The sequence below is a fragment of the Cupressus sempervirens genome, chromosome 3 (genome assembly GCF_028749045.1).
Source record: "Cupressus sempervirens isolate cs-2001-9-10 chromosome 3, ASM2874904v1, whole genome shotgun sequence".
NCBI lineage: Eukaryota > Viridiplantae > Streptophyta > Pinopsida > Cupressales > Cupressaceae > Cupressus > Cupressus sempervirens.
Window position 1 is genome coordinate 977,692,921 of NC_143120.1, and position 288,358 is coordinate 977,981,278.

The 288,358-nt window shown below is 36.0% G+C and overlaps 1 protein-coding gene across 3 annotated transcripts; it reads left to right on the top strand.

Annotated features, from left to right (window-relative positions):
- Nucleotides 1-24,905: 24,905 nt before the first annotated feature.
- LOC149570023 (putative sucrose-phosphatase 2) lies at nt 24,906-203,090 on the top strand. Of its 3 annotated transcripts, XM_089822683.1 has the most exons (8): nt 24,906-25,220; nt 25,299-25,592; nt 47,377-47,478; nt 74,790-74,984; nt 109,293-109,613; nt 194,133-194,322; nt 202,575-202,621; nt 202,790-203,090. In XM_089822683.1, the coding sequence occupies exons 1-8, from the start codon at nt 24,909-24,911 to the stop codon at nt 202,853-202,855; spliced, it is 1,527 nt and encodes a 508-aa protein (XP_089678809.1). In that variant the 5' UTR covers nt 24,906-24,908; the 3' UTR covers nt 202,856-203,090. The 3 variants fall into 3 exon arrangements, with proteins under 3 accessions (XP_089678809.1, XP_089678811.1, XP_089678810.1); XM_089822685.1 differs by lacking the exon at nt 109,293-109,613; XM_089822684.1 differs by lacking the exons at nt 202,575-202,621; nt 202,790-203,090 and having other exon boundaries at nt 194,096-194,232.
- The last annotated feature ends 85,268 nt before the right edge of the window (nt 203,091-288,358 follow it).

Genomic DNA, 288,358 nt, shown 5'->3' on the forward strand with positions numbered 1-288,358 from the left:
TCAGATTTATCTTTTCTTTCAGATTTGATCTAATCTTAGGTTTCTTTGCAGACATGTTAAATAGATAACCAAGACTAGTCTTATCATAAGTAGGTCTCTATATTGACATTGAATCATCAACCTTTTCTCTGCTAGAATAAAGATTCTCAATTTGTTGCTTGAACTGAGTTAATTCACCTTTCACAATATTATTGTATTTATTAAGTTCTTCATGATCTTCTTTCAATGTTTCAAACTCAGATGTCTTCTTCACCAAACTTGCTCTAAGATCTGTATTCTCAATCTTCAAATTAGTTTCAACTTTTCTAGGATCACTCCTCAAAGTTAACTTTAGATTCATAATCTTTAATTCATGCTTCAAGATCTTGTACTCTATCTTCAATTTTGAATTATCATCATCACTAGTTTTAAATTCAATAGATTCAGGCTTGGATTTAAGATGTTCAATCTTATCTTCAATTGTCCAATGTATACTTTGGAGCTTTCATATATATCCTTCAACTTATCTCTTTCTTTAGTAAGGAGATCAATTTATTCAAGTGGCTCTTCAAGGTTCTTCGTCAATTGTTCCATATACATAGGGATCTTACTCAAGTTGTTAAGCCTCTTCTGAGTAACTGCACTCTAACGCCAATTGTTAAAAATAGGAATTACTAAGAGGGGGGGTTGAATAAGTAATTTTAAAACTTTAGTCGACGATTGGATATTATTTTTTACTTTAAACCATACATAAAAACTAATAAAGTAATGTTGAAAAGTAATAGTAATCATGCATAAAGATAACTCATAACACCATATTTTGTTAACTAGGGAAACCCTGGCCAAGGGAAAACCCTAGTGGGGATGATACCCACTAGATAATATACTGATATATAAGTTCCTTGTTAGAGGATGGACCCTTTTAGGAGTCTATGAGAAAATTCAGTATAGAGAGTCCCTATTAGGAGACTTTGAATCACTGTTAGGAGATTCCAACCTTGTTAGGAGTTGTAGTACAATAGTGCAAGATGAGCCCACTACCAAAACATGCACTTCTAATTACAAGAAGAGCTCACTGCGCAAACAAGTAATCAAGCTTCTGGAATATAGGTACTGTAACTTCTTTCTTGTCTGATCTCTAATCTTCAACTTGATCTCGGATCAAAAAAATAGCTTTAAAAAACTTCACATATATCACTTTCACTGTAAGTTCACATTTCACAATACTTGCACAACTTACATCAAAATTCACTTCTCATCACAAGATGTCCTTTGTATAAATACCATGTCTTTACATAAATTTTTGTTGGGTCGGTTAAGACCACAATAAACTTTTCCAACTTAGAATAAACATCTAGAATGTTGGCCCTAATTGGACAAGTAATTATTTTGTAAACAAAATAATTCCTTTCCTTTAATTGTGTTGTCCTATTAAATTAAAACATGAATATCTCTTTTTCATATAATTTGTACTAACTTTTGAGGTTATACATGTAATTATCAACATGTATACTATCTCCATCTAACTTTGCTAGTCATAATACGACATCAGTAACAAGTTATAAACAAAAAAATACACTGTTGTATACCAAATTCATACTTAGACAATTTTTTGAGTACCAAAAGCTAAGTATCTTTATTTCTGAGGTTTCCTATAAGCATGTACATCATGTGTTGCCATAAATAACAACAATTGCATATCTTGATTAGCCAATTGTCAACAACTAAGGCCTTGTGATCATTACTATATTTTACCCCTTTATGGGTTTCCTTAACTTCTTCTTTTGTATTAAAGTTTGTCTCTTTTTCTTTGTAATAGCATAAAAAACCATTGCATTAGCAATGTCCCATTCTAGAAGTATAAAGACTCTTGAATCCTTTAGTAATTTCCTTCCCCCTTTAGGGGTTTTTTGATTGAAGCTTTGCATCAATTCAACTTTTATTTCTTCCTCTATTGCAGAGTCCTATTTATCAAGATGCTCCACCTTTACCTTTTTACACCTCGCCTCAAAATTGGATATATTGCTTCTCCATAAAAGTTGGATAAAAACCCTAGACTTCACAAAGTCATCATCATCCATAAATTTCTTAGCAACCTATTCTACAACATGATTTATCTCTTTCCCTTTGAAATCTTCAACAATGAGGGATAAGAGTGGTATTGGGGTTTCCTCGAGCATTCCTTCCTCTACCTCTGATATTGTTATTAGAACATCATCTTGACCCCCTATTTTCTTCAATTTCTTCCTCAAGGAGTCTTCTTTATCAAAATGAATTGGGGTTTGGGAAGGAGAGTACTCTTCTACCTTTGACGAAGATCCCTCTTCTATCTTCTGGCTTTTTTATGCTCATTCTATGGGTGGGCTTTCTAAATATTGCCTCTTATAGGATAGCACATGATGTGTCCCCACATTCCTAGAAATTACATATCTGGCCTTCCTCTAGAGGGTATGCTTTTTGTACTTCATATCCTTGTAGAGAAAAATCATTTCAGATTACATCTTCAGGAAAGTAAAATATATGTTCATAGGATTTGCTTCTAATTCTTTCTTTAAACATCTCAAAGAATCCTTTAGGATCAATAAAATGAGAATGGGATTGGGAAATTTGATATTTATCAAGAAACTTACCCAAATGTCTCCATCCTCCTTTGGTCAATAAAAAATTGTGGACCACTGTAAAATTTGGAAAGATTTCCCCCCTAGATCTTCCCACTAACACCCTCTCTTCTAGTCTTCCAATCTGTCACAAGAAATCAACAATTTCTACCTTCAAAGGCACCCAGTAGGGCAAGACATGAGGCTTCCCTTGGAAACCATACAATTTGAAAATAGTAGACACTGAATATGGGATGATGTCTCCCCAATTGTGAGTAACCTCCAAACCCTTAGCATGATCCTTAGCCCTAATCAGCTCCAATAAGGGTATAGAGATTCAACGGTTGTCTCCATTTAACAATATCCTCATCTTTGATGCAAAATACCAGCCAAATGAACAAAACTAGCATCTGTGACTTCCCAATTCATATCTACATTCCAGAGCTGAACTAGCAACTTCTCTCCATGTTTTTCTCTCTCTACTTTCATGTCTTTAGAAAAGATAGAAACACCCTTGTATAGGCATATATACATCAAAAAAGAATACTAGAAAAAGGGTTTGTTAACCTTATCCTTGCTTATGCCAATTAGCCCATTGTGTATTTCTTCAGCTAAATGAGATGCAAAATAAAAAATGGAGTTCATTCCATATTGTAGAGTTTGAACCGTCATAAAAATTAAAGACCCTGAGATGTGAGCCTGCTCATCCATATCAACAATCTTACAAAGGGAAATATAGAGGACCTATGCACAAGGGTTGAAATATTTCTTTAATAATGGCTCTAAGGTAGAAGGTGTTACAAGTGTTAGATGCCCTACCTATGGAAAATGTTCTTGTAGTAGTCCCCTCACAGGTATATTTTCTTAGCATCATACCTTGACTGCAAATCATTCAAACCAATCTCCTCATGTAGAGCATGGTTAGGGTTTAACATAAAAACCTCTTTGATCACCTCAATAGTTACCCTAAACATATTATCTCCAGCATGATTCTTCACGACCTAGAACATAGGGTCATACTTCTTTTCCAACATTGTCAACAAATCATCATCCATGAAGACACCTGGCACAACCAACTTTCTGATGACAAATTCCCAAACATTGTTCAATGGTGTATCATGGTTTCTTTGCAAACACCATTTCCTAAACAACTCCAAACTCCCCATTGATGTTTTCATGTCTCTCAACAAATTTCTTTTATCATAGAAAATCCCACCAATTTCTAGTCTAGGGTTCTTCAGGACCAAGTCTTTTCACTTTACAGTTTCATTTGTTGAAGTGGGTAGTTGCTCGAGGAAATCATCATGCACATTCTTGTGTTGATAGTCTATAGTCTATCTTTTTAGAAAAAGTCTCTTTGTGGGGGCATTTTTACTAATTCAACAAATTTTTGAAACATAAAACTTTTCTCAGTAATGTTAGGGTAATTTCTCACAAATCTTCTAATTACAATAAGAAAAATCATTCACAACCATTTGCAGTATGGAAGCTTGAAAAAATGTGGGTTATTTTCACTCTGCTTTGTTGGAATACTTTAGAATAAGTGAGAGGAGGCGGGGGGGGGGGGGGGAGGGTGAATAAGCTATCCAAGGTCCATATGTATAACTTAAAACTTTTCACATCTTAGTGAACCCATAAAACATTTATCTTCATGCATGCATCCATAATATTATGCAATCACCTAAATCTTGTAGGTTACTATTAAATCAACTTCTAGAAATGTAAACATGAAACATAACATATTCATCAACACACTTGACACAATGATTTACAAGGAAACCCAATTTGGGAAAAACCACCAGTAACATGCTACTCTTTTTCACTATTCTGAAGTGATGCCCTTTGAAAGGCCAGCCATGTTAATGGTTACAATACACATTATTAAATGTGACCCTGTTAAAGGATTTCAATCACCCTGTTAGGAGTGAGCCTTGTTACAGGACTTTAAACCATTCATTTGGAATGTCACCCAATTAAAAGATTTAGAAATGACGTTAGGTCAACCTTAATCCAAAGGATTTACTCTAGACTGATACAATTATTAGAAAGTTACAGTAAGGCTTGATCTGATAACAACTTAAAACTCCATTTGTAGATTATAGATTTCTATTTCAATCCTCCATTCTGCTTGGTCTTCACACATTTCATCTCTGATAGCTTGTTCACCCTTCAAGGATTCATATCCTTAAGCTTTCTTGCTTAACATGCCAATGTAGACTCTTCTCTTAGGTCACTTGATGAAGTAAAACTCTTGACTCCTTGTCTTCCTTAGGTTCTTACACATGACATCCTTCTCTTTTGACCAGCCATTCCTATAAATAAAAAATTAAGATCTTTTTTCGCTCATTCACCATTATCTAATTTGGGTTTAGGATAGATTAGGTAGGATACAATGAATCTATCCCATATTTCATGTCTCTTCAAGAAACTTCTCCTTGAATCCTCTTTTGAATTCACCTAAAAATGGTTTACCTTGAATTCTGTTCCACTAGCTCATCAATCTTATCTTCCACCTAGTTCACATAATCCAAAAAACAAATGTGTTGGCTCAGATCCATTGAATTCACGATCTTTCAAATAATGTAGCCACTCGACATTAACTTTCTTCTGATGCTCAACACATATTGTGTTACTCGACATGAACTAAATTTTACTGGTGCTCAACATCAACTAAACTTTACTCGGCATCCACTGTTTTGCTTGGCATACACTAGAATAAAATTTTACTCGGCTCCAACTAATTTTCTACTTGGCTTGCATTGACTTTACTCTACACCTACTATCCACTCGGTCAAGCTTCACAAACAAACTTTGTTTAACTTTTTCTTCTAAACTTTATTGGTGTAACTAGCCTTTGTAACCTTAAGTAGATTATCAATACATCATGTTATCACTATCTCAATTGATTCTTGTACTTCTTTAGATAATCATAACTCAACCTTTCCTCTAGGTGCTATTGTTACATCTTTTGATCAAATCATCTTCATCAATCAAATAAGTGATAGTACTTAAATCATATAAGAAATTTTCTTACCAACAATTAGCAAGTTTGACATCAGTGACAAAACAATGATTAAAATATTCTCAACAATCTCCCTCTTTAATAGTCTTCTTCAATCTATTCTCAACAATCTCCCTCTTTGGAATTGATGGCAAACCAAATTAATCAACTAAATTGACTAGGTTAAAATAGTAAGACCAACAAAATACCAAAAGATAATTTTTTGTATTGATGTCTCTCCCTCTATCGACAACTTCCATCTTCTAAATAGGTTACAGAACTCTTCCTTATAACTCCTCTGAATTACTTCTTGTATCTCCCTCTAATTAAGTAGATGTTAGATCTTCTCTGTCCTTGTTCTTCTAATTAATAACAATCTCCCTCTAAGATTAGTTTTAATTCATTCTTGTATTTCTCCCTCTTTCTTATATTTGCCTTGATCAGTAACTTTCTCCCTCTTTGCCAATAATGCTAAAGACTTGTCATCTTAACATGCAGATATGAACTTCTTCAATTTCTTCCTTTGTCACCTTGCTTGTGATTGATTTGAAGTTTCAGCTCTTTGACTTACTTTAGGTAGCTCCTAAAGTAGGATCTACTGCATCAATTTGCAATATATGAAAATCAGCTTCTTTGATCTAGGGCACTCCTTTTGTTACTTAAATAGCCTTTGATAGGTGTATCACCCTTAGTTTACCTCTTAGATACTCATGAGCATCCTTAAGTAATGCTTTTGTGAAGATATCAAGAATTTTCTCTTTTGTGTTAACATATCCCATCTTTACCTGCTTATCTTGAACTAATTCTCTTAAGTAATGATACTTGATTGCAATGTACTTAGTATTTGTGTGCATCACAGGATTCTTTAATATGTTTATAGAACTTCTATTATCATAATAAAGTGTCACTAGTTTTATGATCTCTTCCTTCATACCTTTAACTATTTGATCCATACAATGTTTGTACAATTTATAGTAGCAACAACATATCTAGCTTTAGCAGTAGATTGTAAGGTGCAGTTTTATTTCTTGCTAGTCTATGTAACCTACCTCTTGCCTAAGAAAGATGCTCCTCCACTAGTGCTCTTTCTGTCATCAATGTTTCCAGCCCAATCAACATCAATATAGGCTCTTAATTCAAATTTCTAATTGTTAATATAGTATAGACCAAACTCCTCTGTTCCTTTCAGATATCTCATTATTCTTTTTATAGCCATCAAATGATTCTCCCTGGGATTAATAGAGAATCTTGCAACTATCCCTACAAATAATGTAATGTCAGGTCTGTTATGTACTACATATTGTAATTTTCCAATCATAGACCTATATAATGTTTGATTCACCTCAGCTAAATCATCATTCTTTAACAACTTGTGTCCTATCACCATAGGTGAACTTACTGATTTAGAATCATCTAGTCCAGAAGTTTTCAATATTTCCTTGATATATTTTAACTGAGTGATGTATATACCATATTTCATCTGATATACTTGCAAACCCATAAAGAATTTGATCTCTCCAAACATAGACATTTCAAATTCTTGCTTCATTTCATTTGCAAAAGCCTTACATAAAACATCTTGTCCTCCAAATATGATATCATCAACAAAAAATTTAGATAATAAAATACCTTTACCTTTTTCTCTCTTCATGTACAGATTGTTGTTATCATTAGTCCTTTCAAATCCAATCTTCACAAGTTACTAATGAAGTCTCTCATACCATGCTCTTGGTGCTTGTTTCAAACCATATAGAGCTTTGCGTAATCTACGTACCATGCTCTTATTGTTAACATCAAAAAATCCTTTTGGTTGTTCCATGTAAACTTCTCCCTCTAATATGCCATTGAGAAATGTAGATTTAACATCCATTTGATAAACTTTGAAACATTTGTATGCAGAATAAGCAAGTAAAGTTCTTACTCCTTTAAGTTTAGCAATAGGGGCAAATGTCTCTATATAGTCAATTCCTTCTTCTTATGCATATCCTTTTAATCTTTCTTTGTTCCTTGTGACTTCACCATTTTCATCTAGCTTGTTTCTAAATACTCACTTGGTGCCAATCACATTTTTGTCTTCTAGTCTAGGAACTAGAGTTTGTGTTTTGTTTTTCTCAATTGGTTCAATCTCTTCTTCCATGGCTTTACTCTAGTCCACATCTTCTAAGGCATCTCTCACTGATTTGGGTTCCTTCATGCTTAGTAAACATGTATCACTTCTCAATCTATTTCTTGTCATTGGTCTAACATCTTTATCTCCAATAATTTGTGTAGCAGGATGATGTCTCTTGACATATTTGGACAATCTTGGTTCAACTCTAGCTTCTTCATTTTGTCTTTCAACTTCATAATCAATGTGTACATCTTTGTCATGTAGTTCAACATCTCTTTCATGTACACAAATCTTAGAATCAGAATGTGCTTCAACTTCATTCTATAACTCAACATCTGAATGTAGATCGATTCTTGAATGCAACTCGACATTCATAGTATGTGGCTTGATTTGCAACATCTTCTTTAGTAGGAATTCCTTCATAAGAGTATACAAATGATTTGTATTCTTCTAGTTCTTTCATAGGTTCAACCTCATGTACTTCTGTATATTCATCAAAATTTACATTTGCACTTTCCACAACTTTGTTAGTGTTAGTATTTAAACTCTTATAAGCTTTACTTCTTGTGGAATATCCTAGGAATATACCTTCTTCACTTTTTGCATCTATTTTACCATTCCTAAAGTCTTTAAGAATGTAACATTTTCTTCCAAATACCTTAAAGTATTTTACATGGGTGAGTATCCATACCATAGTTCAAAAGGTGTTGAATGAGTACCTTTCTTGACCTGCACATGGTTCAAAGTATAGACATCTATACTTATGACTTCTCTCCAGTATTTCAAAGCAACATTTTTCTCCATCATGAGTGTTCTAGCACAGTCCATTATAGACTTGTTCCTCCTTTTAGCTATTCCATTTTGTGGAGGTGTTCTAGGTGTAGATGTCTATCTTTTGATTCCTCTGTCATTACAGAACATCTCAAACTCATTTGATGTAAATTCTCCTCCTTTGTCAGATCTCAAACACTTCAAAATTTTACTTATTTCCTTCTCAACTCTTTCTAAGTACCACTTAACATTTAGAAAGCATCAGATTTCTATTTCAGAAACATAGTTGTCCACACAAGTTAGTATGAACACCAATTGGTCCACACAAATCAGTATGAACAATCTCTAGTATACTTTTAGAGGTATGATTTTTACTCTTAAAACTTGACTTTGTCATTTTTCCTAATTGACATTATTTTCACATTACATTATCAGGCTTCTTCAACTTAGGCAAACCTCTAACTTTTCTCATGTTGTTGATACTGACGAAGTTATCAAAATTGACATGACATAATATTTTGTGCCACAACCACACATCATCAAATTTTACAACTAGATAAGTAGCATCCTCTATATCAAGATAGAATAGATTACTCCTAGTTTGATCACCCTTTCCAATCAATTTTCCATTTGTGTCATATATCTTAGCAATCTTATTTTCAAACTCAACCTTACATCCCAAATTATTTAGTTGTGACACACTCAAGAGATTATAGTTAAGATCTTCAGCATAGTAAGCATTGTGACATAAAATCTTATTTGTGAGTTTGATAGAACCATTTCCTTTTATCAAACATGGTGCATCATTACCAAATCTTACACTATTTCCATCGTAACAATTCAGGGTAATGAACTTACTTTTGTCTCTAGTCATGTGATGTGAACATCCACTATCAATGATCCATTTGTCATTCTTGTTCACACAAGTCACAAGTGCAGTTGCCTCATCTTCATCAAATTCATCCTTCATTGCAACATAGACCACTTCATCATCATGTTCTTCAGATTCATCTCTTGTTTCCTCTTCAACAATGTAGCATGACTTTTTGCCTTTGTCTTTTAGTCCTTACTATCTTCATCTCTTCTATTCTTGTATTTGTCACCACCTTTTTAGTTCTTCTTCTCTGGACATCTAGCAACAATATGACCAACCTCATTGCAATTGAAACAAATGATAGGTAATTTACCTTTGAACTTGCCTTTACCTTTGTGGAATCTTCTTGCTAGTAGTGCTTCAAGTTGTTATACATCCTCCTCATGTGTATCACTATCACTAGACACATACTTTATCTTTATCTTATATCTCTTCTCATTAGGTTATTTCAACGACACCTTAGCTTTGAAAGCAAATTCAATATTTTCAGGTTTGTAATTATCAAACTTAGATAGCTCAAAAGTAGTGAGTCTACCTACCAGACCTTCAAGTGATAGATTATTCCCTGGTATAGATCTCAGTTCTTAAATTGTAGAAACTCTAATAGCATATATAGGCAATAGTCTCCTTAAAAATTTGCTTAATACAGTATCCTCATGTATTTTACCATTAGCTCCTCTTATTGCATTAACAACTTCTTTTATCCTTGCAACATATTGAGCAATATTTTCACCTTCTTCCATTCTCATATCATCAAACTTACCTCTGAGACTTTCAACTTTGGCTCTTAGAAAATTAGTGTCTCCTCCATAGATGGTGGTTAAGGCATCCCACATTTTCTTTGCACTATCAAAACCTTTGATATCATCAAATTCAACATAACTTAGGGGAAAGGAAATCTCAAGCATTGTCGGGCTATGTTCTTTCTTATTTTTCATATCCTCAGCAGTTGGGGCACCGACAGGATCAACATGCTCAGTGGTAATGGTAGATTGTGCATGATCTCCAAGTCCTCCAAGGTGTAGCTTCATCAAGCTTTTCCATGTAGGAAAGTTATCTCTATTAAGCTTGGGTACTTCTATTTTTGACATCTTGATCTTTGTGCTTCTAGTACCTTCAAACTAGTCCTCTTAGGAAAATGACTCTGATACCAATTGTTGGAATACTTTAGAATAACTAAGTGGTGGGGGTGAATCAATTATCCAAGGTCCAAAAGTATAACTTAAAACTTTTCATAGCTTAGTGAACCCATAAAACATTTATCTTCATGCATATATCCATAAGATTATGCAATCACTTAAATTTTGTAGATTACTATTAAATCAACTTGCAAAAATGTAAACATGAAACATAATAGATTCATCAATACACTTGACACAATGATTTATGGGAAAACCCAATTTGGGAAAAACCACCAATAACATACTACTCTTTTTTACTCTTCTGAAGTGATGCCCTGCGAAAGGCCAACCTTGTTAAAGGTTACAATACACACTATTAAATGTGACCCTATTAAAGGATTTCAATCACCATTGTAGGAGTGAACCTTGTTAAAGGACTTTAGACCATTCACTTGGAATGTCACCCAGTTAAAGGATTTACAAATGGCTGTTAGGTCAACCTTAACCCAAAGGATTTACCCTAGACTGATACAATTATTAGAGAGTAATAGTAAGGCTTGATCATATAACAACTTCCAACTACATTTTTAGATTACAAATCTCTGTTTTAGTCCTCCATTTTTCTTGGTCTTCACACATTTCATCTCCGATAGCTTGTTCACCCTCAAGCATTCATATCCTTAAGCCTGCTTGCTTAGCATGCCAATGTAGACTCTTCTCTTAGGTCACTTAATGAAGCAAAACCCTTGACTCCTTGTCTTCCTTAGGTTCTCACACATGACAACCTTTGCTTCTGACTAGCTAGTCCTAAAAATAGGAAATTAAGATCTTTTGCCACTCATTCACCATCATCCAATTCAAGGTTAGGACAAATTAGGTAGGATACAATGAATCTAGCCCATATTTCATATCTCTTTAAGAAAATTCTCCTTGAATCATCTTTTGAATTCACCTAAAAAGGGTTTACCTTGAATTTTGTGCCACCAACTCGTCAATACTATCTTCCACTTAGTTCACATAATCCAAGAAAACAAACTTGTTAGCTCAAATCCATCAAATTCACGATCTTTCAAATAATGCAGCCACTCGGCATTAACTTACTTTTTGATGCTCAACTTATACTATGTTACTCAACATGAACTAAAGTTTACTAGTGCTCAACATCAACTAAAATTTACTCTACATCCACTGTTTTGCTCAACATACACTAGAATAAACTTTTACTCACCTCCAACTGATTTTCTACTTGGCTTGCACTGACTTTGCTCAGCACCTACTATCCACTCGGTCAAGCTTGGCAGACAAACTTGGTTTAACTTGTTCTTCGAAACTTTCTTGGTGTAACTACCTTTTGTAACCTTAAGTAGATTATCAATACATCATGGTATCACTGTCTCAACTGATTCTTTTACTTCTTTACATAATCATAACTCAACCTTTCCTCTAGGTGCTATTGTTACATCTTTTGATCAAATCGTCTTCATCAATCAAATAAGTGATAGTACTTAAATCATATAAGCAATTGTCTTACCAACAATTAGCAGGTTTGACATCGGTGACAAAACAATGATTGAAACATTCTCAACAATCTCCTTCTTTTATTATTTTCAATCTTTCCTCAACATGCTTCAATTTTGTTTTGCATTGTATCAGATTGTGGAATGAATTACAGACTTTATGCAAAGTTCATTCACACAAGGTTTCCTTGAAACACCATTGATTCTCTAACAATTGAATTGTGGATGTAATGTGAAGAATTTGAAAACTGGTCATTGATCTAGGTGAAATTCGATGGCTATGATTCAAACTTGATATTGTGTCACTTTTATGTTTAGTGGGACACATGTCAACTTCTCGTATTGTCACTTTGGTTAAAAAGCCTACACTTTCATTTTGCAAGATCACGACAGCCCTTGATCAACCTTACATTAGACGATTAGGAAATAACCATGTTTTCTTAACATTCCTCTTAGAAAAAGGGCCCACTGAGACATGTGTCAGTTTGTCACATTCTCGCTTGGATTAATTATTTTGCATTTTTTTTGTGAGAATATGACCACCATAGATCTTTCGACACTAGATGGTTATGATTTCTACATGCAGGTGTGTTAAGAAGTTGGCCCATATGTACAAGTGGTGAGTCCTCACATTATCACTTTAGTTAAACTTTGAACACCTTTATTTTGTGAAAAAGCAAGAAGCATAGATCACCTTTTGATGTGATGATTGGGAAAAGATGCTAATGTTGTTGTATACATAATGCTAAGAACAAATCAGAACATGCCATGTGGTACCTTATGTTGACATCATCCCTTTTGAAACTTGCAAGATAGATTAGTCCCACCAATTCCACGTGTCATTCCCTTACATTCTCACTTTGGTTAAAAACCCTTCATGTTTATTTTACAAGAATATGACCGTCGTAGATCTTCATTTAATCTGCGACTAAGAAAATGCTCGTTCCTCAAGTTCAATATAGTGCGGGCCCACCAGGACACTTGTCACTTCCTCACATTCTAGCACTTTTTAAAAGGCTTGCACTTTCATTTCATGAAAATGCGAGGATCATCAATCTTAATTTTGATCAACAATGACAAATGTAGCATACTATTCCATTTTTTTGGGGACCCATAGGGACACATGGCAATTGCTTGCATTCTCGCTTTGGTGAAAAAGTTAAAACTTTTATTTTGTGAGGATGTAATAGTTGTTGATCTGCAAGTTGATCAATGATTAGGAGCTTACCAAGAGAGAAACTTAGCTTTGAATCAGGAACCAATTATGGGGTGATAGTTGGCATATAGTGATGAAGCACTTCAAGAAGTTTGAAACAGGCCCACACTATACATGCGTCAAGAGCTCACATTGTCACTTTGGTTAGACAACTAGCATCTTTGGTTTGTGAGAAAGCAAGAGATGTAGATATGATCTCTGATCAATGGTCACCAAGAATAACTCATGAATTAGGTTACAAGAAGCACATTTATATAGGATGCGATCTAACCAAAATTAAACCATGGATTGAGCAAAGATGCGACTTATAGAATTAACCCTATTCTATGCAAATTTTAAAATTAACAAGGATGGAACCCTATCAAAGAATTTTAAAGTAATGTTAGGGTATTTTAAGGTATTTCACACTTGTATTTAGGGTTTATTTCACATTTCTTTCCCCAAACAAATGATATGACTGTTGATTTTTTTTTTAAGTAAAATTATTTTGAATTAATGGGGCTAAAAAACAAGGGCTAATACATGTCACTACTCTGACTAATACAACAATGTCATCTCAAAATTGACTCTTTTTAGCTTCATCTACTCATAGTTTAGTGTCTTCCTCTTAACACCTTTAGGCATATCCTAAAGTGTGACCTTCTGCATCAATGTTTATGATATTCTAATTAAAACATTTAATGTAATACAACATCTCTACTTAATTTGCTTCAAGTAAGGGGATGACCCCTAACTTACCTCTTAGATACTCATAAGAATCCTTGGATAGTGCCTTTGTGAATTTTTTGGCTAGCTACTCCTTTGTGTTCACATACTCCAATCTCACTTCTTTGTCGTGTACTAGCTCTCTTAAGTAATGATACTTGATCTCAATATGCTTAGTCTTTGTGTGCATCACATGATTCTTTGATATGTTTATAGCACTTTCGTTATCACAATATATCACAACAAGTTAAATGCTCTCTTCCTTCACACATTTCAAAAATTGCTTGATCCATAAAATGTTTGAATAATTCATTGTTATGACAACATATTTAGCCTTTGTTGTAGATTGTGAAACACAGTTTTGCTTCTTGCTTGTCCAAGAAATCAATCTTCTTCCTAATAATAAATCTCCTCCACTTTTTCTCCCGACATATGTTTAAACCTTCAACTCAAATTTATCACTTCTCTTATACCATAGTCCATGGTCTTCTATTCCTTTCAGGTATCTCAATATCCTCTTTATTGCCATCATATGATTTTATCTAGGATGAGTAGAGAATCTAGCAAAAATACCAACAACTAATGCAATGTTAGGTCATCTATGTTCAACATATTGTAGTTTTCCAATCATTGACTTGTATAATGTTTGATTCACCTCAATAGAATCATCATTCTTTAACAATTTGTGTCTAGTCACTATAGGTGTTCCAACTGGTCTTGAGTCTTCCATTCCAAAAGTCTTCAAAATTTCTTTGATATACTTAGATTGAATGATGAAAATACCTTTGTTATTCTGATACACTTACGATCCAACAAAGAATTTAATCTCTCCAAACATTGACATTTTAAATTTCTTTTTTATTTGATCAACAAATTACTTGCTCAATGAATCCTTTCATCCAAATATGATGTCATCAATAAAAATCTTAGCTAGCAATATCTTGTTTTTGACTTCATTTTTTAGATACAGATTGCTATTGTCATTAGCTCTTGTAAAACCAATTTTCACCAAATAATTATGTAACCTTTCATACCATGCTTTAGGGGCTTTCTTCAAACCATATAAAGCTTTGTGTAACTTACACAACATATTCCTTTTTTTTGGATCAATAAAACCTTTAGGTTGTTCAATGTAGGCTTTTTTCTCTAGAATTCTATTCATAAATGCATATTTTACATCCATTTGGTACACTTTGAATCCTTTGTAAGCATAATATGCAAGAAAAGTTCTCACTCCTTCCAACCTTGCAATAGGGGCAAAAGTTTCACCACAATCAACTCCTTCTTGTGCATATCCCTTACAAACTAGTCTTTCTTTGTTCCTTATGACTTCACCTTTCTTATTCAACTTGTTTATGAAAACCCACTTAGTTCCAATCACATTCTTATGCTTTGGTCTGGGTACAAATGTCCATGTCTTGTTCTTCTCAATTTTCTCATTTTCTTCATTCATTGCCTTGATCCAATTTTCATTCTCCAGAGCATCTTTGACAAATTTAGGCTCAAACTCACATAATAAGCATGTATAATTCTTCAGTCTTCTTGTCACAACTCTTGAATTTTTATCACCAATGATTTGATCTAGTGCACGATGTCTTCTTGCATAATTTTCCAATATAGGTTCATGTGTTGATTCTTCTTCTTCTTGTTCACTAGATTTAGCATGTTCAACTTCTTCAGTTATCTCTAGTTGCAACTTGGCTTCTATTGTTTGATGGTTGGTAGTGTCTATTTGTAACTCAACTCCTAGAGCCTGATGCTCAACATAACTCTATTGTAGAACCTTGACAATGTCTACCTGCTAATGCTCAACAACCACCTTTTTTGGTTTAGGTAAGGTGCTAGGTTCACCTTCATAGATATAAGAAAACATTCTATAATCTTCAAGTTCTTTCTTGGATTCTTCTTTATTTTTCTCTGCAAATTCATCAACTCTAACATTCTCACTTTTCACAATTTTTTTAGTGTTAGAATTGAAACACTTATAAGCTTTTCTCTTAGCAAAATAACCTAGAAATATGTCTTCATCACTTTTTGCATCAAGTTTACCTTTTCTTGCATCCTTCAATTTGTAACACTTTCTTCCAAAAACTTTAAAATAACTCACATTTGGTGTATATCCTGTTGGAAATTTGTTTAGCACTCCCCTCAAGATTCGTGATAAGGGCTTAACTACCTCCTATGTACTATAAGTTGAGTGGTTGTATTGGGCATTTATAGATTGGTCTTTTGGTGCAATAACAACCCCACTCTAATAAGTGGTATCAGATTTGGGTCACAGGTTCAAATTGTTAAACTTTGGGTAACGTTGAGGAGGAGATTGTTGGAAATTTGTTTAGTGCTCCCCTTGGGATTCATGACAAAAGATTAATTGCCTCCTATGTACTATAAGTTGAGTGGTTGTATCAGGCATTGACAGATTAGTCTTTTGGCCCAACAACAATCCCACTCTAACATATCCATACCAAAGTTCAAAAGGTGTTTTGTTTGTTCCTTTCTTCACTTGAACTCAGTTCAGAGTGTAGACTTCAGTGCTTACAACCTCTCTCTACTACTTCTATGAAACATCGTTCTCCATCATTAGTGTTCTTGCACAATCCATAATTGGTCTATTTCATTTCTCAGCTATACCACTCTATAGTGGAATCCTTGGTGTACTCATTTGCCTCTTGAGTCCTTTGTCATTGAAAAATATGTTGAACTCATCTTAGATGAATTCACCACCTCTATCTAATCTCAAGCATTCCAGATTCTTTCCTATTTCTTTCTCAACTCTAGCCAAGTACCAATTAAACATTTGAAACACATCATATTTTTCTTTAAGAAACATCATAGTCATCATTCTAGAAAAGTCATCAATAAAAAAAAAGAAATATTTATCACCATAATAGCTTTGCACTCTAATAGGACCACATAAGTCAGTGTGAACCAACTTCAAAATATCATCAGAAGAATAAGTTTTTCTCTTAAAACTAGACTTTATCATTTTACCCATTTGACATTGTTTGCACATCATTTTATCAGGCTTGTCAATCATTGTAATCCTCTAATGCTTTTCATTTTACTAATTCTTACCGAGTTATCAAAGTTCGCATGACATAGCCTCTTATGACATAACCAAACATCTTCACATTGTGCAAATAGACAACTATCTTCAAATAGGTCTGGATAGAACAAGCTACCTCTTGTTTTCTCTCCATTTCCAACTTGTTCACCAATAACATCATAGATTTTGCCTCCTGTTATGGAAATCAACTCTATAGCTTGAACTTATCAACTATGCAACACTCAAAAAGTTATAGTTCAAACCATCAACCCAATATGCATTGTCACATTTGATCTTATCATTCAATTTAATTGATCCTTCTCCTTTCACATAACATCATGCATCATTACCAAACTTAACACTACTTTCATTATAATGATCTAGCTTCTCAAAATTACTTGTATCATGAGTCATATGATGCGAGCAACCACTATCAATTATCCATCTATCATTCTTACTGACATGTCAAATCAATGCAGTTTCTTCATCTTCATCAGAATCATCTTTCATTATAACACAAACAACTTCTTCGTCATGATCATTGAAATTACTTTCAGAACCATCATCTTTAGCAATATAGCAAGATTTATTACCTTTGTCCTTGTAGTCTCTTTTAAATGTGTTGCCTTTGCTATCTCTATCATCTCTTCTTCCTTTGTACTTGAAGTCTTTCCTTTCCTCTTTATCATCTCTATCAGTAACTTTTGAATGGATGTTGGTCACATGTATCATTGTTTATGTCACTTTTTGTAGGCTTGATGCAATACTTTATATGGTTATTGACATAGTGCAAGGCTAGAGAATCCCCAAAGGAGATGTCCTAGCCCCCAGCAAATAACCACACAACGGAAACACAACAACACAACAATAATAATGCAAGATTTGATACCAAATTATGACTCTTTATTCATAAAATAACTTATTACATGCAATATGCCTAGTTGTAAGGCCTTTTAGGTTACAACAAATACAACAGTAATTACAATAATAGTTCTGCAAGATCACTCAAGATCCAACTCAATCCTAGCTAGTTCAGATCCACAACTGGATGAGAACACCAAGAAGAATAAACACTTGTACCCTTAGGTCCACCAAGCTATTCTTTAGTTCTCAAGCCACAACTACCAGCTCTACTCACAAAATTGCAACTTTGCCACGATCCTACTATAAACCACCTCACATTTGGCGCTCTATCCATAGACTCAGGAAATCTCGCTCTTCAACTACTCTCCATACTCACTCCTCTAAAATGAATCAATCACTCCATGAATCAATGACTAAAAGACTCCACAAGGCCCCTACTTATACCCAACTAAGCCACAAGTCAACCTAGCAATTACAAATTGAATAAAACCCCTTGCATTAAATGCATATTAAGCCACAAGTCAACTCACAACAAACATTAAATGCAAAATGTTAACCCTCACATTAACCCGTAGTTAACATGCGATAACCACACAAAATACTTAGGACAAGTCCCAAGTTTACAATATAGATTTAAATGCACATAGGAGAGATAACCAAGACCACAAATAGGTCCACACAAACTCTGACATCAATCCACAACATGATCACATGCTACATGCATTAAATGCCCCAAGAACTCCAATTGGCACCAACAAACTGCCAAGTGACAAAAAACTCTTAAGCATCACCAAAATCCCAATATATGTCGAGCACAATAGACCATGCCAAGCTCCAAGACCATGCCAAGATCCTAGACCATGTTGAGCTCCAAGACCATGTTGAGCTCCATAGACCATGTCAAGCTCCCAAAGCATATCGAACATCAGTCCTTCTTCGATTGAGTACCAGTCCAAGCACCCTCCAAAGAAACTATTGAGCCTCCTCCCATGAACTCCAAAGTAGTCACCGAGAAAACCCAAGATGCTTCTGCATCAATTATTATGCTCCTAACACTGGAACTAGTTGATACTGTTATAATGATACTTGAGCCTATTGAATCTCTTTTTTGGTTGTAATACTCTGGATTTTTCTAAGTTATAATATAGAAAAAAATGCATTTAGGACATTTCACTTATTTATCCATTTTATTGGGTTCATTGCATTTAATTGCATTTACTTTATTCATTGTTAGTGCATCAATATCATTAAGTTCATTTTTCAATCCATTTAAGTAGGTGCATTTCATTAAGTTGCATTGTTAGGTTATTTAACATATTGCATTTGTTGAAGTTGATGAAAGATCAACCCCACATCTCCCAAGAATAAATTGAATGCAAACACCTATCACAGAAAGAAAGAAGCAAAAGCTATGGAGACTGGAATTCCCAGATCCACAGATGAGACATTCTTGATGAGAGAAAAAGAAATTGCTATTATCAAAAGTGAATCAATTATTACAAAGAGATCAATCCTTATAAAGGAGATCAAAACCCTCAAAGGTAAAACATAGGTTTCATGATAATAATTAATTATTATATGCCCAAAGTTTAGCTTGAGTAAACTAGAGATAATAAGTGACTTAACAATTAAATAATATGATTTAATTAATAAGTAAAAATTATTACTCTTAAAACATTAATGTCATCAATCTTTATTGCATACATGAATGCACTATTTAATTAATATGTAAGAAGTACATAGGATCTATGTAGACAAATTTAGAATCATATAAGTTCATTGAATTGCATCATATGTATCATATCAAAATATTACCTATATCATTAATCAATACATCATTAAACACATTGGAATAAATTCAAAAGAATCGTAGGATCACGTATACACATGTCATCATATATTATGTATTTTATAAATGTAAGTATGCATCCATAATACACACATATATAAATACATTCATGTAAGCATCTAAGTAAAGTAATTGCATTCATAACATTTTGCATCATAAAACACAAAAACAAGCATATAGTTAGGAGTCATACAGAACTACATATCATAAAAATATGGAGTCTAACATATAATGACATCAAAAAAGAAATATCAAATCAAAAGATGAGAGTTCATCATAAAATTGATGCCCAATCAATAAACACCAATAGAGTGTCTCATTAATAAATGTTGTGATCAATAACATTTACATCATGGTATGTAATCAATAACAATGTATGTAATCAATGATGGAATCAACTAGGGGCACTTGACTCACCACTTGCACCATTTATATCACCTATACCTCCTATACCTACAAAAAAACCAGGTTCTCTTAGAGGAGTCTAGATAGTGGTTGCTATATCTATCCCTACTTGTGACCCTATTTGTCCATGAGGTCTCGGTACAATTTCCACTGTAATAGTCTACAAAATGATAGAAAACTAATCCAACTAACTTTCAAGGGATGTCATTTTAGCCTCCGTTCAACTTAAGCTTCTTCAGTACCACTAGTATCAATGGAACTTGTGCAACCTGGTAAACCTATGGAGCTTGAGAAATTTGTATCTATGGAATATGAACTTGAGCTATATCTAAGGATCCTATATCTTTCTACCCTCTTTATATCATGTCATGCCCCAAACAAGAACTGCTAGTGCAACCCATCACCTGCACGCAAACACCCATCATTTGTATTACACCTTCAACTCCCACTTGCACCATCCCTACCAACTCCATCACCGCCAACACCCTAATCTCCAAGTGGACCAATAAAAAAACCACCTTGAACCTACACAACACCTTGACCTAATTGAACATCTCTTACAAGATCTCTCAACAACCTTCCACCTTGTCTTGTCAATAGCTACCCCACCTCTAACTTGTACTCTCCATCACTAATGTCTCCCTCTACCTCTACCACCCTTGTCCCATCTCCATTACCACCATCATCATGGTGTATAATAAAAAAATAAGATGTTTAATAAATAATGAAATCAATTAGGGGTACTTGACCCACCACTTGCACCATTGTATCACATGTACCTCCTATACCTATAAATTGTACTAAGTTCTTTTAGGGAGGCTCGATCATAATGACTATATTTATCCCAGCTTGTATACTTGTTTGTCTAGGAGGTCTTGATAAAATTGCCACCATAGTAGTCTACATCATGATAGAAAACTAATACAACTATCTTTCAATGGATTTCATTCTAGCCTCCAATGCATGTACATCCAAAGTAAGCTTCTTTGGTATTGTTGGTGTCATAGGAACTTGTGCAACCTAGGGAACCTATGGAGCCTAAGAAATTTGTACCTATTGAATATGAACTTGAGTTATAGCCTAAGGATCCCAAATCTATCTACCCTCTTTGTGTCACCTCCTGCTCTAAAAAAGAATGTCTACCAATACAACCATCACCTATACCCAAACACCCCTCATTTGTACATCCCCTCCACTCCCACTTACACCATTCTTGCTAACTCCATCACCGCCAACATCCTGACCTCTAAGTGAACCAATCAAAAAACCACTTTGACCCTCCACAAAACCAAGAATGACACCTCGACCTAATTAAACATCTCTTATATGAGGTCTCAATAACCTTCCACCTTATCTACCAACAACTACCCCACCTAACTTTTACTCTCCATCACCAACATCTCACTCTAGCTCTGCCACCCTGGGCCCCATATCCATCATCACCACCACTATCATTGTCATCGTCTTCATCATCATCAAAAGATAGCTCATCAATATTCAATATAATTGACGCTCTAATGAACCATTGTGTGAACTCAAAAATCATGTATGCATTTTCAACATCCTCTCACTCATTGTACTATAGCTGATGCATATGCATCTCTAGAAAAACATTTTTGGCTACTCTAAGCTCAATCTTCAGAGTCCATAAGGATTTCTCTATCTATACCTAGGTGTAATGTGTTAACCACTGACATGTCCTATCATTAACCATACTGCCTCAACACCATCATAAAGAATAATCTCTTAATAACCTAAGGTGCACTTCCAAGTTACCACTGGGGCACAAACACATTGACCACATCCCTCATCATTCTTCACCTGATCCTCATAGTATTGATATGACCTCCAACACACCTCACCCAAATCGTCAAGCATGCACAACCAATAATCTATCTTGCCCAACTTTGACTAGACAATGACACCCTCATAGACAAATATATGAAAAATTCAAAGCCCTCAGTCTAATTCTAATGGTTTGTGTGATGGAAAGATGTTCCCATGTTTGTATCTATTATAACAATACTACACCATCTAAAAAAGTCACACTTGTCGATACACCACGTAATGTAAATCATGGTCTAGTTGTGCTTGTACACATGATCCCTAAGAAAATTGTCAAGGTTGTGTAATCATATCCTCTGACATATGACCCAAACTAGTGAAAATTTTGTAATCTCCCATGTCTAGAAGAAAAAAACCACCAATCAATTAAACCTAAATAGAGGGAAGTGCATCATGTACCAACATCTGTCACCAAGGAATGTTGTCATCTTTGATAGTATCGTCACCAAAGAATTTTATGGAATTTGTGTCATCATAGACCTGGTCATAATGTATGAACTCTCCAACTATCAAAATTTGAAGTATACAATACATGTCCGTCAATGTGATTGTCATCTCTCCTAATGGAAAATGAAAAGTATTATGGTTTGAGTGTCTTCGCTCAACCATATATGACATCAAACCCATGTTTATCATAAACTAGAGAATATCTAAGAGGAATCCAAATCCACATGGAGCAATGACCTCTCGATCCTCAAAAGACAATTGATCTATCAACTCAAATGGCCATGGGTAAAGTTGTCTCACATAGATATATCACCCTTGAACCTATTCTTCAATCAAGACATCACACATCATTTGATATTATTTAAGTGGTTATCTAAAACTAATCTAAATTCTATCTTACCAGCTACTCTCTTATTGTAAACACATCATTTTTCCTAACTCTAGATCGTGAGAATGAATAATATCAACCTATTTGTCATATCGACTTATCCAATCGACAATAAAAACATCACTATTATGGTTACACTAACATCAACAACTTGATTGAAAATATCATCAAATGACCTCACTGAGTTTTTTTTAATTCACCAGATTTATAGCCATCCTATATTGCTATGATTAGAATAAAAATGTGCATGAAGATCAAAACAAATAACTAAATTGTATAAAAAGATATTAAAGTATCAACAACAGTCTAATGCACTATTTCACAATTTGTTACACACCATTTAATTGGCAAGTACCATTTGAACATGCATATGTGCTAAGTGAATTACGTTACACGCTAAAAGGAACCTATGTGCTAAAATCAACAATACTATGTGCTAAATGTTTTTTTTTGTCTTACCTAACAATAGACTAAGTGCCATAAAAAAGAAACTTAGGCTCTACGATTGTTGAGTGCTATAACATTTAAAACATGCACCATGAATTGTATAATACTCACTATAACCACTACGTGCACACATCTTTTTTCCTTTAGTTTAGAAGTAGTTTGTGTTGTTTATTTGTAGTTTTAAAGCTATTTTGACTTAGAAATATACCCAACAAATCTAGTTACAGGATTGTGTAATTGTAATTTAAATGTTAAACACTTCCAAATGATTGAATAAATCAACATTCATTAAAAAAAACCTCTTATTGTCTATTCATCCCATTTAACATATGTGCAAAAGTAAATAGTAGAAACACAATATACACAAGATCATCGATATCTTTATGTGGAAATCCCAATGTAGGTAAATCACGGTGAGAATTATTTCGGTATATGAGAAATTGATTACGATAGTCTTAGTCTCAAGGCCAAGGAAGCTCATTGCTCTCAATTTGGCTTATAGGCTAAGGTGCACAACCTTTGGATAATATACAAATGATGTACAGATTGAAGATCACTTCTTTAGGGCAAGATACTATATGATTTGATTAGAAGGAAATTATATGTTTGTTGAACTACAAAACAAAACACATAATCTAAAATGCTATTATAATTTACTACCATATACATCATAAATTGACTTCATCAGTGACCATATGAACTTGTGGATCTATAAACTTACACTGTACACCATAGACACTGACACATGCAACTTATATAATCCACAAAAAGATTTGATCCTACATATCCTTTACAACAATCAATTACATCAATCAAGTCAACCTATTAGATGAAACTAGTAGTATAAAACCTATTACCCCCAAAAACTATCTCCAATATCTTGCAAAAGGAAAACAAGATGTGTGAAGCATCACTCTATGCCGATACACCATTCAATTACTCCAAAATAATCATTTTTATCATCCCATACTACCATACACTCTCAAACTACTTAGGTCAGCTCTAAAATGTAGAATCAATAATAGAATAACATAAATCATCATATAAACCTCTATAGTGTTAGTGAAGCTCAACATAACATCTAAGAGCCACAACACATAAACTTCAAAGGTGGAGGAATATGAAGCATTTCAACAATAGGAACTCTATTATTGCAAAAACTAACAGTCAAAACTTTATCATTCATTAATTTATATGAAACAATATTACCAACTTTAACTTAAGAGAGCAAACTACCAAGCTACTATTGATCTATGGTGAGAAGAATTATTTGACAAAGGAATTTTTTTTTGCTAGTGTGAAACCCTCAAATGTAAAGAAATGAAATTATATTTAAGACTTGATAATTTCAAGAAAATAAGTAATTTTCAATCCTTGATAGTTCATATACTTAATATCAATAAATGATGAATCTTATCTTCTAGTAATTTACTTTAAACTAAAAGACAAGAGTCTACAACACAATGGTAGTTTGTGAGCCTCTCCTCTCATCCCCATCTTAAATTCAAATCTACTCAAACTTAACACTTAATAATAATTAATCTTAACAAATAATAAATAACCTAAACTTCCACACATCACCTATCAAATTTTTAGTTTTCAAACTAAAACTAAATTAACAAAATAAACACTCTTAAATTCTTAATGCTTAACACTTTCTAAAAGTTTAATAATTCACAATATTTTTAAAAACAAGAGCGAATCTTACTTTTGTCCAATGAGGAACATGTTCTCCACTTGTAAACTATTCAAAGGCATATCCAAAGAGGAAGGCACCTGCCACTCCATTTTATACTTCAAAAAAATGTGGCTCCTAAATGGCGGGGGCGTCTGCTTCCTGAGTAGAAGTTCAAGCATTCTCACATTTATCCCCTCAACTGAGTTTGTACAGAGACAAAAACGTGGGCAAAACCGCTCTTCGTTCAACTCAAGTAGTGCTAGTGGTTTAATTGAGCCCATTTCTATGAATATGGCAGAGAAGATGACAAACAAAGCTCAGCCAAAGCTTATGCTTGTTTCCGACTTGGATTTCACAATGGTACGTACAAACCCCAAAAATGCATGCTTGCGTCTGCGTGGGGAAGTTAAGTTATTAAGTGAATTTTATGGATTGCAGGTAGATCATGATGACCCTTCACACCAATCCCTGCTAAACTTTAATAGCTTGTGGGCAGCTGAGTACGCACATAATTCGGTATTGGTCTTTTCATCAGGCCGATCACCGCAGAGATATACTGAATTGAGGGGCCAAGTGCCATTGCTCACGCCTGCAATACATGTTTTATCGGTGGGTACAGAGATATTTTATGGACTTCAGCCTGATGCTACGTGGCTCAATCTGCTCGACCAAGGATGGAACAGAGAGATTGTTTTGGAGGAGGCCAAAATGTTCCCTCAACTTCAACTACAGGTATGCTCGGCATCTGCATTGACTTTCTTGTTTCCTTTTATCTCAGGCCCCATATACATGCCCTTCAGTATACTCAAATCCACGAAGTAAGCAAAGCATTAGTACGAACTGAAAATTTAATAAACAAAACCTATCTTTCAAAAAATGTTATAAAAAATGTTTTAACGAAATTTTTACCCTGCATATTCCAACGACAAACTGTTGGTAAGGATTCAAACCAGTTCCCTGCATTGCACCATGAACTTTTGGATGTTTTTTGCTGATGAAAAGAACCACCGAGATAACATGTTTACCCTTTTTTCTCTTCCATTAATTGATCATAAAATTTGATCAAATGTAAGTGGAATGACAGAGTAGGATTTCGGTTAAGGACCAAATTGTTGGCAATTGCCTCAATTAGCAATTAGACAAAAAGGCACACGTTTGTGTTGATTACCTTTTTCTCCGAGCGGCCAACGAGTCAATGGGATTTGATTTAATAATCAGTACTTGATTTAAAAAAAAAAGTCTTTGAAATTATCAATAATTAGAAGGGAGTTTATGGTAAATAGCTACTGTACAAGAAATAATTGTCATTGCTCGGTTCAGAAGCAGCAGGAACATTACCCAGCAAATGACACGGTCTAAGTGTACCAAATCACAGAACCCAAGTGTACACAACACGGTTGAAGGCATGAAATCCAACTAACAACCCCTTAAGTACATAAAACAGGGCCACAACCACGACAAGTGCGATTACAACTAATAGTGGCCCCTAGTTAAAAAGGTGACGAGGTGCCCATGATTCTAAAAAGCTTCTGCTACGCCCTTAATTCTAGAGTATGCATATGGTTATGAGTAATTGGCTTGTAGCTACCTTAACCCCTAATAAAGCCATATTATCATTATTAAGTTGCTATTTAGTTGGTTACGTTGGCCTTAGGCCTATTGAGTCATATTTGGATCAGGGATAGATAGGGTATATGTAAGAGGTAGTGAGTCTTATTTTATCATCATATTATGAACTTTTCTTGCTACGGATATTTGAAGGTTTGCCCCCTCGATGTGTCTTATGACTTTATGCTGTTATACATCATTCTTAACATTTTTCATATTATCTTCTTCATTTGTGCAAGTTATTTCATTGCAAGCGGTCTCAAAGCATGATCTTTGTACCATAAAGACGAGATATTTTTCTTCAAATTTGGAGGTAATTCTGGAAATATAATTTCAAGTTAGAAGGATTTGTTTTTCCTAGTTTTTTAAAGGACTTTCTAAGAACATATTGAAGCACCTCTAGTCCATTTTTTAGAGAAATCGAAGCATAATAGAGCTAGTTATTGCAGCATTAGGTTTTCTGCCCTAAATATTTGTAAAGAGATGTTTCACAGATCTGAGCAACTTTCTTCTTAATTTTTAACAAGGGGTTTTTGAGGAGGTCATTGAAGAGTCTACCATCCAAGTTTCAGAGACTTGGAGCAGAACTATATATTTAACTAAAAGCACCCCTTATTATGCATAAAAAGTAAAAAAATATAAAATTCATAAGTTTTTAAAAACTTAAAAAAATTATTAATTTTGAAAAAAAAAACTTGAAAAATCTTCAAAAGAAAAATAATTGAAAACTTGAAAGAGAGAAATTTACTCTCCTTTGATGCTTTAATCTTCTTTGTGTAGCTATTCTTAACATGTTGGTGCAGATCTAACTTTCTTGTAGTCCTCACCCTCGTAAGAAACATGAGCCTGTTGAAATTATAGCTGCAAGACTAATCTTCTTACCTGTTTTAATCTGCCATTAGCAATCTCAGAGTCATTTTCTTGATGCTTGTAGCAGTTCTGTGATGAGATACCGTTTAGCTAAGTTTAATATGCAGATTCATTTCTTTATGTGTTCAAGCCTTTCCTTTATTATTTTCTCTGTCTGCTTGAAGCATTTTGACTCGACACCTTCTTTGTATGACTTGACACTGTTATCATTCCTTGTTGTCTGTATTCCATCCTGGCATTCTATTTGGCTTCATACACAGACTATCTTCCATGCTGGCATGGTGGGGTCTGTCAGGCGTAATTTATTGAGCGGCTCATTATATGGTGAAGCTTCAACAAATTTCATTCATTCATGGTTCCTTAGTTCCTAGCATCGTGTGATCTCTTTGTGGTTGAGAATTTCATATTTTATTTATATTCACACTGACCTGGCAGCTGTGAGTGTTGCTTTGATGTTTTGACACCAAGGAAGACTTTCAAGGATGCCAGTTTTGTTTTCGAGAGCCGTTGATGACCATTTTGACATCGTGGCATTCTAAAGACTGTCGGCTTTGGTGATGCCATCTTGGTCGGTTCATTTCCTTATAAATGGTTTAACAAGTGGAACATTGACCACCAAGAGTGCCTGGAAAACAATTTTGAAATAAAAAAATGGGTGGCAGAAAAAATCAGATCTGCCATGTGGGCAAACCAGTTAGGTAGAAAAAAAGCCTATTATGTCAAAGAATTTAATCCAACAGGTGAACATGACGACAGAGTATTTAGGAGCTGAGATCAAAGGAAAGACAAAAAGCCTAATTGCTCAACTAAGATCTAGTTCACACCATTTGAGATGTGAAACTGGTAGATGGAAGGTCCCTAAGGAAGAGTGGGACGACAAAATTTGTAGATTTTGCAACGAGGGTGTGGTGGAAACGGAGTGGCACTATCTGAAGGATTGTACAACATACGAGGACATTTGCAACCAGCACAAAGAAACTTTAAAAGTGAACAACATAAAAGACCTTTTCAAAGGACCAAGACTCCTCAAGGGGGCCATTTTACTTATGCAGATTCACAACAAAAGAGACAGTCTGGAGAAATCACATCAGACTGACTAGGATTTTTATGTGGTTCCCTTACGCTTATGGCCTTGTGGACGTCATTAAAAATCTTTCATCCATTCATTATTTGACAGCTTTAATGCGTGTGTCACATCTTCAATTTGTCATTTCTTTTTATATGTTGTGGCCGCTATGTTACATAGTTAGTTGCATCATTTCACTGAGGTGAGCGATTTTTAGTAGTATCGTTTTGAGTTGAGTTTTCATATGATAAATATTATTCATGTATCAGGTGATCGTGTTTTGATTGATTTTGTATTGGGAAAGAACAATAGTTTCAGATATTGATGGTATGCTTGATGTGTGAGTAACATCTTTATGCGTACTTAGTTTATGCAGTGATGTTTATAGCTGAGTATCATGACCTCTTAAGGTGATACTCTGTTGAGTCTTATGGGCTTTGATCTCTGAGTGGTCATTGTTTTGTTGAAGACATTGAAAGGGGCAAAGATTCTCTTGCAATTGTTTTGATGAACTGAATAAAGGATCTATATTTCTGTGGGCTGAGTTGTTTCCCTCAGCGACAAGTGCTTTTCTGAGGATAAATAACCATGTCATTTGTTCATATGCTTTACTTTTTTAAGATATTGCATTTATATTATTTTGGTTCAAAAACATTAACAAAACCAACCCTCAAAACCTAGTAATGGCAGCTTGGATGAAAAAAATGAGTTTTTAATCTTTTGTGTTTGTCAAATGAGAAAAAAACTTGTTACAACCCACTTTTAGGGTGAGCAATGATAGTGGGAACTTTCTGTGTATAAAAAAATGTCTTTTTTACATTTTAAAGATTTTTTAAGCTGCATAGGCTGCATGCACATCAGTGTTCTCCTGTGTATGCCCTAGGTACCGCTTGGGTGTTGGAGTTGATGAAATCCAACTCCGAAGACGTCCAAGATCACCTGCATGCAATATCCTGTCAAAGGGAAGCCAAGGAGAGAAGAGCGTGGAGCAAGGGAAAAACCCTAAACGGACATGAGAGAGAAAAGGATATTGCAACACAAGAAAATATGTATTTACAATATGCTAGAAGTGATATTAGTTATAGATACAATGAGGGAGAGGCTTCTTATAAAGGCCTCATGGAAGCTTGTAGAACAAGCTAGAAGACTCTAAGAGATAAGTGTGACAACTAAGCATACATCCACATAAGGTGGAAAGTCCTCGAACAAGGTGAGAGGATAAGTATGACTTAGGAGAGAACAAACTCTCGTATTGTCAACAACTTATAACAAACTCCTAGACTACAACTAATAAATGAAATGCATTTACCTAAGTAAGCTTAAGTAAATAAAATAAATAATTAATAATTAATTATTTACTCTAACACCCCACCCTTAAGTGCAACTTAGGGAAATGCCTTAAGCTCACAACACTAAAAAATGCAGAAATGCAGAATGGGTCCCGGCAACGAGGCCATGTTAGGTACCCATGTACAAAGCAAAGAGATGCAACCTCTGAAAACGGGGAAAGAGAGAAAACCACGTGGGAAAAACCCTCCCCCAAAAAGAGGTAAGAAGCTAGTGAAGAACTGAAGAAGCCTCCAACTAGGGGAATGTCCCCTAAAACAAGAACAAGGAGTGATCATGAAGAGCATCACTGAAGCAAGAAGAGCCACAAATCTGCCATCAGAAAGAAAACTGCTGATCTGAAGAACCTCTATGGAAGAAGAATGCACGAACCGAGCGTGTCTATATGGTAGATGATCCATCTCACCGAAATGCATAGGTAGCCAGCCACTGCAATCGCCTTGTATATAGGATCAACCACTGAATACACAGTTCACACTATCGAACCATCGAACCACGGATGCATTAGAACAACAACATAACCCCCCCTTAATGTAGACGGGGTGAGATGACAGGCAACTAAGAAGGTGGGCCAAAAATCTCCTGCAGACGAACCAAGAATGACGAGAGAGGAAGAGGTACAAACACCTATAAAGACACGGTCAAAACGACGCTGCATGGGGCTAATGTCATGGAAGGGACACTCACTTGACAAAGGGAGAAGGCCTAAAACAGCAAACAACTATCCCCCCCATGGTGCTTTATAAAAATAGTGCATGTACAACTGACTCAAAAACAACGTTCATGAACTCGAAATGCAAAAGTGACACTTTATCTCAGTGCGTAAACAAAAGAGCTTACAAATGATGTCTACAATGATCAGAATAAAGAAAAAGCTAACAGAAAAAAAAGGACAGCCCAAAACAAAAGAAACCATGCTAGGAAAACGATCCTCGGACCTAAAACACCCAAGATATCCACCATATAGCAAAAATGTCAAAAACATGATAGAAAGAGCATGGGCCAGAATCTAAGGAAAAAGACCACATTTCTGAAAAGGTGATAGGACCAACTTTCCAAAAATATAACGTTTTCAAAAAACTGATATGGAACGCAAAAGATATGCAAGCCGGAGTCAAAAACACAACTTTGGACTTCAACTGAAAAAATAGGCAACAAAAATGCATCAAAATCTAAAAATACCTGCACCAATGTCTCCGTCTTGAAACTAGCTTTCTGGCGCTTCTTTCAGATCAGAAAAATACCTCCGTATGCTCAAGTTATGGTCAAAAAACCGAAGGTAGGTCAAAAAGGACCTAGGAGATGTGTAAGAGGTGATGCAGTGCTGACGTCATACTAACGTTAGCAATCTACGACATTAAATTTGACGGTCAGTCAGCTGTCGCCGCAAAAAAAGAAGCCACGTGGCATATGGTTGATGTGGTAGTGGAGGCGAGATCAGATGGTGGAACAGGCGGCGCCCGGGCTGCAGCAGGGGCTGGGTGCTGCTCGGGTGGCGCAGCCAGTCCCTGGCAGAGCGCGGGCTGAGTGCAGGCAGCTCCGTGGTGGCCGTTGGGCGGTACCGCGGCCCGAAAATGAATTTTTTTATTTTTTTAAACCCTGCGACCGTACGATCCATACGGAGAAGCCCTCCAACCACATTTTTTTTGCCTCTGGGAGCTCTATCTCCAAAATCAACAAATTTTATATAGATCCTAGCTGAAAATGGCCTTTTGGATCCAATGGCAGCGTCCGTTTGGGCCCAATGTGCTCTGAAAATTTGTTGTCCCCTTGATTTGAAGAAAAATGCACAAACAAACTAGGGTTTGTGTCTCCAAATCACGATTTCAAAAAACCTTCAACGAAGCAGCAGCAGGGAGGCTCTGATACCATGTTGGAGTTGATGAAATCCAATTCCGAAGACGCCCAAGATCACCTGCATGCAATATCCTGTCAAAGGGAAGCCAAGGAGAGAAGAGCGTGGAGCAAGGGAAAAACCTTAAACGGACATGAGAGAGAAAAGGATATTGCAACACAAGAAAATATGTATTTACAATATGCTAGAAGTGCTATTAGTTATAGATACAATGAGGGAGAGGCTGCTTATAAAGGCCTCATGGAAGCTTGTTGAACAAGCTAGAAGACGCTAAGAGATAAGTGTGACAACTAAGCATACGTCCACATAAGGTGGAAAGTTCTCGAACAAGGTGAGAGGATAAGTATGACTTAGGAGAGAAAAAACTCCCGTATTGTCAACAACTTATAACAAACTCCTAGACTACAACTAATAAATGAAATGCATTTACCTAAGTAAGCTTAAGTAAATAGAATAAATAATTAATAATTAATTATTTACTCTAACATTGGGTTCCTTGTAGGACCTTTAGTGAAGATCCGTAGGGAACTTGGGGTAGTACCTTTGGCATACCTAGAAGAAACCACCAACAAACTAGGACCTAGACTAGACCCTCATGAGTATAGGGGGTAAAATTAAAGTACCTTGTAACACAACTTTGAAAAGAAATACAAATAATTTTAGAGCTTATAGAAATATTAGAAAGTGACATTCTGAGTTTTGATTGCAACATCTGCATATGTCACTCCAAAAATACTATAGAACTAATTTAGATGTTGTGTACTCTCACTATGTAATTGGGAAGACTTTGTCTTAGTGCCATGTGGAAATCATTGAATTTAGCAAAAACTAGAGGATCAATGTTGGCTCCCCATAATAGAGGAAGTGGAAGCAGATCATTGTTTTATAAGCAGTGTTGTCATTCGCTATTTGAAGAGGCTTTTTATTTGATGTTGAAAGTGGCTTGATGAGTTTAGGATAAATCAGTGAAAAACTAATTTTGCTTGAAGACGCTTGATGGGGTGTAAGATAGGATTGAAAAGAATTGCTTTCTTTCATGATTTGTGTATACTTTATATGCTAGGATGAAATAGCTTCAATTAGTGGTGACAAGACTGGTTTTCTTTCCATAAGATTGGCTTCTTGTATCTTGCTCCTTATTGTGGGTGGCAAAAATGTTTAGCATTTTAATTTGTGTCTTTTAAAAAAACTCAAATAGGAATAGTATTTGAGGCAAAATCTCTTTTAATATTGTAAGGGGGAGTTCCTTGAGATCTCAGACCACCGTAGACTCATAAGCTATAGACAAAATATACAATTATAACCACAATATAATATTCCCTTTAGGGAGTTGTCGCTTAAATGAAATAACTAACTTCATATTTGTAGAAGACTAGAAATATTTTTTGCCTATATCTAGATATTAAAAATTAAATAAACTAAATCCAAGCACAAACAGGGCAACTTCTTATTGGCTACAATAGAGATCAATAATAACAAACAAACATAATTTCAAAATCAACAACATATGACTTCAAGAACTAAAGAGCTAGTTTACATGCAAATTTAGAATGTAGGTAGACACATTTCTCTAATATAGAGCCTGATGATATAACTACTTTCAATACAGCTCATGAAATCATAAAGATAGTAAAATTGACATGGATAGTACATGAACATTATTTTGGGAGCATAAGTATGATATCTAGAGTTTTTGTGCTTAAAGCACTTATTTTAAAGGTTGTAAGATGCTCAATTTATGGGACTTTAGAATAGTCATATGTTATCCCCCAAATCGATGTTTTAAACAAAAAATGCTTAAAACTTCTAAAAAGTAGGAAATAAAGAGTTTTAAAGAAGAATTGCTCATAAGCAAATAATAAACTAACATTTGATTAAAGGGACCTAAAAGTGGCCCCTCAACTCTGTCCAAAACTAGCAGCACTGGATGTAGCAACTGCTAGATATAACCATTGTGAAAAATAGCGATTGCTAGGTATTACCATTGCAAAAAAATAGAAACTTAAAGCATGAACATCCATTGTGATTTTGAAGCAACTCATTTGAAATCAGTGGTGAATGTTGAAACCATAACTTGGTGACCCGAATCTAATGTATTCTTAGGGTTTTGAAAAGATTGAAAATTGAAGATAAAAGCCAAACCCTTTTTTGATGATATGCTAAACCCTGCAACACTGATGGGAACTGCCAAGTAGAAGCTCCTATAAAAGTTTGCCATAAAGAAGGCTACAACACATGTTTCTTCTTCTTACAAATAGCTGAAACTTACCCTAAAAAACCAGGGTTTGAATTCCAAAATAAGTATGACACCTTTCAAGTGCCATAATGAAAGCAACTATGAACCCCAACAAAAATGGTATCTGTAATCCTTGGCAAAAATAAATGAAAGTATATTGACCATATCACTTTTGAGACTCTAATGGAACCATAAATTGATATGGACCTTGCGTCTTTGATTGCCTACACAATTGATGTCATAACTACTACTATAGGTGACTCAAACACTGTTGTTTACAACTTTAAAAGGCGGGGAAACTTTTATCTTCTTGTGTCAATTAAGTGTTGCTTCATTAGACACTAAACACTTATTTTTGGTGATTTTGTCACAGAAATTGATTTTCTACCTAGCAGGCCCTTTGAAATGTTTTGTCGATTGAAAAGTGTCTTTCTTTCTTAGGCACACTTTTGTCGCTAAATATGCTTGTTTCTGTTTAGGCTACTTATGGCACTTAAGTGATTGCTAGGTGGCCTTTTTAGTTGATCCTACATTCATGTTACTTAAACACATCTCAAATGCTTCTTTTTGTAACAACCGGTTTTCTCGGGGCCTAAATTAACATCAATCATACTCGAGGAATACAGTTACTTCTTCGTTTCATAGGAAGACAGTTATATCATTCATGTTCATGTGAATAAGATTTACGTTAAAAACAGTTATATAAAATTTTCTTAACTAGAAACTTGAAATACCATTAAATGAAATTACTTTAGAAATTGAAATCACATACCTTGGAAAACTGAGTTCGAATCAAACTAGGGTTGCTTCTGCAACCACCCGGGTTAGTCCACAAATACACTATAACAATTTCACAAGTCGACTATCATCTAAAAACCACTATCTCAAAATCATATGATGATTACAACTAAATACCACTATAATTTAAATCAGGGCATCACAAATCAGTGTACCAATTAGGGCATCAATTACCATCGGTTCATTTAGGGCTCCTGATACTGTCTTACCACTTAGGGCTTCTGCAACCACAGATTCATTTTAGGGCTTCTGCAACGACAGATTCAACTAGGGCTTCGATACCATGGATCCAATTAGGGCTTCCAATACCACTGTATCATTTAAGGTTCTAGCTGTCATACAATCAATTAGGGCTTCGGATTTCTTTTCCTTTCGATTACTTATCTGTGACAGTAACTCAAGATTAGAAATATATTTATATTTGATATTCATGTAAATGTAAACAAATCACAAATCTATCCAGGTGTAAAATTATGATAACAATGATTTTAACACAATTCAATCTTACCTCATAAATAAAATGATAGTACCTATTTCCAATAATCATAGGAATGCATAGCTTATCTCTGTCTGATGCATATCCAACATCACGAGAGAGGTGAACATTGTCAGGGGCTTAACCACCCAACCTCGGACCACAATATATCCCCACATGATCTCTAACGAGAAAGGCCCTCCCTACCTGGAATTGACAGGGAACATCTTACCATCCATTGGGCATCATGATATATAATACGCCATATGACTTGGCAGCAGGAGAACGTCATAACAGGCATATGCATGAGCTATTAATTAATTCATATTAAACAATAAATATTGAAATGTCTTAACTATTTCTGGTTCAAATTATTATGGATTCCTCTCCTTCACCTTGTCACCCATTTTCTTGGCTACACAGCCGGGTGGATCCCAGGTGTTAGGAATCCTTAGAACAACCAGGTTTGTCAATCAAACATGCATCCAACATTTCATTAACTGTGATTACATAATTATTTCTCTAAAGATCTCTAAATTGAAAGACTAATTAATTAACTCCACCCTATTGCCTGTGAGTTCCATGGTGTTCGGATTTACGATAACATTTTCATCTTTGTATGGTTTGAATAAAAGTATAACATTCTAAGTCAAATTTAATTGCTCTCAACTTACATTGCATTACTATCTCTTATATGCACGATTGATACACTCATATGAATAAAGTATCATCTATGATTTAAGATTAGCTTCCAAGAACTAGAAATCTATTACTGCCCATCATGGTTTAGTCTGTGATTAAATTAGTTCCAGTACGTTGGATTTGCTTTACATTTCTTCACCTTAACATGCATCATTGCTGATGAATTAGTGTTTTGATTTTCAAGATCTCCATTGCAAATATATAACTGGATGTACCTGATTCTGAGATGGTTAATTTTTACATTTGTCATGAATTATATCAAGCTACAGAATGAATCTATTTACTATCCCATGAATGAAAACACATATATCTTGTTATGGGTTCATTATCTCAATCTTAGTTTTTCAATTTATAATAGGTTATATTTGATTTACTAGAGTAGATAACATTCTTTAAAAGGGAAATAAATAATTACACATTCGAGCAATATGGGAAAACGCTTGAATTATCATATGTTAATGGTAATGATAATAAAGTAAGTAGACGACAGACTGGTACATAAGCTCCATAATTAAAGACTGGAATATTCATACTTCAAGTCGAAGGTATATGGAAAAATGATTTGCTGGTATAAAAATGCAGTATCTTATATTTTGTACGGCTTTCCTTTCTCATAATAGACTGTCGACCCAAAAGCAGACATGATAACAAGAAAAGTATAATTAAAAGAAAACGATTATAAGAAATGGGTAATGTTACTCGACTCTCTCTCAATCCAACCTGGGAAGAGTCTGCACTTGGTGTAAACTGTCAACCTTGGCTCAGTGGTTGAAATACAATCGATATAACTTTCCTAGCAGATTACGAGCAGGGCCAAACTTAACCTCTGCAATACGGCTAACATAGAATCATGGGTTGCCAAGAAAAGAAGGACAATGATGGATACAGATGCAGGATGCCAGAAACAAGATGAAGCTCAGCGATATGGAAGGTGTACTCCCAGTATTTCCCCCTAGAATTCGAGAGGCACACACCAATATACAAACCCAACCATGGCTCTAAAAAGTTGAAATTGAGACTTCTTGGTTACACACGTTATCAAGAAAACTATACGTTTTCCCAAACATTTAATTCAATGAAAGTCAATTAAAAACAAGAACACAAGTAGGAAGGTTACAATCGATTCAAATTTCCAAGCATTTAATCGATTAACAAGGAAAACATAAAAGAATGGAAAAGAGAAAAAGGAGTTGAAAAATAATGTTATAATAATTGTTAAATTATTATATGTACAAGCAACATCAAGTTATTAATTATTAAATTATAATAGCGCTAAATCATTTTTATATTTAAATGCACATAATTAAATTTTAATTAAAATAATATGATGAAAGGTAAATTAAAGTCTTTTGGGTTACTTTATATATTTTAACCCAATTATTCTAATTAAATTATTTATTTAAATAACTCATGTGATTCCATTGATGTACCCTGTTTTCAAATCGCTAGGTCCTCTACCAGTTTGCTCAATGATGATGATGCCCTGCATAATTTTTTTTTGACAATGCTTCCACCCCTTCGACTGCTTCTTGCAAAGAATTTCTCCGTAGTTAAATTATAAATTATTTTATCATAGATAATCATAACAGTTAACCCTTCATCTTAATTCTATGAATTTGTGATTAACAATCAACTAACATATCATCTTCACTTGAAAACATAACAACCAACCATCTTACCATTTCACCAAATTATATCAAATTAAACTGCCATCTGGCTTCATACGAACCTCAACGGCTATATTTCAAGCTAGGTCAGAAATTGGGATGTAACACTTCTTGACTACTTTCGATTTAAAACACTGATCATAACAGTTAGGTTCCTTTTTTTTGCTCTGTCTTGCCACTCAAATAGGCACCTTTGTTTGTAATTTCAAGAAATGGAGTGGTAAACAACAAAAAGTTCAATCATAACATGGCTCTATTTTTATATAGAAGGCAGCTTGGCCCTAATTCTATCACAAGGACTTCAAAGACATTTTCTTGAAGTTGTGTTGCAACAATGCTTGGACTTAAGCTTTCATACAAAAACAAATGGATTAGTGGGGAAGAAGTGAGGGCATATCATATATAATGAAAAGATAAAACTTGGTTTAGTTTAAAATACTTTAACATCTAGTTTAATATTTAAACTTACCTCCCTAGAAAATAAAATAATAAAGAATTTGTGAGATTAGAACCATGAAGACAGATTGACGTAAGGGAGACATCAGAACACAACTTGCACCCTTGAAAATTTAATGCAATCAGTTTAACAAGGAACTCCAAATCTAGACACAGGGGCTGGATAATTGCAGCCTTTGAACATAAACTTGGGAACCCGACACAGATAAATTAATTTTAATTTTAGATTAACCAAAAGAGCCTTATATCATGAAGTACCTAATTAGATTTGGAGGGGTTGATTAGATAAAACTAGGATTATCACAACATGAGAACTTAGAATTATCAATATCTAATCATTCAAGGAAGGACCTGATTAAGATCAAACTAGGGTTGAAGACAAAAAATAGACTTTTGATATCTTGTGCATAACAAAGTAGAACAAGCTGCATTTGATCATTGACAATAGAAGCCAAAAGAACATTGTCAAGATGTAGTCAAGTGCCTTAGTCTTTCCATTGAAGCACATCTGAAGCTATACTCTTTGAGATAGCTGTAACGAGTTAAGGATATTCATGTAAGATGTTAATATAATATTAAGTTTGTAGTTAAACCTATGTAGGACATAGTCCTTGTGATGTTGTATTTGCTAGAAGTTTGTGACATTGTACTTGCAAGGACCTATGTCTATAGAAAGGATGGTGTCTATTAGGCCAAACCAAAGGGGTGGACAATGCACATTAACAATTGCTACTTCAATCATTTGGTTTCTTTACCAAAGCCCAAGGTGGCCTTGATGTTTGCCAAATCATGCTGCAAAGTTATTTTGTACACACAAAACTGCGTGCTTCTCATGATCTTTCTGAAGGCACCTTGCAAAAAAGAAAGCACACATTGGTAGTGCACAAGGTCACATGAACACTATCACAATAGCAACAACTTGACAAGAAACTTTACCAGTATAGGTATTTCTTTGAGGAACAAAAAGATCGTCCTCCTCATTGTGTGATAGCGATTCAGTCTTGATTCCCCCTTCGTAATAGTCCTTTGTACTATAATTTTCAGTTGGGAGAATGATAAAATTTAACAATAAATCCAAGAGCTAATTGATCAAGGCAAGATCAGGCCCAACTCTTCTGCATGCAACAACCCTATAGTTCTTGCACAAAAGAAAGATGACACATGGCATCTTCACATTAACTATTGTGGACTTAATAAGATCACAATGAAGAACTAGCATCCCTTGTTGCTCATTGATTATTGACTTATTGTGCAGTGCACAGTTCCTCATCAAGATCAACATTTAATCAAGATATCATTAGGTTCAATTCCATCCTAAAGATGTTTGGAAGGCAACATTTAAAAAGCCAAGTGATTGTATAAATGGATGATGATGCCTTAAGGCTTGACTAGTATGCTAACAATATTCATGTACTTGATGAATGACACCTTGCAACCCTTCACCAACTTTTCCATCATTTCTAATGTAGGTTTCTTTTTGAGTTCTCACTTATTTCTTGGTTGCTCAATCAAATCATGTATGCCAAAGTAACATTATTATGGAGACTTATTCAACACCTTTGAGGAGCTCAAGCAACACATTTGGGTAGTGCTTCTTTTGGCAATGTTTGACATTGCACATCCTTTTCAGATTCAAAACAGTACATTGGACTATACATTCAACACAAAATTCACATAGCATGGGCACCTAGTTGCGTGTCACTTAAAAAATTTCAATGACACGATTCAGTGATACTCCTCTTATGAAAAGGAATTGTTTATCATTGTTGAAGCTGTCAAGTAGTGGTCTCATTACATTGTAGCTGAGGACACTCATTCATTTTGTTAATAACCCATTTCAATTTGTGCATCCACAAAGCCATTTGGAGAATGTACACCACATGAAGTGGATGAAATACTTGTGGTAGTTCCATCTAGTGATTGAGCACAAAAAGGAGAAAGAGAATACTGTGCAGTTTGTCTCAGCCAATTTTCTAGTTACAACATTATCATAGTGTTGGCCTTGCATGGCCACAATTTCTGACTAAGAAACTCTCTACTCAACATATCCAAACTTCACACAAATCTACACCATGCTTTTACAAGGTAAATAGGTTGGAAAATTCCATTTTTCTAACATTTTTTATCTTAAAATTGTGTATCTCTATTTTTTGGGTGGCACACCTCTCCAAAGAATCATATGGAGGCACACTATTGCAAAATAATTGGACACTTCAATATTACTGCAACACTGCAATACCACTTCTATTAGCCCCTTATTCATGCAAAAATTGAACACTAGTTTTGCATTCTCTATTGCACCATCAAGCTCACAAACATGAAGCTAGGTCTCCACACACCTTTGGCAGTACTGCAAAGGCCTTGGGAATATATTAGCATTGTAGATTTCTTATGAAAAAACAGTAGAATGATTCAATGTCTTTTTGCTGTGCTAGAGACAATGTGTAATGTTCCGTGGTCTCGTGTGCCTAATGGCCAGGTACTCGTTGGTCCCATGTGCCTGATGGCCAGGTGCCTGTTGGTGTCGTGTGCCTAATGGCCAGGTACCTGTTGGTTCCGTGTGCTTGATGGCTAGCTACCCATTGGTCTCGTGTGCCTGATAGGCAGTTACCTGATGGTTGTACAGTATAGCTGAATGGAGTGAACAACGATGTATAGATTGTTTGGGTGGGTCGTACAGTATCTTGGAATGGATTACAAACGATGGTGTTGATTGGCCGTACGGTATGGTGATGGTGCAATACGTACAGAGATGGCTGTACGTTATGGTAATGTTGTAGCATGGGTAGAGATGACAGAGTACATGTTGTGGTTGATTATGAGGTGAGTGATGTGGGGACAACGTCAGCTTATACTATAGATCAGCACAGTGTTGAGGTTCACTTTGTGGACAATCCTTTGTTCAAGATGGATGCAACATTGTCTTATGACAATTCGCTTTTTGAGGTTGATGTTGATCACTCGCTCGAGTGGAGCTGGGTACAGTTTATACCATTCGTAGAGACAACTCATTTTCCTATAGCAGCAGTTGGTGATGTTCCTATATTCATAAATTATGATAAGGATGTGGCTACATCCATTGCAGTTGTAGGTGCATATGATACGGTTGGGATGAGTGCATCTATAGAGAGTAGTGAGAACCCACATGTCGTATTGGGTTCTCTTGTGGTTACACCCACTGCAGATGTTGGTGATGAGCTAGATGACAAGGGTTACATTCAAAGCTATGACAGTCAACGTTTGACTGAGGTGGGAACCTTTAATTGAGATTGCACAAGGAGTAGTACTCATCACTACTTCTCTAATACACACAGAGGTTTTGGTGAGGCATCAATGTGGACTGGTTTTGAGGTTGTACCATCCTTTGTGGGATGAGTATTTGCCCTTTGCATTAGATGGGATCAATGATTGCAAGTTGGATCATTTGTAGAGTCAGCACATCCATGGGAGCTTTGTAGAAGATAGAGATGGTGCTAGTGATATTTGCCACTTTCTGATGTTTTGATCTCCATAGTACGAGCAAATGTACATTTAGTGTGCTTTGGGTCCCTAGTGTTGACATGGTTAGCATTGAAGTTTGGTTGGGGCTTGTTGAGTGGCTTCACCATTTTGGGCTTGGTGAAATTGAGTTTAGAGTTGAGCAGCAAATTTTGAAGGATATTCTTCTTGGCAGACTTTTGTTCAGTGTTTGGGATCCTTCTAGTGCATTAGGATTTCAGATAGGGCTCGTAGAGGAGTTTTGGGATGTGTACATGATGTTGAGTACATATGGTTTTACTTTTGACTTTCATGTGCATGATTTTTTCCAGGTGCACAATTTAGTTGCACGTGTCAGATAGTGTGTATGGTGACTCACTTTGCACAGTTTTTGGAAGCAAGCTTTGTCAGCTTACCGAGTTGCTTCCCTTTGAGATGTCCACTCCTATGATATCTACAGTCAAATTTGCTTCAGTTTGGCAGTGTTATATCCCAAATTTTGACCTAATTTTAAATTTATATATAGCCGTTAGATTGAATAGATTTTCTTTCATAATCATGTGAAGAAGGTAGTTAAATATGTCTGTTGTGTTCATTATGTTAACTGTTCAATGAAGATGGTCGTTATCCATTATTTGTCGTGTAATGTTTAGCAATTGCTTGATTTTGGAATTATGGCTAGTAATTAAATTTCTCTTATATATTAAATGTTATTATGAAATTATTATGGAACTTGTTAGTATCGTGGAAATATTGCACGGGTGATTGCAGGAGAAGATAAAAGGGGGAAGCATTGCTAAACAGGATCAACGGAATGGGATACTAGCTTAGTCTAATTATCAGGTTGACCGGTATGACCTTAAATTTCCTTGGTAAGGACCTAGCGACTTGAACATCAGGATACAATCGATGGACCCACATGAGCTGTAAAATAAACATTTAAAACATAAATAAATTTAATTAAAAATAATATGTGCCTCAAATGGTTTTTGATTGATTTTTTCCACCACATCATTATAATGTATACCTATGTACGTACACATAGATATAGGAATAAATTGACACCATAATATTATTTTTATAAATAATATGATGCCACCTCATAAGTATATCTACATGCAAGTAGATAGATATAAATTATAATTATCCTCGATTCAAAAACTTCAATCTTTTTCCATATTTATTCATTTCTTCTTGCTAAAATCGAAATGAACACTTGGCACATTTTATTGGCAATCAAGAGCCAAGTCTCTTCTTGGTAAGTTATGGCTTCTTGGAAGCCAAAGAGACTTTCGAATACCTTTTATTATGAAGCTAAGAGAGAGACGGAAGACATATATATATATCAGCCGACTTCCTTTCCATACCACCCGATTTCTTTTTATTGCACCCGACTTCCTTTCCATACCATTCGACTTCTTCTTTTTAGCATCTGTCTCCTTTCTATATTACAGAGGCCTCTGTAGATATCATACGATATCTCTGCATTTTACCATTGTTAAACATTGCAATTCTCTTCCATGTTTTTGTCTTTTTATTGAGATTTTTTTGAAAACATGATTATCAATCACATTGAGTTTGCGCCTGGAGATTTATCCCGTGGAAGAGCTGAATCATTAGCTTCTAGCAAGACTCCATTCTTTTTCTAGATTCTACTAGGTTATGTGGTTATCCATATTCCAAGCATTGTAATTTGTTTCATTATTAGTTGTTACTGCATTCTGATTTATATAGCAATAAGCTACAGTTTTATATTAAGTTGCAAATCATCTTGCTCAAGTATCATCGGTTAGACCCTCTCTAGGAAAGAGTTGTTTATGACAAATAAAAGCCAAGTATCCATAACATGATATCCTAATTTATTTATGCCACTGAAAGTTAGAATCAAATGATATTTTTCTGCAAGTCTTTTAAGAACACATTTTTCAAATCACAGATTGTGATGAGCTGGAAACATATAATATTCATGTATCAGTTGAGGATCAACGGACAGAGCCGATTGCTCTGAGATTCGAGCACCTAGGACTCACTGACTGTATAACTATGGAAAAGGTGAAGAGGTGAGATGGAATCTGCAATGACATGGAAATAAAAGTCAGACATGACACAACAAATCTAAATTAATTTCATTTAATAGCTCATGCTTGCTCATACTATTGTTCCCTTGTTGTCAAGTTGAGTGGTGGTGATCGGGTCATTGAACCCATTAGAAAACCTTGGCCAAGGTCATTTAAGGCATGTTTGCCATCTATGATCACTTGATGTCAGTAGAGCTAGTTATTCAGACATGTCTGTCCATAACTGTGCGGACATTCTAAACACCGAAATGCTCAGGTGGCTGGACTAAAAGTATCCCAAGCCTGATCCTGGGGTAGGGAGGGCCTTTCTATTCAATAGATTGTGTGGGGATAAATATAGTCCGAGGTTGGGAGGTTAAGCCTAAGTCAATGCTTCTCCTCTTATCGAAAGCCGAGGCTTGCACAACCAATTAAGGACTCACTAGATACCTCTGGTATGTTCTTTTTTCTTTTTCATGTTAAGCATTAATTTTACTTATATGTATGGAAAGATAGTAAATCGCTATTACAATTAATTTAGTTGTTACAGTTGATCATTGTTTCAGTTAATTATTATTATAGTTATTGTAGTGGATCATTGTTACAATTAATTTAGTTAATTGTTATTGTAGTTATTATAGTTGATCATTGTTACAGTTAATTCAGTTAATCGTTATTATAGTTATTACAGTTGATCATTGTTACAGTTATTTCAGTTAATCGTTATTATAGTTAATACAGTTGATCATTGTTACAGTTAATTCAGTTCAGCTTTGTTATTTCAGTTAATCGTTGGTAGTTAAAAGTAGTTAATGTCCCATGAAAAGGAATTCAGTATATTTGTTCAATAATTAGTTGAGGAAAACTCTATCTACATCGATTTTATTTTTGTTATGAAAATTCATTTGTTACAAGCAGGTTGAATTAGTTGTATTAGTGATGATATTACATGAGCTGGTTGGTGATCACAGGGACATTACTCAGTTTTAACTGTGGGATCCGGGTGGACTGATGTGTTATTTCTTTCTGAGATTGCTTGAGGACAAACAATTTTAGGGAGGGCAGATTGTAATGTCCCCATTTTGAGAAGGCATCAGATTTAATGGATTTAGCCTATTACTAGGTCCTTGTAGGCTAATATTGGTGATTAGAGGACCTTTTTGTGAGTTTGGGCTCCATTTTGAGGGACTTACTATTTATTGTAAGTCACGAGAGTTGGTTATTATTTATAGTAGTGCATAGTGGTGACGCCTTGGGTTAGACTATCTTAGTTTGTTTATAGAGCTTTGCCAATAAGAGAATAATGAAGGTTATTAATTAAGTTTGACTTAATTAAATAACTTTATAAGTTTATTGTTCTAATTGAATGGTGTGTTGAAGAGGGCTCTTTAGTTAAAAGTGTGCACAAGAAGACTCTAGCCATTGAAATTATAATGGAGTTATTATATTTAAAAGTTGAATATGCTTCCAAATGCAAAATTATAATATAAGTGAAAGGTGTGAGCATGAAGCCTTTTAAGTGAAAGGTGTGAAGGAGAAGCTTTTTGGATTGAAATATTATAAAAGCAAGGCTTTGAGATGAATTCATTGATTCTATTACCTCTTGTTATTTTAATTTTATGAATTTGGAGAAACTTGAAGGGGTTGAGCGTTTGGAAATCGGAGGAGTCTGATTCCTCCATTAATTTGCAGTTCGAGCTGGCAAGAGAGCCGGTGAATTTTGATTGAGTTATTATTTTATTTGTTATCAAATTGATGCTGTTGTATATCAATTTGATACTTCGTCTGGTCTGAAATTGGCATCCAAGAGAAGGGTTTTAATGAGAAACCCACTGTAGTAGCTGAAGATTATTGGAAGGTATTTTCTATATTGCTGGGTGCACCAATATTACTGATTCATATTTATTGTTATTGCCGCTGGAGGGCAGATTTGTGGGTTGCGATCATCACTTTCGGGCAGCATTGGAGATCACTACTGGAGTGATTTGTTTGGGGTTTAACATAGAGATTCATAGCACCGTCAATTCTGGACTAGCTGCATTTCATATCTAAGGTTGCTGTCTGCTGGTTTGGAAGTGGGATTTTATCTACCTCTGCTACAACATTCTCAATGAGAAATATAGGTTCTAAAAATTGTTGTTCACCTATAACCTATGATTTGAATCATTCCATATGTCATTGCAATTGAAATAATAAGCAAGCATCTGTTGTAAATCGAATTGCATATCATTGAGTAGTTTGAGTTTCATATTATTGTGTGAGCATTCCTTTATATTATTTGAAAATCTATAAAAAGCATGTACTCTCAAAAATAGAGCAAAATTATAAAACTTTAAAACAAAAAAAAAAGATTTCTTCAACATAGTTTCAACATGAGCTTGAAGGCTCATTATAGAATCATGGAGTCTCTCTCTCTGTATGTATATATATATATATATAAATTGTCTTATCTATTAAGATATGATGATTTTTCTAGATGACATCTTCATGAAGCAGTAGCTTGAAGGATTGATGGTGATAAGGACTGTTAATATTGTAATATATTTAGAGTATATTGGAGAACTAAAGTGATCAACTACTTTTAAAATATAACAACTAGTCATCTATTCATGAGCTCTAGAGTTAAGTCGACTAAGTCATAAGATAACAAGCAATCAATCTTGATATATTTCAAAGACTGCTAACAACAAATTATAATCCATATATCAATATTCCCACAAGGGCGAATAATTGTATTAAACCATAAAAGTTAACCAAGTTGATCAACAATCTTCCATAATTGCTGATCAAGAAGGACAAAACCTTGAAACCAACACCTCAGACCCACGAGCACAAAACTCCAACAGGGACACCGAGCCCAAGGGGCACAAGAGACACACATCTAATTTGGGTCTGGCACAAGGTCCATGAGCACTCCTAGCTCAATGAGGGTCTGACAGCTGGATTGACATTGACACCATTATCTTCATCTCCATCAGCAACTATTTGGCACAATGCACTTCTTGGCCAGCAATTCCTTTCAACTCCTCCAACCGTTATGCTGAACGACGACTCCTATCGACTCTCATCCCCAGTTTACTCCAGTTAACTCCGAGCGCTATTCTTGTGAGATTCGAACTGTGTAGTTATACTGAATGATGATTACTTCAGACTCCCGTGCGTAATATACACCATCTAGCTTGATTGAAATTCACGTGATTCAAATTTTGAACCTTCCTATCACAAGGGCTCGCAGCTACCGATGTGTTATGAGCTCATGCTCTCAATTGAATATGCACAGCAATCTTTTGCTAAAATGTTCTACATGTTCAACTGTGCTTAGGTTGAATGTGATTTCGTCTTCCACTGTATATTTACATATTCTGGCCATCATTAAGACAGAATTGTCCCTTGAATTATTTGGGATGTGAATTTACTGCTTTGTTTAAACCATAGATTGCTTTTCAAGTTAGAGATCACCTATCTCTTCAGTATACTAATAGTTGTTCATATACTTGTGACTTAATATGTGAAAGTAGGATGGTAATTATAGCCCCATCTTAATGTACATGCATAATTTCTTACTCATAATGCATATCATATATGTCATCATTTATTAGTTAGTTATAAAGCATTACAATTGTTCGTATGACTGGCCTTTTAAGCTTTTGTATGAAATCAATTACAACTTTTTATATAATATTGCATTTTTCTAATTTATTAAATGACTGTCCTTTCTAACTTACATATTTCAGTGGTTACTACTCTTCCTATAATTTTATGCAATTCTAATCTATATTCTCTTAATACTTATTTCTATTTAAATGAATGGCATTACATGAAACAAGGAAAATGGAAGCAATTTGACAACTTCTATAGAAAATAAAAATGTGTTCCAACTTGTGCTTCCAATATGTGTCTAGGAAGAATCAGAACAACGGCCACACAAAGTTAGCTTTTATTTGAACAAAGAGGAAGCACCAAAAGTTCAAGAACATCTATTGTCCAGATTGCAAAGAAGACAGGTTTGTATTTTTACTTCTCCATTGTCACTAACATCTTAAAGTTTTCTTTAACATAAAGAAGGAAGCTTTTCTTGAATTAAGCCCATTGATTTCTCTTGTTGGTTGCATGATATTTTTTGGTTTAACATGTTGCTTGATGTACATTTTAAATGCAGGTATGTGTGTGAAATGTTTGACATCTTGGTTGGCTTCTATTCCTTATACTTAAAAAAAAAAATAGTGACAATCACTTAAGTATAAACTAGGTAGGTTCTCCTGCTATCAGATGAAATGCTTAAAATTAAATATCACGTTACACTTTCATTTGTACTATTAATGCATTCATTACTCATAAACGTTTACTTATTGTTTATCTATTCATAGCTTAAGGGATATAAATTTGTGGGGATCCTGCTCAGTCGTACATAAAGTGTCAAGGAAAACTAAGATAAACCTTTTACACTCCAAAAACATACATAGAGGGAAAGGATCAATCAAGAGCATATGTGAATAAGTTTTCTCCTATAGGTTTCAATAGATTTGATAGGATATTGCTAGTAACAAACTGTTGGCTTTGTTTTGTCATTGATGTCAAACATAGTTGCAGAAATAGCAACAACATTTGCGCTAAGAAATCGTACAAGGTTTGCTAAAAGAACTCATACAAGGTTTGCACAAAGGAAGTCAACGCAATGATGTTTGCAGACATTGGTTTTGGAACAAGCACAAATCGTAATTCTAAACTAGACAATGACTCTTAAACTTCTATTGCAATGCCTCGCCAAGGAACCCTTGGAAACATAGGGTCAAATATGCACTTTGGTTTTTGAAACATAAAGATATAACATCATCCTCAAGTGCATTAATAACCAATAAGCATGAGCAAAGATGAACGACAATGATCCTCAAAGGATCATGCACAAGCAGAAACTAAAATCACAACCAAAGGTTCCATTACAATTCACAAGACAAGCATGGTCGATCTAAGTCACATTCAAGTCACCCTAGGAGTGTTTGGACTTCATCCATGAACTTCATGGGTCGAGATTGGACCATCGTCAACGGTTGCCAATCGAGGAGACAAGTTCATCCTCAATTCAATCCAATTACAAGCTTCATTTTAAGCCCAATATAAGAAAAGTGATTACAGTTATACCATACAGGATTGTAAAACTAACTGCGAATATTTGGGAAGGATCCAAGGGAAAAAGGGCATCCAAATACAAAATTACTTTTTGGACAGACTTTGGGGAAGTGCCACTATCTCGAATGCACTAAAAGGTATATGCTAAAACAGAGGACAAATGCACTACTTTGTATCTCATATGTGCTATACTGGCTTTCGTATGCGCTAATCTGCACCTTATATGTGCTATCCTATACCTCATATGCGTTGAAACAACAAAGAAGTGCGCTATTCTGTATTGCATATGCGCTATTTTGGGAGGCATATGTGCTACACTGCTCCGGATTACATAAACATAATTAAAACTACTCTAAAAGGGATTTTCTAAGCCTGATAACAAGGTAGTCTTGCCAACACCAATTTATGGCTGAAATTACAAGGTTTTCTCCACTTCAGTGAGTATTGGATAAACAAATCAAGGCAATAATTACTCAATAGCAACATCAATGACATAGTAGAAACTAGTTAAATAGTACAAACATCAAATGAATACATATCACTGAAAAGAGATAAATGGATAGAAAGGAGCATTCAATGCTCAAAATCTCTCTTTGGAAGTGTCCACCATCTGTACCCCAATGTCCACTAATGGAATAGTGCAATGCCACACTTCCGCTTGGAGAACCCTCAGGTCCACTCCACTATGATCATGGAGATAGTACCCAACCACAAACACAAGGTACACTCACACATGCAAGAATGGCTAACATACACCAATCAAATGCATAGCTTAGGGAATAGGTAAAAAGGTTCCGATGCAACTCATATACATAGATATAGTAAGGTGCAAGTACAAAGGGCTACTACTTGGACCTATTAAGGTTAAGGCTATAGTACATGGACTCAAGGTGGAGTGTCATAACTTGGATCATGATAGCTCAAGTAGAATCAAATCTTTAGGTCTACACCCCTCGTTATTTCATCAGCATAGCAGTAGAAGACTAGGGAGGGTCGTTACACTTGCTCTTTGGGAAGCCCCATAATGAAATCTATTGAGATGCTATCCCATTTTTTGTTAGGGATTGGTAACAGTTGAAGCAGTCCTAGAGGCAAGGTGTGCTCGGATTTATTTTTCGAGCAAGTGGATTATTCCTGCATGTACTACAGTATATCATTCTTAAGGTTATTCCAAGAGAAGCTTTCTTGGATTTGTTTGTAGGTCTTCAGGTATCCCAACTGTTCTGCCAAGGGTGAGTCGTGCATTTCTTTAGAATTCTTTCTTTCATCTTGATTCAACTCTTGTAGTAAATGATGTCATCATCCACCTTGCATTTGTCATCCTGCACTTGACCATCCATTAACTATCATGTGAACGTATTCTTGGAGTATTCAATCAACAAATGTGCCTTCCAATCAACTAAAATCTAAGATAGAGAACATATGTAAGGTCTTCTTGATAGGGCATCAACTACCACATTATTCTTGCCCTTCAGATGCTCAATACCAAAGTCAAATGCTTGAATTTTGCTCACCCACTTTTGTTGCTATTCATTCAAATCTTTTTGCTCTAAGTTATCCTAGGCTGTTGTGGTTTGTCAACACAACAAATTTTTCTCCAACAAGGTACTGCCGAAACTTTGTTAGTAGGTGCATGATGGCGAGCATCTCCTTGTTGTAAATGGAGTGCAACCGCTCCACTCTCGAGAGCTTCAAACTCTCGGACGCAATGGGGTGACAATCTCACATCAACACTACCTCAATCCCTTTGCCCAATGTGTCGCACTCCAAGATGAAGGGGTGAGTGAAGTCTAGTAGCACCAAAAGAGGACAAGAACTCATGACTTCCTTCACCTTGTCAAAGGTGTGTTGTGCCTGCTCATCCCAATAGAAAAATCTTTTCTGTGTTAATTCTATTAGTGATGCAGTTGTGAAATCCCTTCATAGACCTTTTGTAATAACTGCACACTCCAAAGAATCCACGAAGCTTTGAGAGAGTCTTGTGTGGCGACTAGTCTAGAATGGTTTGAATCTTTACATGATGTACTTGAACCCCTCAAGCATCGATAAAGTGTCTCAAGTACAAATCTCTGTCATTCCAAACTCACATTTGGACCTCTTGGCAAACAGTGATTGTGATTCCACGATTCCTTGTACTTCGCCTAAATGCCTTAGATGTTCCTCCCATGCCTTGATGTAGATGAGTATATCATCGAAGAACACCAATAGGAACTTGTGTAGTTTCTTGTTCAATGCGATTTATGCAAGACTAGAAGGTGGCTGAAGCATTGGTCAAAACGGCATGACCAAGAACTTGTAGTGCCTGTAATAGCAACAGAAAGCTACCCTCTCTACGTCTTTCTCCCTCATGCAGATCTAATACTAGCCAGAGTGGAGGTCTATTGAGAAATAGACCGTGCTATGTAATTCATCCAACAACTTGTTGAACCTGGGGATTAGGTACCTATTTTTGGTAGTCTTTTTTTTCCATGCACAGTAGTCCATGCACATTCAGAAAAACCCATCTTTCTTGTTTACCAACACTATTGTCAACGTGAAGGGGCTAGAGCTGGGCCCAATCCATCCTTTGTGAAGGAGTTCCTGAATTATCTTCACTATTTCATCCTTGAACTTCGTAGGATGGCGGTAGGGTGCGGTGATGAAAGGCTTGGTTCCTTCCTCCAACTCAATATTGTGCTCAAAGCCACGGTTCAGAGGTATGTTAGGTGGGATGTCAATGAAGACCTTGCTATGCTTATCTAACACTGCCTGAAGCTCCTCAACTTGGTTGTAATTCTGCTGCCCTTGTATAGACCTATTGAGACCAAGCAATGTATTGCCTAGACTACATCATTATGTCTAAAGATTGCCGCTGTTTGTTTTTCCGAGATTTGCTTCGGGCCGCCTTTCAACATTCCCCTCAACACTACCTTTTTGCCATCCATTTCAAAGTTCAAAGGATAACAACAACCTCTGGAAACTCTATGTGTACTCATTAAGTCTCCATCCATTGGATGCCCAATATGACCTCCATGTCGTCTAGGTCTACAACAAATAAGTCATCTGTCATTACATGGTTCCCTATGGTAATTCTCAGTTGTAGAACCAAATCGGTAGTTGACAAGAGATTTCTACTCGCCACCTTGACTTGGAACCCTTTGTGTGCCTTTGTATGCAAGCCCCTTCAGTTCATGAGTGATGAGTTGATGGATGTGGCCCCATCGTCAAGCATGACCATGACCCGCTGTCCTTGGAGTGTACCCCAGACTTAAAATATAGTGCACCTTGGACTACTGGCAAGTGCTGTGATTATGCCTCCTCACCGTACTGGCATGGTGATTCTCTCCGCACGGTTTATGCTTACTTCCTTGGAAGTTTGCTGATCATCTTCTCCATGTTCAATTTCCTTATGCTCCTCACTATTAGCTATCATCTCAATGTAATGAAATTTTTCTTTGCCTAAGCACAAAGTTTCCTCCTCTTGAGCTCTTGTTTGGTGGCCTCATCCAATGATGGCTTCTTTGGATGGGGCTTGTTGTCTTTCTCCTTCGGAGCGAGGGGTGGCTTGGGATGTGAGTAAAATCTGGAGGAATAAGAAGAGGATGCTGCCATGTCATGCACCTTTCTTATTGCTTCGGTGAACATGATGGGGTTGAATCCTTTCACCTAATCTTTTTGAGGTTCCATCAACCCATCTATGAACAACACAATCAATCGCCTCGTAAGCAATATGGATAATCTTTGAAATTGTGTAATATAATTGTTGACCGATCTGAATTGCTTCAGTGGCGCCAACTCCTTAAAATTAAGTTTCAGGTCTTTCCTGTCGAAGCGATCTATTTCAAAAGAATATCTAATACAAGTCTTATATGTACCAATGTATGCGAGGGAAACCATATATTTTATTGATTACCTAAAACAATAAGTACATCATTCATGTACCAATGTTCTTAAATAGAACACAGTTGGTAAGGAAGACTAATCAACACATCCCCTCACTACCTAACTACCGAACCCCAATACTAATTATCTTTAATTATATCAAAGTATTAAAGTATTATTACGCTCTACATTTACAAACCCCCCCCCCCCCCAAAAAAAAAAAAAAAAAAAAGAAAAAAGAAAAAAAGAACTCTTCCAGACGACTCCCAACAAAACCAAAAAGAAAGTATACTTCAAGAAGTAGGGTGGAAGGACGTCCCTAGACAGGACGCTCGATGGGGAATATGTTGTAACTCCTGTTCTACAGTCATGTGCTTAGCTCGAACTCCTTGAAGTAGACGCAATGCATCCATTCTATCCTTTTCTATGCCTGCCAATTTGGCTTCCAAGGTTGTTTTCTCAGCCTGCTGTTCCACCTCCTTTTGCCTTGTCAATTCCTTTTCTTCTTCTAGCCACCTTGTTAAGTCCTTTTCCTGTTGCAGTCCCAGGAAGGTGCCTCAAAATGCTTCCTCCATCCGGTTCAGTGACTGTATGAGTGGTGGCTGCTCAAGTGTTGTGGGAATAGTTTGTCCAGTTCACCAAATTACTGCTGCCTAATCATGCCCGACTCCACTCTACATTAGTAAATTCTAGTGCGTATAGCAATCTCTTTGCATAAATGCCACTAGTGACTTTACTGTTCTGATGATGGCTTCTAAATTCTGTCCTTGAGCCTATTTTATGATCGCTTTAGTAGCCTACACTATGTCTCGCAACTTTGAGGAAGTTTTCAGCTTTTTCCCCAAATGAAGGTACTGCCATTCCTGCTCCGATTGGTGCTAATGGCTCCTTGTGAGTTTCCACACTATCCTCTATCTCAATTTCCAAGGGAGTTGGTGAAGAGGGAGATATCATCTCAAATTTGCCCAACAAACTATCTACCTCTGCTAACATCCATGCATCCTCATCTTGTGCTACTGGCGTAATTGTACTTGTTTTCTCCGTGGACTTCTCACCTTGTACCACCTTCTTGCTAGTAGGTTGAACTAACAGGGCAATTGGTTGAGCCACCTCAATACCTTCTGGTGTCGCCAATCTAACACTATGTGAAGCTTTCCTGTGGCCCTGAAGATCTATCATCTTAGTGTTAGGCAACTCGCTTGGAGAGACGAGTTTCACTAGAATGGAAATGTGTTTCACACCCCATATAGGAAGTAGCTGTTCACCTCCTTGCATCCCCTCTTCTATGCCTGCCTGCTCAATATGGACTCCTTCTACAACCTCCATATTCCCTTCCGTACTAGCACCAAGAATCTCCGTACCAGGCATACAAACTTCTTCAAAACTGGCAACAGTGCGGCCTCCCTCCTCCGATGTGTGACCTCCTTCCACCGTACGACCTTCTTACTCCATAGACGGTCCCCTTCCTACAGGCTCTTCTCCATAGGATCCAACAATGTATGGTTATCTCCAGTTGGCCCCCGATGGACCTCTGCGAATTCTGAAACCGCCTGTGGTAATGGTCCTCCATCTGGCGTTAGGAATGTAACTTCACCAGGTGTGCCCTTGAGATGGCTTAGCCAAAATTCCTCTTTCTCTGATTCATCTAAAGATGATACTCTTGTAGTGGTTTCTTCTCCATCTGATCTCTCATCTTGTCCATCTGTTGTTTTTGCTTAAACAAACATGTTAGGTATTGCCATTTGCCTTAATTTCTTTTTTTGGGTTCTCCCCCTCCAGGTCCCATTTCAAAGATATTAGGATGGAACCAGTGTGCCATGGCTGGTTTATAGGGTTCCACTGTGCTAGCTAGAACGAATGTCCCCCTATGCTTTGGGGCTAATCGTGTTCGAACTGCTTCCAAGAATAATGCTATGGCATGATGGGCTATGTAGAAAGCTTTATGTTTTAATGGCAAAAATCCCCTCAACCTTTCTGATAGAGCTTGCGCCCAATTGTAAACCCTTCCCATATTCAGTCCATTGACTATGGGTAACATCTAGATACTAATATTAGGTGTGTGGCTCCCACCAGTCAGTTTGCTCTTTACCAGGTCTACAATGCACCTCCATTCATCATTCACTATGAATATTTTCTTTAGTCTCCGACTGTTATTCTTACCCAAAATGCTGTCCCATTCTTGTTTTGTAAGATCCTTCCTGCACATCAGTCCTAGCCATTTCTTCTTTTCCTCCGTTTTCATCTTGGTCAGCGTCTTTGTTACATCATGCCCCTTGATAGGAACCCCAAAAACTTTATTTATCTCTATTGGAGAATATGAGATAGTGAGGGTTTGCTAAAAATATTGAATAACATATTTATGCCCTTTCTTGTCATATTCAGCCACCATCGTTCTTAGCACAGGGTCAAATTCCTTTAAATCAAAGATAGGCATAAAAATTATTCTATCTACCTTTGCTTTTCTTAATGCTTCCTTGAGTACATGGGATCTCCTTGTGATATCCCTATCCTGATATAGGTTAAAAACAAATAATTTTAAGTAATTATAAAGAAAGATTTGAGAAATAAATAATAAATAAATAAAGAACATTTTTCGCTGAATAATTAAATATTATAATATATTATTATATTATAATATAATAATAAATATCAAATGTAAATTATTAAGAATACAAACATCTTATTCGAATAAGTAAAAATGTTATATAAACTAACTATAATCTAAAATTATACAACATAAGCCAAAAGTCACGACCATACATCCAATATAAAGGAGGGATGGAAAAGGAAAAGTGGAATAGATATGAGATCCAAAAGGAGAGATCAAAAAAGAAATTGAACTAAAGATAGCATTGAATATCACAAGTATATTTACACATCATCATCTGTAGCATGATACCGGCCAAGAAGGCAATATTTTACGCAGGCATATATTAGAAAGGTGATAGGGATACAAGCAAGAGTTGAATAACACGCAAATCTTTCCAGCATCACAATACAAGAGACATTGAACAGAGTTGAGACCAATGAGGACGTCCACCTCAGAAGGAAGAATAGAATGAATCGTAGCTATAAATTCTGAGACAAATGATGAAGTAAGACGGGGACATAATTTAGAAATTGATAATAGTGTCACCTAGGTTCCCATAGTCCAAGATTTCTTCACAAGAGGAGAGCTTTCAGATGGAAAGGATATGCCACACAAGCTAGAGAAATGGGAGGAATATAAGATGTGAAACACATCAATTTGCCAACATAGACAGAACTTCGAACCTAACAAATAAACATCTAAATGATAAGGAGGCATTCAGGATAAAGCACCGAAGATTAACATTGAGCAAAGACCAAACAATATACCAACGTGGACGACAAATGGAATGACAATTACAAAATGATGGACATGCGTTAATATATAGTCTCTCATTCTGTGAAGAATATGTGGGAACAGAAGAAGCGAAGTTAGAACCAATTAAACACAGATATATAATAAACAATCATCATAGGAAACGTGGTAGTATGGACTACGTTCCACACACAACAAAATAAATCAATAACCAAGGGAATGTAAGATAAAGTCATCGAAGGTTAAAAGAGTGACATTGAAGCATGTAAATATGCACACGACCAATCAGATTATACAACACAGTGAATCAAGAACAAGGATGTATTAGGATTCATCAGTAAGATGCTTTGCATAGTGGAATGACACTAAGTTCCATTGCTATATATAAAGCAGCGAACCAAACAATACATAGAACGGACAAGATATGGAAAGAATACCAGCGCAAAGGAGAACATGATTAAAATAGATATCAGATATTTTGAGAGGGAGACATTCCAAACATGTCATAGAAAAAATGTAAAAGCAAGGTACAACAAAAAGATCGAATACCAATACGTCAACTAGTCAAGGTAATGTTCAAAATTTGTAAGGACCTGGGCTAATTACATTTCTAGTAGAAAGAGTTTGAGTCAAACAAATCATAAGAGGAATGGAATAATGAAGGAAAATATCAAGGTAATAATTAGCTGCTAGAAGGAGATCAAAATATTTGACAGTAAGCCATTAATTGAACAAGTAGAAGATGATATACTAATTGAAAAAAATATCACAGGAAAATGAATAACCAAAGCGCAGAGAAATGTTAATAATTCATTGAATAATAAACAGCAGAGAGTAAGTGGAAGAGTATAACTGATGTAAGGAAGGAAAGAGACTAAATGACTAAGGGAATAAAATATACTTATGAGAGTATTTATCAATACCAGATCAGAGAGAATTAGAGGTATGTTTCTATATCAAAGAGGAATTCACAATTAGAATTACAATAAGAACTTCATAGTTCTTGTAGGGATGATGAAGATTTTGATAGAGGACATTCATTTTGAATGTCGAGCTTATCTAGAGGAAAGCTCAGAGACTAGAGGGCATTCTAAGTCAAATGTCAGATTTCCAATTTGGAATCAAAAGAGGGATCTTTACAGGATCTATTAGAGGCAATATATATTTTAGTGGTCAAACATATGCATATGTCAGAGATAAGAGACTTGGTAGAGGTGGGATCTTTACCAAGTAGTGTTACCAGAGATCCCAAAGAGGCCTAAGGGAGAAGCTCTTTCTATGACAATTACCTAATCGAGATATAGTCTCACCAGAGGATGAGGTGATTGGAGAAAGGATCTCTCCCGAAGGATTAGGAAGGGTAGCTTGGGTAGTGTTTAGATTAGTTTTTTTACTTAAGTCTAATGTTGTTAATATGTTTTACATACGATTTGCGATATTGTACTGAAAAATGGTTGCAGGTTATAGCTTTCGAACCTATTTAGAAAACAGGGACATTACGCTTCTCTGCATTCTTCCACCATGTCTGACACTCACTCCCTGTTACACTTTCAAATGTAAAGTTGGCAGTCGTAATGTTTTCTGCATTCTTCACCTTGTCCTTTGTAGCCATTTTTTTCACCTGCAAAGTCTTGTTCCATTGGGAATCAACAACTTTCCCCTTGCTTGGGTTTCCAATGTTTGTTTTCATCATTTTATGCAGGTGCACCAACCTCCAGGTGGCTTTAATTTTCTGCTTATTCCAATTGTTTCTTGTCTCCACGTGTCCCTCAATGTATTCCTCGTACCATTTTTCCTGCCCTTCTTCATGATACCCCTCTAAACTCCCCCTTGGTGTGGCATTCTTATCGGCATTCTTAGGTACTTCCGTTGGTTGTAAGGACTCGTACACTTGCCTTCCTCTAGGCCCAACTGTCTTTCCTAAACCTTTCTTTTCCCCAACACTTGGTGTACTGCTTCCTTGCATGCCGCTACGTACTCCTGTCACATATACTCATCCTCTGTTGTTGGTCTCCTCCTTGCTTAGTGTCTTTCAGATGCAACACTATAAAATACTTCGTATGCAGGTCTGTCCACCATGTATGCCAACTCTCTTGCTTCCAACTTGTGAAATCTTTGTACGCTAGCCTGTTGACCACGTACGCCGGCCTCCTTACCTTGTACACAAGCTTCCACCACTCTTCCTTGTATGCCAGCCTTCTTACCTCGTACGCAAGTTTCCACCAACCCTCTCTGAGTTTCACGTATGTGAACTCTCCGCATGCGAGCCTTCTTAGCCCACACTTTCCATCTTGCACTTCGTACGCAAGTTCTCACTAACTCCCCACTTTGCATGCTAGTTCTAACTCATACACCCTTTGTTCTTCGCCATACGCTGGTTGCTCCTTCCCCTCTCACTCTAATTCAAACTTCTTGACCTCTAGCCTTGGTTCAGATGATATTTTGCTTCTGCCTCTAACTTGATGTGTATAAGGGGCTGATTTTAGGGTTTATTATTTGCCCCTTTATAATTTCTTCTAATTCCTTTTTTGTTTCTTTTTCATGACCTCTTTTTATGTCTATTGAATAAATAGATAAATCACCCTTTCTTTCTGTATAAGCTTTCAATTTAAACCCATTGACTAGGTCCTTCAGAGGGTTGTTATCTAAGGTAGACAACTTTACACCTCCATTATCTTGTATGGTCCCAACCATCTTATTTTGAACTTACCTGGTTTAATTTTATTTTTGCCATTATACTTGAGTACCAACTCCCCCTATTTAAAATTCATTCTTTTCAAATGTTTATCATGCCAAAATTTTTCATCTCCCGTGTGCCACTTCAATAGTCCATTGAGCCATAGTCCCCCTTTCATCCAGTTTTATTAAGGCATTTAGCCGTTCTTTTAAACTCTCCATATCCCCTAGCCTATGTTCAACTGCTATTCTTAGATTGGGTATTGCATATTCCACTGGCATCACGACCTCCTTCCCATAAATTAAGTGAAAGGGCGTCTACCTAGTGGTGGCCTTGTGAGTAGTCCTGAAAGCCCATAAAACTACTAGGAGCCTTTCCTCCCAATCTCCTTTTTCCACTCCACAAGTCTTATACAAAATGGTAACCAAAACCTTATTTGTGGCCTTTGCTTGACCATTGGCTCTAGGATAGTACGGGCTGGAAAAAGAATGAAAAAAATTGTACTCACTTGTCATTGTTCGAATTGCCTGGTTAATAATGTGCACTCCTTTGTCACTTGTTAATTGAAGAGTTAGGCTGAACCGAGTCACTATCTATTCATAGAGTAATTTAGCTATACTTATCGTCATATTGTCTCAAATCACCCTTGCTTCCACCCATTTAGTAAGGTACTCTGTCGCCACCACCATGTGTCTACATATGTGAGTGTTGCTGGTTGGTAGAGGGCCCACAAAGTCTATACCCCAATGCTTAAATAGCTCCAGTGGCTAGGAAATAGTGGCTTGAAGTCTTTTTTGAGTGGTTTTTCTGCCCTCTGACAAGTATCACAACTGAGGATCCATTCTCTGGCATCTGTGTGCAGTGTAGGCCACCAAAGTCCTACTAAGAGTATCTTTTGGGCTGTAGCATCCGGTCCCATATGCCCTCCTGCCAAGCCTTCATGGGACTCCCTGAGAACCCTAGGGATCTCCTCTATCACACATCTCCTTTGCACCTCATCTGGCCCCATTTTATACAATAGCCCATTAACCAACTGGAATGTCTTGCTCTTCAATACAATCTTTCTCCTTTTAGCCACTGGCATGTCCCTCGGAAAGGTAGCAGTTTATAGATATTGGCCAATACTTTCGTACCATTTTAGGAGTACGACAATTTGAAACAAGTGGGCGTTGGGAAAGTCTTCGTTTACCCAATTTCCAATAGGTTCTCTTGACTTTATTCTAGACAATTGGTTTGCAATCACATGACTTTTCTTTGGTTAGACTATAATCTTAAAGGTAAATTCTTGAAGGAGGATTAGTCACATGCTGACTCTTCCTTGGATAATAAATTTTGAAACCAGATACATAAGAGCTTGATGGTCTACAGAAAATGTAAAAGGAGTGGTCAATAAGTAATGTCTAAACTTTTGAATTGCATAGACCATATCTAGAGCTTCTATCTCCATGGTATTGTAATTCCGTTCAGCTTTTCAAAGTAACTTGCTAGCAAAATACATTGGTTGGTCCAATCCCTCCTTTCCCATTTGTGCCAGAGTGGCGCCTATTGCATAGTTTGATGCATCCACATGGACATGAAATTCCTTGTTCTAGTCTGGATATATGAGGATTGGGGCTCCTACCAGTCTCCTCTTCAATTCTAGAAAAGCCTCCTCTTTGTCCTTTCCCTTGGCAATTTTTTCCCCTTTTCACGTTAATTTCTCCAAGGGTAGGGATACTTCTGCAAACCCCTTTATAAATCTGCTATAGTATCCCACATGCCCTAGAAATGACTTGACACCTATCACATTTGTGGGAGCCTCCATGTGAATAATGACTGATTTTGTCATATACTCCATCTTTCACTACGAAGGTGGTTTTTAGTTTATTCTCCTCCGCAATGCTGATTTGGTTGCATCCCAAAAACCCGTCCATGGAGTACAACTCCTGTCCAACCAATTCTTCCAAGATACTATCCTTAAAGGGGATAGGGAAGGGGTCTTTTAGTAGTTACTGCATTTAGGTACTTGAAGTCCACACAAATCTGGATTTGATTTCCATCTTTTTTCAAGGATATAACTATTGACGACACCCACTCGCTGGTTTGTACCATGAATATTATGCCCGTCTCGAGCATCTCTGTAATCTCCTCTTGAACCTTAGCCGCATAGTTCTTATTCATTCGTTAAGGTCTCCTTCGTATTGGTATTGCTCATGGAACCAAGGGTATCCTATGGATGCACAGTTCAGGGGGCACTCCTTTTAAGTCCTTGTACATCCAGGCAAACACATCTTTATACTCAAGAAATATTTTAAATGCAGATGCTTCAAAAATAGGATCCTAGTCATCTCTTATAAAGATTTCCTTAGGCTGGTCCTCTTGGCCTAAATTCAACTTCTCCAGCTTAGCCTCTTTGTACTCTATTTGTTTCTCCTTACGGAATTTGTTTTCTGGGGTATCATTTATTGAAGTTGCACCTTCTCTGCGCTCCTTGTAATACCTTGGATAACTGTCTTTAGATTCCATCTCTTGAATCTGCGACATACACTTTGGTTGAAATACTTCATAATCCCCCATTTGCCAGTGAAACATGCCGTTAAGGGAATTCGTTTCATCTTCTGAATATTCTCCCAGCCGTAGAATGCCTTCTTCATTTGGCTCAATTCCATTACCATCCTCTCCCATGGCTTCTGAATCGGAGGCAAGTTCTTGACTTATCGACTGACTCCTTAGGAGGCCAATTGTGTATTTCCTACTATCAACTTCAATGGAAAGGGTATTTTTCTTCTAGTTATAATTAGCCTTTGTTGAGATCAACCATTCTCTTCTCCAGGGCAATTACTACAAAATCGAGGAAGAACTGCCGAGTCCCAATCACTACTTGTTGTCCCATTAATGTTCCAATGGGCTTGATCCCATGTTGATCCGCTCTGACTAGCTGGAAGGTGGGTGGCCATAGGGTTGGTTTCCCAAGGGTTTTCCAAGTTTCTTCAGGGAGGACATTCACACCCAAGCCTCCATCTACAATAGTATTGGTCAATTTGCACCCCATGATCTCCATCTCCACCACCGTCAGAGTTCTTCCCATTCTTATGGTAAATACAGAGTTATTGTCTTTACCTGTTTTTTCTTCCCCCTTTAATGGTTCCTCCTTAGTACTATTTCCATGTGCTATTGCCACCCTTAATTGCGGTATGGTCTTTAGTAGATCCTCAATCTTTATTAGTACTGTGGTTTGGAGGACTTGTTTCATGATGCTAGTTTCCAGAATGGATTTGGTGGATGAGGTTTTAGTACTTACCTTCCCTTCCTTACCCATCATCTCTTGGATCTCCTTCCTGGCTTCGTCCAACTTTTCCATTTTCGTACTTACATCCAGATATATGAGTTTTCTGGCCTGCATCCAAGTGATAGCGAAGACTTCCTCTTCTTGTTCTGCCACCTCCAACATGTTCACGCTCTTCTGTTTGGGGCAATTAGCATCCTCATGATTTCCGAGCCCACACCATTTGCAAAGCATCCCCCCACCTTGTTCTCCATTCTAACAATCATGGGTAAAGTGTCCCCACTCTTTACATCTCCTACATTGTATCATGGGTTGTCCTTTGGAGTCGTATTGTATTCGGCTCCTTGGTGTGCTGTTATTGTTGCTACCCCGCCTATTGTTTCGGTACTCTCCAGGAGATGCTTCCGTGTTAGTGTTGCGTGGGGGAGTAGAGGGAGGTGTGGATGGTTTTCCTTGAGTAAAAAATACTTAGGCATTGCGTGCTTTTAAATTGTAGGGACAATCCTTGATGGAATGGCCGATTACTTGAGATATGTTGCAAAATGTCTTCTTGGGGCAAGTGTTCTTCGTGTGTCCCTCCTTTTCAGTCTGTACACCATAGTTCTTTTCGTTTCCTTTTCTCCTCCTTGCTTCTTGTTATTTCCTTCATCATTCTCATCATATCTTTTTGCAATGCTTGTATGGTTTTAGATCCACCCCTACTTTCTTCGGAACTCTCGCTTCCACTTCTGTGCCTCCTTCCTTTAGAAGTCTTGCTTTCATTCTCTATATCCAACGCACGCGTACATGCATCAACAAATGATGATGATGGGACAATTTTCATTTTCCTTCGTAGGGACGGGGTTAACCATTCAATAACCCACCTTTTCTTTAGCCCATCCGTGGGTTTTTTATCCAATTTTCCTATCAATTCCTTTAATCTCCTACTGTATGCTCTTATAGATTCATTTTTTTCTTATCTTGTGTTGTATATCTCCGTTATAATATCATCATCATTCTGTAAGAGCCAAAATTCCTCCTCAAAGGCAGTACGTAGGTCCCTCCATGTAGCCTTCTTCCTAGTCTCCAAGTTTGTGTACCAATCAATAGCCATTCCCCAGAGAGTAATAGGAAATGCCTCTAGCCATTCATTCGTGTTATTTTCTCCATGCCTACCATATAGTTATGCAAGTTTTACAATGCCTTGCAAGGTCTTCTGTCCTGTCTCCTGTGAACGTCGAGAGTTTTTTTTCTTTTTGTGGCCGTCCTTTTCCGTCTTGCCGAGATTTTGTTTCCTCCTACCAGGATTGTTTTCCCTCCTGTCGGGATTGTGTTCCCTCCTTACTAGGACTATGTTTCCTCCTACTGGGAGGGTTTCTTGGTTACTTGTTCCAGAGGCTTCTCCTTCTCCCTCGAGTTCCTCCTCTCTGTGACTAGAGCTTTGTTCCTGATTATAAGGGTGTTCCCTACGTGTCAGGGCTTTAGGATCCGTCCACCCTTCTTTCCATACCCAACCATCTGAGATTGCCAAATTGGCAATGCCTTTTATTTTATTTTCAATTAGATTCTCTTCTTGATTTGGCTCTTGGGATTGATTTACAAGTTCTCTTAAGTGGTGGTGTCTTTCTTCTTGTTCCTTATTCCGTAGGAGTCATTGTAAGGCAGTTTCCCTTTTAGCTTCTTCTCGTGCTCACCTTAGGTCTTTGTTTGGCAATGGGGGCAAAATTATTTTATTGTCTATTTGTCTTCTTTGAATTTTCTCTCTCCTGAAGTTCCCGTGTACTTCTTTTAGTGAATTGTTGGAGCACTTGTTGCCTCCTCCGCTCTCTTTGTGCTTCGACTATTTCTTCCTCCACGCGTACCAAATTTCTTGCTAGCAACTGAGGAATTTGTCCAAGAAGGTCATACATCGCCAGTGGCACCGAAAGTCCATCTCGTACTGTGCTTTTTGGATCCTCTCTCTCTCGGGCTTCCCTTTGCACGTACTGGTCGATGGAGACTTCCAGGCTACCAACAGATCTCGTGTTACTTGGTCCTCCCTTGTGATTTCTTCCTCTTCTCTGTCACTATTTGTTACTTGTACTTGTGGAAGGAATGGTCTACCCATTACTCCATCCTATCTAGTATATGACCTCTAGGATTGAACTTAGGCAATGATGCCAAAATGTAAAGTGGACATCAATAGAATAACATAACATACATTCAAGGATACAAGAATCAAAAGAACATCTAATCTAAGTCTCATACGTACCAATGTATGTGAGGGAAGCCATATATTTTTATTGATTACCAAACACAACAAGTACATCCTTCATGTTCCAATTTTTTTAAATAGAAGACGGTAAGGAAAACCAACCGACACATCCCCTTGCTACCTAACTACCCAACCCCAATACTAATTATCTTTAATTACATCAAAGTATTAAAGTATTATCATGCCCTACAAGGAGGTTATTTGATCGTGGCCAAGGCTAACCATTCAATGATGCCACCATTCATGAGCGACCCCTTCGAAGTGAAGCGCTACAAATTTGATTGCCTCATCCTCTAGTATTAGGTTAAGCTAGAAATATGTGTCTACATTTTGTACCCATGTGCATGTAGAGATTGATCCATATCCATTGAAGTATGACAAGTTTACCTTGCCCATCTTTTGTTTGAGGTCATCATTGTAGTTGCCACAATTGTTGCGACTTGAATATCTCATTCACAGATCAATATAATCCTTGAAGGATATGTCTCCTTCGAGATCCGCATTCTTCCAATCTTGCCTTAGTTGCTCTTTCATTTCTTGGAAAGTGGGCTCTTGCTCTCTATGCGATGCTTCGATTCTCAACAAAAATGTCGGTATCGATGGTCGAGCGCATGAATGCTGAGGGTTTTCTCTCCCTGTGATAGGATTATCGCTATGCCCATTTTGTTCTCTATTTGTCTTTGCTTTTGCCATCCTTTGCAATGTGATGCAGGGGCATCTTGCATTGGAAAATTATTGGAAAAAAAAAAAATTAAAAAAGAAAAAAAAGGCAAAAAAAAAAAAAAGTTGTCATTACATTAATCGAGGTGTGTAGGTGGCATCTTAGAAGCTTGTGGAAAGTTTCTTAAATCTTGCATTTAATATTTGTTGTGATCCATAAAGGAAATGTAATTTTCTAATTGGGCCACATGGTGGTGCTTAGTTGTAATTCTAGAAGGTTATGGAAGTTTTAGAAGGTTGTGGATATTGTGTAGGAGGAATTCTAGAAGGTTGTGGATAAGTCATGCATAGGGTGGTAAGTGCCTATTTAAGCAAGGCATATGAGCATTTCTAATCAAGCTCAAGGAGAAGCTCGAGAAGAAGGTGAAAACTTAAGGAGTAGCTTGAGAAGTAGAAGCTCAAGGGGAAGCTTGAGGAGTAGAAGCTCAAGGAGAAGCTTGAGAAGGAGAAACTTGAGTAGTAGAAGCTTAGAAAGCTTGGAAGTTGTGAGAGAGAAGGAGGAAGTGAAGAGTGAGTTTTCTTGAGTCTGTGGACAGAGCGTCGAATGTGAGGCAGTTTACAGCAGGATTGTGATGGAGTTGTGAGTGTGGACAGAGCGCCGAATGTGAGGCAGTTTACACTTGGATCTTGGATTAAGTTTGTGAGAAGAGCTAGTGACTGCGATTTAGAAACAGGGATGTTGCTTGGTGGCTTGCGAGCACAAGTTGAGATCTCAGAGGTTTCTACCAGAGTGTGGATCTGGACTAGCTTGGGTTTGGATTGGATCTTGAGAGATCTTGAAAAAATGTTATTGTAATTGCTATTGAATTTTCAGGTATAATAAAATTGTCTTCATATTGTTGCATTATTGGTTGTGAGTTGGTAAGGGTGGTGTGGCCCTTCGTCAGTGGTATCAGAGCGTATCTACATTACAATGTCTCCTCTATGAGCCGTTGTTGGCCTTCCCCTCCAACCATGGTGTCATTGAGTGGCGCTTGACTTCTGGTTAGCTCCCTTAGCAATGCAATGACTTCTGTTGTAGGATCCTAAGGTTCCCCCATTCTGTTAGTAGAATAGTATCTCGTTCTAGTGTACACCTGCATTCACTATTGAACAATCTGGGAGAATCAACACCTTTGATACTATTGTAATGTTTTGAACCCTGATAGCACACCAAATTTCCAAACTCCTTCCTAAGCTCCATGCCGTTCCTATAATTTACTACCCAAGCGGCGAAGTATGAAGGGAGGGTTGTGGATTGTACGATAAGAAGTTGTACAATGAGCCTGTTTTGCTATATGACAGAGACATCAAATTGCACGGTCTAGGGTGGGTCCTTCTTGTCGACCTTGTCTCCTACCTGTTAGGGCTGCCTTGTGTCCGTATAGTGATAGCAATGAGTAATCGTAGAAAAAATCCAATTCCTTACCGCACACCCACTAAATTACTTTGTATAGTCTGTACGATCATGTTGCAACTGTACGATATGCATACTTCTTCCTTTGAACACCTTTTGAACACTACGCATAGTATGATGGCCTTATGGATTGGACTGGGCAAAAGTGACAAAGACTTGTTTCTTGACTTTGAATGTTTTGATGATGTTGCCAATTGAATAATTGGGGATGTTATTATAGATGAATAACAAATACAAGCAAAAGGACACAATTGGAAAGAACATTCAAAGAGAATTTGTATTCGATAATGACCACTGTAGATTACAACAATCTCAGACTGAGAGTAGAATAGAATAGGGTGAGAAATTACTCCCACCAAAAATGCAGATGCCAAGTAGTTAGAACCTTTCACTCCTGAGCAAACTCGCATGCATGCAACAACTAACCCGACCTTATATTTGGCTTCAAGGAAACTTACCGAAGGATTACAAAATGTGCCAACATGACCAAAATGTTAGACAATAAAATAAAAAGGGCCCGAGAGATGATAATTATAATTTCGGGGCCATATACACAAAATTATTTAATAAGGTTGGAAACATTACAAAAAATCAGGCATGGCAAATCTAACTATGATACACATTGCATGTTTGAGAAGGTCAAAGACATTCTTTATTGATCCAGATCAGATTAGTGTGTTTTTATCTTAAAATTGTTGTCAAAGGAGCTGCAATTCAATCAGAGTCTTTGATGAATTTGTAATAGTGAGACTTGAAAGTCCCCGAAGACATTAAGGAGTTTGTGGTTTTGGCTTAATTTGTGTGTCCTCATTTTTCTTGGAATCTATCTTAAACACTTTTTATTATTACAATATGGTGGAGATATTCCACCTCAAATGGACAAAGAAAATTTGGAACATTTATGCATAATTGATTACCAAATAGGAGCTCTAGGATTTGCTCCAAATAAATTAGATGTTTTTTCCACGTCTTATTGGAAATGAGAATTAAAGAAACCTAGTGTGGATTTCTAAAGTAATTGCTCAAAAATGTGGTTTCTTATATTGCAAGATGTGAATTGTGCATTTGTGAGGCCAAATGGCTGTATAAAAATTCATAATGGCTTGCATGAGTTCAAAAAGCTTAGGGATATTGCTTTTCATAAGAAAATCTATAGGTAGCCAAATTGTATATCTAACTTGGAGAAGAAATGGATGCCATGCGATTCATCTACCAATTCATCAATTATAGAAACAGGGAGCTTATCTTTAATAATAATTTTGCTTAGATCTTGAAAATCCAGACAACTCCCATAACCCATCCTTCTATTGATTCATATGTTGTTTGTAATAACCCCAACAGGTTATAACTTCTTCAAACACCAAAAATCTTTATACTTCAGCTGTTTGACATTTCGTCAAACACTTTGCAAGCAAACTCTGATACCACTGGAATAACCCTGCTCAATTCCAACCTTAAAATGTTGATTGAAGGCTTGAAGAATTTTGTCGAACACTTTGCATACAAGGGGTCATATGACTGATATAACTTTTCAGATTGCTGCAATGACTCTTGTTTCGATTTGCATCAAAGAGAATGCTTACAAAAAAGACTCCAGATTGTCTAAACAATGACCTAACATGAATGTGCAACTAATTTTGACAATATTCAATACAAATATGTGACTTAACTACTTGCAATATGCAGCTACAGCAACTAGTAATTATGACAAATACTTTGGATGCAACCTAAGATGGCATTAATGCACTTACAACCAAGTGTCATTAATATAAACACTTAGTATGCAAAATTATAACATTATTTATGCCAAAAAAAGAACTTAGAGCCAATTGATATTTTGTCAAACAATTGGAATGCAAACTAATAAGCGGATCATCAACTCTAGGTTTGCAATACAGATAGTCTAAAAATTACAACGCTCTTTCAATTGCAAAATCCTAGCCTTCCTTTGATACCAATAATGCCAAATGAGAAGTGAAGAACCTGATTGTAGATGGCTGTAATAATTTTTTTCAATGCTGCCCCTTCTGCTTTGCTTTTGTCCGATCTGCTTTTTTTCAGATCTGCTTTTTTTATCGAACTGCTTTTTCGGATCCGTTTTTTTGAATTGCTTTTTCGGATTGCTTTTTTCGGAGCTGCTTTTTCGGACTTCTTTTTCGGCCCTGCTAAAAATGCCTCCTGAAACGCTGAAATGCTGAAAATGGCCTTAGGCCCAATGATGCGCTAGCTGAAGTGACTGAAGTATCACCTCCAAATGTGCAACCCTTCAGAAGATATTTCACTTCCTCAGTTATGCAAATCCAAGGGAGTTTTCGTTTCCAAAGATCAACTGACTATCTGAAACCACTTGGCTCCACAATAGACTATGTGATTGAATCACAATTTGATGTCAAGAGAGAAATAAACAATTGGATGATTAGAATGAAGCCCGAGGTGCCTATTTATTCTTTTTCTCCACTTTCTCCAGAAACTTCTAGAACATTATTTTATTTTATCTATTAAGTGACTTTATAAAAAAATATTTTATAATTCAAGTCACTTTATTAAATTAATTAAATATAAAGTTACCTTTTAATATTTATTTATTTGATAACTTTATAAATAATTAACTTAATACCACTTATTTATTTAATTAAAATAATTAATTAGTCATCCTTATAAAATATTCATTATTTTGGATAACCTAATTAATTAAATTAATTAAATCAAATTGCCTCCAAAATGGGGACATGACAGTCCGCCCTTCCTGAAATTGCTTGTCCCCAAGCAATGGTTGAACAATAAACCAATCAATCCGCCTGGATCCCAAATGTCGTCATGAACTATACTACTGTCAATTAACACAGGCTCCTGTAATATCCTCTGCAATATAACCAAGAGGAATCCATAATCAAACTGACAATTACAGCTCAACCAAACTCCAAAATCACAATTGCCACAGTCAGAAACCCACGAGACACAAACTCTTAGAAAATCAAAACCCAAGTAAAGTGGACAAATCAAACTGCCAACACAGTAAATACCATCAACGCATCCCACTGGCCTATACAGAATGTACAATCCAACTCTACAACAATGGTGAAGCTCCCGAATGAAACTGTACCAAGTATAGAGAATCCACACACTCTACAACTCCTGCAGTCAACACAACTCTGCAGATCACCGGCCACTGTCTCATAACCATAACTCCCATGCACTGCTGATGGTGAAAAGACATCACAAGGTAAACAGCAAGAAATGGAACCCAAACCAAATTTGCCTGCCATCAACTCCTCAACACAAGAATCAAATGCTAACTGATGTACATACCCTGTAGTATAATGTTGATAAAAAGAACCAACCTTAGTCAACAGCTCACCATGAACAAGTGATACAACCCATTATGACTGATCACCAGCTAAGTTAGGAGATGTCATAGCCAAAGGAGTAGAATCAATAACAACAACCACTGAAGCATCACTCCCAAACTCCTGCTCTAAGTTATGTATTATCAAGTTGTCAACCGCAAAACCTATCACCATGTCATGCCCATCACAACTCTCATCCCGAGGCGTCAAACCGTCCCATAACTGATGACAAGCACTAAGAACCAAAGTACATCTCTGTATCATCATCTCATCAACATGGTCATCAAAGGTAAATTGATGAGCATACCTCTCAGTGTAAAGCCGATAGAATACGCCAATCTCAGTCAGTGGCTTAGACTGCAATCCAGATGTAACTAACTGCAATCGATCACTAACCAAGTTGGAACTGACTACTACCTCCGAAGACATTGCCAAGGGAGTAGTATTACTAGCAGGAACCATGCCAACTGCTGGCTCACCAATATCACACATGATCTTTGATACAACATCTCTAGTCTCCGTGCCATCAGTACTAGAGGCCACCACCATGTCAGGCATACAACAATCTGCTGCAGCACCCAACTCAACTGAACCTGACTCTAGTGGGAACAAACCTAATATGCCAATGTTAGTATCAAGGACAGATGCATCCCCATCTCCATTGTCTTTGATAATCTCGACCATGGACATCCTCGGATCACCAGACACCACAGCTTGTGACTGTACAGAATCTGGTAAAGACTGCAGTTGCTGTAACTCCATGGTCACCTTAGCCAAATGAAACTGTGACTCCTCGAAAGCCAACTGTGTACTCTCAAGAATCTCAGAAGTCACCTCGAGCTGCTGAGTAAGCTCACTCACCTCATCTTCCTTGGCCAATAATGCATTGTATGCTGTACTCCCCCACTCCATAAGATACTCTCTGTCGGCTACCAACTGCATATAATTCTGTCTCAGAATTCGGATAGCCTCCCATAAAGAGTGGAACTCTGTCAAAGAAAGATAACTGCCTCCCTGCTCATCACTAGTAGGAGAACCCCATCCATAAACTTCCAACAACTGACGAGTAGCATCGAAATGCTGGCAAGTTGTAGCAATGTCTCGCTCACTAACTCTCAACTGACTAGACACATGATGGCGTTGGCTAGACTGTCTCCTACCAACCTCCTCTGACGCACTGTTTAAAGGAGTATCCTCAAAGTTACTGGTCTCTAGAGTATCACCATCCATATCCTGCGAATCAACTCCAAAGCTCATATCAACATACGGAGTATCAAAAACTGTAGCACCGCTATCCAACTCCTCTGTACCAAAAGAAACTACCAAGGAAACTAAGTCTTCAAAACTGCCCACTGCATCCTCCTGGATGTCATCAATGCCAATATGATCCTGGGACTCATCTGTACACACTGCCAAATATGAAAGATCATCAACACATTCCAGCAAGAATGGTCGACTGGATATATGAACAAAGCCCAACATCGGTGTATAAAAACTAATACCAACATCGGACAAGCTGCTGGCACAAGAAAAGACAACACTGTGCAATCTGCTAATCAAATCCATGATAGCACCCAAACAATCACTGCTACCAAAAAGTGTTAAAGATCTCTAGTCAACTGAATCCCAAACACCAATGAAACAATCTCGAGTCCATATCCGTAAACTAGAATCAGCTGGTAACTCAAGCAAACTCCTCAACTGAGTAATATGACCAATACCAACTAACTCCACATACCTGTTTGACATTGTCCCTGTATCTTGGATGTGAATGCAAGATGAACTCACAACATTATCAACGACCACATATGATTTACGTGCCGCAGAAAGCTGAGTATCAGGAGTGCAAGATGAAACTAAACTCAACTCCATGCCATGCTTATCCCCATGTCTCTCCCAATCCTGTAATGCCAATGGAGTATTCACCAAAGAAGCTCGAGTGTCCTCAAGCTCGTGAGAAAGCTTGTCAACTTCCTCCTCCTTTCTCCTCAAGGCATCTGAATAGTCTCCGTCAAGGCTAAGAAGATGGTCACGATCTGATAGAAGATGTAAATAACTCAACTTCATCGTTCCCATTCCTTCCCTACTCACCTGTAAGTCAACACAAGAAGATTTTGCCTGAACTCCCTTATGTCTACCCTGTAACTGAATCATCCAGATGTGATCCTCTATCATATCCCGCATCCTGTCATGATGATATAATGAAGTCACAATATTGTCTTCGCTCACCTTCAACTGGCTGGACAAATCATGTGAAGTACTACCAGCCTTAACCTCATGTGACGAAGCATCTAACTGTGCCTGGTACTCTCTCTCAACAAAGTCATGAATGCTCAATGTCTACTCATCTCTACCAGGTATCTCACCATCATGCACAACAACATCCTCATAATTATCATCTGAACCCATTACGCTGTAGTCATTGCCTATTGGAACCAAACCATCCTGAGTACCTGAGACATCACCCTTTGGCAACCTGTATACAACTGTCTCAACTTGAGTATCAAGTTGATAGTTACTATCCATCAGCGTAATATCCTTCACCACTTCTTCTTGTGGCTGAACTGAAACCTCTGCCTGGTTGCAAGCTTGTTTCTTGAACTCCTCATTAAGGTTCCTGGTAATATCCCTCATTGTATCAGTCGGTGCTTTGCGAGAAGATTTGCCAAATAGAAATCCAGTCAACTTATCCACCTTAGCTGGGTCGGATAGCATGTCATTCATTATACGGTGGTGCTTAACCAACAGTTCAGACATGTTATGGCTTATTTTCCTAAGTTCATCTCGAATGTCTGAATAACCATCCTTTCTACTATTCCGACTCTGGATACTGTGTCTATCAATTGTCCAAGATCGTGCCCTCTGAGACTCTGTACTATACCTGTCCATTCTGGATAAAGTAGAGTGCTGATCACTCATGTAATTCGGTTCTCACCCAACAGGATGACAAGAAAACGGCTCTGATACCACTGTAATAACCCCAATAGGTTATAACTTCTTCAAACACCAAAAATCTTTATACTTCAGTTGTTTGACATTTCGTCAAACTCTTTGCAAGCAAGCTCTGATAACACTGTAATAACCCTGCTCAATTCCGACTTTAAAATGTTGATTGAAGGCTCAAAGAATTTTGTCAAACACTTTGCATACAAGGGGTCATATGACTGATATAACTTTTCAGATTGCTGCAATGACTCTTGTTTCGATTTGCATCAAAGAGAATGCTTACAAAAAAGACTCCAGATTGTCTAAACAATGACCTAACATGAATGTGCAACTAATTTTGACAATATTCAATACAAATATTTGACTTAACTACTTGCAATATGCAGCTACAGCAACTAGTAATTATGACAAATACTTTGGATGCAACCTAAGATGGCATTAATGCACTTACAACCAAGTGTCATTAATATAAACACTTAGTATGCAAAATTATAACATTATTTATGCCAAAAAGAGAACTTATAGCCAATTGATATTTTTTCAAATAATTGGAATGCAAACTAATAAGCTGATCATCAACTCTAGGTTTGCAATACAGATAGTCTAAAAATTACAATGCTCTTTCAATTGCAAAATCCTAGCCTTCCTTTGATACCAATAATGCCAAATGAGAAGTGAAGAACCTGATTGTAGATGACTGTAATAATTTTCTTCAATGCTGCCCCTTCTACTTTGCTTTTGTCCGATCTGCTTTTTCCACTTTCTTCTTCCAGATTTTCTTTTTTCGTTTTGCTTTTTCAAACTGTTTTTTTTCAGATCCGCTTTTTTTTATCGAACTGCTTTTTCGGATCCGTTTTTTTGAACTGCTTTTTCGGATTGCTTTTTTTGGAGCTGCTTTTTCGGCCCTGCTAAAAATGCCTCCTGAAACGTTGAAATGCTGAAAATGGCCTTAGGCCCAATGATGCCCTAGCTGAAGTGATTGAAGTATCACCTCCAAATGTGCAACCCTTCAGAAGATATTTCACTTCCTCAGTTATGCAAATCCAAGGGAGTTTTCGTTCCCAAAAATCAACTGACTATCGGAAACCACTTGGCTCCACAGTAGACTATGTGACTGAATCACAATTTGATGTCAAGAGAGAAATAAACAACTGGATGATTAGAATGAAGCCCGGGGTGCCTATTTATTCTTTTTCTCCACTTTCTCCAGAAACTTCTAGAACATTATTTTATTTTATCTATTAAGTGACTTTATAAAAAAATATTTTATAATTCAAGTCACTTTATTAAATTAATTAAATATAAAGTTACTTTTTAATATTTATTTATTTGATAACTTTATAAATAATTAACTTAATACCACTTATTTATTTAATTAAAATAATTAATTAGTCATCCTCATAAAATATTCATTATTTTGGATAACCTAATTAATTAAATTAATTAAATCAAATTGCCTCCAAAATGGGGACATGACATTGTTTGCAATAGTTTAAACATGTGATGAGACCATTGACTAATTGGCATAGTAATGGGCGACTCAAGCATGGATCATCAGCTTGAACCATTGAGGGTGACTACATCTCAAATTCTTGAAACATAAATGTCTGTGAAGGATACACAATTTTGTTTTCACAATTAAGTTATAAAAAAAATGCACATTTATTAATACTGTTATCATTGCCAATTGGGATGTTGTCAACTGGTTGGTTTGGTTCTCATGATGGAGACCAAGGTTTAACATTCCTCAAGGACATCGTAGTGCCATAAGGTATGCTAAGCAGTAGCTCTCCTATAATTGCAGGTAGATTGCACCCTAATAGTGCTGAAGGATGTGGCTAGATAGTGCTGAAGTGTGTGGAAGTGGAGAAATGGAAAAATTGCAGCAGTGGTAGTACCATTGAAAATTTGCAGATGGAGAGTTAAATAGCAGTGAGTATGGGTGCAGGTCATCATGGGGTCTTCATGCTGATGTAATAGGCCTGATAATCTCAAAATTTTGTAAGGGTAGTGGGTCTTGATTCAACCAAAATATGTAATAAACTATTTTTTTTTTTCAAATTTGTACTCTAATATTTCTTGAAAAACTTAATTGTCTGCTGCAGAACCATAAAACCATTGCTTTTCATTTACAATCTCTAGGTCAGTATGTCTTTACAAAGGAGTATGCAATTGTGAATAAACACTGGCATTAGTAACATTCTAGCATGAGTAAGATTTCAGTTTCCGTATTCATTTGATCAAGGCTTTTGTAAAAGGTTTATAGACTACAAGTGTAATCAATTCCTGGAAGGTTATGCTAAAATATAATTCAACAGTAAGCAAGATTTATGTATATATAATGGTTTTTATTGAACATAAATGTTATTAGCTAATATTGTTTTGTTTGTGCATGATCAGCTTGATGTGAAACTGATTTATAGTGGAGGAATAGCCTTTGATGTGCTTCCAAAAATGGGTGGAAAAGGAGAAGCCCTTGCTTACTTGATGAGAAAAATGAAGAAAGAGGGATCACTAGCTAAAAATGTTCTTGTATGTGGAGACTCAGGCAATGATATAGAACTATTTACTGTTGAAGGAGTTCATGGAGTAATTGTATGTTTCTCTACTGATGTATAAATCCTACATTTCTTTTATTTAATCATACCATTTTTTAATATGATGTTGCAAAAAGCAGAAGGCAAAACTGAATTATAAATTCTACATTTTTTGTTATTTGATCACATTATTTCTAATATGATGTAGCAAAAAGAAAAAAAGAAAAACAGAAGGCCAACTGTTAAAGTCAAAACTGATATGAGCCTTTACTTAAATATGACAACATCTATGCTTTTTAAAAGGTAGGAAAGATGACTGAAAACCATAAATATATGTGATAAATTTTCAACCTTGGTGATGAAAGTAGGTGACACGTTCATGGTTGGAGTGTCTGATGAAAGGCTTTCTAATCATGCAGTGATGATAATAATGGACCTTTTCAGACTCAATTGCAAAGATGCACATAATTGAAATATTACTTCAAAACATAGTTACATTATAAGCTTTAGAGCTCCAATTGTATTCAACCATAGGGCTAGGAATTTCAATTTAGTTTTTTTGTAATGTCCCCATTTTAGCTAGCATCAGGGTTTGAGGGATTAGCCTATTATTGTGACCCTCATAGGTTAATCATTGTGGATAGAGGGTCTTCTGAGGTAGTGGCTTGGCTTGGGAGGGTCTTGTCTTCTCCACAATTCAACAAGTTACAGGTTGGTCTTCTTTTGACTTAGATTGAACTTTGTTTGGGCTTAGTTTTGTGTACCTACTATTTGTGGTAAATCATGTGTTGATTAAGATACACTTTTTTAATTTTTGGAAAGTGCATTTGGTCACATGGAGAAATAATAGGTGTGACTCATATTTTAGACTATATTCTTAAATGATGAGTATTTTGGGAGTTATCATGCTTTAAGTGGCCAAATTATTATTAAATCATTAAATGACTTATTATAATGTTATAATTTTAACTTTATAATTTCACTTAAGTTGAGGTTTGAGTCATCATTGCAAGGGGCCATTTATTTAATTAGTTATAAGCCAAGTCAAGTATTAAATACAAAGGGGCAAGGAATTGTTAGTCATTAAAAGAATCTATTGGAAGCATCTAATTAATGTTTTTGTCGGTGAAGCTTCTTGAGTGCAGTTTCGTTTGGGAAACAAGTGTTTTTTGGAGATTATAAATATCATAGTTACAGGGGTTTGCGAGTCTGAGCCAGAGTCACATTTTTGAGGCAAATAGCCTCTGGACTTGGACTCGGAAGAGTCTTGGCAGAGTCCACGTGGACTTGCCAAGTTTAGAGACTTGCCAAACTCGCCGAGTCCCAAGCTCAGGACTCTCGCCGGTAGTTGAAGCAAAAAAGAGAAAAAATAAATTAAAATAAAAGTTTAAGTTGTTTTTTATTGTTTTGTATAACATCCATTTGACCTAAAAAGATCATTCCACCCTTTGCTAATGCTTGTGATAGAGAGGAAGGAGTTAGATAAGAGTATTGGAGTTTTGAGAGAGAAATTAGCGAACCGGTTGGCTCTCCCATATCAATTGTTGATGGTTTGTGCAACTTTGTAGCTTTCACTTAAGCATTGAGTGGAGCTTAATGAAGCATTTGGAGAAGGCTTCTACAAACTTACTTGCATTTCATTGTTTGTGCAAATTTGAAGAGGTAAGCAACAAGTTGCATTTCTTTGTGTTGTTTTGTAAATTGTTTTACATTCATATTTTTTACTTTCCATTTTGTTTACATTTGTTTTAGTCTCTACTTTTACTATCTACTATTTAGATTTATTCTAATTTATCATGATGAAAAACTTGATAAGTAAGAACTAAGAAGGCCCCCAAAGTTAAAAATCTGATTTGATGCTAACTTTTTTCTATTTATAATATATTCATATTGCAGCAGCACCCACATTGACATCATGCCTCAGAGTGAGCCTTGTGGAAGTGGAACTAGGGCTACATGTAACCCTGATGTAGACCCAACTACAATAGCAAGGGATAGGACTTGGAAACATGCCGTCCTGGGCTACAAAAAGGGAGTTGTTACATGTTGGCATTGGGGTGTAATATATAACAGGGGAGGCATAAATAGATTGAAGTATCATCTAGCACATATACCTAGGCGTAATGCTAAAAAATGCAAAGAAGTACCCCAAGATGTTATGCGAGACATGCAAGCTTTTTTAGAGAAAAAAATGGAGACAAAAAAATTGAAAAAGAAGCAACAAGAAGAAATGACACAACTAGCTCAAGAGGGAACTTCTAGTTTTTGCTCTCCATTATCCCCTACTCCACTTGCTACTGCTACTGCTACTGCTTTTACGAGTGTGACCATTAGGCCTCACATTTGTAAGACAAGACCGACAGTTGATTCCATCTTTGTTCCACGCACGACTCCAGGTGGACAACCATCACTTGAGAGCATGGATTGGAATAAGGAGAAGCATGATAATGCAAAATTGGTACTTGGAGACTTCTTCATCTACAACAAAATTTCATTCAATGCAGCAAGATACTTATTTATTTAATTTATGTCTTCTCTTGTTTTCAAGTTTCAAGAGACAATAATATGCTTATTTTGTTTATTTTAATTTGTTTTCAATTTTAATAGTAATAATATAATATATAATTTGTTTAAATTTTATGTAATTTGTTTTAGGTCCCCTTATTGACAAATTGCAATAGATGTTGTTACTGTTTGTGGTCCAGGGTTCAAAGCCCCTAGCGCTGATGAGCTAGGAGGCCCTATTTTGACCCAAAGGGTGGCTGATGTAGAAGGTGCAATTAAGGAGTAGCATGAGGTGTGGAAGACGAAGGGTTGCACCATCATGACTGATGGTTGGACTAATAGGAGTAGAACACTCCTCAACTTTTTTGTCTCTTCATCAGGTAATAATAGACATTAAAAATTTAGAAGTAGAACTTATACTTTTAAAAATTTAGAATCTTGATTAAGTGATTAAGTTTATAATTATGAATTTATGATTGCTCTATGATCATTATACTAATTTGTTTCTTTTTCTTCAAGTACCACAGTTTTTTTGAAATCAATTGACGCCTTAGGAAAAACAAAGAATGTTGAATATCTTTGTGAGGTAATGGATGAAATAATAAAAGATGCGGGTGAGGAGAATGTGGTGTAGATAGTTACAGATAATGCAACAAATTATGTTGCTGCAGGAAAGCTTCTTATGGAGAGACACCCTCACTTATTTTGGATCCCTTGTGCTACTCATTGCATTGACTTCATGTTAGAGGATCTTAGTAAACTCCCTTGGATAAAAACAATTATAGAGCAAGGAAGGAGTGTATGCAAATTCATATATAATCATACATGGGTCCTCAACCTCATGAGGAAACACACATAACAAAAGGAGTTTTCTCGTCTAATGGTCACTAGATTTGCAACTGATTTTCTCACATTGCAATCTTTGCTTGAGTCAAAGAGAGGTTTGAGATGCATGTTTGTAAGTGAGGAGTGAATCGCATCATCATATGCAAAGGCCATTGCAGGGACTGATGCAATTGATCACATTTTTGATGAGGCTTTTTTTGGACACCGATCGCTGAGATTGTGAAGATAATTTTCTTTTTTGTCCTCATTTCAACTTTTTTGTTTATGAAATTATGTTATAAATTATTGTTCATTTTTTAAAGAAAAACTTAAAGCTGATTGTTTCTTTTTCAACTTTAATAATGAATGCAGTTCATAAAGCCACTTGTTGTCCTTCTACGAATTGTTGATGGAGAGAAGCCTTCAATGGGCTACATTTATTAGGGCATGGATAGGGTGAAGGAGGCCATTTGCTCTTTTTTTGCAGGGAATCGAGATAGGTATGAGCTTATATGTAAAAACCCTCAATAGGCTATATCCTTAACAAACATCAATTTGCTTTTGCTAATCAACAGTTTGATATTTTGTCAAACATTTGGCAGGCAAATTATTATCACTCAATAAATAATGCTTTAAATTCACAGCCAATTGCTCACAATTTTAATAGATTAAGTCTTTATCAATTTGGACAAATGAACACTACTAAACAATTAAGAAGTAATTCAATAATTGATGGCAATGTTACTAATATCCAATTTAAAAATTGACTTTTGGAAATTTACAAGAATGCAATAATGAACTTGGAAATTGAGTTTTAATAGATGAAATATGGATTGCAGCTCTCAAGAAATGATCCAATTTACTCGTAGGCTCAGCAATACATGCTCCTTGCTTATAATTGTAGGTGCTCTACAACCTGATTGCTGCCCTCCAATGATTAATTGCAGCCTTTCACAAAGTCTGAAATCGCTGCCAAATACAGGGATGACAGCCATAGTACATTCCTCTTTAACCACGCTAAACAGTAGACAATAATGGCGTTCCAAATCACAAATTCTCTGGCCACAATGAAATTCCCAAGTACAATACATAACAGTGGGGAAATATTATTATTTAATTAAGACAATTCTTACAATTAATTCACAATACCTTAGCTGTGAATTACTAGGCACTTCTTAATTTCAAACCCTTATACTTCAACAAGGACAAAGAAATCAACAAACTCAGAAACTCTTCACCGGCAACAAAAGAAAATAATCTATCAGATGCTTTACTCATCAAATGGGCTCATATTTATACTCTCCAAATGGCACAAAGTTTCCCAAATGGACTTCACTTAAAAAGCTTCTCACACACAACATTAAAATATAATAAAGTGCCATTATAAACTAATTTATTAATTGCTCTTAGCTCCAAAAATGACCTTTTTTACCATAACTTCAAATTCTGACATGTAAGGCCACTGTTTTTTGTTCCCATGATTTAAAACTTTTCGTCCCAGTTCCAACGAGCTATGATACTGAGGTGACCAACCAACAATAGTAATAAAAATAACAACCTCAGCATATTTAGAGGAACAATAATAATAATTCACCTGTCTTTCGAAAACAACTGATGAAGCATCAGAGTCGAAATCTGACAACACCAAAGTGATCTTGATGATGAAAGACGATGAATGAACCTGATGGAGTGACTTACTATAAATAGGCCCTTCCTCCAATATTCTTGGACTCCAAACTGGAAGCCCGAAATAAAAATTAAGAGCATCCTCCAACTCCTCTGACTCAACTGAGCTCATCAGAACCAACAGGTTGAATTATTATAAATAGTAAGTCCCTGAAATGGAGCCAAAACACACCATAGGCTGCTGGAAAGCCTATAACCACACAACTAAGACCCTCAAATCCTAATGTTAGCTCATGAGGGTCGCGATGGTGAGCTGACTTGGCTCACTGCAGGAACCTGCTAAAAATGGGGACATTACATTATATGGGATGACATTGATAGACGTCGGCACAATCTATTTCACAAGCCTATACATGCAACAACCTACATCTTTAATCCAACATACCAATTCAGCCCACATTTCAAGGCTGATAATGAGGTGTGGAGTGGCCTCTATGATATTGTAGAGAGAATGTCACTTGATTCAAGAGTTGGAACAATTGTAGTCTGTGAGATTGAGTTGTTTAAGAAAGCTCAAGGGGACTTATTTACATGAGAGTTGTGCAAGAAAAATATGACAGAATTGATGCCTGACAAAAATCTATGATTCTACATCCTAATTTCTAATTCTATTACCATTTTAATTTGATAAAGTCAAAGTTATTGAATTGATTTAATTTTTTGTTTTGTTTTAGATGCATGGTGGGAGATGTTTGGCACTAAGGTGCCAAATTTTCAGAGGATTGCAATTTGCATCTTGAGCCAACCATCTAGTGCATCAGGTTGCGAACGTAATTGGAGTCTATACGAATATATACACTTGAAGAAGTGCAATAGGTTGGTAGTGCAAAAATTGAACGATCTTGTCTTTGTTCACTACAACCTTTGCCTTCGCCATGGACAAATCCTGGGCACCGATACATCAACGATTGTATTAGAGACTGTTGATCCACATGCAGAATGGAACACAGAGATTGTTGATCCTGTCTTCACTGATGAAGACGTGGAGTGGGTTGATCAAGTGGATCGGGAGGTTGAGGCAGTAGCGATGGCAATCAAGGAGGCTAGAGTGTGAGGAGACAGAGTGCAAGACCTTGAGGCTAGGAGTGATGGATTTGAGTCTGATGATGAGGATTATGTGGGTGAGGGTGAGGATGAGGATGAGGACGCCTCTGAGGTTCAACTTCAGACAAAGGGAGAGAGGAAGGCTCTACAGTCTTCCATGACTTATCTTAGGCGTACTTGTAGGAGGATATATGCTACTATGAGCCTTAGTGTTCTACACTCTAGTTGTTATTTTGATATATGTTTTGAACTTTTGATACCATGGATTTCGTAACCCATGAATATTGTAGACATGTGACATTGCAGTGACACTATGTTTATTACTTTATATTGTGTTATTCAGTTCTTTTCCTTCAGAAACTCACTTTTATACTTATGTGATCTATGCAAAATTGTGTATGTGTATTAAGTAGCTTCTATTCATCTCAATTATTGTGTATTTTATGTTAATTGACTAAAATATGCATTAAAAAAATCTTAAAATTCTTAAAAATCTTTGAATTTCATGAGTTTTTCAATTTTCCGAGTCCTTGCCGAGTCCGAGTTCGAGCCCAATTTTGACTTTTTGAGTCAGAGACAACTCTAAGTCCCGTAACACTGATAAATATGGCTCATTGTGAAAGGAAAGACATTTGATTATTTTGTTTGTCGTCTTTATAATGTTTCTTGAGGTAGGTTCCTTTGCCCTTGCTGAAGTATAAGGGTTTGAAGCTGAGAGGTGTATTTAATCATTGTTGAGGTATAGTGATTTCATTATATTTTGGTTATTAGGTGAATTTCCTTTACTGTATTTTGTAAAATGCCCAGCTAACCTTGGACTGTGATGCTGAAGTGAACTTGTTTATTTCTTAACAATATAATATTTTTCTGATTTTCTAAGCAAATTTCAGATTTTTCAAATGAACAAATAACTTAAAGAAATAACAAATATATATTTGGGACATTATCACTTCATAGAAATTTCAGAACAACAAAGATTTAATTGGAAAACTTATGACAAGAACTTGGTATTTTAATGTGAGTGTTGTGATGTTGTTCAATTACACATCGGCACAAACTTCTTCAATATCTCTAGACATTGAAATGACCCAGCAACAATCATGTCCAAGATGACAACCACGGCCAAGATAAATTGGCAGTCAACCGTTCAAGTAGAATTGCATTTAACTTTAGGATGTATGGCCGGTTTCACTCCTACACTATTTGAAGGTGTCAGCAGTCACTTCCAATCCCAGGTCGTAGAATATGGTTGCTCACGCGAATGAAAGTAGGGTCCTCACATGAATGCCAGCAGATCGCAGGTCTCACACAATGTCACATGTCCTCCAAACAAAACACAGATTGCACAATTAGGCAGCAAGGTCGTATTCTATGTATTAACTTGCCATAAATACCCTCATTCCAATGTTGCCCAACTCCGATAAATTGGCATCCAAGCTGGTATAATTTCTTAGACTTCAGAACCCTCATGTTGCTTCAGAATATCAATGGTCTACCACCAAAATCCTTAATCAAATTCCACTTCAATTACTTCAAAGAATAGCAATTGATTAACCTTTAGGATGTCTGTCTCCTTAGCCACAGTGAATACAGTAGGAGAATTTGATAATTGTTTACCTCAACACAATTATCACTGAAAACTCAGAATTTCTTAAAACCCTCAAGTAGTCGATATGAGCAAATAAAATATAATCAAGATGGCTTTCTCGATATGAAGTCATATTTATAAGACCTTGTGCAACCTGGCTTCACCTTAACACTTCTCACTTAAACCTTGCTTTATAATATAAAGTCCAAATACTTTGTATTAAAAGCACCATAATTAATCATCAATGCATCAAATAATCATTAAGTCCCACTATAATTGCAATAAATATGACTTTATTGAATCAATTCGACCTATAACCAACATTCTTAGAACTGCCTTGACCAAAATAGAAACTGGCCAAAAGTGACTTACTAAAAATAGTAAGTCCAAAAATAGCAAATCGAGGACATTACAGTCCTCCCTCCCCAAGATTGCTTGTCCTCAAGCAGTCGCAATCCGGGATGCTGTAGAATATCCTCAGGCTTCCAAGTGGCATCCTCATCTGGAAGATCCTGCCACTTAACCAAAAATTCACGAATGGTCCTCCATTGCAATTGGCTTTCTTTAGCATCAAGAATCGCTTCCGAAATCAACTCCAATCTTCCTTCATCATCCAACGGAGGCAATATAGGAGAAGGTATCACATGATGACCCAAAGCCCCTTTGAGGCATGAAACATGAAACACATTATGAACTTACTATCATCAGGCAATTGCAACTCATACGCCACCTCACTATCCCACCGCACAATCCGAAAGGGGCCATAGTAACGCGGCTAAAGTTTCTCAGCTCCATTGTAATGTCCCCATCTTTTTAGCATCTCAGTGAAGTTCTTAGCCTTTACATTCTTCGAAGGCTAAGTGGAGAAATAATGAGAAATTGATTAAATTAATTTTTTAGTCATTAAATAAATTAAAATTAAAAGGTGACTTTGCACAACTAATTATTGTATTGGAAAGGGGGAAGCTTCTAGAGAGTGCATTTTCAATAAGTACAACTAATTATTGCCTTGGAAAGGGGGGAGCTTCTAGAGAGTGCAATTAAATAATATTTTATTTCCTTCTAGAAGGGTGAGGGAAAAGAATAAATAGAGTCGAAAGCTTCATCGCTAGGTATCTTATTATTGTAAATTGCATTTGATATGAACTTGGGAGAAGAAACTAAGGGTTTTTGATTTCAACTAGCCATTGGAGAGCGTCAATTCTTCAATGTTGCAACTATTTGAGGTGGTGAAATATCCACTGAATTTGGCATTCAGGAGAGCTTCATTCTGGAGTTCTATTAGTGCTTAAAGTTATGGAATAACCAGAGGGTTTGAAGAATATTGAAGGACTATCAAATGCAGACCTGAAGATTCATCTTTGGTAGCCATTAGTAATCGTTTTTTCCTTTGTTGCTACAATACGCGTGAACAGTGCCATGCTACAATACCCGTGCTACAGTATTTACGCTTGATTCCGATTGCAACTTTCATCTCCATCCATTAGGCATCAATATTATCAGGTTCCTCTTGCAACTATTTGTAGTTAGCATTGTAATCTTAGGCATATAAGTTTGCTATTGTAATTGATAACTCAGAATTAGATTTGGCATTGTTGTAGTCATTATTGTAAGCCCATTTGTCTTTGCAAATTCATAGCAACATTGTATATCGGAATGAATTCAATAAAGGAGATATATGTTGCATACCATTTGTTTGATGAAATGTCCATCTAATAGCATATATGATTAGCATAATAGTTGTACGCTAATTGTTTGTCAAAACGTCAGTTGGCTGTAGGTATGCATTCCATATCTAGTTTTCATGTATATGCATTGAAAATACTCAAAAAGTACTGCACTTGCATGTTAGTTCATTATAAGAGGTATTGCAATAACATTTGCGAATATTCTGAATTTCTTAGTATCATTCCAACTATATCAAATAATCTAAAACACAAAGAATCAGAATAGAGGAAGGTAACATACAAGTGTTTGACAATATTCCTTGAGCTAAAATCAGTTAGTTTGGGCAAGGGATATTACATTGGTATCAGAGCTTGCTTGCAAAGTGTTTGACAAAATGTCAAACAACTGAATTTGAGAAGGATTTGGTGTTTCACAAAGTTATAACCGGTTGGGGTTATTACACCCACTCCTTTTGATCAAAGACTACCGATACGGCTGCAACATCAAGTAGACCATGTCACCCACTTGGAAAGTCCGAACTGTTCTCTTCTGATCAGCATACTGTTTTTGCTGATTTTGTGTTCTCTGTATATTATCTCTCAAGGATCTCACTACATCCTGACTGTCCTGCAACAAATCTACTGCACTCAGTACTTTTCTATCACCACATAAACAAGTCTATAAAACTAGGTGGATCATACCTGTACTGAGCCCTAAAAGGTGACATATGAGTAGTCATGTGGTGAGTGGAATTGTAACAATATTCACAAAGTGAATCCACTTTACCCAAGCCTTCTGCTGAGAAGAGAGATATTTTTGCAAATATCTTTCTATCCACTTGTTCAGTATTTCCGTTTGTCCATCAGTCTATGGATGGTAGCTGGTGCTAGGATTCAACTCAATCCCACACAATCTAAAAATCTCCTGCCAAAAATGACTCATAAATTTGTTGTCACGGTCACTCACAATGGTTTTAGGTAAACCATGCAACCTGAAGATCTCTTTGAAAAATAATTCAGCCAAACTACATGGCTGAACAGGTAGTGGTAATAGGAAGTGAGCATACTTCGTGAGTCTATCTACCACCACATATATGCAATTCCGTCTTTGGGCTTTGGGCAAGCCCACAATGAAGTCCATGGAGATCCCTTCCCACTTCCCTTCAGGAATAGGAAGTGGCTGTAATAAATCAGCAGGATATGTGTGTTCATATTTGTTCTGCTGACAAACCGAACACTCACGGACATAGTGATGAACATCAGTCTTCAATCCCTTCCATGTAAATCTCTCTCGAACTAGTCTATAAGTCTTAAAAAAACCAGGGTGACCGGCCATAGGAGAATCGTGAAATGCCTGTAGGATAATCTTACTTACATCTGACTCTGGAACCAAATATATCCTCCCTTTGTAGATAATCAACTCTCCTAAAAGAGAATATCTATCATCCTAAATACTACCATCCACAATACCTGTTGCCCATTGATCCCTGGCATACTCAGCTATAATCAAATGTCTCCAATCCTCTAAAATATTAGATACTATACAAAGGTGAGGTCTCCTCGAAAGAGCATCTATGACTACATTTTGAGTCCCCTTGATATAGGAGATATCAAAATCGTAAGACTGTAGCTTGCTGACCCAATTCTGCTGTCTCTCATTCAAATCCCTTTGTCTTAGGAAATGTCTCAAGCTATTATGATCAGTCTTAATGCAAAACTTGCTGTCGACCAAATACTGCCTGAATTTAGCCAAAGCATGCATGATAGCTAACATCTCCTTATCATAAATACTAAAAGTTCTCTCAAGACTCCGTAATTTGCTGCTCTCAAAAACTATGTGATGTCGATCTTGGGACAAAACAACACCAATGCCCTCTCTAGAAGCATCACAATGCAAATCGAAAGGCCTAGAAAAATCAAGTAAAGCCAATATTGGACATGAAGTCATAATAGTCTTAAACTTCTCAAAACATTCTTGTGCCTAAGCCGACCACTGGAAAGCACCCTTATGGGTCACATCTGTAAGGGGAGCAACTTGTCATGAGAAATTGGCTACAAACCTACGATAAAAGGCACAAAGCCCAATAAACCCTCTCAACAGTGTCAGGGTCTTAGGTGTAGGCCACTTCACAATAGCACAGATCTTATCTGGGTCCATGCATACTCCATCAACACTAATAATATGCCCCAAGTAAAGCGACTCTGTCAGACCGAGAGCACACTTGGACTCCTTGGCATAGAAGGAAGCCCTATACAATATACCCAAGACTGTATCCAAATGAACAACATGATCATCCCAAGTTTGCTATAAATTAGAATGTCGTCAAAGAAGACCAACACAAACCGGTGGAGCTGACTCTGGAACACTCTGTTCATAGTAGACTGAAAAGTGACTGGAGCATTGGTAAGACCAAAAGGCATGACCAAAAACTCAAAATGCCCACAGTGACATCTGAATATTGTCTTCTCTATATCCTGCTCTCTGACTCGGATTTGATGATAGCCGGAGCTCAAATCAATCTTTGAAAAATACTTAGCCCCATGCAATTCATCAATGAGCTCATCAATCCGTGGAATCAGATACACGGTTTTAATGGTCCACATTCAGTAGTCAATGCACATCCGAAGGGTGCCATCCTTCTTCTTCACCAGAACAACTAAAGACGCAAATGGGGACTTACTTGGCCTAATATGCTTATGATCAAGTAGCTCCTGTATGGTCTTCTCAATCTCATCTTTGAGCCTCTTCGGATGGTGATAGGGAGTAATCATAATAGGCTTAGTGCCTTCCTCCAACTCAATGGTATGCTTAATCCCACGATCCGGCGGCCTACTAGGGGGTAAATTATTAAACACTTTAGAATGTTTAATTCTCAACTTCTGGATATTAGGATGATATTTTGTCTCCTCAATATCCTTTTGAATAGGCAGAATCCTGCACCCCATTGCCCAATCAATAACATCCTCATGTCGAACCAAATGCTGCATGTGCCTAAGGGAGATTTGCTTCAGCTCATCATTACAGATTGCTTTAAGAACTTGGGGTTGCTCTTCCTCAATAGATCTCATCTCCATCTTCTTCGTACTTACGTAAATATCCTTAAGTGTGTTTAACCAGGCCATACCAAGGACTATATTTGTTCCCCCCATGTCTACCACATAAAAATCAACAGAGAAAGTATATGTATTGAGTTTCATAGGAAGATCTGTAATCATCTTGTTACACTTTAAAGTGTAACCATCAGCTACTTGTACTTGTAGGCCCTCAAAATCCTTAGTCTACATACCTCTCCTGGTAACCAAATGTGCATCAATAAAATTATGAGTAGCTCCAGTATCAAACAAGGCAACAATACCCTGTCCAATAATGAGCCCACGCATCCTGAAAGCTCCCTCCTTCCTCATACTGGATAGTAAGCTACCTTGAGGTTGGAGTCATCCACCTCATCATCAACATCATCACTCCTATGTTGATCATGATCATAATCATAATCCCCAGACTGCTCTTAAAAATCAACACTACCGTCATCATCGTAGAACCACTCCATCACCCTATTTTACCCTCAGGCTTCATAGGACAGTCATGGTCAACATCATAAGGACCCCTGCAATAGAAACACAACTTCCTTCTCAGATCATTAATGGTTTCCCTATCTAAAGGTGCTGCATCAGGATGCTTACCCTCTGTCTTCTCCTCTCTCCAAGGTGGTGTCCTATCATAGTAGGACGTAGCAGGTTTCGAGACAAACTTGCCTCTATGTGCAGAAGCCTCTAAGTTATGAGCCTTTTTCATTGCCTCCTGCAATGAAGGGGGATCTAATGACTTAACCCACCCTTTGAGTGGCTCAGCAAGACCTTCAATGAAAAGCATAACCCTCCTCCACTCAGATATATCATACACCATCACTGACAACCTCTGAAACTCATTGATGAATGCCTCTAAACCAGATGTCTGTCGTAACTGAGCCAACTCCCTAAAATATACCTCAGGATCCTTCTTGTCAAAATGTTTTATCAGCCTGTCCACAAACTCTTGGTATGATATGATGATGATGATGGAGAGATACTAAACTATGATACCACTAATCATGTGCAACTCCATCAAGGTGTAGTACAACAAACCTGATGGCATCCTCTTCAGTCATAGGATGCAAAGCAAGGTAGGTGTCGAGCTTGTGCACCCAAGCTCTAGCAGTCACTCTACTGCTCCCATCAAAATGAGCCAATGTCATCTTACTAGCTGCTTGTTGGAGCTCAGTATACTTAGGCTGCTAGCTGTCAGTAGCAGGCCTCCCACTCATGAAATGAGTCAGTACATCATCAACAAATGGAGCAGCGTCAGAAGTAGTGGTAACTGCATCTAATTCAGGTCTCAAGAAGGTGAGTCTCTGTGGCCTGCCCTGAGCACCAATATAGCCTGTTATGTCCAACTTGTCATCCATCTTGACATGATCCTCGATCCTAAGCCTGTCATCAGCCTTGGGCCTTGTATCCACATGTGACCTATGGGAACCAACATAAACATCTCGATCTCTCTCTACCCCAATCTCGAGGCAAAGCTAACTGCTGCAAGGTATTAGACAACTGTTGGAGAACACCTGTCATCTACTATTGCCTGACTGCGATATTCCTAAATGCCTGCAAAACATCTCTATCAACTTGAGCATTTGTAGCTCGTTGCCCAATTCTACCAGAACCACTTGGACTACCCACCGAGCCAAACTGAATCTCTTGCTCTCCCTCTTTGGGAGGTACATTCTGATCCCATTTTGTGTAGTGCATGCTTGGCACAAACCTTTGATCACCATCCATATCTCGAGATGTAGAACAACAAGAATATTCCTTTGAAAATTATGAGTCCAATTCCTGCAGGTTGGCAGGAAACCGCTCTGATACCACTGTAAAATGCCCAGCTAACCTTGGATTGTGATTCTAAAGTGAACTTGTTCATTTCTTAACAATATAATATTTTTTTGATTTTCTAAGAAAATTTCAGATTGTTCAAATGAACAAATAACTTAAAGAATTAACAGATGTTTATTTGGGACATTATCACTTCATAGAAATTTCGGAACAACAAAGATTTAATTGGGAAACTTATGACAAGAACCTGGTATTTTAATGAGTGTTGTGATGTTGTTGTTCAATTACACATCAGCACAAATTTCTTCAGTATCTCCAGACATTGGAATGACCTAGCAACAATCACGTCCAAGATGACAGCCATAGCCAAGATAAATTGGCAGTCAACCGATCAAGGAGAATTGCGTTTAACTTCAAGATGTATGGCCGGTTTCACTCCTGCACTGTTTGAAGGTGTTAGTAGTCACTTCCAATCCCAGGTTGCAGACTATGGTTACTGACACGAATGAAAGTAGGGTCCTCACATGAATGCCAAGTAGACCACATGTCTCACACAATGTCACACGTCCTCCAAAAAAAATGCAGATTGCACAATTAGGCAGCAAAGTCATATTTTATGTATTAACCTGAGAGAAATACCCTCATTCCAATGTTGCCCAACTTTGATAAATTGGCATCCAAGCTGGTATAATTTCTCATACTTCATAACCCTCATGTTGCTTCAGAATGTCAATGGTCTGCCACCAAAATCCTCAAGCGAATTCCACTTTAATTACTTCAAACAATAGCAATTGAGTAACCTTCAGAATGTCTGTCTCCTTAGCCACAGTGAACACAATAGGAGAATATGATAATTGTTTACCTCAACACAATTATCATCGAAAACTCAAAATTTCTTAAAACCCTCAGGCAGTTGATATGAGCAAATAAAACATAATCAAGATGGCTTTCTCCTCGAAATGAAGTCGTATTTATAAGACCTTGTGCAACCTGGCTTCACCTTGACACTTCTCACTTAAACCTTGCTTTATAATATAAAGTCCAAATACTTTGTATTAAAAGCACCATAATTAATCACCAATGCATTAAATAATCAGTAAGTCCCACCATAATTGCAATAAATATGACTTCACTAAAACAATTCGACCATAGCCCAAAAGCAAAAAGAAAAATAACCAGCATTGTTAGAACCGCCTTGACCAAAATAGAAACTGGTCAAAAGTGACTTACTAAAAATAGTAAGTCCAAAAATAGCAAATCCCTATCAAAGACCCTCAAAACCGAATGTCAACTCACGGGGTTGCACTAATGAGCTGACAAAATCTAACCTCTAGGAACCTGCTAAAATGGGGACATTACATATTTGCCTGTGGCTTGGAGATATTGTTGTTACCACGGAATATTACTTTGTTGAAGAATTCAAAATCTGCATTTTTGAGAATTTTGGAGTGTCTTTTATTTCTGTGTTTATTGTGGCTTAGAAGACTGTAATTTGTTGGAGTAGCATTTATATTTCAGTTGTAATAGACCAGTTCGATCAATTGGAATTCATTGTTCCTGTCCCATGTGAATGTTTGCTAGCTTATAGATGCCAAACCTAGGCACATTCATTAGCAGCGTTTGACACCTGAGATTGTGGAAAGAGCACATTGGAGGTATCTGCAAGATGGACATCTAGATTCATTAGTTTCAGCTTTGAGAATGCTATACCAAACACTTGGATAACCTGCAAACTTGGGCGGCCTTATTCTGCTAGTCAATGTTTTAGAATTAAATGTTTGGGACTGCGTTTTAATATCAGAAGGTGTGGATTTTGTCCTTCAAGGCCCACGTTTGAGTTTTACAAACCTGCAACATCATTGGGAAAGCCTGCAATTTAATTCCTAGGCCTACGTTTTCATTATTTGGGTTTGTGATTGCCTGTAATGGCCTACGTCTGCAAGAAGTATTCTTTCAGGCATGTGTTATGGTTTTTGAAGGCATGTGGACACATGGTGGATTAGACTGTTTAATCTAGAGGCTGCGATCTGCTAGATAAGGAATTATTTTTCCCCAGTTCATCTTTGTGCTTCAAATCAGGTTCCATGATTCTATTTATTCTTGTGTTGAAGACTTGGATTAATAATAAAATTTGCAGTATAATTTCATTTCTGAATTGGTCTGGTAGTAATTGGTTTAATTTTCAGCACTATCATTTTCTGTACTATACATATTCAAAAAACCTAAACTAGAAGAAGCAATTAAAAATCCTAAACGAAAATCTGCATTACCACTATCGATTAGAGAGCTATATTAGACTTACCATAGTGATAGCAGAGTTTTTTGGCCAAGTGTTTGACAAAATGTCAAACAATTGAATAGTGAAGAGATTTGGTGTTGTTGAAGTGATTAACCGGCTGGGGATTGTTATAGTGGTTTCCTGCCAGCCTGCAGGAATTGGGCTCAGAATTATCTGATCAGTGATTTGTTCAGTTGTTGATAGCATTTGTTTGGTTTGGCATTCCGTAGTTATTGATGGTGATAAGAGATTCATTCCAAGTAGACATTATACCCGCAAATGGGCGTACTTCACCACGTAGGGATGAAGAACTTGTTATATAGTTTGGTATTCTGAAACAGTTGAATGTGTGTTAATGAATTGAATCAAAATCACAAACAAATGTCCCAACTGATTTCAAATCCGAGATTTGAGTAGAGTGTAATATCACTTTTTCAAAGAGTGAAATGTGATGATAAATTGGTGGCTATAGATGTGCGGGACATTTCTAATGAGACATCGCATGAGTTGGCCATAGTGGATGTGGAGTATGATGAGAATTCATGTCAGGTTGAGTCAGATGATACAATTGTTGACATGAGCCCCTAGGATTGTGTTTGATGGTGATGCAGTAATAGTGAAAGGTAGGAGCATGCGAGGATATTGTCATATCAGCAAGCACTTCTGTATCGGTTGAGCCATCTGTTGAGGAGTTTAGCAATATGCATGCGATTGTAGATGTGTGCTTTGATGATAGTACACATGTTATTGATGATGAGGTGAGTGATGTAGAGAAACAATTATGTTATACTATTGATTAACATAGTGTTGATGTTCACTTTGCGGACAATCCTATGTTCAACATGGATGCAACATTGTTTTATTACAATCCCCCTTTTGAGATTGATGTTGATCACTCACATGAGTGGAGTTGGACTCAATTTTCACCATCTGCAGACACGGTTCAGTTTCCTATAGCCACAATTGGTGATGTTCCTGAAGCCACGAATTTTGATAAGGATGTAGTTACATCTATTGCAATTACAGGTATTGTTGGGATGAGTGTACTTGTTGACATCGACAGAGAACCTCATGTTGCACCAGGTTTTCCTGTAGCTACATCTTTTGTGGGGGTTGATGATTAGGATTCCGATCCAATATATATTATGTGGGTGGTGACTGGGAAGAAGAGTATGTTGAGATTTCCTGTGGAGTTGTCTTTTGGTGATATCCTAACTCCTACATCATCAACATAGATTGTGGGTGCTATGTTGCAAGTTATGTTGTTAGTCCTGATGATGTTAGTGGTTTGCAGTTGGTTCAATGTTGACAAGGTGTCGCATACTTCTACATTTGGGATCTAGGTGGAGATTGGAGTTCATTGTGTTGCTGCATTGCTTGAGGACAAGCAAATCTCGTGGAGGGAGGAGTGTAATGTCCCCATTTTTGGTAGCATTAGGGTTTGAGGGATTAGCCTATTATTGTGATCCTCGTAGGCTAATTATTGTGAATAGAGGGTCTTTTTGAGGCAATGGCTTGGCTTGGGAGGGTCTTGTCTTCTCCACAATTCAGTAAGTTACAGGTTGGTCTTCGTTTGGCTCAAATTGGACTTTGTTTAAGCTTAGTTTTGTTTACTTACTATTTGTGGTAAGCTAGGTGTTGATTAAGATGGACCCTTCCAATTTTTGGAAAGTGCATTTGGTCACATGGAGAAAAATGTGACTTTTATTTCAGATGACATATTTAAATGATGAGTATTTTGGTAGTTATTATATTTTAAGTGGCCAAATTATTATTAAATCATGAAATGGCTTATTATAAAGTTATAATTAAACTTTATAATTTCACTTGAGGGTTGAGTCATCATTGGAAGGGGCCATTTATTTTATTATTTATAAGCCAAGTATTAAATACAAAAGGGCAAGGAATTGTTATTCATTAAAATAATCTAATGGAAGCTTCTAATAAATGTTGTGTTGGTGAAGCTTCTTGAGTGGAGTTTCGTTTGGGAAACAAGTGGTTTTTGGAGATTATAAATATGGGTTTATTGTGAAAGGAAAGGCATCCGATTATTTGATTGATTATTTTGTTTGTCATCTTTTTGATGTTTCCTGAGGTTGGTTCCTGTGCCCTTGCTGAAGTATAAGGGTTTGAAGCTGAGAGGTGTATTGAATCACTGTTGAGGTATAGTGATTTCATTATATTTTGGTAATTGGGTGAATCTCCTTTACTGTATTTGCCTGTGGCTGGGAGATATTGGTGTTATTAAGGAACATTACTTTGCTGAAGAAATCTGCATTTTTGAGAATTCTGGAGTGTCTTCTATTTCTGTGGCTTCGAAGATAGTAATTTGTCGGAGTAGCATTTATATATCAGTTGCAATAGACCAGTTCGATCAATTGGAATTCGGTGTTCCTGTCCCATGTTAATGTCTGCTGGCTTGTAGATGCCAAACCTGGGCACATTCATTAGCAGCGTTTGACATCCGAGATTGTGGAAAGAGCACATTAGAGGTATCTGCAAACTGGGCATCTAGATTTGTTAGTTTCAGCTTTGAGAATTGCTACACCAAACACCTCGATAACCTGCAAACTTGGGCTGCCTTATTCTGCCAGTCAATGTTTTAGAATTAAATGTCTGGAACTGTGTTTTAATATCAGAAGGTCTGCATTCTGTCCTTGAAGGCCTGCATTTGAGTTTTACAGACCTGCGGCATCATTGAGAAGGCCTGTAATTTAATTCCTGGGCCTGTGTTTTCATTATTTGGGTCCGTGATTGCCTATACTGGCCTGCATCCGCAAGAAGAAGCCTGCAATTTTATTCTTTCAGGCCTGTGTTATGGCTTTTGGAAGGCACGTGGACACCTGGTGGATTGGACTATTCAATCTGGAGGCTGCGACCTGCTAGATAAGGAATTATTTTGCCCCAGTTCATCTTTGTGCTTCAAATCAGGTTCCATGATTCTATTATTTCTTGTGTAGAGACTTGGATTAATAATAAAATTTGCAGTATAATTTCATCTTTGAATTGGTCTGGTAGCAATTGGTTTAATTTTCAGCACTGTCATTTGGTGTACTATACATATTCAAAAAACCTAAAGTGGAAGAAGCAATTAAGAATCCTAAACGAAAATCTGCATTACCACTATCGATTAGAGAGAGCTATATTAGACTTACCACGGTGATAGCAGAGTTTTTTGGCCAAGTGTTTAACAAAATGTCAAACAATTGAATAGTGAAGAGATTTGGTGTTGTTGAAGTGATTAACTGGCTGGGGGTTCTTATGTTTTCTGAGATCACAAACTTTTCCCACTGCTGGCCCCTTGCTCAATTGATTTACCACCTTTTATAAAGAAATGTTAATAAGTTTGTGCCATTCACAAGTGTAGCACATCACTCTTGGCACATATTTAAGAATGAATGGTTCCTCATTAAATAGTTTCTGCAGTGAATCTACATAGAAATTGGGTGTGTTGGTATGGCTTCTGCTCTTTTGAATTTATGCATTTAACTTTTAGTTTCAGGTATAATGGTCATGTTCTTTGTCCCCAAGTTACAAATTTGCCTTGACTCTGTTTGCATTTGAAACTGAATGTCAAATGTAACTTTTAATTTTATCTGGTTTATATCAGACTAAAACAAAATATTGTCATGTGCAATTTTTGTATTTTCCGTTTAATGTTTGAATTTTGATAATTTGTTTGACTTACACTCTCATGTGAACACTCAGTTTAAGTTATTTAACACGAATGTTATATGTTAAGGTTCTATAATGTATATAAGCATGCTTTATCCATGTTTACACATGAATATTTGAAATGTCCTTACATATTTGAATCTTTCCCTATTTTTTTATCTGTACTCACTGCCATCCCCTGCTCTGGGAAAAAAAATCTGTACAGTTTCCCCAACCCCTCCATCTTGGAAACCCGGGGTAGCATTGTTTATTAGTCTTTAAGCTACAACTTTATTTTTAATGATATAACAGCCTATTAATATATATCACAGGGTCTGTAACATGAATCAATCTATATTTGCTGTCTAACAGAAAACGCACGTAGATAACCAAATCTGAAATTCCAAATGTGGTACTCAAGATCTAGTTGTGAAATGATGCTGAAACCACAACGACGACTCTGATGGAACTCTCTAAATTTTGAAGATGATATTTGCTTGCAAATCCAATTGTTATCTAGCTACAGCACAATTGCAATCATTGTGTAGAGTTGCTGAATTGGAGATTCAAGGTTTTTGCTGCCAAATTTGAAGAGATTCCTAAAGGTTTTTCATCCTTTAGAAATTGCCAACCAAGGATTTTTATCTTTTAGAGCTCTAGATTGTAATTCAGATTAGAAATGATGATAAAGGTCCATGGATAATGGGTGATTAGATGTGAGCCTTGAGTTCTAAATTATAGGCGCTTTGCATCGGGCCCTCTATTCATTTTATTTTTATTTATTTTCCCCTTTTAAGTATAACAAATGTTCCTGAATTACATCCAAAGGCCCCATTTTAAATTTGCATTTGTAATAAAGTGTTTAAAGCACTTTTAAAATATTAAAATATCATAAAGTGGTTGGGCTTAATTTTTTAAAAATTCTTTTGATTCTCAAAAGGGAACATGTCATTACGGTTCAGCCATGCTCTGCTTATATACATGATAAAAAGGTTATAAATGTGCTTAATCTAACCTAAATGAAGAAATCGACCTGCTGAGAATTAGTGGCTTCTGCCTAAAGTTTGGATTATTCTCAAATTCATCTAGAATGGAGAAAACCCTCGTAGCGCTAGAGAAAAATGTAAATTTTTGTTCAAATTTCTTATCTCTGAATCAGACTTTTGGTTCAGTCTTTAAATGCTGAGAATGTCTTCAATGCTCTGAATATTTGTTGAAGTTAACACTTATCTTGATGCAGATCCAATAATGAATAATATACCTTTGATTGTGAGGGAGTATCTCTAATATGATTCGCAGGATATAGATGCTTAGAGGAGCAGACTTTGTTGTAACTGTGTGTCAATCTGCATCGATAACCTCCCTATATATCCTTCCTAAAGGGAATGCCCCTCAAAGGGACATAACCCTTCCTAAACTTGCACTAACTAAACTCCTTCTAAGTCCGCGATTTGGGAAGACATAACTAATAACACCTAACTAACTATTTGTTAGTTTAGTTAAGCAGTATACTGTTTCTTCATGAGAATTCGCCAGTCCCTAGAGTTATATATAATGCCATTTTAGAGATATATCATAATGAGAAGAGGAAGTGTGGTCTGTACTATCAGACTTGTAGGTGATCAGGTTAATATTCTTAACACTCCCTCTTAACCTGATAATCCTACAGAGAGATATTATATCTAGCAACACCAATACAGATGAGTAAGCAAAAATTAATACTCTATTTCTGTTTGATTCTTCTTAGTATGTGGTATCATAGAACACATGATACAAAGTCATATTACTAAACCTGTGATATGACAAATCACTGCAACTAGTGATATTATACATGATAAATCTGAAGAGTAATCTCTTCATTTATCCAAGTTGTGATTTCATAGAAACTGGATTTCTATATCACAGCAAGATCCCAAGTTTTAATATTTACCAGAATACAGGATAAACCTAGAGAATACTAAGATTCTTCCTTTATCCAATTTGTGACTTATGAACATAGCAATGTCAACATCACAATATGATCTAAAACTCATCTAGATCTTACAGTAAAATCTATTGTTTAGTACATTATCTAAGAGATCTTCATCTCTTATAATGCCTTTTATACAAGTGTTCATTATTTCAGAGATCATCACCTCTTTAAATAATGAATGCACATGGTGGAACCCATAACAGTCAATAGCCTGACAAAATAAAAATTATTTTATTAATAATCAAAAGAGTACAAATGTATTACAACTCAACCATACTAAGTCTCTTCCTGAAATGTTCTATCTTTACTCTAGATAGAGGTTTGGTGAGTATGTCTGCTGTTTGATCTACAGTGCAAATGTATTCCAGTTTTTATAGAATTCCTGTCTACCATATCTCTTACATAATGGTAAGGAATCTCAATATGCTTGGACCTGTCATGAAAAACGGGATTCACTGAGAGCTTGATGGAACTCTGATTATCATAATAAATAATCGTGGGATTCATAGCTTGCCCAAATAATCCCACAAGTAACTTCCTCAGCTAGACTGCTTCTCGAGAGGCCATAGCTGTGGCAATGTATTTGGCTTCTGTGGAACTCTGTGCTATTGAAGACTGCTTTCTGCATATCCAAGATATCATAGCTAATCCTAAATTGAAACAACATCCTGAAGTACTTTTCTGTCTTTAACACTTTCACCCCAATCTGAATCACTGAATCCATGCAAGTCTAAAGCAACTTTCTCATATTTGAGTTCATAATTAAGAGTGCCTTGTATCTCATAATGTGTTTAACTGCAACTAAGTGAATCTCCTTTGGTTCACACATAAACTGACTTAAGGCATTAACTGTATAGCAAATATCCGGTCTTGTATTTACTAAGTATATAAGGGACCCAATTATCTGTCTGTAGAGAGTAGAATTTATGGAAGGTGATTCTGCTGTTGCTTCCTTAAGTTTATGTAGATTAGTCTCCATTGGAGAAGACACAAGTTTACAATTCCACATTCCAAATCTCTTCAAAATGTCTGACGTATACTTTCCTTGATTAAGTATGATACTGTCAAAATTCTGTTGTACTTCTAGTCCTAGGAAGTAATGAAGGAGTCCCAAATCTTTCATTTTGAATTCTCTAGTTAGATCTTTCTTGCACTGATCTATGAGATGATCTTTACCTGTTATTAGTAAATCATCGACATACAGTATCAAAATTACCATATCATCTTTATCTCTTTTATAATATAAATTTGGATTAGCTTCATTCTTGGAGAATCCTAAGCTGGTGAGATACTTATCAATTCTTTCATGCCAGGCCCTGGGAACCTGTTTAAGCCCATAGAGAGCTTTCTTGAGCCTGCAAACAAAAGCGTTAGGATCATGAGTTTCAAATCTTTCAGGTTGCTCCAGATATACTTCTTCTGAAATCTTTCCATTTAGGAATGCTGTTTTCACATCCATTTGATGTACCTTCCATCCCTTTGATGCGGCAATTGCTAAGACTGCTCTTATGGAGGTATATTTGGCAACAGGAGCAAAGGTTTCTTCATAATCAATCCCTTCTTTCTGAGAAAATCCTCTGGTTACAAATTTGGCTTTATACTTCTCAATACTATTGTCATCAACATGTTTTATTTTAAATATCCACTTGGAAGAAACAACAGATTTTCCTTTAGGTCTTGTAACAATTTCCCAAGCATCATTTTTCATGATAGATTGGTATTCTTCTGACATAGCTTCTTTCCATGCTGTATGTTTAATAGCATCAGAGGGATTGGTTGGCTTTGTTTTGGATAAATCACTCATGTTTGTTGTATAACCAGAGAATCTTTTAGGTCTTTTGCTTTCTTTGACTGTTCCGGAAGGTGCAACAAAGTCTTGAGCTGCTTCAACCGTTTTAATGGCCCAAAGTGGTCTTTTCTTTGAATTTTCTTCAAGATTCATATTTTGAATTTCGTCTTCGATTTCTTCTAAGTTCTCCCTTTGGGACCCAGATTCACTATTTCTCTTAGAACTAGATAAAGGAGAAGGTTCATTAGAACTTATGGCTCTTTTGAATGCAAGATCTTCAAAGATTACATCTCTGCTAAGTTTTATATTTTTCTGTCCAAGTAAGAAAATCCTATATGCCTTAGATGTTTCATTATACCCTACAAAAATACCTTTTTTCGTAGAGGGTTCTAATTTGGCTCTTTTTTCTTTTGGAACATGGATATATACAGGACACTTAGAAATTCTAAGGTGACTTATATTGGGTTTTACTTTAGTAAATACTTCTTCAAAGGTTTTATCTTGAAGATAGGAGTGAGGGCTTCTGTTTTGAATATATACAACAGTATAAGAAGCTTCTGCCCAAAGATAATATTCTAGATTTTGGTCAAAAATCATAGCTCTAGCAACTTCTATAATAGTCTTATTCTTTCTTTCTGCTACCCCATTTTGCTCTGGGTTATAAGGAACAATGTACTCCCTCTTAATCCCTGATTCTTTACAAAACCTTTTAAACACATCTGAGGTGTATTCTCCTCTGTTATTAGTTCTAAGGATTTTAATTTTATGTCTTGAAAAGTTTTAGTTAATGTTTTGAATTCTCTTAACCTTTGTAGGATTTCTTTTGATTGCTTGCATTTAAAAAATAAATCCATGTTTTCCTAGAGAAGTCATCTATGAACAAGATATAATACCAAAATCCTCCAGGAATAGACATGGGTCCACATAAATCTGAATGAATGAAAGGGACTTCTGGTGTTCTTACCCAGAGCACACCTTTTGCAAATACTAGGGTGGTCTTTATTTAATTTGGGTAATCCAGTAACCATCTTCTCCATAGTTGATAAAGTTTTGAAATTTAGATGCCCTAATCTTTTGTGCCATATTTCATTTGTATCTGCAGCTTCATGGATCGGGGCTTGAATAGATTGACTAAACTCTGTATTCAATTCATACAAATATCCTTTTCTTTGACCAATTAACTTTGCTTTCTTGATGGAGGAGTTCTTAGCCCAAGTTAATACTTTGCCATCAACGAATGTAACATTGTGTCCATCATCTTCAAGTGTTGTAATTGAGATTAGGTTTCTTTTAATTCTTGGTACATAGAGTACACCTTTAAGAAGAAGAGTATTTCTTGATTTTAGTTTCAAAGTACAATTTCCAATTCCTTCAACGGAGTGTGCTAAGTTATCACCAATGGTAACTTCACCGTTAGCCTTCTCTGATAAAGAATCTAGAGTTTATTGTATCCCGTTATATGTCTAGAAGGTCCACTATCAATTACCCATGCTTTATTTGAAATTTCATTTGATAGAGACGAATACAAAACACGGTTCTTAAGATCATAAATGTCTTCTTCTCTAATTACATTTGTACAATTTGTTGCTTGTTTGAAATTTTTAGGACAATTAGATCTATAGTGTCCAAATTTTTCACATTTGAAACAATTTATTTTAGATAGATTTTTCTTGGGTTTTCCATTCTTTTGATTTACCTTTTTCTTTTTGAAATGCTTTGTCTTGCCCTTATATGAGTTTGTATTAAGAACGTGAAGTTCTTCATCTTCCGCTTTTGGTTTCCCTCCTTTCTTTAGTTTTCTGGATTCCTCTTGAAGACAATCGTTCTTGAGTCTGTTAAAGTCCGGAAGATTATCTTTGGCACTTATTCTTTGTGCAAATGTCTCCCATTGTAATATCCCGTACTTATACGGATATCAAAATAACTCACATATGCACTCAGATTTAAACAAACACTTTGGAAATACCAATATGTAAACTTTGGAACTCTTTATTCATGGAAAACCTTGCTATTACAAAGTGTCAAATACTATTCAAGATTGATTAGATGTTACCACCAAAATAAACATAACCAAGTTCTTACTAGCTAGTGAATAACACAAATTGCAATCTCTGAAAGATGTATAATTTTTATAGTAATGTTGAAACACAAAGCTTTAAGGAACCTGGTAGGAAGTCGTCGCCACCAATAGAAGATGAGTAGCCAGCTACTAAGTGCCTTCACCTTTGTCCAGCAACCTCTCCCACTCAACTTCTTCAAACTACTGTAGCTGGTAAAGCCTGATCGGCTTCAAGATGAAATGGAGCCTTCTATTGACTTGTTCTGGAACAATTAGTCCTTCTCCCATAATGAATTAATCTTCAGCAGTCTGAACTGTATTCAACCTGGCAGTGATTTTTTTAATTGCAACTTCACTGAGTTCTTCTGAGCAGTCGAACTGCCTGCTTATGTGCCCAGCACCTGCGAGTCTTAATTTAATTTCTTTCTGCTCTTAATGACTGTCGAAACTTGCCTAGACTGGATCAGAATGATCCCTAAATTCATTCCCAGCAGTCCAAGGAAAAAAAACGCCCAGTTTTAGATGCAAATTGAACTGTAAAATTGCTCCTAGGCTTGGCCCAAAATAGGCTTGGCCCAAAAATTTACATATAAACCCTTGCCGAAAATTTAATAATAACCCCTGCGATTTATAAGAAACCCTAAGAATTTAGACTTGCGATTTTTTTGTAATTTTCTAGACTCCAAAACAAGTGACGAAAATGCCCTAGAAAGGGGCGCCTGAACCAAGGGACTGCAACACTCAAGTTGTCAAAGAAAAATACTGCCCAAACAGTAAGTTTCAAACTAAAAATTGAGGCCTTGCCTGTTAGTTCGAAATCCCAATAAAATGCTTCAGACCCTGCTCGAACTTGCTTGTTTGGAGATATAAAATGCTGATTGTAATCACCCTTCCACTCGCAAAAATCAAACCCTCTGATTTGAGATGTAAATCAAAAACTTCTTAACTGATGCCAAACAATATCCTTCCAGCTTTGGTGCCAGTGTAACTTCCTTGCTTTAGGAATCTTTTAGAAATGCTGAAGATTCTCAATGCTTGAAAATGAACACCATGAATACCAAAGAGAAACCTCCAAACGAACTTCAGATTTTCCAAATGAATGATGCAAGACCAAACCCTCAAGAAGCTGAAGGTAGAAACTTCCTTAAAACAAATCTTTCAATATTGCAAATTAATCCAACTTGAGGTAGCTGAATGCTAGCTCCAAAGTGCAACCCTTCAGAAGGTATTCCACTTCCTCAGTTATGCAATCTCTTGAGAGGTATCATTCTCAAGAAATTAGGCTGAATACTTGCAGACCTGGATGGTGCCACAAATGCTCATAGAGATAGGTAGTAGAATCATCAAATCCTATCCATCCAAATGAGAGGCCAAGCCCTCTATTTATTCACTTTTCTAAGAAGTTACTAAGAACTTCTAGAAGCATCCATTATAAAAACTCATTATAATGCACTTTTATAATTAATTAACTTAATAAAATAAAAAGTGCAACTCAACTTAAAATTCTAACATGTAGGCCACGTATAAAAAAGTGATGATAAAATAATATCTCTAAGAGCATAATAAGCCATCCAATCTTCAAATAAATGCCAGAATGACCCTCTCATCACAACCACCAGTCTACGAGAGTTCGTGATAGATTGATTCGGTACGCAAAACGGGGACATTACAGTCCGCCCTTCCTAAAATTGCTTGTCCCCAAGCAATGGCTGAACAACAAACTAGTCGCTCCACCTGGATCCCAAATGTAGTCATGAACTGTATTGCTGTCAGTCAACGTAGGCTCCTGCAACAACCTTTGAAATATAACCAAGAGGAATCCATGAATGAATCGTGAATCACGGTGCAACTGAACTCCAAATCCACTACTGCCACAGTTAGGAACCCATGAGGCACAAACTCTCAAAATATCAGACCCCAAGTAGAGTAGATCACCCCAACTGTCAACATAATAAACACCATCCACACAATCCACCGTGTTATGCGGAATGCACACTCCAACTCTGCTACAATGGTGACCACTCCCACATGAAACTGCACCAAATACAGAGAATCCACACACTGTACATCTACTGCAGTTAACACAACTCGGCAGATTACCGGCCACTGTCTCATAACCATAACACCCATGCATTGCTGATGGTGAATAGTCATTACACGGTAGATAGCAAAAACGAGAGCCCAGTCCAAACTTGTCTGCCATCAACTCCTCAACACATGGATCAAAAGCAAACCGATGAACATATCCTGCAGTATAATGCCGGTAAAAAGAACCAATCCTAGTCAAAGACTCATCCTGCAGATGTGATACGACCAACTGTGACTGATCATCAGCTAAGTCAGATGATGATATAGCCAAGGGCGCATAATCAACAACATCACTAGTCTCTGTGCCCTTCAAGTCAAACATACCACAATGCTCAACTGCAGCGCCTAACTCAGCTGAACCTACCTCCAGTGGAAACGGACCAAATATGCCAATACTAGTGTTGTGGACAGATATATCCTCATCTCCACTGCCTCTATCAACCTCGTCCATGGACATCCTCGGATCACCAGACACCACGGTCCGTGATTGTACAGAATCTGGTAAAGATTGAAGGTGTTCTAACTCCTTGGTCACCTTAGCTAAATGAAACTATGACTCCTTGAAAGCCAACTGTGTACTCTCAAGAAACTCAGAAGTCACCTCGAGCTGCTGAGTAAGCTCACTCACCTCATCTTCCTTGACCAATAACGCGTCATATGCTGTACTGCCCCACTCCGTAAGATAATCTCTGTCAACTACCAACTGCATATAATCCTGTCTCAAAATCCGGATAGCCTCCCATAAAGAGTGGATCTCTGTCAAGGAAAGATAACTGCCTCCCTGCTCATCACTAGTAGGAGAATCCCATCCATAAACTGCTAACAACTGACGAACAACATCGAAATGCTCGCAAGTGATAGAAATGTCTCGCTCGCCAACTCTCAGCTGACTAGACACATGATTGTGTTGACTGGTCAAACTCCTATACTCTATCTCTAGTACAATCCAAAGGAGTAACCTCAAAATAGCTATCATCTGTAATACTCAGATCCTGGGACTCTCCTGTAAACTTTGTCATCTTTGAGAAATCATCAACATGTGACCTGACTGTAAAAGAAAACTGAGTCCCTGCTATACGCGCTAACTCCCGAACTGAGCTCACCTCAAGACAAAGCTCGTCCACATGTCTCTCAGAATCTTGGAGAGCCAACTGAATACACACCAAGGAATTCCAAGTATCCTCCAGCTCATGAGAAAGCCGGTCAACCTCCTCCTCCTTCTTCTTTAATGCATCTAAATAGATCCCTGCAAGATTAAGGAGATGATCGCGATCTGAAAGTAGGTGTATGTAACTTACCTTCATTGCCTCCATGCCTTCCTTGATCTGTTGTAAGTTGTCACAAGAAGAACTTGTTGTGATTCCTTTCTGTCTCTCTTGCAGTTGAATCATCCAAATGTGATTCTCAATCAATCCATGTATCCTGTCATGATGAGATAAAGCCGTGACAATATTCTTGTCCCTTGTCTCTAGCTGGCTTGCCAAACCAAGTAAAGAGCTACTAGCCTCTATCTCATGTGAAGAAGCATCCAACTGTACTTGATACTCATTTTTTGCAAAGTCCAGAATGTTCACTTTCTAGTCAACTGTACTATCCTCAAACATGACAGTATCCTCAACTACTGTAACTTCATCCAGCCCAACTGTACTGGAATCACTATCTGTGTCAATCACACAATCCAGTGTGCCTGTGATATCACCTTCTGATGCTACTGGCTCAACCTGCACATTTGTAACCCCTTCTGCCTGTGAAGATGATGCGAATAAACCATTACCTGAAGATGTGCTAATGTCTCCTTGTATCGAATCAGCATGTCTGTTAAACTCCTCATACAAGTTTCTGCCTGTCATAGGGAAGGTACGATCCTTAGGCCTATCCAAACGTTCAATCAGTCTCTCCGTAAACTCTACATATGAGGTAATGTGTGCATGACCCATAGTGACCATACCATGATGCCACCACTCGTGTGCTAACCCATCCAGGTGAATTGCTGCATACTTAATACCTTCTTCCTCAGGCATAAGGTTCATTTGAAAGTATGTGTCAAGCTTTTGAACCCAAGCTCTTGCTGTAGACTTCCCCGAGCCATCATAATATGGTAACTAAAGTTTCCCTACTTTCTTCCGTAGCTCATAGCTCTGGTTCCTGTCATGTCCTTGTGGCATATGTTTCATCCGCATATCCATATACTCCCTAAAGGTAATTGCAGCAGTAAAATCTGGACCTCCGGCTTCCCAATCTCTCCTCAACTGGTCCTGTATATCAGTGATCTGGCGCTCTGGTACGGGCTGCTCTGGAGCTCTAGGAGGAAATGTGGGAATCATGCGCCTCGAACTCACAGTCCTAGCTTGCTGGGGTGCATGACTGAAATTGTTCCCAACTTGTTCACCTCCATTATGTGTCCCATCTTGATTATTCCCATTTTGATTGTTACCATTTTGATTATTACCATTTTGATTATTTCCTCCACCTATGTTAGCATTCAACCCCATTTGACGAGCCATCATCTGCATCATAAGCTCCAATCTCTAATATTGTTCCTGTGCCCTCTGTTCTACTAATCGCTGTCCCTATGCCAAGGTCTCTAATAACTGTAAGAATCTTTCCTCTCTAGGATCCCGAGCATTCCTGTCTCCCATATTGCCAATAACCTGTTCACATGTATCAATATGATTCTCTAGATTTCCTTGTTCCTCTTGTCCTATGTTTAGACGAGCCATGGTTCTTCTTAAATTATAGTGATGAGTTAAAGGTTGAACACTCCAATCTGTCATATCACCACCTATTCATTGTGTTTGTACCCACTAGGATGGCAGGATAAACAAGCTCTGATACCACTGTAATATCCCGTACTTATTTGGATATCAAAATAACTCACATATGCACTCAGATTTAAACAAACACTTTGGAAATACCAATATGTAAACTTTGAAACTCTTTATTCATAGGAAAACCTTGCTATTACAAATTGTCAAATACTATTCAAGATTGATTATATGTTACCACCAAAATAAACATAACCAAGTTCTTACTAGCTAGTGAACAAAACAAATTGCAATCTCTGAAAGATGTATAATTTTTATAGTAATGTTGAAACACAAAGCTTTAAGGAACCTGGTAGGAAGTCGTCGCCACCAATAGAAGATGAGTAGCCAGCTACTAAATGCCTTCACCTTTGTCCAGCAACCTCTCCCACTCAACTTCTTCAAACTACTGTAGCTGGTAAAGCCTGATCGGCTTCAAGATAAAATGGAGCCTTCTACTGACTTGTTCTGGAACAATTAGTCCTTCTCCCAGAATGAATTAATCTTCAGCAGTCTGAACTGTATTTGACCTGGCAGTGATTTTTTTAATTGCAACTTCACTGAGTTCTTCCGAGCAGTCGAACTGCCTGCTTATGTGCCCAGCACCTGCGAGTTTTAATTTAATTTCTTTCTGCTCTTAATGACTATCGAAACTTGCCCAGACTGGATCAGAATGATCCCTAAATTCATTCCCACCAGTCCAAGGGAAAAAAACGCCCAGTTTTAGATGCAAATTGAACTGTAAAATTGCTCCTAGGCTTGGCCCAAAAATTTACATATAAACCCTTGCCAAAAATTTAATAATAACACCTGCGATTTATAAGAAACCCTAGGAATTCAGACCTGCGATTTTTTTGTAATTTTGTAGACTCCAAAACAAGTGACGAAAATGCCCTAGAAAGGGGCGCCTGAACCAAGGGACTACAGCACTCAAGTTGTCAAAGAAAAATACTGCCCAAACAGTAAGTTTCGAACTAAAAATTGAGGCCCTGCCTGTCAGTTCGAAATCCCAATAAAATGCTTCAGACCCTGCTCGAACTTGCTTGTTTGGAGATATAAAATGCTGATTGTAATCACCCTTCCACTCGCAAAAATCAAACCCTCTGATTTGAGATGTAAATCAAAAACTTTTTAACTGATGCCAAACAATATCCTTCCAGGTTTGATGCCAGTGTAACTTCGTTGATTTAGGAATCTTTTAGAAATGTTGAAGATTCTCAATGCTTGAAAATGAACACGATGAATACCAAAGAGAAACCTCCAAATGAACTTCAGATTTGCCAAATGAATGATGCAAGATCAAACTCTCAAGAAGCTGAAGGTAGAAACTTCCTTAAAACAAATCTTTCAATATTGCAAATTAATCCAACTTGAGGTAGCTGAATGCTAGCTCCAAAGTGCAACCCTTCAGAAGGTATTCCACTTTCTCAGTTATGCAATCTCTTGAGAGGTATCGTTCTCAAGAAATTAGGCTGAATACTTGCAGACTTGGATGGTGCCACAAATGCTCATAGAGATAGGTAGTAGAATCATCAAATCCTGTCCATCCAAATGAGAGGCCAAGCCTTCTATTTATTCACTTTTCTAAGAAGTTACTAAGAACTTCTAGAAGCATCCATTATAAAAACTCATTATAATGCACTTTTATAATTAAATAACTTAATAAAATAAAAAGTGCAACTCAACTTGAAATTATAACATGTAGGCCGCGTATAAAAAAGTAATGATAAAATAATATCTCTAAGAGCATAATAAGCCATCCAATCCTCAAATAAATGCCAAAATGACCCTCTCATGACAACCACCAGTCTACGAGAGTCCGTGATAGACTGATTCGGTACGCAAAACGATGTCAACCAAAACGGGGACATTACACCCATGAATTTGGCAATTCATTTATAGCCATAAGTGTTAATTCTGTGTCACTAATGGTGGTTCCTATGCTTGATAGTTCATCTCTAATGCCGACAACTCTTAGGAAGTAAGAATTTATCGATTCCCCTTTCTTTATTTGAATGTGATTCAGTTGCCTTTTTAGTGTGAGAACCCTAGTTGCATTGTTTACTTCATATGCATTTCGTAATGCATTCATCATATCAAAGATAGTTTGATGTTTTGTAAGGATAGGTATGATATCATTTTTTACTCCATCCAAGATGATTTGAATAGCTTTTCTATTTCCTTTGCACTAGATTTATTTGTGAGGTTCAATTGGAGGTAGTTTGGATGCTCTATCAACAAATTGTTTTACATCATTCTCTTCAAGAATCATCATGATTTTGAATTTCCAGGTCTCAAAATGTTCCTTCCCATCAAACCTATCCTCAGGTCAGATTATGTATGCCATAGAAGATAGGAGATTGTTGCTTGATGTATACAAAGTCTGATTACTGAAATTTTTGCAGAGCCTAGGTTCAATTGCCAGGGCTCTGATACCATGTAAATTTTCCTTCAAATTTCTTCTCTGAATCAGACTTTTGGTTCAGTCTTTAAATGCTGAGAATGTCTTCAATGTTCTGAATATTTGTTGAAGTTAACACTTATCTTGATGCAGATCCAATAATGAATAATATACCTTTGATTGTGAGGGAGTATCTCTGATATGATTTGCAGGATATAGATGCTTAGAGGAGCAGACTTTGTTGTAACTATGTGTCCTCAATCTGCATCGATAACCTCCCTATATATCCTTCCTGAAGGGTATGTCCCTCAAAGGGACACAACCCTTCCTAAACTTAGAAACTAAACTCCTCCTAAGTCAGTGATTTGGGAAGACATAACTAATAACACCTAACTATTTGTTAGTTTAGTTAAGCATTATACTGTTGCTTCACGAGAAGTCGTTGGTCCCTAGAGTTATATATAATGCCAGTTTAGAGATATATCATAATGAGAAGAGGAAGTATGGTCTGTACTATCAGACCTGTAGGTGATCAGGTTAATATTCTTAACAAAAAATCTGTGTTAGTCACAAGAACAAGGTGTAATTGAATGAAGCAGTATAACATACTGAACAAATTATATGCAAAGATAGCTTTTTGTTTAATAGTATGAATCCTTTGAAATAATAATTTGTTTGCTAATGATTGCATTAAGATATGCCACTGATATGGCAGCTGTAGTCAATAGGTGTCACTGAATGGTAAATGCAGAGCATTGCCATGATGAATACCTGGGTTCAAATCATTGTGGGAGCCATTGGCCACAATCTCACATGGTCCATGATAATGTGGGTTCGAAGGCATGTGGGAAAAATATAAAAACCCACGTTTATGCCTGTAGAAAACCCCTCGATGATTAGAAAAAGCAGTCATATCAACCAGAAAATTTAAAGAATATCTGGACTTTCTGATTGCTCTAGTACTGAAACATGGTGAAAAAATTGACATTGCCAGCATGCTTTATATTTATTTGTTTTGATAGTTGCATGAAATAATTTGATTAAGTTGTTTCGTCCTAAGCTAGTTAGTACAAAATAAAAGAAGAATAGCTTTTTCTAATATGGTTTACATTCAGGCTCTAACATGAAAAGCATAGATGGCAGGTCTCTAATGCTCAGGAAGAGCTAATTCAATGGTACGATTCCCAAAATTTTATCAATAAAGTCTACCATGCAAGCGAAAGATGTGCTGGTGGGATCATTCAAGCTATTCAGAATTTTAATTTTGGACCACATTATACACCACGTGAAAAGATAAAAAATAATGAGTTTGATTACCCTGAGGCGGATCTTCAGATTGAAAGGTTGCTGGAAGATGGTGCAGCCAAAAGAGAAGTTATAGAGTTCAATTTATTTCTAGAAATGTGGTTAAAGGGCCACATTCTGAACAGTGACAAAACTTACCAAAGAGTTATGGGTGTAATTGTGAGTGCTTTTATTTTATGCTTTTTGAACTTGAGCATTTCTTTTCTATTAATGTCTTTCTATATTCTTTTTCTTTTCCACCTTAGCATGTTATCTTCCACCCACCTTCTCCTCGTCATCCCTCCTTGCTCTCTGCTTCCTCCCCCTTTGCCCTAACACCCCTTCTCTCTACTTCTTTCATGACCCAAGATTCACTTGCTTGTACGCTCAGAAAAAATTCAACCTTTTAAACATCAACATGACCTATGAACACTTGCACGTGGATTGATCTCCAATGTTGGGAGTTTCACACTATAATCTTGATTCTTGAATGTTTATTGTATTGATTATTGGATTTAGTAAGAACATGAGCAATCTTTCCTGTCATATCTTCCATTTTTCAGAATTTATCTACATGTAAATGCATAACCTTGAGAAATCTGTCACTAAAATGACATAAGAAGTTTATCTTTTGGACCAGTTATGCAGTTCAGTGATGTTCATGGACTATTATTTTTTACCTTCATATTTCAAGCATATGTATCTTTGAAGTCTTTAGCAATACTTGCAATCTATAGGATGTTTATGATCTTAAACTTGGCATCTTTCTTGTTTAGTGTTACATGCCTTACTGTGACAGCCTGAATAAAACTGCCTGAAATCAAAAGAAGCATCTGAGGCAACAAAATTCAATGAAAGAAACAGAAATGCAAATTGCAATTTTGCTACCTTGTGATAGTAGTTGTAAATATAGACACCATAAGGATATAAAACTTAAAACCTAATAAAAAAAGCTTTGGTTATTACACAGGAATATGAGTATCTACAGAAGATTATTCAATTGAAAAAGTGCAAAAACGAGCTGTTAGCATGATCAGCAAATCGGATGGAGATTATTTATAGCTAACATTTAAAAAATAAGCTATATTCAATTACACATTTGAAGTTGAACAGTTAGTATACTGCTTTGCACAATGTCCTGTACATTTGACATCACACATATATTCTTAACCATTAAAAGATCTATTTTTATCAATTATTACTGTATGGGGGACAACCACATTTTTTTGGGAACATGAAAACTACCTCCACTATTTCTACTCTATAAGCTGTTCGGATGGAAATCAGGCTTATCATTTCTCATTCAAGGACATAGGCTGAGTAATATTATTGGATATGGGGTTACATCTGCCTACATTTGTCAGGAAATCTGAATTACACCATAGTATATTTAATATAATTGATTAAATAAATCAAACTTATTAAGAAGTCATATTAGATAGGTTTAATTAATGATTCAAATTTCAAACCTATTATAGTACTGGGGTTTGTTGAGTTAAGACTGGCACCCTTGTAGAATAGGTTCAGGCATTCAGTTAGTGACAAATGTTGAGTAGGTTGTTTAAACCACTCATGTACATAACATGTTGTAATAACCCTCCTCAAATCTGCCTTCAAAAAATGCTGATGAAAGCTCAAGGAATTTCATCAAACAATTCATATGCAAGGGACGTATGACTGATATAGTATTTCAGCTAGCTTCAAATGACTTTTTTACAATTTGCATCAATGAAAATCTTGTGCTAGAAGACTACAGTGGACTACACAAATGACCTAACATGAGTGTGCTACTAAATTTGACAATATTCAGTGCATATATATGATCTAAGCATGAGAAATGAACACCTACAGCCAACTGACATTTTTACAAACAGTTGGTATGCAAACTAACTAGCTGATAAATAATGATATTAAATTGCTTAAATAACACCAGCAACTATTATCTTCTTAATTGCAATGAAAATTACAATGCTCATGAAATATGGCCAAGACTTTGGCATTTACATGGATTACAAAATGATAATGCTGGTATCATGCACACTTACAGCTGAAAGCTTATAACACCCTAAAAACAATACTAACAAAAGAACCTGGTTGTAGATGGCTGAAATAATTTCTTTCTATGCTGCCCCTTCTGCTTTGCTTTTTTCGAACTGTTTTTTCAGCCTGCTTTTTTCGTACCCGCTTTTTCAACCTATTTTTTCGGTTCCGCTTTTTGAACTGCTTTTACGGATTGCTTTTTCCGCCTGCTTTTTCGGTTCCGCTTTTTTCGGGCTGCTTTTTCGTATCTGCTTTTTTCAGACTGCTACCATGTTGAATCTCAAGACCATATCTTTCAATGGCGTCAAGATTTCCAGCTTGAAGGGATTTCGTCCTTCAAACTATTGAGATATAATCTCTAGAAAATTCTCCAATTTCTTTGATATTTCCAAGCCTGAATAAATGAGAGCTATCCTCTTCCTTTTAATCCCTTCCTCACTTGCTCCACGCTTTCGTCTTGCCAATGTGGGATAATACATGACTTTTAATATTACTTCTTTTTTTCTTTTTACAAAGTCCATGTATGTACTCAAAAGGGGGACTCTTGATTTTTATAAAGTGATTTTATGAAACATTATAATATTTAATTTAAATAGTCACTTTACCGTTGTAACTTCAAACATTAAAATAATATACCAAATACACTCGAAATCCGACATATAATAGCTCATTAGAAAGAGCCCAACAAAACGCATCTCATCTTGTCACTGAAAATTGAAGGCACTGCATCCCCCTATTGGCTTACTAAAATAGTAAGTCTTCCTGACAACCCAACAATCGAACTCCGTTTGGCCTGTAATTAAATTTGACTAGGCCAAATAACCTCAGGATCCCTTTTGAAGTCTTGGTTAGCCCTCGGGACCATACAAGAATGGGCTAACGACAACATACCTCCAAACTGGCTAAGTGGGGGACATTACAGTTCGCCCCTCTTGAAATTGCTTGTCCCCAAGCAATCTCAACTCAGGATGCTGAATAATCTCCTTTGCCTCCCATGTCGCATCCTCAACTGGTAGGTTCCTCCACTTTACTAGGTACTCCCTGATAGTCCGCCTGCGAAGCACCCTCTCCCTGGAGTCAAGTATAGCCTTAGGAATCAAGATAAGTTTTCCCTCATCATCGAGAGGTGGCAATACTACTGAAGGCACCACATTATGCCCCAATGCCTTCTTAAGGCGTGACACATGGAACACGTTATGTACTTTACTGTCTGCAGGCAGCTCTAACTCATAAGCTACCTCACCCACTCTCCTGATTACTTTGAATGGTCCATAGTAGCGTGGTTTCAATTTCTCTGCTCCACTCCTCTTGAGAGAGGACTGTCTATACGGCTGTAACATGAGGTACACCATGTCTCCTACCTCGAAAGATCTCTCAACCTTGTGCTGATCAGCATATTGCTTCTGCTGATTTTGTGCCCTTTGCAAATTTTCCTTCAAGGATCGCATAATGTCCTGACACTCCTGCAATATATCCTTGGCCTTAGGCACCCTACTGTCCCCAAATAACAAATCCAGAAAATTAGGAGCATCATACCCGTACAGTGCCATGAAAGGGGACATTTGAATAGACATATGGAAAGAGGTATTATAGCAGTACTCCCCTAGATGCAGCCACTTCACCCAAGCCTTTTGCTCTCCTGCAATGTAGTCTCGAAGGTACCCCTCAACCCATTTATTCACTATCTTTGTCTGCCCATCAGTTTGGGGGTGGTAACTGGTACTCGGAGTTAGCTCTGTTCCACACAACCTGAACAACTCCTGCAAAAAGTGGCTCATAAACCTACTATCCCTGTCGCTGACTATGTTCCGTGGCATCCCATGTAATCTAAATACCTCTCGAAAGAATAGCTTTGCTGTCTGTACTACTGAATATGTGGACGAAATCGCAAAGAAATGTGCAAATTTTGTCAATCTGTCTACCACAACAAAAATACAATCCCGACCCTGTACTTTGGGGAGGCCTGTAATGAAATCCATGGAAATGCTATCCCACTTCTTCTCTGGTATGGGTAGGGGCTGTAGTAAACCACCTGGAAAGGAATCTTTCTGTTTGTTTTGCTGACATACTGGGCACTCCCTAACAAACTGAAGCACCTCTGTTTTGAGTCCTTTCCAAGTGAAGCGCTTTCTCACCTGCCGATATGTCTTAAAGAATCCAGGATGTCTTGCCAATGGTGAATCATGAAATGCCCTCAGAATCTTCTGCTTCATAGCAGACCCGGGTACTAAATAAATCCTTTCCTTGTAGATGATCAAATCATTTACAACAGTGTATCGACTATCCTGAATAGTTCCTTCAATAACACTAGATGCCCAACTATCCTTGGCATACTCTGCCAAGATCAACTCTCTCCAATCGTCCATGACTATCCCAACAACAAGCAAATGAGGCCTTCTGGATAAAGCATCTGCAACGATATTTTTCTTCCCTTTGACATAGACTATGTCAAAATCATAAGCCTGTAACTTACTCACCCATTTCTGTTGCCTGTCATTGAGATCCTTCTGTCCAAGGAAATGTTTCAAGCTATTATGATCTGTTTTTACTGTGAATCGGCTCCCTGCGAAGTATTGCCTGAACTTAGCTAGCGCGTGCATGATTGCTAGCATTTCTTTGTCATAGATGCTGTAAGTTCTCTCAACATCTTATAATTTCCTGCTCTCATATGCGATGGGATGTTTGTCCTGCATGAGGACAGCTCCTACGCCCTCTCCTGAGGCATCACACTGCAGCTCAAAAGGCCTGTTGAAATCTGGAATGGCTAAAACAGGGCATGTACTCATCAGCTCCTTGAACCTGTCAAAACAATCCTGACCCTTCTCTGACCACTTGAAACTGTCTCTCCATGTCAAATCTGTAAGTGGTGCTGCTATCTGTGAAAATCCCTTCACAAATCTGCGGTAGAACCCGCAAAGCCCAAGAAATCCCTTGAGTTGCGAAATGTTCCTCGGCGGTGGCCAATCCAGAATGGCCCTGATCTTGTCTGGGTCAACCTGAACACTTCTTGCACTAATAATATGCCCTAGATAGAGCAACTCTGTCATCCCGAACTCGCATTTACTCATCTTGGCATATAATGACTCCCTCTCTAGAATGTTGAGCACTGCATCAATATGCTTCAAATGTTCCTCCCAAGTACGGCTGTATATTAGTATATCATAAAAAAAAATCAACACAAACTTCCTCAACTGATCTCTAAATACTCTATTCATACAGGACTAGAAAGTGGCGGGCGCATTAGTCAACCCAAAGGGCATGACTAAGAACTCAAAATGTCCATAGTGGCATCTAAAAGCTGTCTTCTCCACATCCACCTCTCTAACCCGTATTTGGTGGTAGCCGGATCTCAAATCAATCTTAGAGAAGTAGCAGGCACCGTGAAATTCATCAATAAGCTCATCAATGCGCGGAATAGGGTATCAGTTCTTGATTGTCTTTTTGTTTAGTTCCCTATAATCAATGCATATCCTCATTGTACCATCCTTCTTCTTCACCAATACTACTGAAGAAGCGAAAGGACTCTTGCTTGGTCGTATGTGCCCCATGTCAATCAACTCCTTGATTGCCTTTTCTATTTCATCTTTATATCTCTTTGGATGGCGGTAGGGTGTGATGATGACTGGCTTAGCCCCTTCCTCTAACTCAATAACATGCTCGATTCCCCTATCTGGGGGTCTCCTTGGAGGTATCTCACCAAACACCTTAGTATGTTTGGTTATTATTTTTTGTACATCAGGGGGATACTCCTGTTTATGTTGCTCTATTACCTCAGGCATTACTCTGAACTCTGCTGTCCACTGCACCTGGTCGTGTTTGAAGAAACTCTGCATTCGCTTGAGTGACACCACTCGTAGTCTCCCATTTGACAAACCTCTGAGTACTATCTTCTTACCATTTGCCTCAAACCTCATTTCCATTTTCTGGAGGTTAAATGTAAACTCTTCTAGAGATTTCATCCAATTCATCCCAAGCACCATATCCTGATCACCAATGTTGACAACAAAGAAATCTCCCACCATGTCATAATCTCCCAAACGAAGCTGCAAGTTGGAGATTTTCTTGGTACAGTCGATTTTGAAGCCGTCGGCAACCATCACCTTAAATCCCCTATGCTCTTCTGTATGTAGCCCTCTACGTGTCACAAACTTTTCATCAATGAAGTTGTGTTGCCCCTGTATCAATGAGTGCCACAAATCGTTGTCCATCCAAAGTTCCCCTAACTCTGAAAGTGACGGCCTCCTGTATACTGGACAATTGAGCTATCGTGCTATCACTGTGTGCTTCCTCATGTGAAGAATTATCATCTCCATCTGATTCTGATGACTGCTCTGAATCTCCATCCACTGACTCTTCGACTGAAAAGTACTCCATTTGCTTGGCTTTTGCTTTCAATGGACACTTATGTGACAAATCCCAAGGCTCCCTGCAATGAAAACAAAGCTTCTTTTTCCTGAGATCATTAAGTGTCTCATTGTCCAACCTCTTACTTTCCTCCTTAGGTGGCTGACCCTCCCTACGGAAAGGTTTACTATCCTTATCTTTCCTCGAAGGGAAACTCTTTGCTTGGAATTTATTTTTAGAAGCTGAAGAGGAATCCATGTCACGAGCTTTCTTAATGGCTTCCTGCAAAGTGGGAGGGTTGAGAGCTTTAATCCACCCTCTCAACGGATCAGCTAACCCATCCATAAATAGAACCGGTATCCTCCGTTCAGATACATCTGTTACTAACACTGCAAGTTTCTGAAATTCTGAAATGTATGTTTCCAATGATCCCTATTGTTTAAGCTGAGTTAACTCCTTGAAATGTAGTTCTGGATCCTTCCTATCAAAACGTTCAATCAATCTCTCCGTAAACTCCACATATGAGGTAATGTGTGCATGACCCATAGTGACCATACCATGTTGCCACCACTCGTGTGCTAACCCATCCAAATGAATTGTTGCATACTTAATAGCTTCTTCCTCAGGCATAGGGTTCAATTGAAAGTATGTATCAAGCTTTTGAACCCAAGCTCTTGCTGTAGACTTCCCCGAGCCATCATAATATGGTAACTGAAGTTTCCCTACTTTCTTCCGTAGCTCATAGCTCTGGTTCCTGTCATGTCCACGTGGCATATGTTTCATCCGCACATCCATATACTCACTAAAGGTAATTGCAGCAGTAAAATCTGGACCTCCGGCTTCCCAATCTCTCCTCAACTGGTCCTGTATATCAGTGATCTGGGGCTCTGGTACAGGCTGCTCTGGAGCTCTAGGAGGAAATGTGGGAATCATGGGCCTCGAACTCACTGTCCTAGCTTGCTGGGGTGCATGACCGAAATTGTTCCCGACTTGTTCACCTCCATTATGTGTCCCATCCTGATTATTCCCATTCTGATTGTTACCATTCTGATTATTACCATTTTGATTATTTCCTCCACCTATGTTAGCGTTCAACCCCATTTGACGAGCCATCATCTGCATCATAACCTCCATTCTCTGATTTTGTTCCTGTGCCCTCTGTTCTGCTAATCGTTGTCCCTCTGCCAAGGTCTCTAATAACTGTAAGAATCTTTCCTCTCCAGGATCTCGAGCATTCCTGTCATCTCGGTCACCCATATTGATGTCTTGATGAAAGAATACCTCCTCTGTGTCTGTATGATTGGATTCTATGTCCACCTGCACGGATGAACTAGACTGTTTTTTCTGCAGGTCTGAAGTCCTATTTTGTCTTGCTCTGGTATTGCGGAAATTATAAGGCCCCTGTCGCATGCTCAAACAAAAAATGCTCTGATTTTAGTGTTTTGACATTTCGTCAAACACTTTCCTCTCTATCTGGCTGTTCCACATTCCCTATAAGACCTCCACAGGATGGCAGGACTTATAGCTCTGATACCACTGTAATAACCCTCCTCAAATCTGCCCTCAAAAAATGCTGATGAAAGCTCAAGGAATTTCATCAAACAATTCACATGCAAGGGATGTATGACTGATATAGTATTTTAGCTAGCTTCAAATGACTTTTTTACAATTTGCATCAATGAAAATCTTGTGCTAGAAGACTACAATGGACTATACAAATGACCTAACATGAGTGTGCTACTAAATTTGACAATATTCAGTGCATATATATGATCTAAGCATGAGAAACGAACACCTACAGCCAACTGACAGTTTTACAAATAGTTGGTATGCAAACTAACTAGCTGATAAATAATGATATTAAATTGCTTAAATGACACCAGCAACTATTATCTTCTTAATTGCAATGAAAATTACAATGCTCATGAAGTATGGCCAAGACTTTGGCATTTACATGGATTACAAAATGATAATGCTGGTATCATGCACACTTACAGCTGAAAGCTTATAACACCCTAAAAACAATATTAACAAAAGAACTTGGTTGTAGATGGCTGAAATAATTTCTTTTTATGCTGCCCCTTCTGTTTTGCTTTTTTCGAACTGCTTTTTCGGCCTGCTTTTTTCGTACTCGCTTTTTCAGCCTGCTTTTTCGGTTCCGCTTTTTGAACTGCTTTTACGGATTGCTTTTTCCGCCTGCTTTTTCGGTTCTGCTTTTTTCGGGCTGCTTTTTCGTATCTGCTTTTTTCAGACTGCTACCATGTTGAATCTCAAGACCATATCTTTCAATGGCGTCAAGATTTCCAGCTTGAAGGGATTTCGTCCTTCAAACTATTGAGATATAATCTCCAGAAAATTCTCCAATTTCTTTGATATTTTCAAGCCTGAATAAATGAGAGCTATCCTCTTCCTTTTAATCCCTTCCTCACTTGCTCCACGCTTCCGTCTTGTCAATGTGGGATAATACATGACTTTTAATATTACTTCTTTTTTTCTTTTTACAAAGTCCATGTATGTACTCAAAAGGGGGACTCTTGATTTTTATAAAGTGATTTTATGAAACATTATAATATTTAATTTAAATAGTCACTTTACTGTTGTAACTTCAAACATTAAAATAATATACCAAATAAACTCGAAATCCTACATATAATAGCTCATTAGAAAGAGCCCAACAAAATGCATCTCATCCTGTCACTAAAAATTGAAGGGCACTGCATCCCCCTATTGGCTTACTAAAATAGTAAGTCTTCCTGACAACCCAACAAATGAACTCCGTTTGGCCTGTAATTAAATTTGACTAGGCCAAATAACCTCAGGATCCCTTTTGAAGTCCTGGTTAGCCCTCGGGACCATACAAGAATGGGCTAACGACAACATACCTCCAAACTGGCTAAGTGGGGGACATTACACATGTACTAGAGGAAAATGAGGGTTACTGATAGGTGCACAACAAAATTGTAATTTGAAGTACTTTCATCAAATGAATAAAACAATCCTGATGCGTAAAGTGAAATTTGCTCAATAATTTGGTATCAAAGTAAATATCCACACGAGTAATTTTTTTGGGTTTGAGAGATTTTTAATTGTTTTATAGTATTGAGTATTTCTAATGAGATAGTGCAGCTCTTGTTGAAATGTAGCACAAGAAATAACAGATTTAAGCAAGGGCATGAAATTTAGGAAAAAATAAAGCTAAGAAATCCCCTAACAAGTAGATTGGAGGTTTTAAATTTGTTTAGAGGAGGATGCATCTGCTTATCCCGCCCCTAAGTTTTCAGTTGATCTTCCTCCTCTTGATGTCCTCTTTGAGCAATTGACTGATATGACGTTATAATAATGATCACTTGGAGTCACTCCTGATTCTCGCTTGCAATAGGCAACAATGAACCAGAAGATTGGCTCAATCTTCAGCAGCTTGAAGGAGCCTTGATAGTGTGCTCAAAAGAATAAATTGCTGGATTATTGTTATTGAATCAGTATGGTTTCTTTCTTTGATTGCTGGCTATTGTCTTATTGCTATTTTATTGCTGTGTGGGAGTTGTTGTGAATCGTGATATCTTGATAAAAAAAAAGCAATACAGGATGTTTGTCTGTTGAAATATTTTAACAACGGTCTCCCCTTGAGATCTGTTCCCAAGGAAGCCATGCCTCATTTTCTCTCTGTAGACAGCTCAGTGAGTTGGGGTTAAAGTGTAATTGTGTATGAGAAGGCTGCACCAGCAGATTCAGAATGCCCTTATTAGATTAGGCTTTGTTTGCCTGCCCATTGCATCTGCATCTGATTTTTCTGCTAGTCGGTTCTTGTATTCTAATAACATACAGTGCCTATGATCGAGATGATAGATGACGAGTTTGCAAGCACCTGGGGCATTGGTAATTTTCACTGGTAAGAAGATCATGGGCATGTGAAGAGGACAGGTAGTTTGGTTATAAAATAAATTGCTGGAATGATGCTGTGTAATGAGTAAGGCTCCTGTTTTTTTATTATCAGCTATGGTCTTATTGCTCTTTTTAACTTTTATTGTGTATGATTTGTTCAATATAGTAAAACAGTGAGGCATTATAGAATGGGTGTCTGTTGAAATATTTCAACAACATTCGCCCCTTGTGATCTGTTCCTAAGGTGCAAGAGAGAGAGAAAAGCACAAAGGTTAGTGCAATCAACCCTCAAAGAAGATCAAAATTAGAAATGAAGTTGGATAAGAAGATTGGGTCTCTCTCTAGAAGGATATGAAAGATCACAATCTGAAAGTAGACAAAGGAAATAATGATCTACACCACACCACGAAGAAGAGTTGGTTGAGTTGCAATTTCAAAAGAAAGGAAGGAATCATTGGGTGGTTAACACTTCATGTTGGGAGAGTTTTTCCAGCAGTCCAGCCCAAGTTTCTCAAGTTCAAGCTCTTCAAATTCAAGTAACTCAAGCTCAGGTAGTTCAACCAACTCCCCCGGCGATGGCACAACCACCACCACCATGGATCCAAAACAATGCTTGTCTGCTCATGATCAATGAATACAATGATTTACCTAAGAATCCATAAAACTTCTGCTCCAAGTTTCATGTGAACGATCAAAATTGAACAACAAAAGAACACACCAAGATATTTGAGGATGCATCATGTAACAAGAGGATTGAACATGAGGATGTAGCATGTAGGCTCTTCCTCACTGTTTGCGAGAGGAGGCATTTTATTGGTTTGTAAACTTGCCAACTTCATCTATAAGGGGGTGGAATCAAATAAAGGCAATATTTGTTGGAAAATTTGGCATCCTCATTACCCCGTTGGATTTGTATAGATAGTTCACAGATATTTGAAGGTATGGGTAGGAGCCTATCAATTCTTTCAACAATCGCTTCCACAATGCATATATGCAATTACAAGTTCCTTATACAGTCCAGGATGTAGGCACATCAGAGATGTACTATAATGCTTTGAATTCTCTCAAAAGAGTCTCATATCTTGCTCCCGCCAACTTGAATGACGCCTATGCTAAAGCAATGAAGGTGGACAAGCAAATGAAACAAGTGTCGGGGCCTTCATTGAATACTGGATTCCAAAGAAGCCAAGTCCTGCAGATCACATATCAAGCTCCGTCAAATCAATGTGTGCTGCATCCAGGGGCTTCATAATCCCAAGTGCCTCCAATTGTGCCCAGGTATCTCTAAGGTGGGGTACATCTACAAGAACATAGGAAGAGAAAGATAGATTGAGTTAGTTGAGCAATTGAAGAAGTTGTCTACGAAAGTCACTTACTTGAGAAATCAGAACAATTAGTTGCAAAACATGCAAAGAAACTCTCAAGAAAGTTAAGGGAATTTTCAAGGAGGTAACCATGTGGCTCCCCAAAGTGGCTATCAAGGCAATTATCAAGAAAAATACCAAGGGAACTATTAGAGAAACAATAAGGAATACAATTATCAGAGGGGCAAGGAAGATGGTGGATACCAAAGGAATAATCAAGGTGGAAACTATCACTTACATAGGTAAGGTGAGCGACGCTAGATCAATACACTTACATTGAGCTGAGCTTGGGCGAATCTCTCTGTAGTTATTCGATTGCCCCATAGATCCTAAGAAAGGTGCTACTCTGCATAGTTTGACCTTCTTAAGTTTCTCGCAGGACAATACCGATTCAATTTGAGTTTGTATTATGGTCCCAAAATATGAGTCGTTGCAGACAAATGCCTTATAATAGTAGGGTAGAAAGCAGGAAAACCCATTTCATGAGTGATCCTCAATAATGGCCATCGTGATTGCCACGGGGTTGTGCGTAGGGCGCGTAGCTTACTAGTGCACATTGGAAACTGGTGGTGCTCAATTGAGCAACAAAGGATATAATAACAATCAAAGATGGACTTGGAATACAAATCCTAACAACGACAATGTGGTGTCACCTCTCGACAACCTATCAGCTAGAAAGAATAGGCTAGCAGATAAGATATTCCAAGCTAAAGTAGTGTTATCAACATGGTGTAGAATACATGAGACAAATCAACGCTTGGAGTTGCAATGCCCTGAATTCAAGAAAGCTATAAATGTCTTGTTGAAAGTGGTGTGCAAAGCAATCAACCAAGAGAATCTTACAATGACAAAATTTGAGATTGTCCCAACAGTGAGATATGATAAGTGCTCGGATTTTGAAGAATATTCTTTCCTTCTAGAATTGTATAAGGAACACATTGGGAGATTCCCATTACAAATATTAATATAAAAGTATAGTACTATTATTTTTTATTTTTTCTTTTTTGCAGAAATAGTAAATGTAATTTAATATTCATTAAGTGGGTGATCAATATAAACCACTTAATGGATATTGAAATTAGAAATGCAAATTATAAATTATAAATGATATTGAAATTTTGGATATCTTCAAATGCCTTGTTTCCAGCTTCATTCCATTTAAAGCCTTGACTGCCTTTCATCATATCCACTATACATTTTGTAATTTCAAAGAAATCAGGGACAAAATGCCTTAAAAAGTTCACTTCGCCAAAGAATTATTTGACTCCAATTTCGCTTGATGGCAGATTGAGTTGTTGGATAGCTCTGACACATTAAGGATCAATACACATGCCTTCTTGAGACACAATGTGACCCAACAACTTGCCTTCTGTCACACAGAAAACCGACTTCTTGGGATTGAGCGAGATGCCATGTTCTCTGCACCTTTGTAGTACCTTCTCCAAGTCCTTCAAATGATCCTCTCTCTTCTTGGAGAAAACAGTTAGATCATCCAAGTAAATAACAATTATCTTATCCTTCAAATCTGCAAATGACATGTTCATGGCTCTTTGAAATGTCGCTCCAGCATTGATTAACCCAAAGGGCATTCTGTTGTAGGCAAACGTTCCCCATGGGGTGGTGAACGTTGTCTTGTACTGATCATTTTCATCCACCTCAATCGGATTGAAGCCTAAGAATCCATCCAACATGGACATCATCTCTGAGCCTGCCACAGTCTGCAACAATTGGTCCATATTGGGGAGAGCATAGTTGTCCTTAAGGGACGCTTGGTTTAGATTTCGGAAATCAACACATCCTGATTTCTCCATTTTTCTTCCTAACAGGGACAATATTTGCAATCTATGTTGAATGGTGTATGGGGTAGATGATACTTGCTTCCAACGTTTTGTCTACTTCTTTGAAGACAGCGTCTGCAATCATGGGATTGTAGTTATGCTGCTTCTGTCTAAAGGGTATTGCATCTGCCTTGAGGGGAATTTTATGCTTTAACTCTCCATTCATGAAATTCTTTAAGTCACCATGACCCCATGCAAAAACATCTTGGTATTCCATAAGCAACTTCTTCACCTCAATTTGTTCCTCTTTGGTGCAACATTTCCCAATGTTGATCATTTTTGGTTTTAGTTCGCTTCCCATGTTTAATCCATCATATTCTCTAGAGGTACCTCCTTTCCTACCCCTTGCTCTTCTGATTAATGCATCATGTCTGCTAAAGAGCTTCCCTAATGAAACCAGGTGTGGAGGGATTTTATTACCTTTGAATTGCACGTCTCTTGGCTCCAACTCCTTGCTATCAGGTGAGAACTCTCGACAGAGGCTATCACTCCCTTCAAAGTACTGATCAGTGAAAGGCTCTGCTCCTTCAAGAAAATATTGGATATGCTTGTCATCATTGAACACTTGCCATGAGTCTACATTATTAGGCACATTTGGTCTGAACAGGACCTCGACCTTATATACTTGATCTTTGAATGTAGGATGAGGTAACAACAGGGAGGCTGAGATGGCCAATGAATCTGCCCTTACATTCTATTCTCTTGGGAAAACTTCTATTGAGAAGGCATCAAAATCTTCAAGTTCATCCCAGACTCAGTTCCTATAATTCTGAAGGCTATGATTTTTTACAGTATATTGTCTTCGAACTTGCTTAACTATTAGCTCTGCATCTCCTTTTTGCTTTGCTGCAGCTATGGCCAAGAGCAATGCTTCATACTCTGCAGTATTGTTTGTATTCTTGAATTGCAACTTATATGCTAACTGCTTGATGTCTCCCTTAGGGATACAAGCATCACACCTACTCCTAATCGGACAGATGTACAACTACCATCAAACTCTAATGTCCACATTCACTGATCATCAAGCGGTTCTGCTTCTTGCAAAACATTGAAGTTAGCAAACATCATATAATTACTCACTCCATCTCTTGATACAAGATATGGGGTTTAGGATCATCAGACTTCATCAGTGTGAACTTAGCCTTTTCTTCGGGCTCGAGTTTAATCTTCATATTTCCCATAGGGATGATGGCATATGACCAGTCTAATTTGATTTCACCTCCCATGTCCCTACAAAAGCTTCTACTCAAGAGCATGCCATAACTGGTAGGGATGTCAACCACTAGCATGGTTAACTTTAACCTCCTTTCTGGATGTGTTGCTAAGGCTACTTGGGCATCCTTAACTTGGTCTATGAGGGGGACTTGTTTAGCATCCATGGAATAGCATTGCCAAAGGTTTTGCTTAAGGGCAAGCCTAAGGCACAGGCAACAGTCGTTGGCATGACATTATCTGATGCTCTCGAATCTATTATACAATTACTTAGCTTGTGACCATTGATGAATAATGACACATAGAAGGGATCAGGTTTTTGGCCAGGGGAGTTTGCTAAAATAGAGGACTCTTCTTCTTTAAACAATACAAGCAAGAGTGGTTCCTCTTCAGGAGAAGGGCTTAGGCTAGCACTGACTTTGACATTCTCATCATCATTCATAGTAGCATTTATATTAGCATTAACTTTATCCCTACTATGTCCTTTACAATAATCAACTAACTTCTACAACTCAGAAGGATTGGACTTCAAATAATCTAGAGAAGAAATCTGAATGTAGGTATCTTTACAATACTGAATGATGTCAAATGAGTTTTCGGACTTACCACTTTGCTCTCCTCTTGAAGTAGACAAATTTGAGTTGCTAGCTATGGTTGGAGAAGCAATAGAGGCATTATTCCGAACAGGGACTGAAGTTGTGGGATTTTTCTTCTTCTGGCTTCTAGTCATCACCATTATGTGTGCTCCATCAAGAGTGGCGAAGCAATCTCCACCTTTCTCTGAATCATATTCATATTCCAAGAAGTTCTAGAATCGCCATTGGGAGTAATCATCTTCACATTTAGGAAATTCCACAGACAACTCCTTAGTAGTGCTCATCTGCATGAATCTTGTCATTTCAGGGCAAGATTCTCCATCATGGTCTATGGTTAGGTGAAAAACACACATGTTTCACTTCTTGGGAGTAGCCTCTATGGCTAGCCTATGCTGAGCTTGTGGTAGTTGCAGCACCTTTCCTTCATGTGACTTCCTTGGTATATCTTGCTACGGTTGTTGAAATGAAGCACTAGGCTTTGCAACTTGCCTCTTCAAGGCTATCGTCTCATTTGACAACTTTTGTAGCATCACTTCTGAACTACTAGTGCTATTGGAGGTGTTGCTAGTAGATGCTCTTGATCGGATTTCTCTTTTCCATTTACTAGTTGCTATGAGGTCATCCTCAAGTTGTATTGCCATGGTTTGAGCAACTTGCAAGTTAGCTGCATGAGCTCTCCTCAATTGGAAACTTATATCAGGAGGCATAGAGCTTATAAAGAATGTCTTTTGGTTGCCAACAGTTGGCCTACTAGCTGCAGGGATGCGATTAACCAATTTATTGAATCTAGCTATGAAATCCATCATTGGAACATTGTGATCCTTCTTGATCTGTGTTAAATGTGAGAGCAAAGTGTGTTCTTCTTCAGTGCTTTTGAAATGTGCTTCAAAATGTGTCCGCATGTCATCCCATGTGGTGATGCATCCAACTGGTAGATGCTGGAACCAATCAGCTGCGCCTTTGATTAATGTCTCAACGAACATACGCACATCGACATTCTCATGCTGTGGAGACACAACAGTTCAAGTTGCAAAGAATGCAACAATATGTTCATCAGCTGAAACCTTCCCATCTTCACTAAACTTTGGAAGTTCTTCCTTGAAGCTCTTGGTAAGTCATTGTTTGCTGCGAAGCGAAGAGGACCAATAGCATTACCCCAAGGTATTGCCATGGCTGCTGGTAGAATGCCAGGTATAGGGCGGAAAGTAACACTTGGTGTGACAACTCCATGCAAAGTTAGAGCATTACAAACTGACGGAGGTTGTGTTTTGAAGACTGGAGGAGAAGAGGACTTGCTTCGTCTCCACCAAGTAGCATTAATAGGTGGGAGCAGAGCTTTTCTAATGTCTTCCAACACAAGATCTTTGGAATGGCTCCTTCCACTTTGTAGAGGGTCCTCCAGGATAGGAAAGTTAGCTTTCCTTAGCTCTTCATAGATTGAATCAACTTCACCACGTCCCTTAGCGCTCCAGGTGTACTTGGGATCCAGGTTGGACCAACTTCTTCTCAAATAGGTGCTTTAGGCTTGCCTCAACCTTTGCTGCTGAAACAACCTTTCCCAATACTCAACTTTGGCCTCTTCTTTCTCAAGCACAAAGCTTACTCTTTTGTACTTGTTCAATGATTTTCAGTTCCTCCAAGTAAGCGTGTTCAATTGATTTACAATGTCTTCTTGTTTGTCTTGGAAACCAAGGTTGGGTTGCACAACTGGGACTAGGTCTTCATGGGGAAGCACCATCTTTCCTCATGGACTAATGTATGTGACTCAAACAAGGTATAAGATGTGAGAATGCTAAATTGTTGTGTTCCAAGACTGCCTAAAACTTTTGTAAGATTGTGTGCACACTATACGGTTTGGATAGGGATGCTTATGCAACTTGAAATATAGGGATTAGAGATTCTTTTACAATCCATCCATAGGAGAGTCGCCAAAAACTATTGGGTAATAGTTTGCCTTCCTGGGTTTGGCTTATACCTCGACTCTTTATGTGCCCAATGTGGGGGAAGAACAAGCTGAAATCAATAGATTGGGTCAGTAAATGTGTTATATCACTGCCCTCTAAATTGAAATGTACAACTCCTTTGAGATGCAAAGATTCACAATAAGCGTTGTCTTTAGTAGATTAGGGGATTTTGAGGAGTATGCTCTTAACCAGAGAGTAGTAGAGGAAATTGCCAAGTTACCCAAAGCTTCAAGTAACTTAGGCAGATTAATGGTGATGATAGACCACAACATTCACAGCTATGAATGCATGTAAACCACTTTTAACTCTCTAGCTCTAACCTATAATATGCAATCTAATCTAATTTCTATATGCAAGGTTATACTAACAGATGCAAACTATAGGGGAGATAGAAATATAATCAACAAGACAACACACAAATTGCCCAAGTTATCAAGCTTATAGCAACACTTCAATCACCTTTCACTTAACACTTTGCATTAACTATATCCCAACTCCTCACACAACAAAGAAGATGCAAAAGAATCTAACTTATGCAGAACAATGGAAGTGAAATAACAATATAAATGATAGCAATACTTTGAATTACCAACCACAAGGTAAATAACAACATTGTTTGTTATGAACCAGCAAAACACTCGAATTCCATTCCCATATACCACACAACTGAACTAACATGAACAACAAAAAATCAGTGCAAACGCAGATTCTCACTTAGTAGGCACAGCTACAAGGGTTTCTCCACACCAAAATTTGCCGATCCTGTATTCATATTTGAAAGTTACATTTATAGGCTCCTCATAGAGATTTGGCCAGTTACATTCAATCATTACAATTCTGATCTAGTTCGAATGGGATAGCCCAAAATAGGATTGACTGAGAATCATCCGTTACAAAACTCATACATGCGAGGAGAATTGCCATATATGGCTACAATAAACACACAGAGAGAGAGAGAGAGAGAGAGAGAGAGAGAGAGAGAGAGAGAGAGAGAGAGAGATGTCAAAATTCATATTGAAGAAGAATCATTAGAAGTGTAACGTTTTTGTTCATTTCAATTCTTCTTCTTGGGCATTATGGACTTGGCCTTGTGTGCTTTCATGGCATTGATTGTAATATCCCCATCATAAAATAGATTATTAATCAAACTATTGTTAATGGCCCGATTGATTTAATATATCTCGGACCCATTTTTGTTTTGTTTCCGTAGTTTGTGTTGCCGTCGGCTATCTTTGTACACCCTCGAAAAGCTTTCCCTGATAGGTATTTAAGCATGACTTGTAGGTAGTTTTTAGGTATGCAATTTGGATTATTTCTCTGTACTACGAATTCCAGTTGGGATTTTCTATTGTTCGCCATTTCGGAAGTAAAAGATCTTCCCTACTTGGCTATTCTGGTTTCGGTGGGATTCAACCCTCATCCTATTTCGCCTGTATTCTTCTTGGCTCGAATATGGCAAATCGAAGCATCATTTGTATGTGGAATATCATTATTTGGTGTAAGTGTGTTTCTGTTCGATCTTTGGTTGTTTTGGCAAGTTGTTCGTGTTTAATATATTGCATAGCATTTCAAACAGGTTGTCGAACTTATTTGCATTCACCTTGCCTTATTGTATTACCACCGTCATCGTACAACAAATCCGACACCATCCACATGACTGGACTTCTTCTGTATAGACACTCAACCATCGTACGGACCCCTGAGACTGTCTCCTTTTTCCCATCTCTAGCTATCCTACCCTACTGTACGGCCTGCTACATTCTCCCATCACTGTACATCATCCACCTCACCTCCACCGTACGACCAGTTCAACCACTGTACGACCTTCTCCTTGGCACCATACGGTCATTCTTGCCATCTTGTACGGACATCTCAACACCATACGACCTATATTGGCACAGTGTACAACTTCCCTTAAACCATCCGTACGGCTTTGTTCACATCTTCTCACCATACGATACTTTAAGCCCGTACTTCCTTCCATACAGCCCTTCTACAACCCTTTCGTATGATCGTTCAGGGTTGGTAACGATTTATCAGGCATACACTGCAAACGGATCATTTTAGTTGCATCAGAGCCAGGTTCCTACCAACCTGTGGACATTGAATGAGAGTTTATAGCCGGAAGAGAAGAAGAACCCATTGCGTTTATATAATGGCTGTCGAACCAGAACCCACAACTGCCGAACTCGTAGCACTACTGAGAGAACTTGCGAGGAATCAAGCACAGATCAATGATACTCGGCGACTCATAGAAGAGACTCTCAAGAAGTTGGCAGACAATAAAATATCTAGAGAACAAAATGGTCACAGTGTGGACTCGGTGTCGAGTAAAGCAAACCCTCATCTAGCACGCTCTCAACCTTCGATGCCATCTTTTCCCCCGTGGATAGAGACACCATCCGAAGGGAAGCAACCGACCTTTGAAGAAATGCAAGAACAACTGAGAGAAGACTGGAAGAATGCAGATTTTGAGGAAGATCTATGCTACAAAGATTATTCAGATATGAGAATGAGATATTCGGGAGGCAGAAATAGAGGATATTTGAATTATGATCTCAAGAGGAAGTTGAGTAAAGTAAATTTGTCTCCATTTGACAGATCCGATCCATATTTGCACAAGTGTGGGTAATGAAGGCCGATACTTCCAACTTAATCCTATGTTAGAAGAAGAAGCAATTAAATTTGCAGCATTACACTTGGAGGGAGTTGCGCATGAATGGTGACATCATGGCACCATCACAGTGGGGCATGATCAACTAAACACCTATGCGAAATTTACTGAGAGATTGATAGATCAATTTGATGGTAAAGATCCATAACTTAATCTCAAAGATTTGTCACAGTTGAGCCAAACTCAATCGGTTGACCAATACATTGTGGAATTCCAAAAACTCTCCATTTTGGTCACAGACATTTATGAAAGAAGACGGATAGTGCTCTTCATGGACGGACTGACAGAACCACTAAAAGGTTGGGTGAAAGGGTTCAATCCTATTACCTTGTCAGAGGCCATTAAGAAGGTATGAAGTATGGCATCATCGTTGGCGTCATCCTCTTGGGATTACACTCCAAACTATCGATATTTCCGAGGGACAAAGATAATAAACCTTCGTTGAGGAAGCCGTTATTGGATGAAGCTACCAGATAGGAGCTCTAAAGGAAGAAACTATGTTTCAATTGCAAGGGACCATGGGAACTTGGGCACAGATGCTTCAGGAAAGGAAAGATCCACTACATTGAGGTTGTGTCCGATGATGAGGACGAATAGGAAGATATACCCACGGAAGACAACCAACCCATGAGGATACTGATATGGTTAGTTTGAATTGTACGGAAAGAATTGCAGCATTGGTATGGCGTGGAGGAACTATTGCCCTAGTTGGTAGCCCGAGGTGCATAGTGTTTTGTGTACAGTGAATCCTTCAAGGACAAAGGGAGAGCTACTCTTAACTTCATAAACTCATTGCTTGTGAAATGAAGAGGTCTACCTACGGAGACGCACGTAGGATTTTAGGTCAAGGTTGCCGGAGGGACTCTTCTTCCTTGCTCGAACCTTGTTCCTCAGCTAAGTATTACAATAGCGAATCACACGGTGATCGAGGATTTCTTCATAATGGACCTTGATGATATGGAGGTTATTTTGGGCATACAGTGGATAGAGACACAACTGGACTTCTTCTGTATAGACATTCAACCATCTTACAGACCCTTGAGACTGCCTCTTTTCACCTATCTCTAGCTGTCATACCCTACCGTACGGCTTGCTGCATTCTCCCATCACCGTACATCATCCACCCCACCTCCATCGTACGACCAGTTCAACCACCGTACGACCTTCTCCTTGCCACCGTAAGATCATTCTTGCCATCCTGTATGGACTTCTTCTCAACACCATACGACCTATATTGGCACACTGTACGACTTCCCTTATACCATCCATACGGCTCTGCTCACATCTTCTCATCGTACAATACTTCAAGCCAGTACTTCCTTCCGTACGACCCTTCTACAACCCTTATGTACGATCATTTAGGGTTGGTAACGAGTTATTAGGCATACACAGCAAACAGATCATTCCATCGACAACTGTCTTTAGCTCCTTGGCACTTGGAATGAAGATGCTAGCAGTTCTGACCACCTAGTAGTCATGATCTCCTGTCAATTCCTCCATCGTGGTGATCTTGGATTGGAGCTTGTTTGATGCTGTCCGCAGTAAACTGTCGATTATAGTGAGCTCTTGAATCTTTGAATTTTGGAAGTTGGCAAGACTAATGGTTTCCTTAATGAACTCAAGGATTTTTGACTTGATCCGCCCAATATCCACCAGCTGCTTATTTGGAGCCACTTGGGATTTAGTGTGTAAATCTTTCAAGTACATGTATGTTTTTTCAATCACCTTTATCACCGATCTGCATACAATTTTCAGTTCATGCTCTGATTTTTCTAAGCTCTCTTTCTTGATTTCCACTAATTGTTTCCAGTGGTGCAATGGCTCTTTTCTTGACCTTAGGATGCCATAATTGATGGCAACATCAGTCTTCATATTGAGCACCTCTTGTAATAGGGACAACTCTTGTGTTAAATTCTCAACTTCTGCCTGCATTGAGACTTGGTGCTGAGATATAGCATTTCTCAACTTACCTGCATCTAGTACCAAATTTCCAAGGTTCTCAATTAGAGGGGACCTCGGGTCTTCAAATCCTCAATCCAGGCACGACCAAATTGCCCAAAGTGCCTCTTTGATTGTAGCTTCACTAGCAAATTCTTATTCTCCTTTGCCTTTGAATCAAAGGTACTTGTTATTGCACTATCCGTTGGCACCGTGGCAAGAGTGCCATGCACTGCCCTGATATAATCTGTTAATTCTTTTTTGGAGGCCTTGATTGTTGCCTTTGCCAACTAAGATTCCTCTAGCCTATCCTCAATTCTAATTTTTGTGGATTTCCAGGTATTGACCATGGTATCGTGTGTAGGCGGACCCATGTCATGAGTTTGTAGCTGGAAATCACTTGGGCTTAGATCTTCAATTCTCCCATCCTTTTGAGGTTGTGTAATCTCCATAACCATATGTATAGTGTTGACATCAATAGCCAAGGCTGCAAGCGTCTTTTGGTTCTTTAATTTGGGGTACTAAGTAGGCTGTTGCATGGCTTGAGTAATTAGGTCCTTTGGTGGAGCACTCTCCATCCTTCTCTACTTTTTGTGAATAGTTTCCTCCAACCAAGACTTGGTTGTTAGGACATTCAATGCTGATTGGAGTGCTGAATGATCAAATAACTTTCTGGCCATTAGGGGTGTCTCCTTCCTGCTAGAGAAAGTAAAAGTTATAGTTTTAGTCACAGAAAGTGCGGGTGGATTACCTTGATCAGTAGCTCCTTGTTGTTGTTGTTGCTGAGGAGCGTCTTGTACTTGTTTGTCTCCACCATCTCCATTACCTGGTTGTTGCTATCTCCATCTAGATTGATTACCAAAATTGTTGAGGAGTCTTTTCCAATCGTTTGATCTTTCTCTTTCTCCTTTTCTTTATCCTTCTCTGCCTTTGTATCTCCAACTTTACTAGTATCAGGTAGAGAGCCTCCTTCACAAGCAAGAGGGACTTGAATGTTCTTTTCTAGAGGTTTATCTGTTCCTCCATCAATAGATTGTGATGGACCCGTAGAAGCTGAAGTAGTGGCGACTGTGGTAGAAGTGACTGCTGATGTTGTTTGAGCTCCATCGGATACGTTGGCAGATGAGCCTGTAGCACCCATCCTCTTTCTTTTGGCTCTTGTCAATTCTAGCCACTTATTGGTCCGCTTAATGATGCCATCCATCATACTTTCCATCTTATCTACCGTGGGACCTTCGGGTGGAGTTGACACTATGGGAGTGTCCTTGATTTCTTTCTCATAGGTAGAGGACCTCATGTAGTAATCATTGTCCACTCTATCACTAACACCAATGCTCACATTATACAATTTAACTTCTTCTACAGTGAACCTAGACCGAAACTTCTCTTTGGTTTGAATCTCAGTATAACAATCGGCCCAGAAGTCCTCAATATCAGGCACATGCTTGTAGCTGGAGTCAAGTCATAGATGATCCTTCACATAATCCACTAGATCATACTGTGGCCTAATGACTTCGTAGTCTTTTAATTTGATCTTGCCTTCAAAGGCCTTAATTAAATTCCTTGCGTTTGACTTAGATGCACAAGAGTATGATCCAACAACAATTGGGAAAAGAATTCTTGCTTTCTTGAGAGCTGAGCACAAGGTATTAACTTTCAGAACATGTCTACACAATTCAATTAACACTACCTTGTCTTGAGGGTACCTGGGCAACCTCTTTGGAAAGCCATCGAATGCACCAATTCGGATGTAAGAGAATACCGAAAACTGAATGAAGCAATACCCAAATTGGGTCACCACTGAAATTACCTGTGGTGAAAATCTTCATTTAGGACACCTTTGTAGCTCTCTGCATAGCCTCATGGTGAAGGCATTATTCACCTTCACATACTCTTCATAGCTTTTCTCCAGTTGCAAGCAGGGGTAGACTTCATAAACCTTTGTGTCTTCTGTTGTCCTACATTTTGTCACCGCAAAATGCAGGTAACAGTACGAAACTTTTTCAAACTAGTTTCACATCTCTCTAAATTGAATTTTATATTCAATTGCTTAATGTTGATTGATCAATCAACTCCAATTCCTATACCAAATTGTTTTATTGAAGGGTTTTGTCAAGTCCTTTTTCGTTTTTCTTTCTATCAGGCCTATGCTTGATTTTTGATGCCTTCATCGTCCTTTTCTTTGCTTTTGAGCATGCGTTTGTTGATTTTTAATCTTTTAGTCTTGCTCAAGTCATGGCTTTCGATTTCTCGTTTGATTTGATCTAACCTAGAGCGTAATTGGAGTTGTTAGTTAAGAGATATGGCTGTTTTAGTGTCCTAAAAGTGGACCTTTTCGATGCAACAACATGAATTTAAAAATATCATGTTATATTTTTAATTTGACATTCACTTTTTGAAAAATATAACTTAAATTCACTTTATGTTATGTTTTTAAGTTACTTTATCATTTAAATTTTCACTTAAAGTAACTATAGTGCACTTTATGTTATATTTTTAAGTTGAGTTTACTTTTTAATTTTTCACTTAAGTGAGTATATTAACTATATAGTTCAATTTAATTTTTAGCATTATAATCAAATGCTCTAGTAAATATTACTTTTTAAATGATATTTACATGTTATGTTATTAATATGATATGTAAATATAATTTATGTTCCACTTAAGTAATATTTTAATGAATTTAAATTGACATGTGTTTGTTAAAACACCTAAAAATCATCAAAAGTGGACATTTTATATCTATCAAAAGTGGTCCTTTTACATGTCATTGTATATAAAATTCAACTTAGAAACATAAATCCTTTAAAAGTGGTTCTTTTCCATATCTTTTCACGTAAAAGTCATCAAAAGTGGACCTTTTTGATGCCATTGCATATGACTTACTTTAAATGTGCAATGACATCAAAAAGGTGAGTTTTATAACTTAAATATGCTATTGCATCTAAAATGTGAGCTTTCACTTAAAATATGTAATCACCCCAAAAAGGTGAGTTTTTAAGCTAAATGCATATTTTAAAACATGCAATGCCTCCTAAAAGGTGCATTTGGCACTATGGAGGGATTTTTAAAACATGCAATGACCATGAAAATGTGCGATTTGCATCTTAGCATGATTTTAATATATGCTACGGACACCAAAAGGTGCATTTTGCACTAAAAGTTTATGTTCTTGCCCTCAAGAAACCCGTTTTTGGAAGAACACATGCAAAGAGTCTCCAAGAACCCGATTTTGAAGATTATAGGAGATTTGCTTCATGGTTTTTCACGAAATCTTCTCTACTAGGGTCGTTTTTGCTTAGCCATGGATTTTTAAGAAATGAAAATTGATTTATCTTGCTAAAACACGTTTTTTCAAACTCCTTCCAAGGGCATGTTTTTGGAAAAATCTTCAAAAAACACCATTTTTGGCTCACGTTTTGGCCCAAAGAGGAATCAATTTGGCATATTTTGGTGTTCTCATTGTATTTTGATACACGTTTTGGCTTTTGGAAGCCAAAATGTTTTGATCTCATGCCTTGGAGAAACACGTTTTTGGAGAAAAACGTCCCATGTGCATGCAACCAAAAAATGGTGGGATTTAGAGCAAGAATAGGGCACGTTTTTGACATCTATCATTAAAAACGCCTCATTTTTTGCCTTCTCCGTTTTGAAATTAGAAAAATTTGAAAGATTCAAAGTGTTTTTGAAGAAATTTTCAACTTTGGAACATTTCCCTCCATTTTTGGCACTTAATCTTCATGTAAGTGGACATTTTCTTTCTTGCTATTTAATTTGTACTTATCTTGCTCATTTTATGCACATTATTGCTTGATGATTTCCACTTGTTGAAATTGATACCATGGAAAGTGCATTTTTCCTTTAAAAATGAAGAATGGTTCATTTTCATGTTTTTGGTTTTTTCCCAAACTCCAAAATCAAATTTGTATGTTGAGTGCTTTGCATATTGACATGTTTGAGTCATTTACCAAAGGTACGTCTTTCCTTTGAAGTCTCTATGTTTTGTGTGCTTGCTTTCTGGTTTTCTCCACTTTGGAGAAGTTACAAGTTCTTTTCCAAGAACTTGTTCTTGTTTCATTTCATGCGAAAGCATCATTACGTTCCATTTCCATCTTCCATGTCACAACACTTCGCATCTCATCCGAAAAATGCGATTACATGTTTTCCATCTCATTCACCACTCACACATACTTGTAATCTCATTATCCGCTTCCATTTTCACTCATCTCACATTCCGTATTCACTCGCATGACACAATTACATGAAAAAGCTTTACATGTAATTGCATCTCCAAAACCCATTTTTGACTTAAAGTCACTTTTTGAAAAGTCAAAAAATGTCATTTTCATGTACTTTGATTTCACCTTTTCACCACAGATGGCTATAAAGTTCATTGTCCCTCTTCCATTTTCCATTTCGATCTCTCCATATGCACTCACACCTTCATGAGCAAATACATGTTTTTCCATTTTCCACATCTTTCCATGCTTTGCATCTCATCCGTTATTCGTACTTGCATGTAAAAACTCATCCTCCCGCATTCGCATCTCATCTCATCTTTCATCCCTTGTTACATGTTGCACTTACATGTAGTCATTTTTCATACAATAACGTCTTGAAAACCCGAAGTCACATTTGAAAATCAACAATCTTCATTTGCACGCATTCCCATGCATTTCACCTTCACACATTCATTTCCATCTTCCATTTTCCACCTTCATAACACTTTATTCCGCATTTCATCTCCATTCACATTTCATCTCCTTTCATTGCATATGTATATGATTTCTCTTTGAGATCATTTCACCAGATCTACAAAGTCTCCAATCCGTATTCAAACTCTTGTTGCTGACCGAGAATCAACTTGTATGGCGATTCCCTTTGATGACATGTTTATGTTTTGGGATTTTTGTGTTGCAACACAAGCGCAAGAGATGCCCTCACCATCAAAATCCAAAGGCAAAATGAAATATCAATTTGTTAAAGAGTTTGCTCATGCAACTCCATCATCAATTGTATATATTCTTGATAATGTTTGGACACAAAGATCGGTCATGTGGATGTGGCTGATTTTCAGTGGAGAGTAGAAACTCCCGTTGACCACGAGATCAAGCACATCAAAAGAAGTCACATTCACTTGGTGTCCGCATTTCCTATGGCTGCCATGGAACCTGATTTCGTTCTTGGATGTGCATGACGTTTCAACCCAAAATCGAAAATGATCAAGGATGCTGATGGCAAGGTTATCATTAGTCTCGATCCAGAGGTCATTAAGAAAATCTTGAAGGTACCACATAATGCAGAGTGTGCAGATCTAACCAAATAATCATCTTTGGCAAGCTGGAATGAGAAGAAAGGTGATTATCAGAAGTATGTTAACCAATACTGGTTAGACAATAAAATAAGCAACTTCTCAAGATGGCCAAAGACCATTCATCGGTCTAACTTCAAACAAGAATACAAAGATCTCATCATTCTACTCAACAGAGTTTGCGGTCTCAAAAATTTCACTGATTTTGAGCCATGGATGTACAAATTCATTTTCCAAATCATGGAAAATAGAGAACACATCTTTTGGGGAGAGTTGATTAGCATTGCACTCTGCCAACAGTTGCTTAACGTAGGAACTTCAGTGCCTTTTTACATGAACTCCTACCTTGTCTATATTGCTGCTGCTATGGGATCTTTATCTAGTCTCTCAACCAAAGGAGATCGTCTTCAGATTCCAGTTTGGGATTACTATGACCAGATCACTCTGGCTAATAGTAAGTTTCATTACAGAAGAGTCCAAGATGTTTTCTTTGGGCATTTCCAGTGCTTATTTGATAAACAGTTATCCATCAAGAAGGTATTTGATGCAGCCTCGGAAAAGGTGAATCAATACGGTTGTATCTTCGTTCAGTTTCCAACTTTTACATACTTGAGAGTTGGGTATTTTAAAGGCGAGTTGTATACCTTACCTAGGTATGCTACTGATAGAATCATTTTTATGGAGTTAGCCAGACAACTCATGGAAGTGCAAAGTGATCAACATACTTTGCATAGGCCTGGTTTTAGTATCACTTTTCCCAAACCTTTGGCAATTGGTAACTATTCGATCAACTCTGTACCAGATTTGATTTTGATTAGTGAGAAATGGATTCTCAAATCAAGGGAGCTTACATGCATGTTCATCACATCGAGGACATTTGGATTGATATGAGAATAGAGCTAGATATAATGAAGATGGACTACTGCAGATTAACGTTGCAGTAGATAATCGATCTTAACATGCTGGAGATTCCTTCAGATTTCCAAGTCGAAGATGATGGTAACATTCTTGATCCGGAATCTCATCAAGCCGATTTTGATAAAAGTGTCATTTTCCTATTCAGTGGCAGCAGAAAGAAGGTACATCTATCTTGGATAGATTTCAATCCATTTTGGCAAACACCAACAAGTGACTGAAAATTAAAGGCGTAAAAAGAGTTAATCCTAAATTGGGTTTGAATTGTGGAAGTTTTGGCCCTCCTGGAAGGAAGTCATAGCTAGAGATTACAGGAAAAGATGGTGCCTCTTCTTTTGATGTGAAGAATTCCCTCAAATTCAAGTTAAAGGGCGGAAAGGGATCTAAGTCATCTCAGATCTTTGAACCAGTTCAAGAATCAGAGGAAGAATTAGAGGAGGAACTGGAGACAGAATTGGATGAAGAAGATGAGGAGGAAGAAGGGGAAGTCATGATCATAACTCCCCCAAGGCCTGCATAAACTCATGCATTGTCCATGCATTAAGCACCCTTCCTGGATGAAGTAGATGATGATGTGGATTAATTCTCCACTATTTTCACACCTTCTATTCCAGTTTCAGAAGTCAATACAATGGCTCTTCTCATTTCTTTTGCCACTCCTCTCATTCTGGCGAATGAACAATATGAACACTCGGGAAATGTGTTTGAGGATTTTCCAACTCTAACAAATGGTCAAGTTTCTCAACTTGATACATCTTTGACAGGTTTTGAGCTTTTTATGATAGAATCCTCTCATCATGCACCAACGAATTTAGTTGTGCAAACTAAATCTTGTTCAGTCATGACAGAGATACAATCTGGATCAATGCCGATGGTCTCCACTATACCTGCTTCCATAGATGAAAGTTTTAGCTTGCCTACATGGTTGAGCAGAATAACAAAAAAGAGAAGAAAAATGGTTGTACCTCCGGATAATCTCCCTGTCAAGAAAACCAAATCCAAATCTTTGAAAGATAAGATTGTTTCAAGGATTTTCGCTGATTCGGATAAAACCAAATTTGTAGTTGCTGAGCCCTTGATGGATAAACTTGTCGAAGAACTTACTCGTTCTGATTACAAGTTCATTATAGTTGAAATCGGGAAACAGTCACGTTTGAGTTGTTTAAAAGATGCTCAAGATGCATTAACTAATGTATCGAAAAGCAACAATGAGCTATGGGAGAAGAAAAATCAACTCAAATAGGAGGTTTCTCGCTTGAACGAGGTCATTTGACAACAATCTTCTCAAAGTTTTGTTGGTATGTCTCAAACATCCAAGGAAAGGAAGCTGATTGGAGCCGCCAAGTCTTGGATAGGAGAAATCATCTTTGAAGGAGATCGAGCCATCGTGGAAACATTTGCAATTTTTAGGTGTGTCAAAGAGATGAAAGGAATGGAGCAAAACTTGATCTCTTCTTTGACTCAAGAAGCAAATGATTTGAAGGAAATCCTCAATGATTGGAATAAAATTGCAAAATTTGATCTAGATGCCTTGGTCTCATGTGACATTCTTCCGTCGTGTGAAATGTTCTTTAGATTTGAAGGGCTTATTGGCTACAGAGAGGAAACATTGAGGAAGCTGATTTCAAAGTTGCAGGCAGCCTTCGGAGATTTTCGAGCAATTGAAATAGGTGTTATTTATGATTTGGAACAAATGGGATGCCAAGCTCTTGATGAATTTGGTAATCTCATTGCAGTTGAAAGGGCAAGCTCAGAATATACAATCAGGATCAATGCTGATGTGGATTCTGAAGACTTTGGTTCGCACACAATGAACAAGTTTGTCTTGTATAAATTCTCGACAAAGCACTTGTTAGATTCTCTAGCAACAAATTCCAAGGTTGTGCAATCAGCATATGCAGATGCAGTGAGAATAGGTGCCATATCAAAGACAATGGAAATTGGTGATCTTCCTACAGTACGTGATGTCATTGTCAAGTTCAAGGCACTGAAAAACAATCTTTAAGATTTTTATTTTTGTTTATAGGTCTAAGAGGATGCATTGCACAAGAAGGTGTAATTATATGTAATGCGAGTTGCATGTGCATGTAAAGATGTAATGCGAGTTGCATGTAACCCAATAATTTCTCTTTTAGTTAGAGTAGGTCAAAGTTGGTCGAGTTGCTCCCACTTTTTCCTCCATCTTTTTCTCAACTCCTGTGCCTAGATAGAGGAGTGCCCCCCTCACTGTAAAATAATCTTTTATCGTATATTGTATGCAAGAGACTTTGGAGAAATTGTACCAGCAGAACTTTGTTTGTGTCAGTGTAACGGGACTCGGACTCGGCTCGGACTCGGCAAGGGTAACTTGACTCGTGACCCGGCTTTGACTCGTGACCCGGCTCGGTGGTGACTTGGCAAAGTGAAAAAACCTCGAAAATTTGAGATTTTTTTGGATTTAAAGAACATTCCATGCACCCATTATTGAATAAAGCATAAAGATACAATAACATCATTAAATAGAAGATAATTTGATCATAATGCACATGCCACATACTTAAAGTTAAAAACTTAAAACTTAAAAGTCAAACATCGATTACATATGTACAATACTACAAACTACAAAGTTACAAACTTATGAAGGTAAATTGCTAAAAGTAAATACTATATTACTAGTAATTAAAGTCAAACTAAGATAAATCCATGCAAACCATCAAAATGTATATGTATTATCATTTATGCATTATGAAATCCAACACATCAAGATTCAATAGTCATCATCAAATTCAAATGTTCCAAATGCTGATCATATATTAAGTTACTGTTAAACTGTTAAACAAAAAGTTAAAACAAGACTATAAGTCTATAGCTATGGCTCCTAGTCGGAGTCCTCATCATCATCCTCATCCTCATCGTCATCCTCATCATCATCGTCATCCTCATCCTCATCCCCAACCTCAGCCTCAACCTCAGGCTCAGGCTCAGTATAATCTACAAAATGCCTCTTAGTGAGGCGTCTAAGATAGGTCCTGGATATCTCAGTAGCCATAACATCAGCTCGTGAGGTGCCTCTAGGATCAACTGTACTCTCTGCCTCTAGCTCTGCCAATCTCTGTGAGCTGCCACTAGGAACAACTGGAGCTCTCTGGTCCTCTGCTGCCATAGCCACAGCCTTAGCCTGGCCCTCTCTATCTGCCTGATCAAGCCACTGTAGGTCCTCATCATCAAAGACAGGATCAGTAGCCTTAGTGATCCAATCAGACTCTGGATCAACCTCCTCTAGAGTAATCGGAGAGGTGTCACTATCCAAAATCTCCCTGATCCTAATGCGCAGGTTGTAGTGCACAAAGACTAGACTATTCATTTTCTGCACAGACAACTTGTTACGCCTCTTCGAGTGGATGTGCTCGAACATGCTCCAGTTGCGCTCACATCCAGAAGCGCTACTTGACTGGCTCAAAATGCGGATGGCGATTTGCTAAGGGTTTTTGGTTGAAGGCCCAAACATTTGCCACCATCTATTTGAATTTTGAAAAAAGGAAAACAAAAAAATATTAGTCTCATTTCAAAATTTGAGCTTTAAGTTTAAAGCTAGAAATTTATAAACTAGATTGTATAAGGCTTAAGGTGCAATCTTTACTTGGCTGCAATTTTGTACGACCTTCTTTGCAAATTTGACTTGAAAAAATGGGCCTTGATGCATTATTATAGGCATCCATCTCAAGCAATATATCTGTGGGATTAGGAGACATCTTCGATACCACTGTGTATAGGCCACTAAGAACCTCCTCATCTGCCTTGAAATCATCAAGGAAACGGTATGCCGGATTGAGGTAATAGGCTGCTGCGTGGATAGACTTATGAAGCTGATTTTGTCATCTCCTATCAATTATGTCCCAAATAGGGCCATAGTTTTCCTCAACTCCTACATATTTGGCCTTAATAGTCTCCTTGACCCTATCTATGCCCTCATAAATGTAGCCCATAGAGGGCTTCTCGCCATCAACAACTCGTAGGAGGGCTACAAGGGGCTCGGTGATCTACAAAACAATTAAACAAAAAAACAATTTAGTGAATGATGAAACTTTGCAAAGTTGCACAATGAATATAAATCAAAAATATGTACAAGACAAATTAATTTATAAAATTTTAAGTCTTAAGCTTTTAAAATTTAAAATTTAAATTTTAAATTACCTCCACAATCTTCGAACATGGCTCCCAAAAATCATCATCATCATAAATGCATTTTGTTGCATCTATCCCTGCAGGGCTGCTCGCAAAGGAGGAGAACTCCATTCTGGACCAACAAACATGCACCTCAGCTCTAACCTTGAACTCAACAAGGATTTTAGTGTGATAAAGTTAGAGGCAAATCTTGTGATACCAGGACGAGCCAACTCCTTTCCCTTCGTGTATTTCCTCATAGTGCTGAGGACCAAGGCATGATTATAGATGAACTTACAAAGATTTTTGACCTTGGTAACACATGATTTCACCCATACAAGCTTGCCAATATCATCTAACATGAGGTCGATGCAATGGGCCGTACATGGAGTCCAAAAGATTTTTGGATGTCTCTCCATCAATAGTTTTCCTGCAGCAATTTTAAATTAGTTAGTAAACAATAAAATTTTTTGATGCATTAAAAAACTTTTAATTTTCAAAATTTAATGAAAAATTAAAACAAATTTTTTAGTAGAACTTAGAAAGTTAGAAGTTCAAATTTTACTTGCAGCAACATAATTAGCTGCATTATCTGTCACCACTTGGACAACATTGTCTTCCCCCACCTCCTTTATGACCTCCTCAATAGTCTCACATAAGAATTTTGCATTTTTCACACATGAGGAAGCATCTATGGACCTCAAAAACATGGTGGATCCTGAAAGTGAAAATTAAACAAAATAATTATCATTCAAGAATCAAGAATCAATACTCAATAAAACAAAATTTTCGTTATTCAATAATAGTATACATTAAATTTTAGACTTCAAGAAGTAGAGCATGATGAATTACCTCCGCTAGAAACAAGAAAATTTAGGAGGGTTCTGGACCTCCTATCTGTCCATCCATCTGTCATGATGGTACACCCCTTTTGGCTCCAAATCTTTTTGTGGTCCTCCAACTCAAGTTTCATCTCCTCAACCATATCTAGCAAGAGGGGGCCACTCAACTCATCTTCAGTGGGGGCTCTGAACTCTGCACCATAGATGGAAACTGCATCAATCATCCCCTGCCAATAAGGAGTCCTATTACATTTATAAAAACATTTTAATTAGCATATTTCAAATTTTCAACATCAAGTTAAAAGTATAAAATTGAATATAAATTTTAAAGCTTAAAACGTAAAACAATCAAATATAAATGAAGTTGAAAACTTGAAGTACCTGACTGCTATAAATGGAATGTCGCAGAAAAACCAAAACTTGCAAATTGCTCTTACTCCAGCTTCATGTATCTCCCTATTCCAGTCCATGCTCTCAAGTAAGGGTTGCGCACCAGGAGTGGTACGCGGTACAAAAAAGTTGTCCAACTTACTAGATTTTCTGACTCTAGGACGAAGAAGAGCAGCACTACTAGAAGGGGCAGCAGCAGTAGCATCACTAGAAGTGCAAGGAATAGATGTAGAAGAAGCACGAGCAACAGAAGCACTAGGACGATAGGGGGGACGGGAAGAACCTTCTCCAACACAGCCTACTGACTTAGAAACATTTGCAGATGAGCATGGAAGGGAACTTGAACCAATCAAAGCTAACTCTTCTAATTTTATTTTTTTAAATTCTTTTTCTTGTTCATATTTTTCCAAGGCTACATAACAAAAACGTTGAGCCCCAACAGATGCAGCTCCACAAGGCTCAATATCATGACCACGTAAGCCAGCAATATGGTATTTTAATCTATTTATCCCCCCACTATTAATGGTTTTGCAAAATAGGCATTTTGTTTGAGTTCTCTTTCTACCTGAAAATTCTATGGTGAACTTCCAAGACTCATCTTTTTTGTTGCCTTTAGAGAGCTTGGGTTTTTTACCTCCAGAAGCCATTATGACTTAATTAAGGAACAATGTAAAGGTTGCTGCAATAAGACATTTTAGACCAAATATTACCATTTCAGCATTGCATTTTATGAAGATCTAAAGTAAAATAAGAACTCATAAACAAACAAAAAAAATTCATGCAAAAAACCCATAAGCATAGACAAAAAAATCATCAAAATCTAAACAATCAAGTCTTACCTCTTTCAGATGCTTTGGGAAGTGTTGAGAAGAGCTCCTATAAACTCCTTGATGATCTAAATGCAAGCTCCAATGTCACAAATGCAAGCTTTTCTCCTCCTCCTTTCAGCTAGTTGCAAAACAAGAAACCTCTATTTCTCTTCTACCTCTCTCTCTCTTTCTTCTTTTCACTATAGACTGTTATGGGAGCCCTTTTAGGGTTATATGAGTGAGACGTGTAAAAAAAAAACATAAAAAAAAATGCAAAAAATTATATTTTTATGGCCCGGTTTCTTGCCCGTTGCGGCCGAGTCAAGAAGGCTGGGTCACGCGAGTCACTCGGTGACTTGCGAGTCACGCAAGTCATGCCTCGTGACTCGCCGCTCGCGAGTCACGAGTCATTGTGACTCGGCGAGGTCAGCGCGGCTTGTTGACTCGCCTGACTCACGTGACTCGCGGCGAGTCACGTTACCTAGGTTTGTGTAGCACTATTTTGAGAGAAAAGTGAATACAAAGGAGCCATTTAGACTTAACTTTGATCAAGTTAGATTGTTATTTGTGTGAATTAGAAGCTTTGTCTATAATTCACATATGTTATCTTTGATTCATGTTATCTTGCGCTCTTGGTAATTGAATAGAAAAGAGTTAAGAAGCAATTGGAGCCGGAGCTTTGACTAGGAGCAATTGAGGAAATATATAGCTAGAAGCTTTGTTTGTAGCTTATATTTCTTTCTTAATTCGCAACACAGTTAAGATATCTTTACTTTTGGAAAACTTTGTGCCCCATTTGTAAAGCTTTTTTCACATAGAAGTATGACCGGACTTAGAACCAAACCAATACACTTTCAACTAGCCTTTGAATTAGTGTTTGTTTATTGGTATCACCGTTTCCATCTTTAGATAGAAGTGTAGTTAGAGATTTCACCCTACCCATTACTCGCTCCACGAGTAAGTGGATTCTTTCTTGAAAGTTAAGAAGAAAGAATATTGGTAACACCCTTTTTAGAAAATCTCTCGACTTCTTGCTTACCTTGAGTTGATTCAAGGAATGGTGAGAAGGGGGAGCCTTCCCTTTAAGGTAGGAGAGACTCTGTCTCACACGCTATGGTTGGTCATCCTATTTTGTGACTGAATTTTTACCTAAAACTGTCGATTGCAAAATATCCACCCAACATCTTCGTTAAAATCCTTGATGCTTGGTAGGCCCGACCACAAATGATGGGTTGCCAGAATGTATACCAGATATGATGACATGTAAAATTGTTTGAATGCCTTTGCTGAGTTCATCCAGCTACTCAACTCATCATAGATGATTTGAGCCCAATCGATATATAGACCATCTGCACAAACTACTTGTCCCAGGAAGAAATGGTGCTCTATGAAATAAAGGACCTCCTCATGTGCTTTCAATCTCAACAATAGGGCCAATATGTTTACTATTTCTTGCTTCATAATGGTTCCGAACAAAGTCTTTGGGAGCTTACTCTTCTTGCTCTTTGGAGGTTGGAACCATGTTGTTAAAATATCTCCTCGCCTTAGAGTCTTCTTCTCATTGTATATGGAGGCATAGGAGCCAAAGTCAACATCACAAAATTTTGCCCTTCCTGGAATACCAAATGTGCTTTGCATAAAACCTCTATCAAATGTGAGCAAGATACATGCATCAGGCATCTTAATTTGTTTGGATTTCGCATCGTACCGAGCTATGCACTCTCGAACTAACTTTGACACTTGAACTGCCATGGGGAATCCAACGACCTCCACTAATCCACTTTCCTTGAGCTTCTGAGTAATAAGGTGGATGGCCGAGCATTTAACCTCCCATGTAAATATCTGAGATTATAAAATCTGAAGGATGTGTCCGTGAGATTCTTTAGTTCACTCTCAAGGCCAAGCAATCTATTAGTGCCACCAATTCTTCCAGCCATTCGCTATATAACATCACACTGAGCAAGAGAGTTTGCACTAATCATGAAATTGAACAATTATAAAATCTAAAGGATGCGTTCGTGAGATTCTTTAGTTCACTGTCAAGGCCAAGCAATCTATTAGTGCCACCAATTCTTCCAGCCATTCGCTATATAACATCACACTGAGCAAGAGAGTTTGTAGAAGTGAACTTACCAACAATTCGATCTTATTGAATCCAAATTTGAACGTTGAGCATTGAGTTTCCCGTGTCACATGAGTGAATAACGACCCCCTAACTCAGTTTTCTCCTTTAATGTTACAATGATCAAATTTGCATATAATTCAGTTGGTTAATGACTTGATTTCATATTAAATCCACATTTAACAGGGAGCCATGCAATGGATTTTAGCCTTAAAGCTCTAGCGTGGCAGAAAATACACTTTTCCGCATATCCTTCTTTACAATAGCTTTCAGAGGAGTAGGCTTTTCATCGCTTTCCCAAAAAGCTTGATTTTCAATTAATTTTCCTTTTTGTTGTGATCATAACAATTTGGGTGCACTTCCGCGAGTGGAGAAGCCAATTCATCACTTTTCCTCAACTTCTATGCCTAGGCTTCTTTTTTTATTTTTTGGTGTTGAGGAAAGCATAATAGTAACATCTTCGTCAGCATATTCCCTTCAATAACCCAATGACTTTCTAAGGATGCGTTTTGATATGGACTATCGAAGAAGTAGGCTGCGGGGTGCTTTTCCGCACTTGGAGAAGTTAATTTCTAATTTCTCGAAACTCCTTTATATCCGGCCTTCTTTTACCTTGGCGTAGCATAAAACACGAATCTCTGAAAGAATATTCGCTTCCACTATAAAAATAAATACTCCAAGTATTATTTATCAGAGAAGTGGCTTATAAGGTGCTCCTCTGATGGAGAGTAGTTGAAACATAAAAACTCTGATGCAACACATATTCAACTGCAACTTGCCCATTTGAGTGATCCTTTGGCTTAAGTCCTTCCTAAATAACTCTGGGGGTCAAAATATTCATGTGTATGGCTTAAGCACTCAATCAATTCCACAGTTTCAAAAAACTGGGATCACAGGTATTTTGGTGCACTAGAAATGGCCAAATTCCGAAATCGTTAACCCTACCTTCAAGCCACTCCACAGATTGTTTCTTCTCGTTCAGGATGCCTTCAAGTACCTCTAGAATGCAAAACTCATACACACTTCATAGAATAGGGTAATTTGCACTTTTGGAGAAGTGCCCTCCAAGCTACTCCATCTTTCGGAATCATAGTTGGTGAGGAGATTTTCCGTAATGGAAGGAACTTATCACTTTAGCATTCTTGATCTTGATAGATAGCTCATTTAGACTGGGGCTCCCTCTAGGCACCTATCAAACATGACCTCTAACCATTTGTTATGTGGGAAGGATTCATCTTTTGTCTTTCGGAAAAAGGTGCTCTCAGCTTCACAGTGCATTCACATTGGCTTGTTTCCGATGACGTCCAACACTCAGCATTTCTTCACCTAGGGGACTTGATTTCCTTCGAGCAACTTTATATTGGATCTCAATAAGCATGTTCTTCACTTATATCATCCAGAAATGTATCTCATCTCCCTTTGTCAGAAAATTGAGTTCCGGGCTACTCCTCTTGCAGGAAAGCAACCATGGAGGTGTAACTCCAACATAGTCATAGGGCTAGGTCATTCTTCATTCCTGGGAACAATTTGTAATGAACCATTTTTGGAACATTAGCATTCATAACCTTACTGTGTATAATTTTCTCCTTTTTCTCCCAGATTATGACTGGTTCCCTTTTATTTCCCTTTCCTCTTTCCACTGTGATCTCCTTTGATGTTCAAAATGGTCTCCTACAAATACTAGTGGCGCTGAATCCTTGACCGGTTGTGTCCTTTGATTGACATGTTGCTTGATACAATCCCATCGGCAATCATAGGTAAGAGATGTAAATTAGTTGGTTAATAATAGAATGGTATATAAGATATATATTGCTTATAAGATATTATCATAAGTATTAAATATGTTATACAATATTATGTGTTATTACAACATATTAAAAATATAATATCATATTGTATTTATATTAATTCTTGTATCCTTAATATTATATCGATTAATTTATTAATCAATTCATAAATTAAATATATTATAATCTTTTATTATTATAATATTTATTTATTATTAAAATATATGTAATACAAATGCTATTGGCTAGGCATATATTGCATAATTCATTTATTCATTAATATATATTATTAATAATGTTTATATTTATTATTATTATGAATAATATAAATAATTAATATTTATTCATATAGTATATCAATATTATTATATTTTATCCAATAATTATAGGATTCTCTTTAGGAGGGGTCATGACACAATTACGGGTTCCTTTGCTCTAGATATGCTCCTCTGAACGTGTCCATCTTATATTCCAATGACACTTTACTTCTGTAGGCTATGTGTCTTCCTGTGTCAGAAACTCACTACACGAGCTTCGCTTCAGGCTGAGGAGTAGATGAACAAGTGAAACTCCGAATGGATATTCTTCTGCAACTTTGATGATCCAATTTTGGCTATCTTCTCATTATGGGAAGATGCTCAACAACTATCCCTCCCAATCCTAAGACCTCTAAAGGCCAAAGCGTATATGATTTGTTTGAGTCCCTATATGAAGTGTCGGGGGAGAAAGTGAAGCAGGGAATTCCCAAAATCCCGCACAAAGGTAGGCTTACAATTAATGAGAAGAAAAGTCACCTAATGGCAACGTAGGCCTGGACATAGACACACTTGAATTAATTTGACTCCAAGCTAGAAGCTTAGAAAGGGGAAGACTGAAAGTCTGATAACAAATTGTAAACTTCATTTTTGAAGGGAGTTCTCATAATATGTTTTCTGCACTTAGGGACTTTTTGGGTCCTTTGACAGTCTTAGCATTTTCTGTTACTCAATTTGGATACATGATATACAGTGACAACTTTTGGAGTAAAAGAACTGAGTTACTGTGTCTTCTTGTTCATCTGCTCTTTGTCTGCATTTTTAGTGATTTGATGAAAGATTACTTATGATTCATGAATGCCTTGTTTTCCTTGTAATTTTTGTCTCACTTTTAGTACCTTTTGCAAAAGAATACAACACTTGTAGCTTATTTTGTGTTTTAAGTGCAGGGTTTATAAGGTGTGAAATCCCTTTTCCTCCTAAAGGTCCAGTACTAGCAACCTTTTATGAAACATTTATGTAGGGGTGTATAATAATGAGCTGTGTAGATCTTCAACTTAGTTTTCTTTTACCAAGATCCTGTTTATCTGCATTTTCACGATTCCTGTCAAGTTTGGTGCATTACGTTTTTTAATTCCAAGTTTCTTTCTAACCCTTTTCCCAACAAGTTTAGAATAGGTAAGTACCATAGGAAGCTGACCTTCTCCGGAGATTCACTCCAAGATTAGGTGACCCACTACATAGGAGTGTTTTCATGATTCTCCAGAAAGCCAAGTTTTGCAAGTTGGGATAGGGTGCATTTTTGGGAGATAACAACAATATCAAAACTCAAAGTATGGAACATCAAAACATCAAAACTTCCTATGGGGATACGATGATTCCATTCATGGTTAGAATTAGAAGTTTGAGTTTAAGTTTAAGTGGAAGTTGGGAGATCAAAACTATATTTCTTTGCACATTGTGAAGCCAAATCTTTAGAAGTGCAAATAGTTCATATCCATTGAAAGTCCCCTTAGTGATTACAAACAAATCAAATTATTTCACTGAGTGAGTATCCACAGTTAAAGGAACCTTGAAGTCATTTCATGAGCTTACGTTGCAAGCCTAGCGTGAGAGATGACCTTGTTGGGAGGTTGGTGCCTCTATCCCCTCTAGGTGAAGGTACCGTTCAGCATAGACTGATGGATTTGTGACATGTGCTTAACCGCTTCTCGGGGATCCTTGTCTTTGGCTGTTGTGATGTTCATTGACAGCTGAAGCTTTTGGTGTAACGACAGCTGTGATTCCAACAAGTGGTATCAGAGTGCTGGGTTGCGGGTTCAAATCCCTTAGGTCATGCTGAGGGGGGGATTGTTGGGAGGTTGGTGGCTTTGTCCCCTCTAGGTGAAGGTACTGTTCAGCATAGAGCGATGGATTTGTGATATGTGCTTAACTGCCTCCCATGGATCCTTGTCTTTGGCTGTTGTGACATTCATTGACAACCTGAGCTTTTAGTGTAACGGCAACAGTGATTTCAACAGACCTTATATCAAGAGAGGATTGAAGATTTGGTGTTTCACTATGAAACATTGAATGTGTGATTCTACATGTTGTAGTGGAATAAAACTCACATAACAGGGATGATGTTTGTTTGAATGATGATCAGATAAAAAATGTTTGTAAGCTTCCTAAAAATGCCTAGATTTTCCCTCACTTCCAAAATTTCTCAAGATTTTCTATTTGTTATGCAGGTTGTATTTCATGATGTCCTTGGAGATTTGTTACAAAGTCAGGTCGGATTTCTGACTTGCCTTGGAACTTTCTAGTCTGGTTGGATTTCTGACCTGCCTTGGAATTTCATTCCAACCCTGGTTGGATTTCCAACATAATTTGGAAACTGCATTCAGCTCATCTCCAAAATTTGCCGAGTGTTGGAATTTTATCACACCAAGTTCAGATTTTCATGTTTCTGTTGGATTGCAAATCTGATTTCGTCTTGTTTTTTTTGGAGTTTTTCCCCTTTCAAATTCAAATCAAGTCTCAGGTTGATTGAAATTTGTACAAGTATTGCTTGTGACTTGCAGATTCGTCATGACAATTAAGTTGAGTAAATAGATGTTTTGCAATTTCGTTGACAACAACTTGACTTGCACCCTTCCCTTAAGATTTCTTATCAATTTTCAGGTCAGAATATATACATGTCTTTGGATTATACATCAAGGCGGATTAGAAATTCGAAGTGCATTAGTATAACCTTGCCCAATCAAGTTCGAAATCTGAATGTTGTTAGGAATTTTATCATCAGCAGATTGGAAATTTCAAGTTCATCAGGAATTTCGCTTGGGATCGGATCAAAATCTCACTAAGTGCTTGGAATACCTCCCATAGGCAGGTCAGAAACAAGGCTTGTGTTAGGAATTTTCAATGAAGTGGTTTAAAATCCTCTAAGCATTTAGATCACTCTTTCAAAGGAGGTTAAAAATACACCATGGATTAAAACTCCTTTGCTCATTGGGTTGCATGCCTAAATTCCTTCAAAGGGTTAATCTGATTCCACAGTTACACACAAACAAGTCCAAGATCTTTATCATAAATCTCACATTCTTGAAGAAAACATGACTAAGATTGAACCAATGAAATCTCTATGTTGCCAAGATTTTTCTCTTCACAATCATCTCGGACTTGCAGATTTTTGCTAAGGCAGACTTCCTCTACACAGACTACCAAACTACCAAACAAAAAGTGGGGGTGCCCATTTGAACTTGGGCATGTGTGTTTACATCTCAACACATACCTCCAGACAAGAGAAAAGCTAGTGGCCATGTAGAGTTTTCTTCGGCATTAAAATTGTTTAGACTCTGGACTATTGGTAGACTCCATCTTTATGGTGGGATATTAATCCCGAAGATGTTACCTTGGTTGATGAGGAGTAGATACCAGGGGGATCTTTTGAGATTCCATTGCATGAGGTCGACCATGATAGAAGCAAAAATGGCTGGGACTTTGATTTTGATGTAGTGTTGAGAGATCCAGACTAGGGGCAGCAGTGTACTTAGTTTTTTTGTATTTTCATATTGTAATTGAAAATAAAACTATGTGGCAGCAATGTAACCTTTGGGCATTTTGTATGTGAATTTTTTAAAAACTATCACATGCATATTGACAAATTTTGAATGCTAAATGCATATTAAGTATTATTGACAATGAGTTCTGGACACATTATATATTAAGGTTCTATGATGTATATATGCATGCTTATCCACGTTTTCATATGACTATTTAAAATTTCCTTATATATTCTAATTTTTTCCTATATTTTATTTAATCGTCCCCTTTGCCATCTCTTGGCAATCCCCAAAATTGGCTTGAAATGGACATGGAAACATGTCATGTTCCCATATTTATAAGATTTTGTAATAAATAAATTAATAATAGAATATATTATGAAATATTATTATTATAAGAAACTAATAACGTATAATACATATATTGATCAATATAATCATATCATATGTTTATAATGTAATTAATATAATTATCAAAATATATAAACTATAATCTTAATCAAATATTTTATAATTATAAATAAAACAAATTATAATAAATATATTATTTAAAGAACTAAAGATTGCAACCTAATTTGAAAAGTCGCAATCTCTCATCAAGTGGACTATAAGGGAGAAATATGGAATGAAGGGGGAAAAAAGGAGAATGGGGAAAAGAGGGAAAACAGAAATATATTATTCCAGTCTATATAGCTTATGAAGACTATCGTAATTTCGGAATGAGACTTGAAATACAGTAAGGAGGGACCAATGTTCTTAAATCAGTAACTCGTCTTGTTAACCTAAAACAAAGGAAATGGAGCAAGCATGTATTCAGATTGGCTATACTGTTAGGAAGAGCATATAATATGGATGCCATTATATATTTACAGGACACAGATAAGAAAGTGAACGGAAGACATCGAAACATCTCTACAAGAAATAATACTGATAGGGAATGTATATATTTTGGCTTGGAAAAGCTCTAGACTTTACTATAGCAGACCAGCGGAGGCCCATATTGATAAATCTGAAAGGATAGGGATAGAGGGCGGTACTTGATTCCATAGACTACAGAGGAGATTACATGAAGGGGATTACTCCAGTCAGCGATAGAAATAAACTTGGTCAGATATACCATTAAACGCAGATAACACTCCATTCATCTTCATTATTATATGAAAAGAGAATTACAGGGAGCTTTTCCATCTACAGGGAATGACAACAAATCTGTAAATATAGATAAAAAGGAAGGGACATTGAACATTGAGGAGGAGGTTTGAGTGCACAAATCTGGTAATGATCAAATTAATAGCAAAGGATAACATCAACCACTCCACGAACAATACCTCAAATGGAAATCTATTAAACTTTGATTCCATACATGGATATTTCGATCAACATCTCATTTGGTTACAAATTGCAAATTCTGTCTGTGAAGTTGGTGAATGAATAGGAGGGAGGCAACTACTATTGAACGAGAACAAACAACTCACTTGTCTCTTGCAGTATTTATTTGATACTCAATCAGCAAGTCATACATAGAGCTGCGGTCATAGACAATACTAAATCCACAAATATGCATTCAATATCTAACATACAGTTAAACAGTTAATACGAATCGGAAGATTAATGACATTCAATGTGCAACAATAGAAGCCTCAAGGATATCACTAGTGCAAAATAGACTTGAATAAGAGCAAGTCCCTTGCTAAATTTAGATTATCAAGGATTCCAATAAGTAGAAGATAGAATAAGTTTGTTGCACAGATCAGATATTGTAAGAGAAAGAAATTGAAGTTATTGTTCTAACATTCTTGGATATATTGACGGGGATATCTCAATAAGTTTGATAATCAATTGATAGGTCATTGTTTGAGGTCAGTTAAGACATAGCATCCACTTTGAATTATATAATTCTTAGTATGGAGGAGGCAATGTACACTAACATCATAACCAGTCCATCTGGAAATTCATATCACCAAATGACAAGAATCAAACAATAGGGAATTATGAGGATATATTAGAATTGATTAAATAGATCAGAGAAGTTCCATGATTAAGAATTACCATATATAGAATATCATATATGATATGGAAGAATCGGGGAATACATAATACTCTTATAAGAAGAGATACAGAAGGGGATGAATGATATTTTGTTACGAAACATATATGATGGAATGTAATCATATCTGATTTTATCGAGGGATAAAGACTATAAATACATATTAAATATGGAGCACATGAACTCATCAATAGGAATAAAGCACCATCCAAATCTTAAATAAAAGCTATTGAGTAAATTATTTGTGTTGCTAGGTGGGGACAATACAAAACATGTCCTCCATCCCAAAAACTTGGGGTAACCTTGGTTAGCAAAAATATGGTACAACAAGCTAACATAACCACCAACATTCTAAAACTCTTACTCAAATTAAAATGTGACATCAATATCAAATTAAAATGATAGGAGGATTTTTATCCTTGAGTCCATTATTTGCAATGTTTCCTAGGGACACGTTCCCATTTCCGAGACATCTTGAAGATGGGGGAGGGGCATGTTGGTGACATCCCCTAGCATCCACAAAACTCTGTAGAACCCAAGAAACACCCTGAAAATAAAGGGACATGAGGAACTTTAAGAGGGGACACCTCGAAAAATAAAGGTTATTACAGCCCTTTTGTTAAAAAGAGAAATAATAATGAGTATTTGTTAAGACCTTTCAAAAGGGAGGAGTGATTATATTTATCAAATAATTGCTAGGACAACCTTTGTGAATGAGTGTGTATTTGTAATGTCCCCAATTATAATAAAGTGACTTAATTAATTTAATTAATCAAAGAAGCCCATTTATTCTATTTTTGGGACCATTGAATTAATTAATTAAAGTAAGTCACTTTATTAAAATTGGGGACATTACAAATCCTCACCGCCCAAAGATTGCTTGTCCTCAAGCAATTTGCTCTGGGATCCCAAACTAGGCGCGAACGTTGGTAGTAGTATTTGTTGAAATCTCCATGTTTCTTCAGAATCACATGTATGAGTAAATTGTGGTCAAGCTTCTGTTGTGCCACTTTGATACAAACATTGTTGTGTCCAGAGTCATTAGGATCCCAAAGAAGGCAATCATAAAATAAATCAATGCTTAGATCCCAAGCCCTCATGCCATCATGTTCATCAATCTCTTCAGGAATCTCATAACTTAGGTAAATTTTGTTGCTTCCATGAGGATAGTCTTGCATCAACATGAATCCCATGCCTTAACCGAATGCATTGCACTCCAACACTATCACTATACCGATCAATATTGCCATGGTACTAGTCAACATTGCCATTGCGCCAATCAACGCTCCTACAATGCTAGTCAACATTACCACTGTGCTAGTCAACACAGCTACTGTACTAGTTGGCAATGCTACGATAGCAGTCGACACTACCACGATGCCAGTTGGCACTGCCACCGTACTCATACTAGTTGACATTGCCACCATACTAGTTGGCACTGCCACCATACCTGTATTAGTCGACACTGCCACCGTTGATACCGGTACCATACTAGTTGCCATTGCCACCGTACCTGTGAAGAGTAACTCTCCATCAAGCTTCCGCTACTCCACTTTGATATTGCCATGCTTGGAGTCATCAACATCCCACAGAAGCCAATCATAAAACACATCAGAGATTCGATCTAAAATCTTCATGTAGTCATGCCCATAAAAAGGATCACTGGCAATTCTATTTCTCCATGCAGTTGATTGATCAATGCTGTCTTCTAGACAAGCTTTGTGCAAGTATCTTCTTTACCCTTTCTTTTGTCATGTAAGCTTAGGTTTTCTCCACTAGTTGGTGCAATAGCAAAATTTAGCCTATCCGTATGTGACTGGAGTGACCCTGTAATCATGCCTTTATTCTTCTCATGTAGTGCAACACTCTTGTTGCCTTCACCTACCTTCTCCCACTTGTGCAAATGAGACACTAGTTTCTCTTCACAATGCTTGAATACATTATTGACCAATTTACATGTTGCAATGGAAGGAACACATTCTAGATTGCGAAAAACTCATAGGATAGATATGATAGGTTGTGATATTTCCTCCGTCTCTTCAATGCACAAAATCATGACTCTCTATAGTAAGTTTATTGTGACCAATAAATAATGAAACATATAATGGATCAAATCTTGCAACTCAAGATCTATGAGGAGGTTACTTTGATATTGACACAATTCTCCAATATTGTAAATCTCCTGCCAAATAGATCACCACTAATGTCATCAAGGCTCGGAAAGTTGTCAACGATCAAGTGCAATATCTCTATCATGGTGTCATAATTATACAGAACTCGAGGAGCCGAGACTCTCAAAATCTCACTTAGACATGATGAAGTTGCCAACTTAATTTCCTTGTCAAGGTGTCTCAACAAACTGGGTTGTCTTAAGGTGATCTCTATTAGAGCAAGGATCCTCTGTGTAAATCTTGAAGGTGACTGGTCCACCCTACACAAACAATCGTCCAATATATCTAATGGAAGATCAATACCGTTGCTAAACTCTTTGCTAATCTGTTGTAAAGCATTCAACCACCAACCATCACTGTCCATCGTTGTTGGGTGCCATAGTGTGATCCAAATCCTAGAATATCTCAATCATCCCAATAGACGAGCATGATCACCAACTCTGATACCATTGTGATGTACCCAATGGCACACTTGAGTTTTTCACCATACACCACATACCATTGTACTCAAGGGCAAAGTACCCAAGGGGAATTACTCAAGGAAAGAACCTAATGGAAATTTTCCATGAGTGTAGTGTCCCCAAGGAGATTTCGGCCTGAAGGAAATCCGATGTGAAGGGAATCTTGGCCTAAAGGTGATCTTGGCCTAAAGGGAAACTTGGCCCAAAGGCGATCTTGTTCGGATGGGGATCTCGTCCCAAAGGGAAACTTAGCCCGAAGGCGATCTTGAGTGAAGTGGGGTTGTACCATAGACCCTCTTTGTGATATATCATATATCATGTGTGTTGAAGATTGTAGCTGCGATAGAGATCTTTATCTTTGATTTTGCTATATGTTGAAATTGGGACAATACGTCTGTATTGTGTCAACAATTAGAGAAAATATTTATGATGATCTTTTCATCATTCTTTACTATAATCAAGTGAGCACAATGTGGCATTCAATGCATACTAGGTGTCACACTTCAAATATTTGACATGTTTTTATATGAAGAGACATGCAACATACGAAGGGTCATGTGTTTGGAAATATGAAGAGACTCACTTTTGAAAACTAAAGAGACCGTTAGTTGTGATATGAAGAGTCTCTCAATTCAATAGACATAGATGATTGGCTTGTGTGTATGGTACTGTATCAAGTGGGAAGCATTGCACTTGAACATTTATTATATTAATCAAAGAGATTCTATGGTGTGCCTAGTTTTTTCCCTTCAAGTTGAAGATTTTTCCTAGGATAAGTTATGTCCTCATGCACCTATTTTATTCTACTTTTGCTTATTGTTGTTTGTCATTACTTCTAGGCAAAACATTAACATGGTATTAGAGCCAAGTTGGATAACAACAATAAAGGAATGTTGAGTTTTTGAGGTAGCTTCACGATCGATCTTCTATTTTAGTTGATGTCCTCTCTCTCATGCATCATAGTTGGCATCATGCATCTGATGCTATTTGATTTCTTGATTTGATTTGTTCTTCCTCAGCTTTCCATGTTCGTGTCTCCTCTATCCTATATGAGTTGGTAGCAGTGATAGAGATCTTCATCCTTCCTGTACCTATTTTTGTTCTCACTCCTTAGCTTTCTTGTTGTCTTCATGGCTTGGGATGTTGGAAATTCATTTCAGATTGTCTCATATATTCAATATGTTGTCGAGGCATCTTATAATGAGTATTTCTTCATGGGCATTGCCGTTTTCAATGCTCTTGACAACGTTCACATTTTCTTGATCGTTGTTCAGGCTCCTTATCCTATTTGGCAACCTAGTCAGCATTTGATATCTGTCATCATTATTGATTATTCTTTTTCAATTAGCTATTATCATTCCATTTTTCATCGCCGATCATTAAAAGGGTATTCTCCAGTTATGAACTATCTTGTGTTGGTTTTTTTCCAGCTTGAGCATTCATATTTAAACTTACATAGCGTCGTTGTTACATCCCAAATTTCTGCCTTAAATTTTAAATTGGACTTAGCCATTGATTTAACGAATCAATATCATGTGAAGTGAGTTAGTTAATTATAGACGTTGTATCTTTCCTGATCATGTGAAGTGAGTTAGTTAATTATAACCGTTGTATCAATTTATTTCTTCCTAATGATGTGAAGCGAGTTAGTTAATTATAGCCGTTGTATCAATTTATTTCTTCCTAATCATGTGAAGTGAGTTAGTTAATTATAGCCGTTGTATCAATTTATTTCTTCCTGATCATGTGAAGCGAGTTAGTTAATTATAGCCGGTGTATCAATTTATTTCTTCCTGATCATGTGAAGCGAGTTAGTTAATTATAGCCATTGCATCAATTTATTTCTTCTTGATCATGTGAAGCACATATGTGGTGTTAACTGATAACAAGATATTTTCATGATCATGTGAAATGAGTTAGTTATTTAGACGTTGATGAAATGATTGGCAATGATTTTAAAGTAATAATTAATATATCTTGAATTAATGTCTTGGCAAGAATGTATGTTTGAGAGATTGCAGGAAGAAGATTGAAGAGAGGGGAAGCATTGCTAAATGGGATCATTGGAAGGGGATGGTTGAATGGTCCAGTCATCAGAATCAACAGGTTTGACCTAAAACTATTTTGACAAGGTTACTAGGACTTGACAACATGTTACATGGTGGAACCGCATGAGTTATAAAAAGGAACATTATAATAAATAATATAAATTAAACATAACTCTTACCTTTAAAAGAATTATCAAAGAATTTATTATTTAATTATTATTAAACACTCTTTAATACGAACATATGTATATAAAAATAAGGTGGCACCAATACATTATAAATTATAATCTAATGATGCCACCTTATCAATACGTACACATGGACGTAGATAAGAATATATAATTAAAAAATAATAATAACCCTTTAACTTCTTATTTCTCTTTCTTTTCTTTCCCTCCTTTTCTTTTCTTTTTAATCGATTTGAATGGTATTCGAATGAGTTCTTGTAAGTAAAGGGAGCTGAGGAGTCAAACTCTTTCTTTTTATTAGAGTCTCATAATCGTATCAATTCATTCTTTTTCCATACTTTTTCCTTGCTATCGGAGGCTTTCAAGATAACTGAGATTGATTTCGATTTACATTTCTGCTTACTCGTCCGTCTCCATATTCCATCTCATTCCTTGCTATGGGATTCAGAATAGGAAGAGAAGTCCATTTCCCCGACTAGAGAGCAACCCGAATTGCAATAGAGGTGTCATGTAAGACCACTGCCAACCATGATTTCCTTGTGTTTATTCATTATGCTATGTCTGTGGTAAAACGTACAGAATACCACTTATAATCTGCATATTTCTTTTATTCATTATGCTATGTCTGTGGTAAAACGTACAGAATACCACTTATAATCTGCAGATTTCTTTCTGTGTTTTCTTCTCACATTTAAATACCAGTCGTATATCTTTTGTGCCAATGATGTATAGAAACCATAGCACTGCTGCCTATATATTTCAGTTCAAACTCAAGGAGTTATTAATAGATTTAAAAACATGGAATCTGCATTGTATAACATTGATGTATTCCAATCCTGTATAATCAACTATCTTAGTTCAGATTTAATTACATCCTTTTATAAGATGATATTATGAAAATCAAAACATCGAGGAATTCACCACGCAATGATGCCATTAAAGGTGAGGAAGGTGTAAAGCAATGCTGTGAATGTAAACTTGCAAGCACCTAGTAATCACCGGTTTGGTAGCTTGAAAAGGGCGAGGAGGTGTAGAGAATCTACACAAAAAGGAATGACATCAGATTTAATAAGTTATAAACTACAATAGCTCATGCATGTTCCAATTATGTATAAGTTGTCAAGTCGAGTGGTGGAGATCGGGTTTGTAGACCCAATTTGAAATCCTTGGCCAAGGTAGAATTAGGCAGATATGCCAAGCATGTGATCTTTGTTAGATGTCCAGACGCTTCAGTTATTTTGGAGAATAACTGTTGGGACTTCAACCCACCTGATTACTCCGATGGCTGGGCTTATGAACATCCCAAGCCCGATCCTGAGGTAGGGAGGGCCGTTATAATAAATTAGAATATGTGGGGATAAGTAATGGTCCGCGGTTGGGAGGTTAAGCCTCTGTCAATGCTTCTTCTCTCACCAATGCCGAGGCTTGGACAACGAGTTAAAGAAATTCTTTCATTTATACTGTATGCTCTTTTTTCCACTTTCAACCCCTAAATGAACAGATGGTTATTTTCATTTCAAAATAGAGGAAACAATTACTTTATGTTAATTAGCTGTTACTTTATTTTCAGTTGAATATTAGAAGTAGTTAAAATGTTAGCAATACTTAAATATCTCTTTTGTTTCTCATAACTATGTAAGATAGATTGAAAAGAGTTTCTTTTAGTTATAATCAAATGGTATAAATCAATGTTAGGTGAAATGAATTCAGTTACTTGTGAAATTAGTTTAATTTGAGATTGTATAATTTGGTTAAGAAAATTTGTATGTTACATATGGTATCAGAGTGCTGGGTTCGACATTGAACCTAGGGCACCCTACCTTCCTGAAACTTGATAGAAATCTGAAATGACTATAGGATGTTAGTATGTAAAACTCCTCGCAAGAAAACTCGGCATCCCATCTTTCTCTACCTCATTAGAAATATGACTAAATATGACTACTCCTTTTGTTCTAAACCCCGAGACAATGAAACCCTGAATTAGACAATTTAGCCGATGAAGAAGGAAAGAATCAGGTGGACTCTTGCCAAGAAGGCGGCATATAGAAACAAGCTGATACAAAGCTGGAATGCTCAGCAAAGCCTCCCCCTTTTATAGTTTCATAGGTCCTGGATGGTACAAGATATGTACCAGTCTGAACCAAAATGTAATGCTGCACAGCAAGATAAAAATGCTGTGTGAATGTAGACTTCCTCAATAGAGGAAATTTTGTAAGTAAGATTGCTTAGTTGAGCAATGAAAATAAAATTAAGTTATTTGAAAATATGTGTTGTAAGACTTTTTTTCTTTCTCCATTAGATTTCTTCTTTCTACATAATAACACAATTGCAAGTTAACAGGTGGGAAACCTAAGCATAAAAATGAATAACATCGGGAACATAGAAAACCAAGATATAATACGTGAGAAACCTCAATCTTCCAATGAACTACTACTCCAAATCTTGCAAGAGACACAATTAAAGTTGGAAACCATGGAAAGAAGGATGAGTGAAATGGCAACCCAGAAAGGGCCGAAACGTGAGGAAGTGCAAACCACATCCACTTTTAGAGCAGAGACAAAAGTCTTTCAATGTAACAAAACCGTCTCCCCCAAGCGATTAGAAAAACAAAAGAAGAAGCAGACAGTGGCTGATTTATTAGTAGACATAAAGAAGATAAACCACCTAAAATTTCCGGTTATGAGTCCGGAGAAGAAGTAGAAGCATGGTTAACCGAGATGGAGCAATATTTCGAGATTAGGAATTTCTCTGAGACCTCAAAGGCAATTTGGGGGATATATCATTTCACCAGAGAAGCTGCAACTTGGTGGGGAAACACTAAGGCGAGCAAAACATTAGAATCACTGATATCACCTGGGAGAAATTTGTGAGCATATTTTAGAGATGTTGGCTGCCTCATACCTTTTATGATCAGAAGCTTTTAGATTTTCAGAACTTAAAACAAAGAGACATGTCAGTACATAAGTACTGGGAGAGGTTCACATGATTACTTAAATATGTGCCACCTTATTAGCAAGACACCAATCTAAAGATGAGAAAATTTATCATGGGGTTGAACAATAGGATAGGAGGAGCTGTTGATGTTCTTGCTTCCTGTACCATGGAAGAGGCTCTAGATGAGGCTTTTCGACAAGAGCATAAGATCAGAAAGGACGACTCCATCTGAGACAACAAAAGGAAAACTACCTGGATCTCAGAGGGTGCTGATTTTGGACCGCAGAAAAAACAATTTTAGGATTAAAAGAATAATAAACCTGAATTTAAAAGTGGTGGAGCAAGGGATGTCAAAAGTAATTTTTATGCAAATAAGAACGACAGGAATAATGAGAAGAAGGGACCACCAGGAGGATGTTTTAACTGCGGAGGGAATCATTATATGAGGCAGTGTCCCAATAAACCCAACATCAGCCAGTCACAACGTCCACCTTTGCTGCAGCAATAACAAGCCTTTCAACAAAGGATTCATGCAGCCCTAGATAATAGGCAAGCAGAGTAGCAGATAGGCCCCATTGAAACTTTGGGTAAGATTTATGGGAACCTTGTGTCCATATTAATTGATACTGGAGCATCTGAATGTTTTATATCACTTAGGCTATTAAGTAGATTCCCGAAAAGATCTAGTTTTATGACAAAACCATGGACAATCGAGTATGCAAACCAGTCAAGGGCTAAGGTGGAGCAATGTCTATTTGAAACTCGGGTTGACTTTTCGAATTTCTCTACAGAATTGAACTTATATGTAGCATTGCTAGGATCGTATGACACTATCATAGAATATAATTGGCTCAGCAAACATAAGGCCAAAGTAGACTGTCTTGCCAAAATTGTACACTATATGGATGATCAAGGCAGACCAACAAGCATTTCAAGGATTAAACATGAGATTAGATCAAAACAAATTTCTGCAATGCAATTTAAGAGATATGGGAGGAAAGGTTGTGAAATTTTCGCAATTAGAATTGAGGATACAAGGGATTCTAAAACAACCACATATGGGGATGATTACATTTATGAAGATGGAGACATCAGGCAAAAATTAAAAGAATCCTTCGAAGAAAAATACCCCTATTTGAAGAATTATCAAGATGTGTTTCCTGAGGAACTTCCTAGATTACCCCCTTCCTAGGCATTTGATTTTACCATAGACTTGATACTAAGAACGAAACCCATATCAGAGCCCCATATAGAATGACAACCACAGAGTTAATGGAGTTACAGATCCAACTATAGGATATGCTAGATAAGAAGATGATTCGATCTAGTGTCTCATGTAATGTCCCCTTTTTAGCATTCATAGCATGATGTTGTCGTTAGCCTATTTCCCCACGGTCCTGTAGGCTAACCAGGACATTAAAGGGACTTAGAGGCCATTTGGCCTAGATAGTTTCAATTGCAAGTCTTTCTGAGGGGTTTTGAGGCAACTTTGGGCATACTTACTATTTATAGTAAGTCATCTTGGGCATGGGCGGACATCCAGTGGCAACGGTATGTCGATGGTAATTGTTTAAAATCGACAAGAAGACTTGTTTATCACTGATAAGATTTGTTATGCATTGATAAAGCTATTTTATAAAGTTAAATTTAAATATTTAACTTTATTAATGCATAGACTATAGTTTGTGGGAAATATTTAAATTAAAAGAGTCCCCTTTATTTTATAACACATTGGAGACATAAGTTACATAAAGGGAGTTATGTTTTATCCCACATTGAGAAAACGAAGGATGGAGCCCTTGTGAGAACACTATAAAAGAAATGGAAGAGCTTCTTTTAAGTATGCTTGGAAATATCAAAGAAATTGGAAAATTTTCTGGAGATTATGTCTCAATAGTTTGAAGGACGAAATCCCTTCAAGCTGGAAATCTTGACGTTATTGAAAGATATGGTCTTGAGATTCAACATGGTAGCAGTTCGAAAAAGCAGATACGAAAAAGCAGCCCGAAAAAGCAGAACCGAAAAAGCAGGCTGAAAAATCAATCCATAAAAGCAGTCCAAAAAGCGGGTCCGAAAAAGCAAATCGGAAAAGCAAAGCAGAAGGGGCAGCATTGAAGAAAAATTATTACAGCCATCTACAACCAGGTTCCTTTATTAGTATTGCTTCCTTAGGTGTTATAAGTTTCAGCTGTAAGTGAGCATTATACCAGCATTATCATTTTGTGATCCATGTAAATGCTAAAAGTCTTGGCCATATTTCATGAGCATTGTATTAGAAATTTTATGCAAATTAAGAAGATAATAGTTGCTGCTGTCATTTAAGCAATTCAATATCATTATTTATCAGCTAGTTAGTTTGCATACCAACTGTTTGTAAAAATGTCAGTTGGCTGTAGGTGTTCATTTCTCATGCTTAGATCATATATATGCACTGAATATTGACAAAATTAGCAGCACACTCACGTTAGGTCATTGTGTAGTCCATTTGGAGTCCTCTAGCACAAGATTCTTATTGATGCAAATTGAAAAAAGAGTCATTTAAAGCCAGCTGAAATACTATATCAGTCATACGTCCCTTGCATGTGAATTGTTTGATGAAACTCCTTGAGCTTTCATCGGCATTTTTTTGAGAGCAGATTTGACGAGGGTCATTACAGTGGTATCAGAGCGGTTTCCTGCCAGCCTGATTGGGTTATTTCAGATTGAATTCAATTATCAGTATGGCTTTAACAGGAGACAAGGATTTGGAAGAAAGAATGCACAATGTAAAGAAGAAATTAGATTTTCCATTTCAGCGAACAGAGGACTTTCTAAGAACTTTGGAGGAGTTGGAAACTTATTTAGGCAAGTTTGATCAGTCAAGACCCGATGCTATGGAAACAGTTTTATCTCCAGCATTTGGTTCGTTGGTTAAGTCCCGATTATTGAGACATCATGATGAGGTAATAAGACTTACAACTCTCTCTTGCATTAGTGAAATCACGAGGATAATAGCTGGCCTTGATTCTTATGACGATCAGATTATGAAAGAGGTACTTCATGCTATGGTAAAAAGCGTTGAAAAGTTGGACAACATTCAGGACCCTTATTTCACAAAGAGGGCAAGATTACTTGAAGTATTTGCAAGGTGTAGATTTGAAAATATTATGCTGGTAATTGGTTGTATTAGTGACATTCGCAAGATGTTTAATACATTTTGGAATATTATGGACAAGTTTCATCCCAGCAGAGTATTGGCATCAATGCACTCCATCATGTTCACAATCTTGTTTGAGGGGGATGATGAAATTTCTAAACTTTTGGCAGAAGACTTATGTTATGTTTGGACAAAAGAGAGGAATTTGTCACCTATGGCATGTACGTGGTTAAAGAGCCTGATTGATAGGCCTAAGGATCGTACCTTCCCTATGACAGGCAGAAACTTGTATGAGGAGTTTAATAGACATGTGGATTCGATACAGGGAGACATTAGCACATCTTCAGGTAATGGTTTATATGCATCATCTTCACAGGCAGAAGGGGTTAAAGATGTTGTGCAGGTTGAGCCAGTTGCATCAGAAGGTGATATCACAGACACACCAGATTGCGTGATTGACACAAATAGTGATTCCAGTGCAGTTGGGTGGATGAAGTTACTGCAGTTGAGGATACTGTCATGTTTGAGGATAGTACAGTTGATCAAAAAGTGAGCATTCATGACTTTGCTGAGAAAGAGTACCAGGCACAGTTAGATGCTTCGTCACATGAGGTTGAGGCTGGTAGAACTCCGCATGATTTGTCTAGCTAGCTGAAGGTGAGGAAAGACAATATTGTGACTTCATTATCTCATCATGACAGGATGCGGGATATGATAGAGGATCACATTCGGATTATTCAATTATAGGGTAGACATAAGGGAGTTCAGGCAAAGTCTTCTTGTGTTGACTTATAGACGATTAGGGAAGGAATGAGAACGATGAAGTTGAGTTATTTACATCTTCTATCAGATCGTGACCATCTTCTTAGCCTTGTCGGAGACTATTTAGATGCCTTGAGGAGAAAGGAGGAGGAAGTTGACAAGCTTTCTCGCGAGCTTATGGACACTCTGAGCTTCTTTGGTGAATATTCCCTTGGCATTACAGGACTGGGAGAGACATGGGGATATGCATGGCATGGAATTGAGTTTAGTTTCATCTTGCACTCCTGATACTCAGCTTTCTGCGGTAGGCAGATCATATGTGGTCGTTGATAATGTTGCGAGTTCATCTTGCATTCACATCTAGGATACAGGGACAATGTCAGACAGGTATGTGGAGTTAGTTGGTATTGGTCATATTACTCAGGTGAGGAGTTTGCTTGAGTTACCAGCTGATTCTAGTTTACGGATATGGACTCGAGATTGTTACATTGGCGTTTGGGATTCAGTTGACTGGAGATCTTTAACACTTTTTGGTAGCAGTGATTGTTTGGGTGCTATCATGGATTTGATTAGTAGATTGCACGGTGTTGTCTTTTCTTGTGCTAGCAGCTTGTCCGATGTTGGTATTAGTTTTTATACACCGGTGTTGGGCTTTGTTCATATATCCAGTCGACCATTCTTGCTGGAATGTGTTGATGATCTTTCATATTTGGCAGTGTGTACAGATGAGTCCCAGGATCATATTGGCATTGATGACATCCAGGAGGATGCAGTGGGCAATTTTTAAGACTTAGTTTCCTTGACAGTTTCTTTTGGTACAGAGGAGTTGGACAGCAATGCTACAGACTTTGATACTCCGTATGTTGATATGAGCTTTGGAGTTGATTCGCAGGATATAGATGGTAATACTCTAGAGGCCAGTAACTTTGAGGATACTCCTTTAGACAGTGCGTTAGAGGAGGTTTGTAGGAGACAATCTAGCCAGTGCCATCATTTGTCTAGTCAGTTGAGAGTTAGTGAGCGAGACATTTCTATTGCTTGCCAGCATTTCGACGCTGCTCGTCAATTGTTAGCAGTTTATGGATGGGGTTTTCCTACTAGGGATGAGCAGGGAGGCAGTTATCTTTCCTTGACAGAGATCCACTCTTTATGGGAGGCTATTTGGATTCTGAGACAGAATTATATGCAGTTGGTAGCCGACAGAGATTATCTTATGGAGTGGGGGAGTACAGCATATGAAGCATTATTGGCCAAGGAAGATGAGGTGAGTGAGCTTACTTAGCAGCTCGAGGTGGCTTCTGAGATTCTTGAGAGTACACAGTTGGCTTTCGAGGAGTCACAGTTTCATTTGGCTAAGGTGACCATGGAGTTAGAACGACTGTAGTCTTTACCAGATTCTGTACAGTCACAAGTTGTGGTGTCTGGTGATCCGCGGATGTCCATGGTCGAGGTTGATAGAGGTAGTGGAGATGAGGATATATTTGTCCACGACACTTGTATTGGCATATTTGGTCCGTTTCCACTAGAGGCAGGTTCAACTGAGTTGGGCGCTGCAGTTGAGCATTGTGATATGTTTGACTCGAAGGGCACAGAGACTAGTGATGTTGTTGTTGATTCTGCACTCTTGGCTATATCATCCTCTGACTTAGCTGATGATTAGTCACAGTTGGTTGTATCACGTTTGCAGAATGAGTCTTTGACTGGGATTGGTTCTTTTTACCGGCATTATACTGTAGGATATGTTCATCGGTTTGCTTTTGATCCATGTGTTGAGGAGTTGATGGTAGATAGGTTTGGTCTGGGCTCTCGTTTTTGCTATCTACCATGTAATGACTATTCACAATCAGCAGTGCAAGGGTGTTATGGTTATGAGACAGTGACTGGTGATCTGCAGAGTTGTGTTAATTGCAGTGGGTGTGCAGTGTGTGGATTCTCTGTATTTGGTGCAGTTTCATGCAGGAGTATTCATCGTTGTTGCAGAATTGTATTGTACATTCCACATAGGCTAGTGGGATGTGTTGATGGTATTTACTATGTTGGCAGTTTGGGTTATCTACTCTACTTGGGTTCTGATATTTCGAGAGCTTGTTTCTCATGGGTTCCTGACTTTGGAGTTTGGGTGAGTTGTATTCGCCAATTTGATTATGGATTCCTCTTGGTTAATTTTCAAAGGTTGTTGCAGGAGCCTATGTTGATTGACAGCAATACAGTTCATAACTACATTTGGGATCCAGGTGGATTGATTGGATTGTTGTTCGACCATCGCTTGGGGACAAGCAATTTTGGGAAGGGCAAACTGTAATGTCCCCTTTTTAGCATTCATAGCGTGATGTTGTCGTTAGCCTATTTCCCCACGGTCCCGTAGGCTAACCAGGACATTAAAGGGACTTAGAGGCCATTTGGCCTACATAGTTTCAATTGCAGGTCTTTTTGAGGGGTTTTGAGGCAACTTTGGGCATACTTACTATTTATAGTAAGTCATCTTGGGCATGGGCGGACATCCAGTGGCAACGGTATGTCGATGGTAATTGTTTAAAATCGACAAGAAGACTTGTTTATCACTGATAAGATTTGTTATGCATTGATAAAGCTATTTTATAAAGTTAAATTTAAATATTTAACTTTATTAATGCATAGACTATAATTTGTGAAAAATATTTAAATTAAAAGAGTCCCCTTTATTTTATAACACATTGGAGACATAAGTTACATAAAGGGAGTTATGTTTTATCCCACATTGAGAAAATGAAGGATGGAGCCCTTGTGAGAACACTATAAAAGAAATGGAAGAGCTTCTTTTAAGTATGCTTGGAAATATCAAAGCAATTGGGAAATTTTCTGGAGATTATATCTCAATAGTTTGAAGGACGAAATCTCTTCAAGCTGGAAATCTTGACGTCATTGAAAGATATGGTCTTGAGATTCAACATGGTAGCAGTCCGAAAAAAAGATACGAAAAAGCTGCTTGAAAAAGCAGAACCGAAAAAGCAGGTTGAAAAAGCAATTCGTAAAAGCAGTCCAAAAAGCGGGTTTGAAAAAGCAGTCGAAAAAGCAAATCGGAAAAGCAAAGCAGAAGGGGCAGTATTGAAGAAAAATTATTACAACCATCTATAACCAGGTTCCTTTATTAGTATTCCTTCCTTAGGTGTTATAAGTTTCAGCTGTAAGTGAGCATTATACCAACATTATCATTTTGTGATCCATGTAAATGCCAAAAGTCTTGGCCATATTTCATGAGCATTGTATTAGAAATTTCATTGCAAATTAGGAAGATAATAGTTGTTGGTGTCATTTAAGCAATTCAATATCATTATTTATCAGCTACTTAGTTTGCATACCAATTGTTTGTAAAAATGCCAGTTGGCTGTAGGTGTTCATTTCTCATGCTTAGATCATATATATGCACTGAATATTGACAAAATTAGCAGCACACTCACGTTAGGTCATTGTGTAGTCCATTTGGAGTCTTCTAGCACAAGATTCTTGTTGATGCAAATTGAAAAAAGAGTCATTTAAAGCCAGCCGAAATACTATATCAGTCATACGTCCCTTGCATGTGAATTGTTTGATGAAATTCCTTGAGCTTTCATCAGCATTTTTTTGAGAGCAGATTTGAGGAGGGTCATTACATCTCACCATGAGGAGTGTTTACCGCATGGGGTAAATAAATTAATGCACACAGACAATAGACAAGAACAACAATACTCCTTTTATTATTTGCATATGCTAAAGATATTACACAATGCTTACAATGATGATTACAATGATCTCAGATGGTGTACATATACTTTTTGAAGAACCTTCCCGAAGGGGTCCGTCAGCTACATAATAATTAACGACTACATGCTAATTGACCTGTTGGCTACACAATATTTACCAATGACGTCAACTCGTCGGCTACACAATATCTATCGATGACGTCAACCCGTCGGCTACACAATGTCTATTGGCGACATCATCCCCCCCAAAAGAAAAAAGTCGTCTCCGGACGACAATTACAAAATATCCGAGACAGATTAACAAAATAGAATCCATTAACTGACTAACTACAACAAGATAGATCTGTTTCTATCACACCACTTTCACATTCACCCCGTGCCTGCACCAAACTGGTCTCCAAACCACGTTGCATCTGTAGGCTCTGCTAACAAAATACTGTCTCCTTAGTCAAGTTGACCTTGATAGCCACTTGTGCCGCTTTCTTTGCTTCTAACTCGAATAGTAATGGTTGGACCAAAAGAGAAATTGCCAAAGTTTGATGGTGATGGAACGGCCGATCCAATCAGACACTGTAAGACATGCGATACAATTTGGACGGCGAATGACATAACCGATACAAACGAATGGGTCCGACAATTTTCGACAACCCTAAGGGGTGTTGCAATTGATTGGTTTGCCGATATGGATCCTCAAAAGTTAACCAATTGGGCGGAAGTTAAAAAGGAATTTATCACTGAATTTCAATTGTTGCGTGACAATGAGATCGTAGCAGAGATATACAATACAAAGCAAGGAAAAAATGAAACAGTTCGAGTATATGCCAGAAAATTAAAAGACTTAATAAACAAGATGGAAAGTAAGCCGGTAGATGGGCTGCAAAAGAGATGGTTCATTAAAGGATTATGCCCGAAGTTACGGAAGAAAATGAAGATTGTGCCGCCATCGTCATACATTGAAGCATATAATCGGGTGATGAATTTAGAAAGTGAGCAGAAAACAAAAAAGAAGAAGAGTAGCTCATCCGATTCAGATGACAACGCGTCTTCGGAAGAAGAGAGTAGCGATGACGAAAAGGGCAACAAGAAGGTCCGAGCTCTCCAGAAGGATATGATCCGAATGATGAAGGAATTTAAGAACATGTAGAAAGAAAAGAAGGGAAATGAGCTATGGTGCACAGAATGTAAGACAAAAGGTCACACGAAGGGGTCTGCCGGCTACATAATAATTAACGACTACATGCTAATCTACCCATTGGCTACACAATATTTACCAATGACGTCAACCCGTCGGCTACACAACATCTACCGATGATGTCAACCCATCGGCTACACAATATCTACTGGCAACAAGGAGCCCCAATGCTGTTTGTAAGGAAGAAGGATGGAACCATGAGATTATGTATAGATTACAGGATGCTTAATAAAGTCACCATCAAAAATCGGTACCCATTGCCAACGATAGATGACCTTTTCGATCAAATAAAGGGTGCAATTGTATTTTCAAAAATTGATTTAAGGTCAAGATATCATCAATTGCGAATTAAAGATGAGAATATACATAAAATTGCATTTAGAACTAGGTATGGACATTATGAGTTTACATTATTGCTTTCCGAATTAACTAATGCCCCAATAGCTTTCATGAATTCAATGAACAATATATTTCAAGATTGTTTGGATAAGTTTGTATTAGTCCTTATAGATGACATTTTAATATACTCTAAGAATGAAGAAGAATATCAGAGGCACTTAGAAATAGTTTTGCAAAGACTAAGAGAACAAAAGCTATATGGGAAACTATCTATGTGTGCTTTTTACCAAAAGGAAATTCAGTATCTAGGGCACATTATTTTAGCACAGGGTATAGCAGTAGATCTAAGATAAAAGTGATTAAGGAATGACGCATACCTAGAAATGTATCCGAAGTTAGGAGCTTCATGGGGTTAGTTGGGTTCTACAGAAAGTTTGTCAGAGATTTCTTGAGGATAGCCTATACAATCAGTTCACTTCAAAGAAAGGGAAAGAAATTTATTTGGACAAAAAAGTGTCAATTAACTTTCAAGTTTCTGAAAGAAAAATTGACTACAACACCTATTTTGAGGGTACCTGATCCACAAAAACAGTTCGTAGTTATAACCGATGCATCCGGAGAAGGTTTAGGGGGTGTGTTAATGCAGGAGGAACAAGTTATTGCTTATGAGTCTAGGAAACTGAAAAATTATGAACAAAATTAGACACCCCATGATCTTGAATTAGCAACAATAGTGCATGCATTGCAAATGTGGAGACATTACTTAATTGGAAAACCTTTTGAGCTTAAATCTGTTCACCAAAGTTTGAAATATATTTTCACCCGATAGAATCTTAATGCTAGACAAAGGAGATGGCTGGAATTTTTAGCAGATAATGAGTTCGACATAAGCTACATTAAAGTTAAGGAAAACAAGGTGGCTGATGCCCTAAGCTGGAGAATGCACATCTCAACAATGACTACGGTAAACTTTAAGTTGAGAGACCAAATTTTACAACATCTGGAGCATGATGAGTTTTATACAAAAATCAGCTTGGCTCTTATCAGAGACCCGCAAGATCCTAAGTATTCAGAGTTTAGCTTAGAAAAGGACGGATTATTAAGATACCACCACAAAATCTATGTGCCTAAGGACTCTGAACTCCGAAGATTGATTTTAGGTGAATATCACTCAACTCCATACTCAGGACATCTGGGGGTAATGAAAATGTTATCCAATATAAAACCTTTATATTTCTGGAAGGGGATGAAAAGGGAAATAATCGAATTTGTAGCAAGATGCTTAGAATGTCAGAGACTAAAGGCAAAACATTGGTACCTAGTAGGTCTATTGCACCCAAATGAAGTACTCGAGTGGAAGTGGCAGGTAATATCCATGGATTTTGTACAAGGGTTACCTATGACTTGGAATCAACACAAGACTATCTTGGTCGTGGTTGACAGATTGATTAAGGTCGCTCATTTGATACCAGGGAATTTATCTGATGGAGCACCCGAAATTGCTCATAAGTTCATAAAAGAAATTTTCAGGTTGCATGGAATTCCAAAGAAAATTATTTCAGATAGAGATGCTAGGATAACTTCTAGATTTTGGCAGACATTATTTATAGCTTTGGGCACCAAATTGAATATTAGTTCAGCCTATCATCCTGAGACAGATGAGGATCTCCTAAGAGTATACTGTATGGACCGGCAGTACCAATGGGAAACATACTTACCGCTGGTAGAATTTGCATATAATAACTCTTATCAGTCCACCATTAAAATGGCTCCTTTTGAGGCTTTGTATAGTCGTAAGTGCAGAACTCTAGTAAGTTGGAATCGATTGGAAGACAATCATTGTTGGGCCTGAAATGCTATAGGAGATGGAAGAGTAGGTACTCCAGATTCATCAAAGGTTAAAGGAAGCAAACGACAGACAAAAAAGTTATGCTGATGCTAAAAGAACACCTAGAGAATTCTCAGTAGGGGACAAGGTGTTACAAAGGGTTAAACCTCAGAAAAGTAGTATCAAGTTTGGCAAGAATACTAAGTTAGCCCCAAGATATGTAGGATGCTTTGAAGTTTTGGAGGTTGTTAACCCAGTGGCTTACACAATTGCTTTACCACTAGCCCTTGCCAGGATGCATGATGTCTTCCATGTGTCTTATCTTAGAAAGTATATTACCTGTTGTCTTGCATTTTGTCACCACAAAATGTAGGTAACAGTACGAAACTTTTTCAAATTAGTTTCACATTTATCTGAGTTTATTTCATTATTTAATTGGTTAGTATTGATCAACCAATCGGTACCAATTGATACAATGAATCTTTTTACTGAAGGCCTTCGTCAAGTCATTTTTGTTTTTCTTTCTGTCGAGCCTTTGCTTGATTTTTGAAGCCTTCAGAGTCCGTTCTTTGCTTTTGAGTTTGTGTTTGCTTGTTTTTGGTCCTTTGAATTTGCTCATGTTATGCCTTTTGATCTTCCCTTCGATTCGGTCTAACCTAGAGATCAATCGGAGTTGTCAGTCAAGAGATATGGTCATTTTAGTGCCTCAAAAGTGGACATTTTAGGTGCAACAGCACGAATTAAAAATATGATGCTATATTTTCATTTTGACATTCACTTTTTGAAAATATAACATGTTACTCATTTTTTGTGTAATAACCCCAACAGGTTATAACTCCTTCCAACACCAAAAAATCTTTATACTTCAATTGTTTGACATTTCGTCAAACACTTTGCAAGCAAGGGTCATCTGACTGATATAACTTTTCAGAATGCTGCAGTGATTCTTGTTTGGATTTAAGAAATGATATATTAATACTCAAAGACAACTATTAATGACCAACAATTATATCTCCTTGATTGAGAATGAGTATCCAATATAATATTCATACTAAGTTAGCCAAGACTCTTGGTATTTACAAAGATATCAAAATATGTTGATTGCGGGTAAGTAATATGCACCTACAGCTGCCAATGAAAACTAATGCAAAACTAAATATCTAACTTCAATACTCCCCTACAGCAGTACACTAATCACATGCATGATTAAATATAACTAAAGCCATGGATTGCTGATACCATTGTGAGAAAAGCAACAATGAATGATGTGTCTATTAATGAATGATAGGTCTGATATAAAATGACAATTACAACAGCACCCTATAGTGAAAGGCAACTATGAAAAATACACATCACACCTGGTATATGAAGTTGCCTTAGAAAATAGATGAATTGCAATACCACTGAACAGAAAATAACCTCCTCAAGTGCCCAAGTCGTGCCTCTCTAGCTGCTGCCCTTGTTGCTTTCTTTTTTTCCAGAATTTGCTTTTTTCGTTTTGCTTTTTAGGATTGCTTTTTTCGGACTGCTTTTTCCGCCTGCTTTTTCGGATCTGCTTTTTCGGCCTTCTTTTTTTCGGACTGCTTTTTCCGCTTGCTTTTTTGGGTCTGCTTTTTTCGCCTGCTTTTTTCCGGACTGCTTTTTCTGCCTGCTTTTTCGGGTTTGCTTTTTCGGCCTGCTTAAAAACCTCTTGAAATGCTGAAATGCTGAAAATGATCTTAGGCCCAATGATGCCCTAGCTGAAGTGACTGAAGTATCACCTCCAAATGTGCAACCCTTCAGAAGATATTTCACTTCCTCAGTTATGCTAATCTAAGGGAGTTTTCGTTCCCAAAGATCACCTCCAAATGTGCAACCCTTCAGAAGATATTTCACTTCCTCAGTTATGCTAATCCAGGGGAGTTTTCGTTCCCAAAGATCAATTGACTATCTGAAACCACTTGACTCCACAATAGACTATGTGATTGAATCAGAATTTGATGTCAAGAGAGAAGTAAACAACTAGATGATTAGAATGAAGCCCCGGGGTGCCTATTTATTCTTTTCTCTCCACTTTCTCCAGAAGCTTTTAGAATATTATTTTATTTTATGTATTAAGTGACTTTATAAAATATTTTATAATTCAAGTCACTTTATTAAATTAATTAAATATAAAGTTACCTTTTAATATTTATTTATTTGATAACTTTATAAATAATTAACTTAATACCACTTATTTATTTAATTAAAATAATTAATTAGTCATCCTCATAAAATATTCATTATTTTGGACAACCTAATTAATTAAATTAATTAAATCAAATTGCCTCCAAAAATGGGGACATGACATTTTGTTATGTTTTTAAGTTACTTTATCTTTTAATTTATAACTTAAAGTGACTATAGTGCACTTTATGTTATAATTTTAAGTTGAGTTACTTTTTAATTTTTCACTTAAAGTGACTATAGAACTATATAGTTACTTTTTAAATTTTTTATTTTTAAATCAAATACTTATATAAATGTCACTTTAACTTAATGTTTATGACTTATATTGATTAATATAATACATAAATATTATTTTTGATCCATATTGTTGACATTTCTATAAAAATAAGTGAAATGCATAACTTTAAAGTCTAAAAGTGGACATTTTATATGCATATGCATGTAAAAAAATTATGAAAAGTGCAAACTTTTCATGCTAATGCATATAAAAACTCATTTTGAAGACCTTTTTCATGCCATTACATCAAATGCTTGTAAAAGTGGATCTTTTTGATGCAATGACATGAAAAGTTGAGTTTTTATGCTTGTGCATCAAAAAGGTGAGATATGTTTATAAAATATGTAAGTGACTCCAAAAAGTGAGATTTTGGAGACTTGCACATTTTAAAATATGTAATGGGCCTCAAAAAGTGTGATTATGTCTCAAAGCATATCTTAAAACATGTAATGGACTCTAAAAGGTCCTCTTTTGCCTTTCTACATGTTTTAAAATATGTAATGAACATAAAAATGTCCTATTATGTGAAGAAAACATGTTCTTGATCCAAAAACTTCCTATTTTGATCATAACTTTTGATTTTCTCCATGGATTTGAATGAAATCAGTTGCATTCATCATGTTTTGGAGAGGTGATCATTTTGCCCTTATCAAAAATCAAGTTATTGCACCCAAAAACGTGTTTGAAACTCCCAAGCTAGGGCATTTTTTTGCATAAAACTCCATAAATCTTCAAAGTTTGATCACATTTTTGTATGGAATCAAATCATTTCGGCATTATTTGCTGATTCCATTACATTGTGATCATTATTTTGGTGTTAAAACACCAAATCGTTTTTGCTTGGAGAAACACGTTTTTGCTTAAAATGCCCAGAAAATTGGGGTTTTAATTCACTTTTATGTGTTTTGAAGCCACTTTTTTGCATTTTGATCCATGTATATCCATTTGGGGAAGTCATTTTTGCATTCACAAGTCAAAAATGACTTTAAAACATTCATTTTTTAGTCACGTTTTTGCAAAAACGGCTCAGATTTTTGAATAAAAAAGTGATATTTTTGTTCAAAAAACTCAAAAAAATGCATTTCCAGCCCATACCTTTGATCAAGAGGGATTGTTTTTGAGTTTTAAATGCATGATATTGTCGTTAGAGACCATTTTTTTTGGCACTTTCATGTCAAATCCGACCATTGAATGTCCATTACATGCAAGTGCGCAAAAAGTCAAAAGGTTGTTTGAAAATCCGGATTTAAGGGAGAATTGGTCTTAAGACTATAAAACTTGCTATTTTAGAGCATCTTTCTCCTTCATTTTTGACATTTAATCTTTATACAAGTGGACTCTTTCTTTCTTGCTATTTAATTTGTGCTAATCTTGCTATTTCCATGCATATTTTAGCTTGAAATTGCCTATTTGTCCATATATATGCCATGAAAAGTGCATTTTGCCTTTAAAAAGGATGAAAACTCTCATTTTCACACTTTTGGAATTTCCCCAAACTTCAAATTCGAATTTGCAAATTGAAGTGGTTTCCTTGTTGATATGTTTGAGTATTTTGCCAAAAGCATGTGTTTATTTTTATGTTTTGCTTGTTTGCATTTCGGTTTTTTCTCCATTTGGAAAAAATTGCAAGTTCTTTCCCAAGAATTTGAGCATGTTTCACTTCACTCCACTTTCCATTTCAATGTCACAACACTTCATCTCTCACTCAATGAAATGTGATTACATGTTTTTCATCCCATTTGCCATCTGCATATGCATGTAATCCCATTTTCCACTTCCGTTTTCATCCATCTCATTTTTCATTTCCATTCGCATGACACGATTACACGAAATGTCTTATGTGTAATTGCATCCAAAAGGTCCAATTTTGACTAAAAGTCACTTTTTGTAAAGTAAAAAAGATGTCATTTTCTCCTCTCCATATGCATTCACACCTCCATGAGAAAATACATGTTTTCGTATTTTTCCATGCTTTCCATCTTAGCCTTCATCCGCATATGCATGTAAAGCGTATCTTTCATTCACATTTGCATCTCATTTCACCCTCCACCTTCTTACATGTTGCATTTACATGTAATCCATTTTCCATGCAGTGACATCTTGAAAGCCCAAGGCACTTTTTTGAAAATCGACAATCTCCATTTACACGCATTCCCATGCGCCAAGCACTCTACTTCACAAGAAAAAAGAAAAAAAAAAAAGGGGGAGTTAAAGGTGCTGATGGAAAGTTGTTTTGAGTGTACATCCGAACATCATCAAGAAGGTTTTCAAAGTGTCAAAGACTCCAGTTTGTGCTGATCTACAAAGGAGACAACTTGAGTGAGAAAAGATGGATCACATCAAGTTTCCACATGATAATGGACAATTCATCAAAGAGAGCTAGAGGTTGTCAAAAGACGCAACACTATGATTATCAACGTGAATGCAGCAGTACAAGGTATAAGAACTCCCAATTCTATTATCATCTGGAATTGCATCGTCAAGTACAAGGCCTTTCAAAATTGTTCTTTTCTCTTCCGTCTTCTTTCTTCTTCTTTCATGTTTGTAGTTGGAGAAGATGCATTACATAAAAAAGTGTAATTACATGTAATGCGAGTTACATGTGTATGTAAAAGATGTAATGCGAGCTGCATGTAAGCCTTTAGTTTCTGTAGTTAGACTTGGTCAAAGTTGGTTGAGTTGCTCCCACTTTTTTCTCCCCCTTTTTCGCAACTTCTTTGCCTATGTAAAGGAGTGCCCCTTCATTGTAAAAATTATCTTTTGTTGTATGCAAGAAAGCTCTGCCACATTTGTGCAAGCATAACTTTGTTTGTGTAGTACGAATTTGGGAGAAAAGTGAATAAAAGAAGCAATTGGATTCGAAGCTTTGACTGGAAGCAATTGTAATAGAACAAATTAGAAGCTTTGACTATAATTTGTGCCTATTGTTTTGATTCATGTTATTATTGCGTGTTCAATAAAAGAGCATAGAGAGTTAAAAAACAATTGAATCCTGAGCTTTGACCAGGAACAATTGTGAAAATCCATAGCTAGAAGCTTTGTCTGTAGTTTGTATTTTCATCTTGATTCGCAAAATAGTTAGATTGTTGTTACTTTTAGGAGTCTTTGTGCCCTAATTGTAAACATTTTACCATATAGAAGTACGATCGGACTTAGAGCCAAACCGGTATGTTTTAGCTAGCCTTTGAGTTAGTGAAGATTTATCGATATCACTGTTTCCAGCTCTTGATAGAAGTGTAGTTAGAGATTTACCTTGCCCATTATTCATTCTACGAGTAAGTGGATCCTTTCTTGAAAGTTAAGAAGAAAGGATAATAGTAACACCCTCTTTATAAATCTCTCAATTTTTTGCTTACCTTGAGTTGATCCAAGGAACAGTGAGAAGGAGGAGCCTTCCCTTTAAGGTAGGAGAGACTGTCTCACACGCTGTGGCTGGTCATCCTATTTTGTGACTGAATTTTTACCCAAAACTGTCGGTTGCAAAATATCCACCCAACATTACCCACCACGATCAAATGATTGATTGTAAATTATTGCAGGTGCGAGAGCCAGGAGTGGTAGAGGTAAGACTGCTCAGAATACTCGAGGTATGTAAGCTATGCTTACGGAATTGAGAAGTAACGCAGTGCAAGGTCTAGTGGGACCAGTATATGGAAGATAATGCCACCTGGGAGGATTATCATGATATTTTTCAGAGATATCCCTATCTTTTCTCTGAGATTGAAAACTGAATATTTCTTTCTTTTTCTTATAATTGACTAAGTACTACTTAAATTTGCTATTATTTTCATCGAGGACGATGAAAAATCTAAGGGGGTGGGTATGTTACATCCCAAATTTTTGCCCTAAATTTTAGATTTGACTTAGCCATTGATTTAACGAATCAATATCATGTGAAGTGAGTTAGTTAATTATAGCCATTGTATCTTTCCTGATCATGTGAAGTGAGTTAGTCAATTATAGCCGTTGAATAAATTTATTTCCTAATCATGTGAAGTGAGTTAATTATAGCCATTGTATCAATTTATTTCTTCCTGATCATGTGAAGCGAGGTAGTTAATTATAGCTGTTGTATCAATTTATTTCTTCCTGATTATGTGAAGCGAGTCAGTTAATTATAGCTGTTGTATCAATTTATTTCTTCCTGATCATGTGAAGCATATATGTGGTGTTAATTGATAACGAGATATTTTCATGATCATGTGAAATGAGTTAGTTATTTAGATGTTGATGAAATGATCGGCAATGGTTTTAAAGTAACAATTAATATATCTTGAATTAATGTCTTGGCAAGAATGTATGTTTGAGTGATTGCATGAAGAAGACTGAAAAGAGGGGAAGCGTTGCTAAATGGGGTCATTGGAAGGGGATGGTCAAATGGTCCAGTCATCAGAATCGACAAATTTGACCTAAAACTATCTTGGCAAGGTTACTAGGACTTGACAACATGTTACATGGTGGAACCGCATGAGCTATAAAAAGGAACATTATAATATATAATATAAATTAAACATAACTCTTACTTTTAAAAGAATTATCAAAGAATTTATTATTTAATTATTATTAAACACTCTCTAATACGAACATATGTATATAAAAATAAGGTGGCACCAATACATTATAGATTATAATCTAATGATGCCACCTTATCAATACGTACACATGAACATAGATAAGAATATATAATAATAATAAAATAATAATAACCTTTTAACTTCTTATTTTTCTTTCTTTTCTTTCCCTCCTTTTCTTTTCTTTTTAATCGATTTGAATGGTATTCGAATGAGTTCTTGTAACTGAAGGGAGCCGAGGAGTCAAGCTCTTTCTTTTTATTAGAGTATCATAATCGTATCAATTCATTCTTTTTCCATACTTTTTCCTTGCTATTGGAGGCTTTCAATACAATTGAGATTGATTTTGATTTACATTTTTGCTTACTCGTCCGTCTCCATATTCTATCTCATTCCTTGCCGCAGGTTTCAGAATAGGAAGAGAAGTCCATTTCCTCAACTAGAGAGCAACCCAGACTGAAATAGAGGTGTCACGTAAGACCACTGCCAGCCATGATTTCCTTGTGTTTATTCATTATGCTATGTCTGTGGTAAAACGTACAGAATACCACTTATAATCTGCATATTTCTTTCTGTGTTTTCTTCTCACATTTAAATACTAGTTGTATATCTTTTGTGCCAATGATGTATAGAAATCATAGCACTGCTACCTATATATTTCAGTTCGAACTCAAGGAGTTATTAATAGATTTAAAAACATGGAATCTGCATTGTATAACATTGATGTATTCCAATCCTGTATAATCAACTATCTCAGTTCAGATTTAATTACATCCTTTTACAAGATGATATTATGAAAATCAAAACATCGAGGAATTCACCACACAATGATGCCATTAAAAGTGAAGAAGGTGTAAAGCAATGCTGTGAATGTAAACTTGCAAGCACCTAGGAATCACCGGATTGGTAGCCTGAAAAGGGCGAGGAGGTGGAGAGATTCTGCACAAAAAGGAATGACATCAGATTTAATAAATAATAAGTTAAAAACTACAATAGCTCATGCATGTTCCAGTTATGTATAAGTTGTCAAGTCGAGTGGTGGAGATCAGGTTTGTAGACCCAATTTGAAATCCTTGGCCAGGGTAGAATTAGGCAGATATGTCGAACATGTGATCTTTGTTGGATGTCCAGACACTTCAGTTATTTTGGAGAATAACTGGTGGGACTTCAACCCACCCGATTACTCTGATGGTTGGGCTTATGAACATCCCAAGCCTAATCCCGAGGTAGGGAGGGACGTTCTAATAAATTAGAATATGTGGGGATAAGTAATGGTCCATGGTTGAGAGGTTAAGCCTATGTCAATGCTTCTCTCACCAATGTCGAGGCTTGGACAACGAGTTAAACAAATTCTTTCATTTATATTGTATGTTTTTTTTTCACTTTCAACCCCTAAATGAACAGATGGTTATTTTCATTTCAAGATAGAGGAAACATTTACTTTATGTTAATTAATTGTTACTTTATTTTTAGTTGAATATGAGAAGTAGTTAAAATGTTAGCAATACTTAAATATCTCTTTTGTTTCTCATAATTATGTAAGATAGATTGAAAAGAGTTTCTTTCGGTTATAATCAAATGGTATAAATCAATGTAAGTTGAAATGAATTCAATTACTTGTGAAATTAGTTTAATTTGAGATTGTATAATTTGGTTAAGAAAATTTGTATGTTAGTCATGTTATCGATTTTTTTTTTCGGAGTATTCTATATTCATTCATTGAAGTTTCGAAGAGGTACGGTTTTTGTTGGAGAAGCGTCAAGGCAGAATAAAATAGCATTTCTTTTTAGTTTCTTGGATTGTATTGATAGGCATTAAATCAAAATATTTATGCAAGCCCAGTTTATTCTGTGTGTGGTAATTACGTAAAAAGTATTTTTTAGAGATTGTATATGGTGTGCAATATTTATTTATGAGAGATAGTTTTATCATTCATCATGGCAAGTAGTATGTGAAATGGCAGGGCATTCGTTTAGTTAGACGATTTGTATTTGGAAACCATTTTAAATATTTATGAGAGATAGTTTTATCATTCATCGTGGCAAGTAGTATGTGAAATGGCAGGGCATTCGTTCAGTTAGACGTTTTGTATTTGGAAACCATTTTAAATATATAGTCTTGGGTGTGAAAATATAGAGTTTGTTTTCGTGCATGTTCATCTCTGATATTTTGTAGAATTCATTGTGTCTTTTGGGGAATATTTTGAAGAGAATATATTTTGCTCAAAGTTTTGCTGAGCTTAGCCAGTGAAATTTGAGGGGCTTGAGTTTGTTGTCGGTAGAAACTGTGTAGCCGACGGGCTCATGTTGTCGGTAAAGATTTTGTAGCTGATGGATGATTAGTATTGTTATGTAGCCGACGGACCGCTTCGGGAAGGTTCGGCGGGAAGTATTTATACTTTGTTTGGGATCATTGTAAATCATCTTATCATCAATATTATGTAATCTCTTGGCATATGCGAATAATAAAAGAAGTATTGCTGTTCTTGTTCATTGTCTGTGTGCATTAATTCAGTGATCTATGCGGTAAACAGAGTCTTGCACATTTAGCTAAATTTTTCAGTGGTTTTTCAGAGTGGTGGAGGTTTAGATATTTTCAACAACCATAATATCTTATCAGCAATATTCATTTGTGAATTTAGTTGGATAGTTATTTTGTTGATCAATTTACTGTAGACAACTCAAAGTTTGGGGAGTTCTAGGTTTGTAGATTATGTGCAGGAGAGTGCATATTACAACATTTTGTGAAGATATTTGCAGAAGTTGACATATACAAGTGCGAGCCCTGGGATTTACTTGCAGGAGTTGGTGTAAAAGCAAGGACATGCCAAAGTAACAAAGGCCATTGTTTGTATTGCTTTATTAATAATTTTGATTGTAGTCACATTATATATGAAGAAAACACCAAGATCATTGTATCACGATAGATTAGACTAAAAAGAGATAAGTATTCTATGATTATACTTTTAGTATAGATCATGAATTTTTGTTATATAACTGAGAATAGTGTATGCAATATTTCTCTTCATATGTTGATTTTATGAGTTATTATTAATCTTTCTTGGTTGTAGGACAAATCAAGATGCAATGAGATGATGGGAGATTATTAATAAACTTGGGGATGTTGCTTGCAGCCATGGTACATATCTTCATTAAAGAAAGAGAAAGGATATTCAGAGGGAGTCTATTCAACTTCATAGGGAGCTTGTGTAGTAGAGGGATAATGCAAAAGCTCTTAGTTTTCTGTCCCTCTTGGGAGGGAGTCTCGGCTGAGAGGGAATCTGAACATTTAGATGATCTTTATGTGCTTTAATGAGTTCTCCGTGAGAAAAGTTCGAGGTGAAATCCCTTGTTCCACCCTATGCGAGTAGGCATGGTGGAAATGCACCCTTTACTAGGAGAAGTCTTTGGTGAAAGCCCTTGATTGACCCTCTGCAAGTCGGCATGGTGGAAATGCATTCTTCTCTGGGAGAAGTTTGAGGTGAAATTCCTTGTTCCACTCCCTACGAGTAGGTATGATGGATCCAACCTTTGCAAGTAGGCATGGTGGAAGTCATTTGTGTGACTCCATGACTTTAATTTTATGCTCTTGTGAAGTAACTATGGTGAATAATGTTATGCCGAGATAACAATGTTTTAATGAGAATCTATGTGACGAGCATTTATTTTTGACATATTTGGTTGTAGCTATGTGTGCTTGCCATACTAAAGATCTCTCTCTTGCTAAGTGTGATGTCCCCTTCTAGCTAGAGACATCACTTTAGCTTGTGATTAGCCTATTAGAGACCCTCGTAGGCTAGTAGGATTGGTTAGAGGGTCACCTTGGTGTGGAGATCTTCCAAGGACCTGAGAAGAGTACACTTCTGGGTTGCCAGAGTTTGTTTATTATGAGTTTGGCTTGGTCAGGCTATTTTTAGCAATTTTGGAGTTATAAAGGTGGACCCCTGCTATTTTTAGAAAAGGGGTATGGTCATATGCAGCTCTATCATGTTAGCTCCCGGTTCAGACGACATTCAAAAATGTTGAGTAATAATGGAGATATTAATGTTTATTTAGTTAGAATAAACATTATTGCTTTTGAGCTTATATTATTAAGTTATAATATGTTTTTATATTATAACTTAAGTGAGGGTCATGATATCATAAAAGGGGGCCATATTTCAATTAATTGTGGGTCCAAGCTTATGGGAAAATTAAAAGGGGTTTTCTAAGTTTTAATGTAATAACATTTTTTATGTTATTATTATATTCTTTTATCCCACATTGAGCGTAGAGCCTCATTCTGGAGTTGAGGAGTCTTTATAAACAAACCTTGTCTTCCTTCAAGAGCATGTTATGGGAATTATTTAAAACCAGGGTTTCTACAAATTCGAGAAGAATTCAGACTGTGGAGGACGTAGTTTCTTCAGAGTTGATGCAATTTGAAGGTGTGAAATATCACCCGAATTTTGCCTGTGAGTTAGCTTCATCCAGAAGTCAATATTGTGTTTCAGTAGGAGAAAATTGGATGGATCTGTTTGCAGATTTATAACAGCAGCTACAGTACCGTGAACAGTGCGCTACAGTGTCGTGAACAGTGCGCTATAGTACACGTGAACAGTGCCGTGAACAGTACCATGAACAGTGCCCGTGAACAGTGACGTGAACAGTGCCGTGAACAGTACCGCGCTACAGTAAATTCAAAATCAGAGATTTAATATTGCAGATTTTGATAGGCGCTGCCTAGAGAGGGAGCAATCAGCAGCGTGTTTGCATTTTGGAGTCAAAAATCAGGTTTTTTCAACTATTAATGCTGATGTTTTTTTTATGTATTCTTCCAACAATAAACATTGTATAAATTGTATGAGCCATCTGAATAAATGAGTTCGATCAGCATTATAATTAGATTTGAGTTATAATTTTGGGTAAATTAGTTTCAATATTTGTATTCTCTTTTATAAACTCAAAAAAACCAGAAGCAGCTTGAAACATTCAAGAACCAACAAAAAACAATCATTACACTCAGGGAAACAAACAGTGATCAGCATAGAGCCTATTTGGGGTTCGTACAGTGGTATCAGAGCCTAGTTCCTGCCATCCTGAGGGTTTGGGAGTCATATGCAGCCACTGGAAATTGGACCACACAGGTACTATACCCGCAAGAGAGCTTTGATTGACAGAGAACAGCTACAGGAAACAGGAAATATGGAAGAGAGGTATGATGGTAGTCCACCTAGAAACAGGAGGAATAATGATGATCAGGATACCAGAGAATTCTTTCGTGCAATGGTTACAGGGCAGCAGCAGATGACACAGGCATTACAGGCACTCACTACTATGGTAGAAAGGATGAACCCACCTGTTAGACAGAATGGGGAACAGGGAGTACAGGGAGATAACAGGAGTGCTACAGGTAATCAGAGACCACAACGGACCCATTCTAGAACAGCTGATAGGCCTGCACGCCCTACATTTGTTCCGGAGGAGCCAGAAGAAGCTCCGATAGAGGAGGCGGCAGGAGACCCCATATTTGCAGATGCACTCATGGCTGCAAATGATGAATGGGAATTATTAGCTCCACAGGTTCAGGAGAGGATGACCTTTGAACGCTTTGTTAATCAGAGGAGAGAGCATTACAGGTCACTCAGATAGGATAGGAGGCCTAGAGGTCAAAATAGTGAGCTGAAGAGGGCTACAGGCAAGCTTACTATGCCTACATTTGATGGGAGTGGTAAGATGACAGCTCAAGCTTGGATTCATAAGCTTGACACATTTTTGGCACTGAGGCCAATGACAGAGATTGAAGCTATCAAATATGCCACCTTGCATTTGGAGGGAGTAGCACATGATTGGTGGTACCATGGTATGGTAACACTTCAGCATAACCAGGTGACAGAGTACCAGGACTTCGTGGATAAGTTGGTTGAAAGATTTGATAAGAAAGATCCAGAGATTTACTTCCGGGACTTAGCACAGTTGAAACAGACAGGCAACTTGGAGTATTTCATTGGTGAATTTCAGCGGTTGGCAGTGATGGTGCCAAACATTTCAGAGCGTAGATTGATAGTTCTTTTCATTGAGGGCCTATCCGAACCACTGAGAGGGTGGATAAAGGCATTTGATCCTATTTCTTTACAGGAAGCGATGAAAAAGGCAAGAAGTATGGAACATGCAGTCCCAACAAACAAATTTCAGTCCAAAGGAGCATCTTCTAGTAAGGATAACAAACCATTTTATAAAAAACCAGAGAGGACTGATTTTAAAAATGATTCTAAAGATAAAACTCCAGCACCTTTTGACAGGGAAACATTAAATGATCTGAGGAAGAAAAAATTATGTTTCTACTGTAAGGGACCCTATGATGCAAACCATGATTGTCCTCTTAGGCCAAAGGGAAAAGCTAACAGAGTTATGTGGGCATACTATGAGGAATCAGAATCAGATAATTCAGATCAGCAGTCTGATATAGAGGAAATGGATGGTGGAAAAGAGGAAGACAAGGCTGAAAACTTGTTTGAAATGGAGTCCAAGGATGGGGAAGGAGATGGGCAACTTAGGGAAGCTCGTCTCACTAGTATTAAGCAAGAAGGATCATTCCGGATGAGAGGAGTACTTGCTGGACAGCGAGTTATAACTTTGGTTGATACAGGTGCCACTCATAATTTCATCGATGCTAGGATGGTGGAGAAGCGTGGCATACAAACAGAGGAGTTTGGGGGAATTAGAGTGAGGGTAGCGGATGGCTATGTTCTCAATTGTGATCGTAAGATCACTAGACTCCCATTTAAAGTTAATAATTATGACTTTAAGGCAGATTTCTATGTTGTGCCTATGGGAGATACAGATATAGTTCTTGGGATGAGTTGGTTGCACGATATTGGTGAGTTCACTCTTAACCTCAAGGAGATGGAGATGAGGTTTAAAGTGAATGGGAAGACACATATCCTTAAGGCAATTAGGGATAGTGATCTTAGGATGGTCTCTTTTCGGAGGATGGCTAGATTGATTCGACATAATCAGGTAGAATGGGCAGCAGAGTGCATGTTAATGCCATCACAGGAGGGACAGCAGAAGATTGAATATCCTCCTGATATTCAGGAGCTTAGAGTTAAACACTCTAAGGTGTTTAGTGACATTCCACCAGGTAGACCACCAGACAGGGGTATTGAGCACATCATTGAGTTAGAGGAGGGGGCTAAGCCCATCATGATTACACCTTATAGGCATCCGAAGAGGTTGAAGGATGAAATTGAGAAAACCATAAAGGAGTTACTTGCTATGGGCCACATTAGACCAAGTAAGTCTCCTTTTGCTTCTTCAGTGGTGTTAGTAAAGAAGAAGGATGGGATATTGAGGATGTGCATTGATTACAGGGTGCTTAATAGGAAGACAATTAAAAACAGGTACCCCATTCCCAGGATCGATGAGTTGATAGATGAGCTTCATGGAGCTTGCTTCTTCTCAAAGATAGATTTGAGATCAGGTTATCACCAGATCAGAGTTAGAAAGCAGGATATTGAGAAGACAGCCTTCAGATGTCATTGTGGCCATTTTGAGTTTGTAGTTATGCCATTTGGGCTAACTAACGCACCCGCTACTTTTCAGGCAACAATGAATAGGGTTTTCCATCTTCAGTTGAGGAGATTTGTACTTGTCTTCTTCGATGATATCTTGGTATATAGTAGATCTTGGGAGGAGCACTTAGTTCACCTTGACACGGTGTTGGATATATTGGGCAGAGAATCCTTGTATGCAAAGGAGTTGAAGTGTGATTTGGGCATGACAGAGTTGTTGTACTTGGGTCACATCATCAGTGCAGAGGGCGTACGCATGGATCCTGAAAAGATTCGTGCCATTGTGGAGTGGCCTTCACCGGTGAACCTTACACAGTTGAGGGGCTTTCTGGGACTATGTGGTTTCTACAGGAGGTTTGTGGATGGATATTCCAGGCATGCAGCACCCTTAACAGATTTGATGAGAAAGGGAGCTTTTTTGTGGACTCCTAAGGCACAGGAGTGTTTCGAGAAATTTAAGGAGTTGATGACTTCTTGTCCAGTGTTAGCATTACCAGATTTCAACAAACCTTTTGAGCTACACTGTGATGCTTCCGGAGAGGGCATTGGAGCGGTGCTTATGCAGGAGAAGCACCCTATTGCTTATGAGAGCAGGAAATTGAGAGGGCCAGAGCGGAGCTTCAGTATATATGATAAGGAGATGTTAGCCATTATGCATGCTTTGGCTAAATTCAGGCAATATTTGGTAGGTAGCAAATTTTGTATCAAAACCGACCATAATAGCCTAAAGCATTTTCTAGGGCAGCGAGATCTCAATGATAGGCAACAAAAGTGGGTGAGCAAGTTACAGTCCTATGACTTTGATATTACATATTTTAAGGGGACGCAGAATGTAGTTGCTGATGCCTTATCACATAGGCCCCATTTGAGCTTATTGACAGACATATCGGAGGATTGGAGACACTTGATCCTTGCAGAGTATGCGAAGGATACTTGGGCAACTGGATTCATAGATGGGACTATTCAGGACAACAGATACACCCTTGTGAATGAGCTCATCATTTACAAAGGGCGAATATTTTTGGTCCCAGGATCAGCGGTGAGAAGGATGGTTCTGAAATCTTTTCATGATTCACCTATGGCAGGACATCCTGGTTTCTACAAGACTTACCGGCAGATTAGAGAGCGCTTCACATGGAAGGGGCTCAAAACAGAAGTACTTCAGTATGTTAGGGAGTGTCTCACTTGCCAGCAGAATAAGCAGGAACACTCCTATCCAGCCGGTTTACTGCAGCCACTTCCGATTCCTGATAGGAAGTGGGAGTGTTTGTCTATGGACTTTATCACAGGACTACCTAGAGCCCAAGGCAGGGACTGTATATATGTGGTTGTGGATCGCCTTACGAAGTTTGCACACTTCTTTCCGATCACTGCTACATACACTGCTACACAAGTGGCAGAGTTGTTCTTCAAAGAGATATTCAGATTACATGGCTTACCTCGGAGCATTGTGAGTGACAGAGATAGCAGGTTTATGAGTCACTTTTGGCAGGAGTTATTCAGGTTGTGTGCGACAGAGCTCACTCCGAGTACTAGCTACCACCCTCAAACAGATGGTCAGACGGAGATAGTGAACAAATGGGTGGAGGGATATCTCAAAAATTATATAGCAGGGCAACAGAAGGCATGGGTAAAGTGGATTTATCTCTGTGAGTATTGTTACAACACCACTTATCACATGTCTATTCAGATGTCACCCTTTATGGCCCTGTATGGGTATGAGGCACCCAATTTTATGGATCTGCTTTTGAGTGACAGTAGAGTGCCCAGTGTAGGTGATTTGTTACAGGAGAGTCAAGACATTGTTAAGACTCTCAAGGATAATATAACTAAGGCACAAAATCAGCAGAAGCAATACGCAGATCAAAAGAGGACTGAGCGGACTTTTGAGGTTGGAGATATGGTGTATCTTATGTTGCAGCCATACCGTCAATCCACTCTCAAGAAGAATGGTGCCGAGAAACTTAAGCCACGATACTATGGTCCATTTAGGATTATCAGGAAAGTGGGAGAGGTGGCTTATGAGTTAGACTTACCGGCAGAGAGCAAGGTGCACAATGTTTTTCATGTGTCACGTCTCAAGAAGGCGTTGGGGCATCATATTGTGCCTTCTACAGTATTACCGCCCCTGGATGATGAGGGAAAACTTGTTTTGATTCCGGAGGCTATCATTGATTTCAGAGAAAGGAACTTGAGGAGACGTACCATCCGGGAATATTTGGTGAAGTGGAAGGATTTGCCGGTAGAGGATGCTACTTGGGAGAGCGAGGAGATTTTACAGCATCCAGAGTTGATATTGCTTGAGGACAAGCAATTTCAGGGAGGGTGGACTGTGATGTCCCCTTCTAGCTAGAGACATCACTTTAGCTTGTGATTAGCCTATCAGAGACCCTCGTAGGCTAGTAGGATTGGTTAGAGGGTCACCTTGGTGTGGAGATCTTCCAAGGACCTGAGAAGAGTACACTTCTGGGTTGCCAGAGTTTGTTTATTATGAGTTTGGCTTGGTCAGGCTATTTTTAGCAATTTTGGAGTTATAAAGGTGGACCCCTGCTATTTTTAGAAAAGGGGTATGGTCATATGCAGCTCTATCATGTTAGCTCCCGGTTCAGACGACATTCAAAAATGTTGAGTAATAATGGAGATATTAATGTTTATTTAGTTAGAATAAACATTATTGGTTTTGAGCTTATATTATTAAGTTATAATATGTTTTTATATTATAACTTAAGTGAGGGTCATGATATCATAAAAGGGGGCCATATTTCAATTAATTGTGGGTCCAAGCTTATGGGAAAATTAAAAGGGGTTTTCTAAGTTTTAATGTAATAACATTTTTTATGTTATTATTATATTCTTTTATCCCACATTGAGCGTAGAGCCTCATTCTGGAGTTGAGGAGTCTTTATAAACAAACCTTGTCTTCCTTCAAGAGCATGTTATGGGAATTATTTAAAACCAGGGTTTCTACAAATTCGAGAAGAATTCAGACTGTGGAGGATGTAGTTTCTTCAGAGTTGATGCAATTTGAAGGTGTGAAATATCACCCGAATTTTGCCTGTGAGTTAGCTTCATCCAGAAGTCAATATTGTGTTTCAGTAGGAGAAAATTGGATGGATCTGTTTGCAGATTTATAACAGCAGCTACAGTACCGTGAACAGTGCGCTACAGTGTCGTGAACAGTGCGCTACAGTACGCGTGAACAGTGCCGTGAACAGTACCATGAACAGTGCCTGTGAACAGTGACGTGAACAGTGCCGTGAACAGTACCGCGCTACAGTAAATTCAAAATCAGAGATTTAATATTGCAGATTTTGATAGGCGCTGCCTAGAGAGGGAGCAATCAGCAGCGTGTTTGCATTTTGGAGTCAAAAATCAGGTTTTTTCAACTATTAATGCTGATGTTTTTTTTATGTATTCTTCCAACAATAAACATTGTATAAATTGTATGAGCCATCTGAATAAATGAGTTCGATCAGCATTATAATTAGATTTGAGTTATAATTTTGGGTAAATTAGTTTCAATATTTGTATTCTCTTTTATAAACTCAAAAAAACCAGAAGCAGCTTGAAACATTCAAGAACCAACAAAAAACAATCATTACACTCAGGGAAACAAACAGTGATCAGCATAGAGCCTATTTGGGGTTCGTACACTAAGAGGGAGTGTTGAAGACTGTAGCTGTGATAGATTTCTTTATCTTTGATTTTCTTATATTTTGAAATTAGGAAAATACGTTTCTATTGCGTCAACAACTAGAGAACATATTTATGATGATATTCTTGTCATATTCTTTACTATAATCAAGTGAGCACAATGTGGCATTCAATGTGTGCTAGGTGTCACACTCTAAATATTGACATTTTGTTATATGAAGAGACATGCAACATACAAAGAGTCATGCATTTGGAATATGAAGAGACTCGCATTTAGAAACTAAAGAGACCTTCAGTTGTGAAGAGTCTCTCAATTCAATATATATAGATGATTGGCTTGTGTGTATGACATTGTATCAAGTGGGAATCATTGTACTTGAACATTTATTATAATAATGAAAGAGATTTTTCTGGTGTGGCTATGTTTTTCACTTCAAGTTGAAGGGTTTTCCTAGGATAAGTTGTTGTGTCCGTATGCACCTATTTTAGTCTACTTTTTTTATTGTTGTTTATCATTGTTTCTAGGCAAAACATTAACACTCTGATGTATCGTAGGCCCTCTTTGTAATGTACCATAGGCCCTCCGCTAATGTAGCGGAGGCCCTCTTTGCGATGTACTGTAGGCCATTCTAATAAATTATAAGCCCTCTATGTGATGTGCTGTAGGCCCTTAATGCACTTGCACTCGCAGATGAATAACAGAGTATGCAAGAATGTTCATATACCAATTATTAAATTGAATCACTAGAGATTTCACAAGGTGTGCACATGTAAGAAGAAATTCAGATTCAATAATGATAGTATTTGTAATGACCCTGCTCAAATCTGATCCCAAAATGCTGATAAAGGTTCAAGAAAACGGTTTGCATACAAGAGTCATATGACTGATATAAAATTTCAGTTTGCTTTTATGGCTCTTTCCTTCACTTAGCATCAATAAGAATGCTTGCAAGAAGACTCTGAATTGACTAAACAATGACCTAACATGAATGTGCAACTTATTTTGACAATATTCAATGCATATATGTGACTGAAACTACTTGCAATATGCAGCTACAACAACTAGTAATTTTGACAAACACTTGGAATGCAAAATTATAACATTATTTATGCCAAAAAAGAGAACCTACAGCCAATTGACATTTTGTCAAACAATTGGCATGCAAACTAATAAGTTGATCATGAATGATAAATACATATTCAATTACACTATATCAGACCAGCAACTGATGTCTCCTTTATTGCACATAAAATGTCAACTACAATGCTAGTATGAAATGGCCAAGACTCTTTGCTTACATCCGCATGAATAATGCTTAAATTTGTTACAACTTTCACCTACAGCCTTACCTCCTAATATGCATCTAAATGATAAGAACAATGCATGTAATATCCAAAGGAACCTGATTGTAGATGTCTGTAATAATTTTCTCCAATGTTGCCTTTTTGTTTTGCTTTTTTCTATTCTGCTTTTTCACTTACTTTTTTCGGATCCGCTTTTTCGCTTTGCTTTTTCGAACTGTTTTTTCGGATCTGCTTTTTCGGACTGCTTTTTTCGGACTGCTTTTTCGGACTGCTTTTTCGGATTTGCTTCCAAAAACTCAAACCCTCAGGTAGTCTGAGTATACAAATTAAGCTCAACTTGAAATGGCTGAATACCACTTCCAAAGTGCAACCCTTCAGAAGGTCTTTCACTTCCTTAGTTATGCAATCTCTTGAGAGGTATCATTTTCAAGGATTATACTGAATATTTGCAAACTATCAAGCTCCACAAATGCTCATAGAAGATGCAGTTGAGTTACCAAATCCTGTGTATCCAAATGAGAGGCCAAGCCCTTTATTTATTTACTTTTCTAAGAAGTTACTAAGGACTTCTAGAAGCATCATTTTCTAAGAAGTTACTAAGAACTTCTAGAAACATCCATTATAGAATCCCATTATAATGCACTTTTATAATAAAATAACTTTATAAAATAAAAAGTGCAACTCAACTTAGAATTATAACATGTAGGCCCAATATAAGAAGTAATGATAAAATATAAATAATATCTCCAAGAGCATAATAAACCATCCAATCCCCAAATAAACGCCATAATGACTCTCTCATCACAACCACCCGTCTACGAGAGTCCGTGATAGACTGATCCGGCACGCAAAACGATGCCAACCAAAATGGGGACATTATAGTATTTCATGTTATATCTAAGGGATCTTCAATATAACAATTTCGAACCAAGAGCCAAATATAGATTTGTCTTTGAGTGAACACTTTTTACAAACTTGATGCACAATGTGAAATCTCCGAATGATATTTCCAATGGTAGATTAGGGTGGTTGTGAACCGCCAAAACTACATTCACTAAATAGGGAGGATCTTTCACCTCCGAAATGGCATACAAGAACTCTAATTGGAATTTGTAGTATAAATAAAATATCCAAGATGCACACGTACAACCACCTACAGGCAAGACCTACGAACAATGAAAAAATAAATGGGCGTGAGAGAAATAAATTAATTTTGGGGCCACACACAAATAATCTTAATTGAACTATTATATTATTATTTTGACCCTCTTTATTTTATAACTAAACTAATTAGTTAAATAAGACCAATTATTCTATTTTTGGGATCACTTAACTAATTAATTAATTAGGCCACTTTATTAAAATTGGGGACATTAGAGTATTTTGGAAACCACCCCTTAAAATATTATGGATTATGTAAGAACCTTGGAAATGGCATTGATGGACCCTAAGAAAGGGGAGAATTCAGCATTATAGGTGCGGACCTTGGAAAATGGGTGAGGATGCTTCTAGAACCATTGGGATGGACTCATTACATGGGTACAACCTTTTAGAAGACCTGGGTTGAATCTTTTGACAAGAATTTATATCTAGTGTAAGAGTTTTGAAGTTCTGCCACCATCTTGACAACAAACATTGTGGCATGTCTATGAATAAAGTCATGAAGATTTAATTTAGAACTGATAGTGGGCACCTTGCTGAAGGACACATTTTTTGAGTATTTTTTAAGACACATAAATGTGTTAGAGATCTCCAAAATGCGGCCACAAAGCCCCAACTAATCTTGTTCGTAGTGTAGCAGTTACAAAAGGAAGCATTGATATCCAAATTGATTAGTTAGATTCAAAATATCATATCAGGGCTAGTGGAAAAGGCCTGATAAAAAATGAATAAAAGAAGGATTGGAGTAAAATAGTTGGAATGGAATTTTAAAAAAAGGAGATCTTGGAAGTGGCAAGTAGATTGTAATAGAACTAGAATCAGTGGTCATGCCACTAAGCACAAAGAATGAAACCCAACAATTGAAGACTTTTATTTTCATGATTATAGTTGTAAGAATGATACTTAACAAGATTCCTCTTATCTTATGTGGAAATTTACTGATTTGTTTGGTTATTATTTAATAACTTATTTGAGCTTTTGTGCATTATGATATTGTCTTTTGTAGTTTATCTTCTATAGAAGGAAATAATTCTCTTATAAATGTGAGTTTGTATTGCTTGGTTTCACTAATCTGTCCCCTCATTCACTTTAAGGATGATTAAATTATATATCCTGCAATACATTATTTATTTTCACAGGTAATTAACTTTCTGATATGCCTTCACATTACTCCAGGCTAAGGGTGCAACTATGGTTTATCCTTGGGGAAAAGAGTCAAATTTGAAAGAAGCATTGGATATTATTCGAGAAAAGCATGGGCTGATGAAAGGAAAAATATTTATGACCTGGATTGACAACATACAGGAGAAGAAACTAGCAGAGGGTGTCTATCTTGTCACGTGGGAATCATGGGAGAAGTTTAATGGTAACTATTTCATATATTTGTTCTATCTAATACACTTCAAATTATGATGAATGCTGTGAGAAAAATGTGCATACATTTTGATTGAAAAATGAAATCTTCGATTTACTTTCCATATGATGAGGATTTACTTTATAAAAACAACTAAAAGAAGCTATGCCAAGCTTATTAAAAATGTTTTCTTTTTATGATATGGTGCTCTAAATTAGGAATATGCTCACTGCAAACCTTTTCTAATTTCACAGTGCTCTGAGAAATATTAGTGTATATCAATAATCAGTGTTGAAGAATTTACCATATACTTGGGACAGGGTCTAAGAAATGCAAATGGAGTATTGACAAACTGATATGGTGAAGTTATTCTTGCTGATACTGAAACAATGTTTGAATCAATCAGGATCTAATTGTGACATAGGTTGACTTGGGAGAATTTCGTAGATGCCAATATTTTATCATTGTATGCGTAGTTTGTTATTATTGATTCAGCCCCCTGACCATCTATTTTCCCCCATCACCCCCCTCTCAGTAAATTTGTGTGCTCTTCACCCTCATGAAAATTGGATATCTCACCACTTCAATCCCATTGATAATCTAGAGCATACTCATAATGTGGGTGTTACAGTGATGCCTCATTAAGTGAAGTTATTTTCAAGGTATCTACAATACCTTATTAAGTTGATGACACCTCATCAAGTGGGTGGTTACATTGCAAGGGCATCTATGGAGTATTCACGGTGACACCAGTGAAGCACACATTTTCAGGGTTCCATGATTGAAGGAGGAAGAAGTGGTAAATAATGGTAACTCCTCTTGATAATCATGGCACCATGGGAAAAAGATAAATAGGGGCATTGGAGTTCGGAAGGGGCACTTCCATTGCAATAAGCAAGAAGGTGCAGGCTTTGGGACAATTTTTTGAGGGAAGCTTGGGAGTCTTTGTTTTTTGGGGAAATTCCATCAAGTTGTTGTGTTTGTAGAAAGTGAGTCATTCTGTAGGGGAAACTCTGAAAATTCTTTTAGAAACATGCAGTGCATAGATTGGTCTTTTGTTTTTTGAAGGAGTAAGCTCCATTGTTGTTGAATGCTTGTGGAGGGATCAACTACATGCATTAGTATTTTGTCAGCATGTATAATTCTTGTTTGAAGGCCTCCCAAATCCATCTTGTTATTTATGATCTCTGGTATGGGTTAAATTTGTGTGTTTGCTGCAAGGACAAGCCTTCCATTCATTTGGCTCCCTATACTTGTTTGCATCAAGTTCAAAAGGAGGTGCATGCTGTATACTTAATGTATCACACTTGGAATAGAGCTTTTAAGCATGGAACTCAAGGTACGTAAGTGATGTACCTAAAGCAAGTCTTCTATAAATTGGTGCCTCATGGGAACAATAAATCCAATCTTATAATAAAACACCCCAACAAAGAAGAATTACAATAGTGAAAATGCAATAATACCCACCCTCAATCTTAAGGACAATATTCTTTCTTAGTGTCTCACAAAGCTAGCTAAGGAAAGAGCATTGAGGAAAGTGAACATGGATCTACAATCTCCAATGGATGCATTCACAAATCTATACATAAACATTGAGTCTATAACATCTAAGGTTGTAGAAGTAGCTCTTGCACACTCTAAGAGGAAGATCACTCTTGTAATTCCACTAGAGAAAGGATGAGAATTTGAATTCTGAATAAGTAGTTAAGAAAATTCTACACCCTAATCTTGAAGGAGTAGAAGCTAGTTCCCATAATGACTATTGAGAATGATGGCTCTTGTGCATCAATAGGTGAAAGATAAACACACAGTTTATTGCATAGTGTTTGAATGGAGTTGACTTTGTCTAGTAATCTAACCGTTGTGCCACTTAAGCTGGAAAATGTATGGTGCCACTTTAGAACATCCCTCTACTTTCTTTTCCCTTCAAGTTTATTTCATCTAATTACTTGATTCCTCGGCTTTACAAATACTCATGTTTTAGATGTCTTGAGGGATCAAAGAATTGCTTGTAGTTTGTACTTAGTAAACATTTGTCTTCAGCTTGGCCTTGGTCTTCTAGCATTGCTTTAATTGTGTCCATAATAGTTTATATGAGATCTATTAGTCAATTCACAGTACTTTAAAGGTTATTTACATGAAGCATGTTACCAAGTCAATATAATATGCAATTCCCCCCATTGGACGTCATCTTTTTGAGGATCCAAACTATTTCATTTGCATCATTTCGATGCTCTTGACTTATTGCTCATATAGCTGCCACTGATTTAGTAGGCTAGGTTCTTTTATTATAGTTTTGCTTTCTTATTTTGTAGTTGTCCTTTAATTATTGTTCTTTCGAAATAGATTGATTTTCACTTAAATTTTCAAAGACTCATCAAATATTTAAGAAGGTTCAAGCATTACCTAATAATTTGATAGTTGCTTCATTCTTCCTAATACCTCACATGTCATTTAGGTATCATTTAAATTATCTTGACACAATCTCAAATTAGTTGTTCGTAGCTTGCAAATGCTTGCCAATCGCATTCACCCACCAAATAGTAGAACAAAATACCAAAATAACTTATCCTCTCTTGAACAAAGTCTCATGTATGCTAAGATTGCTTGAAGATCATACGGCGACTCCAAGGTTCCTTCCAATGTCAGGTTTTGACTATGGATAAGATCGGTGGTTGATGTGATTTGGTGATGATCCCAAGGGGCCCTATGTATGTTTACTTAGATTCATTTTAAACCATATTGGATGTGGGAGCTACCTAAAGTTTTTGTAATGAAGTACTTTTTTGGGTTTTCAAAAAAAATGCAAAAATGAAATAGGATAGAGTTTAGAGGTTCTATTGTACTCCTAAGGGAAGTAATGACAATAGATGGTACCCTAGTGGATAAATTCCTTAATTTACCAAGCCTCTCTCTGCCAAGTTATACTACAACTATGCGTGACTTGGTGTAATCTTCAAGGTTTATGTGAAAGATTTTCATCCCACCACATACACCATCATAAAGAACAATATATATGAATGATAGAAGTTAAAATATGCATGAATGGGGTTCAGGCTAACTTTGCACAATGATTTAGAATCACTAAAACATCAAAAGTATGAACCAACGGAATTCATCAATACACCATCACATTCTCCATTGCAATCATAACAATTTAACTAAACTAAACTTAATCTAAGTGAGGGAATTTAAGAGAACAAGCAAGCACCAAGACACATCAAGTATTCACCAAGCTTCAATGAAAACTCTATTATCTTAGTAGCTCATAGAAGCAATCTCAAAAATCATCCCCTTACAAATGAGAAGTGAGGCCTTTATATAGGTCCTTGATTACAATGGGGGGCCCAAATGGGGACTATAACCGATGGCCAAGATTGTGCCACATCAGCCCTAATTAGAGTTAGGGCAAAGAAATGGAATTTACATTAATACAATAAGGAATCCATTACCATAGAAAGTAATTAATGCCCACTATGCATGCTTGCACAAAAAGAGAGTGGCGTGTAATAAATGTCCACTATGCATGTCCATTACTTGATAAATGATCAGTCTTCCTTGAATAGATTATTCTTGATTCCATTCTTTGAATGTGGAGAAGTTTGACTTGTAGACCTTGACTTATCAAGAAAGATAATTTGGTGCCATGAAATCATGATGGACGCCATGTAATCTTGAGCCTCTTCTTACTGCGTCATTTTGTAACTAGAATCCAACTTTGGCTGACTTCTCTGAAAATCTCTCCTCAAACATTCCCATCTTCCATGTACCTACTTGGAAATTTAACTCCCTGAAATGGATTGGAATCCCTTGCTGATAATTATCACTTTATAGTTTCCTCATATTGAACTTCCTTCACCATGTTCTTGGATTTCTGGATTTGAACTTTGAATGCCTAGGACTGGATCAATCAATACTCGGATGTCTTTGATGCTGGGACTAGAATTTGGGACTTGAGCATCTTTCTTGAATCTCTAAAATTGGAGCTTTCACATGCTTTCTCTTGTAATGCTTTGAATCTACTTTGTTATGCCTTATGTTTTCAAAGAATTTGCCTTTTTTTCATCATCATCAGTCATTTCTCCAATCATGGGTGCACTCTTGAAGAGGGTGAAATTTGAGATATGGAGGAGAAATTTTCCAACACTTAGCCTTTTTTCCTTTCATGAAGGAGAAAATTTGTGACACTTAGTCATTTTTTCCTTCAGTCCCATAGACCTTTTCATGGTCTTTTGTTGGACATTAATATCATTATCTTATCTTATCTTCCATGAAGGAGAAATTTTCAACACTTAAGTCATTTTTCCTCTTTCCATGAAGGAGAAATTTCCAACACTTAGCCATTTTTGTTTTCAATGAGGGAAAAACTTCCAACACTTAGCCGTTTTTTCTTTCACGAAGGAGAAATTTCCCAATACTTAGCAGTTTTTCTCGAGATTTCTAGTTTCTTGCTAGCGGAAATTTTGAGTAGTCATGGATTTTGTCCATGATGAAAGAATTCCACAACAACCATCTTTCTCCAAGGAGGGTTTTTTGAGTGATCATGGATTTTGTCCATGATGGAAGAATTCCGCGACACCCATTTTTCTCCAAGGCAGAGGAAATTTTGAGTGATCATGGATTATGTCCGCGATGGAAGAATTCCACAACTACCTTTTTTTTCTAAGGCAAGATCTTTTGAGTGGTCATGGATTTTTTCCATGATGGAAGAATTTCATGACAACCATTTTTCCTGATTTTTTTATGCCTTTCCACTTTTGGATATTTCAAGGATGATTCCAAACATAACCATTTTTTGATTGACTATCTTGCTTGCTCATTCTTTTGTATATAGAAATATATACCCGTTTGTCTCTTTATCAACTAGATTTCACTTGTTGCCAAAACAAACTTGCCAAAGATAGACTTTTTAGAAATACTAAGTTGTCTCAAAGTCAAAATAAGGTCAATTTGTGAGGCAACGAAATTTACTAAAAATTGACTTACTAAATTTCTAAAAATAGTATGTCAAGACATTCAATTCTTTGACAAACAAATAGTTTCTATTAGGGAACCACATGGACAACACTTTCTAGACTGGGCTAGTTTTATTGATTCTCATTCGAAAGAGGGGACCTTAAAAGACCAAGCCCAAGACTACCAAGAACTAAAACCAAAAGGACAAGACTAAGAGAAAAAAAGGGGCCCCCATTTGCAATGGGGCGATGGTGTGAAAACCCCACAACATCTAGCACCCACCCAAAGAAGAACATTTCAAGGATAAAACTTGTACAAAACAAAGAACCTTTGACTAGCTCCACTTATACCTATCCAACAACTATGAAATGCACTCAAAATAGAAGAAACCACAAATTGGGCATAACACCTTCATCCTCAATTACGTGTGTAAGTGTATTCATTCCCTGCTAGACAAGAACCTAGAAAGCCTCTCAGATCCATTGGACTTAGCTATTTTGATATCCTTACTTCAAAAGCATCCTGGATAGAGCCTCACTGCTAGTCAAGTGTTCATAGCCTTGACGAGGTTATCGCTGTAGTCAACCACGAAAATTTCTCTACCTTTAGTAACTATTTTTATAACACCGGTAGAGGTATTCACACACCTAGAGCCAAACCCTTTCATTTTTCATTTTTCCTTCTTTTTCTTTCTTTTCCCTCTTTTCAACACTTTGTTTGGCTTATGAGTAGTGAAGCTTGGAGAGGGTTTGGAAAATCACAGTGGCACTGAAGCAGGTGTATGATTTTTACTAATCCCAATTTCACCTCGAGAACTCTCTAAGCACTCAGAGCAATTAAGTGTGAGTAAAATGTTGTAATCGAAAGACTTGGATGCTTCAGACCCAATGAATGAATTCAATCCAAATTTAGTACAAATCCTTTTTGCAAGATAAGGTTATTAGGAATCCAATCTCCAATTCAAGAAACTAGACAAAGAGATATTGAGGAAATATACCAAACAAATCCACTAGGAGAAATACCATAGTGCATTGTCTAACACCCCACCTTTCTCACAAATTTGGATTCCCCTCACTAAACTAACCAAGAAGGAAATTGAACTAAAGGAGGCTAGACAACTAAAGGAAACAACAACCAAACCACTCAAAGAAATCTCAAGTCAAATGACTTGGGGAAAATTAACTTCCTGGCTGGACAAGAAAACAACTATTCTAACCAACATAAAGGAAACCCACTCTAACCCTCTTGAACCAAGTGGTTCAAGACAAACCTAATCTAACTATGTACAAAATCCCCAAAAGGATGACACAAATCAAACAAATATGTACACTTGATCTAACATGGTTTCTAAAGATTTTCAAGACTAGCAAGGAAGTAAGGGTTCTCAAATTGGCATTTTTATCCTTTATAAGTGAATTACACTATTTCTTTAAGGTTGTAATGGAATAGTGACATCTATTCTCAAATAAGAGAATAGGATGAATGTCCCACCCTGATTTAGCTTAGTGTAAATGAGTAGTTAAGTGTTCTATCGAATTTAGTAGCACTAAGAGGGGGCAGCTTTCTCTGAGAAGTAGGAGAGACATTGTCGTAGATGCTATGGCTGGAACTGCTATTTTGCAATTGATCCTTAAGACCTGTCAGTTGCAAAATATCCACAGTTTTGTTAGTTGTGGTCATAGTGACTTACAAAACTGTCACCCAACAAAAGAAAACTGTGAGGTCATTTCCTTTTCCTTTCTTTCTCTTTTTGATAGAACTGTTAGTTCTACTCATATTTTCCCTTTTCCTTCTACCCCTTCCTGATAAGTTTTTTTTAATAGCTTCATTAACTTCATTTCTTATGTCTTGATTAGGGGTAATAAGACTTTCAACTTCTGCCATTTTTCCATTTTCACCACTGTCAGTAAGGCCAACTTCAGTTTCTAAAGGATAAGAAGAATCATACTGTTCAGATAAGAGGCCCAGTTCTATATTTTTTCTGTTCATTGATAGCTTCCAAACAAATTGTTCCCCTCACCGTCTAAGACTGATTTATGCACTTTAACATTAATAGTAGAATCTTGTTTAGTTGTAGACTTATCTTTTTCAACATTATGGTTTAATGCTATCCCCTTATTGTCTACTACATTTCCAGTACATGAAGAGTCTGAAAGAGCTTTTTCAATTCTTTGCCTTACCTTATTCAATTCTTTAAGCTTATCCAGAACCAGTTTTTGTGCATTCATCTTCCTCATATTATTTAAGCCATTGTTTTGAATAACAACATCAGTCTTTTTAGTACCTTTATCCTTGTTAACAGTGGGCTCTATATTGGTCTCGTCATCTTCAGTCATGGCAGTAGTTACCATCCCATCTGCCACTGGCCCATCTTTTCCCAGTCTGACTTCTACGGGTGACTTCATGGGGGTTAGGCTGTTTCATTTTTTCAGAATTTTCAGTAACCTTCTTGTAACTGCTAATCTCCTCACTAGGACTCTTTTCAAGGGGGCTCCCATAAGCGTCATCCACAGGAGGTCTATTGGAAAATCCTTATTGACAGGAGGCTTAGGATAGGAATCACTCCCATTCCTTCTATTAGCAGGTATTTTAGGGCAGTCTTTCTTGTGGTGACTATCAGTTTTGCATAGAAAACATGAATTAAGGCCACCAAGGGCCTCAATATGACAGATTATGTTTGCTCATCTAAGGGGAATTGGAGAATTTGACGGCATCTGGGATTTGAATCCCTTAATTAAAGGAAATAAGGATTCTAACATTAAGACGAGGCAAAGTAGTCCTAGTTTCTTAAATCTTTAAGATTGAACCAATAGGTTTGAGCAGTAGGGGGAGAAATCTCCAGCATTGTGCTGGAATATTTGTAACTTACCCACCTTGGTGTTGAGCAGAAAAGATTTTCATCATGCAATACAATAGGGGCCCAGAGGATGGCTTTGAATATAGGTTCTCCCACATTCCAGTTTTTTTAAAAAGGTTTATTTTCTGCTGTTCAACTCCTATTTATTGTGCTTCAACTCATTCCAGGGGCTGGAGCAAGAATACCTGTTCTAGTGCTTCCAATTTTAATTTATTTTGATCTTTCAAGATTATGAGTTATGGTTTTATTCACCTTTCCCACGATTAATATTCATTATAGTATTTAATGTTATGAGCTATGATAAAACACTATAAGCTGAAACAACTTGCCATAGCTTGAGCTATTCCTACTAAAGTCCTTAAGCCGATGAATTTGTCATTTCTTTCTTAGTTCTCAAAATCTATGTTCTCACAATTCCATTTCTTCAGTTTAATTTAATCAATTTGTACAGATGCAGAGCACAAAGGACATTATGCGACTGCCATTCTTGTCTCAAAGGTATCAATTCTTTATCTATTTAAATTTTATTTTCCTTTCATTTAAAGTTGAAAAGTTTATTAACTTACTGAAACTAAAATAGGTTTAACAGTTAAATGGCATGTAATGTCTTGTCTCTATTGGACTCACCCAGATATGATAATTTAGCTATTCTTCTTTTCTGCTCAGGAGAAAACCCCAAATAGAGTGGAGTGGTTAAGGGTTCATGAGACAACGATGAACCACAGTTTATGATAGTTTAGTTTCAAGCTACAATTAATCAATAATGCTCTATTGACCATTATTGCAGGGAGAGGATAATCCACTTATTTGATTTGTACTGCACAATGAATTTTCCCATTGTTTTTCCTGTTGCCACATTGACATGGGGAAAGATTTGACATATTTATTTTTGTATTCTAAATTTTGAATTTGGTAAGAATAATTCATCTTAGTACGCTATGGATCTTCTCATCCATATTGGTGTAAATTTTCATGTGTTTACCTCAGGGATGCTTCTATATTTTCTTTTTCACTAATGATGTAATTCATCATTCTTACCTAGTGTTGCACTGATCAAACGATACTTTCCTCACTTCTATGTAGCTCTGTTCTTATTTGCTTTAAATCAATATACAAAACTGCATGGCGAGTTAGTCAAGATGGATAATAAACTGGAGCTGCAAAGGTGCAAGGTTCTGAGGTATTTACAGATGTTCAAAATGTACTTTTGGGTACAATTTGGATTCTGCTTTGGTACTCAGAGAGGGATACAAAATTCCCCTTTGCAAGTATACTATATGATATAAACTCAGTTATAAAGTAAGAAGGCCAACATTTCATTGGAGTATAATACTCATTTATCTCCCTTGAACTCTATAATTACCATGTTCAATTTTTATGAATGATGATAAGTTTTTTTCAAATTATTGCATCCAATTATGGAGCCTTTCTAAGTTTCTACAATACATGGAAGCTAATAAAGTCACATGCTTTGTAATGTTCTAGGGTTTTATAATCTGCCCTTACAGTCCCAATTGATTTTAAATCTTCACAACACGAGCAATGTAATGTCCCTACTTGTAAGGGCTTATAATATTGTCTTGTTTTTTTCAAGGAATCAATTTAATGTTTATCATTGCATTATTTAATCAAAATAATTCTTCTTAAATGTATACATTCATATCCTATCTACTACATTGTATGTATAGGCTAGGTCACTTGGGGATTGGACAAGGAAACTGCATTAAAGACTTGACAAGACTTCGGTCATTGTCTTTCAAATGGGTGCTTTCCATCCCTCACCATACCTAGATGCTATACCATACTCCAATCCTTAAACATTGTGGTGGGGTCCCATAGCTTGTTAAACCTAAACCCAAGAGTTAGAATATACCTCTCTTGCCTTAGGGCTCAACCCTAACCTCTTATCCACCTAGTCCTTACTGATTAACATAATCTTGAGATCTTATTTTTATTTCTTTTTGAATTATTAGTCCTTTATTAATGACTCAATTTAAATGTTTACTTCTTTTAATCTAATTATTTCAAGGAGAAGAAATTACTCATTCCTATTATCTCATATTCCTTTCATTAACTTATGTTATATTACCTTTTACCATGATTTATTTAAACAATACTTACCATAATACATATTTTATTTACCTTTGGCGGTTGACGTGACTATGCAACATGTTCTCTCCTCACGATGTCATCGTACCACGTGCGGGTACTACTGCTTGTAGAGTGCTCTGACTCAAACTCTGCTCCTTTTCCTTCGCTATCTATCCTTTCTTCTTCCTTGGTTGCGTCGTCCTTGCTCTATGACTTCCACGTCCTTCTCACCTTTTTACCCTCTTGTTTTTTTGGTCGATATGTCTCTATCCTCAGTCAGCCCTTCAATGAATTATTCCTTCTAGATTATCTCAACTACATATTTACTTTCCAAAAATCTTCATTTTCTAATTATAAGGAAAGGAAAAAATATGTCATCATACCACATGCAGGTACTATTGCTTGCAGAGTGCTCTGACTCAAACTCTGCTCCATTTCCTTTGGTGTCTATCCTTTCTTCTTCCCTGGTTGCGTCGTCCTTGCTCTACGACTTCCACGTCCTCACATTTCCCCTCCTCTTGTTTTCTTGGTCCATGTGGCTCTATCCTTGGTAGGCCCTTCAATGAATTATTCCTTCTATATTATCTCAATTATATATCTACTTTCCAAAATTCTTCATTTTCTAATTATAAGGAAAGTAAAAAAAATACATTTTCGTTTCTTCTTTTCCAAGAGTCACAACTTTTCATAATACAAATCCGTTGAAAAGTCACAATACTTAATAATCAATTTTTTTTTTTGAAGAGTTGCAATTGTTCATAATTATGACCCTTTCAAAGGTTTGCATCCTTTCAATATCATTAATACCTTTTCAAAAAGTCACTTACTTATTTTCTTAATATTACTTTCCTCTTCTATTTTTCCTTTTGTACTCCTCTCCTCTTCTCTTTCTTTTTTCTTCTCTCTAAAATAAGCTCTCCTCCCTTTTATATTTTAATTTTAAGGAGTCATGTCTATTTGTTAAACATTTAGATTGAATTTTTATTAGATTTAGTTAATTTATATTATTCTATGTTATATTATTTATTTACTTATTTATTTGTGTTTATTTTATTTATTATTAAATTCTATTTAGAAAATTAATATACTTTTTACAATATTGTCTCTTGTATTTAATTTAATTAATTTTTTTACTTATTGAAAATTTATTATTTTTTAATTATTTAAAATATTATATTAAATATTATTTTATTAATAATATAGATTAAATAATTGTTATTTTGTTGTTTTATATTTTAGTATTAGTTTAATATAACTTTATTATTTATTTAGTAACATTGTATTATTTAATTATTATTAAAATTCTATCTTAAAATGGGGATATGACAGTTTGACTTTCCTCAAATTGCCTATCCTCAAGCAATTAGATAATTTCTTTTGTTGAGTTGAAATATATATTTCTTTTAGTCCAAATTATTAGGTTGATATCATGGAAATGTTAGGATCCTTTCTAATAGGCATTAACTTTCTAAATTAGTCTTTTATATAAATTATTTTTTCTAGATCTTTTTTAACCTTATAGGATGGCAAGATCATGCTCTGATACCATTGTAATGTCCCTACTTGTAAGGGCTTATAATATTGTCCTATTTTTTTTCAAAGAATCAATTTAAAGTTTATCATTGCATTATTTAATCAAAATAATTCTTCTTAAATGTATACATTCATATCCTATCTATTACATTGTATGTATAGGCTAGGTCACCCAGGGATTGGACAAGGAAACCACATTAAAGACTTGACAAGACCTTGGTCCTCATCTTTCAAATGGGCATTTTCCATCCTTCACCATGCCTAGATGCTATGTACATTGTGGTGGAGTCCCATAGCTCGTTAAACCTAAACCCAAGAGTTAGAATATACCTCTCTTGCCTTAGGACTCAACCCTACCCTCTTATCCACCTAGTCCTTACTGATTAACATAATCCTGAGATCTTATTTTTATTTCTTTTTGAATTATTAATCCTTTCTTTATTAATGACTCTATTTAAATGTTTATTCCTTTTAATCTAATTATTTCAATGAGAAGAAATTACTCATTCCTATTATCTCATATTCCTTTCATTAACTTATGTTATATTACCTTTAACATGATTTATTTAAACAATACTTACCATAATACATATTTTATTTACCTTTGGTGGTTGACGTGACTATGCAACATGTTCTCTCCTCACAATGTCACTGTAGCACGTGCGGGTACTACTGCTTGTAGAGTGCTCTGACTCAAACTTTGCTCCTTTTCCTTCGCTATCTATCCTTTCTTCTTCCCTGGTTGCGTCGTCCTTGCTCTATGACTTCCACGTCCTTCTCACCTTTTTCCCCTCTTGTTTTTTTGGTCTATGTGTCTCTATCCTCAGTCGGCCCTTCAATGAATTATTCCTTCTAGATTATCTCAACTACATATTTACTTTTCAAAAATATTCATTTTCTAATTATAAAAAAAGCAAAAAATATACTTTTTTGTTTCTTCTTTTCCAAGAGTTACAACCTTTCATAATACAAATCCTTTGAAAGGTCACAATACTTTATAATCAACTTTTTTCTTTTTTTAAGAGCTGCGACTATTCATAATTATGACCCTTTCAAAGTTTCACATCCTTTCAATATCATTGATACCTTTTCAAAAAGTCACTTTCATATTTTCTTCATATTACTTTCCTCTTCTATTTTTCCTTTTGTACTCCTCTCCTCTTCTCTTTCTTTTTTCCTCCTCTCTAAAATAAACTCTCCTCTCTTTTATATCTTAATTTTAAGCAGTCATGTCTATTTGTCAAACATCTCTTGAGATTTCATTAGATTTAGTTAATTTATATTATTTATTTACTTACTTATTTGTGTTTATTTTATTTATTATTAAATTCTATTTAGAAAGTTAATATACTTTCTACAATATTGTCTCTTGTATTTAATTTTATTTCTTTCTTTACTAATTGAAATTTTATTATTTTTTAATTATTTAAAATATCATACTAAATATTATTTTATTGATAATATAGATTAAATAATTATTATTTCATTGTTTTATAGTTTAGTATTAGTTTAATATAACTTTATTATTTATTCAATAACATTTTATTATCTAATTATTATTAAATTCTTTCTTAAAATGAGGATATGACAAGTAAGAAGTGAAATAAGAGTAATAATAATTGATTCCGATAGAAATTCTCAAGGAAACAAATGATTCATCTATGAGCTTTAAACAAAATTCTGGACTTGAAGTCGTGATTTATGAAATTGTTTGTTCTTGAAAGAGTTTACAAGTTCTTTTTTATGAGCAATGAATCTAGTTCTATCATTGTCCTTAGAAAATCGTTGCTTATAAGGGTTTGTGTGTGGCAACTGGATAATCAGTAGAGCCCAAATCTTTCCACTTGATATTGGTTTGTTTGATGCCTAATCTAAGATTTGAAACATGATAATCCTCAAATAACTATTGTCTCGAATGATTAGTGCCTTGTAAAAATGATTTCAGATGCAACAAGGATGAAGTTCAAGCCTAAGTTTCCCTATGCAGAGATTCAATTCAGATTTGGGCCTTAATATTCTGGGGACAGTTCAGATCTACCGTGGTAGATAGTTTTATGGTCACACCTTATGTCGACTGTGTGAAATTTGCACAACCTCAATAGGTAGAAAACAACTTCCTAACAGTTCTCTCCTTTAAGAGATGCTTGCCAGTCTTCTATGCTACACATAACAGTATGGAGATTTCTGATCAATAAATGACAACCCAAGATTAGGATTGCAATATGAGATAAGGGCTTGCATCATGCCTTAGATTAATTGAGGGGTTTCATCCTCAACATCTACTTTGTGATGTTCCTTTCCCAACGATGACCAAGACTGTCCTTCCTGTGTGTTGAAAGGCACCTTTAGAATCGACTTCTGCCACACCTAGAGGCATTTTCCAATGTCCAGATGGTTCAGGGAGGGCAGTGGTCATATGGTGGAAACCATATAGGACCGTACAATTGTGAATGTAAGTTGTATGGTATTAACTAGTAGGAGCCATACGGTTAGGTTGTAAGCCATACGATGTTGCAAGGTAGGGGTTGGGTTGGAGATCGTATGGTGGTGACTGGGAGGCTATACGATATGTGGAGGGAGAAGCCATTTGGAATGGGGAGATGATAGGGTTGTACGATAATGCTTGGGGAATTGTATGGTGGTGAAGAGAAGATGTCGTGAAGTGATGGAGATGTACGGTGAGGTGTAAGAGACTGAAAGTGATGCAGGTCAAGGGTGGGAGCAAAAACGATGCCAAAGATAGACCAAATACCCTCTTGCCAATACACAAAACAAACTCCAATAATATTATAGTCTAAACACACATACAATCCAAAAATTATATGACTTGTAAATAACAATGATGCTCCGATTTTCTAGATCCGAGCCAAGAAATACAAACAAAGACAGAATAGGGTGACGGTTGATTCCCACTGAAACCGCAAGAGCCAAGTAGGGAAGATCTTTCACTTTCGAAATGATGAACAATGGGGAATCCCAAGAAGAATTTGTAGTACAAAGAAATAATCCAAATTGCATACCAACTACTACCTACATGCTATGCTTAAATACCTTTCGGAGGAACTTCTCGAGGGTTTGCAAATATAGCCGACGGTCAAACCTATAGAAACAATAAAATTAAAAAGGGTCCAAGATATACTAAATCAATCGGCCATTAAAAAAGGTTTGATTAATTAATTATTTGATGACAAGAACATTACAATCCTTTCGTCTTAAAATTTTCTTGTCCTTAAGCAAATGCAATGTCGGATACTATAGAATGTGTTCACCTTTCTAAGTTGCGTCATCCAATGGCAAGTGTTTCGAGCATGCCAAGTATTCCCTCAGGGTATGGTTTCACAGAGTCTTCTCTCGTACATTGATGATCTCGACCGATTCTAATACGAGCTTCCCTTCTTCATTGAGCAGCGAGAGATCTGTAGTTATTGTGATGTTCTACCCCAAAACTTTCTTTAGGTAGGAGACATGGAAGACATTATGGATGTGGCTCCCTTTTGGAAGTTTGAGTTCGTAGGCAACTTCACCGATGCGACGAGCTACACAATAAGGACCATAAAAATGTGGCTTCAATTTTTTTTTTTCCTTTTGCCTTCAATGAGGATTGCCTGTATGACTAGAGTCTGAGATAGACCAAGTCTACCACTTCAAAAATTCTCTCGATCTGGTGTCTGTCAGTGTACATTTTTTGTTGATTCTACATCTTTTGTAAGTTCTCCTTCAAGAATCTCAGGATGTCTTGTCCTTCCTGAAGCTAGTTCCTTGCTCTTGGTCGGTGACTATCACCCAACACCATGTCGATAAATGAAAGGGGTTCATACCCTTATAGTGCTTTGAAGGGTGCCATCCTAATGGAAATGTGATAAGTGGTATTGTAATAGTATTCCCCCATATGCATCCATTTGATGCATACTCGTTGTTGTGCCGAAACATAGTTCTAGAGGTAGGCTTCTAGCCATTTGTTCACAATCTTTGCCTGTCCATCTGTCTAAGGGTAGTAGCTAGTACTTGGCGTTAAGTCTGTTCTTGCCAACTGAAACAATTCTGTCCAGAAAATACTAATAAACCGACCATCCCTGTCACTAACAATGTTTCGGGGTAACCCGTGTAGACGAAAAACTTCTTTGAAAAACAAGTATGCTACCTATGCGGCCTGAAAATTTGCCACTCCCTCCAAGTGTAGTGCTACAAATTTGATTGCTTCTTCTTATGGCATTAGATTAACTTGGAAGTAAGTATTGACCTTCATTACCCATGCTTGAGTAGATATGGATCCGGATCCGTCAAATGGTGACATATTTACCTTACTCAACTTTCTTTTGAGATCATCGTTAAAATATCCTTAGTTTCCACCTCTAGAATATCTCATTCTCAGTTTCTTGTAATCTTTGTAGGATATATCCTCCTCCAAATTTTCATTCTTCCAGTCTTTTCTCAACTATTCTTGAACTTCCTCAAAGGTTGTCTTCTTTCCTCTGTGTGGTACCTCCGTCCGTGGAGGGGAAGACGACATGGAAGATCGAGAGTGTGCTGGATGAGAGTTTTCCTTACCTGACACTGAGTCCACACTGTGACCATTTTGTTCACTGGATATTTTATTGTCTACGAATTTCTTGAGAGTTTCTTTCGTAAATCATTGAGTATCATTGATTTGCGTCTGATTCCTCGAAAGATCTCTTAGTAGCGCCATGAGTTTGGCAGCAGTGGGTTCTTGTTTTTCCATTCTATCAACCAAATGAGATCTTCTTCTCTTTCGGTTATAAACTTTCTGTCACTGTCCACAAGCTGACAGGATCATTTGCTTTGATACCATTGTGATGTTCCTTTTCCAACAATGACCAAGAGTAGTGTACATCCTGTGTGTTGAAAGACACCTTTAGAATCAACTTCTAGTACACTTAGAGGCACTTTCCAATGTCTGTATGATTCAAGGAGGGCAATGGTCATATGGTGGCAACTAGATAGGAATGCATGGTTATGAATGTAAGCTGTATGGTATCAACTAGCGTTGTATGGTGTAGCAAGGTAGGGGTTGGGTTGGAGACGGTACGGTGGTGACTGGGAGGTCGTACAGTATGTGGAGGGAGCTGCCATTTGGAATGGGGAGATGACAGGGTCGTACGATAATGCTTGGGCGACTATATAGTGGTGAAGAGGAGATGTCGTGCAGTGATGTAGATGTATGGTGAGGTGTAAGAGGCCAAAAGTGATGTAGGTCAAGGGTGGGAGTAGAAATGACACCAAAGATAGACCAAATACCCTCTTGCCAAAACATAGAACAAACTCAAATAATATTGTAGTCCAAACACACATATTCCAGAAATTATGACTTGTAAACAACAATGATGCTCTGATTTGTCAGATCAAAGCCAAGAAATACAGATAGAGATGGAATAGGGCGAGGGTTGATTCCCATCGAAACTACGAAAGCCAAGTAGGGAAGATCTTTCACTTCCAAAATAGCAAACAACAGAGAATCCCAACAAGAATTCATAGTACAAAGAAATAATCCAAACCACATACCAACTACTACCTACATGCCTTGCTTAAATACCCTTCAGAGGAACTTCTCGAGGGTTTACAAATATAACTAATGACCAAACCTACGTAAACAATAAAATAAAAATGGGTTCGAGATATATTAAATCAATCAGCCCATGAATGAAAGTTTGATTAATTAATTATTTTATGATGGGAACATTTACGTGCTTTCTATAAAATGCCAATTATACAATAGGGGAAATAATCATGGATGCCAATATTTAGAAATGAACTTGCTAATATAACTTCCACACTTTTTGAGCCCACAGGCCCTATTCTTGATGCCTAGTTTGGAATTTGAAAATTGAATTAAACTATCTTATATGCAAATATAGTACATTAATATATTTATATTTTTACAATGTTAAGAAACACCCTTGTTTAGGCTGGGTGCTGGAAGCCAACTCAAAGAGGGAGGGTTGTAATGTACACATTTTCATGCCTTCCTAAGTGTCAAATTGCTTTCAAAGGTTAGCCTATTATCATTGGTCTTCATAGACAAATGTGGTAATCAAGAGGGCCTTTGATGGACATTTGGGGCTATTAGGATGACCCTTTGGGTGTCCATTTTAGTACTCTCCATCACCTGAGTTGCAAGTTTTGGACCCTACCATTTGGATTCGAGTCCGGGTTCGAATTTGGGCTGGGTCCATGGTAGGTCCATGGCTTGGACACCCACACCATGTTGTGTAAACCTTGCGCAGATCCACCACAAACAAGGGGGATTTTGGCAGGGACCTGGGCAGACCCTTGGGAACCCATGGCCCACAGGGCCAAAAAGTAAGTTTAAAACACATTAAATAATATTTTAAAATATTTTTATCTTTTAACCCTAAAAGGAGCCTATTAACATCAAACACATTTTATTTTTCATTTGCTCTCTCATTTGGCTCTCATTTTGGTGTGTCCATTTTGCAAGCTTGAAGAGAAGGTGCTAGAGACTGATTATGCAATTGCTTATTTATTTATTTTCTTGTAGACACACACACTCACACGTGCGTGCACACGTGCACACACACACACACACACGAACCCTCTGCCCCCATTAACCTAAATGATTTTTTTTGCTCGAACCTATGAACCAGAACTGACAACTTAGTCCATCATAGTGCATCAATTTATTTGTTGTTTGCCTTCTGAAAGTCTTTTAGACTCCATTTATACAAATTATTTTTAGTAAGTCACTTGGATGCCTGAGTCGATACTATTTGTGGTATGTCATTTGGATGCTTAGAGGACACCATGATTATATTCAAAAGGTTGGTGAGATCAATTTGTTGAGAGATTGTTGGAAGCATGAATGCTGATGATATTCCTAATGAGGAGTATTGTAGATATGTTACTATGATAATATGTTACATTCATGACCGAGTTTGTCATTGATGTCAACATAATAGTTTTTTTGTGGTATCTGATAGAAGAACAGTGGAAAGATCAAATTGGTAACTATCCGAGGTTATGAGAGACACGTTTGAGTATCTGGTATATGTAGTTAACATCATAAAACAAAATGTTAAGTCTGGAAGAAGTTATGTAAGTTTTGGTGATGTCTGTTCTGAGATAGAGTTTATAGAGGCATGTTCTGGTAAACTTGTTATATCTCTTAACAGAATTGTTATAATGAGAATCGAGGTTGAGGATGTGTAGAAGACATGTTGATGATGATGTGGCTAAGGTCACTCATCATAATATTGTGTATACGGAAAGTTATTCAAGTTGCAAGGTAGAAGATTAATGTTATCGCTAAGTGTAATGTGTTCTTAATGTGGTCCTATAATGATTAATTGAGAAGGTCTAATAGCCAACTCAGGGAATTTTTTTATGGACTCGATATAAAGGAAGGACATTTTCCTTTATCATGATACAGAGGTATATGGATGAAGATGATATTTCTAAGCAACATAAGAGTAGAATGCGAAGTTGAGCAGAGTAGAGCGAAAGTGAAGGAAACTTCATTACCGAGGCTTTGCTGAGTGATCCAAAGTTTGAAATTTGGATCTAAGGTTCGTGACCTAGTTTACAAGGTCTGATAGTGTTTGGTTCGATTTGACAGAATGAAGGAAACAAGAACATAATAGTAAATTGCATGTTTGAGTAGTGAGATCTTCTTGTAGTTGAAATTGCATGTTTGGGCAGTGGGCTCTTCTTGCATACATTGTACTATAACTCCTAACAGCGTTGGCACAACTCCTAATAGGGTTGGAAACTCCTAACAGGGATTCAACGTCTCCTAACAGGGGCTCTATGTAGTAAATGTTGTAATAGACTCCTAATAGGGTCCATCCTCTAACAATGAATATTTATGTTAGTACATCATCTTGTGAGTATCATTCCCACTGAGGTTTTCCCTCTGTTGGTTGAATAGTTAAGTTTGTTTAAAGAAGATAAATGTTTTAATTGTTGGATAACTAATTCACTCCCCCCCTCCCCCTCTTGGTTATCTTGGTGGACTATTTTTTCTAACAATTGGTATCAAAGCGTTAGGTCCTTGAAGATAAAGTCTAACAACTTTGGGAGATTCATAGCAAGCATGTTCAAGAAAGATAGTCCGAAGTTTGATGGAACAAATTATGACAGCTGGAAGGAAAAGATGAAGACACATCTGTTGTGTATGGGTCCAGGATATTGGATCTTGACAAAATCAGTGAAGACAATCATTACTAAAAAGGATTTGGAAAATTGTATCGAGGATGAAAGAGATCTTTTTATGTGAGACATGAGAGCTAGAGAAGCCCTATTGACTGCACTTTCTAAAATTGAATACAATCAGGTAAAATCACTTGCTACTTCACATTTAATTTGGAAAGCTTTGGAAACTAGTTTTGAAGATAATGAACATTCTAAGAAGTTGAGATTACAAAGTTGGATTCGTGCATTTCAAGATGCTAAGATGATGGAAGATAAATCTATAAGAACATATGTAGGCAAAATATCATAAATTACTACAGGTATTAGATCTCAACGAGGAACCAAAGAAGAGGACGAGGTTATATGGAAGATATTGAAGATTTTAACACCACCATTTAAGTCAGCAGTTCAAATGATATAGTTATTGATATCTTGTACCAAAGATTTTACAAAGGAGACATTTCTTGGAAGACTTGAAGTAGTTGAGAATGAACTTAGATAGTCCATAGAATTGACCATAATAGAGAGAACTTTTAGTGCCTTGAATATTTGACCTAGTTTATCAAGGAGCACAAGTGCTAGAGGAGATTTTGCTAGCAACACTAGATCTGAGGAGGACAGGAAAATTGAAGGAGTAGCCCTTCTAGTATGAAGAGAAAAAATGGTAAGAAAATTGTTAAATGTTGGACTTGTGATGAATATGGTCATTATGCATCTAAATGTCCTAAAATAGAGAAAAAGTATAAAGGAAATTACAAGCCTAGAAATAGAGAGTGTTTGTATGCAATTGAAGAAAATGATTTTGATGAACAAGCGGTAAGTGTTAGTGATGATGAAATTGGATTTGTGGCAATTAAAGAAGAAAGTCCACAGAAAGTAGCTTTGGTGTCACAAGTTGAAAATAAATCTAATTGGATAATTGACAATGGTTGTTCACTGACTGGTGATATGAACAATTTTGCAAACTTTAAATGTCAGGATGGAGGCATTTTCAGAGTTGGAAACAACAACATGCCAAGTTAAAGGTATTTGATCTATAGCTTTTGATGGTAAAATCAACACTGAGGATGTATATTTTTTTGATGGTTTGAAGCACAATCTTTTGAGTGTAGGATGATTAGTAGAAAAAGGTTATTAGTTGCAATTCACAGAAAATACATGCATGATCAAAGACAAAGATGGAAAGATAATTGGAATAAGAACTAGATCTAGAGGTAATGTATTTCAGTTGAATCCCACTGAAATGACATGTTTGGTTGCAATGGTAGATGACAATTGGTTATGGCATAAGAGATTTTTTCATATAAACTTTGACAATAATGTGAAGACTAATAGTATGTTTGCCATTAGAGATTTGCCTAAGATTGTAAAGCCTACTAACACAATTTGCAAGGAGTGTGTTTTGGCAAAGCATAATAAAACTTCTTTTTCCTGTAAAAAGTTTACTAGTACAACAAAGTTGGAGATTGTACACACAAATCTCAACGGTCCTACAAAGACTAAAAGATTCTATGGCGAAAGGTATTTTATGATTCTAGTTAATGACTTTTCTAGAATGATGTTAGTTGCATTTCTTAAAGAGAAATTTGAGGCATTTGATAAATTTAAGATATTCAAGAATAGACTTGAGAATGAATCTGGTATGAAGATTAAATGTTTAAGATTAGATAGAGGAGGAGAATTTACTTCAAATGAGTTTAACATATTTTGTGAAGGAAATGGAATCAAAAGACAATTATGAGCTTCAAGAACCTTTGAACAGAATGGCATTGCAGAGAGAAGAAACAAGTGAGTTACAGAAGTAGCAAGAGCTATGTTAGCTGAGAATGATGTATCCAAAATTTTTTGGAGAGAAGATGTGAATGCAACAGTCTACACTATGAACATAGTACAAGTTAGAAAAGACACAAACAAGACCTCTTATGAACTGTGGTTTGGTCACTCACGTACAGTTAAGTATTTCAAAATTTTTGGGAGTAAGTGCTATATCAAAAGTGATGATGATTTGGTAAGTTTGATGCTAGAAGTGATGAAGGTATGTTTCTTGGTTATTCATTAAAAAAAAAGGGCTTATAGATGTTATAATCTAAGAACTAAGACTATTATGGAAAGTGCAAATATGAGAATTGATGAGAAATTTAGGATACAAGAGAGAATAGTTGATTACAATTCAGATGATGATGTTCTTACTAAGCCAAGAAATAATGAAGTATTTCTTAACACTAGCAATGATTTGCAGAATGGAGAGTGAAGGAAGGAACAAGGCTTGGAACCTTCAGTAGAGCCAAGAGTTGAGATAGCAACTCCTACTTTGGGAAAGAATATGATAAAGAATCACCCATCTAAGAAGATCATTAGAAGAAAAGATAAAGGCATGATGACAAGAAGTAGAGTCAATGAAGAACTATGTTTGATATCTCAAGTTGAACCTAAGAATGTAGATGAATTATGTACAGATGATCATTGGAAATAAGCTATGAAAGAGGAATTGAATCAGATAGTAAAGAATGAGACATGGGAATTGGTCCCCAGACCCGCAGACAAGAATGTGATGGGAACTAAATGGATATTTAGGAACAAGATGAATGAACAAGGTGAAGTTGTAAGGAACAAGGCAAGGTTGGTATGTAAAGGTTACTCACATCAAGAAGGAATAGACTATGATGAGACCTATGCTCAAATGGCTTGAATCGAAGCAGTAAGATTATTGTTAGCCTATGCACCAAAAAAGAAATTCAAAGTATATCAAATGGATTTCAAGTAGGCATTTCTGAGTAGAGAACTTGAAGAAGACGTATACATTGAATAGCTTGAAGGATGTCCCTTGAAAAATGACATGGACATAGTATGCAGATTGAAGACAACATTGTATGGCTTGAAGCAAGCAACACAAACCTAGTATGCGAGGTTGGACAAGCATTTGACAAAGCTTGGATATAACAAAGGTATGACAGACAATAATCTATACTAGAAAGAAATTGATGATGATTTGATGATTTTGGTAATATTTGTTGATGATGTCATATTTGGAGGAAATGATGAGGAAAGTGAGAAGTTTGCATAAGAGATGAAGAAAGAATTTGAGATGAGTATGATAGGAGAAATGAAATATTTTTGAGGATTGCAAATTGTACAAAACAAAGAAGGAATCTTTATTTCTCAGACTAAGTACTTGAAGGATTTACTAAAAAGGTTTGGTTTGGAAACATGTAAACCTGTTGGAACACCTGTGGTAACTGGACATAAGCTATCTACAAAGGATGAGACACCTACTATTGAGCAGAAGAAGTACAGATCTATGAGTGGAGGTTTGCAATATTTGACTCACACAAGGCCGAATATAGAAAATGCAGTTGGAATTGTTGCAAGATTCCAAGCTGATTCCATAGAAGCACATTATGCAGCAATCAAAAGGATATTTAGATATCTAAAGGAACATCTGAGTTCAGATTGTGGTATGATAGATCTAATGATTTTACTCTAAGTGCTTATACTAATGCTGATTGGGCAAACAATATGGATGATAGAAAGAGCACCAGTGGTGGAGCCTTTTTTCTTGGAGGAAGATTGGTTTCTTGGCTAAGCAAATAGTAGGATTGTACATCACAAAATAAAATGGAAGAAGGATATGTTGCAACAAAAAAAAATTGAAATCAAGTTGTTTGGATGAAGTATATAAGGATAGAAATCAGTGAACCTATTGCCATACATTGTGACAAAACAAGCATAGTAAATGTGTCTAAGATTCCAATATTGCATTAAGAGATTAAGCACATTTCTATTAAGAATCACATGTTGAGAGAGAAAGTTGCAGATAAAAAAATTAGATTGGAGTATGTGAGCACTAAAGAACATATTGCAAATATATTCACTAAGCCTCTTCCCAAAGAGACTTTTGAGTACTTCTGAGGTATGCTAGGGGTTATGCCCCTTCGTACATCAGAGTAGAAGATGCAAGAGTGCATCAGTCTAGTGTAACAAAGCACCATTATTGTCTAGATTGAATGCTGATGCTTCCTATATGGGGGAGTATCTATGATGTACAAAGTCATCTAGGACTCTTATTGAATGTTTTCTTGAACAATGTCCTTTCACACTTGAGCTAGTAAGAATCAGTTGTTGTAGAGTTTAATGTAGTGAAGTTGGTTGTTGAAACCTTTGACATTGATGTCAATGGGGGAGAAGTTTGGCATGAAAAACATCATGAGGAAGAACATGATATTTGGAAGATGTACATCATGGAATGATAGTTTGACAAAAAGCGCATTGAGGTATATCAATGGGGAGAATGATTGATGAAGAGGATTTGAAAAGAAAGATGAATAGTATTTTGTTGGTATTCTTGGAACTAGATGTTTTTCATCTATGTTGTCATCAATGCTAAAGGGGGAGATTGTTGAGAGATTGTTGGAAGCATGAATGTTGATGATATTCCTATGTGGGAATATTGTAGTTATGTTACTATGATGATATGTTACATTCATGACTAAGTTTGTCATTGATGTCAACATAACAGTTTTCTATGGTATCTAATAGAAGAATAGGGGAAAGATCAAATTAGTACAAATGACTAGTTGAGTATTCGAACTATTCAAGGTTATGAGAGATACGTCCGAGTATCTGGTATATGCAGTTAATGTTGAAAGAATAAATGTTAAGTCTACAAGAAGTTATGTAAGTTTTTGTGATGTCTATTCTAATATAGAGTTTACAGAGGCATGTTTTGGTAAACTTGTTATATCTCTTAGCATAATTGTTATTTTGAGAATCGAGGTTGAGGATGTGTAGAAAACATGTTGGTGATGATGTGGCTAAGGTCACTCGTTATAATATTGCATGTACAAAAAGTTATTCAAGTTGCAAGATAGAAGATTAATGTTATCGCTAAGTGTAACATGTTCTTAATGTGGTTTTTGTTGGTAAACAGATTTGTTCTTTCAAATTCAAACTCTTAAATGCCCAACTCGAAACAATATCTGGTCACAAACAGTTGGAAAGCCTCTTGTGGATGAATTGGCTTCCCTCTAAATTGGTAGGTACAACTCCCTAAATGGATTTGCAATAAATTATGTTTTCTTCCTAAATTACTTTGGGGGTATGTTCTTAACCTTAGAATAGAAGAGGTATAACCAAGCTAGACCTAAATAAAATCTAACTCAGGCAGATAGAAGTTTCTCAATACCAAATGGTTTTATGCGCTCACACATCTTATGAATTCATAAAACTTATCTAAACAATAGCTAATATTGAACTAAGCGAATTCAAATATGAACTATGATTAATAAATTGAAAACACTGAAGGGATTTCTCTTGGAATGAACAATAACAATACCTATTATATTCATTGCCTCAAAATAGGGGAGCTAAAACTCTATTTTCCCTTGTCTCGATTCAAACAAAAGATAAAATGTAAACAAAATGTAACAACAACTGGAATAGAAAATGATTGACATAAAATATCATTTAATTATCCCTACAACAAAAAGTACTTCACACCAAAATTTTTTCGACCTTTCATTAATCTTTCAATTTCATACATATAGAGTTTTGAGATGATTGTTACAATAGAAGTTTAATTGGTTCATCTTCTGAAAATGACAAATGGCAAGATGCTTGTTTGTCATATTACAAAATTACAAAAGAAAACGAAAAGAGGGCATAATATGAATCATTTAGACTTCTTCCCCTTTTCTATTTTTGCTCTATATGCCTTAGCAACAACTATTACTGGAATTAGCTCCTTGTGGTTGGGAACATGTATATTAGTCAATCTCAAGTGCCATTTTGAATTTTCCCTTGCCAGCTCCTTTACAAAACTCAACCGATTTTGCAACTCCTCCGTGACCACATGTATACAACCATTGAGCGTTTGGAGTTCTGCAATTCTTTTTTGACTACTGGAAGTCACTCTGGACAGATTATCCAAAAATGTAGAAAAGTTACTTTTCATTACATCTACTCCAGTGAGAGCATTTCCTTGACCACTGGTTTGTGAATCACTGTGTAGCCCTCTCATAAGTTTGAATCCTCTATCTTGAGTCTTCTTTGCTTTATCCTCCATTTCCCTGAGTCCCTTCTTAGCTACTTGGATCATTTCTAGCTTGAACTGTATACTTTGGAGCCATTAGAACAAAGGTTCATTTCCTTTCTTCAGAATCTTTTCTTCAACTACTTCTCTCGCTTTCATCTGGATGATCATCTTTAAAAGAGAGATGCAGTCATCACATTTAACCCTTTCTCTGGCCAAAGTATTACTATTAGACAAGATGTTGTCCTTTTTTGTCTCTAGTTTGAGGATAACATTTCCAACTTGATCTATGAGAGAAACTCCTGATTTGAGTTTCTCAATCCATTCTTTGCCAATCTGGCCATAATGCCTATCTTCTTGGAGCTAGGAAATGAGGGCTTGCACTTTAGTTGCAGTAGGAGTCTGGGTCACAGACATACTAGAGATAGTTGCTTGTGGAGTGACAAGTTGCTTGATAAATTTGTTCAATTCTTCTATCTCGGCTTTCATCTTGATCTTTGAAAACTTAAGACTTTCTAATTGTCCTTCTATTACTTCATTACTTGATCTCCACAAGCTGACTTTTGTATCATGTCTGGCCTCTCCAAGATTGATTGAATGTAGAGTAAAATCATCATGTGTCATATCCTCGATTCGCCCTCCTTTGTTTGGCTTGGCTATTTCCATTGTTAAGTGCCTTGTTTCTAGATCTTGCCCAAGTATTGACAAAGTCTTTTGCTTCTTAACCTTTGTCAATGTAGTCCTAGAATGAATTGGAAGAGATACAGTGTCTTTTGTAGAAACACTTTCTTCCTCTCTCTTTCTCTTCCTCTCCAAAGTATCTTCCAACAAGGAATATGTTCCTATCACTTTGGAAGCCATTCCAAGTGATTCAATATTGAACATCTTTTTCTTCACTGGAGTCATTATTATAGCAGTTGAAGAGAAAGGATTTTTTGAATCCTTTGAGATGAGCTTGGAAGAAGTCTAGCCCTTCTCCATTTCTGAAGTCATCTTTGTCTCCCCATCTGACTTAGTAGACTCACTGCTACTACTCTTCCCATCCCCTAGGTGTAATATCTATATTAGGGAACCACTTGGCTTCAAAAGTGAAGCACTTATTGATGGAATGGGGCTATGGTGAGGAGATGGAATTGGGGTTGTATGTGGAGAAGGAATAGGGGTAGTATGAGGAGATGGAATTGGAGTGGAGAGACTGTCCTTTGGTTCCTCTGTTTTCTTCTCCTCAGTACCAGCTTGGGTTCCTATAACTAGGAGAGAACCATCATGATAGGTCTGGGCTATAGGAACATTCTTGTCTGGAGGTTGATCACCTTCACCTGAAGGCTAACCTGGCCCTTGAGTGGATTCTATGGTTACACCTACTGAAGCACTCTGGGATGAAGTAGGCATTGCAGTAGCTAGAGAAGCTTGAGTGGCTGCACCCTTTCTTTGACTCTTCCTAGTTGTCCACTCAACCCATTTCTCGATTCTCTTGATGATTCTAGCCATCATTATATCAAGATTCTCTTCCACATCCACATATGGTTTGAAATTAATAGGAATCCCCCTTAACTTAGTCAAATAGGTATTGCTATACATATTTTGACTATCATTTTCCAATCCTTCAACATTGAGATCAATACCATATGTCTTTATTTGTTCCATCGTGAGCTTGGCGAAAGCACGATCTTAGCTCTTCAACTCATCCTTGCAATCTGCCCAATAATCCTCTATAGTGGTGACATGCTTGATCACACTCCCAATTTGTAGAACCTCTCTCACATATCCATTTGGATCAAACATGGGTCTCACAACCTCATATTTTTCCAACTTATACTTAGTCTCGAATGCCTTGAGCATATTTTTGGCATCAGACTGAGACTCACAACTATAAGCTCCAACCTTCAAAGGAAATTCATACCCTTTCTTCTTCAAACTTGTTCTCAGCATGTTCACTTGGATTGCTTGCCTCATGATCTTTATCAAGACGATTAGATCACTTGGGTACCTGGGCAGCTTCAAAGGAAATTGGTCGAATGCTGCAAGACACAAATATGAAAAGGATGAGAACTGAATAAAGTAGTTACCAAACTAACTGATGGCTGCCATTACTGCTTGGCTGAACCTCCTCTCTGGGCATCCTTGGAGTTCTCTGCAAATCCTCATTGTAAAAAAGTCATTAACTCTGACATATTTTGCATAGCTATTCTGTAATTGCAAGCATGGATAAAATTCATAATTTTTCACATCATCTGGGAAGTTCTCTATTCTAGGAAGGCTTGGCCACAATTGTAGAGAGGCTAACATATAAATCAGGAAAGAAGACATGTAGAAGGTATTGTAGAAATGTGTGGCACTAAGGGCTCTGGAAAAATTCTTGCTTCGCTCATATGCCCAATCAACATAATGTGTATCTGAACACATGATTTGTACCAAAAAGAAATACTTTTCAATGAAATTGAGTGCTTCTACCTCACCTTTAAATTGATGCAAAAGAACTAGAATGTCTACGATCTTGGGCTTGAGAGCGTGTTGAATAGAGTCTTAGGAATCTTACTTTTAGCTCCCTGTGGATTTTGGAACCAGGAACTCATAATTTCCTTTCGCCACACTATTTTCTTCAAAGAGAACTTAGACATGGCTCCTCCTACTATGAATTAAAAAATTTCTTCTCACTCTGGAATCCAGAGACAATTTACTATAGTTTTCTTGTCAATCGAGATTAAAACTATATGATCAGGAAGCAAAATTTGTTGTGTCTGGATTGTAGTGATTTATACATTCAACAATTAGCTCAGGAGCTTGAACTGCCACTGGAAACTCAACTGCTTCCACTAGCCCGCTTCCTTGGAGTTTCTCTGTTATAGGGTGAATTGGCTCCGTCCTCAGCCTCCTTTGAGAATCTTGCATGTCGAAGAAATGGAGCAAGGTGTCTGTAACATTCTGCAATGTTGACTTAATTGCATTCAGCCCATCAAAACCATCGAATCTTGTTGCCATTTAATCTGTGATAGAGATGAATTGAAACCTTAAAATTGGAAGCAACGTAGAGAGTAGAACTTTGCAACTATAAGAGCTTTGAAAACACTATTAAATGACAACATAACAGTTCAATAAAGAAAGTGGTAATTTGAAAATTTGTTATGTTCATCTCTATATAGAGATCCTAATTCACAATCTTCAAGATCTGCGCCACATGAGTGAATTAAAGGATAAATGCATTATATTAGTAAATGTGGGGGTTTGTAATGGATTTTTCCATGTCTTTTCACTGTTTCTATTGGCCCAATAGAAAATTTCTTTAATTACATAATTACTTCCCCATTTTTCACCAAGTTCCAAAAAATTAAGAATGAAGTACTTCGTAAGGAAAAATCTGCTTAACTAGATTTTTCTTAAAACACCTTCCCAAATGTGATTAACTTGCTTCCATTATCATTTTTAAGTATCTTGTGATCGATCTATGAGCTCAACATGCTTGCAGAAGTAAATTTTCAATAGATGTGGAAAATTGCCTTCTAGGGTTAGAAACCCGCAAAGGAGAAAGCAACTTCTATTTTTCGGCCCTTGCCTTTATTTTTGCTTTACTCTTCAAGCCAATGTGCCTCTAAGCTTCAAAAAATCTCAAAAGGGTTGCAAAAGTGAAAAAGAAACCCACTTACTTTCTTTTCTCTCTCACAAATGCCTTTGTCGAAAAACTGACTTCATGGCGTCGAAAGCCTGCTGTGGAGAAGTTACTTTAAAGTTTTTCACTAGTTGTGATTTTGAGCACTATGATGAATCTTGAGTGACTCCCAAGGTCGAATACTATAATGTAGGGATGATCTATCCATAAAATAATTCATTTCTTCCTTGCTTTAGCTTGTAAACCTCATTTGTTGATCTTTGCAGAAAATCGCCTTCATGGGTCAAAAATCTACTGAGGAGAAGGCAATGTTGGATTCTCTGTAAGCTTCATTTTCTTTATATGCAAACTATGATTAAGTCACGAAAAAATTCATCCTCAGGAATAACTTTGTGAAAATCATTATATGACCCAAGAATCTCCATCAAATTATGTTCTAGACTACCCACAAACTCATGACAACAAATAAAATCCACCTAGTTATGTAATGCAGCAAAAGGGAAAGATGGAAAACCCGATGGAGAAAATTTCCACCTAAGGAGAAGGAACTAGACTTGGACATAACCAGACTAAACTAAGACACAAGATCATTTTTCACTTTTCAAAATGGGTATAGGATGAAAAGTGGGGCAACCATCTTATAATGATTAATTGAGAAGGTCTAATAGCTAACTCAGGGAATTGTTTTATGGACTTGGTATAAAGGAAGGAAATTTTCCTTTATCATGATATAGAGGCATGTGGATGAGGATGATATTTGTAAGTAGCACAAGAGTGGAATGCAAATTTGAGTAGAGCAGAGTGGAAGTGAAGGAAACTTCATTGCCATGGTTTTGTTGAGTGATCTGAGGTTTGAAATTTGGATCCAAGGTTCATGACTTGGTCTATAAGGTCTAATAGTGTTTGGTTTGGTTGACAGAATGAAGGAAAGAAGAACATAACAGTAAATTGCATGTTTTAGTAGTGAGCTCTTCTTGTAGTTGAAATTGCATGTTTGGTCAGTGGGCTCTTCTTGCATACATTGTGCTACAACTCCTAATAGGGTTGGAATCTCCTAACAAGGATTCAAAGTCTCCTAACAGGGACTCTATGTATTAAATTTTGTAATAGACTCCTAATAGGGTCCATCCTCTAAAAAGGAATATTTATATTAGTACATCATCTTGCGGGCATCATTCCGACCAGGATTTTCCCTCTAATCAAGGGTTTTCCTAGTTGACATATCTAGTGCAATTATCTATGTGCATCTTATTATGGTTGTTGTTTACTTTGGTTGAATGGTTAAGTTTGTTTAAAGAAGATAAATATTTTTATTTTTGGATAACTGATTCACCACTATTGTTATCTTGGTGGACTATTGTTTCTAACACAATTGTTGGTTTGATTTTTGACATTTAATGGAGTTTAATAATTTAATTTAAATAATTAAAATCTAATCTAACATTGAGTTTAATATAATTAGTTAATTTAAATAACTTTATCATTAAAGGGGATATAAGGGGTAAGTGTGTATTTAATATATTAATAACATAAACTATTAAATTATTATGCCACATGGGGTGTCAACATATGGAGGTATACAAATATTAAAGTGACTTTATATTAATGAAGAAATTATATGAGGGGGGTCACTTTTGGTTTTTGTTTTTTTTGTTTATAAGTTAAATGTTAATGATAATTAAAAGCAACAAAACAAGGGTGTTTGTCCTTACATGGGCCCTAAGGGAAAAAAATAAAGAAAAAAACTAAATACAAGGTCTAAAAAAATCATTAACAATAAACTAGGAACACAAGAAGTAACCCACATCACACACTTGTTTCAAGGGAGAGGACAATGTAGTATTGGGTGACTTTTTGATTACCAAAGGACAACTATTATGGTGATACTTTCAATAATGTCCCCATCACTAGGGGGAGGTGGTGGGGCCCCCTTCTCAAGACAATCAACATAGGAATAAAGTGTTGAAAATGTTGTGCCTCCACAACCAAAGGTTGAAGAAGATCATGAGAAACCATTAGAGGAGGGTCTGTGTGGCCAGAGAAGATTGCATAAGTAACAAGTGGTGGAGTGAGGTCCACTAAGTTTGCCAAAAAAGATCATGAACATCATGATGAGGGTAGTCGTCACGAGCCTATGAAGAATTATCAAAGGCCAATATGGTCAAAGGATCATCATTTGTATCCTTCCACTAAATGATAACACCTTTATGGTGTGTGAGAGAACAATTAATAACCAAATGGCCAAAAGAGAAGCATTGTCGACATTGAAAGGGGAGACCCTAATAATTTGACTATTGAGTCCAAGGCCTATCCCAACTATGAGAACCATATACCCCATAAGGGTTGTGGAGATGCCAATGTCCACCAAAATGCAATCAAAGGTAGAGAGGCCCATAGTTGCCATAGCATCATCCAATAGAAAATAACCAATCAAGTTTCCAATGGCCTCAAAGCAAGAATTCTCCCAAAAATGTAAAGGAAGATTTGGGAGACAACCAAAAACTAGACATACATTGAGTGATTTAGTAAGAGGGCTAAAGGAGACTATCCAAGGTTTTCTCAAGAAAGTGAATCCCCTAGCCCCACAACTTGTTCAACATAAAATCATTGTCTTTGAAAAAAATAAAAGATGAATAAAGACCCCTTTGCGCTAACACGAAGAAAACTCAATGTGACTAGAGGCTAATGATCTCCAAGATTTGGAAACTCAACAATGTAGATCCAAAATGGAAGGCTAGAAACTAGTAAATCTATAGACCAACCTAAAACATTAGTAGAAATACATTCTCCACCACATCTAGACTACACAACATGACAAAGTTTGTCTTGGCACAAACAAGAGGTCAAGATTTCTCCTTTGAAGGAATAGCTGCAATAGATTTAGCAATGTGAGAAAAACTTTGTCCACCAACAAAAGTTTGTGGAACCCTTCTACTAGTAACCAAATCTCTCAAATCACCAACAATAGGGTGTGGAATACAAACCAACCTTGGAAAAGAGGGTCCGAGACAAGGGCCACAAAATCCATCATAAATGCTAGTATGGAAGTATACCACAATAGGAAAAGTAGCTGAAACACCCATGGAGCCAGAGGGCAAAGTAATTGTTCTGGCAAGCACATAGGCCTTGGACTTCAAAATTTTGGCTAGGGTGGGAGTACCATTGTCATGATACTGGACACAAATGACATGATTTAGTATAAGATATATGTTAGAATACTAAAAGTGAGAAATTTAAATAACAGTTCCAAAAATTTCATGAGAGGATTATAAAAGGATATTTGAGGAAGTCACGTGATATACATAGTTTATTTCCATTTTCTAAAAAGAAGTTTGGGAGCTTATCTTTGAATTCAAGAAGTATGATGATGAAAATCCTTGGAGTTTCTAGGTGGTTTGGATGGAAACTCAAATCTATCTTAGGCATGAATTCATAGATTCATCCACAACTCATCATTGTGCTTGTTATTATATTTCTAGAGGTTTCAATTGGAAAGCTCTTTGGAGAGTATAACATGAATTGAAGATAATTACATTTTTTTCAATCCTAGCACAACTATGACATTCATTTGACACCATTTTCATGGTGTTTTGACAAGGGTTTATGGATTACAACAATTAATTGTTGCTAGAGCTAGGGTTTTAAAACCCTATTTGGTGATTGTTGCAATCTCAAAGAAGCGTCTAGCATATTTTTGTAGTATTTGACATTGTTCAACTAGGGTTTTCAGGTCAATTTTAAATATCAGAACTTCAAGAGTCATTTTCTTCTTATATCAGTCAACCACTTCATATTTAGTGAGAATTAAAGACAAATGTACTTTCCACTTGGCAATGAGCTTCTATTAATGCATCCGAGTATGTGTACAATAATTTTGATTAATTTTAATCCCCATATTTGTAGAAACTTGTTCGTTGAGGTAATATCAAATGTACATCAGATTTGATATTATCCATTGTTATTCAAGGAGAAACCTTAAATTTATGTCATGTTCCTTCATCATTTGTTTTCCATGTTATTATTTATCACATATATGTATCTTTATCTATGTTTGACATTGAAAACAAGTTCAACACATTCAAAATTCATAAATAATATTTTAGATAGTTTGCATGGTAACAGTTTGACAAAATGTCAAACAACCAAAATTGATAATGCAAGTCAAAATTAGTAAGGGTTCTTACAATGGTATGAAAGTTGTTGATTTTTTGAGTTTGTTGGGGAATTCATAGTTTTGATATCACATTGAATTATGATGTAAAAATACAATCAATAGTTGACTGAGTCTCTACATGAAGCTAGTAAGAAATTGGGCTTTCACCATCAACCATGAGATGTTTTCGTTGACACTCTAAATGAGTAGGTGAATGTTTTCACTTGGTGGAGCAACCACCTTTAGATTTTTTGTAGCTAGCACTTGTTTCTTTAGTAAACTCTCTAAAGAAGAAAACATTGTTGAGGCATCTTGATAATTAGATCAAGTTAATGGCTGATTCATGTTTAAGTGAGATTATGAGAATTTGGGTACCTCTAGTAAATTATGATGATAGCACTATGAAGGACATATTACAACTGATTGTTGATAAATTTCAAGGCTTGGATGAGTTCAATAGTCCTCATTACTCAAGAAAGGGTGCCATATTGAAGATATTTGTAGATTCAAGAGCAAGCAACCTTCTATTGAACTTGGAGCTACAAGATTAGATCTATGACATGTTTTATCATCTCTTCATCACCATTAGGAACAAACATGATCAAGATGTCATTGCAACAAAAATAAAATATTATGGTTATGTCTATCAATGAGAGTGATGCTCTTTCCTGATGCGTCTTATCTTTACTATTGGTTGTTTGAAAACAAGAATGGACAATTTCATGAGCTGCATATGCATTGGTCCACAATGTGTTCAAACAATGTGAGGGGAAGCTCAAGTTTGTTGAATAATGAGGATAAAATCAAAGAATACATTGAAGACAACACCTTCTCTCATGATGAATGTGAAACATATTTCCAAGGAGCTTGCACACAAATATAAAATGATGAAATCATTTATGATTCCAAAGGGGATGAAGATGAATCTTCATGCATTTCATATATTAAGTTGATCGGTGAGAATATAGAATTTGATCTCACAAAGACAATAAAGGAAGGGCACTCAAGTTTTTATGTGGGTGATCTAGAGATCAACACTAATAAGTGTAATGAGGGAATGCATTTTTCTCTTATGGATGATGAGTGCAAGGAAACAATAGTGTCTAATTGTTCTTTGATACAAAATGATGATGATTATGTTTTTGTATTTGGAAATAACATTGCCCTAGTTCAAAATCAACAAGTGTGGAGAAAAGACAATGTTAAAGATACTCTCATTTCTACAAGGTCAATCAATCACTTCATCATAAGTATCTGGTTTTTAATTATACACCTGTTAGTTCACGTAATTTGAAAAGTTTGTTGAAAGTCACCAAATATAATTTTTTTGTAGTTCTAACACATTTTGATGACACATATAGATGATTAAAAATAAATTTGGGAGATATAATAAGAGAAGTGATAAAAGGACTAAAAGAATATTTTTTACATTAGTAGGTGATCAAGGAAGAGATGTAAACAATGAAAGAAAATTATCTACATCTTCTTTCAAATTGAGACCCTCTCCTCGATCTTGCAAAGATTAATTTAGAGGTGTAAGAGAGGAGGAAGAAGTAGACACCCTTACCTTTGAGCTCTCAAATGCTAAAGAAATCCTAGAGACTACCCTAGTGACACTACATGAAGTAGAAAACTAGGTAAATGAGCTTGGTTTAGAATTGATTTTGTCAAATAATTTTTTACCTCTTTAAAAAATACCATCTTTTATGGTATCATCAAGTAAGATGAAACATTCTTATACAATAAATGGGGAGGACCAATTGGTGACATGAGTAGTTGATGAACTTCATGTGAGAGGGTTAGTACATGAAGAGTTTGATTACAACCACGAAATTGTTACCTTAGCAAATGTGACATTTGAGCATGATGCTAACTATAAATCAATTTTGGAGGAGAAAACTTTCTATCCCATTGACAATAATGATTGGAAAGCACATTAAGATTAGTTTGAATTGTTGAAAGTGGAGAAGGAAAATTCATAGGGAAGTGCAACTTGCATCCATGAGGAAAAGGATTTGACAAGGAATGCATTTGATTTTAAATAGGTTACACCTCTTGGAGGAGTTTTTGAGGGTGAGTAGTCAATAGATAAAGAAGCTGCACAAACCTTAGCTCCTTTTGATATTGTAGATAAATCCATTGAATACCTTATTGAGCAGATCTTGAGAGTGAGTAGTCAACATATAAAGAAGATACAAAACCCTTAGCTCCTTATGATATTGTAGATAAATCCATTGAATACCTCATCTAGATAATTCACTTTGACGAGGGACACAATGAGCCAAAGGATGGAGTCTCAGTATTGAGTTTGCAAACACTTGAAGTGATAAAACAAATTAATTGGACTTGCTTTCAAATAGAAATCATGCCATCATGTTTGCAAGGAACATACATAGATAATTTGCAAGGAAATAGGCACAAGAATCTATTTCAAGGGCTATAAAAATCGAAAAAATTAAGGGAGTTTATGATGTTGGGAGTGATGAAACATCCAAAGGTAGTAGTGCTTTTACTATCACTAGGGGTATGCATGATGATGCCACAAATATAGAGCAAGATGATGTGATTCAACTAGGTTTAGTAGGAAGATTGTGCATGATGATGTAAGTTTTTTTTTCATGGTCAATATGGCAAGATTCCTAACTCACATGGTGAGGTATGAAACTCTAGCATTAATTTAAGACTTCCATCAAAGTTTTGTAATTCATTTCAATGTGATTACACCATGAGATATGCATATTATTTTTCATTCAACCCACCTATTGATGACTTGATGTTTAGAATGACACATAAGACTAGGGTGGATTAATGGTACATGATGAGGCTAATTATTGCCTCTATTTTATGATAGTTTTAAACACTTTGTTGAACACTATTTTATTTTCATTAGGACATTTGTGAACTTATGTTTACCTAAACCAATGATTAACCTATGGGTAGATAGTATGTCATCTTTTGCCAATATTATATATATGATGTAGTATTTCATATAATCATCAGAATGTGTGTTCTTATATTTGAATTTAATTTGATAATGCTTATTTGCAAATATTTCTGCATTATAACTAACTTGTTAGCAATGAAGCTGAAGATGATTGGAAGAATTCAAAGATGAACATTGAAGACAACCAATAGCATCCAAGGAGAAAAGGACATTAAGGTTTAGCCATGGTGGAGAAAAACCATAATGGTACCAAAGGACACGGTTGCAAGTATGGAGGAGCTATGAAGACTTACTACATTCTCTGCATTTATTATTATGTCAAGCGGTTGTTTAGACTTTATTATTCCTGTGTTGAGCCGTTATCTTTTCTTCCATCCTTGAGCTATTATCTTTCTTTCTTTTTTGCCTTCGGATTTATAGCTAGTTTGTTTACTCTTTTGTTTCGAGATAAGCGTCAATTTTCTATATATAAGGATCAGACCAATTGTGTTAGGGGTCAGAAGAAGAAAGTTTATGAAAACAAATTGTTAACTTTTGCAGTGAGTTGTTTTTACAGTTCTATGTATTGTTCCCATGTAATGAATTTTTGAAATGTAATGAAATAATTTTTGGCTTTTATCCTATGTTAGTAGATTAGCAGAAGCCAAGCAAGGGGGCCCACTTGGGAGGTGGATTAGATTAGAGTAGTATAGATTTATTTTCAAGCATTTCTAGTATTGCAAGTAGAAGTTGTAAGTTCCTTCCTATAGCATCAAACTTTGTGAATGTTCCTGCAGCATCTGAGAGAACAATTATAGTAGATGAACTAATTTGGAATATATGTTAGCATTTCATTGCATTTCTAGTATTTGTTTTAGTAAAAAGTTAAGCACGTTAGTTTCCTGCATCAATAGTGTAGGTTCTTTTCCTTGCATTTTACTTTCCTACAACAATAGCATAATGACTCATTAAGAGTCCTAGTGCACATACTGTGCTGACCATTTCAAGTATACATCCCTAGGTTGACAAGATTAAATGCACCTCATAGTGGGAAAAAATAATCTTTAGATTGAATACACTATTCCTAAGCATGGCCTTGAGCATGATTATTATACACCTATTGTGAGGTGAACCATTTTTGGCACCATTGCTGGGGATGGTTTCAAGCTAGGAGCATTCTTGAGTCATAGTTCTTAGATAATTTTTTTTAGAAATTTCTTGTTTTCAAGCTTTCTTCACTAGTGCAAAGAATTCAATTGCATGCATCGAAGAGGAAGATGACAAGATGAATATGACAGATTTCTTCCACGAGAGTCTATTAATTTGAATAAAGAAATTGAGGAAGAAGAAGTTGAGTTGCCTTTTGAAGATGAAAGCCTTGTTTTTCCTACATAATTATCCTCAAGAGTAGAACCTATAGATACAAGTGGTCTTCAACCTTTTGCTGAAATTTTAGCCAGTTTCCTTGATAATACTGCTTTAATTCCTCTAGTTGTTAATAATCCAATACCCAATGTTTCTTTTCAGTAGCAACCTCATAATCTAATACCTCTAGTAATGGCACAACCTAGTTTTTCATGTCCTCTCTCAAGTCTCGTAACTACTAATAATCTCAAGAATATACCTGTAGATACTCTTCCAAAGTTCTATAGCCTTGCAACCGAAGACCCTGATACTTTCTTGTTTTTATTTGACATACTCTGTCTTAGTTTTGACTACAACACTAATTCCCATAAGCTCAAATTATTTCTAGCAACATTGAAAGAGTCAACTTTATGATGGTTCATGGGTTTAGGAGCCAATGCAACAGGAACTTGGGATTAAATGCAAACTTTGTTTCTAGATAAATATAAAGAGTATTGCAAAGCATCTAGTTAAAGAGAAGATGATGTCTTTGGGATATCACAGAAAAAGGAAGAAACATTGGAAGACTATGTTTCACATTTTTTTGTATACACTACAAAAGAACCCTCAACATGTGTTGTTCGAGGATTCACAAAAGCTAGTCTTTTTGAGAGGTGTGAATGATAACTATCTAGAAGCACTAGACCTGATGGCTAGTGGTGATGTATATCAAGCTTCTTGGGATGACCTCAAGAAGATTTGTCAAAACTATTCAAGGTCAACTATGAAGAAAGGCTGAGGACCTCATTCCATAATCACTAAAGGAATCAACCAAGGTATTTCAAAGCTCGAGATATCTAACCTATTGTCAGATTTGAAGCAGGACATCATAAATGATGTCACTACACATCTTGATACAGTGACTGCAAAGAAGAAGTATGCAGAAGCTAAGTTACAACTAGCTGAATACTGCCCTCATTGCTAGAAGCAAAAGAAGGGTTGCCAATGCAAACTGGTTGCAAGCATGGAGAACCAAAATCTTCCAATTGAGTACCTCAAGATAGATGGAGACGACGATCAAGTATTTTTTGTTTCTCAATGCCGACCATGGGCCCAACATCAAGGTATGCATTAGGACCCTTTGCAAAATTCAAATTCATATGGTAATCAATGAAAAAACCATAATCCTCAAGGTTGTCCACAATATAAACCTAATTGGAATAATGCTGGGGAAAATAATCTGCAACAACCCCAATGGCCTCATAATTCCCAACCATCCTAGCCCAACCAACAGAATAACCAATGACAGAACCAACAGAACTACTGGTAAAACCAGCAAAACCAATGGCAACCACCCCAAGGGAATTGGCAGTCTACGAACCAATGGAGGGGTTCTCAACAATGGCCTAACCAAAATACTAGTACTCAATAATTACCATCTCCAGTTGAATAGTTTGCTCTAATGCCACCACTTAAAAATCCCAGACCTCAAAAGCAGACACAATTACCTACACAACCTCAGCCAAATCCAAATAGCCAACAACCATAGCAACCCATGTATAGTGTTGATCCTCAACAATATCCTACTTACACTCTGAGTGTTGCATATATGCATCTAAGATCTGGTACAACTTTACTAGCACATCAACTGCCTCTTATATATAACTAAAATACTAGATACTCCTGTAGCATCAGAACCCTTAGTCGCTAAAGAGGTTGACCCAACCAATGTCACTATTTCAATTCAAGCTCAACCAATGGTGGAACCTCCTTTTCTAGTAAATCTGATACAAAATAAACCTATACAAATAGAGGAACAACCTTTTGATATTGTTGATCAGTTGAAGAACATGCATGTCCAAATACCCCTATTCCAAGCCATTAAAGATTTTCCAATCTATGAAAAAGCCATTAGAGATGCCTACCTGAAGAAGCCTAGAAGGAAGAAAAAGGACCCCACCATAGTCCATGTTGTGGGACAATTGGCTGATATTATGTTAGTAAAATTGATCACACCAAAATATTCTGATCTAGGTAGTCTAGTTGTGGATGTGAATATAAATGGGTAGTCTATTAAAAATGCTTTAATAGATCTTGGTGCTGATATAAATTTCATGACCAAGGACACTATGAAGAAGTTAAAAATAGAAGGATTAAGGGCTACTCCAATAATTCTGCAACTTACAAATAGTTCTACTGTCACCCTTGATGGGATGATAGAAAAAATAGTTGTAACCTTAGATTCTCTAGAGTATCCTATAGACTTCATGATTCTATCCCCCAAAGTTAATCTATCTGGTTACCCTATCATTTTAGGTCGACCATGGTTAGCTATACCTAATGCAAATATAAGTTGTAGATCAGGGAATATGACCATATCCAATGGCCAAGCAACAAAGAAATTTGATTTAGATCCTCTAGCACAACCATTACAAGATTTAAGCACATCTGTTTGGCCAAATTTAGGGGATGAAGAAGAAGAGTTAAATTCTATAGTATAGCCCATGATGTTACATAAGCAATCCTTTCTAAAGCTATAGGAGGAAGATTCAGTACTTCAGAGTATTCTTACTAACAGTTGTGTGGTAGAAAAAGATGTATCTAAAAGTTATGTGTTGGAATTAATCACATATGAGGAATGTGGTGAGAATTGTACTTTGCTCAAAGAACCTGACATTCTTCATTCGCTCTTACCATGTGAATTAGAAGCAAGTCCAATCTCTAAAGCTGCTATGATTGAGTCTACCACTACTGTTAAATTGTCCATAGTCATAATCTCCATGTTAACCCCAAATTAACATCCACACAAATGGAACAGTTAACAAAGTTGCTTCAAAAGCATGAAAGGGCTTTTGCATGGGACTATGGTGATATGAAAGGGTTGAGTCCTACATTGTGCACCCATAGGATATACATCAATGAAGGGTGTCTACCACTCCGTCAACCCCAGAGAAGGATAAATCCAAGCCTTAGAGAAATAGTTAAAATTGAATTGCGAAAATTGCTTGATGCTAGTTTTATTTATCCTATATCTGATAGTAGATGGGTGTCAACCCTGGTCATAGTGCCCAAAAAGGGAGGAAAATAGAGAATTTGTGTAGATTATAGAGAATTGAACAAGGCCAACAAAAAGGATCACTTTCCTTTACCATTTATAGACCAAGTTCTAGACACTCTAGTTGAAAAGAAGTATTTCTCTTTTCTAGATGGGTATAATGGTTATAATCAAATCAGTATTGCTCCTGAAGACCAAGAAAAAACCATATTCACGTGCCCATGGGGTACTTTTGCATATTCTATTTTTCCATTTGGTCTATGTAATGCTCTTGCAATGTTCCAACGAGCTATTATTAGCATCTTTGCTGATATATCACATGATTGTATGAAAATATATATGGATGATTTCACAATATTTGGAGTCACCTTTGAGGAAGCAATGATGAATCTTGAAAAAGTTTTGGTAAGTTGTCAAGAACATAATTTAACACTTAATAGTGAAAAATATTTCATGTTCATGCAGGAAGGTGTGGTACTTGGTCATTTCATATCAGCTACAAGAATACAAGTGGATCCAACTAAGATAGAGGTAATTCAAACATTGCCCATACCTAAAAAATTGAAAAATGTAAGATCTTTTCTAGGTCATGTTGGATATTATAGATGTTTCATAAGAGATTTCAGCAAAATAGCTAGTCCCTTATATAAATTACTCACAAAGAAAGCTGAATTCAATTGGACATTTGAATGTAATGAAGCCTTCTTGTAGCTTAAGAAACTTCTCACTATAGCCTTATTTTTACAAGGCCCTAATTCGAATTTACCTTTTCATACACACACACACACACACACACACAGAGAGAGAGAGAGAGAGAGAGAGAGAGAGAGAGAGAGAGAGAGAGAGAGAGAGATGTTTTTGACTATGCCATAGGTGCAGTTCTAGGACAACAATCTCAAAATCTTGGAAATGCAATATATTATATTAGCAAGAGCCTTCATGGACTAGAATTAAACTACACAGTGATTGAAAAAGAACTGTTAGCAGTAGTTTATGCCTTGAACAAATTTTTGCATTACATAACTGGCTATCTCATATTTGTTCATACTGATCATGCAACAATTAAATATCTCATGAGAAAACTTGCTATAATTGGTAGGTTAGCAAAATGGTTACTATTGTTGCAAGAATTTGATATAACTATCATTAATAAGCCTGAAAGAGCCAATGTTGTAGCTGATTATTTATCAAGAATCCATCATGATGATAATGACACTACTCTGGTAGATGATGCATTTCTAGATGAGCATTTATTTCATATCGCTATTCAAACTCCATGGTATGCAGACATTGCTAGCTACATTGTAGCTAATAAAATGCAAGAACATTTTTCTTACAAGGGAAAGAGGTTGCTTGTAGAGAAAAGTTTCCATTTTTCTTGGATAGATAATCTCTTATTTTACACTGGACCTAATCAAGTTATGAGAAGATGTGTGAGAGAGGATAAGACGTATGACATTCTACATGCATGTCATAATGAACCATGTGGAGGGCACTTTGCAACAAAAGGAACATCCTTGAAAATCTTGACAATTGGTTACTACTGGCCTACACTTCATAAGGATGTAGCCAACTATACATGGAAGTGTGATAAGTGTCAAAGGATGGGCTGATCAACAAGAACAGATGAAATGCCTCTTAATCCATAGATGGTGTTAACACCATTTGACAAATGGGGCATGGACTTCATTGGTCCAATTGATCCTCCATCCAATGGGAAATCATATATCCTTGTATACACTGATTACCTGACAAAATGGGTTGAAGTCAAAGCCATGAAGCATGCTGGTGATGAAAAAGTTGCAAAATTTTTGTATACAATTTTTTTTTACTCACTATGGTGTACCCAAAGAACTAGTCATTGACCAAGGTGCACAATTTACCTCTAATATGATCTCAAAATTGATGAAACAATATAACATCAGGCACCAGAAATCAAGTCCTTATCACCCTCAAGCTAATGGGCAAGCATAAGTCACAAATCGTGAGCTAGAGAACATCCTAACAAAAATAGTTCATTTGCACCATAGGGATTGGACCAACAGATTACAAGAAGCTGTTTGGGCCTATAGAACAACATGGAAGACTACTACAAGATTCACACCATTTGAGCTTCTATATGGGAAAGTAGCAATGCTTCCCATTGAATTTGAACATAAAACTTTAAGAACTACACTGGAGTTGGACATTGAACTTCCTATAACACAGAGAGAATGTCTTCTACATCTTAACTCTTTGGATGAAATGTGCAAAACTACTTTGGAACATACTGAAATTATATAGAAACAAAGAAAACAATGGCATGACTCTCACATTATCAATAAAAAATTTCAAATTGGAGACTGGGCACTACTATATGATTTCAAATTTAAAGATATGTCAGGCAAGTTGCAGACAAGATGGCTAGGTCCATATGAAATTAATCATGTCTTTGACAATGGAGTTGTCCAATTAACTACCATTGATCCAATGCCTTTTAAATTATTAGGCAATGGTCACAGACTGAAATTATATAAATGGCCCCAAACAAAAGAGGACTTCTTGCAACAGTTTTAACAGCCAAATTCAAATACAAACCAGGTAACTCTTCCTGCAACCAAAGGTGTTAACCTTTAGTCTATTGCTCTTCAACACTAATTTCTTTGTGCATGCTCATAATAAAAACTTTATGCTCACATAAAGTTCTAAACTTCTCCATTCACTTTCTTATTTCTTCTTTATCCACCTCATCTCATTTCTTTACCTTCCACCCACCTATCTTCCACGTCATCATTTTCTAATGCTTTCAATAAACGCTGCAATTTTTTTGGCGGATGTTGTCACTACTGATGTAAATTTTGCCACCTTTTGGTATGTGCAACAATCAATTCACAGGTATAATATTTTAAAATTATTATTCATTTATAGTACATAGATTTCATTGCTTATATCTAATATGGCATTCTTTATATTATGATGACATTATGGTAGTTTCGTACCCTGTACTAAGTCTTACAAGTGTGGACACTTGGCCATATTTTGTAGGGGGTAGGGAAGGTTACTAAAATCCAACGACATTCGTATTTATTCGTAAAGATTTTTCCAAATCTTCATATTTCCTTTATTGATGGAATTTAATTGTCATAAGTACGCAAGTGTCTAGGTGTCGTACCACTTATTCTTGAATGATTTCTTATTGTTAGGCTGTAATATGACCTGTATTTAAATTTCAAGTGACCTGAATCCCATTTTTGGATGATTTTCACATACATCCATGATTTAATCTCATTAAAGCCATATTATTGCTCATAACAAATCGTTATGACATTGATTACCTATAAAATGAAATGTGAAAATGGGTCTGTCAAACAAAAAAAGAATCTTGAATTCATAAGGGGGAAATAGTGCAAGCAATGTAGACTGTGAAAGTGTTAAGCAAAAATGGGTGGACAATTGTAGTGATGAGAACCAGTGGAGCATACCATTTTTCTCTTAGACGTAGAGGCAGTGAGGAGATTTAATGTGTGTGGCTGGTTAGGGTATTTCTTAAGTTTAACTGCATTTGATGAAGAAGTAACCACATAATTCACAAGGACGTTTGATGAAGGAGAATCTTCTATATAGGGTTTAATGGTGGTTGCTACAAAAGAGCAAATGGCAGAAGTAATTGGGTTACCAACAATAGGAGAACATTATCCTAATACGCATGATGCAAGATTAGTCAGAGCTTAGTTTGTCATACCAACTGATCCTTAGCTAGACATTACCAAGCAAGGTTGCAAACAAATGTCTCTTCTACCACCATACAAAAAATAGGCCATGCATATTATCAGGTACCTCACATGTAAAGGAATATTTTCATATTTATATGCACATCATTTTAAATTGCTCAGTTGTATAAGGCATAATCATCCAATAAATGTTCCCAATTTATTGTACAATATGCTATGTGTTAGTGCTAAAGAAACCCAAAAAGGAAAGGAAAATTCTATCACCCATCATGCCCTAATTAAATTACTCATAGAAAGATCACTTAGGGATGTTTCTCCCATGTCATGGGTAGAATTTGTCCAAGCTAAAACCTTACAACCCTAGGCTGCCCTTAACGAATAGCCTAGTCAGGAGAATATAGTTCCCACTGATGAATCTACTGAGCAAAGCACTCAAGATGCTGAAGCTGAAAATGTGCAAGGCAATGTCCAACAAAATGTCCAAGAGAATGTGCAAGAAACTATGCCTTTACCTATTCAAGAAACCTAGAAACATACCACTAGCCAAGCAAAGAGAAAACATAAATTGCAAGAAGAGATATCTGCTCTGATAAAAGAAAAGCCAAACCTATAGTCATGAGGAAAAAGAGAACTAGGATGGGTCCTGTAACAGTTACTCTTGTAGTAGACACACCAAAAGGAAGAGGTAGGCAGAAGGCTATGATACTAGAAGAAACCCCTATAAGATGAAGTCCTAGAATGAGAGGACAAATTTCTAAAGAATCCACTTCATCCAAGCCATCTACTAAAGAATCCCCAGTAGAAATTGTTCTTGATAACTCTCCTCCTCATCCTGAAACTAAAAACATTCGTAAAAACCCTAATAAGGAATGTAGGGTTGAAGTCAATAAAAATCAAAATGATACCTCAACAGGCCAACTGGGTACTTCAAGCTGTAGAGATCAGATAGTTCCTGAGAAAGTTTATCCAAACACTACCCTAGTTCCCTATAAATCAACATGGCTTATTAATTTTATAGAATATTTATGGAGGGAATAGAGAAAGAGGAAAAGAAACCATGAAGAGGAAAATGGTTCCATTACCCTGCAGAAACTCCTTTTCCAGTTGTTTGGACAACATATGTTTGCTGTAGCCCCATGAGAAGAAGAGAGGAAAAGAATGAAGAGAGATATAGTGTCTCTAAGTACAAAAATAATATATTTGAAAGAGCAATTAGCAAATAAAAAACAAAGGATGGATCATGCCCTCAAATTGGCTGATCAAGCACTTGCCTATAGAACACCACTGTGGATTATGCTCTCTATTTAAAGGAACAATTTCTTTTATTCTAACTTATGCTAACCCTTAAGAATATAAATGCATAATTCAAATTAGTCTAGGAATTTTATGGTTTATACCGAACTCTTCCATCTTGGCAGTAGACTTTTCTTTGTGAATTATATGTGCACAATTTTATTATCCCATCAGAAACCCAATAGAATCCTTTACTCTATATAGGGGATATACATTTGAGGGCTTTGATGTCTTGGATGTATAATGAAGCAAACTATGATAGACAACTAAATAATTACAGAGACAAGGAAAGAACAGAGCCCTTGCCATTAAGAGCTAAGAGTAGTAAACCAAAAATTGTCCTTAAAAATTGGTTTAGATTAACTTATGGGATAAGAACAAGGGAGTAAGGGATAGAATCGTTGCTGCTAGAACTAGGGCTTATGTAGATTATGGGAACTTAACCTAATTTTCCTTCCAAAGAGCCATGGCTGGTGTCAAAAGTAGATGGGTTAGATTACCTGAGACACTTAAAAGGTTAGAGCCACATAGTCCCATCAATTTGGAGGTTGCCCTTCATCGAGCTCCAAAGTATCTAGAGTTAGGGAAACATGCTACACCAGAACTATGGTGCCCACTCACTATGCAACCTCCAATGCTCATGTGGCCCCTGTATGATATTAATGCTATCAGCCTTGACAAGTTGTAGGAGGAAAACAAAAGGGAGGTTTGGGAAAGAACATGAGGATTCTATTATACCTTCAAGAGCAATAGGAAAGGAAGGACTAAAGTTGGGGAATTCAGGTCACTGACTAGGAAATTCCATGCTTGAGGACAAGCATCCATTTACTAAGGGGCAGATGATGAGGCTAATTATTGCCTCTATTTTATGATAGTTTTAAACACTTTGTTGAACACTCTATTTTATTTTCATCAGGACATTTGTGAACTTATGTCTACCTAAACCAATGATTAACCTATGGGTAGATAGTATGTCATCTTTTGCCAATGTTATATATATGATGCAATATTTCATATAATCATCAGAATGTGTGTTCTTATATTTGAATTTAATTTGATAATGCTTATTTGAAAATATCTTTGCATTATAACTAACCTGTTAGAAATGAAGCTAAAGATGATTGGAAGAATTCAAAGATGAACGTTAAAGACAACCAATAACATTCAAGGAGAAAAGGACATTGAAGTTTAGCCACGATGGAGAAAAGTCATAATTGTACCAAAAGAAAAAACTACGTGTATGGCAGAGCTATGAAGACTTACTATATTCTCTGCATTTATTATTATGTCAAGTGGTTGTTTAAAACTTTATTATTCCCACCTTGAACCGTTATCTTTTCTTCCTGCCTTGAGCTGTTATCTTTCTTTCTTTTTCACCTTCAGATTTATAACTAGTTTTTTTGCTCTTCTATTTTGGAATAAGCATCGATCTTCTATATATAGGGATTATACCAATTGTGTTAGGGGTCAGAAGAAGAAAGTTTATGAAAACAAACTGTTAACTTTTGCAGTGAGTTTTTTTTACAGTTCTATGTATTGTTCCCATGTAATGAATTTCTAAAACGTAATGAAATAGTTTTTGGCTTCTATCCCGTGTTAGTAGATTAGCAGAAGCCAACCAAGGGGGCCCACTTGGGAGGTGGATTAGATGTATAGATTTATTTTCAAGCATTTCTAGTACTGCAAGTAGAAGTTGTAAGTTCCTTCTTGTAGCATCATACTTTGTGAATGTTCCTATAGCATTTGTGAGAAAAATTATAGTAGATGAATTGAGTTGGAATATATGTTAGCATTTCATTGCATTTTGAGTATTCATTTCAGTAAAAAGTTAAGCATGTTAGTTTCCTGCAGCAATAGTGTAGGTTCTTTTCCTTGCATTTTACTTTCCCGAAGCAATAGCATAATGACTCATTAAGAGACCTAATGCACATACAGTGCCAACCATTTTAAGTAAACATCCCTGGGTTGACAAGATTAAATGCACCTCATAGTGGGAAAAATAATCCTTATATTGAATAAACTATTCCTAAGCATGGCCTTGAGCATGATTGTTATACACCTATTGTGAGGCAGACCAATTCAACATGCTTAGATGATATCTATTTTGGGATACATGATAGGGAGGTTATGTTGTGGTGGTTTGGCCTTTCACCTATAGAAAATCTAGAGAAGCAAGATTTTTCAAATATAAGGGCAGGTGGATGCCCAATTTGTCGATGAGATCTAGGTGGAATGCAACCATGGGAAGTTATGATACAAAGAGATTTTAGCACAACGAGGATACTACCATTGGTTGATTTATTTGGGGTCACATATTTGGTCACTCTTTTAATATATGATAAGTCCTTTCCTTGGGATCTAGGGATTCAAATTATGGAAGAAAAATTTCCCAAGATCTTGTAGCATGTCAATGTGGTTGATGAAAATTATACCAAAGTGATGTTGTGGATTAGGAGAGCAATAAATTTGAGATTGGTTAGGATCTTGGTATGCCAACTAGCATACAAGTGCAAATAGCATTTGGTTTGGTATGTACATGTAGATTGCTTGAGGGAAAGCAATCTTTTGGAATAGAAAAATGCACTATCTCCATTTTTGCACCTTCTCAAGCATCAATTATTAATAGAGGTTCATCATCAATTATTAATAGAGGTTCATCTATTATTAGTGGTCCCTATATGCTAATGTGGTGATTAGCGGGCCATTTGAGGGTGATTTAGGGTTATTTGGTTGACCCTTTGGGTGTCTACTTTAGTACCCTCCATATAAGTGTATTTGTTTATTTGTAGCTTTCCTGCTCAATTTTTGCACCTTCTAAACATCAATTATTAATATAGGTTAGTCTATTATTAATGGTCCCCATAGGTTAATGTGGTGATTAGGGGGCCATTTTAGGGCGATTCAAGGTTATTCGGTTGACCCCTTGGGTGTCTATTTTAGTACCCTCCATATAAGTATATTTTTTTATTTGTGGTTTTCCTTCTAAAGGTTTATCAAGGTCTTTTTTGACACACTTAGTAATTTTAGTAAGTCACTTGGATGTTTAGGTCCATATAGTGTACATTCAATCATTTGGATAGTCAAAGGACACCAAAATTATATCCAAAACTTGGGAAGACTAGTTGTTGGTTTGATATTTGACATTTAATAGATTTTAACAATTTAAATTTCTTAATTTGAACATAATGCAACATTTACTTTCATATAATTATTTAAATTAAATATATTCATGATTAAAGGGGATATAAGGGGTCAAGTGTGCAATTAAAATATCAATACCATAAAATATTAAATTATCATACCAATTGGAGTGCCAACATATGGAGCTATTGTTAGATAATTGAGAGGGGGGCAAGGCGAGAGCAGGTGGTGGTTGATAATCACATTCAACACCTCAATTCCAACTTACAATCTTTTTACTTCAAACATTTATCTCACTATTCATTACTTTACTGAGTATAAGAGTAATAACTTAGCTTATATCGATTTACAACAATATGTAAATAACATGAAATCAACTTGTAACACATAATAAATCACACATTTTGACGTAGATATTTAACATGTAAACCTTGTAAAGGAATAAACCATTTGGGAACTGACAACCCAAAATTTTTACTCTTTTTGAAGTGAGCTCTACTAGGAGCCAACCTTGTTAAAGGTTTACATGCACATTTTTAGTGTGACCTGGTTAGAGGATTTTAACCAAAGATCATCTAGACCTTATCACTCCTTGTCATTACTAAAGAGTGAAAAACTCTAAAGGATTTACAAATATCACTAATTGATGTTACCATATAGGATTTCAAAAACTTGTAAGGTCCAATCAGTTAAGAGATTTTATCTACTACTATGGTAAGAAAGTAGTAGTCAAATGATCTACTAGGTTTAGCACTACCTTTCTTGTTCAAATCTCTTCTCTACTCAATTTCTACCTTATGATCTCTTTCTGGCTGATTCACACTCTTCCTCTGTCACCTTGCACTTCCCCTATTTGATCTTTCTTCTTTTATTCTACTCAATTCATCTTGTTCTTCTTTCTTCTTTTATAGTTCACACTTTATCAACAATATCAACAAAAAATCAAAAACAAAAATGGTCTCAATCATATCCCTAAATAGTTAACTTCTACCTTCTAGATCCTTCCAGATTTTTCTGATTGAAACAATCATAGATCTCAAATTCATTACATCTAGTCATTCAGTTAATACTAGGTCACCTCAAAGTTTGTGCTCATTCTGAAATAAAAAATCTTCTCCATACAATCATCTTTAAATTATTCCAGTCGTTGGTCTCATAACAAACTTTGTCCTTATCCTTTATGCTTCTAAAACATTCTTAATTTTCATCATTTGTTGGCCTCAAATTAATCTTTTTATTTTTCTTCACTCAACGAAAATTGCAACTTCACTCAGGAAACACATCACTTAATTAATACTAGAATTACTCGATTAACAAAAAAATTTAACTTTTCTTTGCTAGATGGTTAGTGAGAACTATAATCACTTAGTTAATACTATATTCCTTTGATGTAGGAGCATCTTGGGGAAGATGGCAATCCTTCATACTGGAGTTCTTTTGATCTTGGAGTTGGAGGACTCAGTCATAGGAGGTTTGATTCTCGATTGCTATTAAGTAGTTCTTTGTTGTAGTGTTGGCTGAGGGCCTTAGTCTCTGACAAATATTCTCCATACAATCATCTTTAAATTATTTAGTCATTGATCTCATAAAAAACTTTTTCCTTATCCTTTATGCTTCTCAAACATTCTCATTTTTTATTATTTGTTGGCCTCAATTTAATATTTTCATTTTTTCTTCACTTGATGAACATTGCAAATTCACTCGGGAAACACATCACTCGATTAATAATAGAATTACTCACTTAACACTAATTTTAACTTTTCTTTGCCAGATAGTCAATGAGAACTATAATCACTCAATTAATAATGTAGTCCTTTGATGCAAGAGCATCCTAGGGAAGTTAGTAATCCTATATGCTAGAGTTGTTTTGATCTTGGAGTTGGAGGACTCGGTCATAGGAGGGTTGATTCTCGGTTGCTATTGCGTAGTTCTTGTTTTTAGTGTTAGTCTAGGGATCTCGATCTCTGAAGGAAATAGACATACACTATGTTGCTCAACTTATTCTGCATTTCTTGACTTAATTTTCATTACTAAGCTTATATTGTGTTGCTCGACAATTTGGCATGCTAATTGGTATTCTTGTGGATTTTCTCAATTGATTTGGTGCATTTAATGCACGTAGCATGTGATTGTGATGTGGATCGATCTAGAGGTGTGTGTGGACTTATTTTGTCCTTGGATCTTTATCTTAGGTGCATTTAATGGGTGTTGTAGGCCAACTAAGAAATTTTGTATTTAATGTTTGTTGTAGACCAACTTGTGGCTCAAATATATATGTAATGTAAGGGTTTATTTAATTTTTAACTTTCTAGGCCGACTTGTGGTTTAGTTGGGTATAAGTAAGGGGGTCTTGTGTAGTCTTGAATCATTATCATCCAATAGGGAGGAGTAGATAAGAGAGTGAAGTTTGTTAGCAGGGCTAGTAGTTGTGGCCTGGGAAACAAGAAGGTTGCTTGGTGGCTTGCGAACACAAGTTTAGATTCTTCTTGAAGTTTTCAACTAGATTGTAGATCTGGGCTAGTTAGTAGTTGGATCTTGCAAGGTCTTGCAAAATTACTATTGTAATTGTTTTGTATTTGGTCATAACTTGGAAAACGTTAAAGCTGGGAATGTTGGATGTAAATCTTATGATTTGATTATGAGAATTGGTCTTATTCTAGATCTAAATCACTATGTTATTGTTTATATTCTACTATGTGGTTATTTGATGGGGGCTAGGACATCTCCTTTGGGGATTCTTCTACCTTGCACTACATTAAGTATTATCAAAGTGAAGGTTGGAGTTGGTTGATCTTGTGGATTCGTTGGTTTGGGTTTGCAAAGATCTTGGAAGATGCATCTAAGAAGATTGGACCCTAGGGAAATTAACGATCTCTGTGATGTTGTGGAGACCAGGATGAGAAGGTTAGATCAAATTTCAGATCTAAGATGGAGTAGATGAAGAATGAGATCATGAGAGCTATAGCTGGTGTACCTAGGAATGTGGGTACTGAAGATGGTTATGAGGAAGCTACTGAAGACTTTGAAGTTGTTGGATCTAGTGGTGAAGGTAGTACTGATCGAATGGAGAGACCTATGGAAGATAGGGTTGGTCAGTTTGATAGATCTAGAGTTCACTTGAAGCTAAAGCATAATATGGATGTTTCTAATTCTTAGGTACTTTGAATCCTAAAGATATGATTGATTAGATTGGTGAGTTGGAAGAATACTTTTAGTTAGAGGATACTAGAGATCCACTCAGGGTGGTTGGAACAAACTAAATTTAAAGGACATGTTGCTCTTTGGTGGAAAGAATTACAAAAAGGCCTGTCAAAGAGGAAGGTGGATTGATATATTAATAGTTTGAGATTTAATATTTAAGATGAGATTGGTATGTTGAAGATGCTTATCAACATACTCAGAGGGAAAGTGATAAGTTGAAAAGGAGAAATCAAGGTAGTACCTGAGGGAGGTTAATCAAGATCATTCAACAAAGGATAAATTGAGTGTAGAAGATGAACCAAAACCTATCGTGTTGAGGAAGAGGACGGTTAAGGTTTCCTTTAAAGGTAATTTTTTCCATTGTGGTAAAGGAAATAAAGCTTATGAATGTTCCTAGAAGGTTGATAATTGAAGGGCTATTGTTGTGAATGAGGCTAAAGACTCAATCAATGAACCCAAGAGGAAAAGAGAGAACTTGATAGCTCGATGAGTACTTTTGGTAAAAGGGCATTAGAACCTTATCAAAGGATTGATTTGTTTAAACTTGTTATAAGTTTGCTTGCAAAATTTGCAATGTGATTTTGGGTTGTGGTAGTATTGATAACCTTGCTGTTGAGGAGATGGTTTAGAAGCTTGGTTTGAAGAGAGTGAGACATCCTTGTTCTTATAGGATTGGTTGGTTATAAGTTGAACATGTTTTGAAAGTAAGGGAGAAATGTCTTGTTGATTTCCAGATTGGGAAGTATAAGGATCAAGTGTTGTGCGATATTGTAAGCATGAGTCATTCTCACATATTTCTTGGTATACCTTGGTCATATGATTGTAGAGACGTGCATGATTGTATCTAGAATGTATTTATAGTTGAGAAAGGTGGCATGAAGTTTTTACTAATTCATTTGTAGAATGAAGAACTTGATAGGACGAACCTAAGGTTTAGGAGTTGAATGAAGCTAAAGTATTCTCAAAGGGTTAGAGATCAATATGGAAAGCAAGCTTGTGCTATCTCGAGAAAGGATGTGCAGAACAAGAGAAACCATGTGGATGTTGTTGGAAAGGATTGGAAGAAGTGTAACAAAGGGAAGAGTGTACAAGTTGAAGACTTAGAGGATATGTATGTGAAGAACTAGCTCAAGATTTATGTGTTGAATCTTGCAAGATGTTCTTTGAGATGATAATAACATCTTTTCACACCTGGGGTGTCTGATGTAGGAGCATCTTGGGGAAGTTGGAAATCCTGCATACTAGAGTTGTTTTGACCTTGGAGTTGGAGAACTTGGTCATAGGAGGGTTGATGCTTGGTTTCTATTGAGCAGTTTCTAGTTGTAGTGTTGGCTGAGGGGCTTGATCTCTAAAGGAGCTTGATATACACTATGTTGCTCAACTTATTCTACATTTCTTGGCTTATACTATGTTACTCATTGCTTAGCATGTATTGGTGCTCTACAATGCTTGGAGTTTTGTTGACGCTCAACAATTTGGTGTGTTGATTGGTATTCCTGTGGATTTTTTCAGTCGACTTGGTGCATTTGGTGCACGAAGTGTATGATCATGACGTGGATTGATTTGGAGATGTGTGTACTTATTTGGTTCTTGGATGTTTATCCTAGGCACATTTAATGGTTATCATAAGCCAACTAAAGCATTTTGTATTTAATGTATGTTGCAAGTCAACTTGTGGCTCAAATATGTATTTAAATTTATAACTTTCTAGGACAACTTGTGGCTTAGTTGGGTATAAGTAAGGGGGTCTTGAGGAGTCTTGAATCATTATTATCTAGCAAGGAGAAGAAGGAGTAATGGAGAGAGCGAAGTTTTTTAGCAGAGTTAGCAGTTGTGGCTTAGTGGCTTGTGAGTACAAGTTTAAATCCTTCTTGGAGTTTTCTACTAGATTGTGGTTTTGGTCTAGCTAGTGGTTGGATCTTATAAGGTCTTGCATAATTACTATTGTAATTGCTTTGTATTTGGCCATAATCCAAAAGGCCTTAGAACCGGTCATGCTAGATGTAAATCTTATGATTCTATTATGAGAATTGGTGTTATTCTAGATCTAAATTTATGTGCTATTGTTTATATTCTACTATGTGGTTATTTGCTAGGGGATGGGAAATCTCCATTGGGGATTCTCTTGCCTTGCACTACATTTATTCTTTCACTAACTTACCAGTTATGAACTTAATCACAACATAACATGAATGCAAAACAATTAAACAAAAATTATACTATTATAGTCCAATTCATTCAAGTACCCATTAAATACCAATACTTATCAACTCATTCATCATCATACTTTCTTCAAATCCTCTTCATCAATCAAATGATTTGGTACTCTACTGAATTAGCATAATGTCTAACCAATTAAGGCTTAACATCAATGACAACATAATAAAAGATATGATTCTTTTACACACAATAATAGTGCAGTGTCCTAGATATGGTTTATGACTTAGGAACATATTTTCCTTTACTTAGGGATTAGACAAAACTAGCAATCAAATTAGAACTTAAGACATCATATAATCATCAACCTAGGGGCATTAAAATTGAAATGGGTTAGCTTGATATATGCACTAAGTTCCTTTTTAGATATAGATTCTACCTAGAATCATCCTACTAAAATGTGAATGCTGGTTTTACTCCTACTACAAGTAAATGCAATCCTATTCCTAGTGGTTGTAGGAGTAGCATACAACTCTATGTTTCTATTAGCTGTAGTAGTAGTCATGTTAAGCTACTGTTTGAAAACAATAAAGAAAGCATAACTAAAACTCAACTAAAAATACTAATAACTAACCTAAATTACTAAAAATAAAAGAGGATGAATCCCTAACTAGCCCCCCTTAGGTAGTGTCTAGATTAACACAATAATCTAGATGGAAAATTTCATAACTTTATTGATAAGAAATTCAATAGGTACATCTGTGTGCTCACAACCAAATTTCTCGTACAAAGTGCATTAACCTATCATCCTTGTTCTTACTGAGAGTGAACATGACCCTTTTTTCTTGAGTTCTTAGCTAGCTAACTAATTTCTTCTTGGAAATAGGGAAACATTTATTATTGCTTTATTCCTTTTTACAATGGAGAAGGATTTAAATGAGAATGAGGGAAGTGTCAAAATAGTTAGGATAATTAATGAACCACTGCCCTAGGTTGTTGGTTTCATAAAAATGCACTACTACTAGATCTGTGGTGAACAATAAACCTCTCATAGAATGTTATAATGCATTATAGTAAATGATGACTAAACCATAAACTGCTTACTTGTGTATTGCTAAAGAGTCCCTCTTTGACATAGTCTTGTAATAGTCTTTAAATAGTGGCTCCATCTTCTTCTCAACTCCGGTACCTACATGTTCTAACTGACAATCTTACAATCTCAAGTTAATTCAATATAAAACCTTACATATGATTCATTATTCCATCCACATATTTGTTTCACATATTAGAGTTAAAGTAGAAATTCCCCATAGTGGCTACAAGACTCATAACAACAATGGCTATAGGAATTTCTTAGGCACATGATTTCAAAACACATCCCATACTATCATCGAAATTATAAGTATTCAACCATGACATAACATAAAGATGTACTTATATTATAATATGATACTAATAATAAAAGTCCACATATTGTCCATAATTAATACTTAAAGTCTAAGTAATAGGATAAAAAGGTTTTGAAAAGGTTCTTGAAAGTATATGAAAAGCATATTATCTAATAGCCTAATTATGCCAAAATTGGGGCTCATCAAATAGAATTCTTAGTTACATTATTAGTTGAGGCTAATAATCTCGCCCTTTAGAATACACAGATTTTAATTGAGAATGCTATTTGAAATGTATTCATTCACAACAATACAACTTTTCAGCTCTCTTACTCTATTATGATTCTTTGCAATAGATGTCAACATCAGGTTCATTTGGTCTATATCTTCAACATCTTCATCTTCTCATTTTTGCTAACATAAATGTGGGTCGAAGTGCTTGGTTTTGATGATATCAAGACTTTGTATGAAACTGACCTTGATTTTGTAGAACCTTGGAAATATTATAACTATCATTTGAAAACTGAACAAGATAAGTGGATTGACTATTTCATTTAGGATGACACGTTGTTCAAAAGAATTCAACTTTGTATACCTAAAGAATCTATGAGGAGTAACATCATTAAAGAGAAGCATAGTGGTGGAATTTTTGGATAGTTTGGAATTGATAAGAACCTAAAGTTGATTACTGAAAGATACTATCAGCCTCAAATGTATAAGGATGTTACAAAATTTGTGATATCTTCTTCCTTTGCTTTGCTTAGATCACCTTGTTCTTCTTTCTCCTTTTATAGTTTGCACTTTATTAACAATATCCACAAACAATCAACAACCAAAAATGGTCTTAATCATCTCCTTAAATAGTTAACTTCTACCTTCCGGATCTGTCCAAATTTTGTTTCTTAATTACAATCATATGTCTTAGATTCATTGCATCTAGTCATTTGGTCAATACTAGTTCACCTCAAAGTTTGTGCTCATTTTGAAAATAGGAAATCTTCTCCATAAGATCATCTTTAAATTATTCTAGTCGTCAATCTCATTACAAAATTTTTAATTATTCTTCACGCTTCTTGAACATTCTCAAATTTTTAAAATCATTTATTAGCCTCAAATTAATCTTTTCTTTTTTTCTTCTTTTAGTGAACATTGGAGCTTCATTCGAGTAACACATCACTCGGTGATAATAGTAATTACTTGGTTAATACTATAGTACTTTCACCAACTCACCAGTTATGAACTTAATAACAACATAACATGATTGGAAAATAATCAAACCAACATTATATAGTCATAGTCCAAATCATTCAAGTACCCCTTGAATACCAATACATATAAACTTTTTCATCATCATACTTTCTTCAAATCCTCTTCATCAATCAAATCCTCTTTATCAATCTAATGATATGGTACTCTACTAAACTAGCACAATGTCTAACCAACTAAGGATTGACATCAATGACAACATAACAACTGATATGACTCTTTTACATACAATAATAGCATTCTCAGTTACATTATCAGTTGGGGCTAACAAGTATAAGGATATTAAAGTGACTTTTTACTAATGAAGACATTATATGAGAGGGTTACTTTATTATTATTTCCTATACAATAGGTAAATACTAAAACATTAAAAGTGGAGAATTTAAACGACATATCTAAAAACTTCACAAGAGGATTATAAAAGTAGATTTGGGAAAGTGATTTGATATACTTGATCTCTTTTATTTTTATCTTTAAGAAGTTTGGAAGCTTGAGTTTTAATATAGGAAATAGGATGATGAAAATGTTAGAAAGTAAAGTCAACCAAGATAACTGAGACTGAGGGCGGGGATGAATTAGTTATTTGATCAATACAACTTTTATCAACCTTATTAAGCCTTAAACATGTGATCAATATAAACAACAACCATAAGAAGATACACATACACAATAACACCATATATGTTAACTAGGAGAACCTTTGATCAGAGGGCAAATCTTGGTGGGGATGGTATCCACAAATGATGTACTAATATAAATGTCCCTTGTAAGAGGATGGACTTTGTTGGGAGCCAATGAAATACTTTAAGTACATATTAGTCCCTATTAGGAGTTGTGAAAGATAAATGAAACCACTGCCAAAACAATGTTAGGGGCAAGACCACTGAACTCACCATCCAGTTGGCCTCTATATTATTTCTTTCAAAATAATAGAAATACAACTGATCTCAACAACTTGAACTCTTTCTCTTTCCTCTTACTATGTCAATACTACACCAAATATTTCTTAAATCTCAATACCACATCTCCAACTTTGCATCACAATGATCCCTTTGATCACTTACTCACATTTACCAACTTCACATATTACTTTCACAATTCACACTTACATTTTTCATCACAAGGAAAATAACTTTCCTTTATATCATATCCTTAAAATAATTCATTGAGTCGACCTTGAGGCTTTCTCAATAATAATTATAATGGGACCTCAATAAGATAATACAATTTATTACATCTTTTCAAAATTACAAAATACAATTGACTCATAGTATTCACAACTTCTCACATGTGCAACCTTAGACTTTGTACACTTACTGACATCATCATTAGGCTATCTACTATCATTATCTAACTTCATGTATCCAAATTATATCCCAGTTAGGAGATATACTCCGAACACTAGAAATCACTTAGGTACTTTATCTATATATTATCTTTTGTAAATTACAAATAACTTTCACATGTCTTCAAATTATTGCACATTCACTTGTCCACATCATTAGGACACACCGTATAAAATATTTACAACTATGATTGATCTCATCATCAATACTCAGTCCATACAACCTTGTTCTCGGTCTTCTATTTTGCCAATTTTTTCAGTATGTTGACATCAATGACAACCATAGTCATGAATGCAACACACAATCATGCTAACTATCTCTCCACTTCTCCAACAATGCTAGAATACTCCCCCATAGGAATAACATCAACATTCATGATAACAATCTCCCCCTTTGGCATTGATGACAACATAGATGGAAAAAATCTAAGTTCCAAGAATACCAAATCCAACTCTATTATTGCTACTGATCTCAACTTTTCAAATCTTCTTCATTAATCAAATTTGAAACTATCAGGAACAACTACTACTCCACCATTGATATAATTCTCTCATGATAAATCTTTTCCCCATTAAGATCAATAAACATTTCCTTCATAATTCTCCTCCATTAGGTTTCCCATTCATATCATTATTTCAATCAACTATTCAAAAACTTCAACTAGCTTAAGTTTCTAAAGACACTATTCAATACCAACTACCAAGAGTCCTTCATGACTTTTCTCAATCACAAATACTCCCCCATAGAGGAAGCATCAACATTCAGTCTAGATAAATGATAATTCTCTGTACCATTGGATTGATGCATTTTTTGCATCTTCTACTCTGAAGCAGGTAAGGGCATAACCCCAAGCATACCTCACAAATACTCAAATGTATCCTTAGGCAAAGGCTTTGTAAAAATATCTTCAATATGCTCCTTTGTATTAACATACTCTAATTTGATCTCTTTCTCTGCAACTTTCTCTCTTAGAAATTGATATATGCTTTGTCTTAGAATGTAACACAAGATTCTTAGACATACTCACTGTACTTGTGTTATCACAATGTATGATAACAAGTTCTGAAAACTCTATCCCAATGTCCTTTAGCATCTTCTTCAACAACATGATTTAATTGCAATTAGTTGCTACTGCTACATACATTGCTTCTGATGTACTATGTGGAGTACAATCTTATTTCTTGCTCAACCAAGAAACCAATCTTCCTCCAAGGAAAAATGCTCCACCACTTGTACTCTTTCTATCATCCACACCGCTTGCCCAGTCCACATCAATATATGCACATAGAGTAAAGTCATTTGATCTATCATACCACAAACCAAAATTAGGTGTACCCTTCAAATATTTGAATATCCTTTTTATTGGTACATAATGTGTTTCTTAGTACCAACTTAAAATATTTCTACTATAGCAACTAGATTTTCTATATTTTTCCTTGTGTGAGTCAGATATTGAAACCTTCAACCATGGATTTTTACTTCTTTTCCTCAACTGTAAGTGTCTCATCTTTGTTAGATAACTTGTGATCAATTATCATAGGTGTACCAATAGGCTTACAAATTTCCATGCCAAATATTTTCAACAAGTCTTTCAAGTACTTAGTTTGTGATAGGAAAATACCATCACTCTTTTGGACAATCTGTAAACCCAAGAAATATTTCATCTCACCAATCATGCTCATCTAAAATTCATTGTTCATTTCATCAGCAAACTTATCATTTTCTTCATCATTACCTCCAAAGGTTATATCATCCACAAATATCACAATAATCAACAAACCATTCTAATTTATTTCAAATATAAGTTATTATCTACAATATCTTTAGCAAATCCCAATTTTGTCAAATACTTATCCAACCTTGTATACCAGGTTCTAGGTGCTTTCTTTAATCCATACAACACTTTCTTCAACTTAGATATGATATCTCCTTCTTCTATCAAAGGAAATCCTTCAAGCTGCTCAATGTAGACTTCATCTTCAAGTTCTCCATTTAGAAATGTTGACTTCACATCCATCTGATACACTTTGAACTTCTTATTTGTTGCATAAACCAAGAACATCCTTACTGCTTCAACATGTGCAAATATCTCTTCATACTATATACCTTCTTTCTGTGAATATCTTTTACATACCAATCTTTCTTTGTTTCTCACAACCTCACCTTGTTCGTTCATCTCATTTCTAAAAATCCACTTAGTTCCTATAACATTTTTATCTTTAGGTGTAAGGACCAATTCCCATGTCTCATTCTTCAACATCTGATCTAGTTCTTCTTTCATTGCTTGATTCCAATGATCATCCTTGCATGCTTTATCTGCACTCTTTGGTTAAAATTGAGAATCAAACATCATCCTTCATGTACTATATTTCTTGTCATAACTCCTTTGTCTTTGCTTCCAATAATCTCATTAGTCGAGTGATTCTTTGTCAAATTCTTGTTTAGTGTTGGCCTCACTGACTCAATTCTTATTTATGCTCTAGGTTCAAATCTTGGTTCCTCTCTCTATTCCACAGTTTGAATGTCACTCTGCAAATAATTGTTAGCTTCATAGAAAGTCTCAACATTTTATTGGATAAGCTTAGGATTAGTTTCTTCATCATTTGAATTATAATCAAACATTCTTTCTTTAACTCCAAACTTCTCATCCACTTTTACATTTGCACTCTCAACAATAATCTTAGTCCTATGATTAAAACATCTATAAGCTTTTTTCTTTTCAATGAATAACCAAGGAACATACCTTCATCACTTCTTGCATCAAACTTACCAATGTCATCATCTCTCTTGATATAACATTTATGTCCAATTTTTTTGAAATACTTCATTGATGGTGCATGTCCAAACCATAGTTCATAAGGTGTCTTGTTTCTACCTTTTTCAATCTACACTCTGTTCATTGTACATACTATTGTATTAACTTCTTCTCTCCATAATGTCTTTGATACATCATTATCAAACACCATAACTCTTGTTGTTGCTGTTACATACCTATTTCTTCTCTCAATAGTTACATCCTTCTCAAGAGTCTTAGGGGCTGATAGCTACCTCTTGATATCATTCATTTCACAAAAAAATATTAAACTCATTCAAGGTAAATTCTCCACCTCTATCAGATCTTAAAAGTTTAATCTTCAATCTAGAATCATTCTAAACCCCATTCTTAAACATTTAAAACTTCTCAAATGCTTCAGAATTTTCTTTAAGGAATGCTACCCATATCATTCTAGTAAAGTCATCAACAATAATCATGAAGTACCTTTCACCATAGAATCCTCTTGTCTTTGTGGGACCACTCAAATCTATATAAACAATCTTCAATTTTGTTATTGTAGTGAACTTCTTGCTAAGAAAAGAATTTTTCTTCTACTTAGCCATAACACATTCGTTGCACACAACATTAGTAGGCTTCACAATTTTTGGTAAATCTCTAACAAAAAATGTACTACTTTCTTTCACAATATTATAAAAATTTATATGAAAAAACCTTATATGCCATAACCAACTGTCATTAACTTTAGCGATCAAACATGTCATCTTTGCAGGGTTCAACATAAAAACATTACCTCTGGATCTTGTACCAATGTCAATTATCTTACCATTCTTGTCCTTAATAATGCATGTCTTTTCTATGAATTGTAACTCATTTCCCTTATCAATGAACTATCAAACACTCAATAGGTTATGTTTTAATCCATCAACAAAGTAAACATCATTTGTGTTAGTTTTTCCATCAAGAGTAATAGATCCTATTCCTTTGATATGGAAAACCACATTCTTACCAACTCTAAGAATTCCTCCATGATGGCTATTGAAATTAACAAATTTACTCATATCACCAATCATATGATATGAATAACCATTGTTTATTATCCAATCATCTTTCTTCTCAACCTATGACACTAGCACTTTTTCTTCTCTGACTTCTTTTTCATGATTGTCTTCTTTTATAGCCACAAATCCTAACTCATCAACACTTTCACTCTGAACTCTCTCATCAAACTCATCATCATGATTTGCATACAAAATTCCTCTAGGCCTTCTAGACTTGACATTCTTTTTGTACTTTTTCACTCTTTTAGGGCATTTAGAACCATACTAACCAAATTCATCACAATTCGAAGATTTAAAGATTTTCTTACCATTTGGTTCTCTCCTCACAAGAAATGGAATTCCTTTTTCAATCTTTCAATCTTCCTTAGATCTATATCTACTACTACTAGAATAATCTCCATTGGTGCTTGCACTTCTTGATAAGGAAGGGTCAACACTCAATGCACTAAAAACAATCTCCTCTCTAGGTAAATCTCTATATTGATTCAAACTTACTTTTGTTGCTTCCAATCTTCCAAGAAGAGTCTCTCTAGAATATTTCGTGGTACAAGGTATCACTTTCTCAATCATCCATTTTGTCTGCTTGGATGGTGGTTTCAAAATCTTCAATATCTTCCATATGATCTCATCTTCATATTTTTTTGCATTACAATACTTGATTCCTACAATTGTTTTTGAAATTTTGCCAATATAACTTCTTATAGATTCATCTTCCATCATTTTAGCCTCTTGAAATAAACATATCCAGTTTTACAATTTGATTCTTTTAGCATGCTTATCACCTTCAAAATTAGATTCCAAAGTTGTCCAAAATTTATGAGATGTTACTAAGGATTTTACTTGACTATATTCATTTCTAGGAAGAGCTAACAAAAGTGCTTTTGCAAGCATGTTACACATGAAAAAATATCTTTCAGCTTCACTACATTCTTCAAGTTTTCTTTCTTCCACAATGGTCTTCTCATTCCTTGTCATCAACCAATATCATGGACCAATGCATAATAGAGGTGCCTTTATATTCTCTTTCTAGCTATCATAGTTCACTCGATCAAACTTAGGACTTTCTTTTTTGAAATGACCCGCCATTGATCTCCTTAAGCTGTTAAGATTTTCCTTTGAGGACCTGATGCTCTAATACCAATTTTTAGAAAATAAAGTCCACCAAGATAATTGAAAGGGGGGTGGGTGGGGTAGGGGGTGAATTAGTTATCTAATCAAAACAACTTTTATCAACCTTATTAAACCTTAAACATGTGATCGATATAAACAAAAACCATAAGAAGATACACATACACAATAACACGATATATAATAACTACAGAAACCCTTGATCAGAGAGAAATACCTGGTGGGGATGGTACACAAAAAATGATGTACTAATATAAATGTTCCTTGTAAGAGGATGTACTCTATTAGGAGCCAATGAAATACATTCAGTACATATCAGTTCATGTTAGGAGACTTTGAATCCCTATTAGGAGTTGTGCCAACCCTATTAGTAGTTGTGGAAGATAGATAGACCCATTGTCCAAAAACCTTTAGGGGCAATACCACCAAACTCACTATCCAACTGGCCTCTATATTATTCCTTTTAAAATAATAGAAATGCATCTAATCTCAACAACTCAAACTCTTGATGTGTCCTCTTACTATGCCAATAATACACCAAATACTTCTTAGATCTCAATACCAATTCTCCAACTTCGCATCACAATGATCCCTTTGATCACTTACTTGCATTTACCAACTTTGCATATTACTTTCACAATTCACACTTACATTTTTCATCACAAGAAAAATAATTTTATTTTATATCATATCCTCAAAATAATTCATTGAGTCAGCCTTGAGGCTTTCTCAATTACAATATAATATGACCTCAACAAGATAATACAATTCATTACATCTTTTCACAATTACTAAATACTATCATCTCACAATTTTCACAACTTCTCATATGTGCAACAGAAACTACATTACATCTTTTCACCATGACTTTGCACACTCACTAATGCCATCATTAGGCTATCTACTATCACTACCTAACTTATCTTGTCTAGATTCTATCCTAGTTAGGAGATATAATTCAAACACCAGAAACTACTTCTCAAGTACTTTGTTTGCACATTTTCTTCAATAAATTATAAATAACTTTCATATGTCTTTGACTTATTGCACACACACTTGTCCACATCATTAGGACACACTATAGAACATATCTGAAACTACGCTTGACATCATCACCAATAATCGATCCATACAACCTTGTTCTCTATGTGCTATTTTGTCAATCTTCTCAGTAGGTTGACAACAATGACAAGCATAGACATGAATGCAACACATAGTCATGCTAATTGTCTCTCCACTATTCTAGTAATGCTAGAATACTCCCACATAGGAGTATCATCAATATTAATGTGAACAAAAAAGCCTTGGAGTTTCTAGGTAGTTTGGATAGAAATCCAAATCCATATAAGGTTTCAATTCATCCAAAATTCACTATTGTATGCATTATTAGATTTCTTGAGGTTTCAACTAGATATCTCTTTGTAGGATTTGAGATGAATTGAAAAAATTTGCAATTTCAATAATAGGTAGATAATATTTATTTTAGATAATTTTTATTGTATTTTAACAAGGGATTATAGACTAAAGTAATTTTATGTTTCTAGAGATAGGATTTCAAAAACCCATTTTGGTGATTGTTGCATTTTTGATGAATGAATTGACATATTTTGTCAATGTTTGACATTTTTCAACTAGGTCTTGGAGGTCATCTTTACATATCAAAATTCAAGAGTCATTTGGTGTCTATACCATTCAAATACTTCATATTTGGTCACTATTGATGGCAACCGTGCTTTCCACTTGGTAATGAGATTCAATTTATGCATTGATGTATGTGTGTAATCATTTAGATTAATAATAACTCTCATATTCAAAGGAACTTTTTTGGTGTTGTAGTAATATCAAACCCCATATGAGATCTGATATCAATGAATTTTATATTATTATTTAGGGAAATCATAACCTCATGTCATGTTCCTTCATCCTTTGTGATGCAAGAGCATCTAGGGTGTAAGGGCAATCTTGCATCACCCAAAATTATTTCTATTTCTAGTTTTCCATTTTTGTGTTTTCAATAAGGGCTATTCATGTGTAAAGTTGCTATTTGATGGAGCTTGATAGTTTTAGTAAGTTGGTCTAATGTGCTTAGATTGTTCTAATCTCATATGTGGAGGTTTATCTTTGCAATATCAACATGACATATGAGTTTTATTGTCATATTATATGTATTGGTGCAGTTATTGCAGATTTTTGGTGTGAATTTGGGCTATTCAAACTTTAGGTCTAGTGATGAAGGCCTAAATGGCTTCGAAATGAGGAGAATTCTCAACAAATGATAGCTTGTTCCATCTATTGTTGTAGATTTCTAGTTGAGGATCCTAGAATGGGGTTATAATAGCCCATCGAGACAACGATTTTCTAGTTATGGTCTCTAGAATTGGATCCATCCAAAAATGTAATTTGTAAATTATCTTGTGTTGATCCTATGTAATAAAGTGTAATGGAATAATATAACATGAGGTTGGTCAGTCTCAAGGGTTAGGGCTTAGTGTCAAGAACCTTCTTAGATGGTAAAAAGTGCCTATATAAGGAAGGCTCATAGGTTGTCTAGGGAAGTTTTGGGTGATAGTCACAACTTTTCCTTGTAGACTATTGTAAGAAAGGTGCGCTTTTGGGTTTGCATATTATAATTCTATAATTCTGCATTTGTAGTGATAATAAGAAGCTCATATTTTGTTCTCTCAATTTGTGTTGTTTCTTTGTTTCTATTGTGTGTTGTGGTATTAAGGGGAGCACCTTTCATCACTTTGTTTTCCATGTTATTTTTTATCATTTATATATGTTTATCTAAGATTTGGCTTTGCAAACATATTTGAATCACAAATTCGAAACTCATAAATAAGATTTTAGACAACTAGGATGCCAACTCTTTGATGAGTATCAAACAATCAAATTGATAATTTGGGTCATAATTAGTAAGAGTTCTTACAAGGGTCATGACACTTGATATGAAACACCAAAAATTGGAGACAAGATGAATTGAATAGTGAAATACTTGGCAAGTTTGATGTCTATGAATGGTTTCTTCATGCCCATGTTACAATTTGTTTTGATTATAGTTACTGAAAGATGCAAGGTTACATATATATACAAATAGGGATTGGGAGGCTATAATTTATATGAATGTAGTGGTCAAAAACTCTGGCTACAAGGACTATGGTCCATGTTCCTATTGTTGAGTTTCCTTGCAACTATAGTTTTGGTATATAAACTTAAAGAAAGGGGCTAAATAGCTCAAAAGATTTAAAATCCAAAAAGTATACAATATTACATTGTTAGGAATAAATGATATTTTTGGCACTTGGGAGTGTTGCAAAGATGTACTAATGACAAGTGTTGTCATTGATGTCAACATATATTATTTAGTTTATGTCAGACTCTAATTCTATATATCGTAGGCTACTTAACAATTCTATGTAGTTAGTGGTTGATAAATTTGGATATGCGAGCTTATATTTGTGTAGAAGAATGAGTGCAAACATAATTTCTATGTTCATTGTACTTTATGTGATATTTTGGACGAGTTGTGGTTTGTTTTGTGAAGACTAGTAGCATACAAGTGTGCAGGAAAAATGACAAACCTAGTTATAGATTTTTTGCTATATCATAATGGTGAGCAAGAATTAATGTTGATGAGCATGGAAATATGGTAGATGACTTATTCATGCACAAATGTTCAGATTTGAGATTAATTTGGCTTATTCTAGAAAGGTCATTGGTGAGTAATGTGCAATGCATTTTATTAGCAACCGAATGTGTTATTGTAGTGTGTGAATTATCATTGACAAATGATATCTTCTTTTTGTATCATGTGGATACTTTATGTAATGGTTGCATAGATGCTTATGAAGGTGTGTATGCCTTAGTATGGTCCTCTATAATTTATTGTACATTAGGGAAGCTCTAATAGTCTGACCTAATTAATTATTTGTAAAGGGTATAAAGAAAAGACAATTTCCTTGTTTGGAGTGCATTAGCTGTATGTATGGTATGTCTAGATACATATGATGCAAGCCTTGATGCTGAATTATCTAAGCAGAGGAGAGATGTATTTTAAATGATTAGTGAACATCAAAGTAACTGTATTAGCCACTAGTAAGTTGCAATGTAGTCAGTTTATGGTTATTGTATATGTTATCCTAAAATATCTATCTTTCACTTTTATCAAGAGCATTTGGATTGTCAGTCTACTTATTCTTATCAACCTTTAACATGGTCATAACCTTCTAGAAAGGTTTCAAGATTTCCTAGTGAGGATCTATCCTTTAACATGGACTATTGTACTAAATGAACCATATTTGAATCTTAACAAGGTCACTTCTTTCACAAGGAATTTATATATTAGTATACTACCTTGTGGATGCCATCCCCATCAAGGTTTTACCTCTGATTAAGGGTTTCCCTAGTCAACAAAATCATTGTTTATGGTGTACGATTTCTTATTGACATGCATCAGTGTTTTAATTATTTGTGATCAATTTAATTTTTTTGGATTTGATTATATTTTCTCACAACTCATTCACCCCCCTCTCAGTTGTGTGTGGACTTTATTTCTTAACAATGCTATAAGAAATTTACAAGCAAGAAGGCAAGTAAATTTACACATTTTAGTGCTAAAAGTCTTCCTATTTGTTACTATTCAACTTGTAAACCATTGAAAGAATACTTCTTCACTTGAAATCAAATTCTCATGTTGTTTATAGGTTTGGGGATGAGGTTTCATGATTTTTTGGGGTCTAACTTTGGGTATGGAGGTTGTTTGATTTTTCTTCCCTAGATTTTGTCATAGTTTATGAACAAGCTTACAAAACATAGAGCCAATAAATGATGAAGTGAGTTAATAATTATATTTTCTCCTAGTATCTTCTAAGATTTTAGCCTTAGCAATGCTTTCTGAAGATTTCAATGTTTTTTTTAAAATTATTATTTTCTTGAAGAAACTATTTTATTATGAATGTTTGACTATGGTTTTTAGTGTTAATCCACCCATTGGGTAAGGGGTTTATTGTAATGGATTTTGGGGATAGAGGGACATAAGGCCTAAGTTAAAAATGTTGATGAGATGATGGGGGGGGCAGGGGGTATTGATGTATATATAGTACTTGAAAAAATAGTTATGAAAATATGTATAAGAACCATAACATTTCAAATGAAACCATGAAATATTAGTAAAAAAGGAAAATACCAAATACCAAATACTAAGACATGAATTGTATGTATTAAATATGTCCAGTATGAGTAGTAATTATGAGTTATATGTTATTATTAATGATATTGTCATTCACCATTTTTTATATGAAAACCTTATAGATTGAAATAAACCACATATGAAAATGAAACTTGATAAATATGATACCATTGATAAATATCAAAAAAGTAACATAAGAACCCAATCTTGGATTTTATTTAGGATAACCAACAAAATCAGAGATAATGTATGCAATATAAGCTATAGGCACTCTAAAATTTCACATATTATATTTTCTTGAAATTTTCAAAAGAAAATAAATAAAAAAGATAAATACATTTGAGACATATGGGGACAATAGAGTTCCCAAAATCCTTGATAACATCAAGGGACTCTTGGTCATCTCTGTCATCTCCAAATACCCAAATGGAAATGGTAGAACAATAAGGGATTCCTCATCCTCATCCTTGTCCTCATCCCCATGTCTCTGATATGTCCTTATCTCAGAAACACAAGGCTCTAGGAAGGCAGAAGGGGGAATGCATCTCCATGTTCTAAAAAGTGATTATTTTTCTCGATAATTATTAGACATCTTGAGTTGTTTTTGGAATTTTTTTCATTGATGTCAAAAAAAAATGTTGACATCTTGACAATATTAGTTGGTGGTTGTCAATTTTGGTTGCATACCGAAGACTTTTAGTTATGCATAGGACATGTTTAGTACATACAATTTTGGTATTTTATAACAGGTGTACTTAGTTATGCTCTTGGATTGTATGTTCTAGTATACTTGTACATTTTCAAAAATTAATATTGCATAATGTTCTTAGTGATTTCTATGCTTACAATGTTCTTCCAGATGTTCTTGATACTTGGACAATGGTGTACTTCATCAACGGGTTTTAATTTTTGGCTATATTATGTCCTAAACATAAACTATCAAGTTCCATCTGTTTATTAATTTGAATATTTTATGGATCAAGTCTTGGACTTGGTTGTGGCATTCTGACAATTTCAATAAATGTAATATTCATTATATACATCTTAAGCATGACCTATCTTGGGTCTTCTTGTAGCATTGTAAATTTTTCTTATGGACATCCTAGATTTAAAACTTGTGCTAAAGTATTAAATATTATTGTAATATCTTTTTAATTTGGGGCCATCACATGTTTGGTTTGGATGACATATATATGATCAAATATCCATATAATTAAAGAATCATTTTTTATCCAAAGCACAATACATTATGGTATGAAAGTAGAGTGAAGTGTGAACATATGTAATAATGATTTGAAGAAGATATAGCCAGATTTCATTTGGTATAAATTAGGAAACAACATTGTTGAAACAATACATTGTAGAAACAAGGCCTTACACATTAAGTCACAAAAGATCAATGTATGTCGACAAAGGATTTGTATCGGATCTTTGTTAATTTGAGTACTATTGATTGGATCTATTTCATGCATATTTAGATGCAATTTTTTGTTCATGTTTTATTCATCTCTATTGTGATATATATTTATATAAGGCTAGTTAGCTTTAGTGACATTGAGCTAAACAATAATGAGCCAAAAAACAATAAGAAAATTGATGGTGAGCCACTTGTATAAATCACCTTAATTGGCATCATCTTAACCAATGTTCATTTTATGGGAAATAGTTTCTCCATGACTTTTCCTAGTTTGAGTTTCCATGTAAATTCTAGTGTTCCTTGTGTTGTAAATTTTGTGTTTTCATATTTACATATGTTATAACTTCTTAATGTGATTAATGATAGAACAAAAGTTAATATAGATATAAATATCATTATCACTTGTAGGGTGTGCAAGTTTACCAACATAGTAAAAGTTTTAGAAAGTGTTTTGGGATAATTGATTCACCCCCCTTTGAGATATCTAACATGCTCAATAATTATTTGAAAATTACCTTCAATAAACCATATACATACATGATTTTATTGTAAATATTATATTAAAAAAAAAAAAAAAACACTTTTGCAACATATGAGGACAAGAGAATTCACAAAATTCTTGATACATTCAAGGCACTCTTGGCCATGTTTGCCATCTCTAAACATCCTGGTGGTAGTGGTGGGACAACTAAGGGATGCCTTGTCCACATCCTTGTCCCCATCCCCAATTTCATGACATTTCTCTATCTCATAGTCATAGGGATCCAAGGGGGCATAAGAAGGGATTCATCCATGTGTTCCAAAAAGGGCCTTTTTCTTTTGAATTTCTCCCAATTTATCATTGAAAAGCCTTGGTTGTAATTCGTCCAAAGTTATGCCTAGGATTGGAAGTAGCGTTGTCAAAAGAGAGTAGAACACATTTCTATTATCAAAGAAGAAACTTTAATGAATTGAAAAAGGAGAGTTTATTGTTGTCAAAGAAAAAAGTGTTTGATAAAAGAGTTTTCTTTAGAAGCTTGTGCTTTTGGATTGGTTGTGTGTGTAAGTTTCTATATCAACATTTCCAATCACACTATGTGATCCATTATTTACACTCTTTGTGCTCTCTTTGATCTTGATGATGGGTCACAAAATGTGATTTGAAATGTTGAAACAAAAAATCACATGCACAATCAAATCCAAAAGCATAAGAAACAAAACTTCATGGGTTGTGGAAATCTCATGGTATTTGAAAGTGATTTGTTGACAAAGAAGAAAATATATGCCTTTATAAAAAATTATCAATTTGAAATTACGTAATTATCACCTTATCAAGAAAACCCCTATCAAGGAAGCACTTAAAATAAATTAAATATTCATTCTATGGGGTTGAACCATGCCTTGATTCTTCTTTTGGGAAATCAAATAAATTAAATTGGTTTAATAAGGCTAACACTTTTTAAAGGATAATCTCTCTTAATATAGGCATGATATGTTATAAATGAAGATAATATGGGATCAAGGAAAGCATGAAGTATAAAGAAATGTTAAATTTAGAGGAGAAATATATGTGATGAATAAGAAAGTATGCAATGATAACTTAACTTGACCAAAAACATAAAATATAAAGGAAGATAATATGTTGATTTTGTGAAGCACACAATATGTTAAACTTGTCCATTTTACAAGCATATTTATGAATATAAAAATAGATACATAAATATTCTAAAAGTATACTTTAGGAGGGGATTATATGCAAAATTGTGAAGGGAAATGTATGCTTGAGTAAAATTATTAAGGAGAATGTATGTGTGAGAATATTTGTGAAGTAGAGTGGAAGTGATAGTGTAATAAGAAGATATATCATATAAACTCATGCACTTTGTATGAAATAAAGTCTATATATAAAATAAAATCATATTTGTGAGGATGACATGTTTGATCATCATATGCGGAAGGAAAAAAACCAAGAATGGTAAACATCTAGAAGGTTGGTGCCTCATATTGAAGAGTATGTTGCCTCATATTAAAAGGATTGGTGTATCTTTCTAAGATTGGTTCTCAATTTGTGGAATTGGTGTCTCCAATGGGTTGGTGTCTACAAATTCTTCAACTATGGATTGGTGTTTCTAATGGGTTGTGTTGATGTGAATTTGTGACCACTACAAAATGTAGAATAAAATACTAAGAATCCTATACTCTCTTGAAAATAGAAACTTCAAATGCTAAATAATGTAACAAATGTATGATCAAATGAAGCAGCCCTAAGGTTTGTAATGTGAATTAGAGGTTTGTTTTGGATATAATTTAGTTAATATTCTGTGATCTTGTTGGTGATCACAAAGGGAATTATGCTATCCTTTCTAGACTTATCAAGTCTTTACCTCAATGTATGAATGATATTGCAAAGCAACTAGAACTAGAACTAAACTTGCTTGAAATCCAAATAAATAATAAAAAGTAAGGGTTTAAAGACTCTAAGGTTCTTCTTAAGGTCAATGATAACATTGGATGATGCTTAGATGAGTTAATTCCTCAACCAAGATTTTATTTTCTAATTGTAACTACACAAAGATGATGCAATCTCCAAATGTAATAGATGAACATGTTGTAATCATTCATCCGAGTACTCAATATTGACACACTCCAAATGAACATCCACAATAAAACTTGATGCTTATAGTGAGTTCACACTAACCATAGATTGTAGTTCACAATCAATAAACAATAGATGGCATGAATACCAAATTCTTGCATCTTTGCATTTCTCCATCTTAATCAATGCACTTTAATTAAAATCTGGAGAAGTAGAGACCATGCAACATTTTGAAACAACACATAAAGGCTCACCATATCTTCAACTAAAGTCTATTGATTCAAACATAGTTTATGTAATGATTTTTTGTTTTGTCATCCTCCTCCTCTTACTACTATTAATTGTTCCTATCTAAGGAACAACACCATACAAATGAGATGGCCAAGCCTTTTATAAAATTACCAATTAGAATTAAGGGGACAAATTGATTTGAAATCAATAACCAAGATAATTCAAAGAAACCCTAATTGGGAATTGTTATAGCCATTAATTACAATCATCTAATGCCATCCAATGAGAAAATTATATTGTTTTGAAACATAGACCCTTCTAAGGATGAACCAATAGAAAAATTTCTTTTAGTATTACATTAAACTCTTTCCACATGTCCACATGTGAATGAATTTGATTGGATGAACATGGACATGTTGATTTGAAAACTTTTGATCGGTTTAAGATTAATAGGTAGCACCTCAACATGTGTATCTTGGAATCTTTATCATTTATCACAAAGAAGAAATATCTCTTTATACTTAACATTAACTTTCTAAATTTTATGATCTCTTTTGAAAGTATCAACTTCTTGTGAATGATTGTAATGGCTCCTATTCCCAAATTTCTTCATCTTTAGTGTTCTTCATGCTCCTCATTTTGGAAACTATCTCCTTCAATTTGTTGTTGAAATTTCTCATCTTTATATGTTTATCCTGATCCATCTCAATTTCTTTAATTTTTTGACGTTCATGTTTTAGTTTAAGGTAAAAATAGGTTTTGAAGGGACCCATAATCCTTTAACAAAAGTAAAAGATCAACATTAAGAACCAACAAGGTTTTACAAGGACTTGAAACCTAGAGTAAAGAAAAAAAACAAAAATTGGGTTTTACAAGGATTTGAAACTGCAAGTTTAAACCAAACACACCTAGGTTTTACAAGGACTTGGAACCTAAAGTTTTAAAATAGAAAGCTGAAAAAATAAAAAATAGAACCAACTACACCACCCAAACCAGCAACCAACACACCAATGAACACAACCAAAACCTACACTAGTTCCTTGATGCTCTTCTCCACCTCCTTACCAGCTTCAGTAGTAGCTTGGATAATATTAATCATGGCAGAAATGGGAACCTTAGGAGCATTAGAAATCTTTTCCCTCATACTCTACCTCATTCTCTTGCTAGGCCCACCTGGACTCCTCACCATGGCAGTGTCTAGAGACATGATCTCCTTATTGATTTTCTTGCCCAAACTGGCCGTAGCAGAACATAAAATGGAAGTGATCTACTCCATTCTCTACCCACTTTCCTTAATAAGTTGATGGAGTTCCAACACATAAATCTTTAGTTTATCAAGGATTTTGTCGACAAATTTCTCCAGGTGAGCTCTCATAACATGTTCATGGTGCAACTCTTTTTGAATGAATCTAACCTTTTTCTTGAGCACCATGATTTCATTATATAGCCATGCATCCACTTGTCGAGAAGCTTCCACTTTAAGTTTGGTAGTATGAAGAAAGGAGAGTTTGACATAGTGGGACTCATCCCCAATATCTTCTTCAATTCTAATTGCAACATCAATGGTAGTGTTATTGACTTGGACATTAGTGTTAGCATCCTACTTCTCCTTTAACTCCTCTTCCTTCTTCTTACTCAGGCTTTTCTCTTTCATAACAAGGACATTACCCCCATTATTCTTTACTGTATCAATTTCCATATTCTCCTCATTGGATTTAGTATTAGGAGGAGAAGAAAAAACTTTGTCTTTCCCCTCATCATCCTTTAAAGCTTCAGACCCAACATTTGATTCAATTTTTCTATCTTTACTTTCCTCTACTTGGTCCTTACTAGTTGACATACCCTTACTTCCAAAATAGCCTTCCATCTTTGAGATAAGGTCTCCCATTTCAGTCTTATTTTCATCCTCGATAGAATTCTCAGAATTCCTCACTTCCTCAACATTCTCCTTTTTAGTCTCCTACTTATGACCCTTATTAGTGAGTGATCTTACTATCACTAGCACCTTCCTAACTTTTAACCTTTTTCTTTGAGGGTTCATTACTAGAGACTTTCCTTTTTTCTCCAAAGTTAGAGAGGGTTTAACAACCTTACTTTTACAATACTTTTCAATAAGAAGGATTAAGCCCTCGTGGAGTACCAATGAGAATCCATCTTCCTATGTGCTTGGAGGCTTTGTATCAGAGAGTACTTTAGGTAGAACATAAAAAAAATTCTACCTTTATACCTAAAAATATTTAGGAACACAAAATGAAACTTTTGGACTCTCTTATCTCTACCATCAAGGATAAAATACTCATGAATGTACGAAAGAACATCCCTCTAGATTACCTTTATCTGGCTCAGATCATAAAATTTTCCATTCTTCTCCAGCCTTTTCTCTTCCTCATTGATTTTAGGAATTTGTTTGAAGGCTGCATTTGAGATATTGGTTTCCTTGCTTAATTTGAGACCCTCCATTGGAAGACCCATAATCTTAGTGATGAACTCCTCTAACAACCTCAGAGTAACCCCATGAAATGTTACCCTGTCCTCAATCCAATTTTTGAAGAAAGATTTTGTAATGTGTGGCTTATACCCTTTGAAGTTTCTCAATATAAGTCATGACTTTCTCTTTTTTCACTATTTCATCAAACATCCAAATTTTCCCTCCATTCTTTGTAGTTATTTGGCTCTTGCTTTCTTTGTTCCCCTCCCATCTTGTATTCAGCTTTGCACCTGCAACTAGATTGAAAAATGGTCACCAAAAGGTAGAGTAAATTATAAATGATTTCCAAGAAGCCTTTAACCTTGCATACATGCCAAGTACAATCCATAACTATGCAAAAATACCACCTAGGGATACTCAAAAAATCTACCACAAACCTATCACTTCCCTTAATAAATTCCTCGATCTTGCATGATCTTTCCTTCATTAGCATGTGTCATATCATAATTAACAGTTGCCATTAGGTTGACATCCTTTCTTAGGTCATCTTGCCAACTCAACCTACTTTCCCTATAGACCACTTGATTAGCAATGTAGTTAGCAACTTTGTTGCCCTCCGAAAAAATATGAGGAATATAGACATTATCAAATCTATTCATAAGGTATTTTATTTCCAATATACTTCCCTCTATACTCCAGGTAATCATACTCTTGTTTTTCAACATGTTAATGATGTTAAGAGAGTCTCCTTCCAACCAAATATTTCAAAAGCCAAATTCCATTGCTATTCTTGTAGTGAAAAGAGCAGTTGTTGTCTTAGCTTTATGACTAGTAACTTCGCTATAGGGATAGCAACAACATCCACAACCATACTATAATGGTTTCTCAAACACCTCCATATCCATATTTTTTTGGGTTCCCTTTAGCAGAGCCATCAAAATTACCTTTAATCCAACCCATTGGTGGAGATCTCCACTTAACATTCTATCTCTGATCCTTTTGTTTAGTTGTAGTACCTTTTTCATTCATAGGATTACTTATTAGAATCTCATCAGACATTTTCCTCTAAGATTTAAAATCTTCTTTTATAGCTCTGATTATATTACGACCTAAAACTCAATCAGGAGTCTCCTTATTTCTGAAAATTCTATTATTCCTTTCCTAGATTCCCCACCAAAGATGAGGTTAAGAAATCTTCCAAAGAAAACCAATATCATCATTCTTGGTAGGACAAGTCCAACCTTGAAAACATAGATCAATGTCATTCTGCTGAACCGAATCTAAATTCTAGTATTTGAGAAGATAGCTCAAAACATTCTAGCTAAAATAAAAATTTAAAAAAAGGTGGTTCCTATCTTCAAAGTCCTTACAAAGACAACATCTATTCACCAAGTAGACTCCTCTCTTTTGCAAGTTATCCAAAGTTAAGATTTTATTTTGAAGCAAACTCTAATAAAAGACATTGATTTTAGGAAAAAGCCCTTTAATCCTTGCTTTATCCCACATAGGATTATTTCCTCTATCCTCTAATTTTAACATAGAAGAGACCTTGAAGTATCCTCTTGGTTCAATCCCCCAAACCACAGTATCTACTTTTTGAGGGTAGAGGCTAACAACATTTAGGGCCAACTGGATACTAGAAAAATCCTAATTAATCTCATCAATATTGACCCATTTACTCTTGGCCTAGTAATTCTCCACATATTCACGATAAAACTATTGCATCTATTCACAAAAGTCTTATCATCAAAATCCTCAATCAGAGGATGATCCATAAGCCATTCATCATCCCAAAACCTGATCTTGCTCCCATTACCTACTTTCCATTTACAACCTTTGTTTAAAATATGTTTAGCTCCTTGTACCAAATTCTAGATTGCAAAAGAAGAAGGGACAATAGGGTAGGAAAGAAAATTAGAAAAGGAAGAAGCCTCATAAAGGTATTTATGTTTCCAAATAGAGCTCCATTCCTTGTTATCATGGTAGACTCTCCAACCCTATTTAGCTAATAAAATTTTATTCATACTTCTGGCAGATCTTATACCCAAACCCCCTTCTAGTTTAGGTTTACAAATATTATCCCAAGCAATTAAAGCCATTCTCTTCTTTTCCTCTATACTAGACCAGAGGAAGTTCCTTTGAATTTTGTCAGTTGCATCAACAAAGTTTGCTGGGATTCTAAAAAGACTCAAAGCATATGTAGGAATACTTTAAAGATAGGCTTTGAGAAGAGTAACTTTACCAACTTGACTTAGTAAATTACCTTTCCACCCAACTAGTTTCTTGTTTAATTTCTTAATAAGATCCTCCCAAAAACTATCCAGAGGATTTAATCCCAAAGGTAATCCAAGATAGGTACACAAAAAAGATCCTATAGATCACCTAAGAATGTTAGCAATCTTACCCTATCTAGCAGCTAGAGTGTTAATAAAAAATAGGGAACTCTTGTTCCAATTAATCAATTGACCAGTTGTAGAGTAGTAAAGGTTAAGAGCCTTTTTAAGATTCCTTGCCTCTCTAACCTCAACTTTTCCAAGGAAAATGGTATCATCCATAATTTTTTCATAGGGATAGATAAGTGGATGAGATGAGGGTTTCAAACCTTGAATTTTTCCTTTATAAACCATCTTCCCAATATATCTCCATACACAATCATCCATCATAGTAAAAATAATCGAAGATAAGGGGTCACCCTGCCTTGGCCCCCTAGAGGGCCTAAAAAATTCAGTAGAGCTCCCATTGACTAGCACAACAACTGAAGAAGTAGAAACCATCTGCATAATAAGCTTAGTCAAATTGACATTAAAGCCAAAAGACATAAGGATCTTTTGGAGAAAGGACCATTCAACTCTATCACTCACTTTGGAAATATCAACTTTCATAATAAATACCTGATTTTTAGAAAGAGATAAGGAATGGATATTTTTATGCACAAAAATAATGGAGTTAAGAATTTTTCTACTAGGAATGAAACCATTCTGTTGCTTAGAAATCAAATCTGGAAGAAGTGAGGACTTTAGAGATGATTTTATAAATTGAGTTGTAGAGACTAATAGGTCTGAACTAGTTTGAAGAATCAACTTTAATCTTCTTTGGAACAAGACACAAGAAAGTAGAGTTAATTTCCTTCAATATTCTTTTGGCTCCAAAGAACTCTTTCACAAAATCACAAACATCTTTTCCAATCAGTTTCCACTCTTTCTGAAATAAAATCATAGGAAAACCATCTAACCCTGGGGATTTGTCTCCTTCAATTGAGAAAACAACTTTGTAGATTACCTCTCCCTTAGGGATAACACACAACATTTTATTTTTCTCCTTAGATACCAAAGAGGGAATAGCATCTAGTAACTCAACCTATTTAGATTAGTCAATATCAAGGTCTAAGGATAGTAAAGACAAGAAAAAGTAAACCATTTCATCAAAAATTTCCTGATCATTAGTAATTTCAAGTCTTCCTTTAGTAAGATTATTAATACAAATTTTGGCTCTATGTGTTAGAGTGGACAAATGATTTTTTTTTTTTGTATTCCTATCCCCTTCTTTGAGCCAAGTGGATCTAGACCACTATCTCCAATAGGTCTCTTCTTTAGATATTATGTCATGATACTCCACCAATTTCTCATTTTCATCCTTCACCAACTCCATTGAATATCCCTCTTACTAGATTCTATCTTAAGATAATTTTAAGTTCATCCTTTATAGAAGATTTTCTATTGAAGATATTCCCAAAATGCCTTTTATTCCATTCTCTAACTTTCTTTTTAACATGCCTAAGTTTTGAAGCAACACAGTATAAGACAGTTCCTTCAATGTTAATATTCCACCATTCCACAAGCCAATCCTCAAACTGAGGATGTTGCATCCACATTTTCTCAAATCTAAATAAGGAAATTTTCCTTGTTGGACTAGCCTTTGTTATAAATAGAAGAGGAAAATGGTCAGAAGCTATCTTTTGGATAGCCTTCAACTTACACATAAAATCTTCAGTCCAATCTAGAGATATTAATATTCTATCCAACTGAGCTTGGATTCTTTCATTTCCCACTCTTTTGTTACTCTAGGTAAATTCAATCCAATGAAGATCTAAATCCATTAATCCCTCCTTATTTATAAAATCCATAAGATCTAGTGTCCCTTCCAGTTGACTAGAATTTCCACCTTTTTTTTCATGCTCATAAAGAGGAACACTAAAATCCCCCAATAAAAGCCATATGCCTTTATAGTCAACACTCTTTATCTTAAATAAAGACTCCCAAAACTTTTTTCTAGAGTTCTTTTTATTGGGCGCATACACATTACCTATATACCAATAGTTATTCTGGGCATTACTCTTTTAACTTAACCACCAATAAATGCTTTGTTGGATCCTTGTAAGTGATCTTGAGTTTTATGAGAAAATCCAAGATTTTGATAATCTTCTTCATTTGTAGAACTATTCATCTTCTTATACATCTTGCACTTTAAATTGCTCTCGATGCGAACCTTATCATTCTTTCTTCCCTTGATAGTTATCACAAATTCTCTAAAGCCATCTTTTGGATGTGTTTATCTTCCTTTGCATTTGTTGTTGAATCCTCTTCCTTCATCTTGACTGTGATCTTCCTATTGTATTTGTATCTTTACATGTCACTGAGGTATCTTACTCATTACTTACCATCATCTTCCATGGAATTAATCTTGCAAAAAAGATAAAATACTTGGATCAAAACTATGAATAAAAATAAAATGTAGGTAAATATTAAAGAACTATATATTGATTTTACAATAAAATATTCTTAATTCAATGTTGAATTTGAATGATGAAGTCTAGTTTAATATGATTATAAGCATCTATTTGGAAATACCTTCCTTTACACCAAAATTGAACTTTAATCATTTTTAATTTTATTTCCAATGAGACTTTCCAATAAGATGTAAAACACCTTATTTTAGTTAGAAAGTGTTCAATTCTTATATAGTTCACTCAAAATAGGACTTAATTTTCCCTTGTATATAATATCCAATTGCTTGTAAATTAACTTTCAAGTCTAAAATTTGCGCTAATCTACTCCACATTTGCACCTATAATTGAATAGTTTTTTCTAAGAAAGAAATCACTAGTAGATCTAAATATTTCTACTTTTGATTCTTTTATCCTTATAGGAAAATTGCACTTGTTATGCACTTTGCTATGAATTCTTATTGATATCACCTAAATTCACCTGCCTATTAGGAAATTCACACTTGATTTAGATTTATTTATACATGAATGGTGTTTGGAATATGTGTTTTGAACTCATATATGTATGTTTGTTAGAGTAATAAAGTATTTTCTTATTAATTAAATAATATTGATTTAATTATTAAGTCACTTATTATCTCTAGTTTACTTAAGCTAAACTTTGGGCATGTAATAATTAATATTTTTATTAATTATTATCATGCAACCTAGGTTTAACCTGTTAGGGTTTTGATCTCCTTTTATAAGGATTGATCCCTTTGTAATTAATTCATTCACTTTTGATAATAGCAATCTCTTTTTTGCTCTTCAAGAATAATTATTATCATGCAACCTAGGTTTAACCTATTAGGGTTTTGATCTCCTTTTATAAGGATTGATCCCTTTGTAATTAATTCATTCACTTTTGATAATAGCAATCTCTTTTTTGCTCATCAAGAATATCTCATTTGTGGATCTAGGAATTTCAACCTTTGTAGCTTTTGCTTCTCTCATTCTATGGCATGTGTTCGCATGTAGGTGATTCTTGGGAGCTATGGGGTTGATATTTCATCAAGTCCAACAATGTTCACTTTGAAATTGCATGTTAATTGATAATAACTTATTTAATCACCACTTTATTCTCATTTTCATATCATGTCGACACTTAAACTTTTGCATTTTAAGTTTCTTTATTTCTTGGGCATAATTTTACTTGCCTTAAGGACTAGGTTAGAGGTTGGGAAAAAGTAACATCTTAGGTATTTTTTTGGGTCTTTTTATTACATTTCTTATATTGGATCAACTAGCCCTATCTTTTGGTAATAAGATGGAGTAGGTTACTTCCAACATTTGTGTAGCTGCTACTAGCTTAGGGAAGAGAACCAATGAAGAAATCATATCTCTAGGTGGTCCAAGTAAACGAACTAGACAAAGCTCCATGAAAAAAATTGCCGAGGGCACTGTGGGATTTGTAGTTAATACCATCCAAAGTACTGCAGAGACTAGAAAAGAGGTGGTCCAAATGATCAAAGAACTACAATAGTAGTTTTTCTGTGTTTCTGGTCTCTGTCTTGGTAGTTGTCCTAGTTTTTGGTCGATTGTCTAGGTTTTTTATTTGGTTTTTTAGTTTTAAAACTAGGTTCTAGGTCCTTCTAAAACCTAGTCTCATTTTTTGGTTTTGTTTTGTGGTTTCAGGTCCCTGTAAAACCTGATTTTGAATCTTTTAAAACTACAGGTTTCAGGTCCTTGTAAAACCTGGTGGAACTTAATGGTTTATCTTTAGATTTCTTGTTAAGGGTTTTAGGTGCCCTTCAAAACCTGTTTTTACCTTAATCTAAAACTAGCCCTATCTTTTAAAATATTTGATGATGAAAAGGTATAAGTACAAGCATGAGTAATATAATCCAAAGTAGAATTCAAACTTTATTTAATATGTTCTAATCTAATTTTTATATGGAAATAAATTTAGAACTCCTAAGGATAAAATCCCAATCAAATTTCTTACAAGTGTAAGGAAATTTTTTAACTTTATCAGTATTTTTCCATAAATTGGTTTGGAAACTTCACGATAAGCCTTAAAAAATCTAAGTAGTCTCTCAACCTTGTTAAGGATTCATCTCTAGAAGGAGGTTTGAAAAGTGATGCTTGTAAGGATATTTCCTTTTAAGGCTAAATGTTTTGGACCTTGATAGGGATTGATCACACTATTGGAATAAAATTAGAGTTGCTTAAGGATAATACCTTTATGGTAAGTAGAAATTAGGTTTCCATGAGGATTACAATTTGAAACTTTGAGTAGATTCTCCATTTGGATAAGGATTATCTCCACAAGCTAAACTCACCTTTCATATTCATTAGGACAAGCTATCATATTGAGAACACCTTTTACCTCAAAAATTGATACTTGTAAGGAATTTTCTCAACAAAATAGTAGAAATACAATTTTCATTAGGGGTTTGTGTTGGTCTCAACTGATATAGGGGAGGGAGTGGGGTGAATTAGTACCATCTTTAAACCCAATTTTTCTTTTAACTACTTTAACTAATCTTATTATCAATCACTTGAGATCTATCACTAAGATAAATTTAGTAAGGTAAAATCAAGTAAGTTCACACAAAAAAGCATTCATCAAGTTGACAAAGGTATTTTATAAATGGAAACACTTGGTTAGAGGGTGAAAAATATGGTAGAGATAATATATCCACTAGCCCTTATAATTCATGTAAAGGGGTGCCCTATTAAGAGCTATAAGTGCTTCTTCTAGAAGCACATTCTATTAGTAATGCCTGCAACCTGTTAGGATTATGAAAGCTTGTGAAAGCTACCTTGTTAGAGGATTTAAAAGTTTCCTTCTAAGATACACCTTCTTAGAGGATTTTACAATAAGCTTACTAATGAAACTTTCACTATTAAGAGCTATTTTAGTTGTTTTCATGGGTCTTAGGCTTAATTTCTATGTTCAGATGGAGCACTGAAGACATGTCATTTTTCATGACATAAGTACTTAGAACAAGCTTTCTAATGACTATGGATTTGATATATTTTGAATTTTTTAGGTATACATTTTTTGATGTGAATTGAGTTGAGGTTCGTTATAAAAAATAAACCTCTATATTAGACACTCATAGAAAAATAGTAACTAAGAGAATTTTTTTTTTGAAAAATAACTATAATATTTGTATTTGAGTCCTCTTTTAATAAAAAAAAAGAAAATTTGAAATCAGATAAATATATAATAAGTTACATGTGTCAAAAGCCATGTATGTCCGAATTAGAGTTAGGTCAAATTTAAACACTATTAAAATATGAAATACTAAGGATAAAGACATTAGAACACCTCTAGGGTTTTAATATGGATGTTAACAAACTAAATTTGAAAGAATCACATTGATATCTATTGTAGAAAAGAATTTGTGTCAAAAACTATGTCATTATTTAAAAATCAGGTTTTTGATAAAATACAAATTTTCATGAGAGAAAAATAATTCAATCAAATAAAATAAAATAAAAATGTATATATTTAGAATCTACACAAAAAATCCTAAAAGACCCTAATTTACTTCATCTTCAAATTCCTAACTATTAAATGACAATTTAAATCCCAAAGAGAAATTTTTGTTAAAAATTCACAGTTCAACGTCAGTTTACACAAGTAAGTGTAGCCTATTATTGTTGGTCCACCCTCTGATATGGGTATGCCAAGATGTGCTACTATAAATCTATATGAATCTAATAGATCCTCATCTAGACAACCATAGTATCTTGTGAAAACACTTTAGTGAGACCCTCCAAGCTAGCAAGTAAAGGAATGCCTGCTGCATTGTACAAGTCTATTGAAGATGACGCATCAGAGGATGATCTAGAATGCTGGAAAGACATCAAATACTAGCCAACCTCATCACTTGATATGGATCAGAGAGCTAAAGCAATATCTCCAACTCCTTGAATCACCCCCACAACTAGGTGCTATGCATAGCCTCATTATCTGAGGGATCTAATATAGGGGAAATAATAGACACCCTCTCTCCAAAAATCACCCTGTGTGCCCATGGCTAACAAACTGGCTTCCTATCAACTAGTCTACCATGTCCCTATCTTAAATGCCCTAGTAAATTAGTGTACTTCACCTCCCTGAATAATAAAACCTCAACATAAAGCTTCTATGCAAAATAGAGTGAAATCTGGTCATTATTTGGATAATAACCATGAGTAACAAGAAAGCATGGGTATATCAATGCAACCATCTATGGATCTATACACTTAATGGGCGAATACCCCTTCAAAATTTTTTGTGGAAGATAATGAGGGAAAGACTCCCTCTTTAGGGTATCTTTGGGCACTAAGCCCTGTATCTTTACAAAAAAAGACCTGAAGAGGCCTCTTATCTCTTACTCTCAAGGACTGCCTATATGGTATGTGTAGCATATGGAGTAGCACCATGAGTCTAATCTCGAATATAGGCAAGGCTATGTACAATAAATTGGCATGCACTACTTTATATGATAGAGAATGTAATCTCTTGATTAGTACGATCATATAGCTCATCAGGTGGAATATGCTACTACTAGGGGGATAGGAGGTTGCTGATCTGCCATGTGTCAAGCTCTATAGTATGTGTGTATGTGTAAGCCTAAAATTTATTAAAATGATATTTGAGAAACTAGAAATTGTAAATATGAAATGATGCATACGCATGCATGTAAGTCATATGTACACATGTGAAATGAACATACACACATATATATAAGTCAGGTAAACATGAACATTTAAACATATACACATGAATTGAATTTATTTTTAAACATGAAATGTGCATACACATGTATTAAAATTAATTTTTGACATATAAGTCCTAAAACATAAATGAAAATACACATACATGTATCAAATTTATTTTTAAACATGAAATGGGCATGCACATATAAGTCCCAAACATGAAATAAACATATACTTGAAATGAACATGTTCTTGTGTATAAGTCATATAAATACATGAAATGAACATATACATACAATACATTAAGTCCCAAACATGAATTGAACATACTGATATCATATGCATGCATGCATAAAGGGGTCCTAATAGGATGTCTTGAAGGGATAATATAAAATGATGAATCAGTTGGGGAGAATATAAAATCAAACATATGAAATTTAGGATATCTTAAGAGGATTATCTTTGAGTCAATTTATATCATGTGGTAACTTCATGTATATGTTTATATATAAGGATCTACTTGCAATAATTTTTGGTCCTAATTAGGATGACATATGTGCAAAATTGCAAAATTGAACATCAATCTAGATCACATGAATTTCTAAACTACAAATGTCATGGTTTCTAGTTCATATACACATGCATGAGTACATTTAAAGGGGTCCTAGGGACCTAGGGAGGTCTATGGGGTCATAGTTGTTGATTAAGTAGTATCACATAGGTCGAATAAGATACATAGCTAGGTCATAAGGAATTATATCTTAATAGGATGACTGAAAAAGAGAGAATCTAAGAGGATATATATTTGAATGGGTAATAATAGGATATTTGAAGGGGTCTTAATAGGACAACTTAAAAAGAGAGAATTTAAAATTGAACATTTATCAAGCTAGATCATAATAAATTAAATGGTCCTAATAGATGTCTTAAAATGGGATAACCTTAAATCAAGCCTTAATCCATCATAATTTTCTAAACATAGAGTTCATGTCTAGATACTTCATACATGTGTGTAGAGGTTAAGTCCTAGTTTAGGATGTTCATCAACCTAGAGGAGAGTCTATTATATCAAACATTGAAATTTCTAAATGAAAATATTGAATCAAATGATCTTAAAATGATGCCTTAAAGGGAGAATATCAAAATCTATCATCAATCCATCACATGAATTTCTAAACTACAAGTGTCATGATCTCTAGTTTATATATATGCATACATTTAAAGGGGTCCTAGGGTCATGTTGTTTATTATAGCTCAATATAATTTTTTTAAGAGGTAAATAAAGTTACGTGCAAGTTATTTATATTTCTAGGGTTATAATTTTGTGTTTACTTTGTTAATTTAGGGTTATCATTCAATGTTTGTTAGTTTAAGTTGTATAATTTAGGCCAAGTAAATTAAAAAAAATTGCGTACATATAAATTCACATTTTAAATTATCCAATGTGTAATTTAGGTCAAGTATTAAACAAATATTTACAAAATTAGTATATTAAAAATACACGTGCATATATACATAAAATATATGTACATTAAAAATAAATATACATGTAAGACATGCGTATACATAAAAATAAATGTAAATGTAAAAATTAAAAATTAGAGTGTATATATATCATTAATATACACACACACACATATGTGTGTGTGTGTGCGCGCGCATGTATATACATATAAATATGTGTGTGTGCATGTGCGGGTAAAAGTACAAAGTTGTGTCACCTTTCAGGCTAACTTATCAGGAATGACTAAATTTGAGTATTTCTCTCCAAAAGTCAATTTTGTTCAAATATATGATCTAGATAAATTCATTCTAAGTAAGTTATATATGGTCTCACACTTTTCCAATTGGAAATGTCAATTAAATGCATATTTTATACTAGTCTATATATAATTACTAAAGAAATAAAATTATTTCAAAAAACTGACATTCCAATAACTCTTACTATTTTTTATGATATTTTTTTACTAACATAGAAACACCATTTTATAGAGCTCAAAGTCAAGAATATTCTCATATAGAGTTTATGCTGTTTTAATTAGATCTAGTATATTGTAATTAAAATATTCTACAAGAATGTATTTTAACACTTGAAAAGATGTTGATTTTAAGAAAGAAAAAAATATTAAATCAAATCAAAAAAAAAAATTTATGACATTCTATAGGAGAGAATCCTCTTTAAGAATGTATAAATTTTCTTTTGGTTAAAATATATTTGTTTTGAAAACTATCGATTTGAGATGAGTTGAAATTTGAATCATTATAAAAGAGAAAATATAGATCAAATGCGAATTTTTATTTTTGATTATTCTATCTATATATGTTATCTACAATATAGTCCAAGTTCAAATGGAAATAAGTTTATTTCCATATAGTTTTGTGGTGGGAACTAAACCCTTAATTTTCAAAATTTTTTAACAACTAAAAAATTATCTATAAAAGTTAGAAAAATATATCAATTATTATTTCAGATAATAATTAAAAATTATAATCCTAAACTTCATCCATTTCTACACATTTCATTCGTTTACATCATTTCTAAATTCTAAATAATAATACCAATTTTATTTCATTGAAGGTGAACAATTATACTTTTGTTAGCCTTTTACTTTACAAAAGGGTGACACAAGTTTGTGCTTTTATCTACACACACACACACACACAGACACACACACACATGCATATACACATGTATATACTAATATGTGCAGACACACACACACATGCATATGTAAATACATATATACATAACACATGTATATATATATAATAATAATAATAATTATTTATATTTCTATATTTCTATGCACACACACACACACACACACACACACACACACACACACATACAAATATCATATGTGTATATACATATATACACAATACATATATCTATCCATACAAAATATTGCATGTATATATACAAAAAAAAATACAAAAAAAAAAAGAAAATCTATTTAAAAACATTAGAGAGGGTTAGAAAAACAAATTTCATACTTGATATGATAGTTGATGGGTTAGATGCTGCACTTTCCCTCTGTTCTAATTGAAACTTGCTAGTCAGAAAGTGAAAGTAAGAAGTGGGGTCAGTGGTTTTCTTTTTAGACCCAATTTGGGTTTTAAAAGTTTTGATCAGAACTATGACACTAGTTTTGATTGAAACTACAATCATTGGTTACTTTCGATGGAAACTACCTACCCAAGTAGTTTCAATTGAAACTATAAAAGTTTCTATCAAAACTTTTATTTTACTCTATCAAAAGTAAGAAAGTAAAAAATTGCTTGCTGCACTTTTTTGGAGGAATTTCTTCCTCCAAAAGAGTGCAACCCATTATTGTGGGTTCACCTAGAGATAATAAACATGCTTCTCTTGGAGCAAAAGAAGGTTCATAAGTCAACTCCACAAAGAATGATAAGGATTCATGCACCTTTATCACTTAGGACATATCCATTCAAGGTAATGAGCACCAAATAAATAGAGAAAGAATTAGAAATGAGTCCCCCTAACACTATTCAAGAACAAAAAAGAAAAGAGCCATCACTAGTTCAACCCGAGGCTAAGGAAACTAAATTTGAAGATGATATTGTTGGAGCAACTTTGATCACCGAGACCACTGAAGAAAAAGAAGTAGAAGCATCATTGGAACCAAAGAAAGGTGAGAAGAAATCTAAACTAGTTCTTATTAGTAAAATTTTTAATACAATTGTAAAGAAGCATGACTACACTATTCTTAAGAATAGATTTTTCAAGATCTTGTAAGGAAAATAAGAAAAAGGATATAAATGTTGTACTAACTAGCATGATTACAATAAAAAAAAAGGCATATGATGTTGGGTTTTCATTACCCAAATAATTGAGAAGAATATTAAATGATAAATGGAGTACAAGAACAAAGGATTATGAGAAAATGGTGGAATATTCTCTAATCAAGCTAAGACCAAAGATAAACGAGTCTCAAAATATGTTCATAGCATAATTTTATAGAGGAAGGTTCAAGAACACAAGAGATTTTATAGACATCTTAATCGAGAAAATCAACTAGACATGAGAAAGAATAGCCCAACACTTGAAGGAATTAACTCTAGAAGTTGAAACATATTTAAAGAAATATTAGGTACCAGGAGGGACAAAGGAACCATCTAGTTCACAAGTCAAAGAAACATCTAAGTCCAAGCTAACAAAGGTAGAAACTAGCACAAGAGTTAAGACAAAGGGAAAAGTTGAAGAAAAGAGACAAAATACTAGTCCTCAAAAGGAGGAAGACATTCCACAAAAAATAGGAACATGGAAAAAATAGTGTGACTCAAGAGGAGTCAACTGTACCTAAGACAAATAAAGAAAATAGGCCTACAAGTGTAGCTATACAAGATGAGAAATTGGTAATTTCCCCAATGATTATATAGGTTGATGAAAAAACTAGAGAGGAACAAGTTAAGTCCCTAGAAGGCATGGCACAACAATAGATTGATGAACTAATCAAGAAACCCATCATCTTTGTTGATTCATCACTAGAGAAGGATGAAGATGAAAGGGATAAATCACCTGAGGTGGTACAAATAGTAAATTATGAACCATTAAAACAAAAGTCCTCAGAAATGGAGGATGAACTGAAATCACCACAAAAAGAGGGTGAGAAGGCTGAAGAAGAAGAGCCACATAGAGAGAAATAAGACAACTAGACCTGGATCTTCAAGATCAAGAGTGCTAAAAAAAGAAAGACACATGGACATGCAAGTAGAAAGAGAGCCTCGAGCACATCAAGAATAAATGGTGGATAATACTCTAGGAAGAAGAGAAGACTAGTTAGGCATATGAAGAGATCATTTTCATCATCATCATCTTCAAATTTTGAACATGAAGGAGAATTCTATGAGAAGGATGTTGGCACAATAGAAGGACAGGAGAAACTTGTCACCCTCATTTTTGAAAAGAAAGAAATGATCAAGGACATGAACCTAGAAGAAATGAATGAGTACAAGTAGTATTTTAATAAACAAGGAGAACTCAAAAAGTAGCAACAAGAAAGAACACTAGTAATAACTAGAAATATAATTGTAGAATCAGCTTCAAATTTCACATATCATCCTAATGTGGATCTCATCAACCAAATCCCCATATTGGTTGACAAGGTAAAAGATGATCAAGGAAGTGTAGAAGAATTGGTGGAAAAGAAGTTAGAAGCCAAAAGGATGAATAAATTTTACAATTTGGTAGAACAAGACATGACCACTCTAGAGGAAGCAAAGGAAAAAATGAAAGAAAATTTGCAAGCTTCAATGCCACTCATGAAGAAGGCATCAAATCCAAAAGCAGTCTCACTGGATCTAGAATAGAAGCTACAAAAATCTCAACACGAGTTGCAAAGTTTAAAAGATAATTTCAATATAGTCATTGACTCTACAATTGACTATCTATCTAAGACCTAAGGAACATTAAATCTCATTCAAGAGTTAAAAGATGAGAAAGAAAAAAGAGCTATTAAACTGATGGAAGTTCATTGTAAGACATCCCCAATGATAGGAATCATCCAAACACATATTGCAAATGCAGATGCACTAGTTAGCTGAGTTATGGGCCACACCATGAGTGATCTTGAAACACTCTTGGGCAAGATAAAGAGTGAGATCATTACTCTCACAAACATAAAGGCATTATTGGATACTCATCTTGCCACCATACAAGGCCAATGCAAGGACATATTCAAAAACTTGTAGCTACCCCATAGAACCCTTTGTCATTGATAAAAAAAGGGGGAGAATATACAAAAAAATAGTGTTCCATATTAGGGCCCAAAGAATATACAAAGAATATATAGTTAAGGGAAGAGTATAAAGAAAAGGGGGAGAATAAGAAAGCTAAACATGGGGAGAATACAAACAAGGAAATAATAGTAGAAAGAGGAAATAAGTGAGATAGGAATATGTTAGGGGGAGTTTCTAACAAATCACTGCCAAGTCCATCTACTAACAGCATGGTTCTCACTGGTACAGGAAAATATATGGCAAATAAAATTTTCCATCAAAAAAAATTTGCAAAGAAGAGAGAGAGTGTTGGTAAATGATGTTTTTTCATCATTTCCAAAGAGTGATATTGTTGACTATACATGTATCTTTGGCACAAAGGATGAAACAAGCATGAAGTGTTTTCATTAATGGCCAAAGTATTTGAATGGAAAAATGTGTGACAACCAATCAAAGGAAGAAGAAGAAGGAAGTTGATGGTTACTAAATAGGAATAGGTGGTGTCTATTCTCAAGTAGTTGTAGAGGAAGAAGAGATAGTGATAGGTTGTTGCAAACAATCAAGGGGAGAGGTGAGATCAATAAACTCTCCAAGAAAGTATGAAGATCAATACATCTTTGAGGATACAAAGAAGATATATACACAAAAATCCAATTATGTATTTGAGGTCTAAAAACTTAGTATATTTTCTTACCATTGCATAAATATCATAGCCTTTGTAGGAGACATCTACTTTGCTAGATTTGATAGATACTTTCTATTAAGAGTTTTGAAATAGTTTTGATAGAAATAATTTTTAGTTAGTTTTGATAGAAACTATTTAGGCTAGTTAAACTATTAAAGTAGTTTCTATTAAAACTACTTGTCGTATTTAGTTTCAATTGAAACTACCTTCAAAAGTAGTTTCGATCGAAACTACCTTCAAAAATAGTTTCGATCAAAATTTTTATAGTTTCTATTGAAAGTTTTGGGACCAAAAATTCATCTTGCACTTTTTTGGAGGAATCTATTCCTCCAAAAAAGTGTAACCCATTATTGTGGCTTTACCCCAAATGTTCAAGCTCATGTGGGTAGTATTAGGATGCAACTTAGCTACATTCCTATCATCACTCAAGTGGTGGTCATGGTGGTAGTGCACATCATGATCCACCTATTGACCACTCTTTTGCTATAGAGGGACATACACATGCTGCAAACCTTTCAACTGGTGTAGGGCATGCTCAAAGTTTAGATGTGGGCCTTGATGATGTTGACTTCATCTTGTTGACAACATGATGGATGGACTTTTTGACATTAGACAATTCTACTTCTATGCCATCTCATCTAGTCAGTCCACTTGGCTCATCATTATTAGGATGTGTACCTGTCACTAGTCATGCCAACATAGATGAAGAGGTGGGGCTAGATTAGGCCCAACAAAATATGGATATATTGGTGAACATGATTGATGCTAGGTAGTCTGAGTATTATCAAATGGCAACATATACATAGGTAAATATTATTTTTTAGTTCATTAAAACTTTAATTGTTTTTAATAATTTATGTCTATACATAAGACATGTGTAATTATATATTTTTAATTTTATTTTTTGCACATATATATTGTAGGGGGACATGCCTCTTGTTACTCCATCTTTGATGCCAGATCATGTATGGTGTCGAGACTCATTGGATGATGTCAGTAGTGGACATGTGAGTTAAAATGTTTAATTAGACACATTTACATACACATAAAATGCACAAGATATAAATAAGATTTTTAATTAATGATCACACATTAATATCACTTTGTATTTAATATATAGGTGTCATCACATCCTTTAGAGCACCTTGATAGTTAGTCTTCAAATCACATTGTGAGGAGACACCACGATGAGACTCCTGCACCTAGTGATCCATAGTTTTTTTAATAGATTATTTATTCTACTTTTATAGATAGAGAGACATTCATAGATTCTAATAGACACTTTATATGCATGTTATTTATATTTGATTTGATAGATATAGATGTATATGCATGCTATTTATATTTTCTATTATCTTTTGAGATCTGGATAGATACATTTTTGTCATTTGTTTGATGATTGACATATTGTAGACTTGAGAATGATGTTTGGCATGTGTTAATTATGTTCTAGTTCATATACATTTGATGATTGATATATATATACTAGATATTTTTTCTACATGTTTTCCATGTACATGTTCTAGTTCATATACATTTGATGATTCATCTACATATATACATTCTAGATGTATTTCTTTTACATGTTGGATTATATTCTTGTGTGTGTGTGTGTGTGTGTGTGTGTGTGTGTGTGTGTGTGTGTGTGTGTGTGTGTGTGTGTGTGTCTACATACATATGTGCGCACACACACACACACATGTGTATGTATGTATGTATATGTATATATACACACACATTTGAGGACTGATGTATCCATATGTGATTAATTTTGTTCTATACAAGTGATATTTAGATATGATTAAATGATATTTGATATAGAATTTATAATTTATGTGCACATGTGTATGTATGATGTTGTTTGTTGTGAAACATGTTGAAGATGATCTTTAATTAAATTACATGTATTTTATATAATTTAAGTCCTAATTTGGAAAAGTACTTTCGATATTTGTATATAATATACGTAATTTATGTCCTAATATGAACAAGCATCCTAATTAGTTACATAAATCCTAAAGAGTAAACATATAGTTCATCCCCTTAAGCCCAATGTTCTAATGTGTTCCCCTTAAAACACATATTCTAATTAGTTACATATGCAAATTTTAATAATTTAAAGATACAAAATAAAATTTGAACTTGAGTCTAGTTAAATGAATGAGTAAATATATAGAGTAAAAGTTCAACCAAATTTCAAATTAGTTCTAATAAAAGAATAAAAGTTTAATAATTAGTTACAAATCACAATTTGAACTCGACAAGTTAAATAGAAGAGTAAAAGTTTGATTGCAATACACATCATACCCTTAAGACAAGTCCTAATTTCATCCCCTCAAGACACATGTCCTAATTAGCTCAACCGAACTTCAAGTTACTTCTAATAAAGGAGTAAAAGTTCAATAATTGGTTACAAATCAGAATTTAATCTTGACAAGTTAAATGAAAGAATTGCAATGTATGTCAGCCCCTTAAGACAAGTCCTAATTTCACCCCCTTAAGACAAGTCCTAATTTCATCCCCTCAAGAAACATGTCCTTATTAGTTCAAACAAATTTTAAATTAGTTCTAATAAAGGAGTAAAAGTTCAATAATTAGTTACAAATCATAATTTGAACTTGACAAGTTAAATGAAAGAGTAAAAGTTTGTTTGCATAATGTACATCATCCCCTTAAGAAAAGTCCTAATTTCATCCTCTCAAGACACATGTCCTAATTAGTTCAACCAAATTTCAAACTATTCAAGCAAATTTCAAATAGTTCAAGAAAACATGCTTGCCTATATAATATAAGTTGTTTCTATCTAATATCAAGTGGGTCAGCTCATTGTTGGATAACATGTAATATTCTCTCATGATCATGAATATCAAGCCTCCACTTACATATTCTAGGTTCTTTGATTGGATAAAGAGTTAGACTAGTGGTAATTAGATGGTACTATACTGATAAACATTTTTGTTAGGGTGATAATCAGTGAAATGAATCCCATTTTAAAGTACTCTTCTTTGCTTACAATATGTTTCCTATACAAAACTAAACCTACATATACATTTAAAAATATCATAGATTAATTACTTACTAAATGTATGCACACATATCCATGTACATCAATCAAATAGGTCAATAAATTTAAATTGACAAAAAGCATAGATGTATACATTGAACTATACTAACCTATGGGAAACAT

Excerpts from the sequence above, each read along its gene's own strand:
- LOC149570023 (XM_089822683.1), top strand. The coding sequence starts at position 24,909 with ATGTTCTCCACTTGTAAACTATTCAAAGGCATATCCAAAGAGGAAGGC. Across the intron at positions 25,221-25,298 it reads CCGACTTGGATTTCACAATG|GTAGATCATGATGACCCTTC; the intron begins GTACGTACAAAC and ends TATGGATTGCAG. Across the intron at positions 194,323-202,574 it reads ATCATGGGAGAAGTTTAATG|ATGCAGAGCACAAAGGACAT; the intron begins GTAACTATTTCA and ends CAATTTGTACAG.